The 288,358-nt window shown below is 41.6% G+C and overlaps 5 protein-coding genes and 5 long non-coding RNA genes across 11 annotated transcripts in view; 4 read left to right on the top strand and 6 right to left on the bottom strand.

The window, feature by feature from the left end:
- Nucleotides 1-18,155: 18,155 nt before the first annotated feature.
- On the bottom strand, nt 18,156-20,070 carry LOC124263539 (putative ankyrin repeat protein RF_0381). The gene has a single exon (XM_046698202.1). The coding sequence runs from the start codon at nt 20,034-20,036 to the stop codon at nt 19,014-19,016; it is 1,023 nt and encodes a 340-aa protein (XP_046554158.1). The 5' UTR covers nt 20,037-20,070; the 3' UTR covers nt 18,156-19,013.
- Nucleotides 20,071-21,235: 1,165 nt separating this feature from the next.
- LOC124263535 (scavenger receptor class F member 2-like) lies at nt 21,236-35,790 on the bottom strand. Its single transcript, XM_046698198.1, has 6 exons — nt 35,702-35,790; nt 32,717-32,782; nt 32,249-32,527; nt 23,730-23,877; nt 23,111-23,142; nt 21,236-21,315 (listed from the first exon to the last, which is right to left on the bottom strand). Exons 1-6 carry the CDS (start codon nt 35,706-35,708, stop codon nt 21,236-21,238), a joined length of 612 nt encoding a protein of 203 aa, XP_046554154.1. The 5' UTR covers nt 35,709-35,790.
- An 11,413-nt stretch (nt 35,791-47,203) lies between these two features.
- LOC124263534 (cell death abnormality protein 1-like) lies at nt 47,204-262,725 on the bottom strand. Its single transcript, XM_046698197.1, has 7 exons — nt 262,684-262,725; nt 52,268-52,325; nt 51,168-52,049; nt 49,564-49,588; nt 48,435-48,552; nt 47,541-47,602; nt 47,204-47,441 (listed from the first exon to the last, which is right to left on the bottom strand). The coding sequence occupies exons 2-7, from the start codon at nt 52,317-52,319 to the stop codon at nt 47,204-47,206; spliced, it is 1,377 nt and encodes a 458-aa protein (XP_046554153.1). The 5' UTR covers nt 52,320-52,325; nt 262,684-262,725.
- Nucleotides 56,508-62,770, bottom strand: LOC124263540 (cell death abnormality protein 1-like). Its single transcript, XM_046698204.1, has 3 exons — nt 61,913-62,770; nt 57,950-58,076; nt 56,508-57,589 (listed from the first exon to the last, which is right to left on the bottom strand). The coding sequence occupies exons 1-3, from the start codon at nt 62,713-62,715 to the stop codon at nt 57,521-57,523; spliced, it is 999 nt and encodes a 332-aa protein (XP_046554160.1). The 5' UTR covers nt 62,716-62,770; the 3' UTR covers nt 56,508-57,520.
- LOC124263541 (ankyrin repeat domain-containing protein 7-like) lies at nt 78,546-96,851 on the bottom strand. Its single transcript, XM_046698205.1, has 2 exons — nt 96,626-96,851; nt 78,546-79,737 (listed from the first exon to the last, which is right to left on the bottom strand). Exons 1-2 carry the CDS (start codon nt 96,744-96,746, stop codon nt 79,391-79,393), a joined length of 468 nt encoding a protein of 155 aa, XP_046554161.1. The 5' UTR covers nt 96,747-96,851; the 3' UTR covers nt 78,546-79,390.
- Nucleotides 86,143-89,722, top strand: LOC124263542. The gene is made up of 2 exons (XR_006894865.1): nt 86,143-89,153; nt 89,186-89,722. It is a non-coding gene; the product is annotated as an uncharacterized LOC124263542 (long non-coding RNA).
- LOC124263544 lies at nt 88,942-89,326 on the bottom strand. 2 transcript variants are annotated; one of them, XR_006894868.1, is made up of 2 exons: nt 89,191-89,326; nt 88,942-89,111 (listed from the first exon to the last, which is right to left on the bottom strand). It is a non-coding gene; the product is annotated as an uncharacterized LOC124263544 (long non-coding RNA). The 2 variants fall into 2 exon arrangements; XR_006894867.1 differs by having other exon boundaries at nt 88,942-89,045.
- Nucleotides 97,889-107,524, top strand: LOC124263545. The gene is made up of 3 exons (XR_006894869.1): nt 97,889-97,900; nt 100,185-100,187; nt 107,412-107,524. It is a non-coding gene; the product is annotated as an uncharacterized LOC124263545 (long non-coding RNA).
- On the top strand, nt 224,687-244,105 carry LOC124263547. Its single transcript, XR_006894871.1, has 3 exons — nt 224,687-224,788; nt 234,467-234,474; nt 244,095-244,105. It is a non-coding gene; the product is annotated as an uncharacterized LOC124263547 (long non-coding RNA).
- A 24,743-nt stretch (nt 262,726-287,468) lies between the features above and the next one.
- LOC124263546 overlaps nt 287,469-288,358 on the top strand; it is a 24,693-nt gene continuing 23,803 nt past the window's right edge. Inside the window, exon 1 of the long non-coding RNA XR_006894870.1 lies at nt 287,469-287,479. This is a non-coding gene — a long non-coding RNA (uncharacterized LOC124263546). The remainder of the gene's footprint in view (nt 287,480-288,358) is intronic.

Genomic DNA, 288,358 nt, shown 5'->3' with positions numbered 1-288,358 from the left:
TATACGGTATACAGACTGGACCACCATGTCATCCTACGTTTGTATATATAGTAAAATGATAACCCACGGGTCACACACTGTCATGTATACGGTATACAGAGTTGACCACCATGTCATCCCACGTTTGTGTATATAGTATAATGATATTACACTGGTCACACACTGTCATATCTATGGTATACAGACTGGACAACCATGTCATCCCGTGTTTGTGTATATGGTATAATAATATTACACTGGTCACACACTGTCATGTATACGGTACACAGGATGGACCACCATGTCATCCCCCGTTTGTATATATAGTATAATGATATTACACTGGTCACACACTGTCATGTATACGGTATACAGACTGGACCACCATGTCATCCAACGTTTGTATATATAGTATAATGATATTACACTGGTCACACTGTGTCATGTATACGGTATACATACTAGACCACCATGTCATCCAACGTTTGTATATATAGTATAATGATATTACACTGGTCACACACTGTCATGTATACGGTATACAGACTCGACCACCATGTCATCTCCACGTTTGTATATATAGTATAATGATATTACACTGGTCACACACTGTCATGTATACGGTATACAGACTCGACCACCATGTCATCCCACGTTTGTATATATAGTAAAATGATATTACACTGGTCACACACTGTCATGTATACGGTATACAGACTCGACAACCATGTCATCCCACGTTTGTGTATATAGTATAATGATATTACACTGGTCACACACTGTCATATATACGGTATACAGACTGGACCACCATGTCATCCCACGTTTGTATATATAGTATAATGATATTACACTGGTCACACACTGTCATGTATACGGTATACAGACTGGACCACCATGTCATCCCACGTTTGTATATATAGTATAATGATATTACACTGGTCACACACTGTCATGTATACGGTATACAGACTGACCACCATGTCATCCAACGTTTGTATATATAGTATAATGATATTACACTGGTCACACACAGTCATGTATACGGTATAGTGACAAGACCACTATGTCATCCAACGTTTGTATATATAGTATAATGATATTGCACTAGTCAAACACTGTCATGTATACGGTATAGTGACTAGACCACCATGTCATCCCAACGTTTGTGTATATTGTATAATGATATTACACTGGTCACACACTGTCATGTCTACAGTATACAGACTGGACACCCATGTCATCCCACGTTTTATATATAGTATAATGATGTTACACTGGTCACACACTGTCATGTAGACGGTATACAGACTCGACTACCATGTCATCCCATGTTTGTGTATATAGTATAATCATATTACACTGGTCACACACTGTCATGTGTAGTATACATACTTGACCATTATGTCATCCTACGTTTGTACATATATAACATAATGATTTTACACTGGTTACACACTGTCATGTATACGGGATATAGACTCGACCACCATGTCATCCCACCTTTGCGTATATAGTATAATGATATTGCACTGGTCACACACTCTCATGTATACGGTATACAGACTCGACCACCATGTCATCCCACGTTTGTATATATAGTATAATGATATTACACTGGTCAGACATTGTCATGTATACGGTATACAGACTCGACCACCATGTCATCCCACGTTTGTATATATAGTATAATGATATTACACTGGTCACACACTGTCATGTATACGGTATACAGACTCGACCACCATGTCATCCCATGTTTGTATATATAGTATAATGATATTACACTGGTCACACACTGTCATGTATACGGTATACAGACTGGACCACCATGTCATCACACGTTTGTATATATAGTATAATGATATTACACTGGTCACACACTGTCATGTATACGGTATACAGACTGGACCACCATGTCATCCCACGTTTGTATATATAGTATAATGATATTACACTGGTCACACACTGTCATGTATACGGTATACAGACTTGACCACCATGTCATCCCAAGTTTGTATATATAGCATAATGATATTACACTGGTCACACACTGTCATATCTATGGTATACAGACTGGACAACCATGTCATCCCGTGTTTGTGTATATGGTATAATGATATTACACTTGTCACACTGTCATATATACGGTACACAGGATTGACCACCATGTCATCCCACGTTTGTATATATAGTATAATGATATTACACTGGTCACACACTGTCATGTATACGGTATACAGACTCGACCACCATGTCATCCCACGTTTGTATATATAGTATAATGATATTACACTGGTCACACACTGTCATGTATACGGTATACAGACTGGACCACCATGTCATCCCAACGTTTGTATATATAGTATAATGATATTACACTGGTCACACACAGTCATGTATACGGTAAAGTGACTAGGCCACCATGTCATACAACGTTTGTGTATATTGTATAATGATATTACACTGGTCACACACTGTCATGTAAACGGTATACAGACTTGACCATTATGTTATCCTACGTTTGTATATATATAATATAATGATTTTACACTGGTTACACACTGTCATGTATGCGGTATACAGACTCGACCACCATGTCATCCCACGTTTGTATACATAGTACAATGATATTACACTGGTCACACACTGTCATCTATACGGTATACAGACTGGACACCCATGTCATCCCACGTTTGTATATATAGTATAATGATATTACACTGGTCACACACTGTCATGTAGACGGTATACAGACTGGACCACCATGTCATCCCATGTTTGTGTATATAGTATAATCATATTACACTGGTCACACACTGTCATGTGTACGGTATAAAGACTTGACCATTATGTCATCCTACGTTTTTATATATATAACATAATGATTTTACACTGGTTACACACTGTCATGTATGCGGTATACAGACTCGACCACCATGTCATCCCACGTTTGTATACATAGTACAATGATATTACACTGGTTACACACTGTCATGTATACGGGATATAGACTCGACCACAATGTCATCCCACCTTTGCGTATATAGTATAATGATATTGCACTGGTCACACACTCTCATGTATACGGTATACAGACTCGACCACCATGTCATCCCACGTTTGTATACATAGTATAATGATATTACACTGGTCAGACATTGTCATGTATACGGTATACAGTTTCGACCACCATGTCATCCCACGTTTGTATATATAGTAAAATTATATTACACTGGTCACACACTGTCATCTATACGGTATACAGACTCGACCACCATGTCATCCCACGTTTGTATATATAGTATAATGATATTACCCTGGTCACACACTGTCATGTATACGGTATAGAGACTGGACCACCATGTCATCACACGTTTGCGTATATAGCATAATGATATAACACTGGTCACACACGTTGTCAAGTATACGGTATACAAACTGGACCACCATGTCACCCTACGTTTGTATATATAGTAAAATGAAATCCCACGGGTCACACACTGTCATGTATACGGTATACAGAGTTGACAACCATGTCATCCCAAGTTTGTGTATATAGCATAACGATATTACACTGGTCACACACTGTCATATCTATGGTATACAGACTGGACAACCATGTCATCCCGTGTTTGTGTATATGGTATAATGATATTACACTTGTCACACTGTCATATATACGGTACACAGGATTGACCACCATGTCATCCCCCGTTTCTACATATAGTATAATGATGTTACACTGGTCACACACTGTCATGTATACGGTATACAGACTCGACAACCATGTCATCCCACGTTTGTATATATAGTATAATGATATTACACTGGTCACACACAGTCATGTATACGTTATAGTGACTAGACCACAATGTCATCCAACGTTTGCATATATAGTATAATGATATTGCACTAGTCAAACACTGTCATGTATACGGTATAGTGACTAGACCACCATGTCATCCCACGTTTGTGTATATTGTATAATGATATTACACTGGTCACACACTGTCATGTAACCGGTATACAGACTTGACCATTATGTCATCCTACGTTTGTATATATATAATATAATGATATTACACTGGTCACACACTGTCATGTAGACGGTATACAGACTGGACCACCATGTCATCCCATGTTTGTGTATATAGTATAATCATATTACACTGGTCACACACTGTCATGTGTACGGTATACAGACTTGACCATTATGTCATCCTACGTTTGTATATATATAACATAATGATTTTACACTGGTTACACACTGTCATGTATACGGTATACAGACTCGAGCACCATGTCATCCCACGTTTGTATACATAGTACAATGATATTACACTGGTCACACATTGTCATGTATACGGTATACAGACTCGACCACCATGTCATCCCACGTTTGTATATATAGTATAATGATATTACACTGGTCACACAAGGTCATCTATACGGTATACAGAATCGACCACCATGTCATCTCATGTTTGTATATATAGTATAGTGATATTACCCTGGTCACACACTGTCATGTATACGGTATACAGACTGGACCACCATGTCATCACACATTTGTGTATATAGTATAATGATATAACACTGGTCACACACGTTGTCATGTATACGGTATACAGACTGGACCACCATGTCATCCTACGTTTGTATATATAGTAAAATGATAACCCACGGGTCACACACTGTCATGTATACGGTATACAGAGTTGACAACCATGTCATCCCAAGTTTGTGTATATAGCATAACGATATTACACTGGTCACACACTGTCATATCTATGGTATACAGACTGGACAACCATGTCATCCCGTGTTTGTGTATATGGTATAATAATATTACACTGGTCACACACTGTCATGTATACGGTACACAGGATGGACCACCATGTCATCCCCCGTTTCTACATATAGTATAATGATGTTACACTGGTCACACACTGTCATGTATACGGTATACAGACTGGACACCCATGTCATCCAACGTTTGTATATATAGTATAATGATATTACACTGGTCACACACAGTCATGTATACGGTATAGTGACAAGACCACTATGTCATCCAACGTTTGTATATATAGTATAATGATATTGCACTAGTCAAACACTGTCATGTATACGGTATAGTGACTAGGCCACCATGTCATAAAACGTTTGAGTATATTGTATAATGATATTACACTGGTCACACACTGTCATGTCTACAGTATACAGACTGGACACCCATGTCATCCCACGTTTTATATATAGTATAATGATGTTACACTGGTCACACACTGTCATGTAGACGGTATACAGACTCGGCTACCATGTCATCCCATGTTTGTGTATATAGTATAATCATATTACACTGGTCACACACTGTCATGTGTAGTATACATACTTGACCATTATGTCATCCTACGTTTGTACATATATAACATAATGATTTTACACTGGCTACACACTGTCATGTATACGGGATATAGACTCGACCACCATGTCATCCCACCTTTGCGTATATAGTATAATGATATTGCACTGGTCACACACTCTCATGTATACGGTATACAGACTCGACCACCATGTCATCCCACGTTTGTATACATAGTATAATGATATTACACTGGTCAGACATTGTCATGTATACGGTATACAGACTCGACCACCATGCCATCCCACGTTTGTATATATAGTATAATGATATTACACTGGTCACACACTGTCATCTATACGGTATACAGACTCGACCACCATGTCATCCCATGTTTGTATATATAGTATAATGATATTACCCTGGTCACACACTGTCATGTATACGGTATAGAGACTGGACCACCATGTCATCACACGTTTGCGTATATAGCATAATGATATAACACTGGTCACACACGTTGTCATGTATACGGTATACAAACTGGACCACCATGTCACCCTACGTTTGTATATATAGTAAAATGAAATCCCACGAGTCACACACTGTCATGTATACGGTATACAGAGTTGACAACCATGTCATCCCAAGTTTGTGTATATAGCATAACGATATTACACTGGTCACACACTGTCATATCTATGGTATACAGACTGGACAACCATGTCATCCCGTGTTTGTGTATATGGTATAATGATATTACACTTGTCACACTGTCATATATACGGTACACAGGATTGACCACCATGTCATCCCCCGTTTCTACATATAGTATAATGATGTTACACTGGTCACACACTGTCATGTATACGGTATACAGACTCGACCACCATGTCATCCCACGTTTGTATATATAGTATAATGATATTACACTGGTCACACACTGTCATGTATACGTTATAGTGACTAGACCACAATGTCATCCAACGTTTGCATATATAGTATAATGATATTACACTGGTCACACACTGTCATGTATACGGTATAGTGACTAGACCACCATGTCATACAACGTTTGTGTATATAGTATAATGATATTACACTGGTCACACACTGTCATGTATACGGTATACAGACTGGACCACCATGTCATCCCACGTTTGTATATATATAGTATAATGATATTACACTGGTCACACACTGTCATGTATACGGTATACAGACTCCGTCACCATGTCATCCCACGTTTGTATATATAGTATAATGATATTACACTGGTCACACACTGTCATGTATACGGTATACAGACTCGACCACCATGTCATCCCACGTTTGTGTATATAGTATAATGATATTACACTGGTCACACACTGTCATGTATACGGTATACAGACTCGACCACCATGTCATCCCACGTTTGTATATATATAATATAATGATATTACACTGGTCACACACTGTCATGTATACGGTATACAGACTGGACCACCATGTCATTCCATGTTTGTGTATATAGTAAAATAATATTACACTGGTCACACACTGTCATGTATACGGTATACAGACTCGACTACCATGTCATCCCACGTTTGTATACATAGTATAATAATGATATTACACTGGTCACACACTGTCATATACGGTATACAGACTCGACCACCATGTCATCCCACGTTTGTATATATATAGTATAATGATATTACACTGGTCACACACTGTCATGTATACGGTATACAGACTCGACCACCATGTCATCCCACGTTTGTATATATAGTATAATGATATTACACTGGTCACACACTGTCATGTATACGGTATACAGACTCGACCACCATGTCATCCCACGTTTGTATATATAGTATAAAGATATTACACTGGTCACACACTGTCATGTATACGGTATACAGACTCGACCACCATGTCATCCCACGTTTGTATATATAGTATAATGATATTACACTGGTCACACACTGTCATGTAGACGGTATACAGACTGGACCACCATATCATCACACGTTTGTGTATATAGTATAATGATATAACACTGGTCACACACGTTATCATGTATACGGTATACAGACTCGACCACCATGTCATCCCACGTTTGTATATATAGTATAATGATATTACACTGGTCACACACTGTCATGTATACGGTATACAGACTCGACCACCATGTCATCCCACGTTTGTATATATAGTATAATGATATTACACTGGTCACACACTGTCATGTATACGGTACACACTGACTACGGTACACAGGACCCACCATGTCATCCCACGTTTGTATATATAGTATAATGATATTACACTGGTCACACACTGTCATGTATACGGTATACAGACTGGACCACCATGTCATCCCACGTTTGTATATATATGAGTATAATGATATTACACTGGTCACACGTTATCATGCATATGGTATACAGACTCGACTAACATGTCATCCCACGTTTGTGTATATAGTATAATGATATTGCACTGGTCACACACTGTCATTTATACGGTATACAGGCTGGTTGGACCACCATGTCATCCCACGTTTGTGTATATAGTATAATGATGTTACACTGGTCACACACTGTCATGTATACGGTACACAGGATGGACCACCATGTGATCCCACGTTTGTATATATAGCATAATGATATTACACTGGTCACACACTGTCATGTATACGGTATACAGACTGGTCCACCATGTCATCACACGTTTGTATATATAGTATAACGATATTACAGTGGTCATACACTGTCATGTATACGGTATACAGACTCAACCAGCATGTCATCCCTAGTTTGTATATATAGTTTGATGATATTTCCCCTCTCAACCACTGTCATGTATACGGTATAGTGACTCGTACACCATGTCATCCCACGTTTGTATATATAGTATAATGATATTACACTGGTCACACACTGTCATGTATACGGTATACAGAGTCGACCACCATGTCATCCCACGTTTGTATATATAGTATAATGATATTACACTGGTCACACACTGTCATGTATACGGTATACAGACTCGACCACCATGTCATCACACGTTTGTGTATATAGTATAATGATATAACACTGGTCACACACGTTGTCATGTATACGGTATACAGACTGGACCACCATGTCATCCTACGTTTGTATATATAGTAAAATGATATCCCACGGGTCACACACTGTCATGTATACGGTATACAGAGTTGACAACCATGTCATCCCAAGTTTGTGTATATAGCATAACGATATTACACTGGTCACACACTGTCATATCTATGGTATACAGACTGGACAACCATGTCATCCCGCGTTTGTGTATATGGTATAATGATATTACACTGGTCACACACTGTCATGTATACGGTACACAGGATGGACCACCATGTCATCCCCCGTTTCTACATATAGTATAATGATGTTACACTGGTCACACACTGTCATGTATACGGTATACAGACTTGACCACCATGTCATCCCACGTTTGTATATATAGTATAATGATATTACACTGGTCACACACTGTCATGTATACGGTATACAGACTCGACCACCATGTCTTCCCAGGTTTGTGTATATAGTATAATGATATTACACTGGTCACACGTTGTCATGTATACGGTATAGAGACTACAACACCATGTCATCCCACGTTTGTGTATATTGTATAATGATATTTCACTGGTCACACACTGTCATGTATACAGTATACAGACAGGACCACTATGTCATGACACGTTTTTATACATAGTATAATGATATAACACTGGTCACACACTGTCATGTATACGGTATACAGACTGGACCACCATGTCATCCCACGTTTGTATATATAGTATAATGATATTACACTGGTCACACACTGTCATTTATACGGTATACAGACTGGACCACCATGTCATCCCACGTTTGTATATATAGTATAATGATATTACACTGGTCACACACTGTCATGTATACGGTATACAGACTCGACCACCATGTCATCCCACGTTTGTGTATATAGTATAATGATATTACACTGGTCACACACTGTCATGTATACGGTATACAGACTGGACCACCATGTCATCCCACGTTTGTGTATATAGTATAATGATATTACACTGGTCACACACTGTCATGTATACGGTACACAGGATGGACCACCATGTGATCCCACGTTTGTATATATAGCATAATGATATTACACTGGTCACACACTGTCATGTATACGGTATACAGACTGGACCACCATGTCATCACACGTTTGTATATATAGTATAATGATATTACACTGGTCATACACTGTCATGTACACTGTCATGTATACGGTATACAGACTCAACGAGCATGTGATCCCTAGTTTGTATATATAGTTTGATGATATTTCCCCTCTCAACCACTGTCATGTATACGGTATAGTGACTCGTACACCATGTCATCCCACGTTTGTATACATAGTACGATGATATTACACTGGTCACACACAGTCATGTATACGGTATATAGAGTCGACCACCATGTCATCCCACGTTTGTATATGTAGTATAATGATATTACACTGGTCAGATACTGTCATGTATACGTATACAGACTATACCACCATGTGATCCTACGTTTGTATATACAGTATAATGATAATTCACTGGTCACACACTGTCGTGTAGACGGTATACAGACACGACCACCATGTGATCCCACGTTTGTATACATAGTATAATGATATTGCACTAGTCACACACTATCATGTATACAGTATTCAGACTCGACCACCATGTCTTCCCACGTTTGTATATACAGTATAATGATATTACACTGGTCACACAATGTCATCTATACGGTATAGAGACTGGAGCATCATAACATCCCAAGTTTGTATACATAGTATGCTGATATTACACTGGACACACACTGTCATGTATACGTTATACAGACTGGACCACCATATTATCCCACCTGTGTATACATAGTATAATGATATTACACTTGGCACACACTGTCATGTGTACGGTACACAGGATGGACCATCATGTCATCCCGCGTTTGTATATATAGAATACGATATTACACTGGTCACACACTGTCATGTATACGGTATACAGACTGGACGACCATGTGATCCTACGTTTGTATATATAGTATAATGATATTACACTGGCCACATACAGTCATGTATACGGTATACAGGCTCGAAGACCATTTCATCCCACGTTTGTATATATAGTATGATGATATTACACTTGTCACACACTGTCGTGTATACGGTTTACAGACTCGACCACCATGTCATCCCACGTGTGTATATATAGTATGAAGGTTTTTTTCACTTGGCACACACTGTCATGTATACGGTATACAGGCTCTACCACCATGTCATCACATGTTTGTATATATAGCATAATGATATTACCCTGGTCACACACTGTAATGTATACGGTATACAGGCTCGTCCACAATTTCATCCCACGTTTGTATATATAGTATGATGATTTTATACTTGTCACACACTGTCATGGATACGGTTTACAGACTGGACCACCATGTCATCCCACGTTTGTATATATAATATGATGATATTGCACTGGTCACACACTGTCATGTATACAATGTACAGACTCCACCACCATGTCTTCACACGTTCGTATATACAGTATAATGATATTACACTGGTCACACACTGTCATCTATACGGTATACAACTGGAGCACAATAACATCCCAAGTTTGTATATATAGTATGCTGATATTACACTGGGCACACACTGTCATGTATACGGTACACAGGATGGACCACCATGTGATCCCACGTTTGTATATATAGTATAACGATATTACACTGGTCACACACTGTCATGTATACAATGTACAGACTCGACCACCATGTCATCCCACGTTTGTATATATAGTATGATGATATTACACTGGTCACACACTGTCATGTATACGGTGTACAGACTCGACCACCATGTCATCCCACGTTTGTATATATAGTATAATGATATTACACTGGTCACACACTGTCATGTATACGGTATACAGACTCGATCACCATGTCATCCCACGTTTGTATATATAGTATGATGATATTACACTGGTCACACACTGTCATGTATACGGTATACAGACTCGACCACCATGTCATCCCACGTTTGTATATATAGTATAATGATATTACACTGGTCACACACTGTCATGGATACGGTTTACAGACTCGACCACCATGTCATCCCACGTTTGTATATATAATATGATGATATTACACTGGTCACACACTGTCATGTATACAATGTACAGACTCGACCAGCATGTCATCCACCGTTTCTATATATAGTATGATGATATTACACTTGGCACACACTGTCATGTATACGGTATACAGGCTCTACCACCATGTCATCCCACGTTTGTATATATAGTATAATGATATTACACTGGTAACACACTGTCATGTTTACGGTATACAGACTGCACCGCCATGTCATCCCGCGTGTGTATATATAGTATAATGATATTACACTGGTCACACACTGTCATGTATACAGCATACAGACTAGACCACCATGACATCCCATGTCTGTATATATAGTATAATGATATTCAATGGTCACACACTGTCATGTATACGGTATACAGACTCGACCACTATGTCATCCTACGTTTGTATATATAGTATAATGATATTACACTGGTCACACACTGTCATGTAGACGGTATACAGACTCGACCACCATGTCATCCCAATGTGTATATATAGTATAATGATATTACACTTGTCACACACTGTCATGTATACTGGTTCGGGTTAGTAAGTGAGTATGGTTTTATGCCGTATTTAGTACTATTCTAGCAATATGACGCATCGAGACACATTATGCCCACTTTGGGAGCCGAACACGGTTTTGGCAACGATTGGTCCCTCTAACCACATGGCTACTCCACCGCTTCCCTGGCTCGATCTTGATGTCTTTACATCATGTATATGGTAAATACGATTGGCACAGTCATTTCAAATAACCTCACTGTGTGGCAGTGGTCACCTCTAGAACAAACACACAAACACCGCCACACGTGTGATCATTGCCCTCTGTGAGCAGAAGAAGGGAGACAACTCCACCAAGTTCAGGTACACGCGAGAGAGTGCTGGGTATGCACAGACCTGCCGTGAGAGGGGAACACAAGTAGTCTATGTCTCCTCATCACAGTCATGGTAGTTTGTGCATAAGCTCTGCACGACACAAGGGAGGTTACTCTGTCAGTACCATGCACAGACTGCTCACAATGCAGTCCCGGGTGCGTTCCACAAAAGTCACTGTCAGTGCAGTCATACTGACAACAGCGTAGCTCACTGTCAGGACATGCACAGTACAAGGGAGACTACTCTTTCAACTATATATCATTAGGTGATCCATGTACATCCACACTGACAACACACAAAGGCATTTATAATGCATGTGAACTGAGTTTGTACTATATATATGGTTTTACGCCGTTCTCAGCAACAGTCTCACAAGTGGGACATCAGGAATGCTTCACACATTGTACCCACGTGCGGAGTCAAACACGGGCCATATATGATTAATCGTTCAGGGTGCTACGGGAAAATATCCAGTTTAAAGGTATTACATCCTACCCTGCCAGTTGATGGCCCAGAGTATGACCCTACAGCTCCTGGACATCTACACGTGTTACATCCTACCGTCAGCTGATGGTCCAGAGTATGACCCTCCAGCTCCTGGACATCTACAAGTGTTACATCCTACCGTCAGCTGATGGCCCAGAGTATGACCCTCCAGCTCCTGGACATCTACAAGTGTTACATCCTACCGTCAGCTGATGGCCCAGAGTATGACCCTCCAGCTCCTGGACATCTACAAGTGTTACATCCTACCGTCAGCTGATGGTCCAGAGTATGACCCTCCAGCTCCTGGGCATCTACAAGTGTCACATCCTACCGTCAGCTGATGGTCCAGAGTATGACCCTCTAGCTGCTGGACATCTACAATTGTTACATCACAGCTAAGTCAACTGATCCTCAACCTCGTTAATTCTGTAAACATCAGTCGCTGTTCAACCTTACTATATATAGCCTTGCCTCCAGTATTGCACATCCGTTGCTTAATAACGGTGTTAGTAGCTACACCGCTCATATTATTATTAAATATTTTTGATATCCATAGAACTCTCCTCGTTGTGAATCTGTCATGATTTAATCTACCGTCCATGATACATGACTACACAGCTCCCTGTGGCCATAAATTGAAATGAAGACTCAAAATACTATATCTGTAAAATGTTTAATTTAAGTTACAGCCGTAGAACAACATCTTGCAAGTTCATATTGAAATATTTGTTGAAACACCCAATCAATTTGAACAGTGAATCTCAAAAATGTGTATGTCTTAACCCCACATGCGATAGAAACTGAAATAGCAAGCAAAAGCAATGACTCTGTATCTGTAGTGAGATGGAATAGCAAAGTCGTAGGCCAGACAGACATATTGTTTATCCACGTCTCACTTCTTAATACAAAAGTATAAACATAGAATTTACAGTACAGCCACCCAAAGTGGGTTACGAGAGACGATGTAAACCAAATAGCACTATGTTTACATAAAATATAGTTCTTATCACAAAGTGTATACCGTAGGTTATTTGTACATTAAAAGTGAATAAGATATACACTGTGTAAGTATTTGCGAAAGATGGATTGGATAAAAGGATTATAAAACACACATTTAGAATGTAAAACACAGAAGGAGACTATACCATAAAGAGTAAAAGTAAGTACACAAAAGATGTTTCCAAACCATAAAATAATTAGATAGGATATAACAAATCTCATGGAGTAGTTAAAATAGCTTTGCAGGTACATGACACACATCACAACACCTGGCGAGTTGAAACATGGAATCAATGAGAACACATATTTAAATGCTTTGTGCTCCTTAAAGCTTCTTATTTTCTCTAAATCGTCAATGACAACTTGAAAATGCCCGATGGGGTGGACAAGTGCTGTTGTTCCTCAAGCTTGTGATGAAAGTACAATGAAACTTAGGTCAGGTTGGGGTTTGCAAAAGTACTCAATCAAATGTTGGGTTTTGTTTAAGTGAGTGAGTTAATATTTATCGTCACATCGGCAATATTTCAGCCATGTCGTGACGAGAATAATCATTTATCACACCAGAGAAGAATAAAATTAGAAATTAAAAAGGCGGCTGACGATGAACAGTAAAACTAGTAGAGCATCACAGATAAGGTAAAGCTGGCTTGCAGTCACAAAACGATATTATTAAAGAGAACAATACAATACAAAAACGGGCCATGAATCGCCAGAAACTGGAAGTGAATTTGTTTCAATGCAAACGTACCAGTAAACATCGGAAAGGCATAAGGACATAAATAATTCAAGATATGTTTATCGATCAATAACGATAATGTTGCGTAATCAGTTGGAAAATGAACCTACATACTGCACAAAACATATGTCTGAAACACAACCAAAGCATATAAAACAAACAATGAATAAACTTGCAAAATCTGTAAAGCATTAGTATGTAAAGTGCACCTTTTATTTGTTCTGACACACATATCTCACAGCATAAGTATAAATATAACATTGTAGAAACCAGGTTCTTTATAAAATACTGAGAGAATATATATTTTTATCTGATTACTATTTGAGTTCTATATCTGTTTTGAGAGAATATCATATATATATACACACACACGAGAGAGAGAGAGAGAGAGAGAGAGAGACACACACAGACGATAGAGAGATACAAGCATTAATATGTATGTGTGGGCATGTTTTTGTGTGTGTTATATGTATGTGTGTGTCTTGCAGGGAATGTGTGAGACCATGGATTTGACGTTATCCCTAAAAGACTCAGTGATTTGGTACAATCACTGTAACCCCCAGGGATTTCATGTATTCCCTAAAAGACTCAGTGAAATCACTGTGTGACAGCAGTCCAGAGAGACCTTCTTTGTCCATTGTCACATCATTCGTAGAGAGCAGATACTGAGGACAAACGTTTGAGGATACTGGAATTGGCGCCTATCATATAACTGTGATTAGCTTGATTATGATGCAAAACCACACCAAGAGCGTTCCTAAGGTCTATATATTAATAAAGTTATCAATTGACTTCAACATGTTTTTTTGTGTTGATGGAAGTATAAACGCCACGTAGCACATAAGCAATCATATAAACAGTCATATCACTTCAATAGATTACTTCACAGCCTGCTTGTTTAACCAGTAACAATACAAAAGACTTGTACAGATACAAGATCACTGACATTGTTCAAAGGAACAATGCAATACAACCTCGCTCATCGGGAAACAGTAGTCAGCAAGTGGGCGTGGCAGGTAGTACAAACCCATGGGCGCCATGTGCTCCCCTCTTTGGGTTGGCCAAGATGTTTAACTTAAGCTTCCGGTACACCGGTGATCTAATATCGTTCAATAACCATCAAACAGTCAATTCCCTTCCACTGATTTACCCACCTGAACTTGAAATCAGGGAGACAAGTGAGCTCGCATCAACTGGTTCATATTTAGATCTACGCATACTGTCTCGTGAAATGACGAAGAAATACAAAAAAAAACAAACCCCCAACACTTTACTGGGCTTTCAACTTCCTAATAGCCAACTGCCCTTTCATGTCGAGCAATATTCCAACAGATCCGGCCTTTGGTCTTTACATTTCACAACTTTTTGAGGTACAGTCGAGCGTGCTCTTATTATCAGGATTTCAAAGAGCTTCATAGCACTTTTGCTCAGAAGTTGTTTGATCAAGGTTACAACATTCAAGACCTCGGTAAAGCTTTCAAGAGGTTTTACAACAGACATACATACTAACATTTGTATATACGCCGATTTGCAGCTCAGCTTTGTATAGCCCATATGCGCTTTGTATTTCCCTCGATCACTGGATGTCAATCTCAACGGCACGTCATATTATCAGTCTCAACTCCCTGGGGAGCATACAACTCTTGCAGCCACTAGGCGCAACGAGTTAGTGTGGCTTTCCCATCCTTACGAGGTACCCATTCACAGCTGGGTGGACTGGGACACATAGTCACAGTACTTTGTCCAAGTTTACTGCACGTTGCTGTACCCGCAACTAGGTGTTTGCAGGTATACATGTGGCCACCATCTGGTCATATACCAACGGATTCGTGGTTCTCTTAAGTGCGGTGAGTCTGCACACAAAGTTCATTCCAAGGTTTTTACACCCGGTCAGAGGTGGGCTCGATCCCGTCAACTCAATCTCACTGGATCACTAGCCTGGCGCTTTAGCCAGTTGGCCCACCATGACATGTGGAGGAAATTTCCAAATTCGATGCATCAGTGACAAAAATGATGTCCGATGCAATTCCCTAGTTTGACTTATACCATACGTTCGCGAATTATTTCAGGTGAGCAATTGTCTAGACTTAGCATATGTTTAAGACGGATGCCACCGGTGGGGAAGGATACGCTCACCTTATCGCGAACACCTGGTATCATCACTTTTTCATAATGATTCACAAACACCTGCTCTGTTGTCGTATCGCATGGTGACAATCACTGGATTGTCTGGTTCAGACTCGTTATGTTTACAAACATTTTCATACAGCTGTAATGCTGCTGAAACAAGTATATGCTCATGAAATAGTCACAATTGTACAATAGACTCTGCTTTTGGCAGATATATTTTATGAATGTTGAAAGGGTTTCGTTGCCTCTATGTGCACTAACAACTCACATTAACACCATCAAAGCTGGGACAAAAGCAAAGAAATAATTCCGTTACAAGCCAACTGTCCACATCCTAAATACATTTAAGAACAAATAACGCTAATCCTGGAGAAAGATCTAAGGTTTAAAGTAAGGTGCAAAGAATAACAGGTAAAATCTGGTGTTCCCCATCTTTAGAAAGATGACACACAACTATCCAAGAAATATGATATAGCCAAACTAGGAAAAACTATTATGTGCCGAAATTACAGAATTTGACGAAAAAGAAAATATTTTGACTCTGACAATGGTGAGGACTATAATGAAGTCTTCTGCATACCTCTTTTCAGGTGGTGGCAATATCTATTACTAGTTACTGAAACATTGATCTTACTCGAACACTGATAAACTGTGGGTGTAAATGGAAACATTTTTATGTAAATTTAAGCCCTGAGAAGGCAAAGCACGAAAACAAATGCCGGCCAAAACCAAAAATATGTCAAATGGCAGCAAACCAAACGAGAGAGAGAGAGAGGAGGTTGTAGAATGTTCTAGCATCTTATTCTATGACATCTTAAGTTACCCTGACGAATATAAACCTTATCATGTTGTAGAATGTTAAGTTACCCGACGACCATCATGTTCATCATACCCAGTTAGGCTTATTTTGCAGGTTGATTAAGATTGATTAAGGTGAATATCACCATCACTGTCTTTACTGCTATAACCACTGCTCTGGTATCACATTACCTTTGAATTTGTACTGACTTTCTATTTTGTAGTGCCACTGTGATATCATTGTATTGGTTTGTGAACATACTGTTTTACAATACAAGTGTTAATTACTACATTACTACACCCCATCTCTTTGATGTCTGTATGTTTCTCTCAAACATATTCATCATCAAACATAATCATCAAATATACATAATACTTACAAATCAATATTCACGGATGGATCCAAGGAGGGTACCGGTGTTGCTAAAGAGACTATCATAGGATCCAGCACCTTATGAACTAGATTACTAGTAATTCTTCCATTTTCACTTCCGAATCACACTTGATATTTTACCAGCCCTGATATATATCAATTAAGTTGAACAGATGGAATATTATTCATTTTTTTTCAGACATCCCGTCTTAAGGCTTTTAAACAACAACGATCTCGTATTAGTCATTTACCATATACTGATGAATATTTATTGAAAGATGAAGATCCTCCGTTCCGTATCCCACGTGATGAACGAATGTCTTACGCTGATGTACGTCCTGCTTCACTGTATTGATTTATCTATCACAAGGGATAACTAGTTCAGGGTTTCATCCATATAGGATCATATGAACCAAGGTAGTTCTCATTTATTCGTTGGATTAATGAACTTGATGAATTTTGACATTGTGTAATAGATATTGGAACTCATATGTCTGAAATTGTGTACAATCACCAGCGGCTAGAGGGATGGTGTAAATCTGACTGGGAACCGCGCAGAAAGCAGAAATATAGTACGTATGTTCCATTATGTTGGGCTATTTTTGGTTGCTGGTGAACTATAGTCCCATTTATTTGATGTGTTTATGGAATATTAATATATTCATTTAAAATTATCTTGGACAATGAATACCCAATGCCTTTTTCAGAGAGTGGGCAAAATCCACAATGGCTCCACAGTGGCTGACTGGGTTAGATCACCCACTGTGTGTGCGATTAGGTTCCTTACTATGAGGGAGGGGGTTCCAATCTGTACTTTACTGAGAAAGCGCAGTCCCAAATCTAACATATATGGGTCTCAAACTAGTTTTAAATATAATATGTGGTAACCTTACTCTTTTCCTTCGACGACAGACGTTCTATATAAGCTTAATATACTTATTATTATCATGTAGCGTTTTTGTTCCAATATGCATGGGATATTGTCCATGTGACGTTCAGTTATAACTCACTCCATCTACCCTTCACTTACTCACTGAGACCACCATAGAATACAAGCAGGTCGCACACCTCACTACCCCTTGTCGCCATCATGGTTGGTGTTTCCTGATGTTTGTTCCTGGCGTTGATGTCCACAATCTTCAGAGAGAGGACATACTTCACTATATCAAGATTCCCTCCCTCAGAAGCAAGATGAAGGATGTTGTTACTGTCATCATCTTCTGGTCTTGTATCAACTCCTTTATTAATAAGTAAGTCAAATATTTCTTTATCCCCATTCCTTGCTGCCATCATCAGTGGTGTCCTACTGCTCTTACCGCGACTGTTTATGTCCACCTTGTTCAGCTTGAGGACACGGCTCACAATATCCACATGTCCTCCCAGACAGGCTGAATGGAGAACGTTGTCACCAGCATCATCAGCTGCATTTAGATCAGCTCCGCTTCTCTCAAGTAAGTCAAGTACCTCTCCATGTCCTTTGTACGCTGGAGTCCTCCCGGACTGTCCTCTACCATTGATGTCTAATGCTTTATGTTTGAGGATGTACTCCACCATCTTCACACTTCCACCCCAACAGGCGAGTTCAAGGATGTCGTTTCCATCATTGTCTACATCTGACGGAAGACCCCCTTTACTAACAAGTAACTGAAATATTTTATTTTCCCCGTTACGAGCAACGTACATCAATGGGGTTCTCCCATCCCGCCCTCTAGTGTTGATGTTCACCGCGTTCATTGAGATGATGTGTTTCACCATTGAAACATTCCCTCCACGACACGCCCAGTGAAGGATGTTGTTACTGACAATATCCACAAGTTTCAGGTCAGCTCCGTACTTCACAAGCAGGTCAAGGATTTCCCTGTGTCCCCGTCTTGCTGCCCACAACACCGGTGTCATGCCGTCTTTCCCCTGTTTGTCCTTGTCTTCCAGACTCTGGTCCAGGATGTCTCTGACTCGCTGTAGGTCCCCTTGTTTGCAGGCGACATTGAGGTCAGTGTCCTGAGGCACTGTAACACAAAGGTCACACTGCTGGTCATACGTATGACACATCTTACAAATTTGCTACGTTGTTTCAGCAGGTATATCATGCTAGTTGTAACTTACAGTTAAGTAGAAATTGTTAAACAATGTCAATAACATTGGCACCTAGTTCCTCAGGGTCACAGGACACCTGAACACCACAGGACTGAACTTAAAAGGGCAAATAGCCGTGCTTAATATGTGAATGGATCAGTTATAACAACACCTGTTCAGAGTAATATAATCTTGTCCTGCCGGCAGCATTCGAAACTCACAATGTGCATATATGGGGTAGTAATTATTCACTGAATGGTACACCTATCATACTATAATGCCGGTATACAAATGCCTGCAAAGAAACCAAACAATCAAAATACACTCTTGAAACACAAAGGACTACAGGTGGACACACGTATCACACAGTGCAACCTCGCTACATATATGATCATGAGAGTATAGCTTTATTGTGAAACAATGGCCGTTGCACCAAGTACCTCAGCGAATGAGAGAACAAACGTAATGAATGCCCCAATATTTTAGATATTTACTCGACCAAATTAATAACTTGACACTTGTTAAAGTGCAGTTCTCATTAGACGTATTGTGTGCCATTCATGCAGCTGCACGGTCCTGGGCTGACATTTCAACATGGCAAGGCTACACCCCACACTGCAGTTGTGACACACAACTTCTGATGTAGACCCGTGAAGGTCCGGGTTACAATAATGGCCTTCAGTAACCCATGCTTGTCTTATGAGGCGACTAACGGGATCGGGTGGTCAGGCTCGCTGACTTGGATGACACGTGTCATCGGTTCCCATTTGCGCAGATCGATGCTCATGCTGTTGGTCACTGGATTGTCTGGTCCAGACTCGATTATTTACAGACCGCCGCCATATAACTGGAATATATTGCTGAGTGCGGCGTAAAACTTCACACACTCACTCATTCTCTTCTGATGCAACGCCGGTGTTGGTGTCATGAACTGCCCTTCCCGTTTCTCAGACTTGATCCCGATAAAACACATTTTGGGGGCGCTGTAAATCAACCCCAGACCTTCATAGAAATGGAGCAAACAATTCCTGCTATCTGAATATGGTGACAAACATGAAAACAGGGTACTTCTCTGATGTGGAAAACCCATTCGGTCCGAATACACAGCTCAGCTGTATTAGATTATGGAAGCTTAGCGTGTAAAAATTGCTATTCTGTCTAAAATCAATACTGGTTTAAGATAATGATTTCCGTCCGGTGTTCTTACCGCCATCAGCAAGGAGATTCTGATGCTGACCGCGTGCATCATCCGAGCCTGAAAATAGAAAACAAACGTCTGAGGAACTAGGATAATCTACTTCACAATGATATTTAAACAACGTTGGCAATGGTACAAGCTACTGCCTCTGTGATGCGATCCTAGCACGACCTGCACGCGTAGACTGGCAGTTACAGTTGTCACACCGTTGTTCATTACATTGTAGGTGGAACTGACATATGACACACTCTAAAACACCAGACACATTATGTCTTTAATCATGTATACCAATTTCACGCTTCTCTTACTTGAAAACGCTTTCTGTCCTACAACAAGTTATCCTAGATACAGTCACGGAGTATAGCTGAACTAAGATTCGGACTTAATATACAACCCCATTCTGTGAAATCCACAACTAGTAAAATTTACTCTCTCTCTCACTCTCATATACACGATCATGGACTCATACACAATCATCAACTGATCATATATCGTCGGATTATGTATTTTCGGACATCATACGTTTTCGGACGGCCGTAATAACGCTATATGACGAGGTGCGTTGCGTCACACGGGCACGTAGTTTTCAAGATGATATAAGTTAGTGACAGTTGAATCTGGATATGCTCCGGTTGTGGGATCTGGGTAGATGCTTGTTGCTTTATAGACTAACAACTAGTCTCTGAAATGAACCTATTTTACTGAAAAAAAAGTGCATAGTAAAAAATAATATATATATAATGAACAGGAGCCCTGAGACTTTCCTGAAGCTGTGGAAATCTAGACTTGCGTGGGCTTTCTTGGATATATTTGCTTCAGGGTCTGTACGAGAGACTAGTTGCTTTATAGATAACAAGGACATCAGAAATATATGTGTGTAAATGTGTGCTTTGTGTGACTGTTTACCATATTTGAAAATAACTGATTCACTATACCTCCTTCACTGTATGGAGTGTGCAAAGTGTATCTAAAAGTACAACAAATGATGAATAGCACAACACCAAATATAAACATTAAGAGATAATCGAATTTGAGTGTGGAAAATGCCCACCTAACCATCATATTGAGCTCGTAGTTTTGATGCCTTAAAAACAAAACAACAACGCCCCCATTTAAATAAATAAATAAATAAATAAATAAAAATAAATAAATCCATCATCCATGGACATTTGTGATGCCATAGTTCATGGCCGCCTCCCTCGGTCAGTCCCAGGTCAATCCATGGTCAGCCCCTGAATGTGTCAACAAATCAATATGCTGTGAAATAAAACACCATGACGACGATGGCACATTAATGTTTGGACTATGTGTGACCTGCAAGGGGGTATATAAGGGAAGGCGGCCAAACAGAGGAATTAGCAGAGATCTGGACAGCAGCAGCAGATGACTGAACCATTAATATTAACCAAGGGGTAACAAGACAGCAGCAGCAGAGAGAACGAGACAGCAGCAGAGACAGCAACAACACCAGCTGATCTCAGCAAACAGGCCAGGACTGCCCCAACCGCCAGACTGCCTAGCCGCTGCGGATGTGACGAATAAACAAGAATTTATCCATCCTACCTCTTTGTCGTTCCTTACTTTGTTACAAGTAAGGGCGGGATGGGTTCTTGATTTGTTACACATACGCATTTATAGCCTTTCAGGACAGGTGAGTTGTTAAAGCGCTCAACAGAAAGAAGATGATCAGCTTCTTTTACATTTTGAGATATGTACTACACGGGAACATCATACATTCTAAATGTACATAGCGGTGTCATTTGATTCCTGAAAAACGGTAAAAGGTGTAACTTTACTTATAAGTGATGGGGTCACAAATGTGATGTCATAAATCTGTTTATTTATATCTTACCCATTCGCCTTCCTTTTATTATCCACCCACGCCTGCAACAGAACAGCAATCAGTAATTCACAGGAAACCAAAAGTATTTTTTTATTTGCTCATTTATATGGTCGCATTAATCAATGTTCTATTAGTAATCGCAACTGGAATATAATCCAGTGATTGACATCATGAGCATCGATCTACACACTTGGGTTACGATGACAGGCATCAACTAAGTCACTGACCCTGACCCTGACCCTGTTATGGCATGCATGGGTTCTAACCTGGATCTTCAAAGATAAACAAAATTCATCTTAAACCAGAGCTTGATATTTCTCGTATCGAACACTTGATCACAATGTACTGTTCATCATGGGAAGGGAACAGTTCAGGGTAATCTTCTATATATGTATTGTGCATGTATTGTGCAGGTACCGAAAGATTACAGTTGTAACAAGTAACCCAATCCCTTTGGAATCCAGCTATTCAGGGTAGATAAACATAATCTTGGGTGCTTGCCATTATCAAGTTAACAAAACACACACAATGTACACTCACGTAAAACCATAGTTAGCCAAAACTAATTATCTAATCATTGAAAGGCAACTTCTGGTATAAGACAGGTTTGAGTGAAATGTATTCATACCCTCTTCGACATGTGTGCACAATTAGAATAATGATGATGATGACGAGTATGACGGCGACGACGACGAACACGGGAACAAGTATCATAGAAACAGGTGCTGAGGCATTCTGTGGTGCTGTCAGGTCTTCACATTTCTTTTGACAACTTCCTGAAAACCAAAACACTAATTCTAATAAAGCCACATTCTTCATAATGAAAACATACTTTTGTTGAGTGCTTGTTTTCTGTAAACATGCGAAATTATTGCATTTTGAACCTTGGACCTTGACCACACTTAGTACATTGTAATCTAGAGATCGTCGTTGAAATTCTCTGTGTGTTTGTTAAGGGCTTCAACGAAATGTCAATATGATCTTACGATGTCAAGCCATACGATATTGTTATACCGAGTTGGTATACTTTGTTCATAAAATGTCCCACAGAATGGGACCGCGCTAGTTCTGTAGAAATGTGTTATTGTCCCGGAGGTAGTTGTTATGGATGCTAAAAAGAAGCTTTGGTCTGTTTACTGCGTTATGTGTCGAAACAATTCGTCAATATGTAATCAGTAGGAAAATGATCTGTGAACCCCTAAAAACAACAAAACAACAACTACAACAACAAGACAACAACAACAAAAAACAAACCCACACAAACAACAAAACAAATGTGATAGAATTAAACATGTGCATTCTGAAATTAAGGAAATTTACAAACCAACATAAATGCTATATTCACACTTCGTTACACTGACAGTAAGCCTGGCTATCTTGTCAAGTGTGTGTATCACTCCACAGAATTAGTGACAGTATCATCATTGTAATGTCACTGATGATATGCTGACCAAATTTGCTGATGCAGTTATTGATTCTTGGCATTGATCCGTTTGATTTTGTACAACATCGATGACAAACATCAGACTACGGCAGGACGTATTAAAATGCCTCCCGCGGGGCTCCGAACTAGATTCATGCGGTAAGAATGTTGTTTCACAAGCACAGCGTCACCTACATCTATACCACCGTCGTTCCTATCAATAACATTTGGTTTATGGTACCTAGTATGTAATGGTTAGTTACCAGGACTGAAATTTCTCTTTTTATACTTTTTGTAATGGTGTACTTCCATCTTGTACTTCGATTCTTTCACATTATCCATGGCGAAGGGCTTTCGAAAGTCTGTCTGAAATAATGCAACGAACTCATTTCAGACCTATCATGAGGTCACTGTTCCTTCAAGTGTTCTGAAGGTCCACGAACAGTATGGCCAGACACAAGGTCAAAACGCCTGTAGCCTAAGACCTTATGTACTGACTTCCTGCCGGGAGCAGTGTTATACGTTGTGCATATTTCACTTCTGCACTGTACTTGTATAGTCAACGCGAGACTCTATTGCCTGTGGCTGAAGGGATGGTGTATCCAACTACGGTCCATGCAGGTAGCAAATATACTGTAAGTCCCGATGGTCCCTAGTATGGTGATCTACCTTCAGTTGTTGGCGATCTATAGCCTATTTTTATATTATGTATTGTCCAAATTGTGCTTTTAGTTATAACTTCACATGCTACATTTAAATTCAAACTGTGATAGACAAGTTGTTTTACTGTCCTTTGACGACAGGTTTCATAACATATACATATTCCTTCTAAACGTCAAATTTGTTCTCGTCACAATATGGCTGAAACATTTCCGATGTGACGTTAAATACTCACCCACTCACTTACTAAATTTAGACATGGAGATCTGGAAAGTTTATTCCAGAATCATCCGTCTTAGTTTAGAATATTATAGCATATCATCTTTGCCTTTTATCTCACATTACATGTCAAGTCTCCAGAAGATATTGCCTGTCCCTAGTTTCAAGTTAAGAGAGGTAAATGTTATAGGTTGCTCATGTCTCACTTCTACACTGTACTTGTATAGTCGATGAGAGACAATAGTGTCCTCTATTTAGACTTCCTAAATTTAGACAGTGAGATCTAGAAAGCTTATTCCAGAATCATCTGTCTTAGTTTAGACTATTACAACATCTTTGCCATTCATCTCACATTACATCTCAAGTCACCAGAAGACGTTGCCTGGCCCTAGTTTCAAGTTGGTATGGCTGAGAGGTGAATATTTTCATCATGTTATTTTTTGCTATGATCACTGCTGATGTATTATACTGACTCTCCCTGACTTGTACTGCCACACAAATATGTACTGCCATATAGTGATACCTTGATTTGTATTGAATAGTGATCATGGTCAATCATAGAATTGTTCGCTACATCACATTTATTTGTTGTTAACTTGTTTCACACCTAGTTCTTTTACGGCTGGACTCCCGGACAACTTCTCAGTTTCAACTTGGCAATCTGGTCGAATAGTCTAAATATTACAAACTAGATCTCTTAAGTCCGATCTCAAGACAGTTTGATCACATGCATGGTTAAGGAGGAAATTTTTTATGATGATGCTTTGGTCTTGATTGAAATTAGTGAGAGGATTTCATATGAAGGAGTTGAAAGTTGAAAAAAGAAATTGAACTGAAACAGCTTGAGTTACAAACTAAACTCTATCACAGTACCTCAAGAGGTGATAGGTAGTTTTGAAGTCTCAAGGCAGATCCGACTTGTTCCCAATTGCTGCTTGAGTTGGCAAAATCAAAACAAGGTAATTTGGCGAAAAAGTTTAACCTGAGCTTCCGGTACATCGACGATCTAATGTCGTTCAATAACCATCAAATAGCCAATTCCCTTCACCTGACTTACCCATCTGAACTTGAAATTAAGGGGGCAAGTGAGACCGTCTCATATTTAGATCTATGCACAAAGATTCCAAGTGACAAAAAATCTCCACAAGGCTGTATGACAATAGGAATGATTTACATTTCACAACATTTTAGGCACAATGGAGCGAGCTCTTTTTATCAGTGATCACTGGATTTCTGGTCCAGACTCGATATTTTTCAGACCGCCGCTATATAGCTGGGATATTGCTGAGTGCGGCGTAAAACTAAACTCACTAACTGACTCATTTTATCAGGACTCCAAAGAGTGTTATAACACTCAGGAGTTGTTTGATCAAGGTTACAACATTCAAGGCCCCAGTAAAGCTTTCAAGAAGTTTTTTGGTGGACATGTGGAGGAAATTTCCAAACTTGATGCATCAGTGACAAAAATGATTTCCGATGCAATTCCCCGTGTTGACTTTTTTTACGTTCTCGAATTATTTCAGGTGAACATTTGACTGGACTTCGCATATGTTTGTGACGGGTGCCACCAGAGGGACAGGATACGCTCACCCTTTCGCGGAGACCTGTGATTCATGGTGACAAACACTGGATTGTCAGGTTCAGACCCGAATTGTTTACAAACAATATCCTACAGCTTTAATATTGCTGACACAAATATCTGCTCATGATAAAGTCACTATTGTACAATCGACTCTGCTCTTAGCAGATATTTCTTATGAATATGGAAAGGGTTTTGTCGCTCCTATTATCACGGGTGCCATCGGTGGGACAGGATGTGATCACTGAAAATTTGGTATCATCACTATTTCATAGTGATTCATAAACACAGGCTCTGTCATCGTATTGCATAGTGACAATAACTGGATTGTCTGGTCCGATTTGTTTACAAACAACTTCGTACATTTGTGATGCTGCTGAAACAAATATATACTCATTATATAATAATAGGAATATTTATAACATACCTTTCCAGTCCTCACATCCTGCTCAAAGCGCACAAATATGGATGTTCATAGCGCACAATCTGATTATTATTACCCCGGATAATTATAACCCAAGCTGTCTGTGAGACGCTAGAAGATTAATAGTCACATTACCTTTCCCACTGGATACCCATTTTCTGCTGGATAAACAGAGAGACAATTTTGAATAAACTCCATTGCCTTAGGTTAGACCGCATGTATCGCATGTGCTTCGTTGTGGGGCAGGAATGAAATCCTAGAAGCTGCCAGACATGGTCATCAATCCGTGGATCCTCCCCGCCCAACGTTGCTTAACTTCAAGTGATTTATGCTCTATGCACAGGACCACACACCACCAAAGTATATGGTCACAATTGTACAATCAACCCTGCTTTTAGCATAGATTTCTTATGGATGTGGAAAAGGTTTTGTCGGTTCTATTTGAGATACTCCTCTGAATATTTTCCTTGCTCCGGTTCATCCCCACACAAGTGTCACTTCATACCATCTACTGGCATATAAGTCGGTCTTCTCGAGCATAAATGTCAAATGTTAATGTTAAATACACTGTTAATGTCAAATACACTGATAACTATGGGCAAGTAATCATTGCGATTATTAAGGAAACGCCCAAACCCCCCCACCACACCCAGACACACACAACTTCACACGTCCAATTTAGAATTAACTTCTATTTGCGATGGCGTTCACACATACAATGGAAGTCCTCTAAACCGGCAGCCCTCCAATCCGGCATGATCTCAATATCGGCACTAGAATTTGATTTGGTCCCGGCAGAAGCGTCAGTTAAATTATGATCATTTACACGCCCTCTAATCCGTCTATTCCGTATTTCGGCAAAACAAACACCGCTCCATTGACTGTTTGTACATTATTCAAAGCTCTCTAATCCGGCATCCGGTATCTCGGGTCTCCTGTTCATGGCTGATTGGCTGTATTAACAACACAGTGGATTACCATCGGCATTAAGGTCATTGACGTTGCCTGATAAAAGGAGTATAGATAAGGATAAGACCTAGGTACGGCAGGTAAATTAGTGGCTGACACGTATCACTTGTATTATAAATCATTTGTATTGTGTGAGAGAGAGAGAGAGAGAGAGAGAGAGAGAGAGAGAGAGAGAGAGAGAGAGAGAGAGAGAGAGAGAGAGAGAGAGAGAGAGAGAGAGAGAGAGAGAGAGAGAGAGAGAGAGAGAGAGAGAGAGAGAGAGAGAGAGAGAGAGAGAGAAAGAGAGGTCACCCATTTTGTTCTTGGGAGGCAGGAGGGCCACCAATTTTGTACACATGTGCTAAGGGGAAGGGAGGGGGAGGGTCATTCATTCAGAGATATAAATTTATATATATTGTGATGTTCAAAGTAATATTTCTTAATATACTTATTTCTTAAATTGTGGTAGGCTGGAGAAACACAAAGAAAATGATATTCATCTTCAATTAGATTCAAGTCACACATTTTACATATTCTATCGTTTGTTTCTATTCTAATCATAGGAGGAGCAACGAAATTTTGTAAGCGTGATTCTATATTTCCTTACATTCAAATATGATAGATAAGTTTCACTCTTTATAGATTGCTTAAACATTTTGTAATATAAACATTTATTTGATACAGATAATAGGTCAAGCCAATTCTGGAGATATCTTGTAACCTTTGTTTAATGGATATAAGAAAATTTGGATGCGAGTCTATCCACTGCCCTAGCCATATATTACCGAAACCAGTAGAAAATAGTAATTTTTTTACATCTGTGACCCAATTACGTGTTCCACTTCTGTCGTACAAAATCATCATATTGTAACATTTTTGGGGTAATCTGTAAGATGGCATATTTAAGATTTTTGGCCAATATTTTACTACTTTCATGTTTGATTCAACAAATAATGGAAACCTACCACATTAACTATAAACCGTTATGTTTGAAGTAGTAATCTTCAAACCAAGGAATCTTTTTATTGCATATGGATGTACTTTTGCTAGTGTATCAAATGTTTGTAGTCCCCAAACCTCAAAACCATGTAGAAGTATAGGACTAATCTTAGCATCAAAGATTCTAAAAATGATTTGTGTGACAAGTCACCTAGAATATCAATATATCTAATAATACCAATTAGTATTTTCTTTGCTTGCATCGATGCATTTCTGACATGTAAGGACCACGATAGGTGGTTTGTAAAGTAAACTCCTAAGTAATACTAATACTATGTGTCAGACGTAGTTGTTTCTATCATTTCTCCTTGATAATACCATGTCTCTTTTGCAGCAAGTTTACCTCCATTCTTGACCACAATTATTTTAGTTTGATCTCTATTTACGGTTAGTTTCCATTCATGATATGTTTCTAATTCATTTATTTCTGCTTGTAATCCGCGATACAACCGTAATACAACCTTGTCTTACTCCTATTTGGCTCTCAAAGGTTTCAGATATTTCTCACACACATCTTTACGTTATCATAAATACTTCTTAAAAGTTTACTCATTTTACTGCTTAAGGAATGATTATCTAGAAGATTCCATAACTTTTCTCTTTTAACAGAGTAGAAGGCCTTTGCAAAATCTACAAAGACAACATAGAATTTGGTACCTTTCTTATATAAGTATTTCTGTATAAGTTAATGTAAAACAAATATGTTGTCAGTAGTAGTATATCCTTTTTCTAAAGCCAGCTTGGGATTCGCTGATCTTATCAAAGGATTCTGCCCAGAATACTAGACGTTTATTTATGATGGCAGTGAATATTTTACTAAAGACACTTAGAAGAGTAATCCCTCTATAGTTTTCAGTTTGATTTTTTTCACCATTCTTATGAATAGGTACCAATGATACCAATCGACCATGAATGTGGAAAAAACCCATTTTCAAAAAAGACATTAAACAATAATTCAAGATATGGGCGTAGAATATTCTGATGAGTGTAAGAAAACTTCGGAGATAGTATCATCTATTCCTGGTAATTTGTTCAGCTTCAATTGTCTAAAACTATTTATGATTTCTTCTCGAGTTATTGGAGCGTCAAGTATGTCATTTGTCATTGAGTTATTTATATCACATTTTTGACAATTATTTTTATCGCCCTGACTGGCTGTATAGTTATTCATGACTTCATTGATTTCAGACGTAGAAAACAATTCTTTGAAATAAGAATACCATTCATTGATCTCAGTGTCATTTGTTTGTCTTGCTTTCCCATTCATTTTTTTTTTAAGCGAAGACCAAAACTGTTTAGAATTGTTAACACTATGTTCTAATTGTTGTTGTTTCAGTTTCAAATAGTCACTTCGTTTGTTTACAAACTGCATTATACATATTTCTAATGCAATAGTAATCCTCTAGAGCTCGAACATCCTTAGACTTACGAAACCTATTTGAATATTTGCATCTTTCATTTTTCAGTTTATCACACCCTGCATCATGCCAAGTTTGAGCTCTGTTTCCTCTCTTACCAGTTCGTTTTTTCATACCTGAGGCTGCTGTGCAAAGTACTTGTACAATAAGATCTATGCTCCTATCAATGTTTATAAATACGAAATGTGCTGACTGGCTTAGTAACTCTTGAATACTTTCTGAGAACATGTTTTGTCTAAAGAGCTCAAGTTTATCATTATGCCAAACAGATCTATACGACTGTTTCTGAGTTGATGTATGGTGAGTGTGAAGCGCATGTAACTTCATAGTAAGAGGAAGATGGTCGTATTGTGTGCGGGAAGGGATTGCAAAGTCAAGGACACTATCAAAAATTGATGATGAACGTAATATATAATCTACTACACTTGTTCCGTTATGACAAATACACGTAGGGTCGCCTATTTCTGAGTCGGATCGCCACCGTCCATTCATTATATGAATGTTGAGAACTGAGCATAGGTCTAACAAGCCCTTTGCCATACGCATTGACAAGTTTGTCAGATTAAAGTCTTTTTATGCTAAAATAATCTAACACGAAATCCCATATTGGTCTTGCCCTTCTGTATGTTTGATGATTTCATCATCGATGAAATCGGGCTCTGTACCTGTACGAGCATTAAAATTTCCTCCGCACAAAATATGTACCTCTGACATACTTGATAAAATATCTAATAAACTGTCCTGGAAAAGACTTATACCATTTTGGCAATAAAGACCTGGTTTGTTGATATATGTACAGGTATACAGTAAATCTAGATTAAGATTAAAAAGTCTTTTGTCGAAGAGAAGAAATATTGCATTTTCTGTTATGTTTGAAGATAAGATGTATTCTTTTAGCTTTTTCTCACCATGACAAATATTCCACCTGAAAGTCTCTCACTTGATGATATATTCTCTGCATTTTTATAGTATATTTCATAGCCTGGGGATGTATCTCCAAAGTCAATACCATAAGTCCATGTTTCACATAAACCAATAATGTCAAATTTGTTAATATAACTAACAAAATCATCATCACTTAACTTGCTGTAAATACCTGCAATATTCCAAAATAAAAAGACATTGTACATGCTTCTCCATAAAAATCATCATCATCCCACCTAGCCATAAATTATGAACGGTCCCTTATAATTATATTTTTAGTGACAGTATCATCACAGAATCGTATTATTTTGTGTCTTGTGGAATGTATTTCACACTTTCATTTAGCTCATTTGATAGCCATTCAACAACGGGGAATAAAACATACCCTCAAAAGAACATGAGCAACATAGTCCCATCTTTTGTTTCAACAAATAGATACACATAATACCATCATTTGGTTAAAGAAAGGTTTCTTGCGAACTACCTCTGTTATTCAGTATGCATGTTATCATTAAACAAACATACAAAAACACATATTATTCAGTCCACGTACCTTCGTACATTTCACAATAATCTCCTGAATAGTTAGTTTTACATCCCACGCAAGTTCCACGTTGTACTTCACAGACATAGTTGAAGCAGTTCCTGCTACACCGGAAATTACACTGATCCCCATGCCAGCCTCTATTGCATCCTTCTGAACACATTCCAGTCAGTTTGTCACAGTGGACATTCTTGTCAGAAGGAGAAGGGGCACAGTGAGGGCTACAGTTTCTATCACAGGTTTCACCATATGTACCCAAGGGACACTCCTCACCCTTTCCTTGAATGGCTGAAACAGAGAATTACTGATAGTGAACAAACTTTAGGCTCAATCTTAATGCGGTTATTACTTAATAATGCGGTTTTTCCATTAATATATACAGTCATTGTAAAGGACAACGATTATCCAGAATACAGAATATTTACCACTGTAGAGCACGCTCGCGTGATAACCCCTATATGTACACAAAATACTCACCAAATATTAGGAACATCAGGGTGTAACTCAACATCTCTAAATTCTTCATCACGGACTTCTGAAGATCTGTAAAAGATAAATACCTAGTTGCTTTGAACTTGTTAGGATTGTCTTCGTTATTGTAAACATTACTGTTTGAATGAGGAACTTTTCTATCATGATTCATTTCGTTGAAAGACAAAATGACATTACACTACAAATTCCAGACATAAACACATAAATCAATTTCAATTAAATAAGGAAATCGATAATATTGTGGAATGGACATTAGCATTAATTGTTATGGTAGTGACACAATAACGGCAATGATATGTTTAATAATGGCCAGTTTTATATGTTTACTTTAAAAGATAATTTAATGAAATTTGTCAGTCATATGCTTCAGAATGTTTAAAGAATATGTAATAGGCAAAAGATTTACTTATGGATGTCCCTCTCATGTGAAAAACAGGTAAAGACCGCATGTTACGGCAGTGACATTGTGACAGTATATAATGTCATTAACGTAACGGCCCTATCACAGCTTTGTTCTTCTACGCCAGACTCCCCAGGTGCATCAAGACATAAGTACAGCAGAGACGGAACCGTCCACTTGCTCCAACAACAGGACAGAGTGACAGGGTCAGATATGCGGGTGAAATCCTGGACTGTTCAAACTTTACTATGTATATATATAACCTTGCCTTTAGTATTGTACATCATTTGCTTGATAACGGTGTTAGTAACTACACCGAAACGTCGCTTATATTAAAGACGTTGTATATCCATAGAACTCTACTCGTTGTTCGTCACGCCAACTTCTAAATGCCACTCAAAAAAAACACATCCGTGTATTATATCTTAAACATTCTGATGCAGTGATACTCCCAGTTGTATTACGTGGTTGTGGGCTATGGTGCTTTGATTACTTTAGAAATATTCAGAAGGTACACTTAGAGTTTTTGTGTAAACTTCTTTCTTTACGAAAAAGAACGCCTGTCTAATGATTCATGGCGAGCTTGAAGGAACACCATAAGATTACATGTTGACACACGTGTGGTGACATAATAGGAAGGGATTATAGAATAGAATGAACCTGTAACGTATGTCAGAATAACTGTGTTTGTTATCAATACCATGTATTTGTTCTGTGACTACTTTAGACTCCAATGTTCACTGCTGTCATACTGCTGGATGCAGTGTCAAACAAACACATTCTCATCATTGTGTAGTCGGAAATGTACAATCGTCTCTGCCTTTAGCAGAGATTTTCTATGGGCGTGGGAAGGGTGAGTGAGTGAGTTAATATTTAACGTCACATCGGCAATATTTCAGCCATATCGTGACGAGAACATTTTACATTGTAATGGAATATGTATATATTATAAAACCTGTCATCGAAGGACAGTAAAGCAACTAGAGTATCACAGATATAGATATGTAAAACTAGTAATTGAATCTAAACATTTTAACCATAGGGGACAACACAGTCTAAAAATGGGTTATAGATCGCTAACATCTGAAGGTAGATCACCATACTAGGGACCATGGGGACTTACAGTACATTTGCTTCCTGCATGGGCCCTAGCTGGATTTATATCATCCCCTCAGCCGTTAGCAATTAAGACATATCTAGCCATACATTAAAATTACAAATATTCTACGATTAAAAAACGGAAAGTTGAAATTTACTTTGAATGTTTGGGGACTTACGTACCCTCTCAGGAGGACAATAATTTTACAGTACTTTAACCCCCCTCGAGGATACAGCCACTCGTGGGAAAGGCTTTGTCTATTCTATTATATAGTTAACTGCTAAGCTATAAGTTCTCCAGAAGCAAATACTCTCCTCTACACAATGGATTTTAGTTATTACATTGATACAGCCAAATGTCCTGCCACTATGCAGGTATTTTCAATAATATTGTACATTTAAGTGGCCTGAAAGTAATTGATGTTCTGATCTGTTCTCTCGAAAGCAGTCAGAACTAAATATAATTATAACAAATATTGCTGAAGTTTAAGATTACATTGTACTGAATTGTTCAAAGTAAAGGTTCAAAACAGAGGTTGTCAAAAGAAATTGACAGGTACCCTCCCAAAATGAGTCCAACGATATATGTCTCAATTTGTTCGCTGCTGTTGCAAATTTGTAATGTTTGGACTTGCCAAGTGTTTTGTTTTTAAATTAAGGCAATAGGTAAAAATATTCATTAAAAGAGAGCGCGACATTCCATCTCCCATTATGGTTGTGGCAGTTGTAGAAATAATGAAAAGTAAATGCGCAAAGAATCGACTTCTCCACGACCTTTATTGATTAACAGTCAGTTTTTTTATTGTATATTTTACCACTCAAAACCAATCATTCTTCTATGTCACAGTAGAATATGTAATGCGTTACGGCCAAAATAATCAGGGATTGAAGAGATGGCACAACAACGTTGTTTATATACTGTACATATCATAAAGGATTGGAATGTAACAGAAATCATCATAACACAATACAGATTCTGAAGGCTATTTTATGCAAGTTGCAGGGCATATATTGATATAAAAGAGTATTGCTATCGATAACATTTACGTATATGTTCAACATGTAACCATAAAACACCTATGAATAACCCGTTCCGATTATCCGACGAAACATATTCAACTTGACGTGAAAAGCAAAATGGCCGAGAATACACCGTGACAGGATCGTTCAATGCTGTACCAGCACAACAAACACTTCATTAACTATTTATAAGTCTCTCCCAGCGATTCCGAACTGGACACGTTTTGTGATTTAAGATGCAAGGCATAGTGTTATGAATAAAGACCATGTTGTATAAACCATATGCAACATACTAAACACAATGTACACATTAGTAGGTTAGGTTTCTTCCCCAAGACAGAACGGGAATTACGCAGAAATCACGGGAGATTAAAAACCCGATTATACTCACAGTGACGATAGCAGGAGAAAGTCAGTGTATTTCCAACTAGCAATATTGTAACCACTAATACCTCTCATACTTGTGCTCACGACATCTGTGTTCAGGTTAAAACTTGTTCAGTTGTGAGCAGTACCGTTGAATTTATTTTTTGCACCCAATGTGAGCAGGGACGAAAGAGTTAGGTAATTCAGTTTTATCAAAAGAACACATACACACACACAAAAGGGCATTGGTGACTTGAACACCAATCATTTTTGGTCATACAAAATGTAACGCCCCAATTCGCCCAAACGATGATAGAAACTCCCTCACGTCAAAACGTTCTATTGTCATCGGCATGTTTACAGTTGTGGCTATTTATAGTGTACGTGAGTTGTACTTTTCTTAGTTTTAGTGACTCTTTGTGTTCCCAGTACCTTCTCAACATTTCCCTGATTATCTACAGATTACGTTTATCATGGGTCACTTGCTAGGACACTAATGTCGTCACTGAGAATAAGAGTGGGTGAGCGGTTCAACACTCAATGTTCTGTTGGCAATATTTCGGTCATATCGTTACGAGAACAATTCATACAACAATAAAAAAATCATTTAAACCCTAAAAAGCAGTAGATTTGGCTAAAACAGAATCGAACACGGATTACATGTGATGCCGCAGTTTACCCGAAGGCAACAGGTAAATGACGAAATTATCAGCATGTTTATTTCACATAGTGTAGGTATCCAATTTACTGGATCCAGTAATGTAAAATCAAAACTGTTCAAACAGACACCCCCTGAGACCCGAAATACAGTTTAATTACTGAAGTTTCCTCACCGAAACCTGTTCATATTTGATACTATTATAAACATAGAATATAGACCGAAATGTTAAGCTAAGAAACAAAACAGGGACATAAACAATAAACCATGTACTAATATGTACTCCACACAGTATTTTGGATGTCATACCAGGGATTCCTGTCCTTTCTTAGCTCTCACAGTACTCGTGCTATTGCAACAAAATATGATCAAAAGTGTAGTCGATGTTCGTTCATGTCAAGAATAAAACCTAAATGTGACCATTGCATGTATTGTTTACTGTATTTGTGCTCACTCATCAATTGTCAATGAACCATGAATAAAATATGAACAGGTTTCTTACAATTTCGTAAATTTGTCCCTTTAATTTGAAGCGAATGGTGTTGAAATGATGCGTAAGTCTCTCTGCAACCATCTTCGTGGTGTTTGTCAAGGACCGACATGATGTATAAAACATATTTTACTTTAAATAAATAGAAAAAGCTGAAGTTTAAAGAAATGACTATGTTTCTATTTTCAGTTTTATTTTGTAACAGCCCCATACGTTTTGAATTATCATGGACATGAACACGAAAACACTTTCATGCGAGGCGAGCCTTTATTAAAATTTCAAATAATTCAATTGCAATTACCTCCATTACACACTGAACTTGATACACAAGACACATCTCTTCCTAAAGTAAAGCTTTTTTACACATGTCATGCATGTAAAAAGGAATTCATATAATTAAGTACACAAGATACGATATTTTGTAAAATATCAAAATTTTCAAAAACAGAAACATATGTACTTTCGATTTAACTACCCTTTGGTCTCAGAGACATCTGAAAAAAAATGTTTCAAATAGAATTTCCCTGTTCAGTGAGAATAATAAGCTGACGACTGCCTTTCTATAATCAGCAATTGTGTTTTCATGTTGAGTATTTTTCCCCAGTTTGTTCAAATGTTGTCGTGATTTAATTACATACCATATCCTGTAACGACTTATAACAACGTAAGACATAGAATCATCAAATTATTACTTCGTAATGTTCTTATAAACAGGATTGAATTAACACATCAATCACAACTTTCCCTCATTAAATGCTTGACAACAGTTGAGCCTGTTCAGGTTTTCGTCTTCCAACAGTCAAAGTAATGTGAGCCTCGTTATTGTACAGAGAACTGAAGCATTAAGCAGCAAGCAGCTGACGTGAAACGTTACGCATATTAACAATCACTGGCTTGTGTGGTCCAGACTTGATATTTACAAATCGCCGTCATTAAGCTGCTATATTGTTAATCGCGGCGTAAAACAACAATCATACAGTTCAAATAGGATGTTGTACGTACTAAATACTAACAATCACTGGCTTGTGTGGTCCAGACTTGATATTTACAGGTTAGCGTCATTAAGCTGGTATATTGCTGAGTGCGGCGTAAAACAACAAACATACAGTTTACATAGGATGTTGTACGTACTACATACTAACAATCACTGGCTTGTGTGGTCCAGACTTGATATTTACAAATCGCCGTCATTAAGCTGCTATATTGCTGAGTGCGGCGTAAAACAACAATCATACAGTTCAAATAGGATGTTGTACGTACTAAATACTAACAATCACTGGCTTGTGTGGTCCAGACTTGATATTTACAAATCGCCGTCATTAAGCTGCTATATTGCTAATCGCGGCGTAAAACAACAATCATACAGTTCAAATAGGATGTTGTACGTACTAAATACTAACAATCACTGGCTTGTGTGGTCCAGACTTGATATTTACAAATCGCCGTCATTAAGCTGCTATATTGCTGAGTGCGGCGTAAAGCAACATTCATACAGTTCACATAGAATGTTGTACGTACTACATACTAACAATCACTGGCTTGTGTGGTCCAGACTTGATATTTACAGGTTGGCGTCATTAAGCTGCTATATTGCTGAGTGCGGCGTAAAACAACAAACATACAGTTCACATAGGATGTTGTGCGTACTAAATACTAACAATCACTGGCTTGTGTGGCCCAGACTTGATATTTACAGGTCGCCGTCATTAAGCTGCTATATTGCTGAGTGCGGCGTAAAACAACAAACATACAGTTCGAGGGGGGTGTTCACTATACTAACAATCACTGGCTTGTGTGGTCCAGACTTGATATTCACAGGTCGGTGTCGTTTAGCTGCAATATTGCTAAGATCGGCGTGCTTCAATGTCACCATCTCCTGCTTCAATGTCACAATATCCTGCTTCAATGTCACCATCCCTGCTTCAATGTCACAATATCCTGCTTCAATGTCACCATCCTCTGCTTGTGACAATATCCTGCTTCAATGTCACCGTCTTTTGTTTCAGTGTCACAATATATTGCTTCAATGTTACCATCCCCTGCTTCAAAGTCACCATTTCCTGCTTCAAAGTCACCATTTCCTGCTTCAGTGTTACATCCCCTGCTTCAGTGTCACAATATCCTGCTTCAAAGTCACCATTTCCTGTTTCAGTGTTACACCCCCTGCTTCAATGTCACCATCCCCTGCTTCAATGTCACCATCCCCTGCTTCAATGTCACCATCCCATGCTTCAATGTCAACATCCCCACATCAGTGTCACAACTTCCTGCTTCAATGTCACAATTTCCTGCTTCAATGTCATCATTTCCTGCTTCAATGTCACCATCCCATGCTTCAATGTCAACATCCCCACTTCAGTGTCACAATTTCCTGCTTCAATGTCACCATCCCCTGCTTCAATATCATCATTTCCTGCTTCAGTGTCACCATCCCCTGCTTCAATGTCACAATTTCCTGCTTCAATATCATCATTTCCTGCTTCAATGTCACCATCCCATGCTTCAATGTCAACATCCCCACTTCAGTGTCACAATTTCCTGCTTCAATGTCACCATCCCCTGCTTCAATATCATCATTCCTGCTTCAATGTCACCATCCCCTGCTTCAATTCCACCATATCCTGCCTCAATGTCACAACTTCCTGCTTCAATGTCACCATACCCTGCTTCAATATCATCATTTCCTGCTTCAATGTCACCATACCCTGCTTCAATGTCAACATCCCCACTTCAGTGTCACAACTTCCTGCTTCAATGTCACAATTTCCTGCTTCAATGTCACCATTTCCTGCTTCAATGTCACCATACCCTGCTCCGGTTAACGATGGATCGAAATGAATATCGAGTGTTAGTTGTCAAGAGGAAATATATATGAGACGACTGCCCTCGGGTCAGCAACAGGGACGTCCATCGTGAGGTGTGTGTAGGAGTCAGGAATGGAGACTGAACAGGGTGTTGTACCATCTTCTGCTTTAATGTCGACATCTGCCGCTTCAGCGCCACCATCTCCTGCGTCAAAGTTGACATCTGAATCGCCAGGAAAGCAATCTGCTACAACAGGCATTGTGCCCATGAAGGGCCACCTCCTCGTGGTGGGTGCTGGATAACGCTAAGAGCCCTTCAACCCCCCGTTGTGGACCCGGGGGGATATTTGGTCCACCAACCCGTTTGCCGTGGGTTGCGCCCCTGTGTCGGTGGAGGACGGGAGGCTGGTGGTTGAGGGCACTGGTTCCAGGAACAGTGTTCCTTTGCCCAACACACCACTTCGCCCCTTACTTCACCTAGACGGGTGGTTGAACTGGCCCGGTTCAACCAATCGGCTGGTCACGCCAAGCCCTGTGTGTACTACAATTGTGAATTGTAACACAAAATTTTGGGATTTATGTAATGATATTTTTAAGTCTTGGCCAATTTTTGATCTCATAATTTCAAATACACTATTTCATGTATGTTTTTGCCTAGAGTCGTATGCCCAGAAGGCGGTGGCTCATGGGCCAATCTGGTGGAGGAATAAATCTTTTACTTCCTTCTGCTGGAGTATATCATCCGAGTATCCTTGGTGCTGCAAGTTGGAAACCCACTTGTTTTAGCATTGTCTTCATGATACTCCATGGTGGGTGGGGAGCTCGGATGATGAACCCTTAAACACTAACCATGGCTACCAAAACCCCTATTACCAAAAAGAAACGTCTTCTTGACACAGATCCTGAGGTTAATGACCAACGATCGACCACGTCTATTGAATACTGGCCACGTTTTATAGTGCTTGAGACTGTTGACAAGACTCCTTTAAAACTGAACCCTTTTGCTGTTTCAAAAGGCATACAAGGCATTGCAGGTGATGTCAAACAGGTCAAACGTTTACGGTCAGGTTCTCTACTTGTTGAATGCAGTAAGAGACATCAGGCAAACAACCTTCTGTCAACTAAATCTTTTGTCGGCATTCCCGTATCAGTCTCGGCTCACCGAACGCTTAACACCAGCAAGGGTATTGTGAGAGACCGAGACCGACTGTTTGCTGATATGCTAGAAATTGACATTGCATCAGAGATGAAGGAACAAGGTGTGCTCTACGTGAAACGTTTCACTGTCGAAAAACAATGAGATCCAACAAACGAACACCTATTTGTTTTCATTCTCCACTCCAACTGCTCCTACTTCCATAAAGGCTGGTTACTGTCAAATCAAAGTGGATACGTACATTCCGAATCCACTGAGATGTTTCAAGTGCCAGAAATATGGCCATGGTGTCAATACTTGCACATTGTCTGTTGTGTGTGCTCACTGTGGTGAGAAGACACACACGACAGAAGATTGTGCAAGTAATTATAAGAAATGCACAAATTGTTCTGGAGACCATTCCTCTTTCTCTAAAGACTGCCCAATTTGGAAGCTACAGATGGAGATCAATAAGATCAAATTCACTCAAAATATTAGTTTTGCCGAAGCCAAACAGCTTGTCCAAAGATCTGAATTAAAAGAAACGTATGCCTCCAAAACCAGGACTCCATCTGAGGCAACACTTAAAGTAACTACATCATCTTCAAGCTGCCAAACAAATTTGACTTGGGTGAAAACCACTTCTCCACAGATTTTCTCCACTGCAATATCAATTCAAACAGTAGAATCACTTCCTGACAGGTCCGACAGTCAACCAGAGCCAGAGCCAGATCATGATCATGGTACAACGTCTCAGTCTACCACTCACTCTCAATCGCAAGCTCATGTACATCACATTACTAAAGGGAAGAATAAACCTAAGCCTGATTATTCGAAAAAACAAAGTGGCAGAACCCCAAAAGGGTCTGAAAACAAAATTAACCTTTACAACAAATATGGATCACTTGAGGACATGGACGTGTCCGAAAATGTCCATTCTAGAACACAAAGCTTGTCGCCCTCAAAACAGTGCGGGGTAGATCCCCAATAAATCCCCCCAAAAGATAGTTTATTCGAACAACATCGTACAGTGGAATTGCAGAGGACTACGGCATAATTATAATGAATTACTGTTATTAGTCCAGGATTGTATGCCGTCAGCATTCTGTTTGCAGGAGACTTATTTAAAGCAGACAGATCCTTTTGACCTACGTTATTTCAATGCTTATCATTCTTTCTCACCTCCGGGTGACAGGGCCACTGGAGGTTCTTCAATCCTAGTCAAACAGAATGTTATCCATAGCCCTATTACACTTACTTCTAATCTTCAAGCAGTTGCAGTGCGACTCACTTTACACGTTGCATTCACATTATGTTCTTTGTATATCTCACCATCTTCAGTCATTCAGAAGACTGATCTTCAAAATTTATATGACCAACTCCCAAAACCGTGTATCATTATGGGAGATTTAAATGGCCACAACCCGCTCTGGGGTGGTACAACAACTAATGCTAAAGGTAAACTATTAGAAGACTTTTGTTCAGACAATGATTTATGCATATATAATGACGGTTCTAGCACATATTTACATCCTGGCACAGGAACTTATTCAGCTCTTGATTTATCGATTACTACCTCAGACTTATTGAATGAATTTGAGTGGTCAGTCCACGACGACCTGTGTGGAAGTGACCATTTCCCAACAATTCTCAAACCCGTGAATCCATCTGATGTTCCTCCATCATCAAGATGGAACTTTAAGAAGGCTAACTGGCCTTTATATGAAACTTTCTGTGCTGACAAACTCAAACCTGAACTTTTTCATGATCTTCCTGATGCCATCAAATGTTTTTCAGATGAGCTCAGACACATAGCTGACAAGTGTATCCCCAAATCCTCTGCAGTTCCTCATGTACATAAACCATGGTTTAACGCTGAATGCAAACAAGCTCGCAAGGCACGGAAGAAAGCTGAACATTATTTCCGTATCGCCATCCTATGGTCCACAATTTAAACAAATTTAGAATTTTAAACGCCAAAGCACGGCGTACTTTTAAACAAAATAAACGCCAATCTTGGCGAAACTATGTCTCAAACATCAATTCGCGCACGCCAATATCAAAGGTGTGGAACATGATTCAGAAAATAAAGGTAAGGGCTCTAAATCTAGCATTAAGCATCTAAAAATGGAGATGAATTATTAACTGATAAATCTGACATAGCAAATAAACTTGGAGAAACTTTGGCCAAACATTCTTCCTCATCAAACTATGTACCTGAATTCCAGAAATATCAAAGACAGCAGGAAAAGAAATCTATTAATTTCAATTCAGACAATGGGGAAGACTACAATGAAACCTTTTCGATACATGAGCTTCATACTGCTCTTGACCAAGCTCACGATACTGCTTCAGGAGCTGATGGTATACATTATCAACTCCTGAAGCACTTGCCTGAATCATGTTTAGAGACGCTCTTATCTATTTTTGATGACATTTGGACATCTGGACAATTTCCTTCGTCGTGGCGCGATGCTATAATTGTGCCCATCCCTAAACCTGGACGTGATCATACTGATCCTTCCAATTATAGGCCAATTTCATTAACTAGCTGTGTTTGCAAGACCATGGAACGCATGATAAATAATCGACTTGTTTGGTACTTGGAAACCAATAACCTTATAACTAATATACAATGTGGTTTCCGTAAAAACCGTAGTACCATCGATCATTTAGTGCGCTTAGAATCTTTTGTGAAAAATGCCATAATTAATAAACAACATGCAGTGTCGATCTTTTTCGATTTAGAAAAAGCATACGACACAACATGGAAACATGGGATTTTAAAGATTTACATGACTTTGGATTACGAGGCCGTTTGCCTCACTTTATATCCAACTTTTTAAATAACAGGCAATTTCAAGTCCGAGTGGGTTCAACCCTGTCTGACCATTATAATCAGGATCAGGGAGTCCCACAAGGCAGTATTTTGTCTGTAACACTGTTTAGCATCAAGATTAACAGTTTATCAAAGGTTTTAAACGATTCAATTGATGGATCACTTTTTGTGGATGATTTTAATATTTCTTGTCGCGGTAAGAATATGCATACTATTGAACGGCAAATGCAGCTGTGTTTAAATAAAATACATAAATGGTGTCTTGAAAACGGCTTTAAATTTTCTAAATCCAAAACTAATTGTATACATTTTTGTAGAAAATATAAACCGCATAAAGACCCGGAACTGTTTCTCAATGGCACTCCCATCAAAGTTGTAAAGGAGGCCAAGTTCTTGGGTTTAATTTTTGACTCGCATCTAACTTTTCTTCCCCATATCAAGTCCCTAAAACTAAATGCTTGAAGGCACTTGACTTGTTGAAAGTCGTTTCCAATTCTAAGTGGGGAGGGGATCAAGCTACCCTCCTACAATTATATCGATCATTGGTACGTTCCAAACTTGATTATGGCTCCATCGTTTATGGTGGAGCCTGCAACAGTAATCTTAAACTTTTAGATTCTGTCCACCACCAAGGTCTAAGACTATGTCTTGGTTCCTTTAGAACTTCACCTGTTGACAGCCTCTACGTCGAGGCTGATGAGCCATCTCTTACACAACGCCGTATAAAATTAACTTTACAGTATATTACAAAACTTTATTCCAATGAGTCAAACCCTGCATATAACTGTGTCTTTAATCCACTATATGAAGATCTGTATAACAATAAGCCTTCTCTTGTTCCGCCTCTTGGTATAAGAGTGAAACCTTTTCTTTCTGCTGCTGGCATTGAGCTAGAACATATAGCTCCTTCCCGTTTTCTTTCTTCTCCTCCTTGGCAATTGGTTAGGCCACAAGTTGATCTAACATTAACTACATTTAAAAAATCAGAAACAAATGAATTACAGTATAAACAAGAATTTAGTCAATTAAGAAATAAATATACTACATACAAATCCTTATTTACAGATGGGTCCAAGGATGGTGGCGCAGTGGCATGTGCCACTGTTATTGGATCCCGAACAATATCTTCTAGAATACCGGATAACAGCTCTATATTTACAGCAGAAGCAAACGCCATCTTAACAGCTCTTAAATATATTAATAAACACCGTAAATATAAACAATATATCATCTTTTCAGATTCTCTTTCGTGTCTTCAGGCTATTAAAAATCTTTCTTGCAAACATCCACTTTTATTAGAAATTATTGAATTGTACAATGAACTTGCTACTGGCCAATGCGACATCGTCTTTTGTTGGTTACCCAGCCACGTTGGCATTTCTGGGAACACCATGGCTGATATTGCTGCTAAGGCAGCCCTCAACAAATCTGTGACACCACTTCTTATCCCATACTCTGATTATAAAGCCAGCATTAGAACATACATCCGCGATCTAATGCAAAAGAAGTGGGACACCCAAGTAGGTATTAATAAATTACATGCAATAAAACCCTACATTGGTTACACCTACTTGGGTTGTCAGTCCAGATTTGAGGAGGTCATTATGCGACGATGTCGCATTGGCCATACCAGATATACTCATGAATATTTATTGAAAGGCGAAGATCCTCCGTTTTGTATCCCTTGTGATGAAAGGATCACAGTCAAGCATGTCTTGCTTGACTGCATTGAATATTCCATCACAAGGGATATCTATTTCACATCCCAAAACACTGAAGGATCTTTTTAATAATGTCAGTTCTCATTTAATTCTTGCATTTTTAAAAAATTAGATTTGTTGACTGATTTGTAAATAGGTATATATTTTATTATTGGTAGTTTAGATTAGCAACTGAGATTGTTAGTGGCTGTACCCTCAAAGGGGGTTGACGTAGCGTAAAATTATTGTCCTCCTGAGGGGGTACGTAAGTCCCAAAACTTTCAAAGTCAATTTAAGTGTACCTGCTTTTTAATCGTAGAATAAGTGTGTTTTTAATTTATGGCTAGATTTCTCTTCTGTCGCCAATGGCTGAAGGGATGGTGTAAATCCAACTAGGGTCCATGCAGGTAGCAAAGGCACTGTAAGTCCCCATGGTCTCTAGTATGGTGATCTACCTTCAGTTGTTGGCGATCTATAGCCCATTTTTACATTGTATTGTCTTCTTTAATTGGAATGTTTTAGCTTTGTTCGCTAGTTTTATATTGATAGCTGTGATTATCTAGTATTTTTACTGTCCTTCGTCGGCAGGTTTTTTATAATATACATATATTTCATTCTAATATCGCATGTTCTCGTCACGATATGGCTGAAATATTGCCGATGTGACGTTAAATATTAACTCATCGAAGCTCTCTTAGTACTAAGATAGTCGTAAGTGTCATACATTAACTTTAACTTACGACTATCTTAGCGCTAAGAGAGTTCCGAAAAGCTAGACCCTGGATTCTATGTAGCATTATGTTACAACAACACACATAATGACAAGTTAAGGCATTTAAAGACAGAAATGAATATAGAAGCCGTCACTGTACAGACATTATAAACATTGCTTTAAGGAAATATGTCCGTAGTTAAAATGCAAACAAGAAGACAATATCATTAATATCCCCTGCAATGTCAAATTACTCTTCATGAATATGTCTACAAGCTATGATTATGTCAAATGTTTTGGCATGTATGTAGCTAAGTGGAAATAGAGTACTGAAAGGTTTCAAAGTTCTGCTCTAGAAAAGGAGCACAACCACCAAATTCAGTTGGAGCAAAAATTGTTGCCATGGAAACCCCCAAAACCCATTTTATTCAGAAATCCAAAACTACTACCAAAAGGCATCAGTTCACTACTAGACCTACCTATGTGTGAAATTTCGTGATAAAACAGTGGACAGTTTTTAAGTTCTGCTCCAGGAGCACTACCACCTATTTCAGTCTTGTTAAACTTGTTGCCATGGAGACGCTAACAATATTTTATTCAGAAATCCAAAAATACCAAACGGCTACATTTCACCACCAGATGTATCTATGAGCCAAGGTTGGTGAAGAATAATTGAACGGTTTTAGAGTTCTGCTCCGGAAAAGAGTAGTTGCACCAACTTCAGCACCAATTTCAGTCTAAGTCAAACTTGTTGCCATGGAGACGCAAACAATATTTTATTCAGAAATCCAAAACTACCAAACGCCACCAGTTCGCCACCGGATCTATCTATGTGCCAAGTTTGGTGAAGATACATTGAACGGTTTTAGAGTTCTGCTCCGGGAAAAGACAAATGTGCACTGACGGACGCACGCACGCACGGACGGAGCTCAATTTAATACTCCCCGCAAAACGCGTTGCGGGGGATAAAATGATAGGACACCGAAGTGGCAAATGATTTTTTAGTTTGTGAATGCAGAATTAGGTTACATGATGAGTTGTTACAAGTGTCTGTGACCACATTTTCCTTGACTGTTGATTTGTCTCTCACAAGGAGTATATATACTGACACACAACAACACTTGGATGAAAATTGTTCTACAGTTATGTTGAGAATTTCATTGTGCTTCATTTTCCCCAAAAATGATTACAACAGTTCCGCCAATATGACTGACACGTCAAGCGTCACACACAGAACCCACTTAAGTCCGTCAGTAGCGAGTGTGACCTCCCTGAGCCTGTACACATGCACGGAGTCGACGTGGCGTGGATTCGCACAAACGTCGAACAGGTGCTTTGGGGATGTTCTGCCGCTCCTGTTGTAAAGCCAGGGTCAACTCAGCGACGTTGTTTGGCTGACGTTGGCGTTGATGAATCCGGCGACCAAGCTCATGTTCAGGTGTTCTATCGGGTGCTGGTCTGGACGTGCCGTCGTGATCGGAGTTTGTCCTGGTCAGGGACGGTCACGGACGCTTCCAGTTTGCTAATGACGATTTTGGAGTCTGTTGATGGTGGATTGGCTCACTCCGAAGTGGCAGGCGACCTCACTTTGTGATGTTCCCCCCAACAGCATCCTGATAACTTGTTCCCTCTACTGGCATTTGTGACTGCTAGTGAAACGGTTGAACCATAGTGCCTTTTATGAGTCCAAAACCTGGCTTTGCATGTGTATGTCACGATAATCATGCACCTCAACAGGTCCAAGGAATATGCCAGAGTTGTTTTTTCATGAACTGTACCCATGCTAGAAACACGAAAAGGGTTCGAACCCAGATGTGCATATGGTTTTATTCGGCAACCTAACATCACTATATTTTCGTGTGGTAAATGAAATTGCTACAGAAAACTTTCTCAGAAATTGCCAAAATCGGTTTTGCGTTTTCAATGTGTGTCAGTTTATTACCATTCAGATTCTTTACGGGATTTTCTCAATAATGTTTGTGCTCATTTAATTCTTGTTGTTTTAAGATAATTTGCATTGTCTGATAAATTATGATTGTATGAATTCTCGTTAGAGTATTGGCGGTAGTGCCACTCAGAGGTTATAGCACTATATAGTTATTATCTCTTGACAGTGACACGTGAATCCACCTAGTATTTTAATTCCGAGATAGTATTTTAGGGTGTTTTAAAAATATAGAAAGTACACACATGGTCTGGTGAACAAAGCACAGCATTTAGATACTTGTGGTTTATCGCCTGATTTGAATTTACCCCAAATAATCTGATAGGAAATGACCTACTGCGATATGGATGTGTTTGCTTTAAATAATTATTTTAAATAATTACTAACATGACCTCATTGACATGGCTGTAGTATTACAAGCGATTTAAAATTAAAACTAACTCATTTAAACACTGTAACTATGTGTCAATTTTCTCCTTGTATCTATGTAACGCCCCTGAACAAACCGTGACACAGGAAACTGCGGCTGTACTCACCTTTGTGTACACGGGCCTTTGCGGAAACACAGACAGCATACAGAACTTGCAACCAGAACGGAAACGACCACAGCACCCACAACCCAGATCAGTGTAGTTGAGATGATACCAGGGGGAGCTGACAAATAGACATACACATGAACATAAGTCTTGGGACAAGCGATACAGGAGCCTACAATCTTGGGACAATTGCAACCTATGAATGTCCGAGTTAGAATATTGATTCTGTAACCCATGCTTATCGTAAGAGGCGACTAACGGGATCGGGTGGTCAGGTTCGCTGACTTGATTGACACGTTATCGGTTCCCAATTGCACAGATCGATGCTCATGTTGTTGATTACTGGATTGTCTGCTCAAGACTCGATTATTTACAGACTGCCGCCATGTAGCTGGAATATTGCTGGCGTAAAACTAAACTCACTCACTAACTTGGGACAACTGCCACATGAACACTAGTCTTGGGACAACTGTCACACGAACACCAGTCTTGGGACAACTGTCACATGAACCCCAGTCTTGGGACAACTGTCACACGAACACCAGTCTTGGGACAACTGCCACATGAACACTAGTCTTGGGACAACTGTCACATGAACCGCAGTCTTGGGACAACTGTCAAATAAACCCCTGTCTTGGGACAACTGTCACATGAACCCCAGTCTTGGGACAACTGTCGCATGAACACTAGTCTTGGGACAATTACCACATAAACCCCTGTCTTGGGACAACTGCCACATGAACACTAGTCTTGGGACAACTGTCACATGAACCGCAGTCTTGGGACAACTATCAAATAAACCCCTGTCTTGGGACAACTGTCACATGAACCGCAGTCTTGGGACAACTTTCGCATGAACACTAGTCTTGGGACAACTACCACATGAACACTAGTCTTGGGACAACTGTCACATGAACCGCAGTCTTGGGACAACTGTCGCATGAACACTAGTCTTGGGACAATTACCACATGAACACTAGTCTTGGGACAACTGTCACATGAACCCCTGTCTGGGGACAACTGTCACATGAACACTAGTCTTGGGACAACTACCACATGAACACTAATCTTGGAACTACTTTCAACGATTGAGGCAACAACTACATGAAAATCGGCAGGGTACACCTACCTCATGAACAGTAACATGTTGACAACTGACAAATGAACATAGTCCACAGTCCACTGCGAGTCAATGAGATGAAAGTGACTCGTATGCTTTTGATAGGGTCGGGATACTTTGATCCGAGGACCCCATGGCTATGGAAGGTTTTTCTCGCCCTATCCTGATTTCTATTACTGATTGTTGATATGCGTCATCATGTGAGAGTAAAATGGGAAACATTGATACTTTTAATCAATATATACACGTGGGACCAAACTAAACACCCCATGTTTTACAACAGTGATGAAAACAGAAAAGGTTTCAGGACTTGCATACTTCTAGAAGGACAGTAATGCCTGATAATCTTAAAGGAAGTTTGTATATTTGACTACAGAAGAACAACAAAGCGAAGCCAATGTTATTTTGTATGACCTGTACATGAGAAATGCCAACATGGTTGATTTCATGGAAAGCAATTAACTGAATTGCTTCTGTCCTGGCACGGCAGTACAAGATTAGATAGTGTCTCGCTGTCTGCATGGGCTACTTGATATCTAAGACGTTGTTTAACATAAGTATCTCGTCTATCCACCACGAGTCTCGATGATGCTTTCTCCTCATGCCACCAGTGAGCCGGCGGATACATTCCCGAGGTTATTGCCACCACTCCGCATGCAATGCTGTCTCCAAGTAACCCATATTTTGTACAAGAGGGACCGTTGCCTACAACGACGACTAAGGATGTACAAGAGCTGCTCAAATGGGGTTCACATCAGGGTTCCTTGTCGGACAAGAGAGAGAATTGCGTGATTTCCCCGCAGCCTCCAGTGTCAACTTTTAGTCACGGGAGACTCATTCCCATCCCAAAACTGAGCCTTCACCAACGAGAACAGTAGGATCAATGTTCCTTGGACATACTCAGTGTTATCAGACGACGATTCGTAACATGACCCAGGTATCTGCTTTCGTCTTACCAATGGATCTGTCTCCTGGTTCGAAGATTCCAGCGCATTGAGCAAAACACCACGTCAGGTGTTGCCTTTGATGTTCATGACTCATAGCTGGAAGCCTGATGCCCCTACAGGACCTCCAACCGAGAGCCTTGAGACGGTTCCATATGGTCTTAGACGACAAACGTCTGTTGGGCACCGTGAGTTGCTTCAAACGAGTGCTCGTGGCGAAGGGTTCACGTCTCACGTAACCGACCAGATTTCAATCTTCCGCTTTGTAGTCTTCCTTGGTTCCCATGGCATTAGTCGATCATTGACAGCGCATGTTTGTTGGTAGGGCTGATCTAAGTTTGATGAATCTACAGATGACAGAGTGGCAGTGAAAGTCTTCTCCTCACCATGTTAACATTGTTGGAAGGATGGCATATTCACAAGTTTTATACTCTTGAACGGCCGGGCAGAGGTACTGCTTTTCATGATATGCAATCGGTAGCACGTTTCACATGCATGTGGGCTGCGATTTGGCAAACAGTTTCAAACTGAAACCTTGTTTTTAATTACCTGAAATGTGCTTCTATACACCTTCCTCATTGACATGTATCATCATCATCATTATGATGAAATATATTAAAGGGTGCCTAATTAAGTTCGATGTGTATAAACTGTATATCGCATACTCACTGATCTCACTATAGCTTGTAGTGCATCCTGGAGTGGAGCAGGTCTGTGTACAGTTAGGCTCACTTCCTTCCTCGCAACCCGTCACACAGGCACCAGTGTTCTGATCACATGTTCGGTTGGCGCAGTTCTCGGGACAAGGTTCGCAGGCTGACCCGAAATGATGAAGTTCACAGCCTTCAGCACAGGAACCTGCGGCATTACATCTTTGATGACGACATCCAGGATTACACGGAGAAGAACACATCAGGCCGAACCAGCCATCCACACAGCCATGGAGACACGTGGCGCTGTGTTTGTGACATTCACCTGTACAGCTGTCTGACGTCACAGCAGGGAAACACTTGTGGGCTGACTTTGGGTGGCATGTTTTACTGCAAGTCTCGGCACAGAAGTCCCCGTAGAAGCCAGGAACACATTCACAGTCAGACTCACAGGATCCTGCACAGTTCTCACACGTCTTCTCACAGTTGACTCCATAATGTGTCGGGTCACACTCGTCACATACTCCTGTCATCCTGTTGCAGGTTCTGCAGCTACTGGGACACGTCTTGCATCCTGATCCGTACCTGGAATCTCGACATCCGGCAAAACAAGCATCACCCAGCTGACAGTACTCCCCGTCACACCCACCTGGACACAGTGTACAGTTGACCACGTGACTGTCACATGGTCTGTTACAACTTGTGCCTTGGTATCCAGGTACACAGCCATGAGTACACGTGTATGTACCCTTACCTGGTACTAGTTTACACATGTTGTATCTGCACGTGCCTCTGCATTGCGACTGGCACTTGAGTCCATAGAAACCTTTGTCACAATCCTGCAAACAATCGCCCTTGACGTCACAGTCAGAGCAATGCTGTCCCTCATTACATCCAGCTCCTGTCAAGTAAAATCATGTGGTCTTAATTTGATAATATGTCTTCAAGAATCATAACAGAATTGCTTTTGTCAAAATACAATACATAATTGCTTTTACCAGTCTCACCCGCAGTTCACACCAAAACTAAGTATTTACATGCCACAATGCAGAACATTAGCTGAATGGCCCAGATGGGCAACAAAGGTTTCTCCTTAACTCAGACATTGGTCTTTCCTACCTTGTGTGGGACCAGCCATACAGATCAGCACTACGATGACAAACAACGCCATTGTTACCTGAAAACGTAATATACACTCATATACTCATTATGACAAATATTGAACACCTACATATGTATACATATATATGGCTAATATGCTGTATCCAGCCAGAAACATTAACAGGGAAAAGCAAGGTCGAAATTAAATTAAATTAAACAACGCCTGATTAACTACACCTACTTTAACATTATCCCTAGTCCGCCTTGCTGTGTAGCTGAAGACCGCCGCTCCACGTCTGTCGCCTGATGGTTGTTTTAATAACTTTATACTCTGATTCATGTGAACGTTTTCAGTTTCGTCTTCCTGCTGTTGACGACAAACACGACGTGTGTGGGACCTGGTCATCTTGTTCAACGCTGTGTGACAGACATACAAGAACTGACATTAACATATAGTGTGTTCGGATATATCTGGGCATCTTTTAGCGTTGTCCAATCGGATAACAGTGACGCAACTAAGGGGGCATAACTGAGCACTTTGTACTAAAGTCAGATAAACTTTCCCCTGATCCTGAAATAAGAGTTTTCTTCAGCTGTATGATCTGAACAACAAGGAGAGTTCTATGGATATACAAGAAACTTCTTTAATATAATATAAGCGACGTTTCGGTGTAGCGACTAACACCGTTATCAAGCAAATGATGTACAGTACTAGATGCAAGATATATTTATATACATAGTAAGGTTGAACAGTAAGTGATGATGTTTACATCATTAATGAGGTTGATGTACAAGGTTGGTGGTTGTTTACACAAGAAGCCAATAGTTACACAAACAGAGTAAGCTATAGGGGATTATAGGGAGGAAGCCAGTGATATGACAGACAGGAGAATAATGGGATTAAGATTGCTTGGTGATGAGTTGGTTGTAGGCAGGGGGGATGTAATATCCTTGGTCTCTGTTCATGGCCGGTTGTAGTCTCTTGATGTGAATGACTTCTAGTAGCTTTCTGATCTTGTAGTGGGTGTGATTACTGGTGAGTACATTGACGCTGATCCATAGGATGTTGTGGTCTGAGTGAGCTTGGGTGTGGTCAGAGATTGCAGATTTAGAGTCTTTCTTCTTCCCCACAACTAAAAAAGACCCTTCAGGCACAGTTTACCACATAAAGTGTGACTGTGGAGACTCGGACATCGGCGAAACCTCAAGACCCCTCCCTGTAAGAATCAAAGAACATCAAGCCTCTGTGAAGAAGAAAGACTCTAAAGTTTTTGTGTGTGTTCAGTTTTTCGTTTGAGTTGTTGATAACCAGACAGCTTGATTCACACTTTTTATATCGACATTCTTATGTTTTTGTTACTGTTTTCTTATTTTTACCTATCAATTTAAAACAGTGAACAGACTGGTTTTTTTCTAATCCACCTTTAATCCTTTTGTCCAGGTTAATCAGTTTTCTCTATTAATGATCTTTATAAAAATAATGAACAGACTGGTTTTTCTCTAATCAACCTTTAATCCTATTGTTCTTCTGGTTAATTAGTTTTTCTATCTGATGCCTTGTTCAAGTGGAATCAATATGATAAAGCCGGTCCATGCACCAACGATCACTTGGAGGGCTGGCACTCTACACTGAATAGGTCCCTTGGCAAGTCCCACCCAAACCTGTTCGAGTAAGTTGAAGGACATTGAATCAACAGACAGAAATAAGAAAATTCAACTGGAGCATGGTTGTAAACCGAGTGGCAGAAATCGAGTGTATCATGTTATCTACTATCAGTAGAATATGAATTCATCAAGACAGTGTTATATTATTATCATGGGCAAGTCCATTTCCAAATTAGGGGTGGCCTGACTTTTCTACTTCTGCCTACACTTTTATTATGTCTGTAGGCTGAATAAGATGTAGGCAGAATGAGAGTATATCTTCACAAATGCATGTTTGTCGTTTGAGGCGGCAAACAATATCGGTTGACCATGGCTCTCCGACTTGTTTCATGTATGTTATTATTGTTATAACACGGCATATAGCCTGACACTTACCGATATTGCCATACAGTAATTAACGAAATAGTGATAACAGTCATTGCGATAAAGCAATATTGCTCAGTTACAATGTGTGAACTCACTGACAATGGGTTCGTTTACTGATGCAGTGGTAAGTATGTGAGATAAAAGCACTGGTAACACCATCCCCAAAACTCAAATAGCACACAAACTCATCAGAATAGCCGTAGGAGCTGTCGCCACGGTCACGAAACTGTTCTTGGGGTGGATCTGCCGGATGTAGTGGTCTTCTGCCGGTGTCGTCAATTTTGGTCTTCGCGATCTTGGGTGGTCTTGGTTATGGCCTGTTTGGTGGTAGCAGTTTATCAGTTTGTTGATGGTTGCCTGGCTGCAGTTCTTGCAGGTTCTTGCCATCTGGCGGTGTGAAGCTCCATATTGGCCAAACCGATCACCCTGTCTCGTTGCGCTTGGGTAAGTCTTGGAATATCCGTGCTGGTAGGGTTGTTACTGCGTGCTTGTCCTGTCCAAAATCGGTATTTATCCCACAATCATGCACGTGCATTTCGACCATTTGCACAATTACGTCTTTCACGTTTTGAAAAATGCACGATTCGTAAGATGTTATCGGACCAGGTTGTGTTTTCGCGAATTAATCAATCAAATTAGACATTTGTATAGCGCTACATATCCAGAGTCCTGCTCATGTGCGCTTAGTCGAATGCTCATTTGACGAGGATGGTTTTGAGACAAGATCGGAAACTGTTGATATTTTCCAATTTTCTGACATTTTCAGGTAATCCATTGCAGAGTACAGCGCCCTCTCTGCTCAATGTTCTGTCCCCGTATGTTGTGGTTCGGACAGATGGAACATCTAAGCTTTGCTGACTAGCTGATCTGAGTGACCTTCCAGGCTTGTGAAGGTTGACTAGTTCCTGGAGATAGAATGGAGCTAGCCCATTCATGGTCCTGTAAGCAAACACAAGAAGTTGAATACAACGCTGTCTTTTGCAGGGAGCCAGTGTAAGTCCTTCAGGACTGGTGTTATGTGCACATACATATGTGTGCGTGTTATGAGCCTGGCAGCTGTGTTTTGAACACGGTGTAACTTGTCCATGACTTCTGCAGTATTCCATAGAGTAGACTGTTGCAGTAGTCTGACGTGATGTCATAAATGCATGGCTTAGGCACACTGAATGGTGTATGTACCTGCTAATCTGTCTGATGTTCCTTAGGTGGAAATATGCAGATTTGCAGATGTTACTGACGTGATGTTACTGTGACACCTAGATTTCGGGCATAGAACAAACGATCTTGAACTTTCATTTTGTCTGTTTGGAGCTGATGATGAGAATCTCAGTTTTGTCATCGTTCAATATGAAAATTACTGTTCATCAACATTTGATCTCAGCTATGCCATGGTTAGAATTTTACTGATGGTGTGTCCATGTACCTGCTAATCTTTCATGGCTAAAATGGATATGTGACCTAGGCATTAACGAGGATTCATTCACACCCACTTCATGTAGTTTTGTTGCTATTTATTGTTCTGTAATCACTAGGATTCAATTTCGCTTGTTTTTTTAGGGCGATATGACGGTGGCCCTAATCAACCGCATTCCACATCTTCAAGATCACATGCAACGTAAAACACAACTTTGCAGATTGTGATACCTTTCGGTACGGACTTACAAATCCAAATCTTCAAAAATGTAAATTGAATTTATAAGTTGACAAATAACGGGTTCCCCCTCCACATACACACATCCCTTTTGATTTGCGGTTATACACTTATAACTTGCTATATATGTCTTTTCATAATCAGCAATGTGTATTATGTCATGGATAAGTGATAATTGTGTCTTAATTATGTTTGATGTTTTGGTTGCATGTGACCTTTAAGTACCACGTGAAAAACAGGAAAGCACTTCTTTATCAAGTATTGAAAATGGGCGTTTGAAAGATCGATACATCCAGCCCCTGGTTACAGCTTCTTAAATTTTCAGAGCATGCATGGCAATACATATGTGCGGAAAACACAGTAAAAATGTATAAGTCTGCGTTTTTGTCACGGATTTTGTCGGAAAGTGAACTTAAAATTTTACAACAAAACATCCCAGAGTCAATGTAAATATTATGTGGTTACAATTCTTGGAACTCAAACAAAAAAACCCAAGGTAGTTTGAGAAAGCAGCACAGATTATATTTTATTAGTGTAAAACAGTAAAGTAATTGACAACGAATTCTTAAGTAATTACATTGTAGTGATATGGGAACTACGTACATCTGAGCATTTGTAAAGTTATCATGATAGGCAATAGGCTTCAAATAACAACATTATAACACATTATAAACATTTGTATGAACACACAGTGCCGTTTTGAAAGTGGTCAGATATATTGTTTATTTGAGATTAGTCCATCAGGAATGCGAAGCAACACATTCATGTGTGGGGCAAAATGGCTAGCGTCTTGCCCACGAAGACACCCATGCTCAAACGCGGAAGTCAGAAGACTTGTCGTCTACATGCCGGACCTTGCGTAGCCATCTAAAAAGTGTGAGGGCTTCCATGGCCGAAAGCCACGAATACACACTGCTCTTTTATTCTGGACAAATGCAACATGTGTTATACTTGGGATAAAAGCGTCCAAATGTTAGTATTTGGGGGTTGAGTCCCACCAGGGATTTATCCGAATGCGGCACCACATTGCTAGCACACAAAGTCAGCAGTCAGACACACTGAGCTACCGTGGCTTCCACAAACTGGTAGTCCAGACAACGGTAGTCAAGGCAACGGTAGTTCAGACCACGTACTTTGTGCACCTCTGGTAAGAGTAAGTTGGCGATTCTCCCATTTACATAGAGAACATGTTCAAATCTAATACATCAGTGTTCAACTATTTTCCGATGCCACGTGTTTTGCAGGTGAAAAAATGTTTGAGACTGTTGCCCCAGTGAGGCACGATACTTTTATTTGTACAGGAACACCCGGTATCATCTCCATTTGACTCACACCAACTGCACATGATATACTCGGAAGGGTTTGTCCGTTTTTCTTATTAAAACATATTCGGCTCAACCTTTCTGTACAAGCGTGTTATCTGTATTGACAATGTGACGGAAATAACAAATGATTGATTTAACAAATGTACAAATTACACACAAAAATAACCACCGTCACATGCTGTACTCCATCTTTCTACTAACTGGACCCTGTACTACAGGTACACAATTACTGGACCATCTTCACCCTTGTCGACATCGCAGTAATCATGTGTAGAGATCCTTGGTGCACCTAGACGTATTTGGACACCACCTCTGTTGGCTTCTGTCATATCTCTGAAACACATCAACGACAGACCATAAACACCATTTCTGAAACATTTACAATACAGATTATTCCCTGAAGCAAATCATTTGAACATGAACGGCATTCTAGAAAATGGTGAGTAAATGAATTCTACGTATATTTTAACGGAAGCATTTACACGCAGCTGACCTGTACGTGGCTCTGCTGATGATCAAGCTACTGCGACGAATTAGATTTACTACTTTGATTTAATCCAGGCAATGTACAAACATGTATCCGTTCACTGCTAAAGACCATAACCTTCAAAGTGCAAGCAATATCTGTCATCAGTCGGGAAGCCCTGCATATCTCGTATTGTCACTATTAACCCCTGATAAGCACACACTTACCTTTGTACACACGGGCCTTTGTGAAAACAGACACAGCATACGGAACTTGCAACCAGGGCGAACAGGACTGCTGCACACACAACCCATATCAGGGTGGCTGAACTCGTATGTGGCATCTCCTGCAGAGCTGATAAAACAAAACATACATGAACACTAGTCTGGGGTCAACGAATAATTTCTCACCTTGCAAGGAACCATCACGATTTGATCGTGATTATTATTAAATAAAAAAGACAAATCCTTCTCCATATCTTCACAGTCACGCCCTATTATTGTAATATCACACATCTTCTCTACAGAAGGCTTCATAGAAGTTTATACTAAGCTCTATGTCGTATTTTATTTAGGTGTATCTTCTGAAAACAACCCCCACCATGCATCCTGTTACCATCTGTTACAATCTGTTACCATCTGTTACCATCTGTTACCACAGGGGTGTTGGGGCAGCCTTGTGGTTAACGTGTTCACCTCGTCACGCCGAAGATCCGGGTTCGATTCCCCACATGGGTACAATGTGTGAAGCCAATTTCAGGTGTTCCCCGTCGTGATATTGCTGGGGTATTGTTAAAAGCGGCGTAAAACTAAACTCACACACTTACTCACCTTTACCACAACAACACAAGGTTGGTATGGGGCAGCCACAAAGTAACACGACATTCGTCCATTGGCACCCTCAACATGACAATAGTAGTTTTATCTTGGTGGCATGTAGTTTATCACTTACAGTTAACTATTAATCTGTGTCCCTCTGGTTACAAGAAATGATTATTATCATTAGTCATGGTGGCTTTCTAGAAACATATAAACAAATGAAGTTCCCCTACTGTACTTGTGTACCTCACAAAATTCATCCCTTTAGAAGGATATTTTAGAAGTGAAAATGTCATGTTTTTTGTGTATTCCTCTAAGATTGCAAGTAAAGTGTTACCAAATTTCAATTTCTGTCTTGTCTTTGTTTTAGTCAGAGTAAACTATGTATCACTTTTCCCGGTTAATACCCATACAAGAACTTGTTTTCCTACTTTCACGTTCAAAATGTGGGTGGAGCTTGTGTGTATGCTGATAATGATGAACTGTTTCGGTGTAGATTCCTATGTCCATGTCAAGATATATCACCTTTTGTAAGCTTTTTGACAGCTGACGTTCACACATCTGATATTGAACATTGAAGAAAGGTTTATTATTGTCTAGACTCTGAATGCTGAACTGCCTGTACTTCATGCCACGGTTCACAGAAAACCAGCGTCTCCGCTGGAGACTGGAATGGCCCCAAAAGAAGCTTAGCGGCCAGACATTTCGATGGCCATCGACAGCCGATCTCATCTCTATAGAGACGTTTTCATCGTAATGGGAACACGAAAGATATGCCTCGGACCGGCCGTCCATGAGTGACGTCATATCAGCAAGACAACCACATTCGGTTGATCCATCCATGGAATCGATTGCAGACTCCTCGGACTATTCGTGGCTTACCACCAAACAGTTCCAGAATCGTAAGGAAACGACTGAGGGAGCGCAGCAGCATCCTGACGGCCCGTTAGACGTCCTTTGTTCCAGAGTCGTCAGGCACGTGTTGCCTTGCAGACCGCATCTACGGCCTGTTAGACGTCCAATTTGGATGGTGTTTTGTTTACTGACGAGTCAAGATTTCATCTGGACAGCTCAGATAGCAGGGCAAGGGACTGCAGACGGCGAGGTGAACGGTACGCTGACGCGTGCGTTGTTCAACGTCGATTATTTGGTGGCAACAACGTTATTGTATGGGGAGATATCACACCTCATTGCCGGACACGACTTTGTGATTGTCAGTGGCAATCAGGCAGGTCTGAGATACAGGAATGATATCATTGGGTCTCATGTGCAGCCGTTCATTTAAGGACAGAGACGTAACTTCATCAAGACAATGCCCGTCCACGTGTCGCTCGTGTAGTGACAGATTTCCGGAGACAGTAGAACATTCCGGTACTCCCCCGGATAGCTGTTCTTCGGGCCTGTCCCCTATCGAGCACGCTTGTGATGAAACGGAGTGACGTTTACATCAAGCTCAGAATCAGCCTCTGACATCAGCTGAATTGGGACAGCATTGATTCAGACATGGAACAACATTCCCCAATCTTCAATCGCTCAGGATCGCCTATTAATCGTCGGTGTCAAGCCTGCATCAAAACCAATGGTGGACAAACATGATACTGAACTTTTGACGCCGCATCTTTTCGAGGGTGTGTCACGACGCCTGGTGTCAAATCATACAAAATTCGATATTATCCTGTGAACATGTTACTATCTTTTTGCATTAGACGATGGCATGCAAGTAGTATGTATTAACACATATACTGTTTTTTGTCAAGTCTTTAAATAGAAGAAAATCAAAACTATTCTAATCACCTACTCAAGAGATAACGCTGTTAATTTAACAACTGAAAGTTGCTGTTGACATTGTATTGCATTAAGCTGAAACTGATCACAGTCCGTCAAATGGAGAACGCGAAAAGTGACAGTCTTGGGCTTTTACACAGGCCGTGTCACGTCGCCTCATTGAGTTCACCAGAGTCTGAAAGAATGCCTGAGGCAAGTGATCCACTCGAACACCAGTCTCTGTTCTATCTGTGCAAGTGTGAGTGGCTGCCTACTTGCAGCAATCCTACGCCCAATTTCGTCCAAGAAATGTTCAATGGGAGCGAGACGGCCATGGTAGAACGTTAATGTTGTCCTGACAGATAACCCATCGACACCCTCGCTGTGTGCGTTGTTCTAATGACAGAACTGTAATTGAGGCTGAAGAACCTGATCCCATGTGGCTGACGAACAGATACACGTTACACGTTGCCGGAAGACATGAAGCTTGGGGACCTGTGGTTGTAAATATATGTTTCCCAGACCATTACACTCCATCTGTTTGCCTGATGTTTGCTTAGTGCGCCGACGCCAAACACGTAAACGGCCGTCAGCAATTGAAAGATGGTATCGAGACTCGTCTGAAAAGACAACTTGACGCCACTGCACACGTTGCCAACGTTGATGTTGCTGGGCCACTGTAATGTCGATGACGGTGTCAAAATTAGCCCCACATATGGCTGTCGACAGTAGATTTCTGCAGCCCGTAATCGTATCGCTGGACACTGCTCCCCTTGACCCATGAACTAAGGCTGCTGTTGCAGTTCGGTTCCTTAGATGAGTGACCCTGATGAACCGATCATGCGGATGAGTTGTCACTCCTGACCGTCCGGTACGGGGGCGATCAGCAACAGCCCCGGTTTGCTGATGACGTCGAGCATGTCGTGTAATCGCGTTAAGATGACAGCCCAATTGTCTAGCTACAGCGGTTGCAGAGAAACCTCCTCGCAACATTCCAATGGCCATTCCTCTCTGATCAGTCGTTAGTCTAGGCATTGCATGTTGGGCGTGTACACCTCCTAGCGTCGATATTGAACTCTTTTTGACACAAACCTTTATAAGGGATACCTCAGAAACATTTCAGAGTGAAATGCATGCTTTCGATCCAGAACTGTCAATGCACATGCTAACATTACGCACTGTGGTTGTGTTTGTGCGAATGTTTCGTATGGACGTCAAACTGCATGACATCATCTCATCTGGAATCAATACGTCACTTTACCATGGACGTTCCATAAATATGAATGTTCACCTTCATGAGATTTAATCTTTTCGAAACTTTCGTTTCTTTTGCAGTTTAGTATATATCTTCAGAGGTTCAAGAAAATTTATCGAAAATAAAAAGCAAATGTCATCTGGAGATTTCTGAGTAAACATGTAACATGTTGGACTTTCACGTTCATGGTGACTTCCTCATTGCGCCTAAAATTTGGGGTAACATTTCAACATAAACACGTGCTCTTCATGTGGAAATATTCAGTCGACTGTGAGTTTAGCAGACACCTTATGGATATGGGAAAGGTTTAGTCACATTTTTCTAAGAACAAGTATTTATGGTTCAAGAATAACTCACATGCGTTACGATGGTCTGTAGAGCATCCTGGAGTTGAGCAGGTCTGTGTACAGTTAGGCTCACTTCCTTCCTCGCTGCAATCCGTCACACAGGCACCAGTGTTCTGATCACATGTTCGGTTGGCGCAGTTCTCAGAACAAGGTTCACAGGCTGACCCGAAATGATGAAGTTCACAGCCTTCAGCACAAGAACCTGCTGCATTACATCTTTGATGGCGACATCCAAGATTACACGGAGAAGAACACCTCGGGCCGAACCAGCCATCCACACAGCCATGGAGACACGTGGCGCTGTGTTTGTGACATTCACCTGTACAGCTGTCTGACGTCACAGCAGGAAGACACTTGTGGGCTGACTTGGGGCGGCATGTTTTACTGCAAGTCTCGGCACAGAAGTCCCCGTAGAAGCCAGGAACACATTCACAGTCAGACTCACAGGATCCTGCACAGTTCTCACACGTCTTCTCACAGTTGACTCCATAATGTGTCGGGTCACACTCGTCACATACTCCTGTCATCCTGTTGCAGGTTCTGCAGCTACTGGGGCACGTCTTGCATCCTGATCCGTACTTGGAATCTCGACATCCGACAAAACAAGCATCACCCAGCTGACAGTACTCCCCGTCACATTCACCTGGACACAGTGTACAGTTGACCACGTGACTGTCACATGGTCTGTCACAAATTATGCCTTGGTATCCTGGCTCACATCCATCAGTACACTTGCCTGCACCTGTTCCCGGGTCTAGTTTACACGTATTGTATCTGCATTTACTGCTGCATTGCGACTTGCATTTCATTCCAAAATAGCCCTTGTTACAACCATGCAAACAACTGCCCTCCGTGTCGCAGTCAGAGCAATGCTGTCCCTCCATACATCCAGCTCCTGTCAAGTAAAAAACATGTGGTTTTAATTTTAATTTTTGTCCTCAAGAATCATAAAAGGATTGGTGTTTCCTTTCCTCCTTTTCTCACGTTGACAATCTCCCTGATTTGCCCCAAAAGAGACAAACTGATAATCAGTGATGACACCAGGTGTTCACGTAAAGGGTAAACATGTTCTACCAGTAGCACCCGCAGTTCACACCAAACTAAGTATTTACATCCTGATGCTACAGCAGTACAAATAGCGGCGGCCGGATAACCAGACAATCAAGTGATGGGACAGGAAATCTTTTGTAAATTATAAATTTTGCAATATTTCGAGATTGTTTTGATCGGTCTTAGATGCGCTGGCGAGTCAGTAATGAAGCACACGACTTAGTGGATGACAACTTCTATTATTCTAAACCATTATCAACAAACGGTAACTAATCTGTTATAATCTACGTGGATATTTCAGAAGAGAGATATTGTGATTCGGAATTGTAAATAATTATTTACCCTAGAAACTACTTTGATGTACGTTCGCCAAGTTACGTTATGTTTAAAAAGCCTAAAAACATACCTTAACATTTTATACCAACTTGATAAACAACTGTTGATTTATTTATTTTAGTTATCACTTACTAATGTTTTTATTTTGTCCATAAATTAAACTATTTCCTTAAGCATGTGTCATGATGGTACCTCCTGAGTTTTTGACCATAATAATGCAATCATGTATTGTGTAGTGCAACCTTAACTAGGCAAAGTCATTTTCAAAATGTTCCTATATATGGCTCACACAAAAAGGCCTTCAGTCACAACATCCACATTGTACTGGAAGGTATATCAGATCTACAAGCAGCATATACATCGAGATGACAAAACCGTATGGATGATCAACTTCTCTGTTTTGACAATGGCGACGTTTCGGTACAGATTCTTATACCGTTTTCAAGCATCTCATAAGAATCTATATCGAAACGTCGCCATTGTCAAAACAGAGAAGTTGATCATCCATAAAGTGTTGTCATCTCTATAACGCCAACTTCGAGAATGCCACGCAAACAAAACATACACATCGTGCAAGTCAACAGGGCTTTAGCAAGTGAAAGTAATGTCCAGGTTGTTTCAGACATGACGAAAGTTACTGCCTGACGTCTGGGCGGACAGACAGGGTGCGCTTAACACACTCGTGAAAGCAGGACTTTGGATAGTCACACTGACTGACTTAAAGAAAAGTTTGACGCCGTTTTTCCAACAACGTTATAGCAATACACGGTATGATACAGCATCATAATGGGCTTCATAAAGGATTGTTTTGTCCCAAATGGGGACATGATTGCTGGATTGGCATTTTAGATGTTGATGAATAATAGAAAAGTATCATACGTTATGGATAACAACTTCTTTATTTATCAATAAAGAAGTTGTTATCCATAAAGTATTATACTTTTCTAATACATAATTGCTTTTTCACGTTGACAAATGTAGGAGGGAGAACAAATGATCGCGTGTTTTTGATTATTTTCTTTCCTACCTTGCGTTGGATCAGCCATACAGAGCAGCATGATGAAGAAACACAACGCCATAGTTACCTGAAAACGCCATTTTTATAAATGCAATATATATCCAGTATGACAGATATTGAACTGCTATTATGAGAGCAATAATCCAGTAATATCACGGCGGGAATAGTGAGTGAGTATGGTTTTACGCCGTAATACAACAGCGGGAGACACCATAAATGGGCTTCACACATTGTACCCATGTGGGGAATTCGTGTTTTAATTGTCATAAAAGTCATTTTACAGTCAAAAACAGCTGATTAAATAGACCTACTTGAACTGGTCCGTCTTGCTGTGTACTTCACGGCCGCCGCTCGACTGATGGTTTTCTTAATAACTTTATACTCTGATTCATGTGAACGGTTTCAGTTTCACCTTCCTGCTGTTGGCGACAACCACGGCGTGTTTTGGGCCTAGTCATCTCATTGGACAACCTTGTTCAACGTCTCAGCAGCAAGTTGAATGCAACACATTTTATGTTCTTCTCAGTACAGATAAGAAGTCCGGATAACATGTAAGGTTCCACTTTTGCTATGTCATATTCTGCAAATGTAATTATCTCAAAAGTAATTCTACGTTTGCATTTGGAAAATGTTTGAATCTGATTGTTTAGACGATTATAAAAAAAAATAAATAAATAAAAATGTTTGAAACAGGTATCTGACAGGCCCACCTACGCCAAACCTGATACTTAGCATCGGTTGCTTACTACAAGCATTGGTTGCTGAAGATGAATTCTACCTCCGATCTTCAAGGGTAGTATGGCAATGAGGGATAGACTAGTATTATTATTTTTATAATTTACCGGCATACGGGTCATGCTGCATTAAACGTTTCTTGACTGAGTACCTTCGCAGTACAATTTACACATCAACTTACCAAAATGGAGTGAGTAAGTTTAGTTTGACGCCGCACTCAGCAATATTCCAGCTATATGGCGGCGGTCTGTAAATCGAGTCTGGACTAGACAATCTAGTGATCAACAGCATGAACATCGATCTACGCAAATGGGATTCGATGACAAGTGTCAACCAAGTCAGCGAAACCGACCACCCAATCCCATCGTTGCCTCTTAAGACAGGCATGGGTTACTGAAGATCAATGCTAACGGGTCTGGTGATATGGACCAATATACATGTCTCAATGAACTCATGGTACAACCAAAACAATGTCACTATAACGTGGTCTGTGTGTACCACTGCTAATGGTGTTCCATGTGATTATGTCCTACCGTAACACGGACACACGGTACATGCATCAACCAGGCCTGTCGCTGTATGTGTAAACACATAGGAAATCCCTTACTGATCGGAGGTTGTGAGTGTTAATATTGATATTAGATAAGCGTCACCAAAAGGCACCAATAGACCATTCTAAAAACAACCTATTTCTAGTGTGATACTGTGTTACTTAAAGATAGGGGATGTATAAGGGAATTATTTCACATGCCACCCGACAGCCACCTCTTTTTTGCATTTCACAACGTTTGTGGGACAAAATAAGCACATTATATGTTTATTTATTTGAAGAAAGTTACAACTTTCAAGGCTACAGTAAAACTTTCATAAAGTTTTATGATGGACGTGTGGAAGACATTTCAAATTTGTTTACACATCGGTGACCAAAATGATGTGCGTTGCATTCCCTATTGTGACTTGTACCACCCGTTAACGCATATCGTTCCGGATGGACTAGCCTTTGAATGTGTTGATAACGGTGAATACAGGAGAGAAACGAAGACAGAATTCGTAGACTTAGTGAACAAGTCAAACAGCTGCACATGGTGGCCATTTCCCCTCAAGCCCCTCAGTAAAACATTTCACAGTTAACAGTGTGGGTTCCCTTTGTGGAAGAGTGTCATAGTGCAGGACAAAGGAGGTTTAACTTGGCATGAACATACTCATGTCGCGTAAAGGGGGTTAATCTAATGTCGGGTAGAGGGGGTTAATGTCATGTCGGGTAGAGGGGGTCGTCATGTCGGGTAGAGGGGTTAATGTCATGTCGGGTAGAGGGGGTTAATCTCATGTCGGGTAGAGGGGTCGGGTTAATCTCATGTCATAGAGGGTCGGGTAATCTCATGTCGGGTAGAGGGGGTTAATCTCATGTCGGGTAGAGGGGTTAATGTCATGTCGGGTAGAGGGGGTTAATCTCATGTCGGGTAGAGGGGTTAATCTCATGTCGGGTAGAGGGGTTAATCATCATGTCGGGTAGAGGGGTTAATCTCATGTCGGGTAGAGGGGAGGGGTTAATGTCATGTCGGGTAGAGGGGGTTAATCTCATGTCGGGTAGAGGGGGTTAATCTCATGTCGGGTAGAGGGGTTAATCTCATGTCGGGTAGGGGTTAATGTCTCATGTCGGTCATGTAGAGGGTTAATCTCATGTCGGGTTAGAGGGGGGTTAATCTCATGTCGGGTAGAGGGGGTTAATCTCATGTCGGGTAGAGGGGTTAATCTCATGTCGGGTAGAGGGGTTAATCTCATGTCGTCGGTAGAGGGGGTTAATCTCATGTCGGGTAGAGGGTTAATCTCATGTCGGGTAGAGGGGGTTAATCTCATGTCGGGTAGAGGGTTAATCTCATGTCGGGTAGAGGGGTTAATCTCATGTCGGGAGGGGTTAAGGGGTAGAGGGGTTAATGTCATGACTCAAAACAAAATGCGTCGTTATACGAGCGTCTGGGATAATAAGAGGTGAACCATCACATTGACGTAAACGACCCAAATATTTATGCCAGGGGCGGTGGGGTAGCCTAATGGTCAAAGCGTCAGCTCGTCACGCTGAAAACCGGTTCCAATCCCCATATGGGTAAATGTGTGAAGCCAATTTCTGGTGTGCCCTGTGATGACATTGGTAGCATATTGCTAAAAGCGGCGTGAAACCAGTGTGTTTTCTCTGTAGGACTGTCACGTGACCCTTTCAAGGGCAATAATCAGTGGCGTTCTGGCAGTCAGAGTACCTACAACTCCACGTAATTACAGACTCCATCTACATCTCCAAATGGGTTATGATGTATTGACGTTGGAATGACGTTCGTTCACACGCCTTATATCGGACCCACAGAAGTGAAGATCTATGGGTGTGCCGGTTCGAGTTCGATTTCTCACAACCTGATACCTCACTTATCGATCCTGGACTTGCCGACATATAGAGGTTGGCTGGTTGGTTTGTTGTGTTATAGTACAGTTATATGGTGGTGGTCTGTAAATATCCCAGTCTGGACCAGACAACCCAGTGATCAACAGCACGAGCATCTATTTACACACTTGGGATACGATGACATGTGTCAACCAAGCCAGCAAGTCTGACCCCCTGATCCCGTTAGTCGCCTCTTACGACAAGCATGGGTTACTGGGGACCAATTCACAGGTGATGACCTCAGGGCTATAATTAACATTCTGTGTCTACAGAAACCTGCTCTGGCAAATGACATACTGTGACGCATAAAATATTTTGCTATCTCCGAGGGAGGAGTCCTACTTGTTTCAAGCATGCCAGTTGCCATAAGGTGTTCATCGCGGTTCGGATGTAGCAATCGCAGTCTGATCACAAGTATAACGTCACAACACGGGTAGCGAGCTGACAGTGGACAGTAAGGTCTTGTTTCCGAAACCGTTCAATTTCTATCGATGTGTTTTAAAGCCTTATCTTTCTTATGACGACTGATCAAAACATTTCGTTTTCCCTGATAGCGTTTGGAATTATGTGCATAGCTAGATACGTTCAGTATCAGTATCAGTTTATGATACAATGATAACAAATGTATCGGTAGATTTATTAAAGGTGTACACCGACCTCTTCCCGCAGTCTGGTTAATGAGTACATATCTCCCTCAGTAACGAAGCAGTGTGTATGATGATTGAATTGTTAATGTCGGAGTATGATTAATGCGGAGGCTCTTCATGATAGAATTATTTTGTGTACTTTTGCACATATCTATTTATCGGAATATCCTCTGGTGATGCATGTCAAGAATCACGATGAAAACAAGGAATTCCACAGCTATTTCAAGCTTGTTGGACAGAATCTGAAATTTGAGATTGATTTTGTTGATGACAATGTACTGCTGGACGGTACAGCGATGGGAGAAAACCAGGACAAACTTTCTGAGAGACCATTGCATCGTGTGTACATGCAGTGGGTGGAACAGAGTAGCAATCCAACTGATTCCTTCGCCTGGATGAAGTCTGCTGGTCTTAAATGTGAAACTGAGGGCTTTTGTTTTGCTGCCCACGACCAGTAACTTCCCACTCCCAATCGCCAAAATGTGATTCTTAAATAAAATATCAATATAATATGTCGACTTTGCCATGATTTTATTTTACAGAGACTGTCCAACACCTTGTTAGTGGATGCTCTTCCTTGACACAAATATCATATCTTAAAAGACATGACGGCATTGCTCGTCGCTCCTACTACCGTCGTCGCTATGCCTTTGGCTTTGACTCCGAGGTCCATCCATAGTACGACCCTGAACATGTCCAGGGCGTCATGGAAAATGACAGCTTTAAACGTCTGTGGAATAGGCCCATATACAGCCTCAGAAGAATTCATGCCAAGAAACCTGATCTTGTCCTTTTCTATAAAGCCAATGAATTTATTTATGTTACTGAATTTCCTGTCCCTTTTGACAGCAATGCGATTGTCAAGATTGAGAAAAAGCATGCCAAATATGTGGACCTCGCCTTTGAAATGTCTCGCATGCATCTCAAGTGCACTGTCGTCAGGCTCCCCATTGTTCTCGGTGCCCTTGGTTTGGTACCTCCTGTTGTCTTGGCGCAGATCAGTAGAGTGCCCAGGTTGTCCACCAGGAGCACAGCCCTTCTGACACTCTGGGTAATGCAGAAGGCTGCAGTGTTTGGGAGCCTGCATATTCTCCGGAATGGTCTTCGTGGGTTCGACTTGGCAGCGCTTACTGGAGAAGTCCCTTTCGCTGTCTGGGCTCGTGTAGAGGGGGCAAGGGCCCTAAGCTGATGATGAGCCTTACCAGCCTGACTGTTACAGGATCACCCGAACCCTCTCTGCTGCATAGTATTTGCAACCTGTAAAACATAATTATAATAAGTAATAAGTGCATTTGTAATGCGCTGATCTCCATTCACTGGTGGAATGCTCATAGCGCTAACAATATGCGTATTATTACTCCGGATAAACCAAGCTGCGAGTGAGGCGCTAGAAGGTTAATAGTCATGTGACTTATCCTACCGGATACCCGTTTTGTGCTGGGTAAACAGTGGCAAATTTGAACAAATTCAATTGCCTAAGGTGAGGCCACATGTATCACATGTGATTCGTTGAAGGGCAGGACTTAAGTCCTAGAAACTCTCAGGAGTCAAGCTGCCAAATACGGTCAGTCATCCAAGGACTTTCCGCGCTCAACGTTGCTTAAGTTCAGCTGATTTATGACCTGAGCTCTATGCACAGGACCACACACCACCACAATCTTTAGATTTACATTCAACAATGTGCACAACACCTGATTGATATATACACACACTTACATATACAGATTAGGTTCTTATTGCCTTTTTTTTTAATTTCTCAAAACATATATATTGAGGTGAGGTGAAATTGGGTTTAACGTCGTGCTTGTGAATATTTCGCTCATATGACGACGTGCATGTGTGTGTGTATGTGTAGGTGCAGCTGCTTGTACTAGCCGAGACTTAAGCTGGTTTTATAGTGCTAGCCCACTGAGATACCATGCCGCAGTTAAGCATGAATATCCCACTCAGACACATTATACTGACTCTGAGTCGACCAGTCCTTGTTGTACCCATTAATGCCGAGCGCCAGGCAGGGACCAACAAGTACCATATTTTAACGTCTTTTGGTATAACGCGGCCGGGGATCGAACCCGCGACCTTCCCCTCTCCGGGCGGACGCTCATATATATTGATATACAATGCGCTGGTATAAATCACAAGGAGATTCTTTCAAGATATCATTATTTTCCTTCTCCTCGTAATCTGGTTAAGGAGTACATAGCTTCATCAATAGTGATAATATTACGCAATCTATTTCTGCTTGCTTCTTACACGACATTAGGAGAAGGAAGAACATAGCCAACTGACTCATGGGTAACGTGGTTGGTGTATTCATTTCAGATAGCACCTAACGTATTCGTTTTCCTTTCCCTGTAGATCCTCACGTACAAATACATGTAACCTCCATATATAAACATACATCAGTGGGTCTCGCTGTCCATTGACACATAATGAAAGTGGTTCAAAATGCAATGTAGCGATGATGTATGGATTGAACACATGATGGACAATACGATTTAAACTTTATTTTGATGTATGCCAGTCCTGTGATGTGGAGAAACATTACTGAATGTTACCACGGATCGGAATCCAATGTACAAAGTATGTTCAATCAGGGGAAGTCAAAACCTAGGTCGAGTGGAGGGTTTGAGCAATAGGAGCCATGTGTGTGCGGCGTTCGTGCGTGTGTGCGTGTGTGTGTACTACTTGATATAAGATGTCCTAATCACGGGTTTCTGGGCCATGTTTGATGTGAAATGCTGGAGTACATGTAGTATGTTTATATCCACGTTGATGACTGTTGCCACGTCTGTGGTATTACGTGTTGATCTGTGTTGGGCAGTTGCTCTGATATGAATGAGATGCATCACAGAAAAGTAAAGTAACATTTGAACATCACACCTTCACATAAAATGGATAAAGTTTCTCGTCGTTTCATTGAACAGTGTCAATGAAGAACATGGTATCGTGACGAACATTGATTTGATACATCTGCACCATGGAGGTTTCCCATCAAACGAGACCAGTGACTCGCTGTTTCCTTGTTAATCAATATGTCCATATCTTGCGTTATGAGAGACTTTCATGCGGACATGAAAAGGAGAAGGAAATACATACAAACTTGAATAGTTAATAATTCTTCACAAGTGTGCAATTATTCATTTTCCTTTTTATGTTTAATATTCATTTTCACTTTCCTGAAATAGCGGCAAGTATTGGATCACATGAGCATACATTTGTCTTCAACAAACTAAATATATAACTCAAGCAAAATATTTAATTTGCAAAATACAGCAAAAAATGAGTAATAATGTATGAACTACGTTAGAGGTGAGCCTACATGTGAGGGACGAGCGTCGTTTATTCAAAAGGCCATATCATGGCAAATCTCCTCAACCGCATGTTGTTATGGCGAATGTCAAACATCTGGTAGGTCACAAGTCTTTAACGTCGCCTACATCTTACGACATACATTTCAGCCAGATATGATAGGTATTACATATAGTGACTAAGACACTGCAGGCAATACAACACATAGCATGTCCCACTGCCGTGGTCGTAGTCATACAACATGGACTACGGCTGATAGTGGTGTGCAGCACACGTCGCCACAATCATGCCTGAACAGTCTGTCAGCTGACATAGTCCTGTGTCATGTCTGTAACTCTTCCATTGGTGGTTTGATGGGGATTTACAGATCGGGGGACAATGGTCTTGCATGTTGACAGCAATTCTTTTGTTCAGTCCCAAGTCACATGTTCACGATACCCTTTCTGTTATGTAAATGGGCGACAGGTTGTTGAGCGTGAAAGTATTCAGATGTACACAACTGCATGTTAAGGTCTATAGACGTTTTACTATTGGCTTTATGATGTTTATTTGTGAACGTTATTCACAACCATGAGTGGTGACTATTGCTTACAATAAACCTGCATGAAAAGAATGTTATAGTCCCCTATCAACATGGAGCATCAAACAACATGTCAGACAACACAGGCATTACGAGGCGGTGTGTCACTGTAACCTCCACCTTATGTAGGACAGGGTCCCTCTACAGGTTTGCATAACTTATAATGGCACACGTTACCCCTGGAGTACGTTATTCAAATATATACTCCTTGTAGTCACCGTCAGTGAAGCCATTCATTGTCGGTATGAAGTTAGTGATCATTGAAGTTAAAAGGGAGATGTATTTGGTTCGTACATCCACCCATAATCCACTGTGGAAGCCTCAGTGGCTGAGTGGGTTGGATGGCTGACAGTGTGTGCAGGAGATTAGGTGCCGGACTCTGAGGTCGTGGGTTCGAATCCCGGATGGGGCTCAGCCTAATACAAGTATTGTATTTTACTGAGGTAGTAAACCCAAAATACATTTTATATGATCCACTCATCTCGGGTTTTGAGCCTAATTGAGTTGTTAGGCTACCAAGAAAGTTACTCACAGAATAGACTAAATGGAAAGATGGGTGTTAATCGTGTTTAGGCGATTAAGTTGTACACTGTAACGGACTGTTTAGTCGATTAAGGTGCAAGAATTTGTGATGAGTTGCATTCCTTCCACGGGCCATAATCGTGTAAATCTGATTCATTCCTGACCTTATGCAAACCCCCATGCACTTTGGCAAACGTACTTGTGAACGGTAGGAATACCCTATGTGTGAGATTTATGTATGCTCGATTTGGAGAGCGTTGTGTGGAAACCCCTTGTTGATTAACTTATTCTTATGTTTAGTAGCAATGTATTTGGGTCAAATTGGGACATAAACTGAAAATGGGTCATCCCACGTTTGTATACACAGTGATTATATTACACCGGTCACAAATTGTCATATATACGGCGTGCATTCTCATTGCACGTTTGTAGAAATAGCATAATGGTATAACACTGGTCACACACTGTCATGTATACGGTATACAGACTCCACCACCATTGTCATCCTACGTTTGTATACAGTATACAGTACAGCTTGACACACTGCTGCCATTCACAGTCAGAACAACTCCACGTGGTTCAGTACACGCGACAGACGCTGAGAATGCCCAGACCTGTGTCGGCAACACAAGTGATCGATGTCCCCTCCTGTCATGGTAGTTTGTGCATAAGCGCTGAACGATACAAGGGACACTACTCCGTCAGTACGCTGCACAGACTGCTCACAAAACAGGTGCACTCCACACAAGTCACTGTTAGAGCAGGCATACCAACATCACAATGACAGCGGGGCTCACTGGGACATGTTCAGTACAAGGGAGACTACTCCGTCAATCACATCTCACTAGGTGAAACAAGTACTGCCCCACTGACAACACACAACTATATAACATAAGTGAACTGAGTGAGTATTATATATACAGTATATATCGGTTTACGTCCTTGTTAGCAATAGCCTCACAAGTGGGATATCAGGAAAGGCTTCACACATTGTACCCACGTTGAGCGTCATGATAAGACAATCAACACAAGCCAGACAATCAACACAAGTCAGACAATCAACACAAGTCAGACAATCAACACAAGCCAGACAATCAACACAAGCCAGACAATCAACACAAGCCAAACAATCAACACAAGCCAGACAATCAACACAAGCAAGACAATCAACACAAGTCAGACAATCAACACAAGTCAGACAATCAAGTGGTGGATGTGTTAGGAAATCTAGCGGTACGATTGTGGGCCGATGATACAGTGCATTTAGCCCCTAAACCCTGTTTATAAGTAGTACCTGGGCAGGTTATTTGATTACTTGTTCAGGGTGAAATGGGAAAATATCCAGTTTATAGATAATACTGTATACTCTCATTACATCCTACCGTCTGCTGATGGTCCAATGTATGACAGTCCAGCTGCTGGACATCTCCAAGTGTTACATCCTTCCGTCAGCTGATGGTCCAGAGTATGACCTTCCAGCTCCTAGACATCTACAAGTGTCACATCCTAACGTCAGATGATGGCCAAGAGTATGACCCTCAAGCTCCTGGACATCTACAAGTGTTACATCCTACCGTCAGATGATGGTCCAGAGTATGACCCTCCAGCTCCTGGACATCTACAAGTGTTACATCCAACCGTCCGCTGATGGCCCAGAGTATGACCCTCCAGATCCTGGACATCCTAGAGTATGACCCTCCAGCTCCTAGACATCTACAAGTGTTACATCCTACCGTCAGCTGGTGGCACAGAGTATGATCCTCCAGCTTCTAGACATCTACAAGTGTCACATCCTATCGTCAGCTGATGGTCCAAAGTAAGACCCTCCAGCTCCTCGACATCTACAAGTGTTACATCTTACCGTCAGTTGATGGCCCAGAGTATGACCCTCCAGTTCCTAGACATCTACAAGTGTCACATCCTACCGTCAGCTGGTGGCACAGAGTATGATCCTCCAGCTTCTAGACATCTACAAGTGTCACATCCTACCGTCAGCTGATGGTCCAAAGTAAGACCCTCCAGCTCCTCGACATCTACAAGTGTTACATCCTACCGTCAGCTGGTGGCACAGAGTATGACCCTCCAGCTCCTGGACATCTACAAGTGTTACATCCAACCGTCCGCTGATGGCCCAGAGTATGACCCTCCAGATCCTGGACATCCTAGAGTATGACCCTCCAGCTCCTAGACATCTACAAGTGTCACATCCTACAGTCAGCTGATGGCACAGAGTATGACCCTCCAGCTCCTAGACATCTACATGTGCCACATCCTACCGTCAGATGATGGCCCAGAGTATGACCCTCCAGCTCCTGGACATCTACACGTGTCACATCCTACCGTCAGTTGATGGTGCAGAGTATGACCCTCCAACTCCTTGACATCTACAAGTGTCACATCCTACCGTCAGCTGGTGGCACAGAGTATGATCCTCCAGCTTCTAGACATCTACAAGTGTCACATCCTACCGTCAGCTGATGGTCCAAAGTAAGACCCTCCAGCTCCTCGACATCTACAAGTGTTACATCCTACCGTCAGCTGGTGGCACAGAGTATGACCCTCCAGCTCCTGGACATCTACAAGTGTCACATCCTACAGTCAGCTGATGGCACAGAGTATGACCCTCCAGCTCCTAGACATCTACATGTGCCACATCCTACCGTCAGATGATGGCCCAGAGTATGACCCTCCAGCTCCTGGACATCTACACGTGTCACATCCTACCGTCAGTTGATGGTGCAGAGTATGACCCTCCAACTCCTTGACATCTACAAGTGTTATTCCCTACCGTTAGCTGATGGCACCGAGTATGACCCTCCAGCTCCTGGACATCTACAAGTGTCACATCCTACCGTCAGCTGATGGCCCACAGTATGACCCTCCAGCTCCTGGATATCTACAAGTGTTACATCCTACCGTCAGCTGATGGTCAAGTGTATTACCCTCCAGCTCCTAGACATCTACAAGTGTTACATCACAGCTATGTCTTTACGGCAAACGCATCTGTTATAAATCATAGGTGTTGCTATGTGTTTTTCCATATGTACATGCATACAAAAAATTTGGTATGTTTCGTTGTTTGCACTGTGGATGTACTCTAAAGAACCGTGTGGTTTTGGCACATTAACTGGTGTTGATAGTACCCTTAAGGTGAGGTTTGATTGTTCTGAGGAGAAGGTGAGATCATATGCCACATGTTACTCCCGGTCTCAGCAGAATACACTCTTGGACACTCCATCTTAAAGTTATTCACAAATATTTGTTTTGATTTAAATCATGCATGAAATTATTTCCGAGTGTGACGTCAGACCTTTAGTTCATGCATGATGTAACACCAAAGAAAACCAAAAAGATCCACAAGAAAGAAGAAAATAACCTGGCTTGTCGCATGTTATATTTTAGGTATGTTGAAAAGAAATGTGTTTTTTTAAGGAAGAATTAGAAAATACATTTCTTTATTGGATTATATCAAGTGTCTATCAGACTGAAAGTAAACAATTATTTCTAGCTGCTTCTTTACCCGTCTTTAAATCCTCTCCAATCATCCAGGCCTTACGGAGAGCCTGCCACACATGCCGTGGATGTGTAAAGTTTATCATGACCCAAATATCCACATAATAATTTATACAAAACGATATGTAAATCGCCCCACAGATCGCGGTTCTTACTAAAAGAAAACGTGATATTTTAGGCATGTAGGTGAGCTATTATTTTACAGATTAACGCACCGCCCTTGATTTCTAAATTGTAATGTAAACGTTTAACAGTGTCGTGGTCTCATAGTTGAACCATTACATATTTTGTTTTCAAAGTATCTGTGATGATTTAATCTATCGTCCATGATACATGGCTGCACAGGTCCCTGTGGGTGAGTGAGTGAGTTTAGTTTTACGCCGCACTCAGCAATATTCCAGCTATATGGCGACGGTCTGTAAATAATCGAGTCTGGACCAGACAATCCAGTGATCAACAGCATGAGCATCAAAACCGATGACATGTGTCAACCAAGTCAGCGAGCCTGACCACCCGATCCCGTAAGTCGCCTCTTACGTCAAGCATGGGTTACTGAAGGTCAATATTGTAACCCGGACCTTCTCTGGTCCCTGTGGGCGATAAACTGAAATGAAGATTCAAGATACAATATCTGTAAAATGTTTTATTCAAGCTACAGCCATAGAACAACATCTTGCAAGTTCATACTAAAATATTTGATAAAACATGCAATCAATTTGAACAATGAATATAGATAATGTGTGTGTCTTAAACCCACATGCATCATTAACTGAAATAGCAAGCAGACTCGACACAATATATCTGTAGTGAGATGGAGCAGCACAGTCGTAGGTCAGACATTACAACAACATGCAAGCTGAAACGTGGACTCAATTAGAAAATAATAATAAACGTTTTATAGCCTCGCGTGTTCTTTAAATAGTCAATGGTAATTAAAAACGTGAAAGGGCCCTATGGGATGGACAAGTGATGTTGCAGAGGCTTGTGAAGACAGTACAAAAAAAAGTTGGACCAGGAACTCAGTCAATTTTAGACTGAATATTGCCACTCAAAGCAGTGAATTTTGTTTTAGAAAACACATACCAGCAAACAACTGAATGGAATTTGTAAACCTGTAAAACATTGCAATGTCAAGTCCAGGTGTATATTTGTTCTGACACAAACATACATTAAGCGCATAAGTACAAATATAGCAACCTGATGAAACCAGGTTACAAAATAAACGCAGTAGCAGGGAGTGGACGGGAACTATCTGTTTTAGCCCTGATTGGTTCCTGGATGAAATGTATTTAAGGATTGACTGTGTAATGTTTCCGGTTCATGAAGGTATGAACTGAAAGAAATGGAACTGTATATGACTTGCTTACATGCATGTGAAGTAGAAAAGGTTGTACATGTATGTAAGACTGTAATGTTGGAATTCCACGGCTGTCCCTTGAGTTGAAATTAGGAGGTGGGCGTGGTTTAATTTTTATGCTCATTGCTAATTGAAAACATATGACCAATTCAGCAAATCAGAATACTGGAATTACAGGGGCTAGAGATCGGTGATATGATTCAGTGAAATAATACACAACATTACCAGTCAATATGAAAACAGTGGTCATTTAGTGGACATGGCCTTATTTAGGGGTGGGGGTGGAGTATGGAGTGAGTGAGTTAAATGCACCGTCACATCGGCAATATTTCAGAAATATCGTGACGAGACAAAGCCACATACTAATATCAAGCATACTGACATTTATGACGTCCTGTCGTCGAAGGACTATATGATAAAATGATTATCACAATCATCACAATCAATTATCACTATCAATTACGACCACAATATAAAGGGGCTACCAAGTAGCATGGATTCACCTGTACATGGATTCAGTATTCATTGCAAGGTCAACATTATATACTTTCTTGGTGTTCATGGAATGTTAATAGCTCCAGCTTTAACTGTTTTATATTGACCGAAGGATTGTTATGGTATAAGGGAGACAACTATCAAAAACTATTCGCTCGGGATTCATGCTATACGTGTAAGAAAGGGAAATGTCCTCCAATGTATTAACTGGCTGGAAAAATGACCGTGTTGTTCACATTCAGTATCGGTGTAAAACAATAGGACTGTCTGCAGCTATCTAGACATTGCAAAGTAGTGTGATAGACACATGTAAATGTGATTAATGGTAATACTTCCTCTACTATCTACATCATCAGCATCGGAACATCTAGCAACAGACAAGCGTGTGACTGAGGGTCCGTGTTGTCCATCACACATTTACTATTAAAGCAAGATATATGAGCAGCAGTGAAAATCTTGCAGTAGGTCCTCTGTCCTGCCTCTATGTGTTTAGTGAGTGAGTGAGTTGAGTTTTACGCCGCACTCAGCAATATTCCAGCTATTGGCGGCGGTCTGTAAATAATCGAGTCTGGACCAGACAATCCAGTGATCAACAGCATGAGCATCGATCTGCGCAATTGGGAACCGATGACCCCCTCTATGTGTTTAGACATTGTAAGTGTTCACGTGACCACCACCGGCTGTCTTGGTGGATGGGATACGAGGAGATGCATATTTTGACATGCAAGCTGACTGACTGACCTTTCAGTGATTACAGGTCATATTGTCCAGCAATGCTGTCACCTGAAGGAGGGCAGCATCATCTATTCTTTTGTAACACCATGCCAGCCCTTATTTATGTTGATTTCGTGAAAATCCCTACCTGTCTGACCTCCTTGTTTCGAAACACTTCCTATTTCTAGCTATAGGGAATGCAAATTTACATCCACGAATGCCCCCCCCCATAAAGGATGTTTCCAAATACTGTATCCATATTATGCCTTTCTGCTATGTTTAAAAAACCAATATTTCAATTTTATGATCGTCATTCTAGAAGTATACTTCAGCTTGATAACAGTATAAGCAATCGAAACGACGTTCCATGCAATAAACAAAGAAATACAAATAAAAATAGTTCAGTTCTGTGACACTCCAAGTATTTCAGTTCATTCAGAAAAAAAGCTGCTGATACCACGAACAAAGGTGTCCATTATTGATCTGAAGTCCATACGGGAACATACAGGCTTGGGGTAAATTAACCGGTCAAGTCTATTCATTGATATTCATTATGTTTAATTCAAAAACGGATATGTCCCACATCTATGGCGTGGATGGTGTACTATTCTTCTTGCATTTCATAGGAAGTTTTGGCTTATCTTCATTTGACGTCCATCCTATTCACGATGAGGAGGAATACAAGGTTCACAATATTTCAGATATACAGTGGAACTATACCATCATACGGGCATTCTCATCTCGAGAATTAACCAGTCCTTTTTCTTTCAGTTACTGCATGAAACTATCACGTTGTACTAGGAGGTGGCACACGTCACCACCCTTTGTCGCCAGCATGGTCGGTGTTTCAGCATGCTTGTTCCTGGCGTTGATGTCCACATTCTTCAGAGAGAGGACATACTTCACTATATCAACATTTCCTCCCTCAGAAGCATGATGAAGGATGGTGTTACTGTCATCATCCACTGGTGTTGCAACAGCTCCTTCTTTCACGAGCAAGTCAAATATTTTTTTATCCTCCATCCTTGCTGCCATCATCAGAGGTGTCCTACTGCACTGATCGCGACTGTTTATGTCCAGCTTGTCCAGCTCGAGGACACGGCTCACAATATTCACATGTCCCCCCCAGACAGGCCGAATGGAGGATGTTGTAACCAGCATTATCAACTGCAGAGAGATCAGCCCCTTCAGTCACAAGTAGGTCGAAGATATTTTCATGTCCTTTGCATACTGCCGCCTCCAATGGAGTCCTCCCGAACTTTCCTCTACCATTGATGTCTACAGCACCATGTGAGGGGATGTAGTCCACAATCTTCACATTCCCATCCCAACAGGCGAGTCGCAGGATGTTGTTTCCATCTCTGTCTACTTCAATAGGAAGACCCCCTTTACTTACAAGTAACTGAAATATGTCCTTATTCCCTCGACAAGCTGCACACATCAATGGGGTTCTCCCGTCCCGCCATCTACTGTTGATGTCCACCATAATCTTTGAGACGACATGTTTCACCATTGTCGAATGCTCTCCATAACAGGCCCAGTGAAGGATGTTGTTACCACCATTGTCCACAAGTTTCAGATCAGCTCTTTTCTTCACAAGTAAGTCAACCAGTTCTCTGTGTCCCCTACTTGCTGCCCACATTACTGGTGTCATGGCTTCGTTCCCTTTCTTGTTGATATCGTCGATGCTGTGCTCAAGGATGTCTCTGACTCGCTATATGTTCCCTTCCTTGCAGGCGTCATGGAGGTCAGTGTCCGCTGTAACACCAAGGTCATACTGATGATCATATGTATCTTACAAACCAGCAACACTTGAAACGAACCAGTCCAAATGAGTACATGAGAAGTTTTCAGTATGGTGGAATTAAACATGTGTCCTGAGGACGTTGTGTGTTGTTGACCGCTGGAACACAAAGGTCATACTACTGGTCACATGACACATCTTAATAATTTGCAACGAGGCTTTCATCAGGTATATAATGAGTTGATACATACAATTTTAGAAGTGGAAAAGAAAAAGTAAGTAGAAATTGTTAAACAATGTCAATAACACTAGCACCAAGTTCCCCAGGGATATATAATACCTTGCTAGCTATTCTCGAAACGTTTGTAGCCCTACGAACTTTTTAAGCCCATTCTTAACACATTGGCTACGATCAAAGAAAAGCATTCTTAAGGCTACGAACGTTTCGAGAATAAGGCCCCCCGAACGCCACAGGATTGAACGTAAAGGGCGAAATGGCCGTGATTAATATACGAATGGATCACTAAATTTCAGTAATGACACCACCTGATCACGAATAATAATATAATCTTGCCCTGCCGGTAGCATCCAAAACGCACATTGTGAATAAAAAGGGACGTAATTTAATCGTCAATGGTACCCCTGTTATAGGATGGCGGCAGGGAAATAAACCAGACAAACAAAAGACTTTATTGAAACACAAAGGACTACTGGTGGTCACACGTATCACATAGAAGGCAACCTTGGAACATAACCATCTCAGTGAATGAGAGAACAAACGTTAATGAATGCCCCAGAACGCAATATTATCAATAATTAATTAATAACTAGACACTTAAAGTGAATCCCACATTGGACGTAGTTCGATCAGCGAGTACTAACACTGCCTGTGTCATCATGATCAGTTGTACAAAATCAGCACCAAGTTTTCACCCCAGTTCTTCTGCCATTCATGCAACTGCATGGTCCTGGACTGACATTTCCACAAGACAACGGTGCACCCCATACTCAAGGTTTGACACACAGCTTTTTATGTAACGCCGGTGTTAGTGTCATGAGCTGCCCTGCCCGTTTCTCAAACTTGACATCGATGGGACACATTTGGGATGCCCTGTAATTCAACCCCAGACTTTCCATGAAATTGAGCAAGAAATTCCTGCCATCTGAATATGATGACAAACATGAAAACCAGAGTACTTCTCTGAACACCCATCTGGTCTGAAAACACAGCTCAACTGTTTTAGACATATTGTAACACATTTGCGATACTGATTTAAAGTAATGATTTCAGTCCGGTGTTCTTACCGCCATCAACGATCAGCTTTTGATCCTGACCGTTCAAATCATCCTAACCTGAAAATAGGAAAAAACTTTCAAAGGAACTAGGATTTTCTACTTCAGGACGATATTTTACACAACATTTGGCAATGCTATGGAATCATCCTTTACAGATGTGGATACTCTGTTTCAGCTTCCCTTTATTCCATTTGTTCAAGTCTTCTAGTTATCTGCCGTGATATCGGTTACTTAGGGAACTCAAGGTGCTGCCTCTGTGCTCCCAGCACGACATGCTCTTCAATGTTTTTAGAATTTATACAAATCTGAAAACGTTATTCTTGTGTAAAATGAGGAAGGTGTAGATTGGCAGTCACAATTGTCACAACGTTGTTCATTAGGTTGAACTGACAGTTGACACACTCTAGAACACCGGACACGTTATAATATCTCTAATCCTGTATACCAAATTTACACTTCTCTTACTGGAAATCCATTTCTGGTGTCCCCCGCCGTGATGTTGCTGGAATATTGCTAAAAGCGGCGTAAAATCCTCTCAAACCACCCCCCCACCCCACCCCATACAACAGCTGCCCATTACCAAGTTAACAAAGTTGAGTTGAGTTGGCTTTACGTCACATCCGCATTGTTCCAGCCATAAAGTGAAGAGAACGAGTCTGCATTAATACACATTGTAAGTCAATATTAGTTTTATTTCAAAACATATAGTCATTTCATTGTCATTTAAAAGCAGAGAATGTCATAGCACTAAATTTAAAAGCAGGCAATTCGTTAGTCAGTTTACTCAGTTACAATTTATGATATAGATCAACTTCCCTCAGGCAGTTCACTATCAGTTGAGCGCTCACGTGGGAGAACAGATCTTTCAGATTTGTTGCATGATAATGTGAGTCCCTTGCAGACGATAAGTCCACACAGTCAAGCAGAATATGCTTGATGGTGAAAACTTCATCGCAAGAGACACATATGGGGGGTCCATCCCCATCTGTTTTCAGCAGATAGTCATGTGTAAACCGACTGTGGCCAATACGACATCGTCGTAAAATTACCTCATCACGTCTTGACTGACAACCCAAGTAGGTATAACCAATTGTTGGTTTCAGTTTATGAAGTTTGTTTCTTCCTATTTGAGTGTCCCACCTTTATTGCTTGAGGTCTCGAGTGTAACTTTTGATAGTGGGTTTGAAATCACTGTACGGGATCAGCAGTGGAGACAAGGGCTTGTCAAGAGCTGCTTTAGCTGCAGCATCGGCTTTTGTGTAGCCTGCTATGCCGACGTGACCCGGCAACCAGCAGAGGACGATGTCACATTGGCCAGTAGAAAGGTCGTTGTAAAGTTTTGAAATGTCCAGGATGATTGGGTGACTTGAAGTAACATTCTGAAGTGCTTGAAAGCAAGATAATGAATCTGTACAAACAATGAAGTTTTTGGAGTGATTCTGCTGTTTAATGTAGTCAAAGCTGAGAAGATAGCTTTGGCCTCAGTGGTAAAAATGGAACTGTTGTCGGGAATCCTAGAGGAGACAGTCTTTAATCCAATGACTGTAGCACTGGCAACTTGGCCATCGTCCTTGGACCCGTCTGTGAAAATGGATCTATGGGTGTTATACTTAGAGCGTAACTGTTTGTATTCCTGTTGGAATACGGAAGGATTTGTTTCAGACCTTTTGAGTTTGGTGAGGGTAAGATCGACCCGTGGTTTCACCATTTGCCACACTGGTGAAGACAGGAGTCGGTAAGGTACAATGATATTGAGATCGATTTTAGCTGCAGATATGTGTGGTTGAATTCTGATTCCAAGTGGTGGAACCAGGCTTAGCAGATTAGGAAACAGGTTTTCATAGAGAGGGGTGGAAAACACAATTGTATGCTGGATTGGACTCAGTTGAACGTAATTTAGTGATATACTGCAGTGAAGGTTTAATGCGGCATTGTTTAAGGGAAGGTTCGTTGGCCTCCGCATATAGACTGTCTACCGGAGAGGTTCTGATAGCTCCCAAGCAGAGCCTCAGCCCTTGGTGGTGCATAGAATCTAATTTTTTAAATTGCTTTTGCAGGCTCCACCATAGACAATGAATCATGCCTTGTGGATCCATGGTGCTTCCACTGGTGACATGTCACGTGACCGTGAGGAAGCGTTTGGGAAACTCCTTTTTTGTGTCAGTTGGAGATGGAGTGACCTCCATATCCAGAGGTCCAAAGGAGTTGTGGACCTCGAGGGGGACCTCTGAAGGAGAGCTGGTTTTGGGTTTGGGGTTTGGCAGTTGCTCATGCTGCTTTAGTCTTTCTAGTTTATTTCCTTTCATCTTTTGACGCACCTTTTCCGTTTCTGGCTTTGGAATTGGTTCTGGTGTTTGTGATTCTGATGTTTTGACGTTTGGTTTTGGAGATGAAGTGGTTGAGATAGGCTGAGAAGAATTGACCCATGTCAGATCGGTCTGGCACGAGATACTTGCAGTAGTGGCACAGGGACGGGAGACAGCAGCAGAGTAAGAGATGGTTGAAGAGGATACAGTTAAACTTGTAACCCTCTTCTTCGCTTCATGAAATGAGATATTTTCTTTGTGTTTGATCCTTATGAACTCTGATTCACGACTTCTATCCATGTCCAAACTTTTGGCAGTTGTAGCACTGGAGTGGATTAGGTACATGGACCTCCACACCAATGCTGCAATAACCGGCTCTAATTGATTCAGGAATCTTCGATCGGGCGAAAGTAAAGAGGTAGGTATTTGTTGGTTGAACTACACCTTCCTTCTTGATAGTGAATCTCTTCACATCTGTGACAGACTGCTGGGAGAGTTCGTGGACAATTTGTTCCTCAGTCGTGTCAGGCAGGCATCGAGCTCTGTCCTGTACAATGCCTCTACACGTGTTCAGTGTCTTGTGTGCTAAGACAACAACCTTTACATTGACAGACTCTGGTAGTTTCAGTAGATAGAGGGATTGCTCTCTCCGAGCACATTCCACTAATAGAGAGCCGGACCTGAGCTTTGTGACATTGGCAACCTCTCCACAGATACCAGAGATACCCAGCGTAACCACCTCGTGTTATTCCGGGACAAGCCGAATAGCGACTCGTGCCCCTCGGAAAGGATTTCATATTGGCGTAGGAACATCAGAACTACTTCAAACAGGAACGACAACTCTATTCCTGTTTGATTCCAATGGTACTTAATATCACCGAAGTACTCATACATTGTATTACTGTTTTCGTCTTTCCTTATTTATTTTAAAGAGCTACACCTCCTTGATACAACTAAAAGAAGGAGAAAAACATATTTGTTAAAGACATATTCTGACGTAATTATTACCAGATGTTCACTTTCAATCGCATGATTCTTATTAAAATAGCCAGCACAATTCTGTTAGCTACGTTCATAGTACATTCAATATGAAGATATATATTTTTCATGATGTTTTAAACAATAACATTATGCCATAAACGAATTAAGTAGTCAGGACTATTTTTATGAAAGCGCCACAACCATTACGCGCGTTCTGATTGGTTTGTCATATTTTCGCACAAAACAAGCATTGAGACGGGGACGAGTCTCCTTGGAAGTTACGGAAAGGGGCGAGTGGTTACGAATGAGTCTGTGTGTGTTCTGCGACCCTTGTCAACAATGTGGACTCTACACGGACTTTGGTCTCATGTTCATATCCGGGGTCGTTTAAAGTAAAACATGTGACTGGATAAAACGTAGTTCACTACAGAACTCATTCTGAAGAATAGAAGAGGTAGTTTAGATTAACAATAGTTTTAAGCATTAGACAAGTAAATCTGGTCAAGTTTCTGCTATATTTATATCTGAGTTTCATTCATAATAGTTGGAAAAGAATTTGTGAAAAGTCAGTTTGGTGGGTGTTATGGAGGACTATGATGCATTAGGGGTGAAACGGTGCGCTGTTACCACGGTACGGTACGTATTGCGGTACGAAACCTTCGGTTCAGTTCATTTCGGTTCGGTGTATGAGATATGATCATAATGCAGAAAATTCACAAGAGCTATAACTTACAGAAACACTTAGATTTTGACAAAATGATTCAATTTCTATAAATTTTAGAAAAGGTGAAAAAAAAGATTAATAAAATGACGGTGCAAAAACCGAACATACTGATTTTTTTATCCCCTGCAACACGTTTTAAATGCGCTCCGTCTGTGCACAAACGTCTTTTCCTGAGCAGAACTGAGCAGAAAACTGTTCACTATTTCTTTACCAAACTTGGCACATGGATAGGTCTGGTGGTGTACTGGTGCCTTTTGGTAGTTAGTGTATTTCTGTATAATATATTATTTGCGTTTCCATGCCAACAAGTTTGGCTCCAATGAATTTGGTAGTAGTGCTCCTTTCTGGAGCAAAACCCTTTCAATACTCTTCTTCCACTTTGCCATATACACAAACATTTCACATAATCTTAACTAGTAGACATAATCATGAAGAGTATTTGGCCATTGCGGGGGGATGTTGATAACTTTGTCTTCTTGTTTCTACTAATACCACAATATACCGTTTCACCCTATGATGCTTTTGGGGTGAATGAGCTGGTCACAGTGTTATTTGTATATTAATGTAAGCTTAATAAACACGACATGCAGTGTATGTTCCTACCAGTGATGGATCCGTGTGGGACTTGATGATGGGTTGCCACAGCAACATCAGGATCTGGTCCCCATTGATTGTTTACAGATAGCCATCTCACAGCTGGAATATTGCTGAATCAGGTTGTAAACAACAAACACACTCATTAGACATTTACTACAGTACATGATTGTGCTTCATATGAAGATGTCAGCTTGTAAGTATCATCATCATCATCATCATCATCATCATCATGACATTTTAATGTATTCTGTATTTTTGTTCCTGACCAGGTGCCTGGCCAGTTCTGATAGATGACTTTGTAGAATATGCAAGACCATTAGTTGACGGGCCACGGAGTACAACAGTATAACCTACGTCTTGTTTGTATAGCCACTTTTTTATTGACTCCTAGAACTATACATAGATGACTGTACCCTCCAGGTCACGTGACAGTCATGTGATCTCGTCATGTGATGTTGGTATGTGACTTACCCATGTGATTCTACATGAAGGGCAATAGGAAGGATGTTAAATGACAAACCGCTTGTGATTGGTCAAATCTGATCATGTGACCGAGTCAGGTGTTAATTATGGAATCAAGCACGATCTAGAGTTGAGCGGGCTGCTGACAGGTAACTGACGATGAAGATTACAGTAAACATTCGCCGTGATGACTCTGAGGGAGGAATTCCGGAGAGTGAAGAGCTGAATGTGGTACTGATATTGGACATAGTGTACAGTTACTGACCTCCTTGTTGGAGCTTTTGATCTACGAAAACAGCTATCTGATGAGTGATGCTTGTTGTAATACAACTGTAGACGCCCATGTGTAAGATATGTAATATATGTACAATGATTCATCTCCAGATGATCTCCGTGCTGTCATCCCTGTTGTCTGCCTCCGATGTACATGTAAACGACACGAGGCGACAACAGAACCAGTCTATCTCTAGTTATCAGTGCCGCACACAAGGAGACATTTGTCTGCCTCCGATGTACATGTAAACGACATGAGGCGACAACACAACCAGTCTATCTCTAGTTATCAGTGCCGCACACAAGGAGACACTTTGGCTTGCTATGTATTCAGTTCTCTAGCTGTGGGGGATATAATCTTGTTGTTTTTCCTATTACTTTGCCAAAGCTTTAAGTATATTGTGTTGTGCCACCAGCTTGGGGTGTTAATCACATGCAACAAAACAAGTTTGTCCTGAAAAACATGTTCATGATTTGTAACCTGCGGCCACCACCATGGACCTTTAACACACACTTTCACCTGGACCCTCAGCCTGTCAGTGACCTTGACCTTGCCAACCTTTCAAGGGTCCCAGGAGGAAATATGAGGGTCCTGTAAAGTAAGGAAATATTGTAGCATACTGTTCCCTTTGATTATAGGATGACATTAATTGAAGGAACTTTATCATTTCTTTTCAAGACTTTTGTACAGTAAATATTATTGTGTCCTTTGAGATGAAATGTGTTTTTCTGCATCTGTTTCTGTGTTGCATCAATCTGATAGTGACACTACTAAGTCGAAATTTCTAGGTTTCTGATGTGAAATAGGCTATGCTGTAGATCCCTCTCATACAGTACTGATAGTGCTATAGACCTGAGAGATAATTCTTTCTTAAAACAAATGTCTTACAAGATAATCCAACTCAGCTCTCTGGCTCAGTCAGACGAGTCAGGAATTATCCCAGTGTTCCAAGCTGTGTGCCCTACGCAGGTAAATTAGGAAAGATCATTATTTTGTTCAGTGTAGGGATTATATGAAGGTTTAAGTTCAAAGGCTTTTTATCTTGAACACTTTACTTTACATTGAATGCAATGGTCCTGTTTTCAGTGAAAGCCACCTTTACAAATACATAGGGTTGGTTAAACAGTAATACCAAGTGTGAAGTCTGTAATCTCTGTTCCGACACTTGTTGCCGACCCGGACCCCAATATCGGCCTGGAAGCAGGTGTAGTACCTGGGTGCTTGAAGTTTCTAGGGTTTGGAAGAAATGATACTTCTAGATTCAGTTGTCTAGAGCCTTGCAGACTGGAGTCTGTCCCTATCTGAGAGCAGACGTCTTCAATCTGTCATACTGCTGACCTCTTCAGTAGTCTGGGTTTTCATTCAAGTAGGGTGGTACGGAAACTCTTGCTGAACGAGTTTCATTTGCTGTGTTGATGTTCCTGTTGTTATGTATATTGTTTATTCTTTTCCAGGATGAATTAAAGAGTAGCGGTTTATTAGTACAGTAGTATTTGCCCGGTAGTATTCACATATAGGTTGGCAGCCTTGGTTTACTACTTGTTTTACATACCGGTAAGTGTAAGCAGCCATGGGTTGTAGTCTCACTCCAGGGGAAGCCTTGAGACTGGAATTTATGTTTCACGGAGTCCCTCACCTTTAGTCTTATGGCGTTTGGGATTAAACATCGAGGTCTGTTGTCATGTATAAGTTTGTTCTTAAAGATCACTTTACATTGTGCACTTATTTTTGTATCTATTCAGGGCTTGTTACTGATTTGTTGTTATTTATTATTCATGATCAACTACTGATCTAAAATGAATAGATTTGTTTGAGAACGATTCTTTAGATTACTTTCAGTTGATAACTCTGTCCAGTAAAGTTAATGGAATTCCTTGTCCAACATTTCAGTGTACCCATGGCAACTGTAGGTGAAAGAAACGAGAGTCTTCATATTTGTTTTTAACAGTAAAGTGATAAATATTAACAGATTGCCACTGCTGCCAACTCATACCTGCCTGTAACTGTTCACACCAAAGGTATGTTTTACAGGTAACAGATATCTACATGTCAACTCGTCGTATCTGTAACTGTTCACACCAAGGGTATGTGTTACAGGTAACATATATCTACATGTCAAGTCATACCTGTCTGTAACAGGTATGTTACAGGTAACAGATATCTACAGGTCTGTAAGTTACAGGTAACAGATATCTACATGTCAAGTCATACCTGTCTGTAACAGGTATGTTACAGGTAAGAGATATCTACATGTCAAGTCATACCTGTTACAGACAGGTATGTTACAGGTGCGTTCGAGTGAATTTGTACTAGGGACCATGTGATGCACTCTGAGCAAGTTCAAGAGGACCTCTCGGGGCACAGCAGCATCTGGGTCTATTGTGTAGTCTGAGACCCTGCTGCTGTTGCCACGTCCTTGTCCTTGTTTATTTCTCCTTCGTGTGAGTGAAACAGAGAATTAGAAACACTACTGCATTTACCTCCCACCTTTGTTTTTGTATACCTAAATTTAGTTATTTCTAAGTCAAGGTGGGTTTTTTCATTATATGTTTGCGTTAATAGTTTGAGATCAATATTGTTACAGAAAATTATTATTTTGATACAAAAAGTGTCCGATTCATACAAGAGACTCATATCACAAGGGTTGTTTTAAATGCACTATAATATATTGTAAATAATGCTTTGCCAATATATATATTAAAATACAAAATATGAATAACTGATTTTGTTGTTACTAAGTTGAGTGCTTCATGGTGATTGAGACCCAGTGCATCAAGTGTTAACATCAGTGTGTAGTTCTGTATCAGTACAGGATATGCCCTTCTCATGAACACCTGGTTTACCTGCCACTATTTAGTCTTTGATGGTTCTGTATCAGTACAGGACATGCCCTTCTCATGAACACCTGGTTTACCTGCCACTATTTAGTCTTTGATGGTTCTGTATCAGTACAGGACATGCCCTTCTCATGAACACCTGGTTTACCTGCCACTATTTAGTCTGATGGAATCTGTTTCAACTGGTTGTTCTCTTGAGTTGACAGTTTGATGAGTAAAACTCATGAGATGAGATCATGCCAAGGTGAGTAAGAAAATGGGGAACAGCTCAGACCCATCAGATATCTAACTTTGGTCAAGTACACTGCTTAGTGCAGTATTTAACCACATCTCAGACCCAGCAGATGTCTGTCTAACTTTGGTCAAGTACACTGCTTGGTGCAGTATTTAACCACAGCTCAGACCCAGCAGATGTCTGTCTAACATTGGTCAAGTACACTGCTTAGTGCAGTATTTAACCACAGCACAGACCCATCAGATGTCTGTCTTACTTTGGTCAAGTACACTGCTTAGTGCAGTATTTAACGACAGCTCAGACCCAGCAGATGTCTGTCTAACTTTGGTCAAGTACACTGCTTAGTGCAGTATTTAACCACAGCTCAGACCCAGCAGATGTCTGTCTAACTTTGGTCAAGTACACTGCTTAGTGCAGTATTTAACAACAGCTCAGACCCAGCAGATGTCTGTCTAACTTTGGTCAAGTACACTGCTTAGTGCAGTATTTAACCACAGCTCAGACCCAGCAGATGTCTGTCTAACTTTGGTCAAGTACACTGTTTTGTGCAGCGTTTAACGACGGATTGAGCTGAGATTAAAATATCTCCCAAGCCTATCTAATGTTAAGCACTATTCAGTGAAACTCTTGTGTAATATATTAAATACAAATAATGAGGATAATTTACGAGCACTTGCCATTTTCCTCAAAAATGTATTTCTATTGAGATGTAAATGGAAATAGAAATATTGCTGTATTGTTCACCACGTGACATGTGTTCTATCAAATACAATTGTAATTTAGGCTATGAGGCCGAAATACTGAAACAATATATATCATTCAACGACAGCTCAGACCCAGCAGATGTCTGTCTAACTTTGGTCAAGTACACTGCTTAGTGCAGCATTTAGCGACATAACCAGTTGTTACGTCATCAAGGTGTCTGCAGCCATTTGATTTATACTACATCAGGGATGAAACATATTAAGTTGTTCACTGGTCACGAGGGGAGCATGGATAGATGTACCCTCTGTTTTTTTATGTTCCATGAGCCTGAACATAATAGGACATATAATTGTGTTGCTGTGAGTTACTGAGATTGAATAACTGGGTTAAACTTAGTTCACATTGCCCTTGTTTCATAAATATCACCCAGAACCAGGAGATACTCGATCTGCGAATTGTGCTGACATGGCCTTACAACCATTGATTCATCAAGCACATGGGTGACATCCTCTTAACGGGTCAATATCACCCAGAAAGTTTGAGACCCAACCATTCATCAGCTGTCAACTCTAGTTTAATAGTCTCAGGTCACAGGGTGTAGGGAGATATAAATCAACAAATCTGTAATTAGTTTGAATTATACAAGGTTCAAAATACAAAACCTGACAAAATGTGTTAAGTTCATAAAGCGTTTTATTTCTCAAATATTCGTGCCTTGTCCCTGCAACATACAAACACACATCAACAACACACACCACGTGATGCAGGCAAGATACAACACGACATCAACAACACACACCACGTGATGCAGGCAATATACAACACGACATCAACAACACACACCACGTCATGCAGGCAAGATACAACACGGAAACAACACACACACTACGTTAGGCAGAGTCTAACAATTTACATGTCTCCACATTTACACCAGGTGACAGCACGGCCACTTGAGACATGTCACCACTTACAGACATTCACCCAGTCACCATGACAACGTGTGGTATGGATTTACAACACGACGTTTCTGGGCTACATCTTGCCGCCCTTCATCAGGTGAATGCCCATCCCTTCATCTGATAAAGGGGCACGAAGTAGCCCAGTAGCGCCAGCCTATAATTGTTTTATTACAGTACAACCAGAAATTATTGAGAATTGAAAGATTGTAATTTTTATATATTTTTCACTCATTACTCACGTATTAAATGTGAATATTAGCAAAACATAACTCCAGATTCAAAGACAGGTGAACAGTTAGTATTTAGTCAAGTCACCATGGGCAGCAATGTAGGCTTCAATGCAGCGGGGCATACTACTGATCAAAGAAGTTAGAAAGTCGTGGTCCATGCTGTCCCAATATCGGACCACCTCTTCTTTCATTTCAGCAATATTTGTCAGATTTTTCTTATTGACACTTTTCTTCATAAGTCCCCAAACATTTTCTGTTGGATTTAGGTCAGGGCTATAGCTTGGCCAATCTAATAATGTCATATTTTGGGTCCGAAACCAGGCCTGTGATTGCTTTGAACGATGTTTTGGGTCGTTGTCCTGCTGGAAAATCCTAAAATTTCCATAGAACACGTGAGCAGATGGAAGTACATGTCCCTCGAGAATATCTGTGTACCGCTCACTGTTCATATTCCCTTCAAATACACAGAGGGGCGTTGCCCCTAATACAGATATGCAACCACACACGATAAATTTCGGACTGTACTTTGGGCGCTCATACAAAGGTTTTTCAGTTTGTTTGGTCCAGAATTTCAGTGTATTAGGAAACAACCACACAGGACTTTCATCTGAGAAAATCACATTGTCCCAGTTAAAATTTCTATGCTGTAAGCACCAATTCAACCGTCGCTCCTTTTGTTCAGGTTTCATGATCGGTGATGGAATTCCTCGACTTTTCTGCCAACCCATTGCATGCAGCTCAGTTCTAATTGTCTCCTTATAGACAGCCACAGTTCCTCTATCAATCATATCCAGCCTTACGTTTTCTAAACTCCTTCGTTTGTTTTTAGAAACAAGAATACCAAGCCGCCTCCTGTCACCGACAGTTAATTTTCTGGGCCTACCTGCGCCTCCCTGGTGCTCAGTGCCATATCCATTTGCAATATTTTTCAAAACACGATAAACAGTGGATAAAGGGATGCCTGTTCTACTTGAAATCACTTTAGCTGATCTGATGTCCTTGTTATAATACTCTAAAATCAACTTCCTCTTCTCTAAATCATCCATACTGAGGATCACTGAAAATGTCGTCTGCTAGCAAGTAAACAAAGGGGGATAACTCTTCAAAAACTAATGAAAAAGGATTAACGGAGTGGAGTTGTCTCTCTTGAATGAAACCAAGCACTTGATACCTGGTCAAGGTTGTTTATACTAGAAATCCAATTAAACATATTCCTAAAATTCTCAATAATTTCTGGCCATACCATATGTAATTACCGAAAATCTAAATTATTCTAAAATCCAAAACATGTCCATTTAGTCAAGAAAAGGAATTTTATTTTCACTACAAACCAATAACGTTATGTCAGCAATACTGTGACATGTAAACAATAGAATGACGTCATAGCTTGACGTGAATGACGTCATAGCTTGAAGTCATATTAACTCAGGTCAATATCACTTTTGGTCGGACCTAAAAAAATATGCTTGCATAATAAAACAAAATGATGACATTAAGTTACGAAATAAATACAGTAGCAGGGAGTGGAAGGGAGCTATCTGTTTCAGCTCTGAATAGTATTTGAGTTCAGTATGTTATTGTGTTGAAGAAATTTTTTGTGAAAATCCGCGTAGGACATAAACAATAACATAAGGATTCAAATCGTTTGAATATATAAGTCGCAAAATTATTTCAGAGACTGCTTATTTAACCAGTAACATTACAAAAGATTTGTACAGATACAAGATCAGTGACAATGCAATACAGCCCCGCCCATTATCAGCCAATCGGGAAACAGTAGTCAGTAAGTGGGCGTGGCCGGTAATACACTGGAACTGTAGATGAATGAAGATAAATGTAAACGAATTTCAACTGTTACTCGACTATTCAACACCATCTACATTCCGATTACAAGCAAACCTATCTAAAGTGGCAGATAATTGTAACTTGGCAGTGCAATCTAAACCATTATGTTCCACCTCCGGGTGATAGGGTCACTGGAGGATCGTCAATCCCTGTCAGACATGATGTTATCCACAGCCCTGTTACACTTCAAACAAATCTTGACTTTGCACATAAATAGAACTTAACAATACTGAGAAGGTAGCATTATATGAGAAACTAAAAATGAAACACCATTTGCTATGTGTGCTCATGAGTTTCGCATGTACGAGTATAGTAACCTCGCTTAATTACCCCGCTCGTTGTTTAAACATTGATTGATCAAGGGTAGTATGAATCATTTAAATTATATTAAACACACATATCAATTATTTAAACATCCATCATTTGCATACACTTTGATTGCAGACATAAATGATAAAAAGACAGTACGTGCACGCGCATTACGTTACTTCCACCAGCCTGACTATTTGTAAATTGTTTTTTTAACATTTATTGAACGCATGGTGTCTGAACGTTACTATATTTTATTATATGACGGGTAGATTTCCGTCCTTCTTATTGGCCCATTTGGTCACATGACAGCTGTGACGCTAAGCGATGTCAACCTCGAGGTTGATATAACAATCCAAGCACCTCCCGTGGCTGAAAATAGATTTGGGATATTCCAGCTGTGAACTCCGCACTGCTGAAATTGAGACTTGAAATATTTGAACTGTGATATTTTAAAGATGTTGAAATGTTATTGACTGTTGAAAGATATCAAAAAGATTGTGATAATAAACAAGTGGGGTGGGCGTTGGTGTGTCCAGCAATTTTGTAGATGAAAACGTACTCTCTCCAAAAGGAAAAGCATATAAGAATTTGAACTAATTTGTTTTCTTTATTGTGATACATGTCTTGGTTTTAATAATCAACGAAATGCAATGAAACTTCGCATAGGTAATGTCCCAATATCGATGTTTGGTAGGGTCTCGGACAAAATCGGATAGAGGATCACACAAAGACGCTAGTTGGTGCTGAAGTTAGTACCTAGTGTGGCCACCATTGGCGTACAGTACTGCGCGTCATCGTCTCGACATCGAATGAATCAGTCCCTGGATCTGATGTAGCTGAATTGCAGTCCACCCTGCCTGTACTGCATGGGGGAGTTGTTGAAGGGTCTGCGGCTGCGGGTGACGCTGTCGTACACGCCTGTCCAGAGTATCCCAAAGATGCTCGATCGGGTTTAAGTCTGGTGACCTGGAGGGCCATGGCAGCACATTGATGTACTGATCCATGAAGAAATCTCTCGTGACACGTGCTGTGTGTAGTCTGGCATTATCCTGCTGGAACAGCTCCCTCTGACGGTTGAGATCAGGAAGCAGGTGTGGACGAAGGATGTCAGCACAGTAGCGTTGCGCAGTCAGGTTGCCTTGGATCATCATCAAATCACTTTTGCCAGTGTAGGACATGTTCCCCCACATCATCACGCTTCCCTTCCGGAATCGGTCAACCTGGGGGACGCAGGCGTCGGCAAAACGTTCATGACGGCGTTTGTACACTCTCATTCTTCTATCTCGTCGTTCCAAGAGAAATCTCGATTCATCACTGAACCAGATTCGACGCCAATTAGCCATAGTCCAGACCTGAACGTTGATGCACCACTGAACACGATGTTGTCGATGTAGCTGATGTGGCACTGGGCCAAAGTACGGTCTTCGTGCTCTCAAACCCGCCTCTCGAAGCCTGTTCCTGACACAGTCTGTGCGGATAAATGTCGTAATCCGGGTATGTGTCTAGCGGTACTGGTGTCTGTAGCTGTACGATGACGTAGGTGATGTACCCGGATGAACCGATCTTGGACTCTTAGTGGTCACTCGGGGTCGTCCACTTCTAGGTCTGTCTTCGACGTAGTTCTACTGGTGATATCTCTCCCAGAGACAAGAAATCGTGCTCTGGTGTACGTTCCTACGACGGGCAACTGCATAAGATGATTGTCCTGCTTCCAGAAGCTTCCAGAAGCCCTACAGCAATATCTCGATTGACGAGACTGAGTCGTGGCATCTTTCGACACTCTCAAATAAAGTGACTAAACAAAAATTAGTGATCGATCTTTTATATCCATGCTGGATGCGTTTAGATGTGATGTTTTCAGACAAAAGCATCATAGGAATCATAAATAAATGAAACGTGTTTGTAAAATCCTCCCTGTACGTATGGATCAAAATTCAAATTTCGTGATGAGTTTCTTTTTTGAGAGAGTATATTAAAGTATAATGCTTAAAATTATGTGAAAGGGGTGGGTGGTGGGGGTGGGGTGTGTGTCATTGATTTTGTACATGGCATGCAGGGGAGGTCACCTACTGCAATCCTTGGATTTACCTGTAAGGTATCGAAAGATTTTGACATTTTCAGTTGGAGAATAAACCCGTTCTTCTCCTTTCGGTTACTGTATGAAGCCACCACGTTTCACAAGCAGGTTGCACACATCACTTCCATTTGCCGCACGCATGGTCGCTGTTTCATTACGCTTGTTCCTGGAATTGATTGCCACTTTCTTCACGTCGAGCAAAAACTTCACTATATCAGGATTTCCTCCCTTAGAGGCAAGATGGAGGATGGTGTTTCTGTCATCATCCACTGGTGTTGCATCAGCTCCTTCATTCAGGAGCAAGTCAAATATTTCTTTATCCCCATTCCTTGCTGCAATCATCAGAGGCGTCCTACTGAACTGACCACGACTGTTTATGTCCACCTTGTCCAGCTTGAGGACACGGCTCACAATATTCGCATGTCCGCCCAGACAGGCCGAATGGAGGACGTTGTCACCAGCATCATCAACTGCATTGGGATCAGCCCCTTTAGTCACAAGTAGGTCGAAGATCTTTCCGCGTCCTCTGTACGCTGCCGCCATCAACGGAGTCCTCCCCGACTGTCCTCTACCATCGATGTCTACGTTATTTAAGAGGATGTAGTCCACAATCCTCACATTCCCACCGCAACAGGCGAGAAAAAGAATGTTGTTTCCATCTGTGTCTACTACAAGTGAAGATAGACCCCCTTGACTTACAAGTAAATGAAACATGCGTATATTCCCATGCCGAGCTGCCCACATCAATGGGGTTCTCTCATCCTGTCCTTGACTGTTGGGGTCTACCATGTTCTTTGACACAACATGTTTCACCATTGCCACAAGCTCCCCATAACAGGCCCAGTGAAGGATGTTGTTACCGACATCATCCACACGTTTCACATCAGCATCTTTCATCACAAGTAAGTCTACCAGTTCTCTGTGTCCCCTTCTTGCTGCCCACATCACTGGTGTCAAGCCTCCTTTCCCTGGCTTGTTGATATCGTCTTTGCTGTGATCCAGGATGCCTCTGACTCGCTGTAGCTTCCCTTGTTTGCAGGCGTCTATGAGGTCAGTGTTCTGTATCTGGATGCGATGGACCCCTGAAATACAAAGGTCATGCTGCAGGTCATGTGTATGGTTTATAACAAATATATCATGCGAAGTGTTATATACAGTGTTAAATGTAGACATAGTTAAACAGTGCCTATAACATTAGCATCACGTTCCCCAGGGATATAAAACCTGAACACCACAGGATTGAAGGTAAAAGGCGAAATAGACTTGATCAATATATAACTGAATATCTGTAATGGCACCAAGTGTTCAGAGTAATATAATCTTGTCTTGCCGGTAGCATCCGAAACTCACGATGTGCATATATAGGATAGTTATTACTCACTAACTGGTACCCATGTCATACTATGTAAAGAAACCAGATAATCAAATGACTTTATTGAAACACAAAGGACTACTGGTGGTCACATGTATCACAGTGAGTGCAACCTCGCTATCGTTACATGTATGGTCATGCGAGTACAGTTTTATTGTGAAACCGTTATATACCAAGTACCTCAGTGAATGAGAGAACAAATGTTAACGAATGCCCCAGTTAGCATTATTATAGATATATACCCGACTAAATAAATATCCTGATGCTTGTTAAAGTGAACCCCTCACTGCACGTATTGTGTTCAGTTAGCACGAACACTGTCTGAGTAATCAGTTGTACAATATCAGGACTACGGTTTGACCCACGTTCTTGTGCCATTCACGCAGCTGTATGGTCCTGGACTGACATTACACCATGGCAGCGCTACACCCCATACTGTGTAGTTGTGACACACAGCTTCTGATGTAACGCCGGTGTTGGTGTCATGAACTGCCCTTCCCGTTTCTCAGACTTGACCCCTATGGAACACATTTGGTATGCGCTGTTTACATAAATCAACCTCAGACCTTCCAAGAAATTCAGCAAAACAGTTCCAGCTATCTGAATATGGTGACAAACATGAAATTAGGGTACGTCTCTGATCTGGAATACCCATTCCGTCCGAATACACAGTTCAACTGTTTTAGATTATGGAAGCTTTGCGTGTAGAAACTGCTATTCTGTCTAAAATCGATACTGATGTAAGAAATTGATTTCAGTCCGGTGTTCTTACCGCCATTAGCGAGGAGATTCTGATCCTGACCGCGTGCATCATCCGAGCCTGAAAATAGAAAACAAATGTCTGAGGAACTAGGAATCTACTTCACTACGATATTTAAACAACGTTTAGCAATGATATGGAGTCATGCTTTACTACTGTGGCAACTCTGTTTCAGCGTCCCGTTAATGTGTTCCATTTGTTTACGTCTTGCAGTCTAACACGCCGATGAAGACATGGAGATGCTCCACGATTCAGTAGAGGGCAGTGGTGAGTATAGTATTGCCTAATGGTTATCATTCATCTGCCGAGACGTCAGTAATTGGTTACTGAGGGAACACAAGGTACTGCCTCTGTGATTCAATCCTAGGGCGACCTGCACGCGTAGACTGGCAGTTACAGTTGTCAAACCGTTGTTCATTACATTGTAGGTGGAACTGACATATGACACATTCTAAAACACCAGACACATTATGTCTCTAATCGTGTATACCAAATTCACGCTTCTCTTACAGGAAAGAACTTTCTGTCCTCCAACGACTTATCATGGATACAATCACATGACATGACGGAACTAATGATCGGACTTAATATACAACCCCATCCTGCGAAATCCACAACTAGTAAAAATTACCCTGAGCCACTGAGGGTGAACACAAATACCCGACTTTGATCATGAATAATCTATAATGAACATAGCATCAAACACTAATCGTCAGATTATGTGTTTTCGGACATCATATGTTTTCGGGCCGCCGGAATAATACTGTAACGATGTGTTTTGCATCACACGGGAACATTGTTTTCAAGATAATGTGTACATTTGCGATGATATAATCTGATATAGCCCTTCAGGACAGGTGAGTTGTTAAAGCACGCAACAGTACGAAGATGATCAGCTTTGAGTATAGGTACTACACAGGAACATCATACATTCTCAATGTACTTTGTGATACATGTTTGTGACATTTGAATCTGAAAAACTGGTCAAAGAGTAACTTTACTTATAAGTGAAGGGGTCACAAATGTGATGTCATAAATCTGTTTATTTATATCTTACCCATTCGCCTTCCTTTTCTGTATACACACACGCCTGCAACAGAATAACAATCAGTAATTAACATGAAACCAAATGTCATGTTTGTTTGCATTTATATCGTCATTAATCAATGTTCTATTAGTAATCGCAACTAGAATATAATCCAGTGATTGACATCATGAGCATCGATCTACACAACTGGGTTACGGACAGGCATCAACTAAGTCACTCACTGACCCTGACCCACGATCCATTTAGCATGGGTTCTAACCTGGATCTAACAACCTAAGATAATCAAAATTCATCTTAAAACCAAAGCTTGATATCATTTCTCGTATTTATGACTCGATCACAATTTACTGCTCATCATGGGAAGGGCACAATTAAGGGTAATCTTTGATACATGTATTGTGCATTTGCCGACACATTGTAAGAAATAACCCGATCCCCGTGGAATCCTGCTATTCAGGGTAGGTGAACATAATCTTTGGTGCTGCCCATCACCAAGTTACAAAACACACAATGTACACACACATAAAGCTGTATTTACACAGGACTAATTATCTAATCATTGAAAGACAACTTCTTGTATAAGACAGGTTTGAGTGAAATGTATTCATACCTTCTTCGGCGTATGTACACAACTAGAATGATGATGATGATGATGATGATGATGAATATGACGACGACGACGACGAACACGGGAACAAGTATCATAGAAACAGGTGCTGAGGCAGTCTGTTGTGCCGTGTGTTTTTCACTTGTCTTAGGACCACTTCCTGAAAACCAAAATATTAATTCTAATAAAGCAAGTGGGTGAGTATGGTTTTACGCCACTTTCAGCAATATTCCAGCAATATCACTGCAACGTCACCAGAAATGGGTTTCACACACTGTACCCATGTGGGGAATCAAAACCTTGTCTTCGCTGTGACGAGCGGAAGCTTTAACCACTAGGCTACCACACCGCCCTAATAAAGCAAGACTAGTCGTTATGAAAACACTTCTGAGTGCTGGTGTGTCTGACAAATGGTACATGTGTCAGTCATATCGGCAATATTTCAGCCATATCGTGACTACAAACAAGAAATAATTTTGCAATAAATAAAGGTAAATTATAAAGTCCTGTCAGCAAAGGACAGTAAAACAACTAGTATATCACAGATATCAATTTAAAACTAGTACTTAACACTTTTAACTATCGATCACAATACAATATAAAAACAGGTTATATATTGCCAACAACTCTTAGATCACCATGCAAGGGACCATGGGGACTTACAGTACTCTTGCTTCCTGCATGGGCCCTAGCTGGATTTACACCATCCCTTCAACCGTTAGCAATTGAGATAAATCTAACCATACATTAAAATATTTATTACGATTAAAAATAGTAGTAGGTTTACATTTACTATGAATGTATTGGGACTTATGTACACTCTCAGGAGGACAATAATATTTTAATACTTCAACCCCCTTTGAGGGTACAGCCACTAACAATCTAAGCTACTAATCTAAACTACCAATCATTGAAATACAGCTATCTTCAGAACATACTATTCAGAAGTCATCAATCAAATCAATTTCTTTAAAAAAACCAAACCAAAACAAACAAAAAAAACCCAATAATTAAATGAGAATTGACAGGGGTAAAAATATCCTTAACTGTTTTCACTTTGAAATATTTATCCCTTATAATTGAGAATTCAACACAGTCAAGCAGGATATGCTTGACCCTCACTCTCTCATCACAATGGAATACAAAACGGAGGATCTCCACCTTTTAACAAGTATTTGTGAGTATAACGTGTATGGCCAATGCGACATCATCGCATGATGACCTCCAGAACTCTGGACTGACAACCCAAGTAAGTGTAACCAACATAGGATTTTATTTCATGTAATATATTTATACCTACTTGGGTGTCCCTTTTCTTCTGCATCAGATCTCAGGTATAAGATCTAATGACAGCTTTATAATCAGAGTATGGAATAAGAAGTGGTGTCACATATTTGTTGAGTGCTGCCTTGGCAACAAGATCGGACATTGTGTTCCCAGAATGCCAAAGTGGCTGGGTAACTAACAGAAGACGATGTCGTAGTGGCCATTAGCAAGATCATTGTACAATCAGACAGACAGACAGACAGACAGGTTTATTCAGTAAAAGGCCACAGGCCCATCATACAGTCATTTGCATTTGATATAGATAGTTTAGTGCACTTGCTGTGTAAAAGAGGAACATTTATAACGCGCTGAAGTACATGATACAGAAATATACTGCCATCTCTTATGATACAATCATTATGTGTTTTCATAATGTTAATAAAATTGGCATTTGGATCAAAATCGGTCAAATATTTCTGAATATATCTTAACCTTAAATCAGAAAAAACGTTCACACTTAAGGAGTACATGAAATTCATCTTCAATAACAGTTTTGTCATCTAATTTACAAAATAAATATAATCTCTCATTATAATTAACTTTTTTTTGTATCTTCCAGTTTAAACAGCTGTATTAAAATTACCACATCTAAATTTAGAGAGTGCAGATCTGAGATGTAAAGGAATATCAGAATTTAAATACCTATCCACATTTAAAAATGTCTTAAATTGGGAGTAATAAAAACATTGATAAAAATTTTGAATTGAAGTGAACCAACATTGTTTAAGACTATCCGAAACTCTCTGCTTAAACAAGGATATGAAATAATCAAAATTGCCAACATCCTGACTGATCCATGCATAGCCAAAACCTTACTTAAATAAAATATTTTTGACACAAGTTGCCCAAGTAGGGACTTGAGCCTAATATAACAATGTTTTGGCAGTCTATTATAAGGCATTAAGTTTGGGTAACTTTTCGTGATATTGGTGTGTAAAACATGGTGGAAGCGGTGTAAACAAATCTTTTGAGTGCTGACACTTGTACTGCTTGCTTTGTGGATAGCATTTCAGGTGGACTGAGGGAGACCAAATGGTTCCGTACTGCGTGAGACAAGAGCACGTGGTTTCAGTGACAGCATGGTTTACTGTATTTGTGACTTGTTTGGTTAACAACATTATTTTGTCATCACTAGCACTTTGTTCGGATTGATATTCACTAATGGCGGAATAGCAAAACCAACCATTTGGGCGTTGAGGGTCGGCAGGTAGCGGGTGTAGAACCGAAATTACCCTTCCCACAGTGAAAACAAACAGAGTGGCTTAACCTGTCAGGCGGCGTTTATTGCTTACTCACAGGAAATCCCTATCTGTGCGATATACTAGTACACAGCAATCCGTTTACTCACGGAAGTATTAAGTGCTTAGGAAGTGAGATATCGTGATGCAAGTACTAGTATATAAAGAGATGAAAAACACATTAGTCTTATGTTCCGAATTCTGACGAACTGACGATGGCATTGCGAATATGGTTAAAGAAAGCACCTACCCCCAAGACACCTGGACTTCCAGCTCCAAATGACTGTAAAGATGACACTGAGATCGAAGTTGTAATCGCTGCAAATGCTGCAGTAGATCTACTTGAGGAAGAAATGGCGACAAGTGACACGTCACGTGACCCATCATTCCGTAAAAGGAGACGTCGGGGATACCAAAATTATGATGCGGAAGTACGGGCGAAAATTGCTGTGTATGCGATTGAACATGGTGTTATGAAGGCAGCCCGTAAGTACTCTTGTGAACTGAAGAAGAAAGTGAACGAATCTACTGCCCGTAGTATGAAAGCAAGTTTCATGAAACAGGCAAAGTAAATCGGCAGAATCTCCACGCCGATTGGTTAAGGCTGTCCGAGGTCAGAGGCCAAAGCTGGGTCAATACGAAGACGAGATAAAGAACTGGGTGAAAAAAACAAGATTGTCTGGTGGTGCCGTCAACACAAGAACATTGCTTGCAGCAACTGATGGAATCATGAGAAAACGTCACAAATCTGTGTTGAAAGAATTTGGTGGACATGTTGAATTGACTGATTCCTGGGCTAGATCACTTCTAAGACGAATGGATTTTGTTAAACGCAAGGGAACTAAAGGTGTGAAGAAGCTGCCGTCTGATTTCGCCGTCATCAAGACTGAGTTCCTGAATCGTGTACAGAGTGTCATCGACCAGAATGTCATCCCCGATAAACTAGTGATCAACTGGGACCAGACTGGCCTCTCTCTCCTTCCTGGTGGTGACTGGACCATGGAAGAACGTGGGACGAAACAAGTGACCATCTCAGGCATGGATGACAAGCGACAGATCACAGGTCTACTTTCAACTACAAAGTACGGTGATTTGCTGCCCCATCAGATGATCTACGCTGGAAAATCAGACCGATGTCATCCATCCATCAACTTTCCTGCTGACTGGGACATCACACATACTGACTCACATTGGAGCATCGAGGTATCCATGCTCAGATTTGTAGAGAAAGTCAACGACCCCTACGTTGTAGCAACACGTAACGAACTGGGATTAGATCCCGACCACAAGGCATTATGCATCTTTGATGTCTATAGAGCTCATCGTATGGACAGGTTGCGTGAACTCCTACAAGAGAAGAACATTTGTTTCCTGTATGTCCCAGCCGCATGTACTGACAAGCTGCAACCACTCGACCTGGCTCTCAACAAGAACTTTAAGGACGAAATCAAACAGTGTTTCCACGAGTGGTATTCCAGTGAGGTTATGCGACAACTGGACGAGCAAGAGGATGGAGGGAACGATGATGCAGTGTCTGCAATCTCAGTTTGACACCAGGACCAGCGTCATTAAGCCCCTTCACGGACAATGGGTCATCAAGGCCTTTGACACCTTTGACCTCATCCAGAGCGGATTTAAACAAGCCGGGTTGATTGAGTGTTCATTGACAATCATTAACTTCTACTGTATATGAAGCTGTTTGTAATTTCAAACAAGCCGGGTTGCTGTGAGATGATTGGGTGCTAAGTGACTACTAGTATTCACTTCATGATGTACTGGTAAATAAAATCTTAATGAATAAATAAAATACTGCTGTTTTATTTCTTTCCGAGTCGTTTCATGGTAATCTATTTTGTATCAAACCATCTGTCACTACGATTGGTCGAAATAGACCATGTGACCAATTTCCATGGCGGACACAACACACATTGCTGTTTTCGCTAATTCGGCGATGGGGATTTTGCTCATTATTTACTAGTAATTATGTTTTGGGAAATCCATTACAGCGACAGTTAAGTATGATTCTTTATGCTACTATCAGTCGTCATTTTAAGATTCCCTAGATTTCTGTCTTCAAACTTGATGTGTTATGGCAACAACTCAGGGGCGAGCGTGGCTAGACTGAATGAATGACAGGTTTATTCGCGGTGTATAAATTTTCGCGCTAAAATGTTTTGCGCAAAAAAGCGCGAAAATAAAACCTGCGCGAAATATAATACGTTTACGTAAACGTACCCCACCGCCATTACAACTGTCAGGCAAAACTGCTGATAACTGGAGGTTAATAATAATAATAGTGCCTATTTATAGTGCGCACAAATCCACGCTCGTAAGCATGGTCATGGTTAAGGAGAGCTTCGTGGGAAAACTATGTTATTGTAGCACAGCGAGACAAATTTCCAGTGAATTACAAAGTAGCTACTTTCTTACATTCTATGGGGACTGATGCATTGAAAGTGTATTCTGCTATGGAATTTCTTCCTGGGGAAAAGAAAGACATAGAGACAAGAATTAAGAAGTTTGATGCATATACCATGGGTGAAACAAATGAGACATATGATCGTTTTAAACAGCAGAATGCAAACAGAATCTGAAACTTTTGATGAGAACCTGCAATCAGAACATTAGAACAAAGCTGCAATTTTTGTAATTGTTTGAAAAACTCTTTATTACGGGATAGGATGGTCACAGGAATTACACATTCAAATCTGAGGAGAAACCTGCTCTCAGATCCAAAGCTAACTTTTAAATCATGCATTCAGATGTGTAGACGTACTGAAGCTGCAGGTGTGAGAATTAAAGTGATGGACACTGAGGAAGTGCATAAAGTGAAACATGGGAAAAGCAAATCACAAAGAAATTTGATGAACATCCTCAGAAACTAAACTTTCCAAACTATAAATTCTGTGGCTACAGACATGTGATGAACCGTACAAAGTGTGCTGCTTGGGGAAAAGTGTGCGAAGGATGTTATGGGAAACATCATTTCAAGATGAAGTGTCGCCATATCCAACAGAAATGAAATTATGTGAATGCTGTGTCAGATGACAGTGATGAAGAAACAGAACTGATCAGTGAAACATGTAATCAAGTTGGAGGCTCAGACATTTATAACGAAATGACTGTGGGAAAAGATGTTCGCGTTGTATGTGTTAGCGTCAGTGAACATACTGCCTAGTAGATATTTGAGCCCTGATGTGAAAGTGTTGCCTATCCGAAAGGTACTTCGGATGTGGTATGGTGCAGTCTAACATCCTGATGGTGTATCTAGGATTCAGTTAAAGAACCCTAAGAACAAAAGGAAGTACAAGGTAGAATTTGTGGTTGTGTCTCATGATACCAACAGACTAGTACCTTTGTTGGGATCAAATGCAGTGCAACAAAAGGAACTTTTGACAGTCAATGAGAATGAGAATAAATTCTGTAGTAATACCGTCACCCCAACTGAAAGATGTGACTTCTGCAGAAGAGATCATCAATTTGTTTTCAGATGTATTTGCTGATGAGGTTGTACAGTTGCCAGGTAAAGTTCACCTGTATGTTGATCCTGAAGTTCATCGATGTGTATCGCAGCAGAACAGAGTTCCTATATCTAAGAGGGATGAATTGAAAGAGGAACTTGATCGCTTAGTGAAGCTTGGTGTGATTGTACCTGTGGATGAGCCCACAGAGCGGGTTAGCTCCTTAGTGATTGCCCAGAACCAGTCCAGAGGCCTAAGGGTATGTATTGACCCGAAAGACCACAATTGAAGAACTATTGCCAGATTTGACGGATGCTAAGGTATTTAGCACTTGTGATTTGGCTGCTGGTTTCTGGCACTTGGAGTCTGACACTGAATCAAGCCTGCTTTGCACATTTTGGATGCCTTTTGGTCGCTTTCGTTGCACCAGATTGCCTTTTGGTCTTAGTGTATCTCTTGAGACATTTCAGAAGAGATTACATCAGGCATTGGATGGCCTGACAGTGAGGTGAGGTGTATCGTTGATGAAATTCACTTCTAAGGACTAGGCAAAGACAAAATTGAGGCTGATATTGATCATCATCGAAACATGCATGCACTGTGGAAAGATGTCGAGAACGTGCATCAGAATGAAGAATGAAAAACTGAGACTGTGTAGGAAAGAAGTGACTTTTCTTGGTCATGTGATAACGGACAATGGACTTAAAGTTGACCCTGAGAAGGTCAAGGCTGTGATAGATATGCCTCGCCTCAGAATGTGGAGGATGTACAGAGATTCTCAGGTTTCATTAACTATCTTGCAAGGCTTCTTCCCAAGATGTCCGGTATCATGAAACCAATTCGTGATCTTACACACAAAGATGCTGAGTGGACCTGGTCTACTGAAAATGAAACTGCTTTCGTGGAAGTGAAGAAATTGATCTCTCAGGCACCAGTTCTGGCCTACTATAACGAGGAACAAGAGTTGACGTTACAGAGCGATGCAAGCTCATTTGGTCTTGGAGCGGTGTTGCTGCAGTACAAAAAATCTATGGCGTATGCCAGTCGAGTATTAATGCCTGCGGAAACAAGATACGCACAGATAGAAAAAGAACTGCTCTCTGTGGTCTTTGGGTTGTGCAAGTTCCATACATACACATTTGGACGTAAAGTTCTGGTAGAGAATGATCATCGTCCTCTAGAGTCAATCACAAGCAAGCCCTTGCTTAGCATAGTGCACCAAGACGTCTACAAGCCATGCTATTGGCAATCATGATGTGATAGTGAAATACAGGAAGAGTACAGAGGTCCTCTTAGCAGACACCCTTTCAAGAGCACATCTGCCCTCAGAGTCAGATGAGAACCAGAATGATGAATTCTCATGTGTGAACATGGCAAAATTCTTACCGACAATTAGGGCTGTGTAATATTACCGGTAAACCGGTATATACCGGTTCAGTATCTCGCGATACGATTATTGCGATATAGTTCAGATTCTGCAAAATATTGGGTCATCCATTTGTAAGCTCCCCTTTGCATTCTCTGCCCTTGGTTTCCAAAGCAAACAAATGTGCTCTATAAGTGCTATATACTTATATTTCTGTTGGTTTCATGTAACAGCTTACAGGTGGGTGTAAAGTAACTTTATCAGTGGCTCCAAAAGTGCATGCGAAGGACGTAAAACCTCTGGAAGTAGTGGATGTGGTTAGGATGAAGCCATTCACTGATAACAGTAGAGTTTGGCAGAAAGGCGTGGTAACCAAAAGACTGGATGAGAGAAGCTATGAAGTTGAAACAGACAAAGGGTTGTGCGCCGTAATCGTCAACACGTTAAGAAAACGGCTGAGAGAACAACAGACAAACAAGCAACTGCGTACTCGAAACCTCATCAGAGAAATTACCAGTTCACTTTGATTCTGCAGCGATTGCTCCAGTGTTTCAACCAGTAACAACACCGGTGTCAACTGAAACTCCGTCGTCGTCGACACCAACATCATCGAAGACTGAGCAGGCCCTGTCAACACCTCGTACAATGACGACCAGGAGCGTTAGAACCGTGAATGTGCCACAACAGAAGTTCAGTGACTTTACTACCTAGGTTGGATAGTGTTCAGGTCTTATGTGTTAGTTTCAGACTTTTCAAGTTATTTTACCTTGATGATAATTTTAAGTAAGTGAATTTTTGCCAAAGAGGCATGGACTCATAATTTCTGTTCCACTTACAGTTTATACGTTAACGTTTAAAGTTAGTTTTTATCATGCTTAACTAGTCATATGGCAGTCTTTAATCTTACTATATCTACACTTAGTTCTATAGCAAAATTTGCTGTTTAGTGGGGTTATAGCTGAAACGGCCCCACGGCAGAATGCCCCAAGTCGAAACGGCCCCAAATGTTTTGGCTGAAATGGCCCCATGACTAAACGGCCCCTAGTGCAAACGGCCCCATATTTGCCAAAATAGTCCCAAAATAATCAGTCCTTTTCCAATGTGTGCCCTTAGTCATAAATGATAGATCAAAACGCATATTATTCAATTACTTATTAAATTAATAAACTTTGACATTTTCATCATTATTTTATTCTGTTTAAATGGCCATGGGGCCAAAAATACATGTGGAAGATATGAATCAAACGAACTGAATAATGTACAGATCGTCTAACAATATTCACTAGAATTTAAGTGTGACAAATAAAACATTAGATTTCAGAATCAGAATTCAAATTGTTAAAAACACATCCATGCCATGAAGTCACACATACAGTCATTAAAACAACATTGAAGTAGCAGTTGCTCTGTCGAGTAAATCCTGACAGAGCTGGTGTTTTGACAAACATTAGCAATAGTACATAAATGAATATAATAAAATATAAGTCTATGAACTCAAGACTATGACATAGTGTTCTCTGTGTCAATGATATACAGTATTTATTGATTGGGATAGATGGTTACTGTACATTCACAATGACACAACGCTGTGTGGTTTGCAATAAGACCGTCAGGAAAAAACAGCTCCCCATTTGCTGTGATGGTTGTCAACTATGGACACATCGTCTTTGCGGCACAGGGATTTCAGCACTCAGGAAATATGCTGGGACAGACGAATCAACAGTAAAGTTGGCGACCAGCCCCTTGAATACAAAAAACGGCAAGATCAAGGACTAATCCCTGAATTGCACAGATAAGCCAGTCTGTTGAATCACGAAGGCCGACTTCGAACCTTCCTGCGCAACTCTGCCACAGCTACACAGGAAGATATCTTCGAGGCCTGGAGAGGTTACATGGATGGAGACCTATCACTGGGTCAACTTTTGACCAGATGCAGCCAAGTCCATGGACCCATCACCCGCTGACTTTATATCTAAGAACTGTTCCATTGTTGGTATCATGCTAGAACCATTGGAAGCTTATTGTCTGTGTCGTTATTCTTTTTAATACCCATTATGTAACTTCAAATTACACTAAAATCAAAGTGCTATATGGCTATACATATACAAGAGACAGTAACCGTAAAAAGAGGAGGGATGTTGCAATATAATGATTACTCCCTTATGAGTATTTTGTAATACAATGACTGCTCCCGTCATCCGGGTTGTTGTACCATCATGGCTGACTAAAGTGGACAAGCGTCGATCGCTTACTTGTGTTATCTTTACGTTTCGGTAATTTATCGTGATATTGATGTGTGTCTGAACAACTACCTGCACTAAAGTCCTCACATACCCACTGGGATTCAGCTCCTGACTGCTTATTTAGTCAACTGACTGCAGGTTACAAAATAAGCTTGTCACAAACCAGTGTGTATGTCAGGTATCGCTTAATGGGCAAATAATTGTGTACATGTTATGCAAGCAACACCCGAAAATACATATTCTTCAGTCCACGTACCTTCGTGTGTCTCACAATAATCCCCCGAATAGTTCGCTTTACATTCTATGCAAGTTCCAGCTTGTACTTGACAGACATCGTTGAGGCAGTTCTTGCTACACCCCAGATTACACTGGTCCCCATGCCAGCCTCTGCTGCATCCTTCTGAACATCTTCCAGTCTGTTTGTCACAGTAGATGGCCCCGTCAGCCGAGGGGGCACAGTTAGTACTGCAGTTTTTATCACAGGTTTCACCATATGTACCCAAGGGACACCCCTCACCCTTTCCTTGAATGGCTGAAACAGAGAAATACTGATTGTGATCAAACTGTAGGTGTTATCTTATTCGAGCATTACTTATTTCACTGTATGACATAAGCCATGAATACCAGCCAAACATCAGGACTGGTAACTTCAAAATGTTGGCTGAAAACTTCTAAATGTTACCAGCCCACAAAGGACTTAACCAGGCCCGACACCAAGATATGGTGAATTTACTCAAGACTTACACCAGACCATCGGGCTGGCTAGCTGTAAATTTAGACTGTCCATCAGAAATTTATCCCGTCTCGGGCGGTTGGACGGGCCTTATTTCATACACTGCTGATTTATTTCATTGATATACAGAGAGATTAATACACAAGTGTAGATGTCATATTGTATTTACAACACGAGTGACTGAAAAATATTTCGAGAGCGAGGGAAAACACATTTCTTTGGCAACATTGTTGTAAATACAATATGACATCTACGCGAGTGTGTTGATTTCTTTATTATGCCCTACTTTTCAGAAGTTTTTAATTACAAATTACAGTGTTTCGCCGACAGTTCCAATGGCGAAGGCGATCTAAATATAGCCTGGAAGCGTATGAATACAAATACGGCAAGATCAAGGTCGCTGCGCACTGACGACTAAACATCTAGCGCCAAATTACAAGAGTCAAATGCTGACAGTGTCAATTTCAATTACCATAATATTTTTGAAATCATTTGTGAAGTTTGAATGTCTCATAGCAACCTTATATTAACTCGGAAAAAAACCCCTGGACAAAGTTTTAACAATATTTTATGACATTAACTGTTATTGAAAATTGGGTAACACTGTTAACGAGCATCGGACATAATCCGGGACCAGTATCTCTAAAGCTAACAGAACCAAGGTGCAGTAGTTTTATGTGTATTGTATGTTTATATGGTCAAATCCACATATACCTTCGTGGAATAATCCCGACTCGCCGTCGATGCTTTGGTCCAACTAAATGATATAATCTCAAGTTCAAAATAACGATGCTATCGTAAGTTTTATCTGTAAACGCGATTATCTGCAAATCACAAATCAGGGGGGGTAGCTGTCTCGTAAATTCATTCAGGTATGTAACTTTACTTTCCTCTAGCTCGATATTTCTTTACCATTGCTATTCTATGTTAAGTTTATTCTTATTGCACATGTCTTTACTATTTATTACCGTTGCTACTACTTCGACAAACAAAAGCCTGTACAACCTAAGTGGTTTGACCAAGACTGTGAGCGTGCTAAGAGAAAAAAATTCTTTCACTTAAACTCATTTCGGAGGTGTCGGTCCAGAGAAACTCTCAATTGTTATATTGATGCAAAGAGGAATTTCAAAAGTGTATGCCGGGATAAATCTCGAAGATTAAATAACATGATTGCTGATGAAATACATGCAGCAGCCGCAGATGGTGATTGTAAGAAGTTTTGGTCTAAGGTAAAATCCCTTGCAACTGGTTCGGGAGGCAACAGTTGTATTCCCATTTGTAAATAGTTACATATTTCAAGGAATTACTTAATCCTGCAACCAATGTAAATGACGAAGGTTTTGATGAAACCGCTCGTGAATATATATCAAGTCATGACTGTTCAGACTGTGACAACGAAGACTTCTTATCAGACCCAATAACTAGAAATGAAATAGAACAGGCTATCAAATCCGTTAAGACCGGAAAATCCCCGGGCACTGACGGAATACCACCTGAGTTTTAAAAAAATGCAAATTTCATTATTCCATACTTAGAATTACTGTTTAACGCTGTATTAGACACTGGTGTATTTCCAGACAACTGGAACATCGGTATGATTTTACCATTGTATAAGAAAAGTAATAAACATGACCCGAATAATTATCGTGGCATATCATTGTTGAATGTGATGGGTAAAAGTTTCACATCTATCCTTGACTCCAGAATTCGAATCTGGATGGAATTGCATGAGATTTTACATGAGTGTCAAGCAGGATTTAGAGCTGACTATTCAACAGTCGATAACATATTTGCCCTTCAATCGCTATGCCAAAAATATCTAAGAAAACCCAAACATCGATTTTATGCAGCTTTTATTGACTTTAGAAAAGCCTTTGATTTTGTAAATAGAAATAAGCTTTTATATGTACTCCTCACCAAAGGTGTCCATGGTAAAATGCTCAAGTTGCTGAAAGATATGTATGACAGCTTGTGTTAAAGTTGGAAATAAGAGATCTGAAATCTTTAACACATAATCTGGGGTAAAGCAAGGTTGCATGCTTAGCCCAGCTCTGTTTATACTTTTTATCAAAGAGCTTGTGGATGAAATGAATAACTGTGGATTAAGAGGAATATTTGTCAAAAATGGTTAAATGATATTCTATTACTGCTTTTTGCAGATGATGTTACCTTACTTGATGACAGTGTTATTGGTTATTGTATCGTTTTTGCTCAAAATGGGGTTTAGAAGTTAATCTTGACAAATCTTGTATAGTAGTATTTAGAAATGGTGGATATATTCAGAAATCAGAAAAATGGTTCTATAATGGAAACCAAATGAATGTTGTATCACACTATAAATATCTAGGTGTTGTTTTTACCACAAAATTGATATGGTCGAGGACATGTGAAACACTAAGTCTTCAAGCCAAAAAAGCCTCGTTCCCTATATTTAAAATGTTTAAAGATCTTCCACATATATCTTTGAAAGTTGCTTCAGCAATATTTGATAATAAGATATCCCCAATATTAGTGTACAGTAGTGAAATCTGGGGGTATTCATATCGTCCGCACATTGAGAAAACCCAATGTTTCTTTTTCAAACGTTTTCTGTGTGTTAATAAAAATGTTTCTTCCAATGCTGTACTTGGTGAAATTGGCAGGACCAAATTATGCGTTAAATATTACGGCAGATGTATCAAATATTGGTGCAGAATATTACATATGGACAATAATCGACATCCCAAATCATGTTCTGAAATGTTAAAGCTGCAAGACGATAGTGGCAGCTGCAACTGGGTTACGCATGTGCGTCTACTTTTATTCCGAACTGGATTTTCTTACGTTTGGATTACACAGGAATGTGGGAATATAGGAACGTTTATAAATGAATTAAGACAAAGATGTCAAGATATTGAAATTCAAAATTGGCACTCTAGGATAACATCATCTTTTCTAAAAGACTATGGAGCAATCAAGTCCGCCCTCGAACCTGAAAAATACATATTGGAACTTTGTCATAACAACATAGCAAATTCCGCTGTCTAAGCCATAAGTTAAATGTTCAACAAGAACGTTATAATAATAATATAAATTCCAATGTATTGATATGTGACAAATGTGATTTTATGTTACACAGGATGAATTTCATTTTTTACTTGTGTGTCCATTCTATTCTGTACAAAGAAAACTGTACTTACCTAGTTATTACCATACGTTCCCATCAAGATTAAAAATTAAACATATTTTTAACAACAACAAATGCACATCTATTGAAGTCAATAGCATTATTTCTAAAGCGTAATTTGCCTGTATGAAAATGAACTAATTACATTGTTTTTTGTCTGTCCATCCGCACAATATTGTTCTTATATGTTTGTACTCTTGGCCATGTGGCCTCAAATACTGAATAAACTTCTTCTTCTTCTTCTTCTTCTTCTTCTTCTACTTCAGGTTGATGGGGAGCGAGGCATCCTATATTATGCGTCTCATGTTCTGTATTACTGTTAAGAATCGTTTATTTAATATTAATTTTAAACGATGTTGAGACTGGATGCCCCATTACACTCTTGTATGCACCGACGATGAAAAATGGATAATGCTCGAACCTAAATTCGACTGGATAATAATTCTTACCCTTACTATCCCATAGGTTGTTTTCGATCACGATGAATTTTTAATTGAAATAAAAAAAATGGAATTGTTATCGAGTTCTTAACTCCAGGACATAACAAGACAATACAGCTTAAAACAATACCAGATAAAACAGGCAATATATTAACCATAGGCTACAAAAGTGAATCATATATTATATATGCATTTTTATGTTATTGACTTTTATGGTATTTTTCCCAATAAGTTGTTGGTAGTGATACATGTTAAACTTTTTAATGGGATAAAAAATGCGATGGGATAAAAACATGAACATCTACTTTGTTTTATATATGTATACCACCAGGAACATCCACTATTACAAGCCTTGAGGGGGTCATTGCCATTGAAGAACCTGCTATTTCATGTGAGTTTTTTTATTCATCTTCTCATGTGGGTCGGACCGCCTCCGTGGTGTAGTGGTTATAGCGTCTGCCCGGAGAGCGGAAGGTCGCGGGTTCGATCCCCGACCGCGTCAAACCAAAAGACGTTAAAATATGGTACTTGTTGGTCCCTGCTTGGCGCTCGGCATTAATGGGTACAACAAGGACTGGTCGGCTCGGAGTCAGTATAATGTGTCTGAGTGGGGTATTCATGCTTCACTGCGGCATGGTATCTCAGTGGGCTAGCACTATAAAACCAGCTTAAGTCTGGGCTAGTACAAGCAGCCGCACATACACATACACACGCCTGCACGTCGTCATATGAGCGAAACATTCTCAAGCACGACGTAAAACCCAATTTCACTTCACCTCACCCCATGTGGGTCAAAGAAGCTTTAAGTATACTAATGAAAGATTGTCGGAGTACCATTTGAAGGTTATTTCATAAACTACTAGTATATATAAGATGGGATTATACCGGGCAAAATATGAAGTGTCTGAAAAATTTAAAAGCGTTGATAAATTTTGTTGCGACAAATAAGTGAAATAAAACACCGTCTGAAAAAGGAGCGTGATTCACGGTTCGGAATATAAAAAGTAAAATTGAGTTGACGGAGTTGAAACTTTATTTTTAGTGGCTAGCATGGGGCTTGTTGCGGCCAGTGTTAGTTTATTGTCAACTATCATCACCGCGCCTGTTGTACTTGGTATGGAAATAGCGTCAGGGGATTATGGTTAGCAGGAATAGCTCTTAAATATATTTCTTGCCGGCTCTAAAAAGAGGGAATTAAAACAGGATAGTATTCGCATTCTGCTTGAAGCGAAGTTAAATATACTGAGTCAAAAAAGGAACTTCACAAAATGTAATTTGAAAAATAATGAATAATTTTTCTCTGATGATACATCTATGTATCCGAAATGGGATCCCTATCTTTCGACTCTAGAAAAAACGTTAGCAAAACCCACTCAAACCCATCCATTCGTCGTGCAAATGACGTTAGTGCCAAATCAGGTTTTGCACGTGGAGTCGATCACGTGATCTTCGCATCGAAGTTTTCTTCATATGCACGTGTTTGCATTGGCCTCAAGAATTGAAAAAAACACTTTTAAACCACAGTTCTAACGGTACTTGAAATGCCACGATTGTTGGCATGTTGCAAGCGGGAAGATCAGTTATTGACGTCGCAAGAGCAATGGGATGCAGCCGTCGTACTGTGTATGACTTGCGAGGTCGTCTACAACAAACTGGCACCACTTTGATCGCCCAAGGTCGGGTCGTCCACGTGTGACGTCACAAGCAGAAGACCGTCAAATCGTCCTACGTCACCTATGTGACAGATTTCTGCCGGCTACACGAACCAGGGCTGAGATGTTTAGAGGTCGACTGTCCTCACAGACCATTCGAAATCGGTTGAGGGCTGCCAATCTCCATTCTCGACGTCCATATCGTGGGCCAATATTGACGCCGTTTCATCAACGTCAACGTCTGCTGTGGGCCCAACGTCACCTCCGATGGACCCAGAGAGACTGGAATCGAGTCGTCTTTAGCGATGAATCCAGGTTTACCCTCAGATTCGAGACGGCAGGCGTCTGGAGACGATGTCGTGAACGGTATGCCCAATGTTGTGTACAGGAAGTCAACAGATTCGGGGCGGAAGTTGCATGGTGTGGGGTGCTTTCTGTGGGAACAACCGTTCCCGACTTCTGGTCATCCGTGGAAACCTCACAGCTGCTGCTTACCGCGACCAGGTGCTCACCCCTGAACTCGTTCCTTTCATGGCAGCTCATGGCCCAGGTCTACAGTTCCAGCATGATAATGCTCGGCCACATGCCGCGATGTTGACACGAAATTTCCTTCAAAACGCTGGAATCAACGTCATGGACTGGCCAACGAGGTCCCCTGACCTTAATCCAATAGAGCACGTTTGGGATGCACTTGGGATGCACTTCTAAAATGTAGGGTTTAATTGGGTTGATAAATATGTCAGACAGAGGAAACGAGACTGAAGTTATAGTAAACATTTTATCCGCAGTAAAATGTTATGAATGAATAAAGTAGTTCCGCATGGATAATAAATACAGTAAATTCTATGATCATCCACAATATTTACCACTATAGAACACACTCGTGCGATAACGCCTATATGTTCTCAAAACGTACTCACCAAATATTAGGAACAACATGATGTAACTCAACATCTCTAAATTCTTCACGGACTTCTGAAGACCTGTAAAGATAAGAACTAGGTACTTTGAATATGTGTGCATTGTCTTTTGACATTACATTTAACACAGCAATGAAATCCCTTATTGAGCAACAAACTCATATGTATCATATCCTATCACTATAGTTTCATCTTTCCGTCAACTGTTTCTTGTCAACTTTCCGATACAATGGTGCTTCCAGTTATATTCTACAGTTGCGAGATATGGGGCTTTGAAGACAAGATGTATTGAAAACGTACATTTTGACTTTTTGCGTAAACGTATTCCTGAAGAAAGGAGTAAGTCTGCCGATATGATACATGGCGAGCCTGGAAGAAGCTTACACACATATGGTAACATAACAGCCTGGGATTACAGAACAGAATGAATCTGTAACGTATATCAGAATAACTGCGTTGGTGATGAATACCATGTATTTGTTCTGTGACTACTTTAGACTCGAGAGGCGGTGGGGTAGCCTAGTGGTTAAAGCGTTCGCTCGTCACGCTGAAGACCCGGGTTCGATTCCCCATATGGGTACAATGTGTGAAGCCCATTTCTTGTGTTCCCCGCCGTGATGTTGCTGGAATATTGCTAAAAGCGGCGTAAAACCAAACCCACTCACCCACTCACTTTAGACTCGAATGTTCACAGACCACCTCGCGCACATGTCATACTGCTGGATGCGGCGTCCAACAAACACAAACTCACGGCGTAGTCGGTACTTCACATTCACCTCTGCATAAAGCAGAGATTTATTATGGACGTGGAAAGGGTTTATCACTTTCTATAAATGTTCACCCCAACGTGTTAAAACGTGGCAGTCTAATAAAGTAAGAACAATTCTGTACTTAGAAAGTTAAGTAAACTCTGTTCTCTCCTGTGCTGAACTATAGGTCCCCTAGATAAACAAATACTCCCCTGTACACAATACGTTTGAGTGAGTATGTACATAAATACAGCCGGATGTCCTACCACCAAGCATGTATTTTGAATATTATTGTACATTCAACTTCCAGGTACCACATGTTCTCAACATGTTCAAGCTAAATGTTACAAATTTGTACTATTTCGTCTCGCTAAGTCAGTTTTTTTTCAATCAATGCAGGAGGTCATTTCTTGGAAAAGACCACAACATTCCATCTCATAATGTGGGGTGACATTTGTAGTAGTAGTGACCACCCCTTTATGAATAACAGTCAGTTATTTTTAATGTAATTTTTAACCACTCAGAATCAATAATTCTTGTCGAAGAATTTCAGCCAAAATAATTAGCTATTGAAGATATGGCACAACAACGTTAGTAGTCTATAACGTCACCCTGGCGTCTTTTTCAAGATGGCGGCACCTCCGGTCACGTGGCCAGAGATGGCGGCGGGGAGGTAACTCGGGTTTCGATTTCGGTTCAGGTATGCGCACGCATCGCGATGACGTCATTTCCGGTTCCGGTATGCACGCGCATCCCGATGACGTCACCCCTGGGCCAAGATGGACGCCCTGTTCAAGATGGTGGCCCGTCCGGTGGGATCTCGTGGGATCTCGCGAGCGTAGACGCCCTGCAAGATGACGGACGGACGGAACGGACGGGGGAAGGAGAGGGAGGGAGGGAGGTGAGAGGATGATGGCGTGCCTACAGAAGTGTGTGGCGTGACGTCATAGGGTGTATGACGTCATGGGCAAAACCCATGGGAAAAGGCCATGGGCATACCCATGGGAAAACCCCCACAGAGAAATCCCATAGGAAAACACCCATGGGGAAAAAATCCATGACGTTGTGTATATAAACCAGGCTCAGCGTGGGTCTTGTCAGTTCTCACCATGTCGTCACCACGAATGAACGAAGCAGAGGAAGAAGAACTTTAAGAGGCGCCTGTGCCCTACTGGTTGGAACCAACGTCCCAAATAACACGCAAGAAGTTCCGGGGCAACACTCATCGTTATACGCTGAGCTTCAATCCAGTTTGGTTGCAGCGTCAACAACCTGAAGACCTCCCCGTAGTTCTCGGAGAGCAGTTTGATGCTGTCTTGTTAGACCTGAGAAACAATGTGAACGGCCAGGTGAAAGTTTTTTCCATATTCGCTCTTATTCATCATTTGGAAATGTCCTTCAAAGTCGTTTTTGTACATTAGCAGACCGATTCATGTGGGAATAAGCAGACCGATTCATGGTTAAAGAATACCATTTCTTCCCCAGTGTCCCCCACCCGTGATATTGCTGGAATATTGCTAAAAGCGGCGTAAACCGTGCTCACTCACTCACTGTAACATCAGCAAATCTGGTATCTGGTGTGAAAGAGGGACATACACCTCAGAATACGCTTCAAGTGGCAAACTATACTATACCATGATTTTAGACAAGATGTATTATATCGCTGAACGTTGCGTAAAAAAACATACTCACCCACTCTCTACACAAAAGGTATGTTGGACGAGGTTATATGGGTATTGAGCTTTGAACTGTACACGTTTTTTTTTGTCTGAACAAGTTAACCTTCAGCCCCTGATTTCAACCAAGCCTTGTAGTTTCTGTTTTGTTTTTATGTTGCTGCATTGATGAAGGTTTCGCTTTGATACTAGTTTATGTAAAAGTGTTTCACTGTGACAATATTTGACTGTTTCGCAGTGATAATGGTTCACTGCTAAAAAGGTTTCAGCGTGACAAGGTTTCTGTGTGACATCGTTATACTGGTTCATGGTTTCACTCTGGTACAGATTCACTGTATCAAGGTTTCACTGGTAAAGATTCGCTGTATCAATGTTTCACTGGTAAAGATTCGCTGTAACAAGGTATCACTGGTAAAGATTCACTGAATCAAGGTATCACTGGTAAAGACTCGCTGTATCAAGGTATCTCTGGTAAAGATTCACTGTATCAAGGTATCACTGGTAAAGATTCGCTGTAACAAGGTATCACTGGTAAAGATTTACTGTATCAAGGTATCATTGGTAAAGATTCGCTGTATCAAGGTATCACTGGTAAAGATTCCTGTATCAAGGTTTCACTGGTAAAGATTCCCCTGTATCAAGGTTTCACTGGTAAAGATTCGCTGTATCAAGGTATCACTGGTAAAGATTCACTGTATCAAGGTATCACTGGTAAAGATTCACTGTAACAAGGTATCACTGGTAAAGATTCATTGTATCAAGGTTTCACTGGTAAAGATTCACTGAATCAAGGTTTCACTGGTAAAGATTCACTGAATCAAGGTTTCACTGGTATAGATTCACTGTATCAAAGTTTCATTGGTAAAGATTCACTGTATCAAGGTTTCATTGGTAAACGCTTCATTAGTAAAGATTCACTGTATCAAGGTTTCACTGGTAAAGATTCACTGTATCAAGGTTTCACTGGTAAAGATTCACTGTATCAAGGTATCACTGGTAAAGATTCACTGTATCAAGGTTTCACTGGTAAAGATTCACTGAATCAAGGTTTCACTGGTAAAGATTCACTGTATCAAGGTTTCACTGGTAAAAATTCGCTGTAACAAGGTTTCACTGGTAAAGATTCACTGTATCAAGGTTTCACTGGTAAAGATTCACTGATTCAAGGTTTCACTGATAAAGATTCACTGAATCAAGGTTTCACTGGTAAAGATTCGCTGAATCAAGGTTTCACTGGTAAAGATTCGCTGTATCAAGGTTTCACTGGTAAAGGTTCACTGTATCAAGGTTTCACTGGTAAAGATTCACTGAATCAAGGTATCACTGGTAAAGATTCGCTGTAAGAAGGTTTCACTGGTAAAGATTCACTGTATGAAGGTTTCACTTGTAAAGATTCACTGTAACAAGGTTTCACTGGTATAGATTCACTGTATCAAGGTTTCACTGGTAAAGATTCACTGAATCAAGGCTTTCACTGGTAAAGATTCGCTGTAACAAGGTTTCACTGGTAAAGATTCACTGTATCAAGGTTTCACTGGTAAAGATTCACCGAATCAAGGTTTCACTGGTAAAGATTCGCTGTAACAAGGTTTCACTGGTAAAGATTCACTGTAACAAGGTTTCACTGGTTACGATTCACTGAATCAAGGTTTCACTGATAAAGATTCACTGAATGAAGGTTTCACTGGTAAAGATTCACTGAATCAAGGTATCACTGGTATAGATTCGTTGTAACAAGGTTTCACTGGTATAGATTCGTTGTAACAAGGTTTCACTGGTAAACGCTTCATTGGTAAGGTTCACTGTCACAATATTTCACTGGTAAACGCTTCATTGGTAAGGTTCACTGTCACAATATTTCACTGGTAAACGCTTCATTGGTAAGGTTCACTGTATCAAGGTTTCACTGGTTACGATTCACTGTATCAAAGCTTCACGGGTAAAGATTCACTGTATCAAGGTTTCATTGATAAAGATTCACTGGAACAAGTTTCCATCGGTAAAGATCCACTGTATCAAGGTTTCATTGATAAAGATGCACTGGAACAAGGTTTCATTGGTAAAGATTTACTGTATCAAAGGTTTCACTGGTAAAGATTCACTGTATCAAGGGTTTTTCTGGTAAAGATTCACTGTATCAAGGTTTCACTGGTAAAGATTCACTGTATCAAGGTTTCACACTGGTAAAGATTCACTGAATCAAGGTTTCACTGGTAAAGATTCACTGAATCAAGGTTTCACTGGTATAGATTCACTGTATCAAGGTTTCACTGGTAAAGATTTGCTGTAACAAGGTTTCACTGGTAAAGATTCACTGTATCAAGGTTTCACTGGTAAAGATTCACTGTATCAAGGTTTCACTTGTAAAGATTCACTGTATGAAGGTTTCACTTGTAAAGATTCGCTGTAACAAGGTTTCACTGGTATAGATTCACTGTATCAAGGTTTCACTGGTAAAGATTCACTGAATCAAGGTTTCACTGGTAAAGATTCGCTGCAACAAGGTTTCACTGCTAAAGATTCACTGTATCAAGGTTTCACTGGTAAAGATTCACCGAATCAAGGTTTCACTGGTAAAGATTCGCTGTAACAAGGTTTCACTTGTAAAGATTCACTGTATCAAGGTTTCACTGGTAAAGATTCACTGAATCAAGGTTTCACTGATAAAGATTCACTGAATGAAGGTTTCACTGGTAAAGATTCACTGGAATCAAGGTATCACTGGTATAGATTCGTTGTAACAAGGTTTCACTGGTATAGATTCGTTGTAACAAGGTTTCACTGGTAAACGCTTCATTGGTAAGGTTCACTGTCACAATATTTCACTGGTAAACGCTTCATTGGTAGGTTCACTGTCACAATATTTCACTGGTAAACGCTTCATTGGTAAGGTTCACTGTATCAAGGTTTCACTGGTTACGATTCACTGTATCAAAGCTTCACGGGTAAAGATTCACAGTATCAAGGTTTCATTGATAAAGATTCACTGGAACAAGTTTCTATCGGTAAAGATTCACTGTATCAAGGTTTTCATTGATAAAGATGCACTGGAACAAGGTTTCATTGGTAAAGATTTACTGTATCAAGGTTTCACTGGTAAAGATTCACTGTATCAAGGTTTCACTGGTAAAGATTCACTGTATCAAGGTTTCACTGGTAAAGATTCACTGTATCAAAGGTTTCACTGGTAAAGATTCACTGAATCAAGGTTTCACTTTGTAAAGATTCACTGAATCAAGGTATCACTGGTATAGATTCACTGTATCAAGGTTTCACTGGTAAAGATTTGCTGTAACAAGGTTTCACTCTGGTAAAGATTCACTGTATCAAGGTTTCACTGGTAAAGATTCACTGTATCAAGGTTTCACTGGTAAAGATTCGCTGTAACAAGGTTTCACTGGTAAAGATTCACTGTATCAAGGTTTCACTGGTAAAGATTCACTGATTCAAGGTTTCACTGGTAAAGATTCACTGAATCAAGGTTTCACTGGTAAAGATTCGCTGAATCAAGGTTTCACTGGTAAAGATTCGCTGTATCAAGGTTTCACTGGTAAAGGTTCACTGTATCAAGGTTTCACTGGTAAAGATTCACTGAATCAAGGTTTCACTGGTAAAGATTCGCTGTAAGAAGGTTTCACTGGTAAAGATTCACTGTATGAAGGTTTCACTTGTAAAGATTCGCTGTAACAAGGTTTCACTGGTAAAGGTTCACTGTATCAAGGTTTCACTGGTAAAGATTCACTGAATCAAGGTTTCACTGGTAAAGATTCGCTGTAACAAGGTTTCACTGGTAAAGATTCACTGTATCAAGGTTTCACTGGTAAAGATTCACCGAATCAAGGTTTCACTGGTAAAGATTCGCTGTAACAAGGTTTCACTGGTAAAGATTCACTGTATCAAGGTTTCACTGGTAAAGATTCACTGAATCAAGGTTTCACTGATAAAGATTCACTGAATCAAGGTTTCACTGGTAAAGATTCACTGAATCAAGGTTTCACTGGTATAGATTCGTTGTAACAAGGTTTCACTGGTATAGATTCGTTGTAACAAGGTTTCACTGGTAAACCCTTCATTGGTAAGGTTCACTGTCACAATATTTCACTGGTAAACGCTTCATTGGTAAGGTTCACTGTCACAATATTTCACTGGTAAACGCTTCATTGGTAAGGTTCACTGTATCAAGGTTTCACTGGTTACGATTCACTGTATCAAAGCTTCACTGGTAAAGATTCACTGTATCAAGATTTCATTGATAAAGATTCACTGGAACAAGTTTCCATCGGTAAAGATTCACTGTATCAAGGTTTCATTGATAAAGATGCACTGGAACAAGGTTTCATTGGTAAAGATTCACTGGAACAAGGTTTCATTGGTAAAGATTCACTGGAACAAGGTTTCACTCTGGTACAGGTTCACATTGACAAACGATGCTTTACCCGACCCTGTCTTGAGGGCCTGCAATCAACATGGTAAAGGGATGACGTAACGTGAGTGGGGTGACCATGGCATCCACCAGGTCTGTCCCTGTCCCTAACAGTGCCCCTGACATAGTCCCTGGCACACATCTTACCACCCTGCAGGTTACACCTCAAGGGAAAGGACCTCAAGGATCTAAGATCCCTGATGATATACCACCCAACACATTGAAATTGAATTCACATTAAATTTTTATTGATGAACAACACATGGTGAACAGATCAACAATGATGCATCAACAGATCACCACTACACCAACAGATCACCACCAGTTCAGGTGATCCTCAGGATTGCATGTAGAACAACGCAAAAAGTCCATTTGTCCTGGATGAAAATGATTTTCATCGATAAACACGGGAATGTTGGCAAAAGTCTCTGCCTCCTCCTCTGGAGCCATCACTGAAGTCATCACTGGATCCGTCTCTGAAGTCATCTGTGAAGCTGAGTGCTCTTCTTCTGTTGGTGTAAAGAGGGGAATCTCCGGCATCGTCAGAGGCAGCATCTCTCCCTCAGACATCTGTGCTTGAGGTTGGCCTTCATGGGATATCTCTTTGGGGCTAGCAGGACTGGTCCCTTGACCCTTCTCGCTCTCTTCAATAGCACGGCTGGCTTGTTGATAGTTCTCCCACAAATCAGCAATCTCCAACTGCTTCTTGGGAGTCCTGGGTGCTTTGAGACTCTTAAGCTTTTGGGGTGCCTTGGTGATTGCTTTGGTGGATGGGGCCTTGGTATGTGGCGTCTTGGTGGGTGTGTTGGGTGCTGTCTTGGTGACCTTCTTTGCCTTCTTTTGTTTCTCCTTTGGAGAAGTCTTGGCAGGAGTGGCCTTGTGAGGCATTCTTTTTCGACGGACGGGTTTGGGCGTCATGTCTGTGACCTCTGGATCATTGGAGAACAAGGCTAGAGTGCAGGTGGCACATTGAAGATCATAGCTGGGTGGGTGAGCCCAGAGTTTCACCTGGAGTTTGTCCAGCAGCTTGATGTACAGTACTTGATTGCTCAAGGTCATAGGACGACCATTCCTCAACTTGAACACGATGTGTAACAGCTTGCTGAGGAATGTCTCCCCTGCATTTTCTACGGCATGCGCATCGTTGATACCTATGAGCACCAAGGGAACAGAGTTGTTGGCGCTGTCGGAGAGGAGCTGTAAGTGGTCTTGGTGATACGACATCCAGTAATAGTCTTCCTCAGTCAACTCACAGAAGCGGCCCATCAACCCATACAGTGTCTCTCTTTTCGGATGAATACCCGCCAGCTTGCGGATGATCGACGGTAACTTTTGTTCCATCACTTGGATCTGGTCCTGGAGATCCATGTAGTTCGTCTTGTACAAGTGGTGTTGAGCCATTATGTTGTTGTGGAGATTGGTGAAGTCAGAAGCCAGGTCCTTTGCCTGCGAAGCCATGTTGACGAAAGTAGAAGGGAGGTTGCCTGGAGATGTCATGTTCAATGGCTGAGCTGCTGCGACTGATGACCCACCCGAATGATCCGGGGGTTGATAGGGAGAAGCAGGGCGAGCTACGACGCCACTTCAAATCGCGTCACGATCCTGTTGCTTCTGCACAGCGTCTTGCACGGCTTTTCTGAACCGTTCTAAAAAGTATCTCTCTTCTAGATACGATGCGACCACAAAGAGCAGAGTGAGCAACATGACTAACTCGGTCAGAAATGCCTTTTTATATACAGGGTGATGATGACGTCACTTGGGTTTTTCCAATGGTTTTGTTTTTTTCTCAACAATGGATGGCGTCACTTGGGTGACCATGACATCCACCTGGATCACTATCGCAGAAAGAAACGGAAACAGGCCGTTGGATTCACCAAGAAATGTAAAGCATTGTTTTAAGAGAAGGCGTCATTTGGCTTCAACTCGTCAGACAGTGCAGACGTATCAGCATGAGTGCATTCGATGTCCACGATGCGGAATGGGTGTCTCAAAGACCAGGCACAAGAAGTTGTATGTAGATATATCCCCATGGAGACAACCTGAGGATATTCCTTCTCCTCTGTCATCATCCTCAGAGGATATTCCTTCTCCTCTGTCATTCTGGTGGAGACAACCTGGATACACCTTGAAGAATCCTACTCACCCCGAGTATGCTCAGTTTCATCAACGTGCGAGGTCGTTTCGAACATGGCCTATACAGATGGCCCATTCGCCTTATGACTTGGCCATGGCTGGCTATTCTATCATGGACGTGGTGATAGTGTGATCTGTTATTGCTGCGGGGAAACTGAAAGCCACAGACCAACCTTGGCGAGAACATCTGAAGCATGCCAAAGTCCCTTGTGAGTACTTGTGCCTGTTTTGTCCTGAGGAAGAAGTCAATGACAACTACAGACGACTGGTGGCCAAAGGAGAATGCAAGAGAAGAGCAATGTGCTTTGAACACGGTACACCACCAACCACCACCACCTGTAGTTGTTGGGGTCGTGATGTCCCTGATCAAGCGAGATAAAGGACCGTCCAGATGGAAAAAGGGGTTCAGTTCAACACCAGACACGGTACGGTGAAGAGCTGTTGCCAAGATGATGCACCAGGATGCCTGCAAATGTTCCAAGGATCAACTGGATCTCTTTCCTGCCCCCCTGTCATGACTTTTGTCCAAGAAGGTCAGTGTGTTCATAACAATCCTCTTATGCCATCTTCGGTCATGGATCCCCGCCATAAACATTGCTAACCTTGTCAATGCCTACATCGATTTGAGTCAGTGTTACTTCCTGCATCTTTGGTCAAATGAAATAAAAAGATTGACCTATCGTTATTGTTTGCATTGGTCGCAACATTCTTTTGAGAGATGGATGGGCCTGAAAAGGACCGCTGGTTTGGTGAGATGGGCTCACAGTGGTAGTGACCATAGGCGTGTTAAACACTGACAGGCGTGGATGGCCATCTTTGTTTTCACAGGGCACTTGCTACAATGGGGCAAACGCCTGATACCCGTGAAGATCCGGGTTTGAATTGGTCTTCAGTAACCCATGCTTGTCGTAAGAGGCGACTCACGGGATCGGGGTGGTCAGGCTCGTTGAATTGGTTGACCCATGTAATTGTATCCCAATGGTGTAAATCGATGCTCATGTTGTTGATCACTGGATTGCCTGGTCCAGACTCGATTATTTACAGACAGCCGCCATATAGCTGGAATATTGCTGAGTGCGGCGTAAAACTAAGCTCAAGCACCCACTCACTCAGTCAAACGCCTGGTGAGAGTGTCCTTCAATACTGTAGCACAATAGATACACTGAAATGTGACATTATAGGCTGTTGTACCATTGGCGTAGACAGGAAGACCTGCACCACCTTAGGTCACAGTCTCCTCCAATTTAACATTGCTAACCCTGTCAGTGCTTACATCGAATTGAGTCAGTGTTGGCGCTGCATCTGCCCCAAATCAAGACTACTGATGACACGGATGCAATTTATGATGGCAATGAGCCACTCATCATGTCCATGGCGAACGACATGATGCATTTCCTCTTTCGAGAAGTTCGTGTGTCTGTAGGACACAATCACTTGCAAATTACTCACTAATCACTTAATTGGAACCTATCCTACCGAGCCTATTTGAAAACGTGACTAAGCTATGCCCAGAAGGCAGACAAAAGGGCGTATCTCCAGAACCCAGGATGGTACACAGTTATGCAATGTCTAGATGAAACTGGATAAGAATAGTCTTATGCCCTCTCTTCAAAGAATGTCAACACATGTTGTTTTCTTTGTTACATTGTTACAACCAGTATACATATACTTCCCCTTCTTCATGTTCCATTATGCTTGACAACGGTACAAGAACCTGTATCGAAACGTCGCACTCACGAATAAAAAGAAGTTGTTATCCATAAAGTTTGTTCTATATTGTTTCTCAGGTCTAACAAGACAGCATCAAACTGCTTTCCGAGAACGACGGGAGGTCTTCAGGTTGTTGACGCTGCAACCAAACTGGATTGAAGTTCAGCGTATAACGATGAGTGTTGCCCCGGAACTTCTTGCGTGTTATTTGGGACGTCGGTTCCAACCAGTAGGGCACAGGCGCCTCTTCAAGTTCTTCTTCCTCTGCTTCGTTCATTCCTGGTGACGACATGGTGAGAACTGACAAGACCCACGCTGAGCCTGGTTTATATACACAACGTCATGTTGTTTTTTCCCCATGGGTGTTTTCCTATGGGATTTTCCTGTGGGTTTTTTCCCTCCTCTAATTGGTTTTGCCGTCATGACGTCACATACCCTATGACGTCACGCAACACACTTCCCTAGGCACGTGATCGGGATGAACGCGCACACCGGAACCGGAACCCGACGTCATTGCGATGCGTGCGCCATCATGGTCCGGACGAAAGTGACCGGAAGTGCCGTCATCTTGAAAAAGACGCCAGGGTGACGTTATAGACTACTAACGTTGTTCATATACCATACATATGATAAAGGATTCGAATGTAATAGAAATCATGTAATTTAGCAGAAATATCCCCTAAAAAACACGTCAGTACAAATTCAAAATTAGATAGGCACTGTAATCAAATCATAACAGAAATGGACGTACAATAAAAAGCGGATTGACACCATTTTGTGAATCACACAATTTCAAGACATTACGTGAATGTTTGCAGCCCAATCAGGCTCTTGACTTCAGTATCTAGTGTGACCACCACGAGCGGCAATAACTGCAGCATAGCTTCTATGCATGCACTGCACCAATCGACTGATGAAGGCCATTGGCACCTGGAGCCACTCTGAGAAAGGCCTGGCGCAATAAGTCGGCTGTGTTCGGCCATGGTATGACATTATTCAGTCTCCTCTGAATTTCATCCCAAAGATATTCACTTGGGTTTAAATCAGGACTAAGGGCTGGCCACTGCATAATGTTGACACCGTTTTGCTGCAGGAAGTCCCGTGTAGCTCTGGCAGTATGGACCCGGCGTTATCATGCTGGGAAATGTGGTTCCGGTGACGTGCGAAATGTGGTATGACGTGGGGTCTGAGAGCTTGGTCGATGTAGCGCACCGCTGTGATGCCGCCTCCTCTCCCTGGACCAAGGTTCTGGAACACCACAGGACCCTCTCTCTGGTTCAGGCCTATTCCACCCCATACCATGATGGTTGCACCTCCCCTCTTTCCATGAGGTCGCCATATTCTTGTTCTGCCATCTGCAGTTGATACGCAGTACCGACTCTCATCTGTGAACAGAACAGTTCTCCATTGCCTGTATCGCCAGTTTTGGTGTTGTAGGGCAAACTGTAGACGTTCACGCCGATGACGAGGGGTGAGGGTAGGTCCACGGTAAGGTCTACGGCAATGGAGGTTCCCGCTGTTAAGACGTCGGCGTACTGTATCAGTACTGATTGGTCTTCCGTGTGTTCCCACTGTCTGGCGTTCTGTTTTGGATGCCTGCATGACGGGATTCTGTACATGCTGTCGCACAACATGGCGGTCTTGTCGTCTTGTGGTGACCCTTGGTACCATCTCCTTTATCAGGTTGCGTTTTTGAAACCATTTCCTGGGTTCAATTCTGAGTTTGTGAAGGAATGTCTTTGCTTAGGTAAAGTTGGAGATGTTGTCAAAAATATACAATCAAAACATTAAATGAGTTTACAGTTATCCGTTTCTGCGAAAGAAAATTCCAAACTGACGTTTCTTTTGCTGCTAGTATAATATCACAATACAGATTCTGAAGACTATTTTGTACAAGTTGCAGGGCAATATACTGATATATAGAGAATACTACACGAGGTCTCATTACATACGAATTATACGAAACGAGTGTCCTTCCTATGGTATCTGACCGAGCGAAAGCGAGGTCGAATAACATAGGAAGATCACAGAGTTTCGTATAATTCGTATGTAATGAGACCGAGTGTGGTATTTTATTTATTACCCACGTCTTACATGCATTTAAATTGACAAAATAGCGTATTTTTGTTATGTTTTTGGTTTCAAACCGAAACCGGTTTCATAAAGAGGTTGCGGAAGAGTTTTGTACTGTAGTACAATATTTGCATGACGTCACACTAATGACGTCACTGCCATGGTAACCGACGTCACGATGCATGTCAGTTGTCATCGCCTCGTACAGCCTCCTACAGTAAACTACTCCGTTGCACCTCGTTTCTTGGTTTCCAGTTGCTTCATTCGGCTAACATCACTGGTGGAAACATTGCGTTTATGTTTTTCGACGGATATAATGTCTCAGTTCGACTCACAATTAAACAGCGACACGGCAACGTTCGCAATGTTTACATTCCCACAATGCATTTAAGTTGTAGAATGAATGAATTCACGTGTTTGTTATGAATGAAAAATAGTTACGTCAGAATGTGACCTAATTGAGAGGTCATCGGTTATCAATCAAATCGTTAGAATTTCAGGTCAAGTCGTTACGACACAGGTCAACGCGATACGACACTCGTGTGACGTACGAGATTAATATGCAACTACCCATACGTTGACCACGTGGGTAATAATGTTGTATAACACTTACGCTTAATATATGTTCAACATATAACCACAAACCACCTGTGGATTACCCGTTTCGATTATTCGACGAAACATATTCCACTTGACGTGAAAGGCAAAATGGCTAAGAATACACCGTGACAGGATCGTTCAATGCTGTAACACGCACAACAAAGACTTCAGTTAGCTACTTTTTATTCTCCCCAACTTAGAGTGATTCCAAACTGGACACGTTTTGTGGTTTAAGTTTGTTCCGCACTCAGCAATATTCCAGCAGTGATTAACAGCATGAGAATCGATCTACACAGTTGGGATACGATAACATATGTCAATCAAGTCAGCGGTCCTGATCACCCGACCCCGTTAGTTGCATTTTACGACAAGTATGGGTCGTTGAACACCAATTCTAATCCGGATCTTCAAGGGTCGGTGGTTTAAGATACAAGCCATAGTGTTACCAGTAAACAGTGTTCAACACAGTATGCAACATACTAAACTTAATGAATACAAAAGAAGGTTTTTTTCTCAGCCAAGATAGAATGGAAATTGAAATTACGCAAACATTACGGGAAATGGTCAATAAGGAAATCCTTAAAACCAGATTATACTCACTGTGACGATAGCAGGTGAAAGTCTGTGTACTGCCAACAGCAATATTGCAGGCACTTATATCTCTCATACCTTCTGCACGCGCCATCTATGTTCAGGTTGAAACTTGTTCAGTAGTCGACAGAACTATTGAATTTACATTTCACACTCAATGTGGGCAGAGACGAAAGGGTTATGTAATTCAGTTTTATTGAAAGAAACGCACACACATTGACGATTAGAACACCTAGCCTCATTGGTTACACAAAACGTAACGCTACAATTCACAATCAACCAAAATATAAAGCATTAGCCTTCACCCTGTTATTCAGACATTGTGACTTTGAGGCCCTAGAATGTAACTGCGCTTTTGCAAAGAGCTTTGCAATGCCCTTTTTTAATCGTCTGTCGCCAAATGCATGAATACATACCGTGCTCGCTAGAAACTCGTCCACGCCAAAGCTTTCTATACACACAGTTACATGTTTACGTTTGTGAACGGTGTCTTGATAGTGTAATTGAGTTTTACTTTCGTTATTTACAGCGACTTGACGTTACATACGTTCTCGGTATCTTGTCAACACTTCATGGTAGTGATTATCTGCACTTTTTTAAAGTAATGGGGAATACAAGTGTGTCAACACTGACAATATTGGCAATGTATCGACCATATCGTGACAAGAACAGCTATCGTGGCAATTTATACAGCTATAAGAAATACATGTAAACTGGCAAAAAAAAACATCGTCAATGGACTGTAAAACAAGTAAACCAGCATAGATAGGGACGATGACAACTTCTATATTTATACCTGGTTTGATGTTATCTGGAAGGATGAATAAAACGTATTTATATCTGCGTTTAGCCTGGGTATTGTGTTTATTTCCGCCTGGCGTGATGGTGAACGCATTCTTTCTATGTTTGTACTTGATTTAAACATATTTATTTCCACGCAAAGGAACTGGATTGGTAAACAAGTATAATCTTATATGATTACCGCTCCGGGATACAATGGAAGGAAGAGTAAACATGTCATAATGAATGTACAATGTGAATGATATATAAAAAACGAGAAATAACGCCAATCATTGTTAAACAGTATATGTCATATGAAGAAATTATTTTGGATCAAATCTGCCTGTTAATTTATAAACGAGTGGACTGAAGTTAAAAGATCTTTGTTTTTACTATTGAGGAACAGTTTTGGTTCCCAAACAAAATGGATTTTTAGGTCGTGACCCTAAAACTTATGTGAAGGTCATCAAAATTGACTGGGCCCTGGGTCTTCCCTAGATGAAGCTTGGTGTCAAATATGAAGAAAATCCACTGAATATTTTTTCGATATCTTGCTGACTATCTTAACAAGCAATTTAACATGCTGACATCTTCAAAGTGTCTCTGTGACCTTGAAAATTAAGTGAAGGTCACCAAACTCGACTGGGCCTTGTGCCTTCCCTGGATAAAGCTTGGTGTCAAATATGAAGAAACTCCAGTGAATGGTGCTTGAGGTATCTCGCTGACAAGCATAACATGTAGGTTAATATGCTGAAATCTTCAAAGTGTCTCTGTGACCTTGAAAATTAAGTGAAGGTCACCAAAATTGACTGGGCCCTGTGCCTTCCCTGGATAAAGTTTGGGTTAAATATGAAGACAATCCAGTGAATGGTTCTTGAGATAGCATAACATGCAGGTAAAACGTGAAAGTCCCCTTGTGACCTTGAAATGAAGGTCAAGGTCACCAAACCTGATTTGAACCTTTCTTATAGTGTGATGAACCTAGGTACTAAATATGAAAAGAATCTAGTGAACGGTTCTTAAGATATTCCAATTTGTACGTACGTACGGACGGACGGAGGGAGCCTTATACTATATCCCCCGCTTCGCGGGTGATACTAATTTGACGTATATAGCTGTAAAGAGTACACAAAAAGAAATAATGAAATAGTATTTATAATTATAGCCACTAGAGCAAGATGATGTTGGAGATATAAATCTGTCATGTTTGTGGGCATTAAGGTCACTACATTCAAGTCGGGGACGAGAATCAGAAAATAGGAGTCTTATTTGGATCAAAAGATACTTGCCATTTGCCCACTCAGCAATTTGTTGTAAATCATCGTTCATAACAATATGAGTTACCTCAGGATAATCAATAAAAGAAGAGATCATCATATAAAAAAGTATCATCCGCAAAAAAGGCGTATTCTCTCGAGGGTAATACGCATCTTTGAAGCAGTGTTATTGAGCCGGTAGGCGAGGGATAATACTGGTGCAAACAGGCGTACATCAGATCGTATTACTCGAGGGAGAAGCACATATTGTATTTATCCTACCGCCACGTTAAATGTACAAAATGTCATTTTATTTTATTTGGAAGATCGCTACCGACAATGTGACGTGTAAACAAAATGGTGTCTGCCTCTCGACTGGATTTCAGTGAAACATATTCTGGCATCTTAAAACAGCTATACACATGGCCGATTATGTTTAAGGTGCTTGTACAAACGATTCAAAATATAAAATAGTTTGAATAAAGCAGTGAAAGTCGGTAAAATAAATGTGTACTTAGTGAACTTAGAAACAGCAAATCGAACGGTTTTCGAACTCCGGGGCACTGCATGCGTCATATTATGACGTCATACGATTGTTAGCAATACAGCTTCTCGGCGGAGAGTTTGGCGGTTACCGTGGCAGCGGGTAATATTTTTTATTCAGTTGTCACCCTCCTGGGAGGGTTGAGACGGAAACTTGTTAAAGCGTCACTGACCAATGAAATTAGAGTATTTTACATGAGGTAAGATAATACTATTTATACCTTCCACTATATCATTTATATAAATAATAAACAAGAGCAGCCCCAATACTGATCATGAAACCTTGTGTACACCAGCAAAGACGCGTTGTTCTCTATTTTCAAGGTAACTCTTAAATATTTTAACAAATTACCCTTTACACCATTTCTTTTTAATTTATAAATGATACCCTTGTGTCAAACCCTGTCGGAAGCTTTGCATAGATCACAAAATCCTGCTGTAATTTCTTGTCCCGTATCTACTGTACCGGCAATGAAATCGTAGAGATACGTTAATTGATTAACTTTAGAATGTCCTGTTTTGAATCCTGATTGAAGATTAGAAACTAAGTTGTTATCTCGAAAATAATTGAAGACGTGTTTGAAAACGCATTTTTCAAAAACTTTGCAAGACAACTTGATGAGTGCAACGGGTCTATAATTGGAACAGTCATTAATACTACTTTTTATGACTAGGGGCGACAGAGACTTCCTTTCAAACTTGAGGAAAGGTATTTTCAGAAAGGGACTGGTTAAAGACATTTGATAGAAAGGCAGCCAAACGTCGAGCGTTCATTTTAGAAACTTATTGCTAATTCCGTCTGGGCCTATTGCTTTTGTAGCATCTACAGAAGAAGGAAGATCATGGACTGCTTTAGGGTTCATATAAACGTCACATAAAGAATTAACAGTATACGAAACAGCTTCTTCAATTTTCCTGTCTGGATAACTAGGTTTTGTTTGATTTGGTAAATATTCATTCATTATATTTGCAATTTCAGTGCTATCGTCATAAAGTTGATAATTTTTAGATACTGTAGGAAAGAAGCTTAATGAGTTTTTGCCTTTTGTATAAGTTATAATCAGACACCACCTGACTTTGGTTCCGTGCTTGTCATTAATTAAGCTATCAATTGTTTTTTCTGTATAGAACTGTTTTGCCGATATGACTGATGAGATAGTTTTATTTCTGAATATTGTCCAATTGGAAAGTAGGTTGTGCCGTTAACAATCTTTTGTAAGCGATTACGTTTTCGGATCAAATTCCGGCTTTCATTGTTCATCCATGGCACATCTTTTGGCTCACTCAGCTACTTTTATGGAAACGATGCTCGCCGAGCAAGGCTATTTTCAAAATGGACGTGGACGTCCAACCAGGTGCCCACGTCGCCCGCGACAATCTCAGGAGCTTCATGCACATGGCAACATTTTAGACACATGATATCTGTGCATATGTCTCTTTCTTCATGTGTGAGGCAGTTAGTGCAATTGGGAGGCACTGATCAAACCTGAGTGTTATCAAATCTGAGTTATATTGGCTCCCGTCACACGCATGGGACTTAGCTTCGGGTGGCTGTAAAGGAAGGAAAACGTGACGACATCCATTCGTGTCGCACATGACGTGAAAGCTAAGACATAGGGCTTTCAATCCATAGTAATAACAGAACCCTGAGTTCGATGAACAAAACATGACTGTAATAAATACAGTTAATACAATGATTATCCACAATATTTACCACAATAGAACACACTCGCGCGATAACCCCTATATGTTCTAAAAATGTATTCACCAAATATAAGAACTTGGTCCTTTGAATATGTGTGCATCATCTTCGTTATTGTAAACATTACTGTTTTCATGAGGAGGTTTTCTGTCACGTTTCATTTTGTTGACCAAGACAACGGCATCTAAAATATCCGTTTCAACGTGTGGTGTAGCAATCAACAGTCGGAGCGCATCTGGCATATGCATATGAGCCACAACACAAGATGAGGTTCACAAGCTAGTTCATATGGTCAGTGATCCATGAAGGTCCGGGTTAGAATTGGCTTTCAGGAACTCATGAACAACTCATGTCGTAAGAGGCGACTAAAGGGATCGGGTGGTCAGCCTCGCTGATTGACACGTGTCATAGGTTCCCAATTGCGCTGATCGATACTCATGCTGTTGTTGTGTATCTTTACACATATATCCATGGTGTTTGTCAATTGCGTTGGTCGATACCCATCCCGTTCATCACTGTATTGTCTGGTCCAGAATCGATTATAGGTGGAATATTGTTGAGTGTGACGTAGAACTAAACCTACTCACCCACTTACTCATAGTGTTTATCAAAGACTGACATGATGTATAGAACATATTTTACCTTTCACCAAAAGAAGAGTAGAAATTTCAACAAACTGAATATGTTCTATTTTTAGTTTAATTTTGTAACAGACCCATACTGTCATCGACATAAATTATAACAAGAAAACACTTTGATGTGGGGCGAGCCTTTATTAAAATGGAAAACAATTTAATTTGCAGTATAACAAATTACCTCTAATGTTAAATAAAAATCAATGTTGAAGAACACTATGCAGAATATACGTTTCAAATCAATACCAGTCTAATTGCCTACACCATCCCTGAGGCTCTATTGCGGTTACCTCCCTTACCGTTGATACACAAGGCCCATCTCTTCATTAAAGGAAACTTTTCTTACACATGCCATGCATTTCAGAGTTAATGCTAAACTAAAACCAAAAGGAATGCATATAATTACGCACACAAGATACGATGTTTTGTAAACCTATTTATCGAAAACAGATAAAAAATGTACCTTCGATTCAACTACCCTTTGGTCTCAGAGACACTTGAATGAATGTTTAAAACGAATTTCCTTGTTCAGTGAGCCGCCAACATTTTAAAATGGCGACTACCTTTCTAGTTGTAATCAACAATTTTGAATTCAAGTTGAGTATTTTACTCCAGGTTGCTCAAATTCTGAAACGTTTTTTTTTGGGATTTGTCGTGTTAATGTTCACAAAATAGCTGCGATGATTTAATTAAACACCATATCCTGTAACAACTGATAACAGACAAGACGTCGAAATTGCTTCGTAATATTAAAAAAGATTATAAATAGGGTTGAATTAAGACATCAATCACAAGGTTCCCTCACTGAATGTTTCAGAGCGGTCGGGCGTGTTTACTTAAAACTGTTATTCAGGTTTTCGTCTTGCAACAGTAGCGTCTTAAAATAACTTAAGCCTCGTTTTTTTATAGATAACTCAAGCGTTAAGCAACAAGCAATCAATGTGAAACGTGGCGCATATTAACAATCACTGGCTTGCTTGGTCCAGACTTGATATTTACAGGTCGCCGTCCTATTGCTGCAATATTGCAGCGTTAAATAACAAACATACAGTTCACATAGGATGTTGAATATATTGACAATCACTGGCTTGCTTGGTCCAGGATTGATATTTTACACCTAACACTGACAACATTTACAACACTGACAACATTTACAAACTAATGAATTACAACATAAACAAGAATTTAAGCAATTAAAAAAATAATATAATGAATACAAATCCTTATTTACAGATGGATCCAAAGATGGCGGTGCAGTGGTTTGTGCCACTGCCATTGGACCCAGAACTGTACCTTCTAGATTACTCGATTGAAGAAGCAAACGCAATACTGACAGCTCTTAAATATATTACTAGAAACCCTAAATATGAACAAATAACTTCTTTATTCTGTATTGGTATTGACAACGACATTAGAATATATGTCGAAACGTCGCCTATATCGAATGAAGAAGTTGTAGATCCATAAACATTGTCCTCATTCTTCATCTCTTCAACCTCTAGAATGCCAATCAAAGAAACAAACATGCAGTGCACGTGGGATGTTGGGAATAACAACAATCACTGGCTATCTGGTTCAGACAGATTATTTTTCAGGATATTGTCCTTTAGTATTTCGAATGTGGCGTAAAACTGATGAGACCTTCAAAGACATAACTATAGACAAGTGGCAACATCTATAACACTATAACAAAAATATCGTCGGCTTGTGACCTTCAGCAAGAAAAGTAAATCACCTTCAACATAGCATGTTCTTTTCCAGGCGTTGCAGATGATTTGGAACAAGGACGTGTTGGTCTCAAGATTAGCTTATTACTGCTGTAAGTGAGTACTTAATGTAACGAATATAAGCTGTGTCGTCAACATGTGATATATACGTGTAGGTGACGACTAGCCTCAGCAAAAAAGCCATTCACATGAGGTGTGAGCATGAGTGGTTGTCTGTGAAAGAAATGACCTATGTATCAGTGTCACCGTCCCCTGTGTCACCATCCCCTATTTCAGTGTCACCATTTCCAACGTCACTATCCACTACTTCAGTGTCACCATCCCCTACTACAGTGTCACCATCCTTTACTTCAGTGTCACCATTCCCTGCTTCAGTGTCACATCCCTACTTCAGTGTCATCATCCCCTACTTCAGTGTCACCATCCCCTGCTTCAGTGTCACCATCCCGGGCTTCAATGTCACCACCCCGTGCTTCATTGTCCCGATTCCCTGTTTCAGTGTCACCTTCCCCTACTTCAGTGTCACCATCCCCTACTTCAGTGTCACCATCCCCTGCTTCAGTGTCACCATCCCTACTTCTTTCAGTGTCCTGATGCCCTGTTTCAGTGTCATCATCTCCCTGTCACTTCCCTAGTGTCACCATCCCCTACTTCAGTTCAGTGTCATCATCCCTAACTTCAGTGTCACCATCCCCTGCTTCAGTGTCACCATCCCCTGCTTCAATGTCACCACCCCGTGCTTCATTGTCCCGATTCCCTGTTTCAGTGTCACCTTCCCCTACTTCAGTGTCACCATCTCCTACTTCAGTGTCACCATCCCCTACTTCAGTGTCACCATCCCCTGCTTCAGTGTCCCGATTCCCTATTTCAGTGTCACCATGCCCTACTTCAGTGTCACCATCCCCTGCTTCAGTGTCACCATCCCCTGCTTCAGTGTCACCAGCCCGGGCTTCATTGTCCCGATTCCCTGTTTCAGTTTCACCTTCCCCTACTTCAGTGCCATCATCTCCTACTTCAGCGTCACCATCCCCTGCTTCAGTGTCACCACCCCGTGCTTCAGTGTTACCATTTCATGTTTCAGTGTCATCATCCCCTACTTCAGTGTCACCACCCCCTGCTTCAGTGTCACCACCCCGTGCTTCAATGTCCCGATTCCCTGTTTCAGTGTCACCTTCCCCTACTTCAGTGTCATCATCCCCTACTTCAGTGTCACCATCCCCTGCTTCAGTGTCACCATCCCCTGCTTCAGTGTCACCATCCCCTGCTTCAGTGTCACCATTCCCTACTTCAGTGTCACCATCCCCTACTTCATTGTCCCGATTCCCTGTTTCAGTGTCACCATCCCCTACTTCAGTGTCACCATCCCCTGCTTCAGTGTCACAACCCTGTGCTTCATTGTCCCGATTCCCTGTTTCAGTGTCACCATCCCCTACTTCAGTGTCACCATCCCCTACTTCAGTGTCACCATCCCCTACTTCAGTGTCCCGATTCTCTACTTCAGTGTCACCATCCCCTGCTTCAGTGTCATCATCCCCTACTTCAGTGTCACCAACCCGTGCTTCATTGTCCCGATTCCCTTTTTCAGTGTCACCTTCCCCTACTTCAGTATCATCCCTACTTCAGTCACCCCCTGCTTCAGTGTCACATCCCTACTTCATCCCCGATTCCCTGTTTGTGTCATCATCCCTACTTCAGTGTCCCCCATGCCCTGTTTCAGTGTCATCATCCCCTACTTCAGTGTCACCATCCCCTACTTCAGTGTCATCATCCCCTACTTTAGTGTCACCACCCCTGCTTTAGTGTCACCATCCCCTGCTTCAATGTCACCACCCCGTGCTTCAGTGTTACCATCCCCTGCTTCAGTGTCACCATCCCCTACTTCAGTGTCACCATCCCCTACTTTAGTGTCACCACCCCTGCTTCAGTGTCCCGATTCCCTGTTTCAGTGTCACCGTCCCCTACTTTAGTGTCATTATCCCGCGCTTCTAGGTTTTGTATTCACTGGAAGAAGTCGATGTTGAATAAGTGTCCTCAGTTGGTGATATATATGTAGAAACTGTTCTTAGGTCAGCAAGAGGAACGTCCCGCGTGAGGTGTGTGTAGGAGTCGGAGACTGAACTGGCTGTTGTACCATCTGGGACATCATAGTCGAATTTCTCGGCTCCAATGTCACCATCGCCTGTTTCAATGTCACCATTGCCTGTTTCAATGTCACCATTGCCTGTTTCAATTACACCATTGCCTGTTTCAATGTTGCCATCTCCCGGAAGGTAATCTGCTAACACAGGCAGTGAGTCATCACGGACATCGCTTGTGCTGCCTTGGTTCTGATTCGGTAACCCGTCGTCAAGGTCTGTTTCATCTTCTCTTATTTCCCAATATTTGTGCAATTCCAGGTAGTGCATGTAACTGGGGTCTACTTTGTTCTGAGTACCAGTTTCAGCCTGGGTTGACCTGTTTGAATAAAAGAGATAAAACAGAACGTTATAGAAAACACATGTAACGATGATGTGTCTTGTTTGCCTGTTGTTTAATGCCTTCTTTTGGCAGTAACCCTGCTAAATGATTGTGGTTCATAGCGGCAAAGTCAAATTACATTTTCCTAATGCTATGATGTAACACACGGAATTATACTGACCCGCAATGAAGATTTTTTTTCAGATCATTTCCAGATCATTTTGAGTTCAAATCCACTTCATGTTTCCGAAAACAGAAACATTCGTGAAAACGCATTCTTTATCATTCGTTAAAAAAAGGCAATCCTGATAATGCAGTATGTGCACTTCATGAGGTCTTTCCCATATATTGCACGTGTATAGAGAGGTCAGTAGCCAGTCTTAAACATCTGCAGCAACATGCACACGCTCTGAAGCCGGTACTTCACAAAATGTTGTTGCTAGGCGCCTTAATGTCAACCAGTCCACCATTGGCCTTCTTGTCAGTCGTCACCAGAAGACAGGGGCCGTTGCCGACTGCCCTCGACCAGGGCGACTTCCGGTAACGACGGTCAGACAAGATCGACAGATGTGACTGCGCACCTTCGAGATCGCTTCAGAACGGCAACAACAGCAGCAGCAGTGTTGGTAGCCATGGACAGTCATTCGACGCCTGAGACAGGCCGGCCCCGTCACAGCCAAGCCCGACGTCAATTCGCACAGCAGTATGCCCAAGCAACAACAACTTTTCTTCCGAAGGCTTGTCTTTTCAGACGGTATTGTGTACCTATCCGGTATTGTGTGTCATTTCTTGATGAAAGACAGCGTGTTTACAGATGTCGTGGGGAACGTTATGCAGGCCCATGTGTTAGATAGAGAAATCGATTTGGTGGTGATAGTGTAATGGTTGGGGAGCCATCAACGCACGTTTCAGGAGGTGAGGTAAGGAAAAAATTGGGTTTAACGTCGTGCTTGAGAATATTCCGCTCATATGTCGACGTGCATGCGTGTGTATGTGTATGTGCGGCTGCTTTTACTAGCCCAGACTTAAGCTGGTTTTATAGTGCTAGCCCACTGAGATACCAGGCCGCAGTGAAACATGAATACCCCACTCAGACACATTATACTGACTCCGAGCCGACCAGTGCTTGTTGTACCCATTAATGCCGAGCGCCAGGCAGGGACCAACAAGTACCATATTTTAAGGTCTTTTGGTATGACGGGGATCGAACCCGCGACCTTCCGCTTATACGTTTCAGGAGTGATCCGCTTGTCATCCAAGGTAATCTGACTGCACAGCGTTATGTGGATGAAGTTCTGAGCCCGCAGTGCTTCCTTTGCTGCGCCGTCACCAACGCCCCTCGACATCCACTAACATTCCAACATGACAACGCCCGTCCTCATGCCGCCAGGGTGACACAAACATTCATTCAGCAAGATGGAATTAATGTAAAGGACCGGCCAGCGTATTCACCAGACCTCAGGGTTTATCGACGTTAGCCACCGCCAGCCAACGACGCAGATCTCACAATGTCCTTGCAGCAAGAATGGAGGAACATTCCAATGGCCTTCGTTGCTCGCCTCTGCGACTCATTGCCCCATCGTCTCAATGCCTGCGTCACACAAGATACTGACAATGTTTAGAGGGATGACCTTGTTTGACCTTATCTATATCACTCGCATTTGCTGATATCCAATTTTTTCAGAACCATAATCATTGCTTATTACCCATGTCATACACTGAAAATGATTTTTTGTCACTTTATTCTACATCAAAATCACTTATGCGTTTTCATTGCGGGTCAGTATATATAAATTGAAATCTGTCATTTCAAATCCGAAAGATGTCCATAAGCGTTTGAACAGCAATGACGATCGACAAACAGTCGGATAGTATATTGATTTATCCGTCTCCTTTAAGTTCTAAAATCAACATGTCCCGAATCTGTCCGCGTTGTGGCCGTTCTTTTCATAGGTACATACCGAAAAACAAGAGACTTTCCCGAAAACCCGAATTTTAGACCATGTGGCCAGGATACATGAAACATTTCATCTGCTCACAAATCCATGTTTGCAACACCACAAAGCTAACTTTACAAACATAATAAATAATTACATGAGATCCGATTGCGGTTACACGAGCTTAACACCTATCACATTAACATTCCAGTTCTTAAAGGACATTCTGTAAATTACTGATTCAGTATTAGACATTCCATTACTGACGTAGTGAGCATTGGCATACACAGTTGGGATAGAATGATATGCACAGCCGACTCAGTGAATCCTCCACACGGAAGTCGTCTTATAGCATGGGTTGTTGACGACCAGTCTTAACCCAGATATTCTTTGGGGCATTGCTTTAGACCTACCTATGTGCATCAAGGCCAACTCATGACATAATATAGCAACACTGTACTGTCTTAAGACTATATATAGTGTAATTCTAATTAACATAAAATATACACAAGTACCTGATATCTCATGTTTGCAAAAGAAATATACAGGACGTTATAGAAACAAGAGGTTTTTAATTGTTATAAAAGCTAAGCACACTTCTTACGTGGAAAGAGATACTTGCAAACCTGGCAATGTATTTATGTCATGTACACTAAAACAAAATGTCCTGATGAATTTACTGACTGTTATAGCTTGACAGAGCCAGTCTAATTTTGTATCGTAAACCATGATATTTGTAAATTGGTTTCATTCATGAGTGCCAGGACTTTTAAGATATTGTGCAACGAAGGGGGGCTTGGTTTAGTTCTCATTTCCATTTGTATCTGCTCTCTTAGCAAACAATCTGTCACTAGTGTCAGGGCACATCACCATGAACAGTTTAGTGTAGATTCCAGTAAATCCCTCTTGCTTTCATAGAATAACGTTCACAGGTTACTAATGCAGGCTTGCATGAACTGCACCTTTCGATATCTACCAAGCAGGACATATGTCAGCCCCCCTTAGTATTCCAAATGTATCATACATCGGCAGGATCACTACATATGCTCTAGGTATAGCCAACCTTTTTGTAGTTCAAAGCATTTCATATTACAAATGACAGCATTGGTATTTTCGCATTCATTAAATAACAAAAATGTTAAATAGGTTCACCCATTTCTGGACTACATCCATATGGATAGGTACAGTCCTTACATGTACCTGGAGTTACCACTGACAACACTCAGACGCACAGCAAGTAACATAAGAAAACACATCACACGTCAGTGGAAACATACGGCACTAAGGCAACGCAAAATACCTCGACTCAAAATTAGCAAGATATGACTATATTATAGTTTACATTAAGCATAGGCAGAATAATATCAAACAGCTATCAACGTTAGCATAATTCATTCTTAACATTGGTCAATACCATCTAGTATCCCCCAAAATATGGAGCAAGCTGGAACTAACATTTTCTCCTGTGGTGTCACGTGTAGTTCAGAATGGCAAGTGGTTGAGGAAATGTGCAAAGAATCACAAAGTGAGCCTGATTACTCAATCAGTAAGAACAAAAGTTAGTCATCTGATGAAACGAATCTCATCGAGAATGATAGTGATAGTGATAGTCACTAGGCCAAAGCAGAGGTATATTATTGCTACAAGGAGTTGGAACATCGTACACGTTATAAATGAGCACAAAGGACTTGAATGTCAACACACTTGACCTTACAACCAAGCCACAACATATCCATAAGATATTACTGTAAAGATTTGTTTTAATACAGTTATTTTTTTTGTACAAACGCCCATTACTTGGTGGCGAAATAAACTGTAATGAGCAACACTTTCCTTTACATGTTTGAATTCATAACGCTACAAAATCACTCTCTTACAAATGCATTCCAGCAATACGCATCCCACATTGAGTCTGTGGCAATGAACTAATGTGGGCCTTAAAAGTAAGCGCTTTACTTTCGAGGAGAAGGTGCAAAGGAAGTTTCAATTGGAAAGATGTCTTCAGAGGCCTTCTAGTAATGAACTCATTGTAAGTGACCTGTTGACAGCAGCTTCGACGTTGCTAGCAATGTTCTGGGGAAAAGATTGTATAGAATGTACTTCGTAAACGTTATGTAAACGTTACATCACGTTGCTGTCAAAAGGTACAGAAAATTCAAAGAAACAAATAAATTCGTTAGGTTTATCAAAACGGACAAGATCAGGTTTGTTGGCTGGTCTGAGGCAGTATATGGGCCGATTCCAAAGAATCATTGAAAAGCATCATTTTCCGTGACGCCCTGGACATGTTCAGGGTCGTGCCATGGATGGACCTTGGGGTCAAAACAACAGACATGGCGGAGACAGTAGTAGAAGCATGCTATCAGTCATTTAAGGCATGCTGTTTGTGCCAAAGAAGGGCATCCACAGTCGGCATTTCATGTCACTATTGTTTTAAGAATTACAGTTAGGCGATTGCGAGTTGGAAGTGACTAGACCTTGGCAGCAAAAAAGTTGCCCTTGTTTCATATTTTAGACCAGCCGACTACATCCAGACGAAGGAGTCGGTTGGATTGCTATTCTGTTCCACTACATGTACACACGATGCAATGGCTTCTCAGAAAGCTTCTCCACAAATGACCGATGATGGGCAGACTTGGTGAAGGATTTCAGCTGGTTTACTCCCATCACTGTACCGTCCAGCAGTACATTGCCATAAAAAAAATCAACCTCAAATTTCAGAAGTGCGTCCACATTAATCAAATTGGCATATATAAACGATTAAGAGAGGAACGAGGTTGGTGGGCTCTGTTATCAGACATGATCCTTTTGGTCAGGCAGTCAAGACTCTGGATATCTTGTTTTGTCTGATCAACTAATCCAAAGGAATAGGAGAGGACTGGCAAAGCAAAAGTATTGGATGCTTTGATCTTGTTTCGAGCATTTAACTCTGAGATTAGATGTTTATTAAGTGAAATTCTGCCCAAAGTTTTTCTTGAATTTGGACATTCTGGTGCTTGTCTCGAACTTGCATTCCAAGATAGGTGAAGGCCTGATCTTCCACAAGATGCTCAATAACTCCTCCCCATTGTAACTTGGCCGATCCATCATTAATGACCTTGCCACGTTTCAAATGAAGAGTATTGCATTTATTGAGTCCACATGTCATGCCAATACCGTTAGAGATTGACGCTAGTTTCAAATTGGTGTCTCCTTTGGCAAAGAGCTCGATGTTGAAGATCTATGCTGAGGAGGTCCAAGATGGTTACCCTCCACTTTAGTAAGCAGACAGCTCAAATGAATTAAAGACAAACAAAAAAGCAGAGAACCATGTTGACCCACCTACCCCGTCGGCGACGTGGGCTACAGCCGCAAGTCCACGTAAAACATTAAGTGATGATGGTACTACTTCACTTCTGCTTGGCAGTTTATAACAGCTGTTACCGAAACGTGGCATTATGATACAATAAGTCTACTCTAACCTGGACGTTCATGATGTATTTTGCTCCCTGAATGCGTTCGCTGATAATTTGCCAATAAGTGGTCACAACTCTCACATCGTCCGAGCTTTCAATTCCGTATGGCGTCACACGTGGACGACAGGCTCATTCAAATCCTGAAGCTGACTATCCATAGATTTCCGTAATCTTTCCACTTCCTAAAATGCCTCTGAAAGAAGCTTTTTGAAAACTATCATTTTTGCTGTAATGGATCACATGGCTGCACAACTCTAATTGTAATATATATAGAGAGAATACTACACGAGGTCTCATTACATACGAATTAAACGAATCGAGTGTCCTTCCTATGTTATATACACGGTATGATACCATAGGAAGGTCACGAGTTTCGTATAATTCGTATGTAATGAGACCGAGAGTGGTATTCTATTTATTACCCACGTCTTACCTGCGTAAAATTGACAAAATAGTGTAGTTTTGTTATTTTTATGCGTTCAAACCAAAACCGGTTATAAAGTGGTTGCAAAAGAATTTTACAAGACGTCACCCTCGTTACCAAACGTACCCTTGGTGACCGACGTCACGGTGCATGTCAGTTGTCATCGCCTCGAGCAGCCTCCTACATGAAACAACTCCATAACACCCCGTTTCTTGGTTTGCAGCTACTTCACCCGGCTAATATCACTGGTGGAAGCATTTCGTATATAACGTTTATATTTTTCGACGGATAAATTGTCTCAGTTCGACTCAGGATTTAAAAGCGGCACGGCAACGTGTGCAATGTTTACATTCCCACAATGCATTCGTGGACTGTTGCGTGACTAGTCAGCTTCATCTGGGTGTACTGATCTAACTTAAGTTGGTAGTAGAAATACCACGGTGATATTGCCCCATGAGGTTTACGAGAAGGTGTGTGTGTGTGTGTGTGTGAAGGTGTGTGTGTGTGTGAATAGAACAGCGCGTCAGTTAGCTCTGAGCGATTATTGTACGACACAGTCGCTTTTCGGTTTTGTTTTCTGCCTTAGGTTAATCGTAATTAACCTTAGAAAGTATTAAATTTGGCATCTTAGAAAGAAATACAGTTCGCTCTACCACCACGTATAGTGTAATAAATTACCCTTATGTCCTGACCTATTAAAACGTTGGAAATATCTAACTTAATTGACGGAGTAAAAGTTGTAGAATGAATGAATTCACGTGTTTGTAATGAATAAGAAAGTAGATCCGTCACAACGTGACCTAATTGAGATGTCATCGGTTGACCAATCAAATCGTTAGATTGTAAGGTCAAGTCGTTACGGCACAGGTAAACGCTATACGACACTCGTACGAGATTAGTATGCAACTACAATACGTTGACCACGTGGGTAATAACGTGACTTATGAACATATGCTCAGGATATATTATATAAACCATTGGCTTTGCTTTCAGAAAAGATTTCTCATGATGATAGAAATGGTTTTGTTGCATTTATTGACACAGTTAGTGCGGTGTCTACTTTCTGCCCAAATGAGACCAGAGGTTACCTATTAATGAAGTCCAGCATTTCACATATTTTTTCAACAAACTTCAAAATACAATTTTCTTTCAAATGGAACGGCTTGCTTGAACTTTGACATATTCAACAGGGAGTGGTGAATTTGGTTAATACCGTGATCTAGACCGACCACAAAGTAGTGATGTTCTGGACAAATACTTCATACAGAGAAAAGATTATCCATTACGTTCTCTAAAGGAATTAATTAACTCGAGTAAAATCTGGTCTCGTGTGTTCTCAGTGTGGACTGCGTGATCAGGCTCTGTGATATGGCTGAAATATTATTGAGAGCATTCTGCGTTCAAAACCAACTTTCGCTCACACGTATAGCAGAGAGCAAATCCTCCGACCGCAAAAACCAAAACAGTTGGGATTTACCTCCTCTTACCTGCCGTCATTGAGTAGACAGCGTGTGGAACGGTTCTTGTTTCTCTGCAAATCTCACCCAGACATTTAACATCCCTCGTAAGCACAGTCTCACAGACGGCTGTAATGGACAATGCAGCTAAACCTACCTTTGTATACAGGGGCCTTTGCGGAAACAGACACAGCATACGGAACTTGCAACCAAGAAGAAAAGGACTGCTGCACACACAACCCATATCAGGGTGGCTGAACTCGTATTTGGCACCTCCGGCAGAGCTGACAAAACAAAACATACACATGAATACTAGTCCTGGGACAAGGAATCACAACGAGCCTTCCATGTAACAATCAGCATTTGATCGTGATTAAAAGCGCCAAAACCCTCTCCATCGTACACATCTAGTGATTGTGAGATCGTACATCTTATCTACAGTCAAATGTTGCATAGAAGTTTGTAGTCATTTCCAATATCGTGTCTTATTTAGGGGTATAACACATCCTCTTACAATGTTTTAGCATAACAGAACACAGGTGCATTTCCGTATCATAATTGTGTATCTCACATTATTCTTGATTATGATCTTTTCCAGAATATTTGTGACACAAATTGTGAAAATGTCAACATTAGGATGACAGTTAGATTGTTGGTATTCATGCTTTTGTGTATTCCTTTCAGACTGCCAGTAAACAATTTTCAAATCCTGACTGGTTTTGTTCTAATCAGAGTAATATATGTTACAGATGCCCGTTTAATATACATACAATAGTATGCAGGATTCCGTAAAATAATCACACAAAATAATGTTGGTGGTGCTTCATTAATCCTCGTGTGAAATTGTGAATACTGATTATCATGAAGGTGTACAGATTCGTCTACCGCTGTAAAACATTAGATATGTTTACAAATCTATTTTCAGAGGTTTGGGAGAAAAAATAATCAAAGCAAACTTCTTCTGAAATTTTCTCCGACTTCCAGATTGATGCTGACTTGAATCTTAAAACTTGGGGTAACAGTTAAACATATACACATGATGTGGAAACTGTACAATCGACTGTGTGTTTGGTACAGATATCATATGGATGTGGGAAAGGTTTAGTCACGTTTTCATTAGAATACATATATGTGGATAAAAAAATACTCACTAGCATTACGACTGGCTGTAGAGCATCCTGGAGTGGAGCAGGTCTGTGTACAGTTAGGCTCACTTCCTTCCTCGCTGCAATCCGTCACACAGGCACCAGTGGTCTGATCACATGTTCGGTTGGCGCAGTTCTCAGGACAAGGTTCACAGGCTGACCCGAAATGATAAAGTTCACAGCCTTCAGCACATGAGCCTGCTGCATTACATCTTTGATGGCGACATCCAGGATTACACGGAGAGGAACACCTCGGGCCGAACCAGCCATCCACGCAGCCATGGAGACACGTGGCGCTGTGTTTGTGACATTCACCTGTACAGCTGTCTGACGTCACAGCAGGAAGACACTTGTGGGCTGACTTGGGGCGGCATGTGTTACTGCAAGTCTCGGCACAGAAGTCCCCGTAGAAGCCAGGAACACATTCACAGTCAGACTCACAGGATCCTGCACAGTTCTCACACGTCATCTCACAGTTGACTCCATAATGTGTCGGGTCACACTCGTCACATACTCCTGTCATCCTGTTGCAGGTTCTGCAGTTACTGGGACACGTCTTGCATCCTAATCCGTACCTGGAATCTCGACATCCGGCAAAACAAGCATCACCCAGCTGACAGTACTCCCCGTTACATCCACCTGGACACAGTGTACAGTTGACCACGTGACTGTCACATGGTCTGCCACAACGTAGGCCTTGGTACCCTGGTACACAGCCATCAGAACACTTGCTTGTACCTTTACCTGGATCTAGCTGGCATGTTTTATATCTGCATGTGCTGCTGCAAACGAACTTGCATTTCATTCCAAAATAGCCTCTCTCTCACAACTGTGTAAGCAATTGCCCTTCTCATCGCAGTCAGAACAATGCTGTCCCTCAATACATTCCGCACCTGTCAAGTAAAATACAAATGGTAGTGCTATGAAACGTATAACGTATAACTAAAACTACCAGGGCCGCTGGACATACATTTATCATCTCCTTTGGCAAATTCAGTGCCACAGTATAACTGCACACCAATAGTAAACATAACATTGCCCCAAAACGAAACTGTGCACATAGGAAATCTACATGCATACGCCAAGAAAAAAAATGTAAACACTATAATTAGTGAATTTAATTAAATATGCTTGTGCTGTTTCACGACGTAAGTGGCGTCAGCATGAGCCACGTGCAACACGTTTGAGCATGTGCATTGCCATAAACTGTCAATTTGAAAGCCCAATTGTTTGACGTGTGATTAAAAAATTAACAGAATAGAAATAGCGAATGAGCCACACATCACAACTAACGGCTACACACTTATTACTACATCCTGAAAAATTATAATAAATAATTGGACTTTTCGTAAATTCCACCAACGTTGTCTGATGCATGTGGCATCACCCATCAGATATATAATGGACATCAATTTGAATATAGTCGGCCGCGGAAAGCTTTCTAATATAGTACTACCAGACTGACCTTTGACATCCACATCGTATGTCAGAGATACTCACAACGGATATGTTGAAGGTACACCAGATGTACAGACAACATACGGATCACGCGGACCAGCCGCGTCATCAAGTGAAACTACTGCTGTGTTCAGATCAGGACGGAGCGGCTGACGGACGGACAGATAGGATGGGCTTTACACCCATAGAGAAATGATCACTTTGAATAATGTTTCATAGCCTAACATATTCACATGGGCAACTTTTCCCTTCGTCTTTCTTACCTTGTGTAGAATCAGCCAGACAGATCAGCATGATGATGAACAACAATGACATAATTGCCTGAAAACGAAATATACAGTGACACTCTATACACACATAAATATAATATATACTAATTGAGACAAGACATCGAACCATTGCAAACTTGAAATATTTAACACCAAGAAGATGTAGAGCCAAAAGCGCAATACAGCTGGTAAAAGCAGCTCCCCGCAGTATCAAAATAAAATGCACTTACTCTGAAACTCTTGGCCCGGTGTGTAGTCCACGATCCCCGATTCGTGTATGTCGCCTGATCGTTGCTTCAATAACTTTATAAACTGATTCATGTTTTCATGTTTTCCGTTTTGTCTTCCTGCTGTTGGTGACTAGGTCGGCGTGTGTAAAGCTGGTAACCTCATTGGAGGGTTGTTCCACCTTGCAGACAGCAACTGGCAGCTAAAGGGGTACGTTTACTCGAGAATACACCCTTTTGTTTTGCGGTGTTTCAACACAGAAAGTATTTATCTGGTAGCTGCATTACTACAGCTGTAGTTATAACAAGTAACCCAGTTATTTTCTGTCTTAAATCGATTCTTATTTTGCATGTTGACCGAGTGTTTTATGTTCGCAATAAACACACCATGACTTATGTCCCTTGCAATATGACGTCATTGGTGCCAATCGATAAACCAATGACGTCGTTGGAACTTCTCAGACCCTTTTCCCGTGGCGTAAGGGTGTGTGGTTCTTGTGACTGGAATCGCAGCCTACTGTTTTAACCATCATTTTGCCCGGCGCCTGTCGGCTTCGCGTTCCGCTCTGGTCCGTACTGTGATGACGTCGGGGTTTCAAACTCGTATACATTGTTACAAATCTGTTATCTCTGCCTACAGTCTACTAAAATTGTCTAACATTAACCCTCAGTGGATTGTTCTTCAGAAAGTCCTTCAACAAATAAAAAACCCCACCCATGCATAAAATGAATTTGCCTTTATTCTAGGATTACTATACATCAATCGTGAAATAAATGCCCATCCTCTTCAACGCTGACTTTGATGTGCAAAATATTCCATGTTCTATGGTATCATATCCACTGGTTGATGGTAGGACTAGATTGCTGAAAACTCCATACATTGTAAAGCTAACTATTGTTTGAAGAAAGCTAAGAATGCTTTGGAACCTTCGCAAATGAACTTGTTTATGAAATCACGTCACACGTATGTCGGTTATGTTACATCATGTCTAATTTAAGCCCGGGTTCCTCACTTAAAGAGAACTAGTGACGTCTCTCTATCGTTCAGTTGGGTTCTTCTTTCGCAGGGTAAACTTCTGCAGTTAGTTCACCGGGCATTCTCCAGGAATGCCCTGAGCTTTCCTGAGGAATAGCCATTAACCTTGAATTATTTTCCATGTACATGTTTTGAACATTGATATAACTTTGTTTTGCTATTACTGAATATCACAATATTGAACATTTCCAACATATTGTGTCGACGCCTGGTTTGGAACCTGGTACCCTTCTCTTACCAGCTTGGCGATTTTATCCACTAAGCTACGAAAGATCGCTGTGAGGAATATTATTGCTTGGCAGTATGAACCATGTGTTCCTCACAAGATGGGTAGTGCGTAGAGCTCACGAACAGGACACGGGTATGATATCTTGTGACTTTTAACTATGACAGTTATTGTTACAAATTTGTAATACGCTGTTGCAACATCTGCAAGAAAAGTACTACAGAGCTGATCCGATACATCTGAAGAAACGTGCTGAAAATGCATCACAGGCAGGAACATCACATCATTATGGTTTGCTAGATTATGCTCATCATCACCTCAGGGCCCCAAAACCTCTACACACAGTGCATATAGTGAATGGGACTTCACAAAGAAAGCTCCTTGGGTAACTCCACCGGTAGCATTTCGGAGAATCTCCTCAACATGACAGTCTTTTACATAACCAAGATTCCCACTGTCATTCTACAGATTGGGAGGCGTCATATCTAAAGCAATAGGATGTCGGACAAATTGGCATTTGTGATTCATGTGGGGCATATGGAAAGGGAAGGTCGGCATACCTGTAACGCTGTTCCGAACGCTTGTCAACCACATTAGTGTGCCAAAGAACAGAGAATTAGATGACGTGAATAATTTCACGACGTTCATGAAAATAGACAAGGTCAGGAGTTTTCGCCTCGGTACTTCTGAGGTTGTACACGGGCATATTCTGAACATTTCATGCTTATTATTATCCATGACACACTCTACATATTCAAGGTCGTACCGTGGATGGAGCCCAATCGGTAGTCACAGACGCTCTTTGAAATCTTGCTGAAACGAGAATGCTCAATTTGATCTAAACATTGCTTAAGGACATCACTCGACATACAGAGAAACGAGTCAACTGGAAAATTTAAGTTATCCCGCCATTCAGACAGACGATCATCAGACAAAATGTTATGCGCAAATATGCTCTCTACAATTCAGTCATGAACAGTCTCCGCTTTAATCAAACCATGCTCTCCCATAATAAGTCTTAAATGTAAGCGATTGAGGGTCATGGTTCTTTGTGCGAGGAGGTCCGTTTCTTGATTCGTCTGATCAATACCAAACAAATAAGAAAGGATGATTACAGGGTAAATGTTTGTTCAGTCCAAACGTTGCCCTCATAAACATTCTCGAGATTGTCTCTAGCAGACATCCCTACTGATGTATACGCCTGATCTTCCAGCAAGAAGAATGCCCCATTTGGAAAAAGGACCCGGCAGTCCCCCTTAGCAATAGGTTCAAGGTCATTTATGTAAAGGAGGTGAGTAAGATGCGATGGAGGTGAACGAGCATATACCTCGTCTTTGTTAAACCTAAAACACTGAAGATTTAGTGAGAGACAGAAAAACAGAAGACTAAAAGATTCGCTCTGAATTATTCCTATTTAAATGTTCTATGGTTCTGAAGTCACCGGCCCTTGCGAGTATGTTTCAAGTTGAGTTGAACATCTCAAGTTAAATTGCCAAGGAAATCATGACCGACTTGAGCAAGACATTGAATCGCTCGGTGAGGTTAATACATTTAAGTTGACCCCAGAATCTATCCGTGAGCATGTGTCATAGAGTAAACCATTTCAATAAGTTTCTGTAAAAGTTCATAAATTCAAACAACATACTCGTTTCCATATATATCCAAAGTGCACAGAAATTCTAGCCACTTTATCTGTTTAATGTATTCAGCAATCATTCGGTGTAGCCCTTTTATCATAAACCCCCCCTCAGGGCAGGACCCTTAATTCTCAATGCCATTAGTAAATGTCAATTAACATCTCCCCACGACAGCGGATCTTACGCATGCACATGTGCACAGTTCGGTGACCTTGCACAACGTGGCGTAATGTCCCTATGCATAAAACCGGACTCACATGGTCAGTAAGGGAGACCAAGCAGGGAGACCAGTCAGAGACGAGGCGAGGAAACGGGCCCAGATCATCCACCGAAGCGGACGGACTGTGCGGCTAGTCGCGGCATCGGCCAAGGCCGTCGCCTCACCAACGGCTACGTCGATGATGAAGAATCGCCGTCCGTCCACATCGGCTACTCGTTCCCGATGTTCGTTCTGTCACGTGATTTCCACCTTATGCACCATTTCTACCATTATTCCCTGACCATAATAAACATGGCTGCTGCTGTCTTCAACTCTACCACTGACATGCGTCTTCTGTCTCTTGTCCACCATCCTGAACTACCATCCTGAGTAATCCCAACGAACGCTCTTGGACACATGGAATCATGAACCTACTCAACACAATGAGAGGATACAGCGGTAAATGTGTGTCTTCAAGCTGTCTTCACGGGCCTTTTGCTGACTAAATAACTGATTCTTGCAACCCTAACACCCGTTTCGGGTGCCTTCACGCTCCACGTAAATATCATTGGAGTTTCAGTATGATCACAAACGATCAGTGAAACACTCCTGAAATATGTTACGATCTGTCAGTAATTCATAACTAGATGTCTTATCTCATTAAGTAAATACGCTCAGTGGTACTAAAACTACCCACATAATCAATTTGTTAACTGTTACCTCTAAGTGGATTGATTTCAATGAAGATTATGTAACGTAACAGTTCTCCAAGGCAATGTACCACGATTTATCGGCCGATACCTTCCTTGAAACAGAAGCACACATGTCCGTACGTAAGTATGGTCCTTAACCACCGTGACATTACAAGCGCGTGCCAGCAGAAAGGACTGGAAAGTAATAGAAAGCTGGACCGGTCAAGTAATAGAAAGCCCGGGTCATCACTGTGATGACAGTCAGGAAGATCTACTGACTGTGAAGGTTTATCTGCGAAGTGGTATCCGATTGACTACAAGAACGGCAACTACCGTTGTTGGTCGACGAGGAGCTATAAGCGCCGACACTATCTGCACATCTTTCACGGCATCTGTTACGTATTCCCGATTATGACGCCTTGAAATGTACTGTGAGCCTTGAGTCGAAGATATTCGGTATAAAATAACGATTTTTATACATATCTTGATGCTGATGTAAACTTCAAGAGGCATGCACTTGCCCCCTTATAGAACCCTAAAAACCTTCCTCACGACTGCTTGTATATTAAATAGTGGTACATACCGGACAACTAATCTTAAAACACAAGTTATATTGACAGGCTTCAACAATGTTTTTATCACAAAGTTGTTAATAGTTGACTTAAACGAGTTACCAAACACATTCGTTTAAGCATACAACACATGCAAGCAATTAACTGGAAAAGTGCTTTCACCAGATTCATATCAACATATATCTCAAAATACTGCTGACCTTGACAGCGAGAACCAACTGGACTGTTAATATTTTCCTTTTACGGCCATTAAATATGATACATGTGGCAGTGTAGTGAATGTCTGCTCGGTATAGTTCAACAAACATGCTACGTGTGTCCGGTCTTTGCAAAGGCCGCTTCAGCATGGAAATCAAAGGCACACTGCAAAACATGTACATTAATACATATGGAAAAACAGCTATATCCATCAACGATACATTTATAGAAACAGGAAGGTCTGATAGTATAAGGTACTGGAGGTGCGCCCAGGCTGAAGGTGGGAAGACGAATGCGATAGCTGCTGAATCAACCCTAAACCTTCCGGTAGGTTCTTTGTCCACGATGAGAGGTTGTGTTGTCACAATTTTACTAACTTCTTCTGTTTTAACAGTTTTATCAGTGTCAAGTTCGGGTTGAGTCATGGAGCGTCATTTATTAGTGTTCAAATGGAAGGACGCCGTAATCCAACAACAACACCACTTTTCATTGTCACCTGAATGATAGCAGTACGAGGGCTAGATTGCTGAAAACTCCATACATTGATAAAGCTAACTATTGTTGGAAGAAAGCCAAGAATGCTTTGGAACCTTCGCAAATGAACTTGTTTTTTCCATTTTCTGTTTACACATAACAATATCATTCGCCAAAATGCAACAATATTCAAGCAGTATCTGCATCTATTTCATATGTAGAATGATTTTATATGGTATAAAGAGAGTCTAGAATACATGATATGATACACAAGTACGAGCAATATGCCACGATTAACATCTGAAGGGAGAGAAAGAGCCATTGGGATGGTGCAAATGGGGTCGACATACAATGCTGTTGGCAACGACCTCGGATGCCACCGTATCACAGTTACAAGACTTATTCAGGACTTCAGACAGACAGGGATCACCGGAGACATACCGAGAAGTGGACGTCCACACATCACAGCGCCAGCTGAAGATAGGTACCTCCGTCATTAAGAAGGAGGGTAACGTTTCTTTTGGCGTTTAGAATATATACACTTTGGTCTTTTATCCACCTTTTCAATTCTTCCCAAATCCACAGAAGTCCTTGGTTTGGACATTAAAACGCAGCCAAAATTTGTATTCTGCAAGCGTGTAAGTAGGCGTGATCTAACAAAATCATATGGGAAACAATTTTGTTCAAGGTTTCAATATCAGCATCACCACACATGTTATATGTTGACCGTTATATTCTGATGTACAATACGCTGAATGTAGTCACAAGGAGACCCCCTTCTTTGTATCTGTTTGTATCTTCTCCATTTTGGCGAAACAGTGTATGAGAGGAATACAATGTTGGTTATAAGTCAGGATGTGGTAAATTAAATATACACCGGCATGGTGGAAAGTACTCACTGAGGCGTTCAGTTATTCAGGAAACGTTACAACATTTGGAACTTGCTCCTGCACACATCCATGCACAACAGCATTTTCGTTTTCCTGTTAATTCACATTTAGCCAGCGTATCATCACATTTAAGTACTGTTAACGTGCCCTGTTGTATGAAATATGATGAAAGGGGATCAAAATGCAATGTTGCCGTCATGTATAGATTGCGCACTTTCGACCTCATGAACAATATCTTTGGAACCTTGAGCTGACACCACTCTAACCAGGACAAAATAATATAGGCCTATATCAGGGGTCAGAAATGGTGGGTGTCGTTGTTTAAACGGCGCGTGGACGTTAAATACACAACCCATTGACATCTTGCACATCGACGTGAAGCTGGTTCCCAGGGTTAACTGGTGGTATCATCTTTAAGACCGATTTAACCCGATTTACGTCACGTTTTCCCACCCTTAAAGCCACCCGAAGCTAAACCCCATGCACGTGACGGGAGCCAAACCAGCTCTTATTTGATATCACAAGGGGATTGATTTCTGCATCCCGCTTGCTCTAATTGCCCCACACACGCAGAAAGAGACATATGCACGCATATTATGTATGGAAATGTTGAAGCACCTAAGATTGTCATGGGGTCGACGTGGGGCACCTGGTTGGACGTCCACGTCCATTTAGCCATCTGTTATAGACATGTCTTTTTACCAATAAAAGAGCCTTGTTCGGCGAGCATCTTTTAAACGTCGCGTGGACGTTTTTGAATATACACAACCTATTGACATGTTGCACATCGACGTGAAGCTGGTTCCCAGGGCTAACTGGTGGTATCATCAGAAGTGACCTGTCTTTAACGGGTTCGACGCCGGGGCGCCTTTAAGCCCGATTTAACCCGATTTACGACAGTTTATCACGCTGCAGGTACTTGTTATGTTTCGTACATCGACCACAGGGTTTTGTTGTTACTATGGATCGAAAGCCCTGTGTCTTGGCTTTCACGTCATGTGCAACACGTGCGGGCGTCGTCACGTTTTCCCACCCTTAAAGCCACCCGAAACTAAGCCCCATGCGTGTGACGGGAGCCAAAACAGCTCAGATTTGCTATCACAAGGGGTTTGATCTCTGCATCCCGCTTGCACTAATTGCCTCACACCCGCAAAAAGAAACATATGCACGCATATTATGTATGCAAATGTTGCCACGTGCATGAAGCACCTGAGATTGTCACGGGTTCGACGTGGGGCACCTGGTTGGACGTCCACGTCCATTTAGCCATCTGTTATAGACATGTCTTTTTACCAAAAAAAGAGCCTTGTTCGGCGAGCATCTTTTAAACGTCGCGTGGACGTTTTTGAATATACACAACCTATTGACATGTTGCACATCGACGTGAAGCTGGTTCCCAGGGCTAACTGGTGGTATCATCAGAAGTGACCTGTCTTTAACAGGTTCGACGCCGGGGCGCCTTTAAGCCCGATTTAACCCGATTAACGGCAGTTTTCACGCTGCAGGTACTTGTCATGTTTCGTACATCGACCAAAGGTTTTTGTTGTTACTATGGATCGAAAGCCCTGTGTCTTGGCTTTCATGTCATGTGCAACAGGTTCGGGTGTCGTAACGTTTTCCTACCCTTAAAGCCACCCCAAGCTAAGCCCCATGCATGTCATATAGAATTATAGCAGGGATGTGGATACTAAGCCAGTGTCCTTCAGTAATATCTGTTGAGTCAGGGAAGGAAACACATTGGAGGGAAAGAGTAATAGGTGTGAAAGTCGGGCTGGGGCTCTTTGTATAAATCAATCTTTATTTCATACTGAAAGGCCGTAGTACATAAATTAATCATGTGCAGGTAGTAGAACATTCTTTCTGAGAATAAAAGCTTTATGGATATATACTGAGTCAAAAAAGAAACTTCACAAAATGTAATTTGTAAAATAATGAATATTTTTTAATTGATGATACATCTATGTATCCGAAATGGGATCCCTATCTTTCGACTCTAGAAAAACGTTAGCAAAACCCACTCAAACCCATCCATTTGTCGTGCAAATGATGTTAGTGCCAAATCAGGTATTGCACGTGCAGTCGATCACGTGATCTTTGCATCGAAGTTTTCTTCATATGCACGTGTTTGCATTGGCCTCAAGGATTGAAAACACACCTTTGAACCACAGTTCTAATGGTACGTGAAGTGCCACGATTGTCAAATGTGCAACGTGAATGTGCCGTTGGCATGTTGCAAGCGGGAAGATCGATGCAGCCGTCGTACTATGTATGACTTGCGAGGTCGTCTACAAGAAACTGGCACTTCTGATCGCCCAAGGTCGGGTCGTCCACTTGTTACGTCACGAGCAGAAGACCGTCAAATCGTCCTACGTGACAGATTTCTGCCAGCTACACGAACCAGGGCTGTGATGTTTAGAGGTCGACTGTCCTCACAGACCATTCGAAATCGGTTGCGGGCTGCCAATCTCCATTCTCGACGTCCATATCGTGGGCCAATATTGACGCCGTTTCATCAACGTCAACGTCCGCTGTGGGCCCAACGTCACCTCCGATGGACCAAGAGACACTGGAATCGAGTCGTCATTAGCGATGAATCCAGGTTTACCCTCAGATTCGCGGACGGCAGGCATAGAGTCTGGAGACGACGTCATGAACAGTATGCCCTATGTTGTGTACAGGAAGTCGACAGATTCGGGGTGGAAGTTGCATGGTGTGGGGTGCTTTCTGTTCCCGACTTCTGGTCATCCGTGGAAACCTCACAACTGCTGCTTACCGCGACCAGGTGCTCACCCCTGAACTCTTTCCTTTCATGGCGGCTCATGGCCCAGGTCTACAGTTCCAGCATGACAATGCTCGGCCGCATACCACGATGTTGACACGAAATTTCCTTCAAAACGCTGGAATCAACGTTATGGACTGGCCATCGAGGTCCCCTGACCTTAATCCAATAGAGCACGTTTGGGATGCACTTGGGAGAGTGAGTGAGTTAATATTTAACGTCACATCGGCAATATTTCAGCCATATCGTGACGAGCACTTGGGAGAAGGCTTCGTGGTCTTATGAACCAACCTCAGAATTTGCAGGAACTTGGCGCTGCCTTGCAAGAGCAATGGCGCAGAATCCCAACCACGTGTTCACAAGCATCAGGCAGTCGATATAAGACGGTGTTTGACATTCTGTATACCCATGTTTTGGAACGGCGGTGTAGCCTAATGGAACTGATTATGGCACTATCAGTGTATCGAGTACATCACACAGATCTCAGCAATGAAATAATAACAATTTAACCATCTTACCATCTCTTGTTCTTTTATAGTGCCCTGTAGAAAGAATGTGAAGTTTCTTTTTTGACTCAGTATATATGGACAACCTTTCTAAATGTGTTTACGGGAATTATTCATCAATGATATAAACTTATGCGTTTCAGGATGGGCATAATAATATTTCTTTATATATCTATTTCTTAACGATAAGTATGCTGGGCAAACACATAAAACGTGAAACTCATCTTCGACCTCGTGTAAGTTGCACATTTGGCAGATTCTACTTTCTTTCTCAATACCTTGGTATCTCCAAGTTTCAACATATAAATCATACGCGGAGCAACGGAATCTCGCCAATGAAGATTTATATTTCCTTATGGTCAAGACTGAAAGATAATGTTTACATATGGAATCTGTTATCATTTTGTAGTAAAAACATTTATTAGATAATGAGAGACCAGTTAACCAATTTTGAAGGAATATATCTTTAAGTCTTTGTTTAACTGTACAGACAAAGTGAGAATGAGATTCTACAAACTGTTCATGCCAGGCATTGCCGAAGCCGATAGATGATAATAACTGTTTTATGTCTGTTACCCAACTACGTTTCCCATGGCTATCATATAGTATCATCATTTCATAACATTTTCTTGGCAATCTGTGTGAGGGCATTGTTAATAATTTCAACCAATATCTAATAATTTTTACATTTGATTCTATGTACAATGGATATCTTACACATAGGAGGGAAAGAGTAATAAGTGTGAAAGTCGGGCTGGGGCTCTTTGTAAATATGCAGTACAAACAAGACCAATAATTAGTGCTAGTATCAATGTCGAAGTGGGATGTTGACTGTTTGGTGTAAGATGTGCCGATCACGAGTGTCTGTTTCCAGGCCATGTGTGTGTGTGTGCTGTGGACTGTTTGATTGTATTTCTTTGTTTATATGCATGTAAATCTCTGTTCCACATATTTTGAAGTAAGCAGGGCAGCTGCTCTGATAATAATGAGGTGCATGACATGAACGTCGACAAGTAACATTTGAACTTCACGCCTTCACATAAAATGGTCAAAGTGTCTCGTCGTTTCACTGAATCGTGTCGATAATGAACATGGCTTCGAGACGAACATTGATTTGATGCATCTGCATCATTGCCGATTCATCAAACGAGACCGCTGACATGGACTACAGCTGATAGTGGTATGCAGCACACGTCACTACAGTCACACTACACAACAGAACAAAACATGGACACAACACAACATGGACTAACAGCTGATAGTGGTATGCAGCACACGTCACTACAGTCACACAACATACAACACAACATGGACTACAGCTGATGATGGTATGCAGCACACGTCACTACAGTCACACAACATAACACACAACATGGACTACAGCTGATAGTGGTATGCAGCACACGTCACTACAGTCAGACAACATACAACACAACATGGACTACAGCTGATAGTGGTATGCAGCACACGTCGCTACAGTCACACAACATACAACACAACATGGACTACAGCTGATAGTGGTATGCAGCACACGTCGCTACAGTCACACAACACAACACAAACATGGACTACAGCTGATAGTGGTATGCAGCACACGTCACTACAGTCACACAACATACAATAGTGGTATGCAACACACGTGGACTACAGGTGATATTGGTATGCAGTACAACATGGACTACAGCTGATAGTGGTATGCAGCACACGTCGCTACAGTCACACAACAACACAACACAACATGGACTACAGCTGATAGTGGTATGCAGCACACGTCGCTACAGTCACACAACATACAACAACAACATGGACTACAGGCTGATAGTGGTATGCAGCACACGTCGCTACAGTCACACAACACAACACAACATGGACTACAGCTGATAGTGGTATGCAGCACACGCTACAGTCACACAACACACACACAACACTACAGCAACATGGACTACAGCTGATAGTGGTATGCAGCACACGTCACTACAGTCACACAACACAACACAACATGGACTACAGGTGATAGTGGTATGCAGCACACGTCGCTACAGTCACACAACACAACACAACATGGACTACAGCTGATAGTGGTATGCAGCACACGTCACTACAGTTACACAACACAACACAACATGGACTACAGCTGATAGTGGTATGCAGTACACGTCGCTACAGTCACACAACACAACACAACATGGACTACAGCTGATAGTGGTATGCAGCACACGTCACTACAGTCACACAACACAACACAACATGGACTACAGCTGATAGTGGTATGCAGCACACGTCGCTACAGTCACACAACAACACAACACAACATGGACTACAGCTGATAGTGGTATGCAGCACACGTCGCTACAGTCACACAACAACACAAACAACATGGACTACAGCTGATGGTGGTATGCAGCACACGTCACTACAGTCACACAACACAACACAACACAACATGGACTACAGGTGATAGTGGTATGCAACACACTTCGCTACAGTCACACAACACAAACACAACATGGACTACAGCTGATGGTGGTATGCAGCACACGTCGCTACAGTCACACAACACAACACAACATGGACTACAGGTGATAGTGGTATGCAACACACGTCGCTACAGTCACACAACACAACACAACATGGACTACAGGTGATAGTGGTATGCAGCACACTTCGCTACAGTCACACAACACAACACAACATGGACTACAGGTGATAGTGGTATGCAGCACACGTCGCTACAGTCAACACAACACAACACAACATGGACTACAGGTGATAGTGGTATGCAGCACACGTCGCTACAGTCACACAACACAACACAACATGGACTACAGGTGATAGTGGTATGCAGCACACGTCGCTACAGTCACACAACACAACACAACATGGACTACAGCTGATAGTGGTATGCAGCACACGTCGCTACAGTCACACAACACAACACAACATGGACTACAGGTGATAGTGGTATGCAGCACACGTCGCTACAGTCACACAACACAACACAACATGGACTACAGGTGATGGTGGTATGCAGCACACGTCGCTACAGTCACACAACACAACACAACATGGACTACAGGTGATAGTGGTATGCAGCACACTTAGCTACAGTTACACAACACAACACAACATTTACTGCAGCTAATAGTGGTATGCAGGACACGTCACTACAGTCACACAACACAACACAACATGGACTACAGTTAGTGTTATGCAGGAGACGTCGCTACAAGCAGACAGCACAATACAACATGGTGTACAGGTGATAGTGGTATGCAGGACACGTCACTTCACTCACACAATACAAAACAACATTGACTATATCTGATAGTGGTATGCAGGACACGTCGCTACAGTCACACAACACAACATGGACTACAGCTGATGGTAGTATGCAGGACACGTCGCTACAGTCACACAACACAACACAACATGGACTACAGCTGATAGTGGCATGCAGGACACGTCGCTACAGTCACACAACACAACACAACATGGACTACAGCTGATAGTGGTATGCAGGACACGTCGCTACAGTCACACAACACAACACAACATGGACTACAGGTCATAGTGGCATGCAGGACACGTCGCTACAGTCACACAACACAACACAACATGGACTACAGCTGATAGTGGCATGCAGGACACGTCACTACAGTCAGTCAACACAACACAACATGGACTACAGGTCATAGTGGCATGCAGGACACGTCGCTACAGTCACATAACACAACACAACATGGACTACAGCTGATAGTGGCATGGAGGACACGTCACTACAGTCACACAACACAACACAACATGGACTACAGGTGATAGTGGCATGCAGGACACGTAGCTACAGTCACACAACACAACACAACATGGACTACAGCTGATAGTGGCATGCAGGACACGTAGCTACAGTTACACAACACAACACAACACAACATCGACTACAGCTGATAGTGGCATGCTGGACACGTCGCTACAGTCACACAACACAACATGGACTACAGCTGATAGTGGCATGCAGGACACGTCGCTACAGTCACACAACACAACATCGCCTACAGCTGATAGTGGTATGCAGAACACGTCACTACAGTCACACAACACAACATGGACTACAAGTGGTAGTGGTATGCAGGAAACATCGCTATATACATGGCTGACTGTCAGCTGACATAGTCCTGTGCGAATGTATGTAGCTCTTAAAGTGGTGGTTTAATGAGGATTTACATTTTGGGGGATAATGGTCTTGCATGTTGACAGCAATTCTTTTGTTCAGTCTAAAGTCACATATTCACAATACCCTTTCTTTTATGTAAGTGGGTTACAGGTTTTGGCCATAAAAGTATTCAGGGGTGCACAGATGCATGTGAAGGTATATAGTTATCTTCACTATTGCATTAACGACATTTTTTTGTTAACGTTATTAAAACCAGGTGTGGTGACTATAGATTACAATAAATCTGTGTGAAAAGAATTTTATAGTCCCTCATCAACATGGAGTATCAAAGAAAATGTTCGACAACACTGGCATTACGAGGCGGTGTGTCACTGTAACCTCCATCTTATGTAGGACGGGATCCCTCTGTATGTCACTGTAACCTCCAACTTATGTAGGACGTGATCCCTCTGTATGTCACTGTAACCTCCAACTTGTGTAGGACGGGATCGCTCTGTATGTCACTGCAACCTCCAACTTAAGTAGGACAAGGTCTCTCTGTATGTCACTGTAACCTCCAACTTATGTAGGACAGGGTCCCTCTGTATGTCACTGTAACCTCCAACTTATGTAGGACGGGATCCCTCTGTATGTCACTGTAACCTCCAACTTGTGTAGGACGGGATCCCTCTGTATGCCACTGTAACCTCCAACTTGTGTAGGACGGGATCGCTCTGTATGTCACTGTAACCTACAACTTGTGTAGGACGGGATCCCTCTGTATGCCACTGTAACCTCCAACTTGTGTAGGACAGGTTCCCTCTGTAAATCACTGTAAGCTCCAACCTGTGTTTTACGCTATTCATGCAGATACTCCCTGTAGTCACCGTCAGTGGAGCCATTCATTGTCGGTATGAAGTTGTTCAAGTTATAAGGGAGATGTGTTTTGTTCGTACATGATTTACTCATGATCCACTCATGATTCACTCATGATTCACACATGATCCACTGTGGATGCCGCAGTGGCTGAGTTGGTTAGACTGCTTACTTTCTGTCCAGGAGATTAGGTGCCTGACTCTGAGAGTGTGGGTTCGAATCCCGGATGGGACTAAACCTAATACAAGTACGAGAATCTGTATTTTACTGAGGTAGTGTAAAACAAAAACACCTTTTCCGTTATGGTAGTCAACAGCTTAACTGTCTTTACATGGAGAAGGCGTATGCGTCACACAAGGACATGCATATTGCAAACAGCTACCTGCATTCATATAATGTGAATTTAATGATTCATTGGTTTCAGAAGAAATCTGGCATCAGTCAAGGTATTAGGCAAGCCGTTTGCCCTGTTTGTGGCTAGATAATGTTTGATGTAACACTTAATTCTGTATGATTATATCAATATCAATGTCAATACATTGTATTTCATCCATAATGTCGACTGATGGAACTATGGAAGCATAAACCACCCACTCTACTAAAATACATTGTGTATATAGAATATATATGCGTATAACATATAGTCAAGCGAGAGACAGATACGAGACAACTAAATATGTGATCACACACCCTTTCCGTCGGATTACGACTGGAGTAACTGTACATGGTATGGGAAGATATTTCATGTGTCTCCAGGGGCGGTGGGGTAGCTGAAGACCCGTGTTTGATTCGGCACATGGGTACAATGTGTGAAGCCTATTTCTGGTGTGAAATTGCTGGAATATTGCTATAAAAGGCGTAAGACTAAACTCGGCCACTTCATGACTCCATGACAATTAGGGGATAACTGTACTGTGTTTGACGAATTGGGGACGTATACCGGTGGTTATATAGCCGCAAATTTAGTTATATCGGCGACGCGTAAGTAGTTCCCTGTTCAAACTACACACGTTTATTATGTGTACACAGAATAAATTTGACAATGATGAATAGATCATAGTATTATAGATAAAATGGACGGTATTATGATGAAACCGCCCTCTAGTTACAGAAATGAGCGGCCCGCTGATTCCTCAACTACGGGCCATTATCAGTTCTGTTGTCAAATGACGTCATAGCAGGTGACGTCACGCTCCATAATGACGTCATAAACCTTGTTTCATGATCTAACAGTGTTGGGTCAACAGCCCGTTGCGAGTAAGTTGTTTGAACTTAAAATTAAATTTTTGATACTGTTTTGTCTTTTTTAACACAAATTCCACCCATTTCAGCTGAATAGGGGAGTTAATTGACCAATGGCTTCTGCAAATGACAATGTCCTGCGAAACAGCGTTACCCCAATAGTGTAGGCATGCATTCAAAGGTTTCGGTGAATCGGTTTTCAAATTGCGACCGTATATGCTGACTATACGGTCGGAAATTTATAGCATTGACCAATCAGAACTCGTGTTACATACCAAGTTGAATTAGAATACACGCTAACTCGTTCTATTGAAGCGTGGTTCATGGAGCACCGGGCATGTTACCGTGCCAGTAAGTGACCTGGATAAGTTATAATATTTTCATTTTTAGTTCATAGCCATGGGTTATGTGTTGTTAGTTTATGCTTTCCCTTCATTAGAGTTTTAGGACGACATGCAGCATAATACATCTTTCAAACATTTCCCCGAGTGTGAATTTTATCATATTGGTTGTTTTGGATGGTGATTGTAATGTCAAGTGTGTGTGTGTGTGTGTTAATCATTAAAAATATAATTTCATGGCAGCGACATGATATCTGTTACAATTTCATTAATTTGTAGAATATTGTGTATACCGCACTGACTTTAGTCATATAGATGGCTGGCAGTTGAAACCAGTTATCATCAATATAAGGACATAGTGCAGTGTGCAGTTGTCAGCCCATGTCGCCGGTTGAACAAAGTGCATTTCCCTTTATAGTAGTTATCAGCTGTAAACTGCCTTTACATGGGAAGATTGTATGCGTCACACAAGGACATACATGACTATTGCAAACTGCTACCTGAATACATGCTTCGTTGCAGTCACAATTCCCGTCACCACTAATCGAAAATCATATTATATTGGTAGCAGGAAAAACTGGTATAAGTCAAGGTATTATGTTAGTTGTTTACCATGTGTGTTGCTAGAGTTGGCTCGACTGTAATACATTCTCCCCTTTGAAATTGTTTGGACTGCTGGTAACAATTGAATTGAACTGCTCTCCCATTTGAAATTGTCAAAGCAGGGAGCTTTTTCACCATTGAATTGGCAGTGATTGTATGAACTGAAATATCCCATGTGCGTGGATCGTGTCCTTCTATAACGCCATGGTAGGTGCACGCCAAACTGAAGGTGATATACCTGGCACTGCGAGAAGCACCTGACTCGATGCTGTGGAGTGTCACAGTGTCCCTCCATTTCTCTGTACGGTATACTTTGCCTACCAGTGACATTCCCACACACTATATGCACGTAATACTCGAACATGGAGTTACTGAAACAAATATTTACAAATATATACCCATGATTTAGTCACAATTGTAGAATCTCCGTGTAGCAGAGATTCGTTATGGATGTGGAATGGGGTTTGTCGAATGGGTCTTGAAAGTTGTCTGCCCGCAATTTTTACTCATAAATTGCATTCATAATTATTTCAAATGTGAATTAATTCAGCAAATTAAAAACGACAAGCATGAAATTAGATACTCAGTGACATGCCCAACCTGTGACATTTGAAAAGAGCATGTTAAACTTGCAATTCCCCTTATCGGTTTACATCATCAAAATGATAAAGTGTCTGAAAAATTTTAATGGCGAAAGTTTAGAGCGATAACCCTCTTAAATATATCTTTTATTCATACTAAGCTTCCAAAAGGGAGGTATTCTATCAAGAATAGTATTTTCGTATTTTAATAATTTACAAGTACTGTAGAAATTGTTTCCATAACGATTTAAGGCAATTTGAATTCGTGTTTCATAACCTGTGTCGACACTATTTTACCTTCAAATCTCACTTTTTTTACCACTGAATTGGCAGTGACAATATGAACTCAAATATCCAATCTTCCTTAATCTGTGCTGACGTTATTTTACTTTCAAACTTCAGAGTCAGCTCATCGCCAACCCCTGCACATAAACCGTCATGTATCATCTAAACCGGAAATAAATGGCCATGGCACTGGGTGAGTGTTAGACTGTTCTCCACTAAGTCACGTGGTAGATACTACCCGGCACAACATCGATATTTCCAACATTTAACGCACCAGAGAAATCAACCGTATGTTAATTAAATAACTCCTAATTTCGGATTACTAAATCAAACTTACTGCTACTGAAGGAGGAGTTTTAAACATCAAGTCATCATGATTTAATAAAGTAAATAGAAGAAAAGGTATGAAGGTCCGGGTTAGAATTGGTCTTCAGCAACCCATGTCGTAGAGGAGACACACGGTATCGGATGGTCAGGCCCGTGAACATGATGACACATGTCATCGTATCCTTATTGTATAGATGTTCATGCTGTTGATCAGTGGATTGTCGAGTCCAGGCTTCAATATTCACAGACTGCCGGCATATACCTGGAATATTGCTGAGTGCGGCGTTAAACAACAAACCAACCATTATATGTATTCATTTATAGAGCATTTACAAATCATGTCCTGTTCATTTTCATTTCCTGAAATTGAGGCTCAGGTTTGACATTCCAGTATAGATTATTTTTATATGATCCACTCATCCCTGGTTTTGTGCCTGATGTTACTTACAGAGTAGACTATATGTAAAGATGGGTGTAAAACTATTAAGTTGACACTGTAACGGACTGTTTTGTCGACTAAGGTACAGGAATTTGTGATGAGTTTTGTTCCTTCCACGAGCCACAGTCGTAATAAAACCTGAATCATTCTTGTTATTATGCAAACTACTTTGGGAACGGCATCAATAACCTATGGTGTGAGTTTTATGCATGTACCGTGTAGAGAGCATTGCGTGGAATGCTCTTATTGACTAAATTATCCATATATTTGGAAGCAATATATAATTGGGTCAAAATGGGACGTAAACAGAAAATGGGTAATCCAACGTTTGCACACACTGACTAAATGACCCCGGTCACAAATTGTCATGTAAACTGTATACAGACTCGACCACCATGTCACCCCGCGTTTGTTTGTATAGTATAATGATATTACACTGGTCACACACTGTCATGTATACGGTATACAGACTCGACCACCATGTGATCACACGTTTGTATATATAGTATAATGATATTACACTGGTCACACACTGTCATGTATACGGTATACAGACTCGACCACCATGTCATCCCACGTTTGTATATATAGTATAATGATATTACACTGGTCACACACTGTCATGTATACGGTATACAGACTGGACCACCATGTCATCCCACGTTTGTATATATAGGTATAATGATATTACACTGGTCACACACTGTCATGTATACGGTATACAGACTCGACCACCATGTCATCCCACGTTTGTATATATATATAGTATAATGATATTACACTGGTCACACACTGTCATGTATACGGTATACAGACTCGACCACCATGTCATCCCACGTTTGTATATATAGTATAATGATATTACACTGGTCACACACTGTCATGTATACGGTATACAGACTGGACCACCATGTCATCCCACGTTTGTATATATAGTATAATGATATTACACTGGTCACACACTGTCATGTATACGGTATACAGACTCGACCACCATGTCATCCCACGTTTGTATATATAGTATAATGATATTACACTGGTCACACACTACATGTATACGGTATACAGACTCGACCACACATGTCATCCACGTTTGTATATATAGTATAATGATATTACACTGATCACACACTGTCATGTATACGGTATACAGACTGGACCACTATGTCATCTCACGTTTGTATTTACAGTATAATGATATTACACTGGTCATACACTGTCATCTATACGGTATACAGAATGGAACACCATGTCATCCCACGTTTGTATATATAGTATAATGATATTACACTGGTCACACACTGTCATGTATACGGTATACAGACTCGACCACCATGTCATCCCACGTTTGTATATATGGTATAATGATATTACACTGGTCATCACACACTGTCATGTATACGGTATACAGACTCGACCACCATGTCATCCCACGTTTGTATATATAGTATAATGATATTACACTGGTCACACACTGTCATGTATACGGTATACAGACTCGACCACCATGTCATCCCACGTTTGTATATATAGTATAATGATATTACACTGGTCACACACTGTCATGTATACGGTATACAGACTCGACCACCATGTCATCCCACGTTTGTATTTACAGTATAATGATATTACACTGGTCACACACTGTCATGTATACGGTATACAGACTCGACCACCATGTCATCCCACGTTTGTATATATAGTATAATGATATTACACTGGTCACACACTGTCATGTATACGGTATACAGACTCGACCACCATGTCATCCCACGTTTGTATATATAGTATAATGATATTACACTGGTCACACACTGTCATGTATACGGTATACAGACTCGACCACCATGTCATCCCACGTTTGTATATATAGTATAATGATATTACACTGGTCACACACTGTCATGTATACGGTATACAGACTCGACCACCATGTCATCCCACGTTTGTATATATAGTATAATGATATTACACTGGTCACACACTGTCATGTATACGGTATACAGACTCGACCACCATGTCATCCCACGTTTGTATATATAGTATAATGATATTACACTGGTCACACACTGTCATGTATACGGTATACAGACTCGACCACCATGTCATCCCACGTTTGTATATATAGTATAATGATATTACACTGGTCACACACTGTCATGTATACGGTATACAGACTCGACCACCATGTCATCCCACGTTTGTGTATATAGTATAATGATATTACACTGGTCACACACTGTCATGTATACGGTATACAGACTGGACCACCATGTCATCCCACGTTTGTATATATAGTATAATGATATTACACTGGTCACACACTGTCATGTATACGGTATACAGACTCGACCACCATGTCATCCCACGTTTGTATATATAGTATAATGATATTACACTGGTCACACACTGTCATGTATACGGTATACAGACTCGACCACCATGTCATCCCACGTTTGTATATATAGTATAATGATATTACACTGGTCACACACTGTCATGTATACGGTATACAGACTGAACCACCATGTCATCCCACGTTTGTATATATAGTATAATGATATTACACTGGTCACACACTGTCATGTATACGGTATACAGACTCGACCACCATGTCATCCCACGTTTGTATATATAGTATAATGATATTACACTGGTCACACACTGTCATGTATACGGTATACAGACTCGACCACCTTGTCATCCCACGTTTGTATATATAGTATAATGATATTACACTGGTCACACACTGTCATGTATACGGTATACAGACTCGACCACCATGTCATCCCACGTTTGTATATATAGTATAATGATATTACACTGGTCACACACTGTCATGTATACGGTATACAGACTCGACCACCATGTCATCCCACGTTTGTATATATAGTATAATGATATTACACTGGTCACACACTGTCATGTATACGGTATACAGACTCGACCACCATGTCATCCCACGTTTGTATATATAGTATAATGATATTACACTGGTCACACACTGTCATGTATACGGTATACAGACTCGACCACCATGTCATCCCACGTTTGTATATATATAGTATAATGATATTACACTGGTCACACACTGTCATGTATACGGTATACAGACTCGACCACCATGTCATCCCACGTTTGTATATATAGTATAATGATATTACACTGGTCACACACTGTCATGTATACGGTATACAGACTGGACCACCATGTCATCCCACGTTTGTATATATAGTATAATGATATTACACTGGTCACACACTGTCATGTATACGGTATACAGACTCGACCACCATGTCATCCAACGTTTGTATATATAGTATAATGATATTACACTGGTCACACACTGTCATGTATACGGTATACAGACTCGACCACCTTGTCATCCCACGTTTGTATATATAGTATAATGATATTACACTGGTCACACACTGTCATGTATACGGTATACAGACTCGACCACCATGTCATCCCACGTTTGTATATATAGTATAATGATATTACACTGGTCACACACTGTCATGTATACGGTATACAGACTGGACCACCATGTCATCCCACGTTTGTATATATGGTATAATGATATTACACTGGTCACACACTGTCATGTATACGGTATACAGACTCGACCACCATGTCATCCCACGTTTGTATATATAGTATAATGATATTACACTGGTCACACACTGTCATGTATACGGTATACAGACTCGACCACCATGTGATCCCACGTTTGTATATATAGTATAATGATATTACACTGGTCACACACTGTCATGTATACGGTATACAGACTCGACCACCATGTCATCCCACGTTTGTATATATAGTATAATGATATTACACTGGTCACACACTGTCATGTATACGGTATACAGACTGGACCACCATGTCATCCCACGTTTGTATATATAGTATAATGATATTACACTGGTCACACACTGTCATGTATACGGTATACAGACTGGACCACCATGTCATCCCACGTTTGTATATATAGTATAATGATATTACACTGGTCACACACTGTCATGTATACGGTATACAGACTGGACCACCATGTCATCCCACGTTTGTGTATATAGTATAATGATATTACACTGGTCACACACTGTCATGTATACGGTATACAGACTGGACCACCATGTCATCCCACGTTTGTATATATAGTATAATGATATTACACTGGTCACACACTGTCATGTATACGGTATACAGACTCGACCACCATGTCATCCCACGTTTGTGTATATAGTATAATGATATTACACTGGTCACACACTGTCATGTATACGGTATACAGACTGGACCACCATGTCATCCCACGTTTGTGTATATAGTATAATGATATTACACTGGTCACACACTGTCATGTATACGGTATACAGACTGAACCACCATGTCATCCCACGTTTGTATATATATATAATGATATTACACTGGTCACACACTGTCATGTATACGGTATACAGACTGGACCACCATGTCATCCCACGTTTGTATATATAGTATAATGATATTACACTGGTCACACACTGTCATGTATACGGTATACAGACTGGACCACCATGTCATCCCACGTTTGTGTATATAGTATAATGATATTACACTGGTCACACACTGTCATGTATACGGTATACAGACTGGACCACCATGTCATCCCACGTTTGTGTATATAGTATAATGATATTACACTGGTCACACACTGTCATGTATACGGTATACAGACTGGACCACCATGTCATCCCACGTTTGTGTATATAGTATAATGATATTACACTGGTCACACACTGTCATGTATACGGTATACAGACTGGACCACCATGTCATCCCACGTTTGTATATATAGTATAATGATATTACACTGGTCACACACTGTCATGTATACGGTATACAGACTCGACCACCATGTCATCCCACGTTTGTTTATATAGTATAATGATATTACACTGGTCACACACTGTCATGTATACGGTATACAGACTGGAACACCATGTCATCCCACGTTTGTGTATATAGTATAATGATATTACACTGGTCACACACTGTCATGTATACGTTATACAGACTCGACCACCATGTCATCCCACGTTTGCGCATATATAGGTATAATGATATTACACTGGTCACACACTGTCAGGTATACGTTATACAGACTGGACCACCATGTCATCCCACGTTTGTGTATATAGTATAATGATATTACACTGGTCACACACTGGCATGTATACGGTATACAGACTCGACCACCATGTCATCCAACGTTTGTGTATATAGTATAATGATATTACACTGTTCACACACTGTCATGTATACGGTATACAGACTGGACCACCATGTCATCCCACGTTTGTATATATAGTATAATGATATTAAACTGGTCACACACTGTCATGTATACGGTATACAGACTCGACCACCATGTGATCCCACGTTTGTTTAAATAGTATAATGATATTACACTGGTCACACACTGTCATGTATACGGTATACAGACTGGAACACCATGTCATCCCACGTTTGTGTATATAGTATAATGATATTACACTGGTCACACACTGTCAGGTATACGGTATACAGACTCGACCACCATGTCATCCCACGCTTGTATATATAGTATAATGATATTACACTGGTCACACACTGGCATGTATACGGTATACAGACTAAACCAAAATGTCATCCCACGTTTGTATATGTAGTATAATGATATTACACTGGTCACACACTGTCATGTATACGGTATACAGACTGGACCACCATGTCATCCCACGTTTGTATATATAGTATAATGATATTACACTGGTCACACACTGTCATGTATACGGTATACAGACTGGACCACCATGTCATCCCACGTTTGTATATATAGTATAATGATATTACACTGGTCACACACTGTCATGTATACGGTATACAGACTGAACAACATGTCATCCCACGTTTGTGTATATAGTATAATGATATTACACTGGTCACACACTGTCATGTATGCGGTATACAGACTGGACCACCATGTCATCCCACGTTTGTATAAATAGTATAATGATATTACACTGGTCACACACTGTCATGTATACGGTATACAGACTGAACCACCATGTCATCCCACGTTTGTATATATAGTATAATGATATTACACTGGTCACACACTGTCATGTATACGTTATACACACTGGAACACCTTGTCATCCCACGTTTGTATATATAGTATAATGATATTACACTGGTCACACACTGTCATGTATACGTTATACAGACTGGAACACCATGTCATCCCACGCTTGTATATATAGTATAATGATATTACACTGGTCACACACTGTCATGTATACGTTATACAGACTGGAACACCATGTCATCCCACGTTTGTGTATATAGTATAATGATATTACACTGGTCACACACTGTCATGTATACGTTATACAGACTGGAACACCATGTCATCCCACGTTTGTGTATATAGTATAATGATATTACACTGGTCACACACTGTCATGTATACGGTATACAGACTGAACCAAAATGTCATCCCACGTTTGTATATATAGTATAATGATAATACACTGGTCACACACTATCATGTATACGTTATACAGACTGGAACACCATGTCATCCCACGTTTGTATATATAGTATAATGATATTACACTGGTCACACACTGTCATGTATACGTTATACAGACTGGAACACCATGTCATCCCACGTTTGTGTATATAGTATAATGATATTACACTGGTCACACACTGTCATGTATACGTTATACAGACTGGAACACCATGTCATCCCACGTTTGTGTATATAGTATAATGATATTACACTGGTCACACACTGGCATGTATACGGTATACAGACTGGAACACCATGTCATCCAACGTTTGTGTATATAGTATAATGATATTACACTGTTCACACACTGTCATGTATGTAGTATACAGACTGGACCACCATGTCATCCCACGTTTGTATATATAGTATAATGATATTAAACTGGTCACACACTGTCATGTATACGGTATACAGACTCGACCACCATGTGATCCCACGTTTGTTTAAATAGTATAATGATATTACACTGGTCACACACTGTCATGTATACGGTATACAGACTGGAACACCATGTCATCCCACGTTTGTGTATATAGTATAATGATATTACACTGGTCACACACTGTCATGTATACGTTATACAGACTGGAACACCATGTCATCCCACGTTTGTGTATATAGTATAATGATATTACACTGGTCACACACACTGTCAGGTATACGTTATACAGACTGGAACACCATGTCATCCCACGTTTGTGTATATAGTATAATGATATTACACTGGTCACACACTGGCATGTATACGGTATACAGACTGGAACACCATGTCATCCAACGTTTGTGTATATAGTATAATGATATTACACTGTTCACACACTGTCATGTATGTAGTATACAGACTGGACCACCATGTCATCCCACGTTTGTATATATAGTATAATGATATTAAACTGGTCACACACTGTCATGTATACGGTATACAGACTCGACCACCATGTGATCCCACGTTTGTTTAAATAGTATAATGATATTACACTGGTCACACACTGTCATGTATACGGTATACAGACTGGAACACCATGTCATCCCACGTTTGTGTATATAGTATAATGATATTACACTGGTCACACACTGTCATGTATACGCTTATACAGACTGGAACACCATGTCATCCCTCGTTTGCATATAGTATAATGATATTACACTGGTCACACACTGTCAGGTATACGTTATACAGACTGGAACACCATGTCATCCCACGTTTGTGTATATAGTATAATGATATTACACTGGTCACACACTGGCATGTATACGGTATACAGACTGGAACACCATGTCATCCAACGTTTGTGTATATAGTATAATGATATTACACTGTTCACACACTGTCATGTATGTAGTATACAGACTGGACCACCATGTCGTCCCACGTTTGTATATATAGTATAATGATATTAAACTGGTCACACACTGTCATGTATACGGTATACAGACTCGACCACCATGTGATCCCACGTTTGTTTAAATAGTATAATGATATTACACTGGTCACACACTGTCATGTATACGGTATACAGACTGGAACACCATGTCATCCCACGTTTGTGTATATAGTATAATGATATTACACTGGTCACACACTGTCAGGTATACGTTATACAGACTGGACCACCATGTCATCCCACGCTTGTATATATAGTATAATGATATTACACTGGTCACACACTGGCATGTATACGGTATACAGACTAAACCAAAATGTCATCCCACGTTTGTATATGTAGTATAATGATATTACACTGGTCACACACTGTCATGTATACGGTATACAGACTGGAACACCATGTCATCCCACGTTTGTATATATAGTATAATGATATTACACTGGTCACACACTGTCAGGTATACGTTATACAGACTGGACCACCATGTCATCCCACGCTTGTATATATAGTATAATGATATTACACTGGTCACACACTGTCATGTATACGTTATACAGACTGGAACAACATGTCATCCCACGTTTGTGTATATAGTATAATGATATTACACTGGTCACACACTGTCATGTATGCGGTATACAGACTGGACCACCATGTGATCCCACGTTTGTATAAATAGTATAATGATATTACACTGGTCACACACTGTCATGTATACGGTATACAGACTGAACCAAAATGTCATCCCACGTTTGTATATATAGTATAATGATATTACACTGGTCACACACTGTCATGTATACGTTATACACACTGGAACACCTTGTCATCCCACGTTTGTATATATAGTATAATGATATTACACTGGTCACACACTGTCATGTATACGTTATACAGACTGGAACACCATGTCATCCCACGCTTGTATATATAGTATAATGATATTACACTGGTCACACACTGTCATGTATACGTTATACAGACTGGAACACCATGTCATCCCACGTTTGTGTATATAGTATAATGATATTACACTGGTCACACACTGTCATGTATACGTTATACAGACTGGAACACCATGTCATCCCACGTTTGTGTATATAGTATAATGATATTACACTGGTCACACACTGTCATGTATACGGTATACAGACTGAACCAAAATGTCATCCCACGTTTGTATATATAGTATAATGATATTACACTGGTCACACACTGTCATGTATACGTTATACAGACTGGAACACCATGTCATCCCACGTTTGTATATATAGTATAATGATATTACACTGGTCACACACTGTCATGTATACGTTATACAGACTGGAACACCATGTCATCCCACGTTTGTGTATATATAGTATAATGATATTACACTGGTCACACACTGTCATGTATACGTTATACAGACTGAACACCATGTCATCCCACGTTTGTGTATATAGTATAATGATATTACACTGGTCACACACTGGCATGTATACGGTATACAGACTGGAACACCATGTCATCCAACGTTTGTGTATATAGTATAATGATATTACACTGTTCACACACTGTCATGTATGTAGTATACAGACTGGACCACCATGTCATCCCACGTTTGTATATATAGTATAATGATATTAAACTGGTCACACACTGTCATGTATACGGTATACAGACTCGACCACCATGTGATCCCACGTTTGTTTAAATAGTATAATGATATTACACTGGTCACACACTGTCATGTATACGGTATACAGACTGGAACACCATGTCATCCCACGTTTGTGTATATAGTATAATGATATTACACTGGTCACACACTGTCATGTATACGTTATACAGACTGGAACACCATGTCATCCCTCGTTTGTGTATATAGTGTAATGATATTACACTGGTCACACACTGTCAGGTATACGTTATACAGACTGGAACACCATGTCATCCCACGTTTGTGTATATAGTATAATGATATTACACTGGTCACACACTGGCATGTATACGGTATACAGACTGGAACACCATGTCATCCAACGTTTGTGTATATAGTATAATGATATTACACTGTTCACACACTGTCATGTATGTAGTATACAGACTGGACCACCATGTCATCCCACGTTTGTATATATAGTATAATGATATTAAACTGGTCACACACTGTCATGTATACGGTATACAGACTCGACCACCATGTGATCCCACGTTTGTTTAAATAGTATAATGATATTACACTGGTCACACACTGTCATGTATACGGTATACAGACTGGAACACCATGTCATCCCACGTTTGTGTATATAGTATAATGATATTACACTGGTCACACACTGTCATGTATACGTTATACAGACTGGAACACCATGTCATCCCACGTTTGTGTATATAGTATCATGATATTACACTGGTCACACACTGTCACGTATACGGTATACAGACTGAACCACTATGCCACCACACGATTGTATTAACATTTTAATGATATTACCCTGATCATGTGAGCAGCAGAAGGGAGACAACTACACCAGGTTCAGGTACTCCCGGGAGACTGCTGAGAATGCAGAAACCTGCAGTGTGTGGGGAACACAAGTGATCAATGTCTCCTCAATACTGTCATTGTAGTGAGTGAATGAGCGCTGAGCGACGCAAGGGAGACTACTCCGCCAGTACCCTGCACAGACTGCTCATACTGCACTCATGGGTGCACTCCACTCGAGTCACTGTTAGTGCAGTTATACCGATACCACCATAACAACGAGGCTCGCTGTCAGGACATACACAGTACAAGGGAGACTACTCCTTCAACCACATCTTAACTCACTCACTCAGAAGTACAGCCACACTGACAACTCACAAATATAATGCACGCAGTCTATGTAAACCTAGTCTCAGTAGAGGAGTGTAACTGTGTTTACTTAGACTGATAATGCACGTAAACTGATAAAGTACTATATATATGGTTTTAAGTCCTCTTCAACAGTAGTCTCACAAGTGGGACATCGGGAAAGGCTTCACACATTCTACTCACGTTGAGAGTCGCAAGATGCCTTCAAGTAGAGGCCCTGCCATAAGACAATCTACACAAACCAGACCATTAAAGGGTGCGAGTTTTAGTAAAGATGTTGCTCTCTAGGCCAACTGATTCTGTTAAATATCATAGGTGTTGCGCTAAGTTTTCCATATGTACATGCATACAAAACTCTTTGTTAGTTTTGTTCTTTGCAGCGTGGATGTACTCAAGGAATCTCGTGGTTTTACCACAGTACCTGGTGTTGTGAGTACCCTAAAGGTGAGGTGTGATGGTTCCCAGTGTCACAAATGAGATCACATCCTCACTCCCTCATCAGTATACACCCTTGGACACTCCACAGTTATTCACACATATTTGTGTTGATTTAACTCAGGCATGGAATTATTTCTGAGTATGACGTCACACCTTTGGTTCATCCATGATGTAATCCCCAACGCAAACAAAACAGCACCGCAAAAGCTGACAACCAAGGAATGCAGAGAATTAACTGGCTTGGCCAATATTTATATTTAAGGTATGTTGTACAGAAATGTGTTTATTAAGGATGAATGACAAAATACATTTCTTCATGGGATAAGAAGCAAGGGCATATCAGAGTGAAAGTAAACAACTATTTACATTTGCCTATTTACCCTTCTTTGGCAATAGGTGTACGTATCCAGTTATCCAGGCCTTTCGGAGAAACAGCCACACATACCGTTGATGTGAAACCAATATATCTTTAATGCAAGTGAACTAGCTGTGTGAGTATTAATATTATATGTAGTGTTACGCCACTTCCAGCAAAAGTCTCGCAATATCACACATTGCACCCACATAGGGCGTCGAACACCGGATATCTTCCTGAAGTGGCATTTAGAAGTTGGAGTGATGAAGTGGAACACTTTTTATGGATAGACAGCTTCTTTGTTGCAGTAGTAGTTGCGACGTTTCGGTGTAGATCCTAATACCGTTATCAAGCAAATGATACACAACATTTGGACAAGGAGAAGTATATACATGGCGGATATTGGGTTATTACAATAGAAGAGGTTGTTGTACGGTGTGTGGACAGGTGACTTGTTGTGATAGAAATGATTGAAGCCAGTAGACAAAGGATGGGTTATTGTTTATTAGACTTGATTAGTTGATTGTAAGCCGTGGGGAGGTAATAACCGTGATCTCTGTTGATTGCTGGGTTGAGTCGTTTGATGCTGATTGCCTCTAAGAATTTTCTTATCTTGTAATCTGACCGGGTGGCTTCTAATGTGGATGCTAATGTTGTTCCAAAGTATAGTACGGTTCGGGTGGGCTTGGGTGTGGTCGGAAATGGCTGATTTGGAGTCTTTTTTCCTTACAGATGTCTGTACACATTGTCACAATCGACACCATTATACAAAACGAAATGTAAATACCACAGTTCAACAAGCAAACGTGATATTTTATGCATACAGGTAAGATATTTTACAGATGATAAGGTACATGTACACTAATCCTAATAATGGGTTTTGATGGTCTTAAGCCTATATCTGCAGCACGTTTCTGGGAAAGGGCCTCTATGAATGTAACGTATGGGCTAAACGTGCTCTTAAAGACTATGAAATGCTTGAAGTTGTACAACGCCAATTTTGTTAAAACGTTCAGGGACTACACAAGCGCACTCCCAGTATTGTTGTATTCGATTGTATCCGTATCATGACACTACAGTATCACATAGATAAAAGAGCCCTCAACATATTAGGAAAGTTATGTAATACAAAGTATAACTGTTCCCCTGTGTCAATTTATGTGTACAGATAGTCCTACATGTAACGTATATATACTGAGTTAAAAAAGAAACTTCACATTCTTTCTTCAGTGCCCTCTAAAAGAACAAGAGATGGTAAGATGGATAAATTGTTATTATTTCATTGCTGAGATCTGTGTGATGTATTCGATACACTGACAGTGCCATAATCAGTTCCATTAGGCTACACCGCTGTTCCAAAACATGGGTATACAGAATGTCAATTCACAAGAATACAAATGCGAAATTTCTCAGTTCAATATCGTGTATGGCCGCCCCGCGCATTCACCACTGCCAAACACCGTCTCCTCATCGACTGCCTGATGCTTGTGAACACGTGGTTGGGGATTCTGCGCCATTGCTCTTGCAAGGCAGCGCCAAGTTCCTGCAAATTCTGAGGTTGGTTCATAAGACCACGAAGCCATCTCCCAAGTGCATCCCAAACGTGCTCTATTGGATTAAGGTCAGGGGACCTCGATGGCCAGTCCATGACGTTGATTCCAGCGTTTTGAAGGAAATTTCGTGTCAACATCGCGGAATGCAGCCGACCATTATCATGCTGGAAATGAAAGACCTGGGTCATGAGCCGCCATGAAAGGAAAGAGTTCAGGGGTGGGCACCTAGTCGCGGTAAGCAGCAGCTGTGAGGTTTCCACGGATGACCAGAAGTCGGGAAGGGTTGTTCCCACAGAGAGCACCCCACATCATGCAACTTCCGCCCCCGAATCTGTCGACTTCCTGTACACAACATTGGGCATACCGTTCACGACGTCGTCTCGAGACTCTATGCCTGCCATCCGCGAATCTGAGGGTAAACCTGGATTCATCGCTAAAGACGACTCGATTCCGGTCTCTCTGGGTCCATCGGAGGTGACGCTGGGCCCACAGCAGACGTTGACGTTGATGAATCGGCGTCAATATTGGCCCACGATATGGACGTCGAGAATGGAGATTGGCAGCCCGCAACCGATTTGAATGGTCGATGAGGACAGTCCACCTCTAAACATCTCAGCCCTGGTTCGTGTAGCCGGCAGAAATCCGTCACGTAGGTGACGTGAGGGACGATTTGATCGTCTTCTGCTCGATGACGTAACAAGCGGGCGGTCTAATCTCACCTTTGGGCATCAGAAGTGGTGCCAGTTTGTTGTAGACGACCTCGCAAGTCATACATAGTATGACGGCTGCATCCCATTGCTCTTGCAACTTTAATAACTGATCTTCCCGCTTGCAACATACCAACGGCACGTTCACGTTGCACATTTGACAATCGTGGCAAACACGTGCATATGAAGAAAACTTCGATTCGAAGATCACGTGATCGAGTACACGTGCAAAACCTGATTTGGCACTAACGTCATTTGCACGACGAATGGATGGGTTTGAGTGGGTTTTACTAACGTTTTTCTAGAGTCGAAAGATAGGGATCCCATTTCGGATACATAGATGTATCATCAGAGACAAAATTTTCATTATTTTTCAAATTACATTTTGTGAAGTTCCTTTTTTGACTCAGATAGTAGAAAAACACCGATATATGATATGCTGCAACTTGTTAAGTATAACCTAAACGATATACTTGTTAACTATATCAATTATTGTCATTTTATCAATAAGAAATACTGGTCCAAGCCGTAAATGATGCTATTAAGTCTCATCGAGACAATCTATTTTATGTTCATCTTGAGTCAAGACTTAGTCTGTCAAGATATGTGAACATTAGATCCAGTAATAAACACTATCTCTGGAAGCTAGCCTTGTACTCCATGGATCAGCTGAAATTGTTTCAAGAGAATGTTATTATACAACTGTCGCAAATGATATTGTAAAGCACGTGTTTATGTCATGTACGATCAATATGGCCGACCGAAATGCACTCGTCAACACCATATGTGAGATTCTGGACGTAAGTAGACTTGTTACGTTAAGGGAGGAAGATGATGATGGTATTCTTGCTTGGTTTATTTGGTGGAAGTCCAACAGAATGTATTATACAACTAGAAAGTCATGTGTGGGCAGAAGAAATAATTAATGTAAGCCATTTTGTAAACAAATGGCGATACTCGCTAAAACCCTTGAATGTATGTGAACATTCGTAACTATATCACCAATCCATGTTAATGATTTGACGTAAATTATATAATAACTGCATATTGTTATCTTCATTCAGTTGGAGGAAATTAAGAATATCTATCATCTCCCTGTGGGCAATATGCTGAAATGAAGATTCAAGATACCATATCTGTAAAATGTTTTATTTAAGCTACAGCCGTAGAACAACATCTTGCAAGTTCATATTGAAATATTTGTTAAAATATGCAATCAATTTGAACAGTGAATATAAATAGCGTGTGTGTGTTAACCCCACATGGGTCATAAATAGCAAGTCGAGTAGTATATACAATGGGGGCTCTGGATCACTTTCAACAAAATCCTCTGCAAAGCCTTATTTCACAAATAAGGCTTTGGTCGGACCCTTAGCTCTTGCTGCCATTACCCCTACTATAAAATAGTTTGAGACGCTAGCGGGGTACGAACGCCCAATGTTACACCTTCTAGCCACACCACTTAACCGACTGAGCTACCGGGGACTTGGCTGAAGTATGTCGGTTTAACGGGTCTATCCTGCGATTGCGTCATCCAATACTGGGCTGCGTCTAACGTGCCACTATGACACTATTGTACCGCTATGCCATGTTTACCTCGATGAAACAGTTTAATGAGAATCGCCTATGATCTCTTTGGTGTTTGTAATAAAGGCTTGCTGGGCTTTTTTCACCCCTTGTACTATGTACTTTTTTTTCTCGTCCTCACTGATAGCAGACTTACGAGACTTGGACCGAATCTCTTGTTTCATTTTGTTATATTTTGTGAGTTCAGAGAGGATTGAATGAAACTCCTCCTCTGAGATCTTACTGTCAGTGAGTGCCGTGGAAATACGCTCACTTACTGTGTTCAGCTTTGCTTCGGCCAGAACCCTGATCTCGTCGTGTTTCAATGCCTTACGATGCAGTCTGCGTGATGCAAACTTAAGCGCCAACCCTAACACCACTGCCACCCCAGCTGTTATTTCAATGCCTAGCACTACGGGGGTAGCCACGATGGTAGCTAACAACCCAACACCTGCCGCCCCTAGCCCCATGCTGGTTGCCATAAGGGCAGTGTCAGCCCCGTCCCCGATATTGAAAGCTCTATGGTACTTCTTACACAGTGCTTTACGTGTGTCGCGGTCTTGTTCTAGTTGGTGTTTCACATCACATAACTGTCTCAAACGGAACCCGTCTACGGTTTCCAGGGTTTTCGCTACTTCCTCTTCGACTGGGTATAGACCCATTCTGTGTGTCTATAATATATCTGATAAAATATTTTTTAAATGGATATCAGTTAATAGCCGATCAACGTACTTGAAGTTTATAAGGCCTACGTTCTCGGGTAGGTGAATAGAGGAAAGGTCAATAGGTAAAGATTGGGAACTTCTAAATAGACTGGAGCTTGTTAATGGGGGCAGCAACCCCTCACCGGGCCTCGAGTCCCGGGCTGTGATAACAATACTACAACGGTGGTCTTTATAACCATTAGGATGGGGGGGTTATTCGCACTCCAGGGAAAAAGTGCCATGAGGACCCATGGACGTTTTTAAAAAGAGTGTTATGATTAATGTGGAGCCTGGAGGCATAAACCTAGGAAATGGCAGGTCAGAGTATATCTTAAATGATAACTGTGCATTCCCGGGTGCATCTAACATGTAACCGGGGTGATTTGGGATTTGGGAAAATCTAATTTTTTTTAGGACCGTCGGATTGAAACCCCCCGAGCAAGATACCGCTGTTCTTAATTTCAGCGATATCCCTAGTGGGTCCACTATTACAAAAAGAGACGTAAGGTGTGGTGAGGGTTATGTCGAGCAACCATTTGGGCTCTATAAAGTGGTCGTGCAGATATCTTAAAACGTCGCTCGACAGGCCTCAACGCATATACCGTTTTCAAAGCGTAGGATGTATAAGCCATCTTCCTCACAAGGTTGATCGAATCCCTCTGTGCCTCCTAGACCCCCGAGTGTGGGTTTGGGTAGATGATCAACCATTGCTGCCCGCCTATACACGTTGTCTTTCAAGTGTAGGATGTATAAGGTGTCTTCCTCACCAGGCTGATCGAACCCCTCCATGTCCCCTAGGTCGCTAAGTGTAGCGTTGGGATGATGACTGGTCATTGCTATAATACTATTACGAGATAATTTCCAACTGGTTTTCTGATAACAGTTCAGGGGTGAACTTCACCCCCATTAAGTGTATGTTGTCAGGTAGGAAGATCTTGGTTAGTGATATCGTGTTTTCCACGATCACGGTGACACTCTGCAGACTGGTGTTGGAGCCGACACCCAACCGCACGTAAACTGTGCAAACGTGATACTGGTGTCGTTTCGCCCACCCGAGTTTGATCACCTTCACGATCTCGACATCAACCTGCGATGGTTCCCCTAGGTAGACTTTGATGATCAGTGTTGAGTTCGCCGGTAGACTCTCCAGTATCCTGACCACGCCTTCGAATTCAGACACCAACTGCAATGTCACGTTTTGCATTCCCAGTTTACTCGATAGCATGTGGGCTGCCATACTGGCGGAGTGGGCTGATGACTACGCCACGCCTCTGAGTCGGACGTGAAACCCCGCGAGCAGGGTTCCGCTTGTTCACGACTTTGTTTAGGTGGTTGTCTTTGTTATCCGTGAACACGTAGGGGGAGCAGAGCCTAATATTGAGAAACCAGTCGTCTTTATCGGGTAACAACACCCACTTGTCATCTTCGGTGAAGACGAGTGTATATGGTTTTTTTCGGGCGACGGTAGTGCTCTCAACATTGTCTAAGTCGAACAGTTTGCCCCCGAACGATGGGTATATTATCCATTTATCATCCCCGGTGTTGACTAGGGTGTACCGAGTGTTGACTGTCGCTCTTGTGGTATCTACTATATCACCTAGGGCTCCACCGGAGGGGACTTCAACACGTTTGTAAATGTTGTTTTTGCACGCAGTAAACAACCAGTATGATAGACGGGCCTACGAACATATTTGCAACGAATTCGAACTAAACCCGAAGACGGATTGACCTTTGCCGGGGCCGAACCATGGGTTGGGTATTCCATTTGATTCCCGTGAAAGAAGTCAGTGATGATTTACTGAAACCAGATGTACTACGTCAGGACTTTGCTTTGTCGAGTACTGAATGGAGGGATGACCGTATGAACTTTAAAGGTGGTGTTGCTTTCACCATCCAGAAAGTAGAGAAGTCAACCGTAGACGGTTGGATAATGTTCATGCTGGACACATCGAAAGGGTTCACTCGTGCCGGGGTCACCAGATTGAACGACTCGATTCGAACGTATGTGTGGGCGCTGTTGGGTCGCCAGACGCAAAACGCTGCTTCCAACATCCCTCGGTAGGGGACTGCTTACCACGCCAGAAACAGTTCGTTGTCAACGCCGAGGATGCTATCAATGCTCAAGTTGATCTCCCGAGTGCCATCAAACGCTACCAAGATGTGTTGGAATATGCCAGGTCGAAAGTCGACTACGTGTTCGATGTAGGGTTGTACATGGCTCCGAGCGATATGCAACTGAGAGTAAAAAAAGTGGTGGGCTACAACAACGAAATAGTCATAGCCATGGCGGGCCAAAAGTTGGGCTTCAACCCCGATGTTAACACCCCCCACGTCCCACCACCCACGACCGGTGAAACGGGTATAGTGGCGCCACCCCCGGAGCCTAGGGGGCAACCAACACCCCCTGTGGGGTCACACACACAGCAGCACATCGATCATAAAACAGCTATGGTGGTTGGTGGGGTAGCTTTGGGACTTATTTGGTTAAAAATTCCTTAGCCACTACGTACACCAAACCCGCCACGGCGACAATGGCTGCCCACAGGTTTTGACTAAGCCACGTGGCAGTTTTAGCAAGAGCTCCCAGCAGCCACGGGACGATGCTACCCAGGATGCCGGGCAGGGCTTCGGCGGCCTTACCAGCCAGTTTAGCCAGGGTCTCCCCGAGTTTTTTTATCCAGGCTTTGAAGCCTCCACCACTTGGTTTACCAGCAGGCGTGGGGGTACCCCCACCGCCGGCAGGCGCTAATGACACGAACAGGGTTGATATGATGAAGCCCAATGCAGTCAGAATGCTGGCGATGGTGATGCCTTGCTCTCGGAAGAGGATCCGAATCCTATTAGCTAGCGTGGTGTCCTCATTTAGGACTCGATCGATGGTTTCCCGTACTCGACTGATCTGTGATCGGAGGGCTTCCCGGTTAGAGGAAGCGGATTCCAACCGAGTCCGTCTCTTGTCTTCCAAGTTTTTTATTCTCTCCTCGATTCATATCACCATATTCGGTGAGTTTTATTTTCTCGCGAGTGATGTGCTCATCGATTTCATTAAGTTTCCCCATGTTGTTCACGAATTCTCCACGTACATGTTTCAAGGCTTCGTCTAGGCCTCGCAGTTCGCCCACCCTTCGAGACCCGGCAAGGGTTTGTCATGGTACGTGGTCAATATTTTCTCGATACTGTCCGACGTTTCTTTAGCATGTTGGGGTATATCACCTTCATCGCCTTTGGGTCTGGCTGCTTGCAGATCTTGGATGACCTTCGGGGGAAGCCTAGATCGCGCGCCACCTTAATCTATTAAGCCTAGTTCATCACGGATCAGTTGACCCCCACCAGAGCGACTGGTGAGTGTTGACAAAGCATATGGCTTCCCATCTTTTTTTATGATATCGACCCCCGGGTGAGCCTTCAATCGCAGCGTGCCCTTCTTATCGACGGTAAACTTGGAAAAGTCCCTCCCCAATGGCTTGATGTTGTCTCTATTTTCAACTGCGTTGTAATAATCATTGACAGCCGACTGTATAAGTTCAGTACTTAAGGGGTTAGTGAATGAGGTCTCCTGCTCGTCGAATGCCTGGGCACTATCATCCCACATATCATCCATAGGTATGTACTCAGCAATTATTTAGTATTAAAACTTATATATTTCATTTATATAACAATGTACGGTAGAAAACTAGATCCTTTCAGAAGATCAAGAGAGCCTCTAGGCGTCAGAGCCGTGCGCCAGTCGGTGACCATCACCAACAATCCCAGCAAGATAGACCAGAACCAAACGCTGCTGGTTAGATTCCCAAACCTTGGTGAGAATGACCTCATTGTACCAGGCACGGTTCGACTGGCGTTCAACCTCACGTTGACCTCCACCAACGACAAACGCGAGCTAGTGCGGAACGTAGGTCGAGCCATCATCAAGAAAACCACCATCAAGATCAGCGATAACGAGGTGCTGAGCATCGACGACAGCGACGTGTTTCACTGCTACGAGGATCTCTGGAAAAGTGAGGGAGAACGTGTCAATGACGTGTACCAGGGTATCAGCAAATCGACCCGGTTGTGCATTGGGTATAGTTTCACGCAAGACCAGCTAGACAAGCTATCGAACGGCGAAAAGGCCATCGCTCAAGCGTACGACGGAACCGGTTCGCGTGCACCGACTTCAAGTTGCTCCGCGGACACCGCCGCTTTTACCAGGCCACGCTGGGTGATAGGCTTGAATATGAGCTAACGCTTAACGACTACAGCAAAGTAGCGGTAATCGCCGAACGGTGATGAGGCTAGTTACGCATAGACAACATCTCTCTGAGTTCGACATGGTCACTAGCCCGAGCTGGCCAGGCAGGTTCAAGCCAGTACTCGGGAAGATGGCCATCCTGTACGATCGCATACCGAGGCATAGATCAGTCATGCGAGATAAGAAGCGACACTGTGGGAAATATCAACCTGAACGTGCGGTAGCGATCTATATGAAAGGTATCCTGGTCGCTCCAGTGGAGGATTACGAGCCGCTCCGAGGGACAGCGAAGTTTTAACCCCGAGATTGAAAAGGTGGAAGTGACCATCGAGGGCGTGCCCAACCAGCTGTTCAGTCATGGTATGAGGGCATACCAACAATGGGATGAGATAAAAAAGCTACCAGCGATCAAACAACACCCATACATAACGAAGGACCTGGACCTATCCTCCGTGCAGATCGGGGAATACCTGACCACCAAGTACGCCCTATGGTTGGACATGCGATCCACGGATGACGATAAACTGCACGGTAGCGGGCGCCGCATACACAACGGCAGCGAGGGGATAACAATCCAGATTACCAAGAAGGCTCAATCCGCTGGCAAGTTGAAATTATATCTGTACGTTATTATGGACGCGCAACTTAATATAGACAATGGGAGATTCGTGCAAGCCATCTATTGATGGCGGTAAGCCATCTAATGGGTGCAGGCCACTGCCTGCTGATTTGCCCCGCAACCCACACTGCGCCATAGTGTGTGGGCAGACTGGCTGTGGGAAGACCGTTTTCGTGTTGGATATGTTGTAGGGGTACTACAGGGATGTGTTTGATAACATCGTTATCCTACTCTGAGCATGAATAAAACGTACACGGAAAGACCTTGGTGATGACGGACCCGGACGTACACAAAGTCGACCCGGGAACACGCCTGCAGGACTGGTTGAAAGCTCTTCACGAGAAATTTAAAGGGGAGTCAACGCTGTTCATACTAGACGACTGCAATGCTAATCGCGAGATAACAAAAAAAGAGAGACATGCTATCGTACCTGGCCTTCTCTGGCCGGCATGCAAATCACAGCGTCTGGGTGCTAACGCAGAAGTTCAACTCAGTGTTGAAAGACCTCAGGGAGCAGACGTGATGGGTGGCCTTATTTCACTGCAAGGACAGGGATTCGTTCGAAGAGTGTTTGAGAGAGAACAATGTGATGAGCAAATTAGAACGGGAACGTGTGAAGAAACAGCTCGCTGAAACTAAACACGCTAAGCTCGTGCTCAAGACCGACCAACCCGTGGCCTATAGGGTGTTTTAGCTAAGCAAAGCTAAGTAAAGCTAAGTAAAAGCTAAGCAAAGCTTAGCAATGCTAAGCAATGCTAAGTAAAACTTAGCACTTATCAGTTATAGCTATGGTATTTGAAGTGTTTGTTGTGTGCAACTTAACCTTCATTTCTCTGTGTTTCGCCTTATATCGATATTATATAGTTAAAACTAAAACTTACTTATCACATTATACGCATGGAGTGTGAGGAATTGCTAGAGCAACTGTTGGTTCCAGTGGACGACTGATGATAAGCTGAAAACTGGTGGCGCTTGGCTGTTACGGCAAAGTCAAACATTACTTTGGAGACTACACTCCGGGATAAAATTCACAAAATGTCAGCTGAAGAAATCGATAAACTGTAATGCTGCGATACGAAGTCCCGCCTCGGAGCAGAGATGACAAAGACAATAGGATCGGCTATGACCCAGATATACACTGGTATTAAGGCCATACTTCCTTCCCATTCCCCAGGAACGCCGACTTCACTTGTGGGAAGACCTCGAGAAAGACCCTTTTATCGAACACGCCTTGAGCTCTATTAGCTGCGTAGCTGTACCACAAATATGGTATGTTGTTAGCCCCGGTTATGGCTGGCATTATCAATGGCAAAGCATTGTCAATTTGAGAGGAAAATAATAATAGTATAGATGGATGCTGCACAGGAGACCCCACCCCAGACCCCTTCAGAGGAAACCCCCATGCTGGGGAGACCCCAGGGAGGAACCCAAAGTTGGGGAACCCCCTAAACAACTGGGGGAAACCCCCAGGGAGGTGACAGTCACCAGGCAGAAGAATCCTAAGAGAGTAGCTGCCGGTAAAAAACGGTGGTGTAATCAACATAAAATTATCACGGTGACTCACCCGACCCGACTCTTGTTGGCTGTAGGCGTAACTGCTGCCGTGGTTATCTCATGGTTATATACACGACACAGTGAGGGACACCCTCACAGGGATCCCAGGGATTCGGGGGAGCCCCCATAATTAGAGGTCAACCCGCATATCATGTTATAATTTAATATTTTATATCATATACATAATGTCTGAGGGGAAAACTTTCGTCAACGACGCATACCACGCCACCGTGGTCGCCAGTCTAGCCGTAGGGTATGCTCGGTTGACTAAAATGGTGCTTAAACAACCGACTATCAAGCTAGATTTCAACCTACAGGATATGGGTATGCTCATAAAGAACCTTGGTATGGCGATGGCTACAAAAGATATCCTAGTAAAACAAGGGATACTACCTGAAAATATTATGAAGTAAATATAGGATGGCTACGATTGCCATGATGGTCCGTCGGGCGTTAGTAAATGCCCTAGCATTTTCCGGGAGTAATTTCCTCTTCTCAAACTACTGACGAGAGTCACACGTGGCTGAAATACAGGAAGAAAGAAAGCGACATAATCTCGCTATTGAGAAATTACAGGCCGCACAATCCGAGTACGCTAAAAAACGCCTCCAGAGGATCGATTACATTAACGAACAACTCAGGCGTGAAAACCATGCTGTTCAAACATTCCACGATGTCGACGACGCAGCGAGAGAATACTTCTTATTAACAGGTAAACGGTTGCAACCACTCAATAAACCCACACTCGCTCAGTACTACACACCCATCCAAGGCAAATGGACCGTGAACTGGTATTCATAGCTTGGGTATAGCAGCTGACCGCGCTTGGTTGCTAAACAATTAGACTAAATACTCATATAAGTATGCACAAACATGAGACCTGCTCCATAACCGATGCGAATACATACTTATGGGGAAGATCGAGACCTGTGGTAGGAAATGCAGGACTAGGGGTACTGTTGGTTCCACATGGGAAGCCCTAACTATGCATTGTGTGTATAGGGTTAAAGGGCACTACTGCCTATGTAAAGCTCACGGGCTTAACGAAGTCAGACATCACCTCATCTACTTAGAATAAAAAGGCCTACATAAAAAAGAACGTAGGCTTACTTTCAGGGGTAGACCCCAATTAGAGCCTGTTCACACTTAGGTATAGCTATGTTTGTGGAAATTGAGCTCAATCTCTGGTTTAAAACATACTCAAAGAGGAACTGAATGACTGGGGGCGCTTCAGATTTCAGGTCATATTGGAAGTGGCATGGATTAAGGGTGTTAAGTATACTCGCCCCTTCACATGTGAGGGGGATATCATGACTCAATACCAAATCAATTGTTTTACAAGTATACAGGAATACATGTACAACTTCAAGGAATACTATATCCAACAGTGTAAGTACTGGATTGAAATGGCCCATCTAGTGATTTTATGAGCGCCTCACTATTTTTTACCTTTATGGCGGTCCAATTAGACATTGATCTTCTTAGGTGTGTACGCAACTATGACTACTGTTGGTGAACTTAAGTGATTCGCCAGACAGAGAGGTGTGATTGGGTATTCTCGTATGAGGAAGCCATCCTTGTTGAGATTACTTAACATACAAACCCCTCCTACAGTAAAACAATTAAAAGCTCAAGCAAAACAGCTTGGACTCACAGGTTATTCAAACCTGGGGAGAGCCGGGTTAATCGCATTGTTATCACATGCCCCTGTAACAAAACCTCCTACTGTAAAACAATTACAAGCCGAGGCACGTGATTTGGGTTTAGGTGGGTATTCCCGTATGAGGAAACCACAGCTTGTAGAACTTTTACGGCAGAATAGAGCTATTGACCTACAGTTCGTGCGCACTGAGCGCGCTGTAGGTGATTATTTAAGAGGTTGGTGCATGCATGTTGATAGGAATATAAATATCACAGATATCAAGCCTCTGATAGCTGATAAAATAAACCAGGAACTAAACAGTCTAGGAAGTATCAAATTTCAGATCACAGTTAAAATGTCGCTCGATAAGCAGGCAGGGAATGGGGTCACTGAGTACGTTCAGCCTTACTTCCCAGGTAAACAGCAGGTCGTGACCAATATAGAGACCATAGACGCATCAATCGATACCAGTTTTCAGCAGATACGAGAATACCTAGAACGCTACACGCACTTGGGGTCTGGGTGGACTGTAGATAAAATCGATAATGTCTATCTAGACATAGCTAACTCACGTACGTCGCTCAGAGGCGGGTCATACCTAGACTTACCCCCCTACTATAGGAAAAAACATGCCATGGTCAACATCAAGAATAGAGGAGACGATTGCCTGAGGGTAGCTATCAGGTCAGCCTTGTTTCCAGCTGACACTAATTCGAACAGGCCTTTTAGTTATCGTCAAGACGATGGGCTCAACTGGGATGGTATAGATGAACCCACCCCCATATCCCAGATAACTAAAATAGAAAAACAGAATAATCTAGCTATAAATGTCTTTGGGCGAGAAGGTAACACAACAATAGTACACAGAGTAAGCCCATCGTTGGGGTTGGGGGGACAGGGGGGGAACCCCTCTCGCGTTATCAATATATTCATGATTTAGCGAGGTGACAAGTACCACTACACATGGATAAAACACTTTAGTAGGCTGTTGTATGACCAATCGGCACACAGAGAAAAGAGCCACTTCTGCGAACGGTGCCTACATGGCTTCACACGAGCTGATTTATTAGAATCCCACCGGAGGATTGCCAAGGTGTGGGGCAGAGCCGGCCATCGATGAAGCCTGCGACATGCCTAAGGAAGGTGACAATATCCTAAAATTCGGTAACCACAAGAACCAAATGTCTGTGCCTTATATCATATACGCTGACTTTGAAGCCTTGGTCGAACCTGTTGAGGCTGCCGCCGGCGGGGCTGTTGGGGGTACTCCCAATGCTCTACCCACAGGTGAGAGCTTCACACACAAAACACAGGAGCATGAGGCTTGTGGGTTTGGATACATTGTCGTCCGTTGTGACGGGGAAATGAAAGCTCCGGTAGTGTACAGGGGTCCCGACGTGGCTGAAAGGTTTCTAAAGTGTTTGCAGGAGGAAGAAAAAATTATTAGGAATGCACTGTACACAATCGCTCCCATGCGTATGACCCGAGCCGACCGACTGGCTCACGCCAGTAGCATTAATTGTCACGTGTGTGACTCACCACTTAACAGTGATTCGGTAAGAGATCACTGTCACGTAGCCGGTAAGTATAGAGGCGCCGCTCACAGCGCGTGTAACCTCAAGCTTAGAATCAACCCTAAGACAATAAACATCCCCGTGGTCTTTCACAACTTGAGAGGGTATGACTCACACTTAATCATGCAGGCCATCGCGAAAATCGATGGTAATATAACGTGTATCCCCAACAACATGGAGAGATACATCTCCTTCAGTTTAAACGGCCTTAGGTTCATCGACTCGATTCAATTCCTACTGTCGTCCCTCGACAGTCTGGTCAAGGCCAACGATGCCTTCCCTATTACCTATCGATACACAGACACCGAGACTAGACCCCTGCTTATGAGAAAGGGTGTGTACCCCTATGAGTACATGGATAGTTGGCCCAAGTTCGCCGAGACCAGACTACCCCCCATCAGAGAATTTTACAGCAATCTGACAGACTCGGAAATATCCCAAGACGATTACTCGCACGCCATTAATGTATGGAATAAACTGGGTTGTAAGAACCTGGGTGACTATCACGACCTGTACTTGAGGACAGATGTACTGCTGTTAGCCGACGTGTTTGAGACGTTTAGGCGGACATGTTTCAAGCAGTATAAACTCGACCCCGCATGGTATTACACCAGCCCAGGTCTGTCGTGGGATGCCTTGCTTAAAAAGATCGGAGTTAAGTTAGAATTACTCACAGATTACGACATGCACCTATTCATTGAGAAAGGCTTGCGAGGCGGGATCTCCATGGCAACCAAACAATACGAGAAAGCAAATAATCAATACGTGAAGGGTTACGACCCTAGCAAGCCAACCAATCACATTCTCTACCTCGACGCCAACAACCTGTACGGCTGGGCTATGAGCCAGTATCTACCAACAGGGGGATTCGAATGGGTGTCACAGGAGGTCGATGTTATGAGCATCGCACCAGATTCGAACAAAGGTTATATCCTCGAGGTTGACTTGGAATACCCCAAGGCATTACACACATCACACAACAGCTACCCCCTGGCCCCCGAACTTATGAGGGTTAACCCAGACTGGATGTCTGAGTACCAACATAACTTATTAGGTGGGCGGGTGGCAGACGTTGAAAAACTCGTGCCCAACTTAACGAATAAGACCAAGTACATCGTTCACTATCGCAACCTACAGCTGTACCTGTCGCTTGGGTATGAGGCTGACCAAAATACACAGGGTGCTCGTGTTCAACCAGAGCCCTGGATGGAGCCTTACATCAGAATGAACACAGACCTCCAAAGCTTGCAACCAGTGACTTTGAGAAAACCTCTACAAGCTCATGAACAACTCGGTGTTTGGTAAGACTATGGAGAACCCGAGAAATGCGTGATCGCGGAAGCTGGTTCGGTCGAATGAGGAAGACAAGCTCAGGAGACTGATAGCCAGTCCGACATTCAACCGTAGAAAAAATATTCACCGATGACCTAGTTGCCCCACACATGGAGAAAAGCCACAAAAATTCAACCGGTCTGTTTACGTGGGGATGAACATCCTCGATTTATCCAAACACCTGATGTACGACTTTTACTACAACGAGCTTAAGAAACAGTACGACGACAGGTGTGAAGTGCTGTACACTGACACGGATTCCCTGCTGATGGAGATTCGAACCGAGGACGTGTACAAGGACATGAAAAAACACCTCGATTTGTACGACACCAGCGACTACCCTAAGGACCATGCCATACACAGTACAGTAAATAAAAAGGTCCTAGGTAAGATGAAGGATGAGTGTGCAGGCACGCCCATAGCCGAGTACATAGGTTTGAGACCGACAATAGTGAGATCCGGAAGGCTAAGGGTGTTAAGAAGTACGTGGTTAAACAACACATCAAACACGCCAGATTCAAGGAAGCCCTGTTCAAGACCCGTACCTTTAGACATAAAATGAACACGCTTAGAAGTGATGGGCATAAGATATATGGACTGACTATAAACAAGACGTCCCTCTCACCTATGGTCACTAAACGTTGGATAGCTATATTGATGGGATAAACACGTATGCGTACGGGCATGAGAAAATTGAACCAAGACATGTCACGGAACCAGAGAAAGTTTGAGGCTATTTACTACAGCCCGCGTGGGTACTGGAAAGGAGCCAGCTGCAGATAAGCTGGCTAAAATGGCTGAAAGTACCACTGGAGGAGGCCAAAGCGTGGCTTGAAAAACAAGCACTTTGGCAGATCTATTTACCGCCACCACACTACGTGCCTAAATGGAAGTTTGGTATTAACATACCCAATAGCGTTCACCAGGCAGACCTACTGTTCCTACCCCACGACAAGAGGTACAAGTATGCCTTAACCGTAGTGGACGTAGCCAGTCGCTACAAGGAAGCTGAACCCTTGACTGCGAAAAGATTCGGCCCAGGTAGCCAGAGGATTCGAACGCATATACAAACGCAGCCTGCTGACATGGACAACAGAGCTGCAAGTTGACCCCGGGTGGGAGTTCATGGGTGTCGTGTCACAACTGCTAACCAAACACGATACAAAGGTCAGGCGTGGCACGGTAGGAGCCCATCGCAGGCAAGCCATAGTTGAGAGATTCAATAGGACTTTGGCTGAGCGCTTATTCGGTCATCGGTATGCGAGGGAGATGGCCACCCCGGGAAAACGATCAACTGCATGGGTCGTGAGGTTACCCAAGGTGGTGTCGGCAATCAACCATGAAGCCACCCGTCTCACCGGCAAGAAACCGGCAGACGCTATCAAACTAAAATCAATAGTGGCAGAGTCGGCTGCTCCATTGCGTGGGAAGGAGAAACAGATACCAGATAGGGCCCTAGTGAGGTATCTATACCAGTCGGGGGAACACGAGGGTGATAGCCGTAAGCGAGCCACCAATCCTATATGGTCAGTCAAAACTTACAACATAGATAAAGTGGATATGAAAGCAAATGAGCTTAACTTGTACTAATTGAGGGATGGGCCAGGGAGAGGGTTTGTAAGAGCGGAATTATTGATCGTACCGTACGGCACAGTGTTACCTCCGGTCAACACGGCATAGATGATGCAATCTCAGGATAGACCCGTTAAACCAACATACTTCACCCATGTCCCTGGTAGCTCAGTCGGTTAAGTGGTGCGGCTAGAAGGTGTAACATTGGGCGTTCGTATTCCTCTAGCGTCTCAAACTTTTTTATAGTAGGGGTAATGGCAGCAAGAGCTAAGGGTCTGACCAAAGCCTTATTTGTGAAATAAGGCTTTGCAGAGGCTTTTGTTGAAAGTGATCCAGAACCCCCATTGTATATACTACTAGTCGACTCTGTATCTGTAGTGAGATGTAGCAGCACAGTCGCAGGTCAGACATTACATACAACACCATGCAAGTCGACTCTGTATCTGTAGTGGGATGGAGCAGCACAGTGGCAGGTCAGACATTACATACAACACCATGCAAGTCGACTCTGTATCTGTAGTAGGATGGAGCAGCACAGTGGCAGGTCAGACATTACATACAACACCATGCAAGTCGACTCTGTATCTGTAGTGGGATGGAGCAGCACAGTGGCAGGTCAGACATTACATACAACACCATGCAAGTCGATTCTGTATCTGTAGTAGGATGGAGCAGCACAGTCGCAGGTCAGACATTACATACAACACCATGCAAGTCGACTCTGTATCTGTAGTAGGATGGAGCAGCACAGTGGCAGGTCAGACATTACATACAACACCCATGCAAGTCGACTCTGTATCTAGTAGGATGGAGCAGCACAGTCGCAGGTCAGACATTACATACAACACCCATGCAAGTCGACTCTGTATCTGTATTGAGATGGAGCAGCACAGTGGCAGGTCAGACATTACATACAACACCATGCAAGTCGAAACGTGTAATCAATCAGAACAAACATAATGTACATGTTTCGTTCTCCTCAAAGCCCAACATGTTGTCCTAAATCGTCAATGTTGTCCTAAATCGTCAAGGGCCCTATGGGACAAGCGATGTTGCAGAGGCGTGGGAAGAACATACAATGAAACTTGGGCCAGAAACTATAATTTCTTTTAGTAAAAAAGATATGAGCAAATAACTGAGCGGAATTTGTAAACTTGTAAAACTCTGTAAAACATTCATTGCTATGTGAAGTCCGCGGTTTGATTATTCTGACACACATATCCACATAAGGCAGATATATCACAGCATAAGTATAAAAATAACAACATGATGAAACCAGGTTACAATCTGAATACATTCTGGTTTTTTCCTGAATGATATTTATTTAACGATTGACTGTGTAGTGTTTTCGTCCATGGAGGTTTAAATATGAAAAAAAAAAAAAAAACTGACGTGCAAACTGTATGAAGTGCATATGGGAAGTAGAAAAAGGTTGTACATCGGATTTTTTACTGCAATATTGAATTCCCAGGCTGTCCATAGTGTGGAAAGTAGGGGGTTTGGGGTTTAATTTTTATGTTCATTGCAAATTGAAAGCATGTGACAAGTTAACAAATATGAATGCTGAAATGACAGGGGTACAAGATCCGTGTTATGATTCAGTGAAATAGTGCAAAGCATTATCAGCCAATATAAAAACTGTGGTCATTTAGTGGGCGTGGTCCTATTTAGGGGTGGGGGTGGAGTATCGTGTGACTGAGTGAAAATGTACCATCACATCGGCAATATTTCAGAAATATCGTCATGAGACAAAATTATACATGAATGTCAACCTTAATTACATTTATGAAATCCTGTCACCAAAGGACTATAAAATAACAAGATTATCGCTATCAATTAAAAAGGCAATATAAAGGGGCTAGCGATTGCCAGCTGCCAAATGACATGTACTCTCTTGCACATGGATTCACTGTTCATTGCAGCCTAAACATTATATACTTTCTTTGTGTTCTTGGACTGTTAATAGCTCCTGCGTCAACTGTTTGATATTGTCCTAAGGATTGTTATGGTATAAGGGAGACAACTATCACAAACTATTCGCTCAGCCTTCATGCTATACGTGCAAGAAGTGGGAATGTCCTCCAATGTTTTATCTGGCTGGAAGCACGACCCTGTGGTTCACATTAGTATCGGTGTAAACAACAGTTTTGTTTGCAGTCAGTTCAACAGCTAACTAGGCATTCTAACATGGCTACGTGAAATGCTCGATTTTGATTGGTCAATCAATAAAATTAGACGCTAACAATTGTGCATTGAAAATTCGTCTGATTTCATGACCGCTTCACTGCGCACCTATACAACACTGCCGCATCAGCTTGACCACCAACATGGGAATATCAACACAACAGACGTGATGGAAATGCTTACAAAACATTTATTAAGACTCGAAAAATACAATGATATGATTTTTCCTCCACAATTATTAAGGAACCTAACTATCATATCACCCTCTATTATAAAAATATTCAAATTCAATGATACAATACACAGCCCCAAACATAAACAAACAATATCTAAATTATAAACCAGAAAACCTTGTGAAAATACACCCCTATCTATACAAAATTTGCAGCAAAACGTTAGTAAACATTTGCCTACCTGGTAAATGGTATATCTGTTTCCGTTTAGAATGGGAATTCACAAGATAACGGCCGGACGAAACACCAAATTTATACCACTCATACTCCATCATGTCCTGTTGCATCGTTAAAAAATAGATGTCAAAACTTGAACCATAAGAATTCAGCTCTCTGCTAGCTTCCCCGCAAGGCTTTCACTGCTGGAGATCTATGTTCGTACACTTTGTAAAAAGCTTGGCCATAATCCAGTCCCAAATGATGAAAACAATGTTCCAAGGAATCCCAAATTAGTGGCATGTACACACAGCAGCACTGTCACTCTTTCGTCGCATGCGGGGGTGGAGGCATGTACGTGAAATCATGATCGACACTCACCGGCCATAAAAATCAACAGTCTTTGATGAGTACAGGTCGTGGAAAAGGATTTATTCTTCGATTCTGAAGGGTTCAGATTCAACAGTCAGTCAAGTATTTTCCACTGTCACTTCAAAGTTCAACCTTTCTCAAAATGTAAACACTGGCTCGTCCGCCATTTCAAACCCTTGCGCCGTCAACAACTATGCCAAGAAAATAAGTAGGTCAGACGATTCCATTATAGCGTGGCCAGGGGGGTAGAGTAACACGGCACACAAAACAATAGGCTGGTTTCGGTTTTGTGAAGTTGGGATTATATAAATCAAACTCTTAGGTATCACAATATTGCATTTAATAAACAGTAGTTTGTTTTCTTTGGTCAGAATATTTTTTAATTGGCAGTGTGAAACAAAATACGAACGGCACCTACCACTCCCTTCACCGACAAGTTCAAATCGCCTCTCGTCCCATGCCGGATTACGTAGTGTCTTCCGCAGGTCGAGGAAGTTCGATTATAGATCGGTTATGGTATGGTTACGCATTCGGCATCAAATGAAATTTAGAGACTATCAGTTCAGTCTAACATTCATCTAATTTCCAAACACAGTACGTTTATCTTCTAATTACACAGGGGTTTGATAGACACATGTAAATATAGTTAATGCAATCTAATATCTACATCATCGGTAACGGAACATCGCAAGCACTGGTGTGGCGGAGAGCCCTGATTTGCCCATCACACATTTAATATTAAAGCAAGATACATGACAGCAGAGAAAATCTTGAAGCCACTGCTCTGTCCTGTCTCTGTGAGTTGAGACATTGTAAATGTTCACGTGCACACCACCGACTGTCTTGGTGGATGGGATACAATGAGGTGCATGTTTGGACGTACAAGCTGACTGACTGACCTTTCAGTGAACACAGGTCAGATGGTCCAGCAATGCTGTCATCTGAAAGAGTAGCTCCTGCTGTTCCTGACGCCGGCTGACAAAGAGAGGACGACAGCAGCAGTTATTCTTTTGAAACACCTTGGTAGGTCTGTTTAAGTTTGAATACTGTTCCTTTAATATCAGCGGGTGATGCCTTCAGAGCAAGAGGTGTTAATCATCTGGTGCATTTTCACAAGAACAGGAAGGTAGTCTCCAGAATGTTAGGATCAAAACAGAACATACCAGTCTTTACATGTACTTCCTTTCTTCACAACTGCTGATCTGTGGACAGCGAGGTGGATGTCTGTCCAGTGTTTGACCCGAAGGTGTGACTATCATGGACTCGAATCAGTTGCAACTTAATATTCCCATCAGTAATGTCTGCACGTCATGGGAACGTTTTGGTTTTCTCTTCATTTGATCTGCATCCTATAAATGATAATGAGGAAGGCTCTCATGATTTCTGATAAGCGGAACAATTCTGTCATATGGGCATTTTCAGCTGGAGAATTAACCAGTTCTTCTCTTTCAGTTACTGTATGAAGCCACCATGTGACACAAGCAGGTTGCACACTTCACTTCCACTTGTCGCACGCATGGTCGCTGTTTTATAACGCTTGTTCCTAGCATTGATGTTCACATTCTTCATCCCGAGGACATACCTCACTATTTCAAGATTCCCTCCCGTAGAGGCAAGATGTAGGATTGTGTTACTATCAGCATCCGTTGGTGTTGCATCAGCTCCTGTTTCCACAAGTAAGTCAAATATTTCCTTATCCCCCATCCTGGCTGCCATCATCAGAGGTGTCCTACTACATTGACCGAGACTGTTTATGTCCACTTTGTCCAGCTTGAGGACACGTCTAACAATATCCACATGCCCACCCAGACAGGCCACATGGACAACGTTGTTGTCAACATCATCAGTTAGTGCCACATCAGCGCCTTTACTCTCAAGCAAGTCAAGTAGCTCTTTGTGTCCGTTGTATGCTGACACCATCAATGGTGTCCTCTGCGATTCTCCTCTTTCATCGATGTAAACACCTTGCGAGAGGATGTAGTTCACAATCTTCACACTCCCACCCTTACAGGCGAGATGAAGGATGCTGTTTCCATCTCTGTCCACTTCTGCTGGAAGTGTCCCTGCAGCACTTACAAGTAAATTAAACATGGCTAGTTTCCCCTGCCGAGCTGACCACATGAGTGGAGTTCTCCCATCCAGCCCTTTTCTGTTGATGTCCACCATGTTCTTTGAGACGACATGTTTCACCATTGCAACATGTCCTCCATAACAGGCCCAGAGAAGGATGTCGTTACCGACATCATCTTCAAGTTTCACATCAGCTCCATTTCCGACAAGCAAGTCAACGGCGTCTCTGTGCCCCTTCTTTGCTGCCCACATCAGTGGCGTAAGGCCATTTTGTCCTTTCCTGTTGATGTCATCCTTGCTCTGATTCAGGATATTATGGACTGCCTGTAGATTCCCCTTGTTGCAGGCTACAATGAGGTCAGTGTCCGGAGTTTGGTGACGTGTATCATCTGTAACATAAAGGAGTACACCTGCCATGCGACATGGTCGGTAAACAAACCAGACAAACACGTAAATTTGCTTTAAGCACAAAGACTATGGCAAGTCACATATATTCTACACTAATGTGATGACACACCTGAGAGCCAGGGTATTTCCTGGATCTGGAATACCCACACGGTCAATATACTACTTTATTAGATAATTGAAGCTTTGAATTAAGAAATTTCCCCGTATATCATTACTATCACATGGATATATTTGCAATACTGATAGAAATAGTGATTTCAGAGTCAGGTGAGCTAAAAAAGCTTACTTGCAGGTTTGTCTATAAGCGTTTCCTGTTCGCCCTTATCACCCGAGTCTGAAAATGAGAAAGTATGTCTGAGAAACGTGGATGAACAACTTCAGGGCCATATTTTAAACAACGTTTAGATATGGAATCTTATTAACCTTAAGATAAATTTGTCGAATTCTGATTGGTCGATAGCCAAAGCATACCAAACCATGTAGGTGGATTTGCCAGGGTGTACAAACCGTACACCCCGTCAAATCTGTCATGTGACACACTACACGTGTTGTACGAATGACCTTGACCTTAGACGGAATGTAGCTGCTAAACGGCTGATGGCTGCGAAATTGTAGAGTTGGCGTATGCAATTATGAGTATAAACAGAGTAATAAAATTGTTGTCATATTTTCTTATTGGTTTGTGTCAATAAATATAAAAAATTATAATGTTCCTGTATGTCACTTGTCGTTTAACAAAACCTCAAATTCGATAATTTTTTATCATAAACTAAGCCATCCCGAGTTATCTCCCTTTAGGACAGTTCTGGAAATATCTCATTCTGCCGATGAAATACGGAAATACGGAAGTTACAGTCCCGTACACCCTTTCAAAACACCCTGTAAGTAATAATGTCTCTGTTTCAGCTTTCTGTTGAAAATGGGGCGTTGGGGTAGCCTAATGGTTAAAGCGTTGGCTCGTCACGCCGAAGACCAGGGTTCTAATCCTCACATGGGCACAATGTGTGAAGCCCATTTCTGGTGTCCCCCGCCGTGATGTTGCTGGAATATTGCTAAAGGCGGCGTAAAACCACACTCAGTCAGTCAGTCAGTCTGTTGAAAATCCATTTTTCAAAGTCCCTATAAACCAATTTAACCTCTCAGTCACATCCACCTTGAAACCTCTACAGATATCAGTTGGTGAGTTGTTATTAATCAGTTTATGTTCAACCATTGAGTGTCAACTTCATATGGGAGGAACGTCTGTGATTTGCAATAGCTCAACTTGTCGCTTTGGGGAAGCCATCGGAAATAATTCTGTTCAGAACAATGCTGGCATTTTTTATGACAACCATTAAGTATAGTTTAGAGGGTACATATGGTATTGGCTGCACTATGATATGTCCTCTGCAAAAAATAGAATAAGAAATACTTTGTTCGTCAGACAGGTTTGAAGGATGTATGAAACATGTTATACTAGATACATATATAAGCATGCGAGTGTGGTGAAACGTCCCGCCCCCTAAACATGAGAATCAAGGAACTTCAGGAATGTGTGAAGATAAAAAACTACAAATCAGCCATTTCCGACCACACCCATTCCCAGTCCCAATCATACAATCCTTTGGGACAAAATCAACATCCTTGAAGCCAGCCTGACTATAACATAAGAGAACTCTTAGAGGCAATCAACATCAAACACCTTAACCTGACAATCAGCATAGATCAAGGTTCTTACATCTTTACCATCATCTGATCAAGGTATATCAAGACTAACCCTTCCCTACCCTTTGTCCATCTGACTTCATAAGACATTATCTGTAATCCCAAGAACCATCAGTAATGTGAACATACTCCACATCAACCTCTTCAGTTGTATAAACCCAAATATCCTTCGTGTATATATTTTCCTTGTGCCTAATGTTGTGAACCACTGCTTGATAACGGTAGTGGCATCTCCATGGAAGGGCGCATCGATTGTACATCAGTGGCAATCTATAAAACTTGTTGCTCCTTGATTAATGTTGATAAACAAAATGTCGTTTTCTTCTGTGAAATGGTATGCGAACTGATCCATTGTGATGTTACATGATGACATGAGCTTGTATAGCCCTGGACAGGAGAGTTATTAAATCACAAAGCAGTAAGAAGATGATACGCTACTGTTGCATTACTACTCGGAAGCGTCACGAATGTATGAACACCAAACAACTGTGGAAAGTAGACTTTACCCACACGTAAAAAGGTCATAATGGGAAGACATTAATCTGTTGTTAACATCTTACCCTCTTTCATTGGTTCCTTACGCCCCTTTGATCTGAAACAGAACAGCAGTCAGTATATTAACCGAGAAACCAAATGTCATGTTTGTTTGCACATTTGTAAGTTTGTATTCATCAATCTTCTAGCTTTAAAGGCAATGTGTTAATGATCGCATCTGACTGACATCATGAGCTTCAATGTACACAATTGTGAAAAGATGAAAGGCATTAACTAATCCTGACCACAGTCCCTGTTATGAAACCCATGGTTCCAACCCGGGTCTTTAAGAGTAGATAAACGTCACAAAACATGTATAATTCAAACTTGAAATAGTTTCCGATATTTTTCCTTGATCACAGTTCATTGCCCATGGTGGGAAGTTCATAATGAAAGATACGAGGCACTTTTCCATTAGATGTTGGTAAGCTGCCAGTGCATTGCACAAACCAAATGACATCTGATGATATTCAAAGAACCGAAGAGGACCAACTGTAAATCCTGTACACTGCTTATGTTCTTCCTCCAACTCAGCCTGGTGATAAGCACTTTTCATATCCAGGAGACTGAAATATTTCATCCCTCTGTGACAATCCAAGAGTTCTTCAATCTGGGGAAGGGCGGAATCCTCGATGGTATTACGATTCAGCTGTCTGAAGTCAACACACATCCTTCAGTGTCTTCTTTCATGCCAATACCACATTAGATGTCCATGGGCCATGAGGATGTCATGTCACTCCAGCAGATAACGGTTGTTGAAGGTGTGTCCTAACTTCATCATACATAGCAGGTGGAATACGTCTGTGCCGCTGTTTGAGTGGAACATCATCGACCAGATCTATCCTATGTTTGACTGCATACGAGTGGACTATGTCATCTTCACCCTTTGAGAATATGGCATGAACCTTCATGATGACTCCTATTCCTGTCTCAATCTCTTCTAGGGTTAGCGTACTCTATTCAATCTCCACCTGCTCTGTCAATGCAGCTTCTTCAAATGCCTAGCTAGTGGGTTAACGTTGTAAGGTGACTGGCTGAAGTTCACAAAGAATTGCTTTTGGCTGTATCACAACAGTACGTGTAGTAACATGAGAAATGTGCACGTCTATGAATCCAGGATAATTATTGTTATAATCAATTACTGTATGTGCTATGTCCAAATCGGTAGGAACTGTTGAACGATGGACTATTTGTTGGCTGTAAAAGGGCACAAACTCTTGGACACCTGTCCCCTTGGGTAACCTAGCCTATAGGTACTGTCCGACTGTTGGCTGGTATGGTACCTCTGGAACCTTAAGTGTTGTATTTAAGTTTAAGTCTTCAGTCATTCTTCACCAAGTTCTTCTCACATAAGGCAATCGTCCCAAAGGCAAGATAGCAAGGCGTGGTTAAGGTAGAATGCTGTAAGTATCTGGCACCATGTCTTTCCTTGCGATCCTTCAAGAAGTTGGTAAGCACATTTGTTCCTAATGGTACAGGCACATTCCTATTGTACTGTGTATCCGGCACCACAATAAACAAGGAACAGACTCGCTAGTACCTGAACCAGTGCCACTGATCTCGACTTCAATAAAACCATCATAAGGTAGTGCTTCACCTTCTGCGCATTCTGTATCCAACAGGTCTCCTAAGGGCTCAGTAGGAATATCTGAGAGGTGAGAATTGTAAAAGGGCCTAGGCACCAAAGACACTGATGCTCTTGTATCCACTAATGATCTGACCGGTATATGTCCCATGTATATATCAACCACATTAGTATTCCCAAGTAATCCCTCAGGAACTTCCTGACCTGTCTTGAAGGACCTATGGCTTGCTCCTGCCCATAGGCCTGCATGAGTTTACAGTCCTCCCACAACGACTGTGTTTGGCATCCATACTGGTAATGGCCTCTCTGTCCACATCGCCAACACTCTGGATCAGTTGCTTCAGTAGTAGACAGGATGGTGGTACGGGATCAGGGTAATCTAAAGCTTCATTTAATAGATGAAGCCTTAGTCGGACCCTTCCCATTACCATCTACTTTTCATAGAATAAGACTTTAGTCGGGGACGCTACTATAGCGGACGTTGGTATCTTACCTCTATGTCGTGTTGGTAGGAGGTAGCATTGTGCCATACGGTACAATCAATAATTCTTCTCTTACAAATCCTCTGCCGGGACCATCCATTAAATAGTACAAGTTAACTTTATCTATGTCACATTGACCTCAACGAAACAGTTTAACGTGAATCGCCTATGATTTCTTTGGTGTTTGTAATAAAGGCTTGGTGGGCTTTTTGTACTCCCTGTTCTATGTACTTTTTTTTCTCGGCTTCGCTAATAGTAGTACTTTTACGGGACTTGGACTGAATATCTTGTTTCATTTTGTTATATTTTGTGATTTCTGATAGCACTAAACGAAACTCTTCCTCAGAGATTTTAGAGTCTGTGAGCGCGGTGGAAATATGATCATCTATTGTGTTTAACTTCGCTTCAGCTAGAATTCTAATTTCATCGTGTTTCAATGCCTTACGATGCAGTCTGCGGGATACAAATTTAAATACCAATCCAGCCAACCCTGACACCCCAGCCGTTATTTCAATACCCAACACTATGGGTGCAGCTACGATGGTTGTCAACAACCCAACACCTACTGCCCCTAGTCCCATGCTAGTTGCCATAAGGGCAGTGTCAGCCCCGTCCACGGCATTGAAAACTCTATGGTATTTCTTATATAATGCTTTACGCTTGTCGCGGTCTTGTTCTAGTTGGCGTCTTACATCACATAATTGTCTCAAGCGGAACCCGTCTACGGTTTCCAGGGTCTTCGCTACTTCATCTATGCCTGGATACAATCCCATCCTATAATATATATTACAAAAGATATTTTAATTGGGTTTCAGTTAACAGTCGATTAACGTACTTGAGGCTTATAAGGTGTAAATCCTCATGTAGGAGAATAGTGGAGAAGTTAATAGGTAACTTTGCATCCACACTATCCCCCTCGGAGGGTATTATTGAGGGGGTTATAGAACCCGTTGAGGGGTCCGGTTGTATGACGATGGTGCGGTGACGTTCACTACTGTTCTGGGGATTCCAGTGTATTATCACCCCGGGTACAAGTTGTTGGTCTAGATTATTATTATTAACTCTAGCGATATACACTTCTATGATGAGTGTGGAGCCTGGTGACACAACTGGAATATTCCGTCGGGTTCTGTAGCATTTATACTGTAACTCACCCCCTCGGAATGATAGTAACATATTAGGTAAACCCGGGTTTAGTACAATCTTTGTATTAGGTCCCGGAACGAAACACCCGAGCGCGGTACCGCTATTCTTAATTTCATAGATATACCCATCTTCTTTTGATGTGATATAAGGTGAGGCGAGTGTTAAGTTGACTATCCATTTGGGCTCTTTAAAATCTGATAACGACACCCGCCTATACACGTTGTCTTTCAAGTGTAGGATGTATAAGGTGTCTTCCTCACCAGGTTGATCGAATCCCTCCGTATCCCCTAAATCGCTAAGTGTAGTGTTGGGGTGAAGCCAAGACATTGCTATATTATTACGATATAATTTCCAACTGGTTTTCTGATAATAGTTCAGGGGTGCACTTCACCCCCATGAAGTGTATGTTGTCGGGTAGGAAGATCTTGGTTAGTGATATAGTGTCTTCCACGACCACGGTGACACCCTGCAGACTGGTTTTGGAGTCGACACCCACCCGCTGCGTAAGCGGTGCAAACGCGTGATACTGTTGTTGTTTCCCCACGGAGTTTGACCCCTTCCGCGATCTCTACATCATCCGCGATGGTTCCCTAGGTAGACTTGGATGATAAGTGTTGAGTTAAGCCGGTAGACTCTCCAGGATCCTGACCACACCTTCCGAATTCAGACACCAACTGCAATACCACGTTTTGCATCCCCGCTTTACTCGATAGCATGTGGGCTGCCATACTGGCGAGTGGGCTGATGACTACACCTTCGTCTCTGAGTCGGGATGTAAGCCACGAGCAGGGTTCCGTTGTTCCGCGACTTTGTTTAGGTGGTTGTCTTTGTTATCCGTGAACCGTAGGGGAGCCGAGCCTAATATTGAGAAACCAGTCGACTTTATCCGGTAATAACACCCACTTGTCATCATCGGTGAAAACGGTATATGGTTTATTTTTGGTGATAGCCGTCCGTTGCTCTCAACATCGGTTAAGTCGAACAGTTTGCCCCGAACGATGGGTATATCATCCAATTATCACGGTGTTGACAAGGGTGTACTTAGTGTTGATTGCGGCTCTTGAGGTATCTATTATATCGCTTAGGTTGCTAGTACCACGGAGGGACTTCAACGCGTTTGTAAATGCTGTTTTAAGTTGCAAGCATACACTTTACCATCTACTCGAGTCGTCGAATCGGCGTGTGTCCCGAGATCGGAGATCCCCACATTGATGCATTTTTCAACTTCATTCCGGGACCTTGTGGCTGGTCATTTTATGTGCAGCGTTACGCTGAGGTATCCTATATTCACGAGATTATGATTTATATCTAACACCGATATTATCAGCTCAGGGATGTTGCCCTGGGTTAACCTCTTATACTGCCAGCGGTGAAAGCGACTTCGGTTCTGCCGTCGTTGTATTTCTCCGTTTTCACCGGTACGGCTCTCAGTATAGTGGAAGGGTGACCCCCTTGAATGTTGTCAGTTGTGCTAACCTGGCTGAGATGAATGCACAGCTCTCGGTGCGGTACTAAGTCGGGTAACTTAGTGCCTGTGGCGGTGAGTCGTTGGTTTTATCTCGTCAGGCGATATACCGAGTGTCCTAAGCCAATGGCGGCTGAGTCTTAAGGGATTTCTTCCGTTGTTGATTAACACCACTGTACCGTTTGAGTCGTTCATCTTGAGTTAGGCTCCCAATGGTTTGAAGACCTCGTCGGCTTAGTGAACCTGCGCTGTAGTAGCCTTCAGTTATCTGATTGCGGGTGCCACTAACGGTCAGTTTATTGTTGCTAAGCGTTGATGTTAGTCCATCGCGGTAGGTAGGTTATATCGCACAGTCGCGACTTGAGTTGACCCGGCGTGTTATCGATCGGCGTCGTCAGCTGAACGGCCTCGCCGCTCGTTATTCCTGGGAGTGTTATGTACATGTTATATAAACTCATTATATAATAGTTTTAAAACATGAAGATCGTGGTCGCTGATGGATTGTATTTCGCGCCAAGTTCATAGATGTGTTCGATAAGTATAAGTTTTCGGTGACTAACGTTAAGACAGTGCACGCTTGGTTCAACAACCCGATGCAGTTCTGGCAGAATCAACTCAACCGCGGTGTGGTGCTACAGCGGGGTGTGGTGTATCCGACACTTTCGGCGTGGACCGCTGAGTCAGTCTGTGTTCACGTTTCCGCGTGTACTACCAGGTCAGGCGTATCCTCAAAGAGATCAGCTCCACTCTCACAAGAAAAGCGTGGAATGCAGTAAACAACCAATACGATAGAAGCGGACCTCTGAGCGTATTTACAACTTAATTCGAATCGACACTAAAAGCGGATTGGCGTTTGCGGGACCGAACCACAGATTGGGTATTCCTATCGTTCACAACATGCCTCTCGTGGAAGCCAGTGAGAAGTTGCAAGATTGGGGATACAAGTCAGTATCGGATCACAACAAGCGAGTGGGATGACCGTTACATGGCATTCGGCGACAGCAAGGATTACGAGTTTGGAGGTTCGAGCAGGGGGTGACTGGAAAAAATTCATGTTGGAATCGAAAGGGTATACTCGTGCGGCATCGAGCGCTTGAATGACTTCGATTGAGCGATGCGTGTGGGCACTGTTGGGTGCGCAGACGCAAAGCGTTCAAATATCCTAGGCAAAGGGACTGCTACGGCGGCTCAGAAACAGTTAGTTTGTCAATGTTGAGGATGCTATCAATGCTCCAGTTGATCTCCCGAGTGCCATCAAACGCTACCAAGATGTGTTGGAATACGCCAGGTCGAAAGTCGACTACGTGTTCGACGTGGGACTGTACATGGCTCCGAGCGATATGCAACTGAGAATAAAGAAAGTGGTGGGGTACAACAACGAAATAATTGTAGCCACGGCGGACCAAAAGTTGGGCGTCAACCTCGATGTCAACGTCCCCCACGTCCCACCACCCCCGACCGGTGAAACGGGTATAGTGGCGCCACCCCCGGAGCCTAGGATTCAACACACACACCTACAGACCCAGCCTGCAGCCTCCAATCATCGTAAAACAGCCATGGTGGTTGGCGGGGTAGCTTTGGGGCTCATTTGGTTAAAAATTCCTTAGCCGCTACGTACACCAGACCCGCCACGGCGACGATGGCTGCCCACAGGTTTTGACTAAGCCACATTGCAGTTTTAGCTAAAGTATTCAGCAACCACGAGACTATGCTACCCAGGATGCCGGGTAGGGCTTCGGCGGCCTTACCAGCCAGTTTAGCTAGAGTTTCCCCTAGTTTTTTAATCCAGTTATCACTTGGTGCATGCGTGGGTGTACCCCCACCGCCGGCAGGCGTCAGTGACACCACCAGGGTAGATATGATGAAGCCCAATGCAGTCAAAATGCTGGCGATGGTGATCCCTTGCTCCCGGAACAGGATTCGGATCCTGTCAGCTAACGTGGTGTCTTGGTGGAGGGCTCGATCAACGGTTTCCCGCACACGGCTGACCTGGGATCGAAGCTGGTCTCGGAAGGAGGATGCCGTTTCCAGCCGGGTCTTCCTTTCCTCTTCCAAATTACGTATTCGTTTCCTCGATGGTGGCTTTCAGAGACTTCGTCCTCCGTTTCACCGAGTTTGACCTTTTCATGGGCGATATATGGTGGTCGTCTATCGGCGTCCAGTTTGGCCGTGTTGTTCCGCGAGATGGCCGCGAATGGTTTGCATGGCCATGTCCAGCCCCCGCAGTTCCCGGCGGTAAATTCGAATCGGGTAAGGGTTTGTCATGGTAGGTGGCCAACAGCTTTTCAATGTTATCAGTCATGTCTTGATCCGATGTAAACCCTGATGTCTTGCAGATCTTGAAGGGGAAGGGCTTTAGGCGTCGCCCCGTAATCTATGAAGCCTAGTTCATCGCGGATAAAGTCACCCCCATGGCGACTGCCGAGTGTTGATAAAGCAAAGCGGTTCTCTAGTAAACTTATTCATGAGATCGATCTCTGGGTGAGCCCTCAATGCATGGCGTGCCCTTGCCATCGACAAAAACTTGGAATATTCTCCCCCCGGCTCTGCTTAATTTCTATCCTCTTTTAAACCATCGTAAAACCCGTTGGCGGCCTGCTTCCGCGAGTTCGTTTGCCTTACTTGCGAGAATGAGGTTTCATCATCCTCGAATGTTAGGGCACTATTATCCCACATATCATCCATAGGTATTTCTTCATGACCACCTTCAGCCATTATTTAGTATTAAAACTTATATATTTCATTTATATAACAATGTACGGTAGAAAACTAGATCCTTTCAGGAGATCGAGAGAGCCCCTAGGTGTCAAAGCCGTGCGTCAGTCGGTGACCATCACCAACAATCCCAGCAAGATAGACCAGAATCAAACGCTGCTGGTTAGATTTCCAAACCTTGGCGCGAATGACCTCATTGTACCAGGCACTGTTAGACTGGCGTTCAACATCACGTTGACCTCCGACAGCGACAAGCGAGCTAGTCGCGGGCGTGGAGTCGAGCCATTATCAAAAAGCGACCATCAAGATCACCGGCAGCGAGGTGCTTAGCATCGGCGACAGCGATGTGTTTCACTGCTACAAGGACCTCTGGAAGCGAGGAGAACGCGTCAATGGCGTGTACCAAGGTATCAGTAAATCGACCAGATCGGCGCATGGGTATGCCTTCCGCGGCAGACCAGTTAGACAAGCTATCGGACGGTGAAAAGGCCATCGCTCAAAGCGTCACGGGGAACGGTTCTGCGTGCCGCTTCGACTTGAGTTGCTCCGCGGAACCGCAGCGCCGTTTTACCAAGCCAGCTGGGTGATAGGCTTGAATCTGAGCTCACGTTTAACGACTACAGCAAAGTAGTGCGTCGCGCCCGCGGCGATGAGGCTAGTTATACCATAGACAACATCTCTCTGGAGTTCGACATGGTCACTAGTCGAGCTGGCAAGGCAGGTTGAAGCCAGTACTTTCGGGAATGTGGCCATCCTGTCACGATCGCGTACTGAGGCATAGATCCATCGATGCGGGATAAGAGCGACACTGTGTGGAATATCAACCTGAAGCGTGCGGTAGCGATCGATGAAAGGCATCCTGGTGGGTCCCGTGGAGGATTACGAACCGTTCGGAGGGACAGCGAGAGTTTTTCAATCCGAGATCGAAAAGGTGGAAGTGACCATCGGCGTGCCCAACCAGCTGTTTAGTCATGGTATGCGTCGCATTACCAGCAGTGGGATGAGATAAAAAGCTGCCGAGCAAACATCCATATATAGCCAAAGACCTGGACCTATCATCCGTGCAAATCGGTGAATACTTAACTAACAAGTACAGCGCTGTGGTTGGACATCACGATCCACGGATGGCGATAAACTGCGGTAGCGGCCGTAGAATAGACAATGGTAGCGAAGGAATTACTATCCAGATTACCAAGAAGGCTCAACCAGCTGGCAAGTTGAAATTATATCTATGCGTTATTATGGATGCGCCAACTTAATATAGACAATGGGAGATTCGTGCAAGCCATCTACTGATTTACCACGCGACCCACACTGCGCCATAGTGTCGCGGGCAGACTGGCTGTGGGAAGACCGTTTTAAAGTGTTGGATATGTTGGAGGGTACTACAGGGATGTGTTCGACCACATCGTTATCATGTGTCCTACTCTGAGCATGAATAAAGCGTACCGCGGAAAGACCTTGGGTTATGGCCGGACCCTGGCGTACACAGAGTCGATCCGGGGCCACGTCTACAGGACTGGTTGAAAAGCTTACCATATGAAATTTAAAGAGGAATTCGGCGTTGTTCATACTGGGCGACTGCAGCGCTATCAGCGAGATAACAAAAAGAGATATGCTATCGTACCTGGCATTTTCAGGCCGACCGCATAAAGCACAGCGTCTGGGTGCTAACGCAGAAGTTCAACTTCGGTGTTGAAAGACCTCAGGAACAGACGATGGGTTGCCTTATTTCACTGCAAGGACAGGGATTCGTTCGAAGAGTGTTTGAGAGAGAACGATGTGATGAGCAAATTAGAACGGGAACGGGTGAAGAAACAGCTCGCTGAAACTAAACACGCTAAGCTCGTGCTTAAGACAGACCAACCAGTAGCCTATAGTGTGTTTTAGCTTAGCAATGCTTAGCAATGCTTAGTAAATTCTTAGCAAATGCTTAGCAAAGCTAAGTAAAAGCTTAGCAATGCTTAGTATAGCTATGGTATTTGAAGTGCTCGTCGTGTGCAACTTAACCTTTATTTCTCTGTGTTTCGCTTATATCGTATATTATATAGTTAAAACTAAAACTTACTTGTTACATTATAGGATGGAGTGTGAGGAATTGTTAGAGCAACTGTTGGTACCCCAATCACCACAGGTGGACGATGATAAGCGAGAGAAACTGGTGGCGTTGGCTGTTGGTGGCAAAGCCAAACATTACTTTGGGGAGTACACTCCGGATAAAATTCACAAAATGTCAGCCCGAAGAAATCGATAAACTATGCGCTTCATCACGAGGCTAGACTAGGTTCAGAGATGACAAAGACAATAGGATCGGCTATGACCCAGATATACACTGGTATTGCGTCATACTTCCTTCCCATCCCCCCGGATCGCCGACTTTACCTGTGGGAAGACCTCGAGAAAGACCCTTTTATCGAACACGCCTTGAGCTCTATTAGCTGCGAGCTGTATCACAAATATGGTATGTTGTTAGCCCCAGTTACGGCGGCGATTATCACGGCAAAGCATTGTCAATTTGAGAGGAAAAATAATAATAATAGTATAGATGGATGCTGCACAAACCCCACAACTGGAGGAGACCCGACCGCAACTGGAGGAAACCTCCAGGGAGGTGACCCCTTCACAGGTGACCAGGCAGAAGAATCCTAAGAGAGTAGCTGCCGGTAAAAAACGGTGGTGTAACCAACATAAAATTATCAGGGTGACTCACCCGGAGCGACTCTTGTTAGTTGTATGCGCAACTGCTGCCGTGGCTATCTCGTGGTTATATACACGAAGTGAGGGTCTCCCTACACCCCCGGAATTAAAGGTCAACCCGCATATCATGCAATAAAATATATATTTTTATATCATATACATAATGTCTGAGGGGAAAACGTTAGTCAGCGGCGCGCGATACCACCACCGTGGTCGCCAGTCTAGCCGTAGGGATGCATTTCGGTTGACCAAAATGGTGCTTAAACAACCGACTATCAAGCTAGATTTCAACCTGCAGGATATGGGTATGCTAATCATGAACCTTGGTATGGCGATGGCCACAAAAGACATCCTAGTAAAACAAGGAATAATTCCTGAAGATATTATGAAATAAATATAAGGATGGCTACGATTGCTATGATGGTTACGGTGGTGCGTTAGTGAATGCCCTGGCATTTTCGGGGAGTAATTTCCTCTTTCTCTAAACTCGGAGAGTCACCGCGGCTGAAATACAGGCGGAGAGGAAGCGGCACGATCTGCGCTATTGAGAACTTACAAATAGCACAGGCGATGCGCTAAACAACGCCTCCAGCGGATCGATTACATTAACGAACAACTCAGGCGTGAAAACCATGCCGTTCAAACATTCCACGATGTCGACGACGCGAGCGAGACAATACTACTTATTAACTGGTAAGCGATTGGAGCCACTACAGAAGCCAACACTAAGCTCAGTACTACACACCATCCAAGGGACAAATGGACCGTGAACTGACCTTCATAGCGCTGGGTATAGCGGCTGCTTTGGTTGTGAAACAATTAGACTAATACACATATAAATATGTTAACATGTATAGATGTGAATATATACTTATGGGGAAGACCGAGACCTGTGGTAGGGGATCTCTGCGGTACTCATGGGTACTGTTATTCCCACATGGGAAGTCCCAACTACTGCGTGTTCTGTGTGTGGTATAGGAGTCAAAGGACACTATTGTTTATGTAAAGCTCCGCGAGTGAACGTAGTCAGACATCACCTCATCTGACGAATAAAAGGCCTACATAAAAGAGCGTGAAGCGATTTCTCAAGATAGCAGTGTAGTGACCCAATTAGAGATTATTACACACTTACATATAGATATGTTTGTGGAACTTGATCCCAGTGAAGACATTGAATCTCAGGTAAAAACATACTCAAAGATAAACTAAACTTCAGATTTCAGGTAATATTGAAAATGGTATGGATTAAAGATGGTGTTAAGTATACTGCGTCCTTAAGTATGTGTGGGGAACATCCGACTCAATATCAGATAGATTGTTTTACAAATATGTCGAATACCTGCTAAACTTCAAGGAATACTATATCAAACAGTGTGAGCACTGGATCGAAACAACCCATCTAAAAATAGTTCATTGGGGTGACGGAGAGGATATATGATTTTTTTTTTACATTTCGGGCCCAATTAGACATTAATTCCTTAGGTGTGTAATGCGCAATTATGAATACTATACAGTTCGATGCGCACTGGCGCTGGCAGCTAATGGTAAGTATTTAAGAGGCTGGCGCATCTTGGCGTTGATAGGAATATAGATGTCTCAGATATTAAGCCCTGATAGATGATAAAATAAAACAGGAACTAGCCAGTCTTGGAAGTATCAAATTTCAAATCACAATTAAAATGACACTTTCGAAAGAGAGCGTGGGGATGTTGCCGATGCGTTCAGCCTTACTTCGAGGTGTACAAGAGGTGCATTGACCCAGATAGAGACTATAAACACATCGATCGATACTAGTTTTCAACAGATACAGGAATACCTAGAACGCTACACACACTTGGGATCCGGGTGGGCTGTAGATAAAATCGATATTGTATATCTAGACATAGCTAACTACGTGCCGTTCAGAGGCGGGTCATACCTAGACTTGCCTCCCTACTATAAGAAAAACAGGCCATAGTAAACGTTAAGAATAGAGGAAAGCGATTGCTTGAGATTAGCTATCAGATCAGCCTTGTTTCCAGCTAGCACTAATTCGAACAGGCCTTCTAGCTATCCCCAAGACGATGGACTCAACTGGGATGGTATAGATGAACCAACCCCCATATCCCAGATCACTAAAGTAGAAAAACAGAATAATCTAGCTATAAATGTCTTTGGACACGAAGACGACACAACAATAATACACAGGCTCAGCTCGTTGGTGGGAACCCAACTGTTGGGGGGACAGGGGGGGAACCCCCTTCGTGTTATCAATATATTTATGATCCAGCGAGTGAAAAGTATCACTACACGTGGATAAAACATTTCAGTGTCGGTTGTTGTAACGACCAGTCGAAACACGGTGGGAAAAACACTTTTGTATGCGATGTCTGCGGTTTCAGCCGAGCTGATTTATTAGAATCCCACCAGGAGTATTGCCAAGGTGTGGGACAGACGGCTATACTGCATCGACATGCCCGAGGAAGGTGACAATATCCTAAAATTCTACAACCACAAGCACCAAATGTCCTGTGCCTTATATTATATCGCCCGACTTTGAAGCATTGGTCAAACCTGTTGAGGGCTGTTGGGGTACCCCCACAGGTGAGAGCTTCATACAAAACACAAGAGCATGAAGCATGTGGATTTGGATACATAATTAGATCCCTTGTGACGGTGAAACGAAATCTCCCGTGGTGTACAGGGGTCCTGGCGCTGTTGAAAGGTTTCTAAAGTGTTTGAAGGAGGAAGAAGAAATTATTAGGGAAAAGTTGTATAGAATCGGCTCCCATGCATGACTCAAGCCGACAGGTTAGCTCACTCCGTAGCATTAACTGTCACGTGTGTGACTCACCACTGAACGGTGATTCGGTGAGAGATCACTGTCACATAACCGGTAAGTATAAAGGCGCCGGCCATAACGAGTGTAACCTCAAGCTTAAAATCAACCCTAAGACAATAAACATTCCGTTGTCTTTCACAACTTGAGAGGGTGCGACTCTCGCTTAATCATGCAGGCCATCGCGAAAAATCGATGGTAATATAACGTGCATCCCCAACAACATGGAGAAATATCTCTCTTTCAGCTTAGACGGACTTAGGTTCATTGACTCGTGTCAATTTCTATTGTCGTCATTAGCCAGCCTGATTAAAGCCAACGATACCTTCCCTATTACCCGATCGATACACGAGCCGAGACTAGATCTCTGCTTATGAGGAAGGGTGTGTATCCCTATGAGTACATGGATAGTTGGACTAAGTTCGCCGAGACCAGACTACCTCCCATCAGAGAATTTTACAGCAATCTGACCGAGTCGGAAATATCCGAAAATTACGATTACTGTGATGCTATTAATGTATGGAATAAACTTGGTTGTAAAACCTGGGTGACTATCACGATCTGTACTTGAAGATGGATGTACTATTATTAGCGGCGATTTTGAAACATTTAGGCGGACATGTATCAAGCAGTATAAACTAGATCCAGCATGGTATTACACCAGCCCAGGTCTGTCGTGGGATGCCTTGCTTAAAAAGACCGGAGTTAAGTTGGAATTGCTTACTGATTACAACATGCACCTGTTCATTGAGAAAGGTTTGCGGTGGGATCTCCATGGCAACCAAACGATACGCTAAAGCAAATAATCAATAATGCGTGAATGGCTACTCTGACCTAGCAAACCAACCAATCACATTCTCTATCTCGGCGCAAACAACCTGTACGGATGGGCCATGAGTCAGTATCTACCCACAGGGGGATTCGAATGGGCGTCACATGAGGTCGATGTTATGAACATCGCGCCGGATTCGAACAAAGGTTATATCCTCGAGGTTGACTTGGAATACCCCAAGGCATTACACGAATCACACAACAGCTACCCCTAGCTCCCCGAGCGTGTGAGGGTTAACCCAGACTGGATGTCTGAATACCAACATAACTTGTTAGATAGGCGGGTGGCGGGCTGAAAAACTCGTGTGCTAACTTAATGAATAAGACCAAATACATAGTTCACTATCGCAACCTGCAGCTGTACCTGTCGTTGGGTATGAAACTGACCAAAATACACAGAGTGCTGAAGTTTGCCCAAAGTCCTTGGATGGAGCCTTACATCAGAATGAACACGGACCTGCGAAAGCTGGCCACCAGTGACTTTGAGAAAAACTGTATAAGCTCATGAACAACTCGGTGTTCGGTAAGACGATGGAGAACCTGAGGAAAGCGCGTGGGCGGAAGCTGGTTCGGGTCGAATGAGGAGAAAACTCAGGAAGCTGATCGCTAACCCTGCATTCAACCGTGAAGTAAGATATTCGATAAATCGACCTGGCTGCCATACACATGAAGAAAAAGTCACATAATATTAAACCGACCTGTTTACGCTGGGATGAGCATCCTCGATTTATCCAAACACCTGATGTACGACTTTTACTACAACGAGCTTAAGAAACAGTACGACGACAGGTGTGAAGTGCTATACACTGACACGGATTCCCTGCTGATGGAGATTCGAACCGAGGGCGTGTCGAGGACATGAAAAAACACCTCGATTTGTAATGCGACACCAGCGACTACCCCAAGGACCATGCCATACACAGCACGGTGAATAAAAGGTCCTAGGTAAGATGAAGGACGAGTGTGCTGGCACGCCTACATAGCGAGTACATAGGGTTGAGGCCTAAGATGTACTCCATACTGAAGACCGACAATAGTGAGATCCGAAAGCTAAGGGTGTTAAGAAGTCATGGTGAAACAACACATCAAACACGCCAGATTCAAGGAAGCCCTGTTCAAGACCCGTGCACCTTTAAACATAAAATGAACACACTTAGAAGTGATGGGCATAGGATATACGGGTTGACTATAAATAAAACATCATTATCACCTATGGACACTAAACGTTGGATAGCCATTGATGGGATAAACACGCACGCCAGCATGGACATGAGAAAATTGAACCAAGAACATAGGTATAAATAAATAGTGACATGTCACGGAACCAGAAAAAATTTGAGGCTATTTACTATAGTCCACGTGGGTATTGGAAAGGAGCTAGCTGTAGATAAGCTAGCTAAAATAACTCGAGTATCCCCCGAGGAGGTCAAAACATGGCTTGAAAAACAAGCACTTTGGCAGATATATTTTTACCACCACCACGCTATGTGCCTAGAAGGAAGTTTGGTATTAATATATCTAATAATGTTCACCAAGCAGACCTGCTGTTCCTACCTCACGACAGGGTGAGACGTAAAACCTACAAGTATGCCCTGACTATCGTGGATGTAGCCAGCCGGTATAAGGAAGCTGAACCATTGACCACGAAAAGATTCTGCCCAGGTAGCTCAAGCTATTGAGCGATATATAAAACGCAGTCCACTAACGTGGGCCAACAGAGCTCCAAGTTGACCCTGGTCGGAGTTCATGGGTGTTGTATCACAGTTGCTGACTAAGCACAAAGTACGCAGTGAGACGCGGCGCGGTTGGAGCCCATCGCAGCCAAGCCATAGTAGAGATTTAATAGGACTTTGGCCGAAGCGTTTATTCGGGTATCAGTATCGCGAGAGAAATGACCAACCCAGAAAAAGCGATCGACTGAATGGGTTGAACGGCTCCCTAAGGTGGTGTCTGCCATAAATCATGAAATCACACGACTCACTGGTAAGAAGCCGGCAGACGCTATCAAATTAAAATCAATAATATCAGAGTCGGCTGCTCCATTGCGTGGGAAGGAGAAACAAATACCAGATAGGTCCCTAGTTAGGTATTTATACGAGCCTGGGGAGCACGAGGGGGATACTCGGAAACGATCCACCGATCCTATATGGTCAGTCAAAACTTACAACATAGATAAAGTTGACATCAAAGCCGACGAACCTACCTTGTATTTCTTGAGGGATGGGCCAGGGAGGGGGTTTGTAAGAGAAGAATTATTGATTGTACCGTATGGCACAATGCTACCTCCTACCAACACGACATAGAGGTAAGATACCAACGTCCGCTATAGTAGCGTCCCCGACTAAAGTCTTATTTTATGAAAAGTAGATGGTAATGGGAAGGGTCCGACTAAGGCTTCATCTATTAAATGAAGCTTTAGATTACCCTGATCCCGTACCACCATCCTGTCTACTACTGCTTCTCTTCTAGGGTAATGTGATGAATAAGGGGAATCTTTCCTGTCTGGGATTAGTAGAGTTGGAGATCTGTGGCAGTCGACTCCTCCACTGGTTATCTCCCCTTGGCCCTTGTCTACTCCAGAGAGGTCCTCCATATCTGTCCTCTTGGGCTTTTCATGTCTGCCATATCTGTGGTATGTTGGAGCAGGATAGTCTGTTGGGTAATTGGTACGGTAATAATTTTATCTCGTTCTCACTGAGTGCTTCCAGTCAGTCGACAACTTTATTGATGCTGTCAAACTTGTGACCAGATATGCTTTTCAAGGAAGGTGTGAGTGAAAGTCACTTAGCATATTATGGAACATCTCATCCCGTGCCTCATACGTGACGGAGGTATCCCCCATGGCCCTCGTTCTCTTCCTGCCTATGACTGTAAAAGAGGACCATGCTGCACTCTTTCCGCTCAATCATCCCAGACTTCGTAAGATCTTTTACCGGATTTGTCTCCACTGAAGTTTGGAAGCCTGGAAAACTTCTGGTACATGTAGATAGGCGTGCCTGTGAGTGGCTGGTAATATTTCTTCCTTGTAAACCCAATCTGATTTGGTAGCTGAATGCTTCTCCATCAATGTTGCGAGGTCTTCTTGGATGTCCGCTTTTAGTTTAGCATTTAACTTCCTTAAAGCTAGGACAATTTTCTTCAATTCATCACCGGTGAGTTCCATCCTTGTGATGCATACCCTTGTCCGAGAGTTACACGACGAAATATTCATTATGACTACAAAAAGTCATAAACCACGCTAAGTTTAGAACGGATACACTGCAGGAACCTAAACGCACACTGAAAACATGTTGTTATCTTACTGTTTGAGTCTAAATTTACTAAGATGGTTTAAATTTGGTTTAAATTGGTTAACAGAGTTAACTTCCAACTCTGAAGCCAAATACATGACTGCATGATACCTAATACCTGAAACAGAAACATAATGTAAAGTACGTCTTAGAAGTATTAAGAATTAAGAACAAAGTAACTGTATTAACTGTGGGGTAACAAGTAACTTTGATTACTTTTATGACTAAGTTACTCCATGAGTAACAACCACAAGGCTAAACATCACTCCGGTAATACTAAATGAATGTGATACTGCACTAACATGTATATCCTACTACATATCCCCAATGATTAACCAATAACTAAGGAGCAACTGTAACCCACCAATACCATCAGGAATACATGATCCAAATTACCACTCAATAGTTAGTATGTGAGGGATAACGACGTGCTATATGGTCTGTTCAGGTCAGTATTCTGTCTGTTGTCAGTACCCGAGACTTGCGTACAATTATTAGGTATTAGTTTTATTAGAATGTAAGATAGGTTTAAGTCTTTGTTTAGGACTAAAGGTACATATATGTTCGTTCACATACTCACAGACACATTCAGACATTTACGCTTAAAGCCAGGGTGTCTGGTCTCAAGCTGGAGATATGACACAACCTATGTGCACACAGCTAAACCCCAGGGTGTCTGGTCTCAAGCTGGAGATATGACACAACCTATGTGCAAACAGCTAAACCCCAGGGTGTCTGGTCTCAAGCTGGAGATATGACACAACCCATGTGCACACAGCTAAACCCCAGGGTGTCTGGTCTCAAGCTGGAGATATGACACAACCCATGTGCACACCGTTAAAGCCATGGTGTCTGGTCTCAAGCTGGAGACATGACACAACCTATGTGCACACAGCTAAATCCCAGGGTGTCTGGTCTCAAGCTAGAGATATGACACAAGCAATGTGCACACCGTTAAACCCCATGGTGTCTGGTCTCAAGCTGGAGATATGACACAACCTATGTGCACACCGCTAAAGTCAGGGTGTCTGGTCTCAAGCTAAAGATATGACACACATACTGTGCGCACACGTACGCTAGGTTTAAACAGGAGAATAAATTATCTTATCACTGGGAGACAACTTCGTGGATGAACATGATAACATGTAGTCTTACGTTCTTCGGCGTCTGTACATAACCAGAGTGATGATGATGATGATGATGATGATGATGAGTATGACGAACACTGGAACAAGTATCGCAGCCAGTGGTGTTGAGGCAACCTCCTGTGCACATTGTTTTGGCTCTCTTCCTGTAAATAAATACATTAATTCTAAACATACAAGATCTGTGTTCGATTACAACATACTTTGTTGAGTGCTAGTTTTCTGTAAATGGCATCATGTGTCTCAATAATGCGAATCATACCTTGAATCTTACGACGTCGGACCTTGTATCAACACGACTCATTATAAATATATCAATATGCCCTAATTGCACTTCTGTACGTGTGCTGCTCTCATACTATTGCGATTTGAAACCGAAGTTGTATGACTGGGTACTGAAGTATAGCATACCACACAGGAATACAATGACAATACAATGGATGCATATGAGTTTCATAGGAAATTCATTTAAGTAAGGATAAAGATTTTTCTATGATAAATTTAATTTAAAATTACTGCATTGATTTTAAGCACGGATGACGGATTATAAAAGACTAGCTGGCCCTGTTCGCCCTTCATATAGGCTTTTGAAGACGACGACCATAACGTTATAACTTACACTGGGAGACAATGACATTATAGCAGTCACTCATAATTTTACGAGCTTTTTAAAAGATATTGGTTGTTAATAAGCTGCTAATAGTAGGTAATCTGATTCTAAAATTGTCAGGCTGGTTTTACACAGTTTTAAAGCTTGTTTCCATTCTGATTGGTTGGTTGGTTTGTTGGTTAACGCTGCACTCAGCAATATTCCAGCTATATTGCGGCGGTCTGTAAATAATCCAGTGTGGACCAGACAATCCATTGATCAACCACATGATCATCGATCTACGCAATGGGGAACCGATGACATGTGTCTACCAAGTCAGCGAGCCTGACCACCCGATCTCGTTAGTCGCCTCTTACGACAAACATGGGTTGCTGAACATAAATATTAACCCAGATCTTCACAGGTAGTTTCCATTCTGAACAGATAGGGTCCCATACCATGTGCACAATCTAAAAGTTTGTATACTCTGGACAATATGCTGTGAAACAAGCTCATAATAACCCTCTCAACATGAAAATGAGAAATATAACTGCTGTCCTTCTCTATAGATAAAATCAGTGTTACAATTCCACCTAGGAGATACCATGATACCTCTACTGATCAAAATATTAAATGTCCTCATTATCAGTCGGAACTGAAGCCCACAATCGTTTCCGTTTTCTGAAATCAATAATAATCTTTTTGGTTTTGCCATCATTTAAGAATGGAAGATTATCTTTACGCAATGACGTAAACGTACAAATCTCAGCTATGCATTCAAGATTTGAACCTTTACTCAAACTAGCTAGACTTGCATCTGTAATCTAAGACAGTTGTTGTGTATACACCGGCAGTAATCTGTATAGCAAATAAATAAGATGGGATAAAGAACACACCCCAGTGGCAGTGCAGATAACTGAAGAGCAAGTGGTCTGTCGACCATAAACACTTCTACCCACTTAATGGTCGTACAGTTTACAAGTATTCATTCGCAGAAATATTATTTTGAGTTTGCCTTTGTCCTGCCATGTACATGTAGTTTGTAAACGCAGTTAATTTTAGCAAACGATAGTTAATTATATCACATTGCTTTCTTGTTTGTTGGTTTCACATGGTGTTCTTTCGTTTAACTATTGTATTAGGTTCAACGTTTATATTCATGACGTAATAATAACAACTTTGTTAAAGAGACTGATTTCTAATTCGATTGTCTTCAGGTTTCACAGTAGCGCCGCATGATAGTGAATAGACAATGTTCACATCACTAGAAATATCTGTTTTTGTGACATGTCGAGTGGTTCAATATGCCAGACACCAATTGGCGGAGAAATAAGTGTGCACATGTTACCAATAAAGCCACACACAAAAAATGCATATTAATCAGTCCACGTACCTTCGTATGTCTCACAATAATCCCCTGAATATTTTGCTTTACATTCCAGGCAAGTTCCACGTTGTACTTCACACACATAGTCCAGGCAGTTCCTGCTACACCGGAAATTACACTGATCCCCATGCCAGCCTCTGTTACATCCTTCTGAACATTTTCCAGTCTGCTTGTGACAGTGGACTTTCTTGTCAGAAGGAGAAGGGGCACAGTGAATGCTGCAGTTTTTGTTACAGGTTTCACCATATGTACCCAAGGGACACTCCTCACCCTTTCCTTGAGTGGCTGTGAAAATACAGATTGTGATAAAACTTAGGCACAATCTTAATGCGGTTATTACTTATTTATTCCATTAATGCAGTTATTACTTATTTATTCCATAAATATATACAGTCAATGTAAAATACAATGGTTATCCAGAATACAGAATATTGAGCACTGTAGAACACGTTCGAGTGATAACCCCTATATGTACACAACATACTCACCAAATATTAGGAAAAGGAGGATGTAATTCAACATCTTTAGATCCTTCTGGGACTTCTGAAGATCTGTAAAGGATAAATACATATTACTTTGAACTTGTTAGGATTGTCTTCGTTATTGTAGACATTACTGTTTTCATGAGGAGGGTTTTCTGTCATGATTCATTTCGTTGAAAGAGAAAGCGACATTTAACATATCCCTCGAAGGAATAGGTCTGGTAGCCACAACAGTCCGTACGAACAGCGTATCTGTCATATGCAAATGAGCCACAACACAAGAGGGGGTTCCCAAGCAAGTTCACATGGTCAGTTATGAGTGTGTCCACCTTGTGTATTTACACCTTCCTCTCACTGAGGACACTAAACGTTGATGAACGTCCTGGGGCAGATTACTTCATATCCTGGTAAGGATATTATGGCGGAGGGTTCCTGGGGCCCGGGTAACACATCAACATGGTTCTGAATACTATACTGCAGTACAACTCTTGAAGACAGCGGTCAGCTCCACTGGAGACATTGACGTCGATGTTCCGACTACCAGACTTTCAACAGATAAACGTTAATGATAAAGTGACAAGCTTTTGGAAGAGCAAGCAACACATTCTGTGTGTCATATCCAACAATGTAGTGTCATATTAAACTTTCGGAGGCAAAGGTGCTCCCAGTTATATTATTTGGTTGTGCGATAAAGGGCTTTGAGGACTTTAGAAGTATTTAGAAGGTACATTAGATTTCTTTTCGTCCACTGAAAATTAAGAACACATCTAACTATACACGTTTACACCCACATGGTACCATATTACTAGGCAGGGATTATAGAATATTCAAATCAAATGTTTATTGAAGGAAGAGTACATTCACAAGAGATTCATATTTAATTTCTACTCTTGAATGCATATTTGAAAAATATAATTACAGATATTTAAATCTTGATAGTTTGTTGTTGCCATAAGGCGAACAAATTGTACTGAAGGGCGATTTAAATATTTACTTAGTATGTATTTCTTCCAAATGTTCTTTAAGGATGGAAATATGAGGGTGGAATGGTACAGATCTATTGTTAAAATTACAATATGTACATACCCTTTCAGACTTTGCAATTTTATTATGTCTCCCAGTATCAACATTTAACCGTGTACATCCAACTCGAGCAAAGTCGGTTGCAAATGTACACAAGGTTGAAACTATTACATATTTATCTGCTTCAAGGCTAATCTTAAAACTTGCATAACATTCATATCTAGTGATAGATGCTAATATATTTGTTCAATCTTGGGTGTACATATCTTTTAATCTGGTTTGGAAAATGCTGAGAAAACTAGCTATACATCCAACGTCTTGATAGACCCAAGCATAACCAAGACCTACACCAAATAAGATATGTCTAACATTACTTGCCCAATATATGTCTACCTACTGAATCAAGATTGACTAACATTTCGTACGCCTTTCGTGGAAGTCGATTAGTTGGCATGTGAAGCAGTTTTAGCCAATATTTGATGCACCTCACTGAACTGTCTATTAACAATGGGTAACGACCACATTCCCCAAGAGCCATCACATTAGGAATGCCAGTACCAAGATAGTGTTTACATACGAGAAACTGGACCCTCTCTACCACCTCTAGTCTTTGATATCCCCTTTGATGTCCCCATGAAAAATCTCCCGAGTGGGACTTTTCCGTATGTCCAGACTAATTTTAACACATTCATTAGTTAAAACACATTTATTAGTTTAACGCCAAATGGGATACTTCCCTTGTTAAATTAAATGATGGAGTCATCAGTAGCCCAATTTCGTTGTGATAATACCATTTTTCACATGGTTTAGGATTTCCACCCTTACGAAAAATAATTATTTTTGGTTTTGAAAGGTAGACAGTTAACGAACCAGTAACCTGTGTCAGAATATCTGCGTTGGTGATGAATATCATGCACTTGTGTTGTGACTACTTTAGATTCGTTAAAGCAGAGATTTCTATGGATGTGGAAAGGGTTTTATCACTTATTTATGTTCACCCCAACGTGTTAAAACTTGGCACTTTATATGCATGTAAGAACAAATCTGTAAACTCTCCTTACGTGTTCTCTCCTGAGCTAAACTACAAGTCCTCTTGATAAACAAATACTCCCCTCTACAATATGTGTTTGTATTATTAAGTACATAGATTCACCTAAATGTCCTACCACCATGCAGGTGTTCTGAATAATATTGTACTTTGAACTTCATATACCACGGAAAGTGGCCTGAAAGTAATTAATGTTCTGTTCCGTTCTGTAGAAAGCGGTCAGAACTAGATATAAATATAGCTGCGAGCAGCGATGTATGGGCTCCTTGGGTTTAATTTAATCTAGAGATTCACGCAGATGTCGTACATTTAGCTGTTGGGGGACATTAGTCTTGCGTTATTTCAGCTTATAGTTCAAACGTTGCAAAGTTGAAACGTTGACACAAGGTGATCGAGTGTTGTATTAGTATCGGCCATATTAATATCCATTACACTGTTTGTGTCATGATGTCACAAGTGTCCGTGTGAATCCACAGCAAGTAGGGTATTTATATAGTCAGTGTCAGTTACCATATGACAGTTACTGTCACGCTCTCGAACTGAACTTCTGAATTCCAGAGCAAGCAAATACAGTTAGAGTCCACATAAGACCTGTGAACAGTTCACTTATAATCATAAACAAATTGAGAACATCCAGTTTATACCAAACATGCATTTGCTCTTTTAGAATTAGAAAGCTAGCAAGTGGTGGTTGTTGGTTTATTTTACTAACGGTTCCATAAGCTATCTTTACGCCTAACCATAGAACAGAAAATTATCAGTAAACGATTGAGATACATACTGCTTACTTTCATTGTGTTCTCAAGAGAATCGATGAATATAGCAACTAATGTGTGGAAATAATAATTTGTCTTGTCTTTTGTTGTCTTTGGAGATACATAACCACAATCAGTAGATATAATCGAGACTAATAGTCCACTTGTACACGCACCTTTTGGTCGACATCGGATGGTTTGTGTCAGTGTTACGGGTTGTTTGAATTATCTGCCTTGGTCTAGAATGTTGAGATTTTTATGGGGAATATCTACGCTTCGGTGGGCATCTCGGGTGATTTTTCAGGCGACTCTGCACAGGTTCTCTTTGAAGGAGTGGAACAAATTATAGTGGAATTATGTAATAAAATACTGAACAATAACAATAGGTTCCCTGGCTTGTGGCAAGGAGCCGTAATTAGTTTGAGTCAGTAGTAATAACATTGAAGATCTTGAAAGGAATGGTGGACTAATGAACTACATCTGAGAAATGTGTAAAGCTGAGAAGCATCGGTGTAAATGAAAAGGTGTAGAGGAAGCTTTTTAAACGTGTATATCCAGAAGCATATTTTTGGTTAGACGGTAAAAAAAAACAAAGACATCCTGACCCTGGCGTTTAAAGTTTCCTCATAATGTTGTGAAGATATACTTTTAACCAAAAATATGTAACATGTTGATATTAGAGACCGCATCGGAAGTACAATCACGCCGCCTGGTGGCGTGTTTACATAGAAACAGGTTTTGGTTTTCAGAATGGGTTCTGTGTTACGTTTATTATCACAACGTTAACACTATTGGAAAAAACATTCTTCAACACGCGAAGGTAGAAAATACATTCGATTCGGGTTTGGTGCCCACTGAAACCAGTTACAGTTGAATATTTGCTGCGATTTTGCAGTCGGACAGTGACAGAACGATGTGAGCGTCCTTCATTGAGATATTCGTAAATGTATATACATAAACATAACCATTGTCACCATGTATATTTGATGGCAAACGCAAGTTGGATGTATAGACAAACGATTAAAACCATCCATGACTACATTTGAAGCGTTAAAACGGCGCAAAGACACGATAAATAAAAGTTGAAAACTCAGCCCTCGTGGCCAAGATGGCCGACATGTTTATCTTAGATACGTGTTACTTGTCAGGTATTTTAAGCGAATTTTTACTCTTTGCTGGTATTCTTGAGTTAAAACGCCAACTGGTAGTCATCTACAAATCCGTATGAGCTAACTGTACGTATTTTGAAGCAACAATTCTTATATTTATTCAGATTATTCTGAATATTCATCTCACAGAGACATTTGATTTTGATTTTGTGCAAATTCAGTTGAACACTGTGGAATGGATCGACAGGGAACATTTCTTTTGGATGGCATATTGTTCTATGAACTAATGGTTTCAGGCAGAAACCTGGCATGCTTTTATGATTAGAAACAAGTTGCATGAAGCTGCAAGTGAAGTTGTGATGTTATGGCACCTGTGAGAAGTAATTAAGTTGAGACAATATAATTTTTTTTATTATTATCACATATACTGATGTTAACATCTGTGTCACTCTGCATCAAATGTTACTCAAATGTTCCATTACTGCATCACATTTTCTGTTGCCTTTCAGTTCTTCCAAAACATGTATTTTCGACAATTCATCACATTATTTATTATCATTTATTTATTTTTGTTTTGTTTGTTTCCACCGTGAAGATCCGGGTTAGAATTGATCTTCAGTCACCCATGAGTCGAATGAGTCGACTACCGGGATCGGGCAGTCAGGCTTGCTGAGTTGGTTGACACATGTAATCGGTTCCAAATTGCTAAGACCGATGCTCATGCTGTTGATCACTGGATTGTCTGGTCCAGACTCGGATTATTTACAGACCACCGCCATATAGCTGGAATATTGCTGGGTGCGGCATATAACTAAACTCACTCTCCCATTTGTAAAGTTTCTTGTCTGATCAAGAAATCATTGAGACTGCCATTAATGTGAAAGAGATGGACAAAATATTTTTGTTCTTATTGCTGTTAATACTTCATCATTCATAGGGGTCTGTGACAAGAATAATATAATCAGTAAATTTTGTAAAGTAGGACAGATCTATATGAAGACAATCTGACCACGGGTATGATTTTTGGCTTTAATGCCCAGTTTAGTTATCATTAGGGGTAAATTGCATATTTAAATGTTTCACCCTGCTGTCATTCATATGTCAATAATTAAATGTGCTTTTAATCAAAGTCTAATTTATATGTGTTGTCAAGTGTTGTGATCATTTGCAAATAATTTCTTTCTGTCTATGTTCAGTTGGGACAAGCACTTCCGGCGCATCAACAGAATAAAAAGGTTCTTAAAATGTCAATAACAGCAGTTTCCAATTTTATTGTCATTTGTTGAATTATGTGAAGAACAGAGTTATCTGCCCCTTGTTCTTTATTACTCTCTAATTAGGGTATGGGGACTTGTTAAATTTTTTTCCATTTTTTATTTCATTTGTCTCACTCATCAGATTGGAAATAGTATCCAAGTTAGGTTTTATTTATACCTCTCAAAAATGGTTTGCGGTCTCTATTGATATATTATGAAATACAATAAATTTATAAAATGAACAGTTTTAATTTGTCTATATTATGACATGCATGGGTGGCTGTTATCTCTATCCTGTGGCATCATCAACGTATATATAAACTGTATCTCAGTTTATGATTTCCACTTATCATACACATTACTTAGCTGTGAACTGGCGTTGGGAGCATTTCCTAAATCAATTAGTCAAAAGAAAATGTGCACCACAAATGTATATATGTACTATAACATACAGGAAGCAATATGGAGCGTCGGAAAACACAAAACTGGGACACTTACATACTGTAAACGTAGTATATTTCGCGCAAAACATTTTAGCGCGAAAATTTATACACCGCGAATAAACCTGTCATTCGCTCTGAGTTGTTACCATAACACATCAACATTTCCAAGCAAGGTTTGCACTGAGCAGTACGAAAATAGGAGATAAGCACGGCTGATACACATACAGTTACTTTATCGATCCGTCACACACCAGTCGACACCACTATAATTCCAGATTTGAAAATACTTAGCTTGTGCAGTTATGTAACTGCAATATCGTATCCATGTATGGGTTTCTCTTGCGCTGGAATACTGTTGATATTCTCCTCACAGCGACATCGTGAGGCGATCGAGTTTTGACTGGTATCCAGTCCGCGCACTCCCAATGTAGCGTGACGAGGAGCGCAAACACTATACGGCACACAAACCAGTCTAGAGCTCGCCTTACCGGCTAAGGGACGTTACTGTTACGTTTTATAAGCAATGCCGATACTAATTAGTCTGCTTACTTGTCGTATCTTTAAGAGGCTATTCCCAAGTGCTTTAAACCGTTTAGATTTTGATCAATTTTATATTTATTAATCTACGTATACAGTACAGAATACACAACAGCCTTTTACCTTTTTGCCTTTTGCCTTTTTTGCATACAATACTGAATGATACATCTCACCATCTTTGAACGGAACTTTTGAGTGATAGTATATTAGTATGTGGTTCTGAGCATAGATTCCTATATTCATTCAGCCGAAATTAAGCAACGATGAGCGGGGAGAGTGACTGTGTTTGGGAGCTTGATTCATCAGATTTTTAGCACTTCAATGCTGACCCACAACGAAACGTATGTGAAACATGTAGTCTTAGCTAAGGCAGATGCCATAAACTATTATATGATCTCTGGCTTATGCAAGTGAGTTTGTACAAAATTGCCCTGTTTACCCAGAGAGAATAGAAAACTGTAGATTATCCCTGGTTCACCCAGCACCTTCAGTGAGTGCACCTCACTGGCAGTTTAGGATATTGGGGGTAATGCGTTAGCTTTGAGCATTCATATGTCTGTGGGAACAGTCACGGTTACATTATTCAAATTCTAAATTGTTCTAAACTTTCGTCGAATTCAGAAAGGTTAGACTATGGGTGTATAAAGTGTACTTCAGAGTTGGAATACAGATTTTTGCTGCACTGTTGGTAGACATCATTTCCATTTAATATAAACAGCACCCAAACTGAAATGTTGACATGAAGGATTCGTGCTCTGTATTTCTGTAGGGTGTATCAATATCCATAACGCTGTTTCTCTCACGCTGACGCAAGTAAACACGTGATTTCCAAGAAGTTAAGGTACTTCAGTAGTTTGTATCAGTATCCATTACACTGCTACACTCAGGCTGTTACAACTGAATTTGTGAATCGAGAGCGGGTTTATATACTGGAAATACACGTAACACCTTTGAAAGAGGGTTACCTATAAAGTTTTAAAATCTATGCAAACTTCATAAAACCCAAATGTTACCGAAAGTGCACTAGTCTGTGAACATTGTAAAGCCGGCGAGCGGGCAGTGTTGAAAGACTTTACGGGTGCTCCCTTCAGCTAGCACAGCTCAACTACCGCCAACACTCACAAATACATATGCATCTAATCAACAAATGGTAATACTTTTAACATGCACCTTTGCATAAACATTATCAACTTTTGAGATACATATTGCCGCTTGAAGCGTATATGGGTCTTGAAATTGTCCCAAACAGAGCCCGAAGACGTTTTTTTGACACGCAAGCGGCTCGCCGAAACACAGCTTCAGACCACAGTTAACCTTATTAGACCACTGTTACTCGTTACTATATGGATGATATATTGTTGTTTCATTGTATTGAGCGATGTTTCGGTGTAAATTCTTACACCGTTAATAAGCTTATACTGACTACAACTAAATGATGATAATTGTTTACTGTCATTCACATTATATGGATTAAAACATAAGTCAAACTCAAACAACAAAACAAACGTTTCCAGTATTGTAATTTTAACAACATTACCGACCGTGTCATACCAAAAGACGTTAAAATATGGTACTTGTTGGTCCCTGTCTGGCGCTCTGAATTAATGGGTACAACAAGGACTGGTCGGCTCGGAGTCAGTATAATGTGTCTGAGTGGGGTATTCATGCTTCACTGCGGCATGGTATCTCAGTGGGCTAGCACTATAAAACCAACTTAAGTCTGTGCTAGTACAAGCAGCCGCACAAAAACACACGCACACTCTTGCATGTCGTCATATGAGCGAAATATTATTAAGCACGACGTTAAATTCAATTTCACCTCACCTCGTCTTTTCAACAACATATAGACAAATTATCGAGGACTTATTGACTCAGCATACTTACATTGCTACCGAGTTCATGATGAATCTAGGAAACTTCACTCCACCAGTAGAAACATTGAAACGTGTTTTTATATAGAGTCATATCTAAAGTTAACTCAGACCTTCCTCTATAGAGGAAGCCATTGAACCCTAGTGTAGTAACTAACTATGACTTTCTATTATAATATAATTTGTATTGGTTCACTGGCAATACTTATGCTAAATTGAGATGATCTCAGTGTCAAACGTTGAAATTCACACCGTCTCCCATATCTGCACGTGGACCAGGCTTTGAAGTGGAAGGTATCTTTATAGGAGATATCGTCCTCGCGCTTCCTTCAAACTGTCTCATGCTTTGCGTGGGTAATCTGCCGTGTGGTAAATGTATGAGAAACTTATGACACATTTGGTAATGTATCCCTGGGCCGTCGGCGATAAAAAGAAGTCCCTATTTTATTAAATCTGTCCAAACTATGGGTTTCTGAATGTAAGCATTATTTATGATCACTGGTACGTTCTTGGAAGCCTTTTTGCGTGATGCTTCGCTTGTTCTGCCTGGAGTTGTGGGTCAGTTTGTTTGGCACTCTTTTTCTTTCATTTGGGCACGTCTCAAATAGTTTTTTACCTGATGTTGAACAGATGTTTTTATCAGTAACATTTATGGCGCTCTTGAAAGTTTGAAAGCCGTAGCGCTTGCAGTGACTTTTTGACATAGGACCAAGAACAGAAAATGTTCAACAACCAAAGGCCACTTCAGATCAAGCGTTTAAAGTGTTGTATGTGGTAAGTTTAGTTTGGCACAAAGTGGCAAAGAAGCCCGTGAAAGTTTTGAAGACAACTTTGCCCAGAAGTAGCGTCCAACATGGCGCCCATCAAATACACATAGCCACATTTGACGATGCTACTGTGTAGTAAGGTGCATAGACACAAAGTATGCAAAGTTTGAAAGCCGTAGCTCTTGAAGTTTCAGTGCAGCACATTTTGGGAAGAAAGTAGTCAGCATTTTGCTGAAAAACATCACCAAAACTTCAATCCAAAATAGCGGCCAAACGGTGCATTTTAGCGACTTGAGCCGTCCAGGCGAAATTGTAGGCATTTTGATTGCGCATCTGCTCCAGAACTTTGGCACACATTGGAGCATTAGTTTTGGAGAAATTTGCATTTGAAATTGAAATTTTTGAATTAATTTTGAATTATCTGCCCTTTGCTATTGGTCCTACAGCCTACAGATTTTAAAGCGCGATATGTACCCCTCGGTGGGCATCTGGGTGATTTTTGTCAAGGCATTCTGTCCAGCGGTGCTCTCTGTAGCTCTGTTACAAAATACGGCGGAAGAATAAATAATAATAATAATAATAATAATAAAAACACGAACGATTACAATAGGTCTCCTGCCTAAAGGCAAAGGAGCCCTAAATATAACAAATATATACTACAGTTTAAGATCACATAGTCCTGACTTGTTCAAAGCAAAGGTTTAAAGCAGGGGTTGTCAAAAGAAATTGTCCACATATATATGTCAAATTGTTCGCTACATGTTGCAAATTTTATCTGTTTGGACTTGCCAAGTCGTTTTTCAGAAATTAAGGCAAAAAGGTCATTTCTTGGAAGAGAGCACGACATTCCATCTTCCTATGTGGGTGTGGTTGAAATAGTGAACAATACATGCTCAAAGAATCGCTTTATCCACCACCTTCATTAATCAACAGTCAGTTAATTTTAATGCATTTTTAACCACTCAGAATCAATAATTCTTTTATGTCGTGGTAGAATTTTGTAATACCTTACGTCCAAAATAATCAGGTATTGAAGAGATGACTGTACATATCATAAAGGATTCGAATGTAACAGAAATCATAATAACACAATACAGATTCTGAAGGCTATTTTGTAGGGCATATACTGATATATCACTGTATTTCTATCAAAAACATTTACGTATATGTTCAACATACAACCATAAATCACCTGTGAATAACCCGTTTCGATTATCTGACGAAACATATTCCATTTGACGTGATACTGCAAAATGGCCGAGAATACACTGTGACAGGATCGTTCAATGCTATAACACGCACAACAAAGACTTCATTTGACTATTTATAGCTCTCTCCAACTTAGAGCGATTCCGAACAGGACACGTTTTGTGGTTTTCAGCTACAAGCCATAATGTTATGAATAAAGAGTGTACAACAGTACTATATGCAAGATATTAAACACAATGTACACATTAGTAGGTTATTGTTCTTCTCCAAGACAGAAAGAGAAATGGAATTACGGAAAAATCACGGGAGATTGAAAACCTGATTATACTCACTGTGTCGAAAGCTCGTGAAAGTCAGCGTAGTTCTAACTGTCAATATTGCAGGCATTAATATCTGTCATGCCTTGCGCACACGGCATCTATGTTCAGGTTAAAACTTGTTCAGTAGTCAGCAGTACTATTGAATATATTTTTTGCTCCCAATGTGAGCAGAGGCGAAAGGGTTAGGTAATTCAGTTTTATCAGAAGAACCAAACAAAAAGAAGAAAGAATAAAAGAAGAAAACATATTGATGACTAGGACACCAAGCCTCATTGGTCATACACAATGTAACGCCCCAATTCACAATCAAACTTGTTTTCGTATAAAGCATTAACACTCACCCTGTTCATTCAGACATTGTGCCTCTGGGATCCTAGGATGTAACTGTATTACAAACAGCTATGCAATGTCTTTGTTAAATCGTCTGTCGTCAAATACATGAATACATACCCTGCCGGTTGGAATTCGCCCATATCGAAACTTTCTATAGTCACACTTGCATGTTTACATTTGTAGGTTTTATAGTGTCCGTGAGTTGTACTTGTTATTTGTAGTGACTCGTTATGTTCCCAGTACCTTCACAACATATCATGTTAGTGATTGTCTGCAGATCGCGTTTATCACGGGTCACTGGCTGTGACATAATTGTCGTAACTTAGAAAAAGAGTGGGTGAGTCAACATTTAACGTCATATGACCCGTGAAGGTCGGGTTAGAATATTGGCTTGGTTGACACATGTAATCGGTTCCCAATTGCGCAGATCGATGCTCATGTTGTTGATCACTGGATTGTCTAGTTCAGACTCGATAATTTACAGCCCGCCACCATATGGCTGGAATATTGCTGAGTGCGGCGTAAAACTAAACTGACTCACTCACTGACTTAACGTCATATTGACAATATTTCGGCCATATTGTAACGAGACCAATTTATACAACAATAAAAATACATTTAAACCTAAATACTGGTCCCAGTAATGTGAAATATAAAACTGTTCAAATAGACATCCCTGACACCCGAAATGAAGTATAATGACTGAAGTTCCTCTCCGAAATCCACCGAAATGTCACACCAGGGATTCTAGTCATGCCATAGCTCTCACAGTACTCGTGTTATTGGCACCAAAGGTGATCAAAAAGTGTAGTCGATGGCTTGATCATATCAAGAATATAACCCAAATGTGACCATTCCAAGTATTGTTTACTGTATTTGTACTTACTCTTCAAAAGTTAGTGAACCATGAATAAAATATGAACAGATTTCTTACAAGTTCGTAAATTTGTCCCTTTAACTGAAGCGAAAGGAGGTGTTGAAATGATGAGTAAGTCTCATCACCTATCTTCGTGGTGTTTGTCCAAGACCGACATGATGTAGAGAACGTATTTTACTTTACATGAAAAGAAAAGCTGAAGTTTCAAGAAAATGACTATGCTTCTATTTTCAGTTTTATTTTGTAACAGACTCATAAATTTTGAATTATCATCGACATAAAGTATAACACGAAAACACTTTGATGCGAGGCGAGTCTTTATTAAAATTTCAAATAATTTAATTGAGAATACCTCCCCAACACACTGAACTTGATACACAAGGCACATCACTTCATGAAAGTAAACATTTTCTAACACATGTCATGCTTTTCAGAGTTAATGATAAACTAAAACCAAAAGGAATTCATATAATTAAGTACACAAGATACGATGTTTTGTAAACCTATTTTTCACAGTAGAAATGTACTTTCGATTCTTTGGTCTCAGAGACATCTGAAAAAAAATGTTTCAAAAAGAATTTCCCTGTTCAGTGACCCACCAACACAATATGCTGGCGACTACCTTCGTATAATCAGCAATTTTGATTTACTGTTGAGTAGTTTCTCCGGTTTGTTCAAATGCTGAAACATGTTGTTTGGGGATATGCCGTGTAAACATTCATAAAATAGCTGCGATGATCTAATTACATACCATATCCTGTAACAACTGATACCCACAAAATACATCGAATTAAGTACTTCGTAATGTTCTTATAAACAGGGTTGAATTAACACATCAATCTCGACGTTCCCTCACTGAATGCTCCACAGTGGTGAGGCGTATTCAGGTTTTCGTCTTGCAACAGTCAAATAAATTTAAGCCTCGATTTTTATAGATAACTCAAGAACTAAGCAGCAAGCAGCTGACGTGAAACGTTACGCATATTAACAATCACTGGCTTGTGTGGTCCAGATTTGATATTTACAGGACGCCGTCCTTTAGCTGCTATATTGCTGAGTGCGGCGTAAAACAACAAACATAACAAGCAGTTCACCTAGGATGTTGAACATATTAACAATCAATGGCTTGTGTGGTCCAGACTTGATATTTACAGGTCGCCGTCATTAAGCTGCAATATTGCTGAGTGCGGCGTAAAACAACAAAGATACAGTTCACCTAGGATGTTGAACATGTTAACAATCAATGGCTTGTGTGGTCCAGACTTGATATTTACAGGACGCCGTCCTTTAGCTGCAATATTGCTGAGTGCGGCGTAAAACAACAAAGATACAGTTCACCTAGGATGTTGAACATGTTAACAATCACTGGCTTGTGTAACAAGCAGTTCACCTTGGATGTTGAACATATTAACAATATCGGGCTTGTGTGGTCCAGACTTGATATTTACAGGTCGCCGTCCTTTAGCTGCAATATTGCTTAGATCGGCGTAATTCAATGTCACAATTCCCTGCTTCAATGTCACAACATCCCACTTCAATGTCACCATTTCCTGCTTCAATGTCACCATCCATTGCTTCGATGTCACAATATCCTGCTTCAATGTCACCATCTCCTGTCTCAATGTCACAATATCCTGCTTCAATGTCACCATCCCCTGATTCAATGTCACATCTCCTGATTCAGTGCCATGATCTCCTGCTTCAATGTCACAATCTACTGTTTCAATGTCACCATTGCCTGCTTTAGTGTCACCATCCCCTGTTTCAATGTCATCATCTCCGGCTTAAATGTCACAACCTCCTGCTTCAATGTCACCAACCCCTGTTTCAATGTCACCATCCCCTGCTTCAATGTCACCATCCCTGCTTCAATGTCACCATCCCCTGCTTCAATGTCACCATCTCCTGGTTCAATGTCACCATCCCCTGCTTCAATATCACCATCTCCTGCTTCAATGTCACCATCTCCTGCTTCAATGTCAGCATCCCCTGCACCGGTACACAAAAGATCGAAATGAATATCAAATGCTAGTCCTCAAGTGGAGATATATATGAGGCGACTGCTCTCGGGTCAGCAACAGGGACGTCCTTCGTGAGGTGTGTGTAAGAGTGGCCAGGAGTGGAGACTGAACTGGGTGTTGTACCATCTTCTGCTTTAATGTCGCCATCTACCTCTTCAGCGTCACTATCTCCTGCGTCAAGGTCGATATCTCGACCGCCAGGAAAGCAATCTGCTAAAACCGGCATTGCACCATCACTACCATCATTTATATTTTCGTGGTTCGGTTTCAGTGCTGCTTCATCTTCTCTGATTTCCCAATACTCGTGCATGTCCTGGTAATCCATGTAAGCGACGTCTGCCTGCTCTGATACAATGTTGTGTGTACCAGTTTCAGTTTGAGTTGACCTGTTTGAACAACAGATACAAGGCAGAACATTGTAAAACACATGTAATGATGATACATACCCAAAACCCAATGTACAAATATCATGACTTAATTTAACCACTTTTAAGTGTCATTAAATATTTTGCACCAAATGTTCCCATTAGGCCATAAGTTATTACTCTAAACTTACATTTGACAAAATATTTAAAAGCATCCATACACGGAATTGGGAGATGGTCTTAACAGAGTTGCTTTGCTAAGAAATCAGCTCATTTGAAGAAGTATTCCCCTGAACATTCCTCCCCTAAAGGTCCGGGGTCTATGTAGTACCATATTACAACAATGTAATGACAAGTTAAGGCATTTAAAAGGGGGCCCTGAATATAGCTGTCACGAAATGACACGTATTCACTAAAGAAACGTAACATTCCATTTTGGGGTGATATTTTGGAAATAAACATACGTAATGCCATTCTGTGCTGCAAAACGATAATACCATGATTTGTGGTGTTTTCGTTAATCATTGCTTAACTATCGACAGGATAATCTGTTTGACTTGACATTTGCCATCATGACACGCACTTGAAAAGATGTGGTCAAAAGTCAGTACACAAATTAAGTATCATGTGTATCCACCATTGACGTTAATGCAGGCTTGACAACAACAACGCATAGACGACACTAAGCGATTGAAGAAAGCTTGGGGATTGTTAGTTCAAGTCTGAACCAACGCTTGTCCCAATTTAGCTGATCTCGATGGCCGTTTCCTGGCTTGACGTAAAGGCCGTTCCATTTCATCTCAGTCGTGCTCGATTGGGGACGTCCGAAGAATCAGCTGGCCAGGGGAGTACCGGAATGTTCTGCTGTCTCATGAAATCTGTCAAAACATGAGCAACATGTGTTAGGGCATTATCTTGCTGAAGCGTGAAGTTACGTCTCTGTGCTTGAAGGAACATGATGCCCAGTGATCTTATTCTTGTATCGCAGACCAGTGAGATTGCCATTGACAATGACAAGTTGTGTCCGACCATGAGGTGTGATGTTCCCCCATACCATAACGCTGTCTCCACCAAACTGTCGACGTCGAACAACGTACGCCTCAGCATAGCGTTAACCTCGCTGTCTGTACACCCTTGCCTTGCTATCTGAGCTGATGAAATCTAGACTCGTCAGTAAACAAAACACCATCCCAATCTTATGTCCATCCTAGTCTTATGTCCTGTACCGCCGGTGACGATGGAGCAAAGTGGACGTATTACAGGCCGTCGGGGTCGGATGTTGTGCTCTCTCAGTCGGTTCCGTAAAATTCTTGAACTGATTGGTGGTAAGCCAGGAATGGTCCGAGCAGTCAAACTGGCTGTCTGCAAACGATTCCTTAGATGGGACAGCCAGATGTGGTTGTGTTGCTGACGTGACGTCACGCGTGGACGGCCGTTCCGAGGCAATTCTCTGGTGCTTCCATTAGTGTTAAAACGTCTCGTGTTTCGATAGACACCAAAATGTCTTGCCACTTCATTTTGGGCCATTCCAGTCTCCAGCTTAGCCACGACGCGGAGACGCTGATTTTCTGTAAACCGTGCCATGACGTACGAGCAGTTTAGGTTGAAATTAACATTCAGACGCTAGAGAATAATCAACCGTTCATTTCAATATCTGGCATGTGAACTTCAGGTGTCAAAAAGCCTGCAAACACTGAGCAAGTACATTGTGCACAAAGTGCACGTGAGACGCACGATACGTGACATCTCCTGTTATGCAATGTGATTTGCTACATCTTTATTTAGGGTTATTTTGATAACTTTACAAATAACTTTTATTCTATGCAATTTTATGTTATGTACAGCGACTTTTTCCGTTAGTATATATAGTATGACCAGAAATTATTGAGAATTTAGGAATATGTTTAATTGGATTTCTAGTATAAACAACCTTGACCAGCTATCAATTGCTTGGTTTCATTCAAGAGAGACAACTCCGTTGATCCTTTTTCATTAGTTTGTGAAGAGTTATCCCCCTTTGTGTACTTGCTAGCAGACGACATTTTCAGTGATCCTCAGTATGGATGATTTAGAGAAGTGGAAGTTGATTTTAGAGTATTATAACACGGACATCAGATCAGCTAAAGTGATTTCAAGTAGAACATGCATCCCTTTGTCCACTGTTCATCGTGTTTTGAAAACTATTGCAAATGGATATGGCATTGAGCACCAGGGAGGCGCAGGTAGGCCCAGAAAATTGACTGTCGGTGACAGGCGGCGGCTTGGTATTCTTGTTTCTAAAACAAACGACTGACTGACTGACTGACTGAGTTTGCTTTTACGCCGCTTTTAGCAATATTCCAGCAACATCACGGCGGGGGACACCAGAAATGGGCTTCATAAAAACAAACGAAGGAGTTTAGAAAACTTAAGGCTGGATGTGATTGATAGAGAAACTGTGGCTGTCTGTAAGGAAACAATTAGAACTGAGCTGCATGTAATGGGTTGGCAGAGAAGTCGAAGAATTCCATCACCGATCATGAAACCTGAACAAAAGAGGCGAAGGTTGAACTGGTGCTTACAGCATATAAATTTTAACTGGGACAATGTGATTTTCTCAGATGAAAGTTCTGTGTGGCTGTTTCCTAATACACTGAAATTCTGGACTAAACAAACTGAAAAACCTTTGTATCAGCACCCAAAGTACAGTCCGAAATTTAATGTGTGTTATGGCATATCTGTGTTAGGGGCAACGCCTCTCTGTGTATTTGAAGGGAATATGAACAGTGAGCGGTACACAGATATTCTCGAGGGACATTTACTTCCATCTGCTCACGTGTTCTATGGATATTTTTGGATTTTCCAGCAGGACAACGACCCAAAACATCGTTCAAAGCATTCACAGGCCTGGTTTCGGACCCAAAATATGACATAATTAGATTGGCCAAGCTATAGCCCTGATCTAAATCCAATAGAAAATGTTTGGTGTCAATAAGAAAAATCTGACAATATAATGCTGAAATGAAAGAAGAGGTGGTCAGATATTGGGACAGCATGGACCACGACTTTCTATCTTCTTTGATCAGTAGTATGCCCCACCGCATCGAAGCCTGCATTGCTGCCCATGGTGACTTGACAAAATACTAACTGTTCACCTGTGTTTGAATCTGGAGTTATGTTCTGCTAATATTCACATTTAATACGTGAGTAATGAGTGAAAAAAATAACAAATTTTAGAATCTTTAAATTCTCAATAATTTCTGCTTGTACTGTATAGAGTTATTTTATGTGTTGGTAGTGCTAATTAGTCACCTAAATTGTTTGTGACTGACGGGAGTTGAAGCAGCGTAAAACTATGGCGAATTATGTACTTCTTTCAAAGTATATTTATTCTTGCAATTGTTATAATCGAAGAATATATGTTCGTTTAATTTGGCTAAATTTGTCGACAATAGTCATCATCTGAAGTGATGGTGCAAATCAAGACTACAGACAATGAAATTGTCCACTGGAATCACCCACTTATTCGTGATACATCAGAAGTATACAATACTCCTGCCAATGGCCAATGCGACATCGTCCTCTATTGTATAACTAGTGTTTATGGTGGTAATGCAGGTAATACAAGAGCTGATGCTGCCGCTAAAGCATCGCATGATAACTCAGTTTATCACCTGTCCCTACAGATATTTTAAACATTGCTTTAAGGAAATATGTCCGTAGTTTAATGCAAAAGAGATAGGACACCCAAGTGGCAAATAATTTATAGTTTATGAATGCAAAGCAGAAGTAGGTTACATGATGAGTTGTTAAAAGTGTCTTTGTCCACGTTTTCCTTGACTGTGTAGATTTGTGATTCACAAGGGGTATACATTATCATTCAGCTTCTATATGGGATCTTCTTAATAATGGCTGTGCTCATTTAATTCTAGTTGTTCTAAGATAAATTGCATTATTTTATAAATTGTGAAAATATGAATTATTGAGGGGAGGGCGGGGGATTGACGGTGGTGCCACTCAGGTGTTAAAGCACTATATTAGTTATTATCCCTTTGACAGCGGCACGTGAGTCCATCTAAATCAAAGTATAAAAAGTTAAGCGCCACCCAGTATAATTTGTCAATATAGGTTGTCTCATAAGAAATCTTTCAGAAAAGAATACAACTATCATAATTTGGTTTAGTACTTTTAGTTTAAAAACAAAACTATTCTTGAAATTATCTTTTACTTTAAACAGGATGTATTCGCATTGGGAAAACATGCATTTTGTTTTCCTCGAACAGGTTACCTTCTTTTGAAAAGTGAAAATCAGAAATGACTGTTATATGGTCACATGGTTGTCATTTTTGACAAGTGAAACCTACGTCGAAAAGTGTTATATAAGCAGAATAGGAATAGTTATTTTGCTTCAAAGAGCAGTGCCATCATATCTTTAACAATATTTCCTTTAATTGTAAATACAAATGATTATGATATCCCTAAATCAGTTACCAGATGAACCGTCTCTAAATATGGATTGGTCCTCCCAATTATTTTAGCCTAACATTTCCACAGCATCCCACCTTAGTTTTGAAATAGGCTGGCACTTAATTCTTTATTCTCGGTATATATAACCTCAACTAACATTTAAATTCCGAAATTGTAGTTTATGGTGTTTTAGAATATAGATAATACGCACATCCTCTGGTGAACAAAGTACAGGAAAGTCATGCAGCATTTAGATGTTGGTGGTCTATAGCCGAGTTTGAATTGATCCGAAATAATCAGATAAAAATTGACTTGTAATATGGATGAGTTTAGTTAAAATAATTACTAACATGACCTCATGGATATGGCTGCAATATTACAGGCGATTTAAAATGAATCATTCACAGTAACTATGTGTCAGTTTGCTCTCATTGTACCTATGTAACGCCCCTGAACAAACCGTGACACGGGAAACTGCGGCTGTACTCACCTTTGTGTACACGGGCCTTTGCGGAAACACAGACAGCATACAGAACTTGCAACCAGAACGGAAACGACCACAGCACCCACAACCCAGATCAGTGTAGTTGAGATGATGTCAGGAGGAGCTGACAAATAGACATACATATGAACATCAATCTTGGGACAAGCGGTACAACAGCGCCAGTCTTGGGACAGCTGCCACATGAACACTAGTCTTGAAACAACTGTCAGATGATCACTAGTATTGGGACAACTGTCAGATGAACACTAGTCTTGGGACAACTGCAACAGGAACACAAGCCTTGGGATAACTGCTACATGGACACTAGTCTTTGGACAACTTTCACATGGTCGGTAGTGTTGGGACAACTGTCACATAATCACTAGACTTGGGACAGATGTCACATGAACACTGGTATTAAGACAACTACCACATGAACAGTACTTGTCTGAGACAACTGTCACATCAAAACTAGTCTGGGGACAACTGTCACATGAACACCAGTCTTGGGACAACTATCACATGAACACTGGTGGTGGGACAACTATCACATGACCACTAGATTTGGGATAACTGTCACATGAACACTTGTCTTGGGACAATTCACACCCGAACACAAGCCTTGGGACACCTGTCACATGAACAGTAGTCTTGGAACAGCTGTCACATGAACACTGGTCTTCGGACAACTGTCACATGAACACTGCTCTTGAGACAACTGTTACATGAACAATGGTCTTTGGACAATTGCCACATGAACAGTAATCTTGGGACAACTGACGCCTGAACATTAGCCTTGGGACAATTGACACATGAACACTGGTCTTGAGAAAACTGTCCCATGAACACTAGTCTTGGGGTAAATGTCACATGAACACTGCTCTTGAGACAACTGTGACATGAACACTAGTCTTGGGGTAACTGTCACATGAACACTGGTCTTGAGACAACTGTGACATGAACACTGGTCTTGGGGTAACTGTCACATGAACACTGGTCTTGAGACAACTGTGACATGAACACTAGTCTTGAGACAACTGTGACATGAACACTGGTCTTGAGACAACTGTCACATGAACACTGGTCTTGAGACAACTGTGACATGAACACTGGTCTTGAGACAACTGTGACATGAACACTAGTCTTGGGACAACTATTACATGAGGACTGGTCTTGAGACAACTGTCACATGAACACTAGTCTTGGGACAACTTTCTATGCTAACTCTATGCCCCTAGTTGGCCGTAGACAAATTAGCAAGTTATCATTATTTTACAAAATGGTTCATCATATGACACCAGTTTATTTAACTGATCTACTGCCCGAAAAAGTATCACAGTTAAGTGACCATAGATTAAGAAACAGTAATAACATCCAAACTATAAGATGTCGTAATGATTTGTATAGCAACTCGTTTTTACCAGATACAATACGACAATGGAATGATTTGCCTGAGAATATGTACGATATTGAAACCATAGGCCAATTCAAAAATGCATTCCAATCATCAAAACCACCCAATTTTAATATATTCGATAAAAACTTAGGTACACGTTTCTGCCAAATTATCCACTCACGCCTCAGACTTGGGTGCAGTAATTTGAAAGCGCACATGCTTGAACGGCACATTTCAGTTGATCCATTCTGTTCCTGTGGTCACCCCTATGAGGATACTTTACATTACTTCTTTACTTGTCCTAATTATTCTAACATCAGACATCTCATGTATTTTTACGAACATGGATATAATTTAAATTCTGTCCTAAATGGTAATCCAAACAAAAATGTACTTGTAAATTCTTTCATACTACAATCTGTCCCTACTTTTATAATAAAATCGCATAGGTTTGATAAATGATTAATAATGTTTAATACGCAGGTTGCTTGCTTTCCTATCATGTTGCATATTATTTAATATTTGTTTTATTCATGTATCAATGAAATGGAGAGGTATTCAAATAAGCCATTACGGATTGTTTACCAATCCTAGTTCAATTTATATTGAATAAAATATGTTTACACTAACACTGGTCTTGGGACAACTGCCACATGAACACTGGTCTTGAGACAACTGTCACTTGAACACTGCTCTTGGGACAACTGACACATGAACACTGCTCTTGGGACAACTGACACATGAACAGTAGTCTTGGGACAACTGTCACATGAACATTAGCCTTGGGACAAATGACACATGAACACTGGTCTTGAGAAAACTGTCACATGAACAGTAGTCTTGGGACAACTACCACATGAACTGTTATATAAACACTAGTCTTGGGACAACTATCACATGAGCACTAGTCTTGGGACAACTATCACATGAGCACTAGTCTTGGGACAACTGTCACATGAACACTAGTCTTGGGACAACTGTCACATGAACACTGGATTTGGGACAACTGTCACATGAAGACTGGTCTTTGGACAACTGCCAGATCAACACTAGTCTTGGAACAGCTCTCACATGAACACTGGTCTTGGGACAACTGCCACATGAACACTAGCGTTGGGACAACTGTCACATGAACACAAGTCTTGGGACAACTGTGACGTGAACGATGGTCTTGGGACAACTGCCACATGAACACAAGTCTTTGGACAATTGCCACATGAACACTAGTGTTGGGACAACTGTCACATGAACACTGGACTTGGGACAAATGTCACATGAAGACTGGTCTTTAGACAACTGTGACATGAACAGTAGTTTTGGGACAGCTGTCACATGAACATTAGACTTGGGACAATTGACACATGAACACTGGTCTTACGACAACTGCCACATGAACAGAATTCTTGGGACAACTACCATATGAACTGTCATATAAACACTGGTCTTGGGACAACTATTACATGAGCACCAGTCTTGGGACAACTGCCACATGAACATTAGTCTTGGGACAACTGACGCCTGAAGATGAGCCTTGGGACAATTGACACATGAACACTAGTCTTTGGACAAATGCCACATGAACACTGGTCTTGGGATAACTGTGACATGAACACTGGTCTTGGGACAACTGCCACATGAACACTACTCTTTGGACAACTGCCACATGAACACTAGTTTAGGGACAACTTTCACATGAACATTAGCCTTCGGACATTGACACATGAACACTGGTCTTGGGACAACTGCCACATGAACACTACTCTTTGGACAACTGCCACATGAACATTAGTCTTGGAAGAACTGACGCCTGAACATGAGCCTTGGGAGAATGGACACATGAACACTAGTCTTTGGACAAATGCCACATGAAAAGAAGTCTTGGAACAGATGTCACATGAACACTGGTCTTGGGACAACTGTCACATGAACACTGGTCTTGAGACAACTGTCACATGAACACTGGTCTTGGGGTAACTGCAAACTGAACACTAGTCTTGGGGTAACTGCAAACTGAACACTAGTCTTGGGGTAACTGCAAACTGAACACTAGTCTTGGGACAACTGCCACCTGAACACTGGTCTTTGGACAACTGCCACATGAACACTAGTCTTGGCAGAACTGCAACATGAGCACTGGTCTTGGGACAACTGCCACATGAACAGTAGCGTTGGGACAACTTTCACATGAACACCAGTCTTTGGAGAACTGCCACATGAACACTAGTGTCGGGACAACTGTCACATGAAAACTGGTATTGAGACAACTGTCACATGAACACTCGTCTTGGGACAGATGTCACATGAACACTGGTCTTGGGAAAACTGCCACATGAACACTAGTTTAGGGACAACGGCCCATTCAACTCTGTTCTTAGGACAACTGTGACGTGAACACTAGTCTTGGGACACCTGTCACATGAACACTAGTCTTTGGACAACTGCCACATGAACACTAGTGTCGGGACAACCGTCACATGAACACTGCTCTTGAGACAACTGTGACATGAACTATAGTTTAGGGAGAACGGCCACATGAACACCAGTCTTTGGATAACGGTCACATGAACATCAGTCTTAGGACAACTGCCAGATGAACACTGGCCTTGAGACAATTGTCACATGAACACTCGTCTTGGGACAACTGTGACATGAACACTGGTCTTGGGACAACTGCCACCTAGACACTGGTCTTGAGACAACTGCCACATGAACGCTAGTTTAGGGACAACTGCCACATGAACGCTAGTTTAGGGACAACTGCCACATGAACGCTAGTTTAGGGACAACTGCCACATGAACGCTAGTTTAGGGACAACTGCCACATGAACGCTAGTTTAGGGACAACTGCCACATGAACATTAGTTTTGGAACAACTGACTCCTGAACATGAGTCTTGGGACAATTGACACATGAACACTGGTCTTGGGACAACTGCCACCTAGACACTGGTCTTGAGACAACTGCCACATGAACGCTAGTTTAGGGACAACTGCCACATGAACGCTAGTTTAGGGACAACTGCCACATGAACGCTAGTTTAGGGACAACTGCCACATGAACGCTAGTTTAGGGACAACTGCCACATGAACGCTAGTTTAGGGACAACTGCCACATGAACATTAGTTTTGGAACAACTGACTCCTGAACATGAGTCTTGAGACAAATGTCACATGAACACTGGTCTTGGGACAACTGCCACCTAGACACTGGTCTTGAGACAACTGCCACATGAACGCTAGTTTAGGGACAACTGCCACATGAACGCTAGTTTAGGGACAACTGCCACATGAACATTAGTTTTGGAACAACTGACTCCTGAACATGAGTCTTGAGACAAATGTCACATGAGCAATAATCTTGGGACAACTGTCGTATTACAACTAGTCTTGGGACAACTATCACATTAACGTTAATCTTGGGGCAACAGTCATGTGAACACTGGTGTTTGGACAACTGTCGTATTACCACTAGTATTGGCACAACTATCACATTAACGTTAGTCTTGGGACAACTGCCACGTGAACACTAGTTTAGGGACAACGGCCACATGAACGCTACTCTTGGGACAACTGACGTCTGAACACTGGTCTTGGGAAAACTGCCACATGAGCACTGGTCTTGAGACAACTGCCACATGAACACTAGTCTTGGGACAACAGTCACATGAACAGTAGTCTTGGGACAACTGCCACATGAACACTAGTTTAGGGATAACGGCCACATGAACGTTAGTCTTGGGACAACTCTCATATGAACACTGGTCTTGGGACAACTGTCACAACAACACTTGTCTTGAGACAACTGTGACATATACAGTAGTCTTGGGGTAACTGCGAACTGAACACTAGTCTTGGGACAACTCTCACATGAACACTAGTCTTGTGACAACTGCCACCTGAACAGTAGTCTTGGGACAAATGTCATATAAACACTGGTCTTGGGACAACTGTCACATGAACCCTAGTCTTGGGACAACTATCACATGAGCACTAGTCTTTGGACAACTATCACATGAGCACTGGTCTTGGGACAACTGACACATGAGCACTGGTCTTGGGACAACTGCCACCTGAACAGTAGTCTTGGGCCTTGAGGCCACTGCATCATTTGCACTTGTCCGTGGGAAACTGCGGCATGAAAACTACTCCCAGGACTTCTTTGATTTGCAATCTAGAAGTTGATGAGATGAAGAATGAGGACAAATTTTATGGATAACAGATTCTTTACTTTGTATAGGCGACGTTTCGACATAGATGTCAACAAACTAAGGTCAACAAACTAAGTAGCTTAGATGAGAAGTACCTCCACTCCAACACCACTTGCTTGACAACGACATTAGAATCCATGTCGAAACGTCACCTATACATAATTAAGAAGTTGCATGTCCATAAAAATTGTCCTCATTATTTACTCTCAGGACAACTGCCACATGGACATTATGTTTATGGCCTCTGTCACATGAACACTTGTCTTACCATAACTGCATCATGGACACTAGTGCTGGGACCACTTCCACAGTAAAACTAGTCGTTGGGCAAAGACCGGGATTGAGGCAACTAATACATGAAAATAGTCAGGGTACACCTACCTCATGAAAAGTAACATGTTGACAACTGACAATTGAACATTAGTCCACAGTCCACTGTGTAAGCAAAAGCGATGTTATGAGGCCATGAGTCGAAAGAGTAGAAAGTGATTCATATGCTTGTGATAGAATACTTTGATTCGAGGATCCCATGGCAAATCTGATCTCTATTACTGATTGTTGGTATGCTTCATCATGTAGAGTAAAATGGGAAACATTGATAATCTTAATCAATATATAAACGTGGGACCTAATTAAGCACCCCATGTTTTAGAGCAGTGATGAACACAGAAAAGTTTCAGAACTTGCATACTTCCAGAAGGGCAGTCATGTCTGATTATCTTATGGAAGATTGAATAATTGACTACAGACAAATAAACAAAGCAAAGGCAATATGCTATTTTGTATGATCTGTGCGTGCTAAATGCCAACACGGTTGATTTCATGGAAAGGAGTTAACTGAACAAGTACTGTCCTGGCACGGCAAGTTGAGATAGTGTCTCGTTGTCTGTATAGGCCACATTGAATCTAAGGTGGTGTTTGACATCAGTATCTCGTCTATCCACCACGTGCCTCGACGACAGCCTCCACCCTTGTATGGCACCGGTGAGCCTGTGGATACGTTCCCTAGTCTATCACAGCCACCCCGTATGCAATGCTGTCTCCAATAAACTCACATTTTGTATAGAAGGGACCCTTGCCTACAGACGACGCCCAAGAAAGGCCAGGAGCTGATCGATGGGGTTCACATCAGGGCTCCTGGTCGGACAAAGGAGAGACTCAGTAGCATTATTCCGCAGAATTCTCCCACGGCACGGAACGATGTGGCCTAGTGTAGTCGTCCATGAATATGGGGCGGGTAGCTAATGGCTGGTTAGCAAAAATTATCAAGGATGTTCGTGATGTAGCGCTGGCCGTTGAGATTTCCGCGCAGTCACCAGTGTCAACTTTCAGTCATGAGAGATGCATCACCAGCCCATAACTGAGGATCCACCGGTGGGAACAGTAGGATGAATGTTCATAGGTAACGGTGTTATTGTAGCTGCAAACTCTCAGGCGAACATTCTTAACAAGAACCAGGTATTTGCTGTCTTCTGACCAATGGATCCGTCTCCTGGTCTGACGATTCCAGCGTCAGATGTTGCCTTTGATGTTCATGAGTCAGAACTGGAAGCCTGATGACGCTTCGAGGCCTCAAGCCAGGTGCGTTGAGACGGTTCCGTATAGTCTTAGATGACAAACGTCTGATGGGCACCCAGATTTGCTCGTGGCAAAGGGTTCACGACTCATGTAACGGGCCAGGTTGCGATTTTCCGCTTTGTGGTCTTCCTGGGTTGCTATGGCCTTTGTCGATCATTGACAGCGCATGTTTGTTGTAAGGCTGATCTAAGTTTGATAAATCTACAGATGACAGAGTGACAGTAACCAAGCTGCCCTTGAATGACATGCCAGCTGCATGCTTACCCGATATCTGCCATCTCAGTCCCAATGAAAGTCTACTCCTCGCCAGGTTAACGTGTAGGGATTGAAGGATGGTATATATTCGCAATTTATATACCCATCTGCCAGGCAGATATGCTGCTTTTCATGATATGCATTCACATTTTGGCAAACAGTTTCACACTGAAACATTGTTTTCTTTACCTGAAATGTACTACTAAACAATGGCGTCATTGACACATCATCATCATCATCATCATCATCATCATATTTGATAGATGACATATGTTAAGTGGTGCTTAATTAAGCTCCATGTGTATACATTGTATCTAGCATACTCACTGATTTTACGATAGCTTGGAGAGCATCCTGGAGGGTAACAGGTCTGTGTACAGTTAGGCTCACTTCCTTCCTCGCTGCAATCCTTCACACAGCCACCAGTGGTCTGATCACATGTTCGGTTGGCGCAGTTCTCAGGACAAGGTTCACAGGCTGACCCGAAATGATGAAGTTCACAGCCTTCAGCACAGGAACCTGCTGCATTGCATCTTTGATGACGACATCCAGGATTACACGGAGAGGAACACCTCGGGCCGAACCAGCCATCCACACAGCCATGGAGACACGTGGCGCTGTGTTTGTGACATTCACCTGTACAGCTGTCTGACGTCACAGCAGGAAGACACTTGTGGGCTGACTTGGGGCGGCATGTTTTACTGCAAGTCTCGGCACAGAAGTCCCCGTAGAAGCCAGGAACACATTCACAGTCAGACTCACAGGATCCTGCACAGTTCTCACACGTCACCTCACAGTTGACTCCATAATGTGTTTGGTCACACTCATCACATACTCCTGTCATCCTGTTGCAGGTTCTGCAGTTACTGGGACACGTCTTACATCCTGATCCGTACCTGGAATCTCGACATCCGGCAAAACAAGCATCACCCAGCTGACAGTACCCCCCGTCACACCCACCTGAACACAGTGTACAGCTGATCACGTGACTGTCACATGGTCTGTTACAACTTGTGCCTTGGTATCCTGGTACACAGCCATGAGTACACGTGTATGAACCTTTACCCGGAACTATTTTACACATATTGTATCTGCACGTGCTGCTGCATTCCGACTGGCACTTGAGTCCATAAAAGCCTTTGTCACAATCCTGCAAACAATCGCCCTTGACGTCACAGTCAGAACAATGCTGTCCCTCCTTACATCCAGCTCCTGTCAAGTAAAAACATGTGGTTTTAGTTTGATAATGTGTCTTAAAAAATCATAACTGAGTTCGTATTGTCAAAATACAATATTTAATTGCTTCCCCTCTTTTCTCACGTTGACACATGTATTTATGACACCAGGTGTTCGTGTTAAGGATAAACATATACTACCAGTAGCACTCGCAGTTCACACCAAAACTAGCGGTGGGTGGCCTAGTGGTTAAAGCGCACGCCCGTCACGCCGAAGACCCGAGTTCGATTCCCCACATGGGTTTGGGTTGACATTGCTGGAATATTGCTGAAAACTATACCCACTCACTCACTCACTCACTCACTCACGCACTCACTCACTAACTCACTCACTCACTCACTCACCCACTCACACCAAAACTAAGTATTTACATCCTGATGCCACACAGCAGTACGTTAGCGGAACTGCCCCACGGGCAACAAAGGTTTCTCCTACCTTGTGTGGGATCAGCCATACAGATCAGCACTATGATGACTAACAATGCCATTGTTACCTGAAAACGAAATATAAACTCATAACTGTAAATGACAAATATTGAACACCTACGTATACATATACCTATATATGGCCTACTCATAAATGTAAAAAAACACTCATTATGACAAATATACGTGTATATACCTATATATGGCCGGTATGTATCGAGCCAGGAGAATTAACAGGCAAAAGCGAGGTCGAAATAAAACACCTACATTAACTTTATCCCCGGGCCGTCTTGTTGTGTAGTGCACAAACGCCGCCCCACGTCTGTCGCCTGATCGTTGTTTTAATAACTTTATATATTCTGATTCATGTTTACGTTTTCAGTTTCGTCTACCTGCTGTTGGCGACAACCACGGCGTGTGTGGGGCCTGGTAACCTTGTTCAACGCTGCAGGTTGTGTGACAGTCAAGAACTGACATCAACAGACAGTGTGTTCGGATATATACGTTAAAAATCACTGAAAATCGTGGCCTCTTTATTTATTCTCAACCTGTCAATAAACAGTAGCACATTAGTGCAGTTCATTCAGTTATTTTAGTTACACAAACAGTTGATTCCAGTGACTTGAAGCATGAATATGGAGTCATTATACGAGAAAAGAATTGTTCATATTTCACTAAACGTTCTAGAGTCGGATAACAGTGACGCAACTAAGGAGGCAAAACTGAGCACTTTGTACTAAAGTCAGATAAACTTCCCCCGGATCCTGAAATAAGAGTTTTCTCCAGCTGCATGATCTGTCGTTGATAGTCACAGACACGTTGCTCACTATGGCTTTATTGTTAAATCATGTATATAAAATGTTAAGTAAAACTACAGTGCTTCCATAGGCGCCATTTGCCGTGCATATGCCCCTTTTCTGCTTCAGCTCCTAGTTTGCAACCGATATTAACTGTTTAGCAATTCAACCTTTCATTGAGACAAAATTTGGTTCTGATTGAAGCAACCATTTGATAGAATCATACACGAGACAGCAAGTGGAGTTATTTCTTATATATTGCCATCCTCACAGACGCATGTTTGTCGTATGAGGCGGCGAACAGTAGCGGTGACCAGGCTCCCCGACTTGGTTCTTGCATGTTGCTATTGTTATAACACGGCACATAGCCCGACATTAGCGATATTGTGATACAGCCATTAACGAATAAGTTATAACAGCCATTGCGATATAGCAATATTACTCAGTTGCCATGCGTGAACTTACTGAAAACGGGTTCGTTTACTGATGTAGTGGTACGTATGTGAGATAAACGCACTGATTTATACATTTTACACGTCTTGATCATGCTCGTTGTTTGCTTATATATGTTTGAATTGATATTCGGTGTGTGTGTGTGTGTGTGTGTGTGTCTGTGTGTGTCTCTCTCTGTGTGTGTGTGTGTGTGTGTGTTGTGTGCGTGCGTGTGCAATTAGACCATTTGCACAATTACGTCTTTCACGTTTTAAAAAATGCACGAATGAAGTTTTCGGACAGCTGCGTTGTTATCAGACCAGGTTGCGTTTTCGCAAATGTCCAGGGGTGGTGGGGAGGTGGTGGAGGTGTGTGTGTGTGTGTGTGTGTGTGTGTGTGTGTGTGTGTGTGTGTGTGTGTGTGTGTGTGTGTGTGTGTTTGTGTGTTTGTGTGTGTGTGTGTGTGTGTGTGTGTGCTCGCGTGCGTTACTGCATGTTTGGCCTGTGCAAATCGGTATTTATCCCGCAATCATGCACGTGCATTTGGATCACGTTCTGAAAAATGCACGATTCGTGTGACATTTTCGGACAGCTGCGATGTTATAGGACCAGGTTGCGATTTCGCGAATGTTTTATGTTTGGGTTCAAAACTGTTCAGTCGCTTTTATTTGTATACAATTTCTTTAAAAGTGATAACTTTCTTCTTAGGGATCTGGCACCTTATACACTCACTGACCAGCTTCCCAAACCATATTTGATCATGAAACGTAAATGGTCATTGTTCTTTGTTCAGCTGATCATAATGAGAAAGGTAAAATCCGCGACGGAATGCATTCTTTATGATGGACGTGGCACCTATCTGCATCAGCTACAGGTACATACTCGGCCTTGGACTTGTCTACTTCTGTTCCATCACTCCTTAAAGAATTTTCTTAGTCAGTTCATGACGATTCACTTCTTTACTTCCTGCTATATTGGCAGCGATCATTTGGACCTCGACAACTTCTTTACACCATGTACAATGCATAGTTGCCAAAAGCTAGGAAAATCAGGAAAAGGGTAATTTTCCCTCTTCGTGGCATGAGGCTACCATCATTCCTGTACCAAAACCAGGGCCTGATCACACGAATACTTCTAAATACCGTCCAATTGCTTCATTAAATTGCATCTGTAAAACCATGGAACGAATAACGAAAATGATCAACAAGCAGCTTGTCTGGTATCTGGAATCGTATGGTCTGATAATTCAGTCTGGTTTCAGATATCAGAAGAGCATCATTGATCATCTCATGAGATAAGAGGTATTAGTACGCAATGGTATTCAAAACAAACCGAAAAATGAGTCTCATTAACTAATTCAGAGAATGACCTACTTTTCAGCTGATCCAAATTTCTCATTTGAAAGTGAAAAGAGACACCACAAACAACTATGGTTACACTGAATTCAAATTCCTTGCTTCATACAAAAAGCTATTTACAAATTAATCTTACATTTAAAGTTTAATCAAATCGTATTTCTGTATTTTATGTCGAGGTTTAGACAGCATGTTGTTAACTAAGACGTTACAGCCTGCCCCTGTTTGAAGAGGTCTTACAATAATTCACAATTCATCTGGCTCACTGATTACACCTGTTATGTGTCCATTTGCGTTTAGGAAGTGTATATTTTGAACGTAAAATGTGACTGATATAATATTAAGACCGTACCAGACGCAAAGTTTCCTCTTGTCACAGCGTCGACTGAGCACGTTGCACGACGTGTTTGCAATGATTAGAAGGAGCGTAGTCTTGCAATATACAAGTGATTAGATACACCTATGTCACCTAATGTATTGTTGTGCTATATTTAGATATGATGTGCTGAATAAAGGAATTGTTCAATATTGAATCATCTTTTTTTTCTACCCTCATAGACATACCTATGTCTCGAATACATCGATAAGACGAATCTTTTACTTGGTCCCCAGCGATTCGACTCATCGGGATTTGACTGTATATCAAATAAGACTGATTAATATCATAGTTCCACCAGTTGGTTTTCGTAGCTTGCCCAGACTATGGTTGGTCACCTTCCGACTTAGTTTAATCGTATGGGTTACGAACGGGAACAATCCGAGTATTGGTCGATTCCCGACAGTCAACCTTTCTGTTATCCTCCGGTGACCACACCACACCAGAAAAATCGTCCGATTCCCTGGCAGTCTGGCAGGTGCCTGTTGGGTTACTGGTGGGTTGCCGGAAGATGTGCCAGAGATCCGTTACCAATGGGAGTGTGGACCACAGGTCGCCGATTTGTCCACGATGTGTCAACGGGGTCTTTCCGATGTCAAAAACATACCCGATGCCCACGGATGATCGGCAAAAGTGGATATTTGATCGAGGCATTTACGAGCATTCACTAACACCCATTTCATGTAGTTCTGTTGCTATTTCATGTTCTGTAATTGGTTTCATTTCAATTTCGCTTGGTTCTTCTCAGGGCGATATGACGGTGGCCCTAATCAACCACAATCCACATCTTAAGTACCACAGTGAAAAAAGAGAAAAGTACTTCTTTATCAAGTATTAAAAAAGCTTTGAAAGATGGAGAAATCAAATCAAGGTTATAGTTTCTTATTTTTTCAGAGCTTGCGTGGCAATACATATGTGAGGAAAACACAGAAGAAACTGATAAAGTTAGCATTATTATCACGGCTTGGGTCCAACAGTAGCTTAAAATTTTACAACCAAGCATCCGAGAGTCAATGTAAATATTATGCGGTTGCAATTCTTGGACCTCAAACAATAAACAAGGTATTTGGAGAAAGCAGCACATATTTTATTTTAGTAGAGTAAAACAATAAACTGTAAAATAACAGACAACGAATTCGTAAGTAATTACTTTGTAGTGATATATGAACTATATACATTTGAGCATTTGCGAAGTTATTTTGATTGGTAATCATGTACAGCTTCAGATAACAGCATAATAACACATTATAAACATTGGTATGAACACACAGTGCCGTAATGAAATTGGTCAGATATAACAAATGTTGTATTTGAGATTAGTCCATGAGGAATGCGAATCAACACATTCATTTGTGGGGCCAAATGGCTAGCGTCTTGCAAAGACACCCATAGTCTCCCTCAAACGTGGACGTCAGATGACTGGTCATCTAGATCCCGGACCTTATGCAGCCCTCTGACAGTGGCCTCTCATGGCCGAACGCTACGAATACACAACCTCTTACATTATTGACAAATGCAACATGTGTTATATTTGGGATAAAAGAGTGCAAAGTTTAGTATTTTGGGGTTGGGTCCCATCAGGGATATATTCGAATGAGGCACCTCATTACCAGCACACAAGGTCAGCAATCAGACCCACTGAGCCACCGTGGCTTCTACAAACTAGTTGTCTAGGCAACGGTAGTCAAGGCAACGGTAGTACAGACCTCGTACTTCTGGTAAGAGCAGGTTGGCAATTCTCCCATTTACATAGAGAACATGTTCAAATCTAAAAAATCAGCGTTCAACTATTATCCGATGCCATTCCTTGTTTCTGTGTTTTGCAGATGAAAAATGTTTGAGACAGGTGCACATAATCTATTCGGAAGGGGTTTCTTCGTGTTTATTTTTAAAACATATTCGGTATACAAATGGTTGAAATGGTTTTGTCACTTTTCTGTACCATCGTGTTAATGGTGTGGACAATGGGATGGCAATAACAGATGACCGATTTGATAAATGTATATACAAATTACACACAGAAATAACCACCATCATATGTTGTACTTCATCGTTGTTCTTATTGGAACCTGTACTAAAGGTACACAATTACTGGACCACCTTCACCCTCGTCGACATCGCAGTAATCATGTGAGGAGATCCTTGGTGCACCTAGCCGTATTTGGACACCATCTCGCTTGGCTTCTGTCATATCTCTGAAACACATCAACGACAGACCATGAACACCAAATCTGAAACATTTACAATACATATTATTAACTGAAGTAAATCATTTGAACATGAACGCCATTCTAGAAAATGGTGAGTAAATAAATTCTACGTATGTTTTAACGGAAGCAGTTACACGCAGCTGACCTGCACGTGGCTTTGCTGATGGTCATGATAATGATAGTCAAGCTACTGTGACGAAGTAGATTTACTACTTTGATTTGACGAAGGAAATGTACAAACATGTATCCACGCACAGCTAAAGACCGTAACCTGTGAAAGTGCCTACAATACATCTGCCATCAGTCGGAACGCCCTGCATATCTCGTATTGTCACTATTAACGCCCTGATAAGCACACACTTACCTTTGTATACATGGGCCTTTGTGAAAACAGACACAGCATACGGAACTTGCAACCAAGGCAAAAGGACTGCTGCACACAAAACCCATATCAGGGTGGCTGAACTCGAATGTGGCATGTCCAGCAGAGCTGACAAAACAAAACATACACATTAACACTAATCTGGGAACAACGAATCATTTCTCACCTTGCAGGGAATATCACGATTTGATCGTGATTATCAGTACATAGAAGAGACAAGCCCCTCTCCATAGCTACATAGTCACACCCAGTTATTGTAATATCACAAATCGTCCCTGCAGCAGACTTCATAGAAGTTTATACTAAGCTCCATGTCGTGCTATATTTAGTTGTATCTTTAAGGAAATAACCTTCTGAAAACATTTTCGGCGTCCCCCACCATGCATCCTGTTTCCATCTGTTACCACAGGGGCGGTGGGGTAGCCTAGTGGTTAACGCGTTCACCTCGTCACGCAGAAGACCCGGGTACTTTTCCCCAAAATGGGTACGATGTGTGAAGCCCATTTCCCGGTGTCGCCCGTCGTGATATTGCTGGGCTATTGCTAAAAGTTGCGTAAAACTAAACACACTCACTCACTTTTACCACAACAACACAAGGTTGGTGTGGGGCAACCACAAAGTAACACGAATTCGTCCATTGACACCCTTTTGTTTCTCAACATGATAATATAATATTATCTTGGTGGCATGTATTTTATCACTTCATCATGCTAACTATTGATCTGCATCTCTCTCTGGTTACAAGAAATGAGTATTATATTCAGTCATGGTGGGTATCCAGAAACATGTAAACAAATGCAGTTCCTCTATTGTAAATGTGTATGTCACAAAATTCTTCACTTTACCAGGATAGTTTAGAAGTGAAAATGTCACGCTTAGGATGACAATCTGATAGATGGCGTCATGACATCCTGGTGACCATTGTTGTTATTCATGTTTCGTGTATTCCTCTAAGATTGTAAGTAAAGTGTTACACAATTTCAATTTCCGTCTTTGTTTTAAGCAGAGTAACTATCATATCTATTCACCTATTCTATAGAAAATACTGTTAATTTATCAGCTGAAAGGTGCTGTTGATATTGCATTGCAATAAATTCAAATTCATCACAGTCCATCAAATGGAGAACGCGAAAAGTGACAGTCTCTGTAGTAGCGTGTATGGCCTCCTTGGTCTTGTACACAGGCCGCGCAACGTCGCCTCATTGAGTTCACTAGAGTGTGAAATAATGCCTGAGGCAAGTGGTTCCACTCGAACACCAATCTCTGTTCCAACTGTGCAAGTGTGTGTCTACCTGCAGCAATCCTACGCCCAAGTTCGTCCCACACATGTTCCATGGGGCCATACCCGGGGAAATAGAGGGCCATGGAAGAACGTTAATGTTGTCCTCAGACAGATAATCCATCGTCACCCTTGCTGTGTGCGTTGTTCTAATGAAAATACTGTAATGGAGGATATACAGCAAACACAACAGCAGTTACACGTTACCGGTAACATGAAGCTGGGACCTGTTGTTGTAAATGAACGCTCCCCAGACCATCACACTTCCACCATCCCATCTGTTTCACTGTCTGACACAACAATCAGCGTAACGCTCATTACGCCAAACACGTAAACGGCCGTCAACATGTGAAATATGGTATCGTGACTCGTCTGAAAAGACAACTTGACGCCACTGCACACGTTGCAAACGTTGATGTTGTTGGGGCACTGTAATGTCAATGACGGCGTTGACGTGTCAAAATTAGCCCCACATATGGCCGTCGACAGTGGACTCCAGCAGCCCCTAATCGTATCGCTGTACACTGCTCCCCTTGACCCATGAACTAAGGCTGCTGCTACTGTTGCTGCTTGAGTTTGGTTACTTAGTTGAGTGACCCTGATGTCACTCCTGACCGTCCGGTACGGGGATGATCATCAACAGCCCCGGTTTGCTGATGACGTCGGGCATGTTGTGTAATGGTGAAACGATGACAGCCCAATTGTCTAGCTATAGCGGTTGCAGAGCTACCTCCTTTCAACTTTCCAATGGCCATTCCTCTCTGATCAGTCGTATAGTCTAGGCATTGCATGTTGGGCGTGTACACCTCCTAGCGTCAATATTGAACTCTTTTTGGCACAAACCTTTATAAGGGATACCTCAGAGTGAAATACATGCCTTCGATCCAGAACTGCTAATGCACGTGCTAACATTACGTACGATGGTTGTGTTTGTGTGAACGTTTCGTGTGGACGTTAAACTACATGGCATCATCTCATCTGGAATCATTACGTCATTTTAATCTTTTCGAAACTTGCGTTTATTGTGTTGTTCAGTATATATCTTCAGAGGTTCCGCAAAATTTGCCAAAAATAAAAGCAAGTGTCATCTGGAGATGTCAGAGTAACATGTTGGACTTTCACGTTCATGCTGACTTTCTCATTACGCCTAAAATTTGGGGTAACATTTCAACATAAACATGTGCTCTCCATGTGGAAATATTCAGTCGACTGTGAGTTTAGCACAGACACCTTTTGAATATGAAAAAGGTTTAGTCACATTTTTCAAAGAATAAGTATTTATTGTTCAAGAATAACTCACTCGCGTTACGATGGTCTGTAGAGCATCCTGGAGTGGAGCAGGTCTGTGTACAGTTAGGCTCACTTCCTTCCTCGCTGCAATCCTTCACACAGCCACCAGTAGTCTGATCACATGTTCGGTTGGCGCAGTTCTCAGGACAAGGTTCACAGGCTGACCCGAAATGATGAAGTTCACAGCCTTCAGCACAGGAACCTGCTGCATTGCATCTTTGATGACGACATCCAGGATTACACGGAGAGGAACACCTCGGTCCGAACCAGCCATCCACACAGCCATGGAGACACGTGGCGCTGTGTTTGTGACATTCACCTGTACAGCTGTCTGACGTCACAGCAGGAAGACACTTGTGGGCTGACTTGGGGCGGCATGTTTTACTGCAAGTCTCGGCACAGAAGTCCCCGTAGAAGCCAGGAACACATTCACAGTCAGACTCACAGGATCCTGCACAGTTCTCACACGTCACCTCACAGTTGACTCCATAATGTGTTTGGTCACACTCATCACATACTCCTGTCATCCTGTTGCAGGTTCTGCAGTTACTGGGACACGTCTTACATCCTGATCCGTACCTGGAATCTCGACATCCGGCAAAACAAGCATCACCCAGCTGACAGTACCCCCCGTCACACCCACCTGAACACAGTGTACAGCTGATCACGTGACTGTCACATGGTCTGTTACAACTTGTGCCTTGGTATCCTGGTACACAGCCATGAGTACACGTGTATGAACCTTTACCCGGAACTATTTTACACATATTGTATCTGCACGTGCTGCTGCATTCCGACTGGCACTTGAGTCCATAAAAGCCTTTGTCACAATCCTGCAAACAATCGCCCTTGACGTCACAGTCAGAACAATGCTGTCCCTCCTTACATCCAGCTCCTGTCAAGTAAAAACATGTGGTTTTAGTTTGATAATGTGTCTTAAAAAATCATAACTGAGTTCGTATTGTCAAAATACAATATTTAATTGCTTCCCCTCTTTTCTCACGTTGACACATGTATTTATGACACCAGGTGTTCGTGTTAAGGATAAACATATACTACCAGTAGCACTCGCAGTTCACACCAAAACTAGCGGTGGGGTGGCCTAGTGGTTAAAGCGCACGCCCGTCACGCCGAAGACCCGAGTTCGATTCCCCACATGGGTTTGGGTTGACATTGCTGGAATATTGCTGAAAACTATACCCACTCACTCACTCACTCACTCACTCACGCACTCACTCACTAACTCACTCACTCACTCACTCACCCACTCACACCAAAACTAAGTATTTACATCCTGATGCCACACAGCAGTACGTTAGCGGAACTGCCCCACGGGCAACAAAGGTTTCTCCTACCTTGTGTGGGATCAGCCATACAGATCAGCACTATGATGACTAACAATGCCATTGTTACCTGAAAACGAAATATAAACTCATAACTGTAAATGACAAATATTGAACACCTACGTATACATATACCTATATATGGCCTACTCATAAATGTAAAAAAACACTCATTATGACAAATATACGTGTATATACCTATATATGGCCGGTATGTATCGAGCCAGGAGAATTAACAGGCAAAAGCGAGGTCGAAATAAAAACACCTACATTAACTTTATCCCCGGGCCGTCTTGCTGTGTAGTGCACAAACGCCGCTCCACGTCTGTCGCCTGATCGTTGTTTTAATAACTTTATATATTCTGATTCATGTTTACGTTTTCAGTTTCGTCTACCTGCTGTTGGCGACAACCACGGCGTGTGTGGGGCCTGGTAACCTTGTTCAACGCTGCAGGTTGTGTGACAGTCAAGAACTGACATCAACAGACAGTGTGTTCGGATATATACGTTAAAAATCACTGAAAATCGTGGCCTCTTTATTTATTCTCAACCTGTCAATAAACAGTAGCACATTAGTGCAGTTCATTCAGTTATTTTAGTTACACAAAACAGTTGATTCCAGTGACTTGAAGCATGAATATGGAGTCATTATACGAGAAAAGAATTGTTCATATTTCACTAAACGTTCTAGAGTCGGATAACAGTGACGCAACTAAGGAGGCAAAACTGAGCACTTTGTACTAAAGTCAGATAAACTTCCCCCGGATCCTGAAATAAGAGTTTTCTCCAGCTGCATGATCTGTCGTTGATAGTCACAGACACGTTGCTCACTATGGCTTTATTGTTAAATCATGTATATAAAATGTTAAGTAAAACTACAGTGCTTCCATAGGCGCCATTTGCCGTGCATATGCCCCTTTTCTGCTTCAGCTCCTAGTTTGCAACCGATATTAACTGTTTAGCAATTCAACCTTTCATTGAGACAAAATTTGGTTCTGATTGAAGCAACTATTTGATAGAATCATACACGAGACAGCAAGTGGAGTTATTTCTTATATATTGCCATCCTCACAGACGCATGTTTGTCGTATGAGGCGGCGAACAGTAGCGGTGACCAGGCTCCCCGACTTGGTTCTTGCATGTTGCTATTGTTATAACACGGCACATAGCCCGACATTAGCGATATTGTGATACAGCCATTAACGAATAAGTTATAACAGCCATTGCGATATAGCAATATTACTCAGTTGCCATGCGTGAACTTACTGAAAACGGGTTCGTTTACTGATGTAGTGGTACGTATGTGAGATAAACGCACTGATTTATACATTTTACACGTCTTGATCATGCTCGTTGTTTGCTTATATATGTTTGAATTGATATTCGGTGTGTGTGTGTGTGTGTGTGTGTGTCTGTGTGTGTGTCTCTCTGTGTGTGTGTGTGTGTGTGTGTGTGCGTGCGTGTGCAATTAGACCATTTGCACAATTACGTCTTTCACGTTTTAAAAAATGCACGAATGAAGTTTTCGGACAGCTGCGTTGTTATCAGACCAGGTTGCGTTTTCGCAAATGTCCAGGGGTGGTGGGGAGGTGGTGGAGGTGTGTGTGTGTGTGTGTGTGTGTGTGTGTGTGTGTGTGTGTGTGTGTGTGTGTGTGTGTGTGTGTGTGTGTGTGTGTGTGTGTGTGTGCTCGCGTGCGTTACTGCATGTTTGGCCTGTGCAAATCGGTATTTATCCCGCAATCATGCACGTGCATTTGGATCACGTTCTGAAAAATGCACGATTCGTGTGACATTTTCGGACAGCTGCGATGTTATAGGACCAGGTTGCGATTTCGCGAATGTTTTATGTTTGGGTTCAAAACTGTTCAGTCGCTTTTATTTGTATACAATTTCTTTAAAAGTGATAACTTTCTTCTTAGGATCTGGCACCTTATACACTCACTGACCAGCTTCCCAAACCATATTTGATCATGAAACGTAAATGGTCATTGTTCTTTGTTCAGCTGATCATAATGAGAAAGGTAAAATCCGCGACGGAATGCATTCTTTATGATGGACGTGGCACCTATCTGCATCAGCTACAGGTACATACTCGGCCTTGGACTTGTCTACTTCTGTTCCATCACTCCTTAAAGAATTTTCTTAGTCAGTTCATGACGATTCACTTCTTTACTTCCTGCTATATTGGCAGCGATCATTTGGACCTCGACAACTTCTTTACACCATGTACAATGCATAGTTGCCAAAAGCTAGGAAAATCAGGAAAAGGGTAATTTTCCCTCTTCGTGGCATGAGGCTACCATCATTCCTGTACCAAAACCAGGGCCTGATCACACGAATACTTCTAAATACCGTCCAATTGCTTCATTAAATTGCATCTGTAAAACCAAGGAACGAATAACGAAAATGATCAACAAGCAGCTTGTCTGGTATCTGGAATCGTATGGTCTGATAATTCAGTCTGGTTTCAGATATCAGAAGAGCATCATTGATCATCTCATGAGATAAGAGGTATTAGTACGCAATGGTATTCAAAACAAACCGAAAAATGAGTCTCATTAACTAATTCAGAGAATGACCTACTTTTCAGCTGATCCAAATTTCTCATTTGAAAGTGAAAAGAGACACCACAAACAACTATGGTTACACTGAATTCAAATTCCTTGCTTCATACAAAAAGCTATTTACAAATTAATCTTACATTTAAAGTTTAATCAAATCGTATTTCTGTATTTTATGTCGAGGTTTAGACAGCATGTTGTTAACTAAGACGTTACAGCCTGCCCCTGTTTGAAGAGGTCTTACAATAATTCACAATTCATCTGGCTCACTGATTACACCTGTTATGTGTCCATTTGCGTTTAGGAAGTGTATATTTTGAACGTAAAATGTGACTGATATAATATTAAGACCGTACCAGACGCAAAGTTTCCTCTTGTCACAGCGTCGACTGAGCACGTTGCACGCGACGTGTTTGCAATGATTAGAAGGAGCGTAGTCTTGCAATATACAAGTGATTAGATACACCTATGTCACCTAATGTATTGTTGTGCTATATTTAGATATGATGTGCTGAATAAAGGAATTGTTCAATATTGAATCATCTTTTTTTTCTACCCTCATAGACATACCTATGTTCGAATACATCGATAAGACGAATCTTTACTTGGTCCCCAGCGATTCGACTCATCGGGATTTGACTGTATATCAAATAAGACTGATTAATATCATAGTTCCACCAGTTGGTTTTCGTAGCTTGCCCAGACTATGGTTGGTCACCTTCCGACTTAGTTTAATCGTATGGGTTACGAACGGGAACAATCCGAGTATTGGTCGATTCCCGACAGTCAACCTTTCTGTTATCCTCCGGTGACCACACCACACCAGAAAAATCGTCCGATTCCCTGGCAGTCTGGCAGGTGCCTGTTGGGTTACTGGTGGGTTGCCGGAAGATGTGCCAGAGATCCGTTACCAATGGGAGTGTGGACTTTCACAGGTCGCCGATTTGTCCACGATGTGTCAACGGGGTCTTTCCGATGTCAAAAACATACCCGATGCCCACGGATGATCGGCAAAAGTGGATATTTGATCGAGGCATTTACGAGCATTCACTAACACCCATTTCATGTAGTTCTGTTGCTATTTCATGTTCTGTAATTGGTTTCATTTCAATTTCGCTTGGTTCTTCTCAGGGCGATATGACGGTGGCCCTAATCAACCACAATCCACATCTTAAGTACCACAGTGAAAAAAGAGAAAAGTACTTCTTTATCAAGTATTAAAAAAGCTTTGAAAGATGGAGAAATCAAATCAAGGTTATAGTTTCTTATTTTTCAGAGCTTGCGTGGCAATACATATGTGAGGAAAACACAGAAGAAACTGATAAAGTTAGCATTATTATCACGGCTTGGGTCCAACAGTAGCTTAAAATTTTACAACCAAGCATCCGAGAGTCAATGTAAATATTATGCGGTTGCAATTCTTGGACCTCAAACAATAAACAAGGTATTTTGAGAAAGCAGCACATATTTTATTTTAGTAGAGTAAAACAATAAACTGTAAAATAACAGACAACGAATTCGTAAGTAATTACTTTGTAGTGATATATGAACTATATACATTTGAGCATTTGCGAAGTTATTTTGATTGGTAATCATGTACAGCTTCAGATAACAGCATAATAACACATTATAAACATTGGTATGAACACACAGTGCCGTAATGAAATTGGTCAGATATAACAAATGTTGTATTTGAGATTAGTCCATGAGGAATGCGAATCAACACATTCATTTGTGGGGCCAAATGGCTAGCGTCTTGCAAAGACACCCATAGTCTCCCTCAAACGTGGACGTCAGATGACTGGTCATCTAGATCCCGGACCTTATGCAGCCCTCTGACAGTGGCCTCTCATGGCCGAACGCTACGAATACACAACCTCTTACATTATTGACAAATGCAACATGTGTTATATTTGGGATAAAGAGTGCAAAGTTTAGTATTTTGGGGTTGGGTCCCATCAGGGATATATTCGAATGAGGCACCTCATTACCAGCACATAAGGTCAGCAATCAGACCCACTGAGCCACCGTGGCTTCTACAAACTAGTTGTCTAGGCAACGGTAGTACAGACCTCGTACTTCTGGTAAGAGCAGGTTGGCAATTCTCCCATTTACATAGAGAACATGTTCAAATCTAAAAAATCAGCGTTCAACTATTATCCGATGCCATTCCTTGTTTCTGTGTTTTGCAGATGAAAAATGTTTGAGACAGGTGCACATAATCTATTCGGAAGGGGTTTCTTCGTGTTTATTTTTAAAACATATTCGGTATACAAATGGTTGAAATGGTTTTGTCACTTTTCTGTACCATCGTGTTAATGGTGTGGACAATGGGATGGCAATAACAGATGACCGATTTGATAAATGTATATACAAATTACACACAGAAATAACCACCATCATATGTTGTACTTCATCGTTGTTCTTATTGGAACCTGTACTAAAGGTACACAATTACTGGACCACCTTCACCCTCGTCGACATCGCAGTAATCATGTGAGGAGATCCTTGGTGCACCTAGCCGTATTTGGACACCATCTCGCTTGGCTTCTGTCATATCTCTGAAACACATCAACGACAGACCATGAACACCAAATCTGAAACATTTACAATACATATTATTAACTGAAGTAAATCATTTGAACATGAACGCCATTCTAGAAAATGGTGAGTAAATAAATTCTACGTATGTTTTAACGGAAGCAGTTACACGCAGCTGACCTGCACGTGGCTTTGCTGATGGTCATGATAATGATAGTCAAGCTACTGTGACGAAGTAGATTTACTACTTTGATTTGACGAAGGAAATGTACAAACATGTATCCACGCACAGCTAAAGACCGTAACCTGTGAAAGTGCCTACAATACATCTGCCATCAGTCGGAACGCCCTGCATATCTCGTATTGTCACTATTAACGCCCTGATAAGCACACACTTACCTTTGTATACATGGGCCTTTGTGAAAACAGACACAGCATACGGAACTTGCAACCAAGGCAAAAAGGACTGCTGCACACAAAACCCATATCAGGGTGGCTGAACTCGAATGTGGCATGTCCAGCAGAGCTGACAAAACAAAACATACACATTAACACTAATCTGGGAACAACGAATCATTTCTCACCTTGCAGGGAATATCACGATTTGATCGTGATTATCAGTACATAGAAGAGACAAGCCCCTCTCCATAGCTACATAGTCACACCCAGTTATTGTAATATCACAAATCGTCCCTGCAGCAGACTTCATAGAAGTTTATACTAAGCTCCATGTCGTGCTATATTTAGTTGTATCTTTAAGGAAATAACCTTCTGAAAACATTTTCGGCGTCCCCCACCATGCATCCTGTTTCCATCTGTTACCACAGGGCGGTGGGGTAGCCTATGGTTAACGCTGCTCACCTCGTCACGCCGAAGACCCGGGTACTTTTCCCCAAAATGGGTACGATGTGTGAAGCCCATTTCCGGTGTCGCCCGTCGTGATATTGCTGGGCTATTGCTAAAAGTTGCGTAAAACTAAACACACTCACTCACTTTTACCACAACAACACAAGGTTGGTGTGGGGCAACCACAAAGTAACACGAATTCGTCCATTGACACCCTTTTGTTTCTCAACATGATAATATAATATTATCTTGGTGGCATGTATTTTATCACTTCATCATGCTAACTATTGATCTGCATCTCTCTGGTTACAAGAAATGAGTATTATATTCAGTCATGGTGGGTATCCAGAAACATGTAAACAAATGCAGTTCCTCTATTGTAAATGTGTATGTCACAAAATTCTTCACTTTACCAGGATAGTTTAGAAGTGAAAATGTCACGCTTAGGATGACAATCTGATAGATGGCGTCATGACATCCTGGTGACCATTGTTGTTATTCATGTTTCGTGTATTCCTCTAAGATTGTAAGTAAAGTGTTACACAATTTCAATTTCCGTCTTTGTTTTAAGCAGAGTAACTATCATATCTATTCACCTATTCTATAGAAAATACTGTTAATTTATCAGCTGAAAGGTGCTGTTGATATTGCATTGCAATAAATTCAAATTCATCACAGTCCATCAAATGGAGAACGCGAAAAGTGACAGTCTCTGTAGTAGCGTGTATGGCCTCCTTGGTCTTGTACACAGGCCGCGCAACGTCGCCTCATTGAGTTCACTAGAGTGTGAAATAATGCCTGAGGCAAGTGGTTCCACTCGAACACCAATCTCTGTTCCAACTGTGCAAGTGTGTGTCTACCTTCAGCAATCCTACGCCCAAGTTCGTCCCACACATGTTCCATGGGGCCATACCCGGGGAAATAGAGGGCCATGGAAGAACGTTAATGTTGTCCTCAGACAGATAATCCATCGTCACCCTTGCTGTGTGCGTTGTTCTAATGAAAATACTGTAATGGAGGATATACAGCAAACACAACAGCAGTTACACGTTACCGGTAACATGAAGCTGGGACCTGTTGTTGTAAATGAACGCTCCCCAGACCATCACACTTCCACCATCCCATCTGTTTCACTGTCTGACACAACAATCAGCGTAACGCTCATTACGCCAAACACGTAAACGGCCGTCAACATGTGAAATATGGTATCGTGACTCGTCTGAAAAACAACTTGACGCCACTGCACACGTTGCAAACGTTGATGTTGTTGGGGCACTGTAATGTCAATGACGGCGTTGACGTGTCAAAATTAGCCCCACATATGGCCGTCGATTGTGGACTCCAGCAGCCCCTAATCGTATCGCTGTACACTGCTCCCCTTGACCCATGAACTAAGGCTGCTGCTACTGTTGCTGCTTGAGTTTGTTACTTAGTTGAGTGACCCTGATGTCACTCCTGACCGTCCGGTACGGGATGATCATCAACAGCCCCGGTTTGCTGATGACGTCGGGCATGTTGTGTAATGGTGAAACGATGACAGCCCAATTGTCTAGCTATAGCGGTTGCAGAGCTACCTCCTTTCAACTTTCCAATGGCCATTCCTCTGATCATCAGTCGTATAGTCTAGGCATTGCATGTTGGGCGTGTACACCTCCTAGCGTCAATATTGAACTCTTTTTTGGCACAAACCTTTATAAGGGATACCTCAGAGTGAAATACATGCCTTCGATCCAGAACTGCTAATGCACGTGCTAACATTACGCACGCATGGTTGTGTTTGTGTGAACGTTTCGTGTGGACGTTAAACTACATGGCATCATCTCATCTGGAATCATTACGTCATTTTAATCTTTTCGAAACTTGCGTTTATTGTGTTGTTCAGTATATATCTTCAGAGGTTCCGCAAAATTTGCCAAAAATAAAAGCAAGTGTCATCTGGAGATGTCAGAGTAACATGTTGGACTTTCACGTTCATGCTGACTTTCTCATTACGCCTAAAATTTGGGGTAACATTTCAACATAAACATGTGCTCTCCATGTGGAAATATTCAGTCGACTGTGAGTTTAGCACAGACACCTTTTGAATATGAAAAAGGTTTAGTCACATTTTTCAAAGAATAAGTATTTATTGTTCAAGAATAACTCACTCGCGTTACGATGGTCTGTAGAGCATCCTGGAGTGGAGCAGGTCTGTGTACAGTTAGGCTCACTTCCTTCCTCGCTGCAATCCTTCACACAGCCACCAGTAGTCTGATCACATGTTCGGTTGGCGCAGTTCTCAGGACAAGGTTCACAGGCTGACCCGAAATGATGAAGTTCACAGCCTTCAGCACAGGAACCTGCTGCATTGCATCTTTGATGACGACATCCAGGATTACACGGAGAGGAACACCTCGGGCCGAACCAGCCATCCACACAGCCATGGAGACACGTGGCGCTGTGTTTGTGACATTCACCTGTACAGCTGTCTGACGTCACAGCAAGAAGACACTTGTGGGCTGACTTGGGGCGGCATGTTTTATTGCAAGTCTCGGCACAGAAATCCCCGTAGAATCCAGGAACACATTCACAGCCAGCCTCACAGGATCGTGCACAGTTCTCACACGTCTTCTCACAGTTGACTCCATAATGTGTCGGGTCACACTCGTCACATACTCCTGTCATCCTGTTGCAGGTTCTGCAGCTACTGGGACACGTCTTGCATCCTGATCCGTACCTGGAATCTCGACATCCGACAAAACAAGCATCACCCAGCTGACAGTACTCCCCGTCACATCCACCTGGACACAGTGTACAGTTGACCACGTGACTGTCACATGGTCTGTTACAACTTGTGCCTTGGTATCCTGATACACATCCATGAGTACACGTGTATGTACCTTTACCTGGTACTAGTTTACACATATTGTATCTGCACGTGCTGCTGCATTCCGACTGGCACTTGAATCCATAAAAACCTTTGTCACAATCCTGCAAACAATCGCCCTTGACGTCACAGTCAGAACAATGCTGTCCCTCCTTACATCCAGCTCCTGTCAAGTAAAAACATGTGGTTTTAATTTGATAATGTGTCTTAAAAAATCATAACTGAGTTCGTATTGTCAAAATACAATACATAATTGCTTTCCCTATTTTCTCACGTTGACAAATGTATTGATGACACCAGGTGTTCGTGTTAAGGATAAAAATTTACTACCAGTAGCACCTGCAGTTCAAACCAAAACTAGCGGTGGGGTGGCCTAGTGGTTAAAGAGCACGTCCGTCACGCCGAAGACCCGGGTTCGATTCCCCACATGGGTACAATGTGTGAAGCCCATGTCTGGAGTCTCCCGCCTTGATATTGCTGGAATATTGCAGAAAACTATACTCACTCACTCACACACACCAAAACTAAGTATTTACATCCTGATGCCACACAGCAGTACGTTAGCGGAATGGCCCACATGGGCAACAAGGGTTTCTCCTTAACTCTGACATTGGTCTTTCCTACCTTGTGTGGGATCAGCCATACAGATCAACACTATGATGACAAACAATGCCATTGTTACCTGAAAACGAAATATACACTCATAAATGTAAAAAAACCCACTCATTATGAAAAATATACGTGTATATACCTATATATGGCCGGTATGTATCGAGCCAGGAGAATTAACAGGCAAAAGCGAGGTCGAAATAAAAACACCTACATTAACTTTATCCCCGGGCCGTCTTGCTGTGTAGTGCACAAACGCCGCTCCACGTCTGTCGCCTGATCGTTGTTTTAATAACTTTATATATTCTGATTCATGTTTACGTTTTAAGTTTCGTCTACCTGCTGTTGGCGACAACCACGGCGTGTGTGGGGCCTGGTAACCTTGTTCAACGCTGCAGGTTGTGTGACAGTCAAGAACTGACATCAACAGACAGTGTGTTAAAAATCACTGAAAATCGTGGCCTCTTTATTTATTCTCAACCTGCCAATAAACAGTAGTATATTAGTGCAGTTCATTCAGTTACATAAAACAGTTGATTCCAGTGACTAGCAGCATGAATATGGAGTCATTATACGAAAAAGAATTGTACATACTCTTCACTAAACGTCTTCAAGTCGGATATCTGTCACGTAACTAAGGAGGCATAACTGAGCACTTTGTACTAAAGTCAGATAAACTTTCCGCGGATCCTGAAATAAGAATTTTCTTCAACTGTATGATCTGTCGTTGATTGACACAGGCACGATGCTCACTATGGCTTTATTGTTAAATCATGTATATAAAATGTTAAGTAAAACTACAGTGCTTTCCATAGGCGCCATTTGCCGTACTTACGCCCTTTTCTGCTTCAGCTCCTAGTTTGCAACCGATATTAACTGTTTAGCAATTCAACCTTTCATTGAGACAAAATGTGGTTCTGATTGAAGCAACTATTTGATAGAATCATACACGAGACAGCAAGTGGAGTTATTTCTTATTTATTGCCATCCTCACAGACGCATGTTTGTCGTATGAGGCGGCGAACAGTAGCGGTGACCAGGCTCCCCGACTTGGTTCTTGCATGTTGCTATTGTTATAACACGGCACACAGCCCGACATTAGCGATATTGTGATACAGCCATTAACGAATTAGTTATAACAGCCATTGCGATATAGCAATATTACTCAGTTGCCATGCGTGAACTTACTGAAAACGGGTTCGTTTACTGATGTAGTGGTACGTATGTGAGATAAACGCACTGATTTATACATTTTACACGTCTTGATCATGCTCGTTGTTTGCTTATATATGTTTGAATTGATATTCGGTGTGTGTGTGTGTGTGTGTGTGTGTGTGTGTGTGTGCGTGTGCGTGTGCAATTGGACCATTTGCACAATTACGTCTTTCACGTTTTAAAAAATGCACGAATGAAGTTTTCGGACAGCTGCGTTGTTATCAGACCAGGTTGCGTTTTCGCAAATGTCCAGGGGTGGTGGGGAGGTGGTGTGTGTGTGTGTGTGTGTGTGTGTGTGTGTGTGTGTGTGTGTGTGTGTGTGTGTGTGTGTGTGTGTGTGTGTGTGTGTGTGTGTGTGTGTGTGTGTGTGTGTGTGTGTGTGTGTGTGTGTGTGTGTGCGCGCGTGCGTTACTGCATGTTTGGCCTGTGCAAATCGGTATTTATGTTTGGGTTCAAAACTGTTCAGTCGCTTTTATTTGTATACGATTTCTTTAAAAGTGATAACTTTCTCCTTAGGATCTGGCACCTTATACACTCACTGACCAGCTTCCCAAACCATATTTGATCATGAATCGTAAATGGTCATTGCTCTTTGTTCAGCTGATCATAATGAGAAAGGTAAAATCCGCGACGGAATGCATTCTTTATGATGGACGTGGCACCTATCTGCATCAGCTACAGGTACATACTCGGCCTTGGACTTGTCTACTTCTGTCCCATCACTCCTTAAAGAATTTTCTTAGTCAGTTCCTGACGATTCACTTCTTTACTTCCTGCTATATTGGCAGTGATCACTTGGACATCGACAACTTCTTTACACCATTGTACAATGCATAGTTGCCAAAAAGCTAGGAAAATCAGGAATACTTCTAAATACCGTCCAATAGCTTCATTAAATTGCCTCTGTAAAACCATGGAACGAATAACCAAAATGATCAACAAGCAGCTTGTCTGGTATCTGGAATCGTATGGTCCGATAATTAAGCCTGGTTTCAGAGATCAGAAGAGCATCATTGATAATCTCATGAGATAAGAGGTATTAGTACGCAATGGTATTAACTAATTCAGAGAATGACCTACTTTTCAGCTGATCCAAATTTCTCATTTGAAAGTGAAAAGAGACACCACAAACAACTATGGTTACACTGAATTCAAATTCCTTGCTTCATACAAAAAGCTATTTACAAATTAATCTTACATTTAAAGTTTAATCAAATCGTATTTCTGTATTTTATGTCGAGGTTTAGACAGCATGTTGTTAACTAAGACGTCACAGCCTGCCCCTGTTTGAAGAGGTCTTACCATAATTCACAATTCATCTGGCTCACTGATTACACCTGTTATGTGTCCATTTGCGTTTAGGAAGTATATATTTTGAACGTAAAATGTGACTGATATAATATTAAGACCGTACCAGACGCAAAGTTTCCTCTTGTCACAGCGTCGACTGAGCACGTTGCACGACGTGTTTGCAATGATTAGAAGGAGCGTAGTCTTGCAATATACAAGTGATTAAATATATCAAATAAGACTGATTAATATCATAGTTCCACCAGTTGGTTTTCGTAGCTTGCCCAGACTATGGTTGGTCACCTTCCGACTTAGTTTAATCGTATGGGTTACGAACGGGAACAATCCGAGTATTGGTCGATTCCCGACAGTCAACCTTTCTGTTATCCTCCGGTGACCACACCACACCAGAAAAATCGTCCGATTCCCTGACAGTCTGGCAGGTGCCTGTTGGGTTACTGGTGGGTTGCCGGAAGATGTGCCAGAGATCCGTTACCAATGGGAGTGTGGACCACAGGTCGCCGATTTGTCCACAATGTGTCAACGGGGTCTTTCCGATGTCAAAAACATACCCGATGCCCACGGATGATCGGCAAAAGTGGATATTTGATCGAGGCATTTACGAGCATTCACTAACACCCATTTCATGTAGTTCTGTTGCTATTTCATGTTCTGTAATTGGTTTCATTTCAATTTCGCTTGGTTCTTCTCAGGGCGATATGACGGTGGCCCTAATCAACCACAATCCACATCTTAAGTACCACAGTGAAAAACGAGAAAAGTACTTCTTTATCAAGTATTAAAAAAGCTTTGAAAGATGGAGAAATCAAATCAGGGTTATAGTTTCTAATTTTTTCAGAGCTTGCGTGGCAATACATATGTGAGGAAAACACAGAAGAAACTGATAAAGTTAGCGTTTTTGTCACGGCTTGGGTCCAACAGTAGCTTAAAATTTTACAACCAAGCATCCGAGAGTCAATGTAAATATTATGCGGTTGCAATTCTTGGACCTCAAACAATAAACAAGGTATTTTGAGAAAGCAGCACATATTTTATTTTAGTAGAGTAAAACAATAAACTGTAAAATAACAGACAACGAATTCGTGAGTAATTACTTTGTAGTGATATATGAACTATATACATTGGAGCATTTGCGAAGTTATTATGATTGGCAATCATGTACAGCTTCAGATAACAGCATAATAACACATTATAACCATTGGTATGAACACACAGTTCCGTAATGAAATTGGTCAGATATAACAAATGTTGTATTTGAGATTAGTCCATGAGGAATGCGAAACAACACATTCATTTGTGGGGCCAAATGGCTAGCGTCTTGCAAAGACACCCATAGTCTCCCTCAAACGTGGACGTCAGATGACTGGTCATCTAGATCCCGGACCTTATGCAGCCCTCTGACAGTGGCCTCTCATGGCCGAACGCTACGAATACACAACCTCTTACATTATTGACAAATGCAACATGTGTTATATTTGGGATAAAAGAGTGCAAAGTTTAGTATTTTGGGGTTGGGTCCCATCAGGGATATATTCGAATGAGGCACCTCATTACCAGCACACAAGGTCAGCAATCAGACCCACTGAGCCACCGTGGCTTCCACAAGCTAGTTGTCCAGTCAACGGTAGTCAAGGCAACGGTAGTACAGACCTCGAACTTTGTGCACACCTCTGGTAAGAGCAGGTTGGCAATTCTCCTATTTACATAGAGAACATGTTCAAATCTAATAAATCAGCGTTCAACTATTATCCGATGCCATTCCTTGTTTCTGTGTTTTGCAGATGAAAAATGTTTGAGACAGGTGCACATAATACTATTCGGAAGGTGTTTCTTCGTGTTTATTTTTAAAACATATTCGGTATACAAATGGTTGAAATGGTTTTGTCACTTTTCTGTACCATCGTGTTAATGGTGTGGACAATGGGATGGCAATAACAAATGACCGATTTAATAAATGTATATACAAATTACACACAGAAATAACCACCATCATATGTTGTACTTCATCGTTGTTCTTATTGGAACCTGCACTAAAGGTACACAATTACTGGACCACCTTCACCCTCGTCGACATCGCAGTAATCATGTGAGGAGATCCTTGGTGCACCTAGCCGTATTTGGACACCATCTCGCTTGGCTTCTGTCATATCTCTGAAATACATCAACTACAGACCATGAACAACAAATCTGAAACATTTACAATACATATTATTAACTGAAGTAAATCATTTGAACATGAACGGCATTCTAGAAAATGGTGAGTAAATGAATTCTACGTATATTTTACGGAAACAATTACACGCAGCTGACCTGCACGTGGCTTTGCTGATGGTCATGATAATGATAGTCAAGCTACTGTGACGAAGTAGATTTACTACTTTGATTTGACGAAGGAAATGTACAAACATTTCACTGCTAAAGACCGTAACCTGTGAAAGTGCCTACAATACATCTGTCATCAGTCGGAACGCCGTATTGTCTGCATATCTCGTATTGTCACTATTAACGCCCTGATAAGCACACTTACCTTTGTATACATGGGCCTTTGTGAAAACAGACACAGCATACGGAACTTGCAACCAAGACGAAAAGGACTGCTGCACACAAAACCCATATCAGGGTGGCTGAACTCGAATGTGGCACCTCCGGCAGAGCTGACGAAAGAAAGCATACACATTAACACTAATCTGGGGACAACGAATCATTTCTCACCTTGCAGGCAATATCACGATTTGATCGTGATTATCAGTACATAGAAGAGACAAACCCCTCTCCATAGCTACATTGTCACACCCAGTTATTGTAATATCACAAATCTTCTCTACAGCAGACTTCATAGAAGTTTATACTAAGCTCCATGTCGTGCTATATTTAGGTGTATCTTTAAGGAAATAACCTTCTGAAAACATCTTCGGCGTCCCCCACCATGCATCCTGTTACCATCTGTTACCACAGGGGCGGTGGGGTAGCCTAGAATGTTAACGCGTTCACCTGTTCACGTAAAGACCCGTGTGTGAGTGTGTGGTCAGTATATGTGTGAAGCCCATTTCCGTGTACCCCGTCCAGATATCACTGGAGAATTGCTAAAATGGCGTAAAACTAAACTCACACACCATTTTTACCACAACAACACAAGGTTGGTGTGGGCGTGACGAGTAACACGACATTCGTCCATAGACACCCTTTTGTCACTCAACACATGATAATAGTAGTTTTATCTTGGTTGCATGTAGTTTATCACTTTATCATGTTAACTATTGATCTGCATCCCTCTAGTCACAAAAATGATTATTATATTCAGCCATGGTGGGTACCCAGAAACATGTAAACAAATGCAGTTCCTCTATTGTAATTGTGTATGTCACAAAATTCTTCACTTTACCAGGATATTTTAGAAGTGAAAATGTCACGCTTAGGATGACATTCCGATATATGGCGTCATGGCATCCTGGTGACCGTTGTTGATATTCATGTTTCGTGTATTCCTCTAAGATTGTAAGTAAAGTGTTACACAATTTCAATATCCGTCTTTGTTTTAAGCAGACTAAACTATGCATCATATACCTGGTTATTACACATACAAGAACTTGTTTTCGTACTTTCACAGCCAAAATGTGTGTGGAGCCTGATGAATTCTCATGTGTATACTAATGATGAAGCAATGTTTCGGTGTAGATTTGTATATCCCTGGCCGCATCTACGGTACAGGGCATACCATTGGGATGATGTTGTGTTGACTGACGAGTCGAGATTTCACCTGAACAGCTCAGATGGCAGGACAAGAGTGTACAGACAGCGAGGTTAACGGTGTGCTGACGTATGCGTTGTTCAACATCGACTGTTTGGTGGCAACAACGTTATTGTATGGGGAGATATCACACCTCATGGCCGGACACAATTTTGTGATTGTAGGTGGCAATCAGACAGGTCTGAGATACAGGAATCAGATCATTGGGCCTCATGTGCAGCCGTTCATTTCAGGACAGAGACGTAACTTCAGCAAGACAATGCCCGTACACATGTTGTTCGTGTTGTGACAGATTGTGTCCGGAGACAGCAGAAAATTCCGGTACTCACCCGGATAACTGTTTCTCCGGACCTGTCCCCTATCGAGCATGCTTGGGATGAAATGGAGCGACGTTTACGTCAAGCCCAGAATCAGCCTTTGACGTCAGCTGAATTGTGACAGCATTGATTCAGACATGGAACAACATTCCCCAATCTTCAATCGCTTAGTGTTGCCTATGCATCGTCGTTGTCAAGCCTGCATCAAAGCCAATGGTGGACAAACATGATACTGAATTTGTAAACTGACTTTTGACACCACATCTTTTCAAGGTCGTGTCACGATGCCTGGTGTCAAATCATACAGATTTCCAAATTATCTCGTGAACATGTTACTTTCTTTTTTGCATTAGACGATGGCATAACATCAAATAATGTACAGCTACTTAATGCAAGTAGTATATATTAACACATATACCGAACAACAACAGAATCGCAAGTCTGTTTTTGTGTGAAATGGTTCAATAGAAGACAAACAAAATTATGTCTGATCACTTATTATATAGCAAATACTGTTAATTTAACAGCTGAAAGGTGCTGTTGACATTGCATTGCAATATTTAAATTGATCACAGTCTGTCAAGTGGAGATACCCCTGAACGCGAAAAGTGACAATCTCTTTAATAGCGTGTATGGCCCCCTTGAACTTACACACAGGCCGTCCAACGTCGCCTCATCGAGTTCTCCAGAGTCTGAAAGTATGCCTGAGGCAAGTGGTTCCTCTCAGACACCAATCTCTGTTCCAACTGTACAAGTGTGAGTGGCTGTCTACCTGCAGCAAGCCTGCGTCCAATTTCGTCGCAGAAATGTTCAATGTGAGCCATATCCGGGGAAAGAGACGGCCATGGAAAAACGTTAATGTTGTCCTGAGACAGATAATCCATCGACACCCTTGCTGTGCGAGGACGTGCGTTGTCCTGTTGAAAGACCTGTAATTGAGGATGAACAGCAAACATGGGAACATCATGAGGCTGAAGGACATGATCCCTGTACACAACAACAGTTACACGTTGCCGGTAGACATGACGCTGGGACCTGTGGTTGTAACTGAACGCTCCCCAGACCATCACACTGCCATCACCCTTATCTGTTCTGACACAACAATCAGCGTAACGCTCATTACGCCAAGCACGTAAACGGCCGTCAGCATGTGAAAGATGGTATCGAGGCTCGTCTGAAAAGACAACTTGACGCCACTGCTCACGTCGACAAGCGTCGCTGACGGTGTTGACGTGTAAAAATTCGCCCCACGTATGGCCGTCGGCAGTGGATTCCAGCAGCCCGAAGACGACGCCTAATTATTTCGCTGGACACTGCTCCCCCTTGACCCATGAACTAAGGCTGCTGCTACTGTTGCTGCTTGAGTTCGGTTCCTTAGTTGAGTGATGCGGATGAACCGATCTTGCGGATGAGTTGTCACTCCTGGCCGTCCGGTACGGGGACGATCAGCGACAGCCCCGGTATGCTGATGACGTCGAGTATGTCATGTAATATTGGTAAGATGATAGCCCAATTGTCTCGGTACAGCGGTTGCAGAGCTACCTCCTTGCAACTTTCCAATGGTCGTTCCTCTCTGCTCAGTCGTTCGTTTAGGCATCGTTTGTGTGGCGTGTACACCTCCTAGCGTCGATATTGAACTCTTTATAAAGGATACCTCAGAGTGAAGTACATGCCTTCGATCCAGAACCGCTAATGCACGTGCTAAAATTATGCACTGTGGTTATGTTTGTGGGAATGTTTCGTATGGACGTCAAACTGCATAACATCATCTCATCTGGAATCATTATGTCACTTTACCATGGATGTCCCATACGTTCATAAGATTTAATCTTTTCGAAACCTACATTTCTTTTGTTGTTCAGTATATGTCTTCAGAGGTTCCGAAAAAATTGTCAAAAATAATGTCATCTGTAGATTTCCGAGTAACATGTTGGTTTTTCACGTTGATGCTGACTTCCTCATTTCGCCTAAAATTTGGGTAACATTTCAACGTAAACACGTGCTCTCCATGTGGAAATATTCAGTCAACTGTGAGTTTAGCACAGACACCTTATGGATATGAAAAAGGTTTAGTCACGTGTTTCAAAGAATAGTATTTATGAGTCAAGAATAACTCACATGCGTTACGTTCCAGCATACTCACTGATTTTACGAAAGCCTGGAGAGCATCCTGTAATGGAGCAGGTCTGTGTACAGTTAGGCTCACTTCCTTCCTCGGTGCACTCCGTCACACAGGCACCAATGTTCTGATCACATGTTCGGTTGGCGCAGTTCTCAGGACAAGGTTCACAGGCTGACCCCGAAATGATGAAGTTCACAGCTTTCAGCACAAGAACCTGCTTCATTACATCTTTGATGGCGGCATCCAGGATTACACGGAGAAGAACACCTCGGGCCAAACCAGCCATTCACACAGCCATGGAGACACGTGGCGCTGTGTTTGTGACATTCACCTGTACAGCTGTCTGACGTCACTGCAGGAAGACACTTGTGGGCTGACTTGGGGCGGCATGTCTTACTGCAAGTCTCGGCACAGATATCCCCGTAGAAGCCAGGAACACACTCACAGCCAGCCTCACAGGATCCTGCACAGTTCTCAAACGTCTTTTCACAGTTGACTCCATAATGTGTTTGGTCACACTCGTCACATACTCCTGTCATCCTGTTGCAGGTTCTGCAGCTACTGAGGCACGTCTTGCATCCTGATCCGTACCTGGAATCTCGACATCCGGCAAAACAAGCATCACCCAGCTGACAGTACTCCCCGTCACACCCACCTGGAAACACCGTACAGTTGACCACGTGACTGTCACATGGTCTGTTACAACTTGTACCTTGGTATCCTGGTACACAGCCATGAGTACACGTGTATGTACATCTGCACGTGCTGCTGCATTGCGACTGACGTTTGAGTCCATAAAAGCCTTTCTCACAATCCTGCAAGCAATCTCCCTTCTCATCGCTGTCAGAGCAATGCTGTCCCTCCTTACACCCAGCTCCTGTCAAGTAAAAACTTGTGGTTTTAATTTGACAATATGTCCTGATAATGGGTGATAACACCAGGGGTTCACGTAAAGGGTAAACACTTGCTACCAGTCGCACACCAAAACGTAGTATTTACATCCCGATGACACACAGTAGTACAGCTGCCAACCAGATAATCAAACGATAGGCCAGAAAATATTTTGTAAATCATAATTGTCCAATATTTTCTGATGGGCGATTTAACATAGGCGGATCCAGAGGGGAAGTGCAGTGGTGCGCACTGGAAGGTATATCAGATGTACAAGCAACATACACATCGAGATGACAAGACTTTATGGATGATCAACTTCTTTATTTTGACAATGGCAACGTTTCGGTATATATTCAAATACCGTTTCCAAGCATGTTGTAAGAATCTATTCCGAAACGCCGCCATTGTCAAAGCTGATCATCCATAATTTATTTGTTCTTCTTTGGTTTGTTCCAGGATAGTGGACAGTAGGTGCATTCACATAGGCATGAGCAGTTGAACAGGCAAATTTTAAGAGATGGACAATGAGGAAGTAACTCTATGGCTGTAACCAGGCACGCAACTATACAAAATCGGATGTAATATCTCTGGCCAAACTTGAGCAAGTTTCTTTGAAAGGCAAAGTCCCAGACACAATGTTTGCAAAGGGAAGTAGCTGTGGCAGTATGCCAGTACTATATAAAATCAGATGTAATTTATCTGATTGGAGTTGTACAAGCTTGTTTGAAAAACAACGTTTAAGAAAAGCACAGTGTTTGCCAAATAAAGTAGACTGTATGGCTATATGCCGATAACATACATACTCAGATAAAATTATTCTGAGTGTTTGAGCTACATACGGGAATGGCACAATGTTTGCGAAAGAAAGTAAACTTCATGGCACATTTCATCTGATTGTTTGAAATACAGAGTTCAAGAAAGTCACAGTGTTTGCAAAAGAAATAATAGGCCAATAGTATACAAAATCAGATGAAATTTGTCTGATTAGAGTTTTGGGGCACTGTTTTCTAAAAGAGAAGTCACTCCACGGGTATAAGTTAATACACGACGAAAAAATAATATTTGTCTGATTAGAGACTGATTTGTCTGAAAAGTGGCAAAGATTATTTGCAAGGAGAGTCAATCCATGGCTTTAAGCTAATGGAGTACCAAATCAGGTGTAATTTATCTGACTAGAGTTGTATAAGCATATTTGGGTTACAAAGGTTCAAGAGTGGCACAATATTTGCAAAGGGAGGTAACTCTGTGACTGTAAGCCATCAGTATTCACCAACAGATGTAATTTATCTGATTAAAGTTGTACAAGTTTGAAATCCAAAGGTTCAAGGCTGGCACAATATTTGCAAAGGGAAGAAAGTCTATAGCTACAATCGCAGTAATATGCAGGAATCATATATGTATAATATCTGATTAAGGTTGTACAGATGTGTTTGAACTACAAAGTTCAAGAATTGTACATTGTTTGCATAGGGAAGTGACTGTGGCTGAAAGCCAATAATATACAAAATCCATATTTAAATTTTAATTATTTTTTAGAGTGGAGACCATTTTTTTCACAGGCATTGTATTTGTTGTTCCCACAAGCAGTAAACCTTTCACAGGCATAAACTTGTCGGAAGTTGTTTATAACCTTATCAAGTGATAGGGTGTTGCAGTTTAGACTGCTTAGAAAAATATGCCTTTTGCACAGTAGAATTAAATGATTCAGCAAGTTACATTGCGTCAAATTTACAGTTATACCGATTTCAAGAATCTATACGAAAACGTCGCCATATTGTCAAAATAGATCATCCAAAAGTTATTCATCCATAAAGTTTTGTCATCTCTATACCACCAACTATACAAATCAATACAAATCATACTCAAACAAAACATACACATCATGCAGGTCACATGGGCGTTAACAAGTGAAAATATTGTCCAGGTTGTTTCAGAGATGACGAAAGTTACTGCCTGACATCAGGACGGACAGACAGTGTGGGCAAAACACACTCGTAAAAGCAGGACTTTGGATAATCACAGCCTCATTTGTTTACAGAAAGGTTTGACCGGAAACGGGAAACATCCAACAACGTTATACTTTGTATGAGACAGCATCATAATACTTATATTATGATTGTTGTTGTCCAAATACAATACATAATTGCTTTCCCTCTTTTCTCAAGCTGACAATGTAATAGGGAGAACAAATGTTCGCATGTGTTTGATAATTTTCTTTCCTACCTTGCGTGGGATCAGTCGTACAGAGCAGCAGCATGAAGAAACAGCTCCATAGTTACCTGAAAACAACAATTTTACACACTTATAAATGAAATGCATACTCAGTATGACAAGTATTGAACTACTATTGTGCGAGCAATAACGTTTTACGCCGCTTTAAGCAATCTTCCAGCAATAAAACCACAGGAGACACTATAAATGGGCTTCATACATTCACATGTGGAGAATTCGTATTTTAATGATCATAAACGTAATTAAACGGGCAAAAAACAGCTGATTAGATACACCTACTTTAAGTTTACGCCTGGTCCGTCTTGCTGTGCAGTTCACGTCCGCCGCTCGCCTGATGGTTGTTTTAATAACTTTATACTCTGATTCATGTGAACGGTTTCAGTTTCGTCTTCCTGCTGTTGGCGACTGGTCACCTCATTGTCACCTCCAACCTTGTTCCACACCTCCAACCTTGTTCCACACCTCCAACATTGTTCCACGCCTCCAACCTTGTTCCACACCTCCAACCTTGTTCCACGCCTCCAACCTTGTTCCACAACTCCAACCTTGTTCCACGCCTCCACCCTTGTTCCACACCTCCACCCTTGTTCCACACCTCCAACCTTGTTCCACACCTCCAACCTTGTTCCACGCCTCCAACCTTGTTCCACGCCTCCAACCTTGTTCCACCCCTCCAACTTTGTTCAACGCCTCCACCCTTGTTCCACACCTCCAACCTTGTTCCACACCTCCAACCTTGTTCCACACCTCCAACCTTGTTCCACGCCTCCACCCTTGTTCCACGTCTCCAACCTTGTTCCACCCCTCCAACCTTGTTCCACACCTCCAACCTTGTTCCACACCTCCAACCTTGTTCCACACCTCCAACCTTGTTCCACACCTCCAACCTTGTTCCACACCCCCAACCTTGTTCCACGCCACGTGACTGTGTTCTACCGTAACACGGATACACACGGTAAATGCATCAGCAAGGCCTGTCTCTGCATGTGTAAAAACATGGGGAATCCGTTATGGAGCGGAGGTTGTAAGTGTTTATACTGATATTAAATAAACGTCACTAAAAGGCACCAATAGACCATTCTAAAAGACCCTATTTCTAGTGTGTTACTTATACAATTGAGATATATAGGGGGGTATTTCACATGCCACCTGACAGCCACCTCCATTGCAGTTCACAACGTTTGGGGTACAAAATAAGCACATTGTATTGTATTTTTTTTTATTTGAAAAAAGTTACAACATTCATGGTCTCAGTAAATCTTTCATAAAGTTTTATGATGGACGTGTGGTAGATATTTCAGATTTGTCTACACATCGGTGGCAAAAATGATGTTCGATGCAATTCCTTATTGTCACTTGTACCACTCGTGTGAACTCATATTGTTCAGGTGAACAATGGACAAGCACGTGTTGATAACGGATAGTACAGGAGAGAAACGAAGACAGAATTCGTAGACTTAGTGAACCTGTGTCAAAAAAGCAGCACATGGTGGCCACTCCGGGTACTGCTCAGATCTCCCCTCAAGCCCCTCAGTAAAACATTTCACAGTTAACAGTGTGGGATCCCTGTGTGACGGAGTGTACTAGTGCAGGACAAAGCAAGTCCTTGGCATGAACATACTCATGTCGGGTAGAGGGGGTTAATCTCATGTCGGGTAGAAGGGGTTAATCTCATGTCGGGTAGAGGGGGTTAATCTCATGACTAAAAAAATAATGCGTTGTTGCACAAGCGTATGGGATGATTATATGTCAACCATCACACTGGCGTAAAAGGCCCAACTATTTATGCCAGGGATGGTGTGATAGCCTAATGGCCAAAGCGTCAGCTTGTCACTCTGAAGACCCGGTTCGATTCCCGCTATGGGTAAATTTGTGAAGCTTATGTAAGGTGTCCCCTGTCATGACATTGCTGGAATATTGCTAAACCATAAAACCAGTATGGTGTCTCTGTAGTACTGTCACGTGACCCTTCCAAGGGCAATAATCAGTGGCGTTCTGGCAGTCAGAGTAACTACAACCCCATGTAATTACAGACTCATCTACAAATGGGTTATGATGTATTGACGTTTGAATGACGTTCGTTCACACGCTTACGAACATCGGACCCAAAGAAGTGAAGATCTATGGGTTTGCCGGTTCGAGTTCGATTTCTCACAACCTGATATATCACTTATCGATCCTGGACTTAAGGTTGGTTGGCTGGTTTGTTGCGCAATAGTACAGTTATATGGCGGCGGTCTGTAAGAAATCGAGTCTGGACCAGACAGTTCAGTGATCAACAGCATGAGCATCGATTTACACAATTGGGATACGATGACATGTGTCAACCAAGTCAGCCTGTCTTGACCATCCACCAGCCAGTCGCCTCTTACGACAAGAATGGATTACTGGGTAACGACCTCAGGGCTATCATTAACATTCTGTGTCTACAGAAACCTGTTGTGACAAATGACAGGCTGTGACGCATAAAAAAAATATTTTGCTATCTGCCAAGGAGGAGTCCTGTTTGGTTCAAGCGATGAGCACCTAGCGGCAACCGGCATGATTATCGCGTTTCGGAAATCGCAGTCTGGTCTAACGTGTAACGTCACAACACGGGTAGCGAGCTGACTGTGCCAGGATCACCCGAATGCTCTCTGGTGCATACTATTTGCAACCTGTAAAACGTAATAATAATAACTAATAAGTGCGTTTGTAATGAAGGGATGCTCATAGCGCTAACAATATGCTTCGTATTACCCCGGGTAACCCAAGGTACTAGGGGCGCTAGAAGGTTAGCAGTCATGTGACTCAACCCACAGGGGTTAAACAGATGGGTAAACAGAGGCAATTTTGAACAAACTCAATTACCTAAGGTGAGAACACATGTATCACATGTGATTCGTTGTGGGGCAGGACTGAAGTCCTAGTGAGTGAGTGAGTGAGTGAGTTAAAATTTACAGTAACTTTGGCAATATTTCAGCACCCTTGTTTTTCACTGTTTTTGACAATGTTTCATTTCACTCAAACTCAACGAATATTGAATCAGTTGCTTCACTGCATGTTCCAACATGTCGTTTAAAGTGCCCATGAAGCACACAAAAAGTTGCATTTACCTTAGAGTATAAATGACCTCACCAAGTTAAGGTTTATATATGACTATCACATTTTAGGGTGTTCCCATACTTTTTGTTTGTAGCATAATTTGGTAATACCTACTTGGGTGTCCCACTTGTTTTGCATCAGATCACGGATGTAAGTTCTAATGCTAGCTTTACAATCCCAGTATGGAATAGGAAGTGGTGTCACAGATTTGTTGAGTGCTGCCTTGGCAGCAAGATCAGCCATTGTGTTCCCAGAAATGCCAACGTGGATGGGTAACCAACAAAGACGATGTCGCATTGGCCAGTGGCAGGCTCATTATAAAATTCAATAATTTCTTCTAAAAGTGGATGTTTACAAGAAAGATTTTTAATAGCCTGAAGCCAAGAAAGAGAATCTGAAAATATTATGTATTGTTTATATTTCCGTGTTTTTGGTTTATATATTTAAGAGTTGTTATTATGGCATTAGCTTCTGCTGTGAAACTAGAGTTGTTATTGGGCAATCGAGAAGATAATGTGTTGGATCCAGTGACAGTGGCACTAGCCACTGCGTCTACATCCTTGGACCCATGACTAAATAAGGATTTGTATGTATTATATATATTTACTTCAGCAGAAGAGACGGAACAAGGGAATATTTTTGATTTTTTAAAAAGGTATATTTACAAATGCCAGCATAAGAAATGAGGATTAAAGACACAGATATTTTGTTATACAAAGGGTTAGAAGACACATCGTTAGAATATAGTTTGGTAATATATTGTAAAGATAATTTTATATGGGCGTTGGCTAAGAGAAGGCTCATTTGCCTCGACGTAAAGACTGTCAACAGGAGAAGTTCTAAATGATCAAAGACGAAGTCTTAGATCTTGGTGGTGGACAGAATCAAATAGTTCAAGGTAGCTTTTGCAGGCTCCGCATTTACGATCGAGCCATAATAAAGTTGAGATCGCACCAATGATCTGTATAAGTGAAGGAGGGTAGTTTGATCCCTTCCCCACTCTGAATTTGATACAACCTTTAACAAATCGAGTGCCTTCAGGCATTTAGTCTTAAAGGATTTAATATGCGGCAAAAACGTCAAGAGAGAGTCGAAAATAAGACCCAGAAACTTTGACTCCTTCACAAATTTGATTGGTGTGCCATTAAGAAATAATTCAGGGTCTTTATGTGGTTTGTATTTACGACAAAAATGTATGCAATTAGTTTTGGACTTTAAAACCGTTTTCTAGACACCATTTATCTATTTTGTTTAGACATAACTGCATTTGCCGTTCAATGGTATGCATGTTTTTACCTCGACAAGGAATATTAAAATCATCCACGAAAAGGGATCCATCAATTGAATCATTTAAAACCGTTGATAAACTGTTGATCTTGATACTAAATAAAGTCACAGACAAAATACTACCCCGTGGGACACCCTGATCCTGGGTGTAATGATCAGACAGGGTAGAACCCACGCGGACTTGAAAATGTCTTGAAAATACCATGTTTCCACGTTTCAAAAAAAGATAGACACAGCGTGTTGTTTGTTAATTAGAGCGTTCTTAACAAATGATTCCAAACGCACTAAGTGATCGACAGTACATCTGTTTTA

Source organism: Haliotis rubra, unplaced genomic scaffold (assembly GCF_003918875.1).
Source record: "Haliotis rubra isolate DU_JTF1 unplaced genomic scaffold, ASM391887v1 Scf889, whole genome shotgun sequence".
Classification (NCBI taxonomy): domain Eukaryota; kingdom Metazoa; phylum Mollusca; class Gastropoda; order Lepetellida; family Haliotidae; genus Haliotis; species Haliotis rubra.
The sequence above is the reverse complement of the archived record's forward strand: the minus strand, read 5'-3'. Positions and strand labels throughout refer to the sequence as shown.

Coding starts and splice junctions, on each gene's coding strand:
- LOC124263541 (XM_046698205.1), bottom strand. CDS start 96,746: ATGGCGGCAGCGTACAGAGGACGCGGAAAGATCTTCGACCTACTTGTG. Junction 79,738..96,625: donor TTCGGCCTGTCTGGGCGGAC/ATGCGAATATTG, acceptor TCTGGGGGGGAC/ATGTGAATATTGTGAGCCGT.
- LOC124263535 (XM_046698198.1), bottom strand. Junction 23,143..23,729: donor GTGCACACATGTCGAAGAGG/GTATGAATACAT, acceptor GTTCTGTTGCAG/GCGTGGGTGGATAATAAAAG. Junction 21,316..23,110: donor AATAAAAGGAAGGCGAATGG/GTAAGATATAAA, acceptor TTCTATTTTCAG/GCTCGGATGATGCACGCGGT.
- LOC124263534 (XM_046698197.1), bottom strand. CDS start 52,319: ATGGCGTTGTTTGTCATCGTAGTGCTGATCTGTATGGCTGGTCCCACA. Junction 49,589..51,167: donor TACAAGCTATAGTGAGATCA/GTGAGTATGCGA, acceptor TTCATTTGTCAG/TTGTCAACATGTTACTGTTC. Junction 48,553..49,563: donor AACATGTTACTGTTCATGAG/GTAGGTGTACCC, acceptor TCTATTTGTCAG/CTCCCCCTGGTATCATCTCA.
- LOC124263540 (XM_046698204.1), bottom strand. CDS start 62,715: ATGAAATGCAAGTCGCAATGCAGCAGTAAATGCAGATACAATACGTGT. Junction 58,077..61,912: donor GACCATCGTAACGCATGTGA/GTTATTCTTGAA, acceptor TTGTTTTATCAG/CTCTGCAGGAGATGCCACAT. Junction 57,590..57,949: donor AAAGGCCCGTGTGTACAAAG/GTAAGTGTGTGC, acceptor GATGTGTTTCAG/AGATATGACAGAAGCCAACA.
- LOC124263539 (XM_046698202.1), bottom strand. CDS start 20,036: ATGTGTCATACGTATGACCAGCAGTGTGACCTTTGTGTTACAGTGCCT.